Below are 288,358 nucleotides of genomic sequence, written 5' to 3' on the forward strand. Positions count from 1 at the left end.
AAAGAAAAATCCAGTAACATTTATTAAAGGCAGTACTTAAAACTGTAAAATTGTTATAGATTTAAGATGATTCACTAGGAAATTTAAATTATTGGTCAGCCTTCCCCTATGGCTTCTCGTGAGCAATAGGAACTTAGAGAAAATGAGGGCACCACGGCCTCAGCAAAGAGCACAGTCACTGGTGAAGAAATCAGGAGACTGAAGAAGCCGTGCTCACTGAATGGCCACACTCCTGATATCTTCCATATTCTTTACTGTCTGTATATATTTTCTGCCAAGGTGTAAAATCGAACTGCTAAAAAAGTTGTAGTGTTCATTGGAGTGTTCATTTCCACAATGTGTCAAAGCCAATACTCTAAGGGATTAATTTATTTCTCAAGAAGATTTGGGGCACCATTAGCAAAAGAACAGCATGTTAGGCAAGCAAAAAACAAGTCCATTCATAGACTAACTGCTTGATGTGTGTTGGGAGTTATAAATCCTGAAGACAAGGAAAATGGCCAAATGCATTTGAACTTTCTATATTACTCAAAAGAAATGAATTAGGATGCACAAAATTTGTGCGATTTAATTAAGACCAGCTAACTAGCTTCTTTCTTTCTTACAGTGCTTTTCCTGAATCCCAAAGAATTGTCTTGATTACACATTTTATTACTACATTTAGACCCTATAAATTTGCCAAACAATTAAATGTGCAAAAGGCTTGTCATCCTAATTAGGTTATACCCACTTAGGAGATAGGCTATGTTTTATTATTCTTTCCTATCCCAACCTCCACTGCAAAGTCACCAGTTTATTCAATTATTGATTTATAAAATGCATGGAGAATGTGTAATATGCATAAGACAAGGTGATAACTGCTAGAGATACAAAGATAAACATGACACTATCTCTTACCACAGATTCAAAATTACGTGTTTCACACTATTGCTTACCACAAGTTTACCCTAAAGGAAGGGTCAGATTACAAGTTAACATAGCACAGTCAAATAAATACTGCGATTAGTATAAGAAAAAATAAACCACAGTGAATGAAATAAATGTTATTCTATAGTAGGCGAGGAAATGCTCAGGGCAAGCTCACAGTTGAGATGATTGCTTAGACTAAATCACGGTTTAACTTAAAAGAAGAGGGAAAACAACTCACTTCAGTATGTATGCATGTTTACATGTATGTATGTATTTAGCATAGGTCTGCTGCTGAAAATTTCTTTCAGGTATCCAGAAAAAAGTAATTTTTTTTTCTTAAATTTCAGATTTTTTTTTTACTAGTATAACATGATTAGTGGGGATTTTTTTTCAGCACTGTTAAAATGTCATTTCATTATATGCTGGTTTTCATGCTTTTTGTTAAGAAGTTATCTTTAAGGCTTTCTGTTACTCTTTTAAAGATAATGTATCTTTTTTCCCTATAACTACTTTTAAGATTTGTATTTGTATTTGGTTTTCGTCTGTGTTGATATACTTGTCTACACGTGCTTTCTTTGAATTTATCTTGAATGGGCTCAGCAAGCCTGTCAAATCATTTTTTTTAAGAAGTATCAGCCATTGTTGCTTTAAATATTGTATTATTTCTCCTTGCCTAAAGTCACATGCTAGTAAGTAGTAGAGAGAGAATTTGACCACCAAGAAAAAAATGACTTGGTCGGCTGTTTTTAACCTCTGTGCTATAACATGTATTTTAGCTAAAAATACAAAATGAGCTTTTTTTTTTTCTGTTTTCACCTTTGCTCAAAAATATCAATTTTGGATGAGTTTTTTCAACTATTTTTTTGTAAATTAGTTATTTTAGTATCTCTTTAAACAAAATATTTAAACAATCTAATTTGCTGACTTGCCATTTTATTATATTTAAAATGAAATTTTGTTTATTTCTAGAAACATAATTTTAACCTACCAGAAAACATCTGTACTGTGTGTGTGTGTGTGTGTAATTTCTCCATTGCTGCAGATTTCTTAGAACTGGAGTTTGTCCAATTCAAGCAGTATTTCCTGGCTTTGATGTTAGCATCTTTTCATTTATGTATGGGGATTTTGCATATTGTTTTTAAAGTTATTTTTATATTATTTCTGAAGACTTTTGTTTTAATCAATTTCCTAATACCTTCGAGGGCATTTTTAACAACATACCCTCTCATTGTGTGATTCAAAGGCTTATAAGTAGTTCAAAGTATCTATTATGTACTGTTTAAGAAAATTACTTTAAATATATAACATGGGGAAAGATTTTTGTTTATACCACAATTTAGGGAACATCATAAAGTAATATTAAGAAAGGAAAATTATTTGTCCCGAGAAATATCGGCCAAAGAAAATGAATAATTGTTGTTAGGGTAGTATAAATAATTATACTAATAGTTTCTTTATGTATTTAACATTAACATATCTTCAAAAACTAAAACAACTTCCAAAATATTTTCAAATTTCCTATAAGTAATAATACTATTTTTCTCAAGAGCGTTACACTTTTTGTATATTTAACTTTACATTTCTTCATTTGGGATTAACTCATAACATGAGAATATGTGGTCAAGTTTTTTAAATTTTGTTAAATTGAAACCACAGGAAGATATGCAGTAGAAGGAATGAAAACATGAATTTAAATATTTTGATAATTGTGAACATATAAGAATATTTCCTTACCCCCCCCAAAATTTCAATATTTATTTTCACTTGGGCAGGAGTAAATTATTTCAGTAAGATAACTCTTACTGAGTTATCGTAATTATTTGAGTTCCCACATGCAGTCTCAAATGTTGATGTTTATTTACCTATTTTATCATATATACATAATTAGTATCTGTACCAGGATAAAACTTAGTAATAAAACTAAAAATCTTTTAAGTAAATTTACGATTTTGTGTTGAGCTGCATTCATAGCCATCCTGGGCTGCATGAGGCCCTTAGGCTGTTGGTTGGACACCCCTGCCTTAAGTGATCCTATCTATTGTCTTTTTGCTCTGACAAGATAGCTTTGAAATGTCAAAGTAATCTTTTTCCAGACCCCTCAGGGCACAATCAGACCCTTTATTGTTATCTTGTTGCCTAAATACCATCTCTCTGTGTGTTATAAGTGTTAACTAACTATCTTGTACCCAATGTAAAAGAAGTATTTGTCTCTTCATTTTACTCTTCATCCAGTCTCAGAGATTGCCCAGTTTTACTTTCTCCACTCCCTAACCTACCACCAATGAATTTCACATAACCTCCCTGTGCCTCCTCCTTTTGAAGCAGGGTGCAGCCAAGAGGAGGGCCCCAAGAAGGGATTTGTAATGGGGTCCAGGACTCAGGGTGTCCAGGAAATATTAGAAAAATGTATGTAGGATGTCTTCACCCCCACAGGCCTGAGCCAAGGGGGATGGGACACATGGAACAGGGCCATTCAGAGCTGTTTTGGGTAGCAAGAGCTTTGCAGCTAACCCCTGGCACAGTCATTTAACATATCTATAACCTTTAACTGGTTTCATGGATGTGTTAAGTAGCTGTGGCCCTGCTTTGAGCCAGGGGGATGGGACCAAATTCCACCCAAGATGGGACTGGGAAGCAACTCCCCCTGGTTACAGGGCCTGCGTGAGAGCGTGGAGATGATTGGCTCCAAGCCATGGGGCCACACCTGCCCAGACTTACTATGGCAGCCCAGTAAAGCTGGAAGAATACGGGGATGCTGGCAGGTGTAGCTGACTGTAGGAGGAGTCAGAAATGGGGCTGCAAAGGAAGATGGGCACTGGGATTTAAACCTAGGCCCGGCAGCCATAGAAAGGAGAGAGACCACGCGGCTTCAAAGAGTAGGGAGGACCACAAGGTTATGGGGGAGAAAGAAGAGACCATGCAGCTCTGAAGGAAGGAGTGAACCACGAGGCTCTGAAGCAAGTAGATAGATAGAGGTCCATGTGGTTCTGAAGTGGGGAAAAGGACCACGCAGTTCTGAAGGAGAGTAAAGAGGACCACAAGGTTTTGGAGTGCTTCTTCTTGCCACGCGGCTTAGGCAGCAGGAGAGACTTTGCAGCCATAGAGAAAGGGGAGAAAGGACTCTTGCTGCTGGGCCATGAGAAGGTGCCACATGGCTTTGGATTAACTGGAGATTGCAGCAGCCACCCAGCTGATGGTGCCGGGAGCCTGAATCACGGACTTCTACTTCTTTTCCTGAGACACGGTACCCCGGACTGGGCACGGGGAGAGGGAAGGACTGTGCATCTGTGGGTATTCTAGAGGACTTTAGTATCTTATTGAAGACATTAGGTCATTATTCTAAGTCTGTGTAACTTTTAAATAAACAATTCCCTTCCTTTTCACCAGTCTCTGGCATTGAGAGACGTCTTTCCTCTGGCGGCGGGCATTTCGAACCTAGCAGGTGGGCGTGGGGGGAAGGAACCTGCAGAGACAGAAAGGCGGAATCCTTTCAGTAATAATTTATCGTGAACCACCCCCCCCTCCTGCTCTGTAACACTTTGATTGTAATGTAGAAAATAAACTACAAAATTGCCATTCTCCAGAGCATTTTCTCAATCCTTTGAGATTTTACTTCCCGGCAATTGTCATCAGTTTGGCTCAAACTCATAAAAATTCTCCACAGGTTTGGATGATTCTTACATCAACAGTACAATTGATTCACAGAGCTCCAGAGGAGCATAACCAAGATGCAAATCCAATTTTTCTGACTTCAAGCCACACATTTTTTTCTCTTTCTTTGTCACTACATTGCTTCTCTCGCACAGGATTTCAAACTATTTGTTTTAGACTTAGAGGGAACGTGGCTCCCCTGATTGCAAGTCTTGGGGTCTCTTAGAGTTAAGGTGACACATGCCTGTGGACAAAGAAGTGAGGGAAGAAAGGAAAGGAAATGGCCAGGGCTGCTCTCCAGAGGGAGAGAAAGCATACTGGGTCCTTTGTCTCAAGGCTTTTATCTCTCCCTTGGAGGCAGGAATCTTAGGGGAGGTCTCAGGGGAGAGCTTCGGCAAAATATTTGTTTTCCAGCTGTGCTCTTGCACAGTCCTGGTCTCTGTTAATTGGTCAATGACAGAGCAGGAGGTCCTTAGTCATTGCAGCTGGTACTGGCATGGCCCACCTGGTTTTACTGCTTTTCTGGGCCTGGAGCTAAAATACAACAGAGTCCTAGATGTTACCTCTAGGAGGTGACCTTCTGTATCTGGCTGGAAATTGCTCAGCTATTGTGTTCAGCTATCTGTCTCAGTTTTTCTACTCCATCCTGTCTCAAAGACCAATTATACACTAATGAGGTTCACTACCCATGATGATGCCTAGAAGTATTACATATGTTTAACATTTAAATGATCTTTTCAAGAAAATAAAAGTAATACTAACTATTACAAAGTCTGATATTAAAATTGAAAGCAATATGAGTAAAATGAGCCAGGTGGTGAAAGACAAATACCACATGATCTCACCTATAAGTGGAATCTAATCAACAAAACAAACAAACAAGCAAAATGTAACCAGAGACACTGAAATTAAGGACAAACTAACAGTAACCAGAGGGGAGGGGGAAGGGGATAATTGGGGGAAAGGGGGAAAGGTTTTCAGGAACATCTATGAAGGACACATAGACAAAGCCAAAGAAGGGTAGTATTTAGGGTGGGAGGTGGGATAGCTGGGGTGGGAGGGCAGTGGTGGGGGGAAATGGAGACAACTGTACTTGAACAACAATAAAAAGAGAGAAAAAATAAAATAAAATAGAATTGAAAGCTATAGAAATAATTTCAGTACAATTGAAAAGTCTGAAGACTTTCAGTAAACAAATAAAGATGTTAGAAGTCCCCTCTGCTTTTTATAAGCAGTGTGGTTTGGGGAAATTATCTCCTTTCTGTAAAAATGAAACTAATAATACTTAATAGAGATAATTAATATTATAAAGTATTTCTGAGCAGACCCTAGTTCATAAAAAATAATTTTTTAACTGATACAAAATAAAATGTTCTAAAAGATACAATATTTGTAAAAATAAGTTACATGAGATGTTTACACTTAACTGTATATTTAAATATTGTTTTATTTTAAATACAATAAAAAGAAAATTATTTTTACATACCAGTCAAAATAATAAATTGTAAGACTTTTGATTTACTAAATTGTAATCTACTTCTACTTTTAACATTATCTGAAGTGGATGATGAGATAATATTGCCTCAATTATACATGTGAAAATTCAAGCACTGTACTAACAGACACACACACACACACACACACACATTCCCAAATGATATACTTCTCTTGAAGAAATTTTAAGTATTACTGTCATAAAAGCACATTATGCTTTGCCTAAAGGCATATAAGTGGTTTCTGATATTTGGGCATTATGTAAATGATTTTTCTAAATATCTTTTGAGGATTTTCATATTTATATTAATGTCAAATTAAATTTTATGATGCCTAGAAGGTAAATGGAGTTTTTAAACTTATTAACTATATCTATTTTGTCTTTTATTTTATTCTTCCATTATAGAAATTTGACATATAAAATACTTCAAGTATATGTGTGACTTCAATATTTTTACATGTTTCTTCTGTTTTCAATAACTGTAAAATTAATTTAAAATGTGAAAAAATTCAACACGCTATGTTCTATGCTTCCCCAAATTTAATAAATCCCAAACCAAAAATCTCATGATTAAAGCCCCTCTATCATTAAAGAAAGTTACATTCAAATATCCCAATAATGTCCAATTTTACTAAAAATAACTCTTTCTTGCATCTTAAAAAATAGGTTCCCTAGAAGACTGACCCATCAGGACTGCATCCAGCTGTGCCATTGCCTTCATGGCTTCTGTAGCTGAGCAATGGGGAGCACCAGCAGGAGATGGGAATGTGGGAAGGGAGTGATGTCAGCACATTACTTCCCACTCTCTTCCTGTCTAGTCACCATGTGGCTATGTCCCTTTACTGAAGGTCAGAACTTCTAATAGGCATTCTTCTCCGCATAGTTGTCCTCTCTGCTAGGTTCTAGTAACCTCTCTCTCCTCTTGCCCCTTTAGGTCTAAAGGTGGTCATGGCTTCCCAAAGCATTACCCTATGAAAATAACTGTATTTTAAACCCTTCTCAAGTTAACTGGCTTGAATAAGTAAGAGATTTCTTTTCTTCAGGACTCTGAGTAATACAATTTCTTAAAGAACTTTCTAAAATATTTATATAGGTTAATATTTTGGTACTTAGGAAATCTTTGTGTTATACATAAACTCGAATGTGAACACATTGCTACTTGGTCACAGCAGCATGTAATCTCGATTGTCACGAGCCGTGCTCTTCTCTCTGGTCTCATCACCCCTTGTTGTAGACCTAGAGTCCATGATATTCAGTAATAACCAGAATGCTCCTTTACTGTTTACATTCCTCAGGGACTTAATCTTAACTTTTCTGAAATTTCTTCAAACATTGGCTTTACTTCAATGACTTTAAATTTTCTCAATAGCTGATATTAAATACTAACTAACAATAATTAAAAGGGTGGTGGCAGATCCCTGCATAAATGTAACTTTAGGAATGAAGATTAAATAGGTCTCTCTATACCTATAAGTACCTATGCCACTTTAATTTCTTGCATATCATCAGAGATTATAAAAATATACACTGTAGGGTTGTGAAGATAGCTAGACAAAAGCCATAGCTGAAAGACCCAGATTTTCCATAATCATACTATGTGGTTGACTGTTCTCAGAAGTCAGTAGTATTTAAAATTCCAATAATTCAGTGTTTAAAATACTAAACAATACTAAAGGGTCATGAACTGGACCCAAAACTTATTGGGGTCAAAAACTTATTGGGTAATATGTCCCTAACATTAAGGAATATATTTCTATTTTAGTGTCTAACCTGCATTTATTTATTACAGGAGTTTCCCTCTATTGGACTACAAGTTCTTTAAAGACAAAGCTATGCTTATTCATTGTCATTTTTCTTGCACCAGCTCAGTGACTGGCATGAGAAGTGATCAATACTGATGTTGCTGAATGGTGATGGGACTCCTGGAGCAGATCTGACCTCCATCATTCCTGTTCCCTAGCAGTACACTTACTCCAGCTCTTCCATCAGACGACATTTTAAGATTCAAACCAGATTCAGTCAAGTGATGACACTAGATGAGCAGGAAGAAGCACTTTTTAATAAAAGAAATCCAGTTAATAATTGTAAAAAGTGTGAGGGGAAGAGAAAAATCACTCTTAGAACACTAGAGTAATAATTGCTACAGGCAAAATCCTCCCACACATGTTAAAATGATTGGGCAGAACTTTAAAAAAGAAATAGCATATTTGCAGAATCTCAAATATCTCCTCCCAAATACTTATTAATTACAAACAGGAAAGGAGTAAGTTTACAGTGGAGAAACCTTGCAGACAGTGCCGTAACCAACATCGCCTGTGGGAACTCATATCCATACCATACAGCCTCACTATGATACAGTGAGAACAATTTACCCCTGTGGCATCTTTCCCAGTTACTCATGACCTTAGTGTAACTATGAGAAAACAGCAGACAACTTGATTTGAGGGACATTCTACAAAATACTTAGCCTTTTCTCTTCAAAATAGTCAAGGTTGTAAAAGACAAGGAAAGACCAAGAAACTCCCAGTTGGAAGAGACTAAGGAGACATAAATGCTATGTGGGATTCAGAACAGAAAACACAGATTTTTAAAAATGGGCAATATTTGAAAAAATGCTATAGATTAGTTAAAAGATAAAAATAAATACATAATGAAGCTGGTAACTATTTTGTGCACTAGTTTAAACTTTCAGTTATAAAATCAATAAGTACTGTACTATATATGTGAAAGATGGTAAAAGAGATTTTAAAAGTTCTTAACACGAGAAAAGAAATCGTATTTATGTGTGGTGATGAATGTTAATGAGACTTCTTATTATGGTGGCCATTCACATTATACATATATATACACACATCATGCAATTATTATGTTGCATACCTGAAAACGAATATAATGTTATACGTCATTATATTTTAATAGATTAAAAAAACACATAAATAAAATAAAAAAGGCTAGAAATATCTTTTACTTTTGCAAAGAAAAAATCTACAGTAATAGTTTGGTTTGCAACCAAAGCTATTGTTTTCCTTTCACTTTGGCCCACATTGCTTCAGTTTTAGTAGAAACCTCAATTAATATATCAAAAGTTCGAATGTTTTTCCTGTTTCCTTATGAAACTGTCATTTACTTTCTATTTACTTGCCAGACTATGGAAAATGTTTCACATTTACTAATCCTAGTAATTTTTACAACAACTGTTTCAGAAATGAGGAAACTGATATTAAAGGAGAAGAGGTAACTTGTCTCAGTTTCCACAAACAGTAAGTAACCAAGCACAGATTTGAACCCATGATTTTATGACTCCAAAGTCCATCCTTTACAATTCTGTGCTATGCTTCTTCCTTCAGAAATCAACAGCCCAAAGTTCACATTTCTAACAAATATTTGAAACTTAATTCAATAAATAAAATTTAATCTGTGAGAGCATTCTTGAAACTTTAAGAAGTGTTGTTTTAATGAAATAAATCCATATAATCATTCACTTACACTTTATTAATTCTCCCCCAAATTCAAGGCACAGTACAAAGAATGTCAATAAAAACAATTACATTTTGCTAATTAGGTACTTTAGTTTATTGTAGTCTTCGCTTGCACAATGTATAGGTTTTCAACCAGAGCATTGCATTTGTAAATAGTGGTATGCATTCAAAATCTTTAGTAGTTCACTTTTATGGGGAAAATGGGTGAACTGCACCTCTGCTATTAGTATCTGTGAAACTTGTATAATTCTGAAATTGCTTCTGGAGGGTTTCTTTCCTCCCCTTTTCGAAATTGACAATGGGCTTGCACAGTCACACCCTTTGAAAACCAGGCGGTGTCCGCTGAATTGATAGCACTTCGTCTGTGTGTATTCTCAGGTTGCCAAGTTAGAGAGACTGCTGGTGCAGACCCAACACAGCAAGTCTCTGTTCCAGCAATTCTTGCCTCAGATCAACTTTTGCTGAAGACCAATTGTGGAATTATTCTATCCCTGTAGTGAAAGAGAGACTCAGTGAGAAAATGAGAAAATGGTCTTTTGTTGTTAGATTGCAGTAAGAGCCAATGCCCCTTTTGCATTTTAAAGCCTGATGCCATTTTACCAAACCACATGACATCAGGTGCGAGTGGACAGGCACCTTGCTTTGCTCTGCTTTTCTGCCAGGCCTTATCACCAGGCCTGGGTGAATTCTGATACAGAATTTTGAAGGGAATTTATGAAATTAGCATTCTAGTGAAAAACTGCAAATCATACTTTTGAAATAATACATTTTCTTTTGCCAAAAATAATTTTTTAAACAATCTAAAGTATATTGTTTCTTTTCTACCATTTTGAGGGAAAAAATCACATAATTCTATTTGCAATAAAATTTCTGTATTTCTTATTTCTTGTATTTTAAGTATGTGACTCTTCAGGGGACAAGATAGCTTCTGAACTCAGTAGTTTCTTGCGCAAACAAAGTGCTTTGTACAAGCTTTCCAGGCCTGCAAATGCTGGAGCAGGACAGCGTATTTCAAGCAACCACTCAGGGTCATTAGGCCAGACCTTCCCATGAGGCAGGTCCAAGATTTTCCCTTTTGGTCATGCTTGGCTTCCAAAGAAGACACTCACCACCAACAGAAGGGCACGTGAACTGAACTAGAAGTAGAAGCCTGACCTAGATTAAGATCCCTGTGTTCCCTCAGTTCTACTGTAAAGTAGGGCTGCTGCATTCCAAGCGTTGTGTTCTTGCAGAATAATGGCCCATTCACTCTTAGCAGTAAGCAGGGAACTGAACTAATGACAAAGTAATGGGTTACAGGGTAAAGAAATAGTATAAATGGGGATAGAAGTCAAGTCTTTTCAAGTTGGAAATGTGTCTCCTGTTGGAGGAGCAGAAGAAAAACTTCATAATAAAGTGATTCAAGTTAACTGATACATAAGTTTAACACAATTCTAACAAAACTCCTGGGGGTCAAAGGTAGGAAAGAGAAATACGTGATAAGGAAATTTAACAGAATTATCCTAAACAGATAGCTCATTTGGAAAAATAAACTTGAGAGAATAGTATGAAACTTTTGAAGGGGGAAATAAGATGGGAAACTTCTCCAACAGATATTTTTAAACAATTATAGGCTGAGGTAATTAATAATGTTTTATCTCAGGAATACACTGAAAAGTAAATGGAAAGGGGCTGCTGCTAGCCCTTATGGTACTTTGTACAAATCAGAGTTCCACATCCTTCCCCGAGGAAATTCTGCAGGGGATCCTCGCTGAGAGGCCCCTTTCTCCAGGCTAATGTCTCCTCTGGCGTGGCGGGCACTGCACCTTGTTTTGGGAATCTTATTTCATTGTACATACCGTTTGATCACACTGAGAAGTTCCTCATGAACAGACCCTATTTTAAATCTAAATTAATATATGATAAGAATCACTTCTAAAATCACTAGGGAAAAAATGGATTATTCAGTAAATGGCGTTGGACAGCTAGGTAATTATACTGGAGAAAAGGTAGAAGGACAAAAGTCTTATCTTAGATTTCACAACCAAACTAAATTGGAAAGCAAAAAGTAAAATTACAAAATAGAAAGATGAAAATATAGGTGACTATTTTAGGTAGAATATCTTTATAAGCATTACAACCTCCACCCCCGAAATCAAAAAAGACTATATTTAAAGAAATTCTATACAGTGAGAAATAATTTAATTATTTTAAATTAAGTTTAAAGAAATAAAAACCTCAGGGTTTTTTTTTTCCTTTGCTAGAGATTAATACATCTGCTAGAGAACAGTTAAAACTCAATAAGGAAAACAAATATACAAATTCATAAAGTAAAGGGAAAAATAAACAAAATATATATATAGACAGTTCATTAAAAAAATATTTACTAGCTGTATGAAAGTAGGTTCAGCTTTACTAATTTAGAAATTAGTACAATAATTAAGCTAATTTTCCAGATTACTTGAAAATTTAAAGGTGTTTGGAGAAAAAAGACAACCAAGATGGAATAGTTCACATAATAGACATTAAAATGCATATAAAATAAATATTTTGCTAGAACACATACAAAAACAAAAAAAAGATACACACTGAACACTTTAGAATGAGTATTTCTGTTGAGTGAATAATGGGAGAAAAGGAGTAGAAAAGTGATTCCTTAATAAAATTGGGAGGGGCCTTTTGGGAGCTTGCAGGATGATAATATGCCAGTCGCCTCGGGGTTCTCAAACCATGCGTCACACAGACCCTATCTGCACCCAAGCTTTCTTACTAACTACATAGATAAATATAATACTAGTGATACAAGTTGAAGAAATGGCACTGTATATTGCTCCTGGGAGCATGCGTTTGTATAAACATTCCAGAATTAGTTTGACAATATGAATTGCAACTATTAATGATAAAGGAAGTGAAAGTCAGATTTTCACTGGCTGAAAAGGAAGTTGCAATAATAGAAAGTGGTTTTGTACCAGAATTAGAGGTAAATGTTTGAACTCGTGGCTTTCAAGATGAAAGATATAGATAGATACATACATAGATAGATACATAGAAAGACAGATATAAATATCTGCATGTATTCCCTTTCTTTGGCTACAAAGAAGGCCTGAGTGAAGCAAAAGGTTAATAGCAAATGACATTGCACTTGGACCTTAGTTTCCAAATACCATCCTTCATTAAAAGAGACTGGCTTCCTTGGAGAAATGGCTGATTCCAGGAACATTACAAGATAAGACTTGAATATATTTTTGTAACTAAAAGTGAGGAAGTGCTCTTGAATAATGAAGTGGCAGAAGGACCCAGAAATTAGATTGAAAGGGCTTCCTCTGGATAAATCTGAGACAATTTGAGTGTCAAAATAAATCATGGTAGTAACAGATAAATAAAATAGCATTTGAATAAAATAGCAAATTATTTATCTCTACTAATCATTTGAACAAAATAACAAACCATGCATCTATCCTAACATAAATATATTAATAAATTGAAAGTTTAATGAAGAATAAAATATTTACATAGTTTCAAAGTACCTACCCAGAAAATACCTATCATCAGTAATAGTGTCAGCAATAAAAATAAAGTTAAAAAAGAGGAATCAGTTTTTAAAAGGAAGAGATTAACATTATAGAGGAGAAGCTTGGAAGATACCATCATCTTAATTGAGTGAAGATCATCAGTAATAGGACAAATCAAAACTGAGTGCAATTTGACATAATTTTTTTAAAAGAATAAAGTGTTAGGGTTGCCAGTGATGTAGGCAGTGAAAGAATTCACGAAGAGCAGAAAATGCAGAGACCAAAGTTTAATTCACTTTCAAAGGAAAAAAGGGGGCTTTAGGGGTGGAGCTATACACCAGCAGCAAAATGTAGGGCCTTTGAGTTTTTATCAGATTATAAAAGGGTGAGGGTTTGCTGTTGTGTGGCCCCTGGGCTGTAGGTTTTGGCAGGTTTTGCATAAGCTGAAGTTTGCTCCAATGTTATCTTTTGCCTGCAGCTGTAGCAGCAGTTAGTCCTGTTCTCTTCTTGCTTTCTAGTAATTTCCAGTCCTGGGGACATAAGCTCAGAAGAATAAAATGGCAATCATATTTAACAAGGCAATAGGCGTGCTTGGCAAAAGGCGCCATGACAGCAAATGGTGTCAGCTTGTCTTTTCATTCCCTGCTCCGGTTTTTAAATTGTTTTATTCTTAATGACCTGGCCCAGTTCTGAGTCTGGGAGTAGGGACAAAGGCCTCTTCTGTAACTACTTCAAGCGGGTTAGGGATATAGAGTTGTCTCTGCATGCGAGTCTAGGTGAGGGTCATTAGGGGAAGAGTGTGGAATTGGACAGCCTGAAAGGAGAGAGCTATGGCCAGAGGCTATTTGTGGAGGAAATTTCCCAGAGCCTGGATGTCCTGTTGAAGGAAGGATATGAAATATTTGAGAGGACATGGTCCATAAGTGAGAATAAAGAAAAAAGTTGTTATAGGTCCTAGGAAGGGAGTTAGCCAGGAAAAACCAGGAGTGGATATCGGCCTTGAAATCCCAAAAAGGGAAAGGCAGAGTAGTAGGTAAATTCGGTATGACTGACATTATTTCAGTAGTTCTCAATAATTCCAAGTCAAGGGATAAAAGAAAAAATAAGCATTAGCTTGGAAAAAAAAACTAGAGAAAATTAGGATTCAATTTAGTTTGTGTGTGACAATTGGATATTGTGATTTCCATTGAAACACAATTTCTCTCTCTAAAATCACCCTCATTTTATCAAAGACACTGCATTAAGTCTAGTTTCAATTTGGCCTGATTATTTGCATAAGTACAACAAGAACAGTATTTGATCACATAGGCTCTTTCAAACCTGCTTTGCTAGAATTTCACAAGGAACCTTCAGGTTGAGCTTTAGTCAGCCCTTCAGGGCAGAGAAGGCAAGCCGCACAGTGCAATTCAGCCTTGCCTTTATTACCAGTAGGTTTGGGTGGATTCCTCAAGTTATTGAGGTCCCCATAATGTCTTCAGGTTCCTTCCTCGCCATCTTTCAGCATTCGTCTCTTACCTAGAAAGACCGCCATGAACCCCATGACAAGGCAAGGTACCAGGCCATTTCTCCAAGGGACTCTTACTGACTTCAAAAGTCGATCTTAATTCCTTTCAGCTTTCCAGTGACATCCAGAGTCCAAGCGTGACTCTTTCAATCGTGACATTCCAGACAAAGACTTGGTTAATAAAACCACATTTGGACACTGGTGCTATATAAACAGAACAGATTCTTATTGGATTTATGTAAACAAATATGTTGCCATGAAAATAATACTCACTCACTAAGAGCTGCTGAATTCTGGAGGGATTAGGTAGGGAGGAAAGTGTGAATGTTTCAATATTGCTTATGATGGTATGACATCAGATTGCTCTATGGAAAAAAACATTTCCTTATATCTGGAAAACAAAATTTAAAATTAGAAATATTTTGAATAAAATTTATTCAGTCCTATATAACCAATTCTGTTTGCCTTGATTATTTGCCAGTATTTTCAAAAATCCAGTTATCCTTATGGTTCTATAAATCTTTACTTTAAAGGTATGAACTGTTTTGATACCTTTAATTTACAGTAAGTTGGAGTTTTTTTCATGAACTTTGCCAAGGACATAATATAATATATTTGCAAATGCATCAGAGTAAAACAATGATTGTTTATAAATGACAAAACTTAAAAGGACATGGTTGTAGATTCAATTAAAATGCAATGGATAAAGAACTTTGCTTCTTAGTAAGATATAATATTTTAAGATAACAATTTCTTGGTAAGTAATAATTACTATGAAATGACATAAAAGAACAATATAAAGCTCGTATTTTTAGATTTAACACACAATCTCAACATATATAAAGAACAAACAGTACGCAAGTCTTTAAAACACTGTATATTACTTATCAGAAGTGTGTATTGAGCATTGGAAACAATTCATAAATTCCCAAAGTGTGGGTTACAAACACTCAGAGTACCACTGCTTGATGTTTTCACAGGAAACCATCACTTTTGGCATGTCCCATGTCATTGACAAGATACCTGCTACCCCTCAGTACTTCCTGTTTGAACTTGATTCTGAATCTTTGCAAGTTCTTTCTTGGGGCAGGTTGAAATTTTTGGAATATTTATTTTGGTAAAAATATATGTATACAAATATAATTAGTATTACTCTATTTGGCAAAGCTTCCCATGCAATTTCAAGCATATTAAAAATAGGCCTAATTAGTGCAAAAGCTTCTCTTTTGCAAGGAGAGAGAACAAATCCTTGAGGTAGTCCAGGGGCCCATTAGAATAATGCAAAGTCATGTCTCAGTTTTTAAAATTTAAAGGTTGGGAAGGTTTTCAAATGTACTTAACCAAAAGATTATAGCATAACTTATTGTTAAACAATACACTTTTTGGTAGTAGCCCTAAAAAACATTAATCAAACTTAAAACTGGTTGTAATATTAAATATTTTGTCCAGAACACAGGATCCTGTTTAACTTATATAAGTACTTAATACCTTTAGACCATTAAATATCACATGCTAATTATGCCATCCAGAGGCAGAAAACCCACCACATGTAATACACAAACACATATGACATACATAAAGACTAAACACATAAACACCATAGGCATAATTGGAACTAGTCATTTTTGTACAGAAAATACAAAGTTGTTCTCATTTGCTTCTGACAACTTTTAAGAAGACTGAAAAAGCAGATGGGAGTTCCTAAATATCAGTAAGAAGACCTCTTGAGCATAAAAACGAAAAGCAGATCTAGCAATCAATGTTTCAGTATTTCATGTTATTTCAAAACACCTAGGCATTCAATAACTTTATCGGAACTTACTAATTTAGAAAGGAATAGCTGAAATAAATTAAACTGATTAGCTCAGATATAGCTAAGGTTTTCTCACTGTGGATAAGAATTATCTCTCCAAAATTTGTATTTTTAAAAATGGCCTAGACAAGAATCCTTGAAGACTAGGTATATGCATTTCAAAAATATAGGGAAAGGACTTCCAGAAAGGATGGCAGCATAGGCAAACAAGGCTTGCCTCCTTGTACAACCACATCAAAATTACAATTAAAATATAGAACAACCATTACTCAGAACCATCAGAAATTGAATTGAATGGAAGTCTGACAACTACAGAATTAAAGAAACCACTTCCATCCAGACTGGTAGGAAGGGTGGAGCTGTGGAACAGTCTGGTTCCACATTCATGTCAGGTGGATAAAAATTCAGGAGGGATATCTTAAAAGTGAGGATTCCCAGCCCCACACCAGGCCCCCCAGCCCATGTTTCCAGTGCCAAGAAGATAAGTTCCCATAACTTCTGGCTGCAAAAACCAGTGGGGATGGAGTCAGTGGAAGAAACTTCTGGAGTCCCAAGCAGTTCCTCTTAATGAACCCACACATGGACTTACACATACTTATTCCTCTGAAGTCTAGTACTGGGGTAGTAGCTTGAAAGGCACTAGTGGCATACAGGGAGGAATTGAAGTATCTGGCACAAAGGTGAGAGCTGAGGCACAGCTTTTTCCCAGACAGAAAGGTGGGTAGAGGCCATTGTCCTTCTGAACCCTCCCTTCACAGAACATCAGAGCTGGCAGGCTGGTACCATATCTGACACTCCATCAACATGGCTCATACTATTTGCTCTGACCTGGAGATTCGCAGAACTCCATCCCATGCAACTTAAGAGCCCATCCAAGCTGCTTTTCCATATGAATGGCTTGTGTTGGCTCATGCTCCACAACTTCCTAAATCCTATCAAACAAGCAACAGCTGGCCTCAGTGAGCACCCAGCCCCCATACCTCTTACAAAGTGGCCAAAGGCCCAGCGCTTGCAGCAGCCAGCCTAAATTCACAGTTTGGCTTTGCGTGGGAATCTCCAAGCCCAGCATAATTAGCAACCATCTCAGATTGCTTTACAGCTCAGGCAAGTTGGCCCTGGGCGAAACACAGGTGAGGATTGACCTTAACCTGTACCACCCAGGAAACCCAAGAGCCTACATACCCAGTAGACAGCTACAGACCATGTTGGAGCACTACCACCCTGCGCTCAAACAATTGCTCCTCCACAGAGGATAGAAGTTGATGTTCAAGGTCACAGCCAGTCCTTGCTGACTGGCCTGGGTAAATCCCTCCCATTTACCTGCCAAGAGCAATCAAGGCTCAACTACAAGAGGAGGGTGTACTCAGCCCAAATGAAGGGCACATCTTGAGTATCCAGCTTGGGTGATAGGAGAGGCTGTGTCACTGAACCCTCCTGGACACCTACTACATTAGGCCATGTAATCAAGACAGGGAGTCATAGCATCTCTACCTAATGCATAGAAACAAACACAGGGAGGCTGCCAAAATGAGGAAATAAGGAAACATGGCCCAAATAAAAGAACAGATCAAAACTTCAGAAAAAGAACTAAACAAAAGGGAGATAAGCAATCTATCAGACAGAGAATTCAAAGCACTGGTTATAAGGATGCTCAAGGAAGTTAGTGAGGACCTCAGCTGAATAAAAATGATCTAGTCAGAAACAAAGGATACACTAATTTAAAAAAAGAACAATTTACAGGGAAACAACAGTGGAGTGGATAAAGCCAAGAATGAAATCAATGATTTGGAACATAAAGAAGCAAAAAATAACCAATCAAACAAGAAGAAAAAAGACCCCCCCCCCCAAAAAAAAAGAAAACAGGGATAGTGTAATCAGCCTCTAGAACAATTCAAGCATTCCAATATTCACATTACAGGGGAGCCAGAAGAGAGAGAGCAAGAAACTGGACATCTATTTGAAAAAAATAACCAAAGAAAAGTTTCCTAATTTGGTAAAGGAAATAGTCATGCAAGTCCAGGAAGCACAGAGAATTCTTAACAAGTTGTATGCAAAGAGGCCCACTCTAAGACATATCATAATTAAAATACCAAAAGTTAAAGATAAAGAGAAAAGAGAGAATCTCTTTTATCTTTAAAAGTGAGAATCTTAAAAGCAGCAAGAGAAAAGCCATTAGTTACCTACAGGGGAGTTCCCATAAGACTGTCAGCTGGTTTCTCAAAAGAAACTTTGCAGACTAGAAGGGATTGGAAGAAATATTCAAAGTCAGGAACAGCCAGGCCCTACAGCCAATATTGCCCCACCCAGCAAAGAGATTAGGATCAAAGGGCAGATAAAGAGCTTCCCAGACAAGAAAAAACTAAAGGAGTTCATTATCACCAAACTATTATTATATGAAACGTTAAAGGGACTTATTTAAGAAAAAGAAGATCAAAGCTATGAACAATAAAATGGCAATAAATACATACCTATCAGCAACTGAATCTAAAAAACAAACTAAGCAAACAAGAAGAACAGAGACAGAATCATGGATACAGAGAGCATCTGAATGGTTGCCAGATGGGAGCGTGGTATGGGGGAAATGGGTGAAGAAGTAAGGGAATTAAGAAATACAAATAGGTAGTTACAGAATAGCCATGGGGATGTAAAGTACAGTATAAGAAATGGAGTAGCCAAAGAACCTACACATGACCCACTGATATGAACAATGGTGGGGGGACTGCCTGAGGGAGTGGGGGCTGCTGAGTGGAGGGAGCAAAGGGAAAAATTTGGCCCTTGTTGGTGTTGCTCAGTGGATTGAGTGTTGACCTGCAAACCAAAGGGTTGCTGGTTCGATTCCCAGTCAGGGCACATACCTGGGTTGTGGGCCAGGTCCCCTGTGGGGGCCACATGAGAGGCAACCACAGATTGATGTTTCACTCCCTCTCTTTCTCCCTCCCTTCCCCTCTCTCTAAAAATATATAAATAAAACCTTTATATATGTATATGAATGAAAAGAAAAGCAAGCTTCTCCTAGAAGGACTTTGGTTTCGTAAAGCCGTTATCCATAGTTTTTTTTTTTCTTTCTTTTTTTTTTAAAAGATGAATAGATGAGGTTTTGCAAAGAGAAAGAATTTAGTGGGCTTTGATGTTCTGGAGTCACACTTCTGGCCCTGTAAAGACTGCATTCATAAAACAAAGGCAGCTATTTCAAATATCTCCATAGTTGGGTCACAACTCAGATGTTTATAAAGGACTGAGAAGTTCATTTGCCCATATTTAAATTTTTTTCCCATCAGAGTACATTTTTTTCAGTTTACTGACTGCATATAGCTTAGGGTCATCTTTAAGAGCCATAAAGCCCCAGATATATAGAATCTTTGTCCATTTCCCACGGAAATAGTAAAACTGCAAGATAATATTAAAATATAAAGCCAATGGTGCCATTGACTGGCCAAACCTCTCCATTGTTCATTTTGTATTGCTACCAGGCTGTGTTACAAATGGAGAATAGCCTTTTTCTTGAGGGACTCAGGGTCAAATTTCTCCCAATTGGCAAGTATGTACCCCAAAAGGGGACTCTCAAGGCACTGCGGAATGGTTCCCCGTATTCAGAGAGACAAATCAGTAGCAAGCCAAGAGTCAGAGGCGTCCCTATAAGTCTCTGGGTTGAGCTGGGCCATTCTGAGTAGTTGGGTTCCCTGTAAGCTGTCCCTGAGGCTCTTGTGGAAGTTTATCATGAAGAAAAGATGGCTAGCAAACATTTGGTCAGTCTCAAGGTTTGTTTCCTCTTGGGAGGTTCCTTTAAAATAATTATTTTTCCATTTAGTCCAGTATCTGGTTTATTTAGTTATGAATACATTCTGAAAAAAGGTATTTGGGCATCATTTGTTTCAAGAAAGTCTCACTCTACTAGATGAATCAGCGCATATTTGATTGTTAAAAATATATTTTGCCCCACAATATTTCTTAGTTGGAAGGAAATAGATTCTGATTAAAAAACAGACATTGCATAATTATCTCTACAATTTGTATAGAAGCTTACTCTGAGGAAGGGTGACAGTTGCCAGAGGTAAAGAGGGGATTAAGTGAGAAAGGTGAAGGGATTAAGAATCACCTTTTTAAAAAAATATATATCTAGTAGGCCGGTTAGCTCAGTTGCTTAGAGCATGGTGCTAATAAAATATATATTTATTGGAGAGGCTGGCATTCTACTGCTTGTTAATGGCCCAAACAAACACAGCAATTTTGCTTTAGCACAACAGACATGGGGCGGGGGGGCAGAGATGTAAATAAAGCAGTCAGAGGAAGGAGGAAGAAAAAAAAAACTTATGAGTGGGGCAAATTTGAACAAAAAGGCATAGTTAGAAAAAGAACCCTGGAATCCCCACTGAAGGTTAAAAATCTTGACTCCACCTCTGGAAAACTAAACCTAAGTAGAAGGTGGAGATGGCAACAGTAAAGGTCGAGCTGGAGGATAATATTATAGTTAAGAAATCCATTTACTGGTAAAGTTAAGAAAACCAGACCTCCCGTTCACCAGGTTTGTATTGGGACCAGACCATGTTGCAACAGAGAATCAAGCACTTAGGCTTGAGTTTGGTAAATCTCAGAGCCTTCAAGTTAAAAGGGAAGGATATCTCAGGGATGGGAACAAATGGAGGCAGTGAGAGATTCAAGAAGGGCATCCCCATCTCAAACAACCTAGAGATCTGCTGAAAGAGCTAACCATCCCCAAGCCTGAAGGCAGATCAACCATGAAGATCTGTCCAGAGTCAGGTGTCTTGAGTCCAAGAGCAGACCAAATCCAGCAGGGAGATGTCTGGAGGCATCTTTCAGGACCAAAACACTGGGAAAGTGATAAACCTGTCATTTCTCACTGGGGCTTATGACAAGAAGACAGGGGGCAGGGGGTTAAGCTATCACTTTTGATAAAGCAATGTTTTTCTCCAAGACTCAGGGAGACTTACCAATTGCTGACTGTGTAGTGGGGTGAGGTGGAGGCTGTCCACAGAGTCTGGAGAGATAGAAAAGGATTAGAATCCTCCCTCTAAACCTCACAGAGACAGGGTTAGGGTGTGTGCCTGGGACGAGCTTCTGCAGCCCACTGCTCCCCTAGTCACAAGTCTCAGGAGGCAGAGGAGAGGGAGAAATAGAGAATGTCCAAATATAGGTCATCAAAATGTCGGGGTGGCCAGTGACATGGGCTGTGAAAGAATTCACAAAGAGAAGAAAATGCAGAGAGCAAAGTTGATTCACTTTCCAAGGGAAGAAAGGGGCTTAATTGTGCAGCGATATACCAGCAGCAAAATGTAGGGACTTTGAGTTTTTATTGGGTTATGATTGTATTATAAAAGGGTCAGGGGTGGTTGTTGTGTGGCCCCTGTGCTGTTAAGGGCATTGCAACACAGGAGGTTTCCCCTGGTTTTGCATAAGCTGCAGTTTGCTCCAGTGTTATCTCTTGCCTGCAGCTGTGTGTGTGTGGGGGGGGGGGGCGGTGGTTAGTCATATTCTGTTCTTGTTTTCCAGTAGTTTCCATTCCTGGGGGCATAAACTCAGAATAGTAAAGTGGCAGTGATATTTAACAAGTTCATAGGCATGCTTGGCAAATGGCACTGGCTTTATCCTTTCATATATTATCATACTTTTGTGTTTTACCCGCCAAAGATTCATAACCTGGATCTAACACAATACATTTAAGGACATTTTGCATATAACTAGAGAACAATTCTCAAATATATCAACATCATGAAAATCAAAGACATAAGTACATGTAACTTGTGATCTCAGACTGGATCGTATTTCTATAAAAATCATAATAAGAATAATTGGAAAAACTTGAATGGGACAGGAGAAGTAGATGGTAGAAATGTATCAATGTTAATTTCCTGATTTTTGATGGTTTACCTTCTTTATGGTAAGGTCTGTGTTGGTAACAAGGATGCAAATATATTTGGGGAAGATGATGTATTATATTGGTAAGTTACACTCAAATAGTTCAGAAAAAATAATTCTTTGTACTTTATGTGCAATTTCTCTATAACTTGAGTTTTTTTCAAAATAGTAATTAAAATAGTCTGTACTCTAACTCTAGAATCTACTTTAGGTATTTATTCTAAGGAAATAATAGGCGAGGGATAGGCATATATGTGTACAGATGGCACACAAAAAATATTTGTTCAGATGACCATAGTGTCTTTGTTTCTAAGCAAAAAAAAAAAATTGCTAATAAACTGGAAGGAGAAAAGCCTATGATATACTGGTATATTGTTAAAAAGTAGTAAGTATATACGGTGTATTTCCATGTGAAAAAAGGCAAAGAAAATGTAACTTGCTGTTGGTACTGGGCTGTGACTTTTCTCTACCCCTCATTTCCATGCTAAAGTATTTTTTTATGAGCCTTTTATTTATTTTCCCTTGGAGAGGTATTGTGACATATTTGATAAATACATTTAGGAATAAACCTTGGACCAATTACTGGGCATGCAGGCTTCAGTAATACCCTGCTCTCTTCTCTTTCTCTTCCTCCCACTCCTCCTCCTCCTCCCTTTCCCACTCCCCCTACCCTTCCTTCTTTTTCTAAATAATGGATCTCAGGAAACGTAATTTAACTTCTTTTTCAAAGACACTGTCTCCTGGGTAGCGAGGCCAGGAACTACATGACTGAGGCTGCTATTTTGGTTGCTCATTCAATTTTGGTTGATCAATCAATTCAAACCAGATCTCTGTCAATAACACAGGTAATATTTTAACTTTTATTTTAAACTTCTATTTTATTGCTCAATTTATTCCCAACCCAAACATAGATAAGGGATGTTATTTATTGGACAGTCTATCAGAGAGTTCAACAATACTTGGAAGGTATAGAGTAAATGTTAACAATGAGTATTCTTAGTGGTGGGAACCAAACCTTATATTTATTTCTTTTACTTGGTTCCCCCTCTTCACTTTTTTTGCAATGAATATGTTTCCTATTCTTAACCAGGAAGACCAAGATAGAATGAGAGAGAAAATGACGGAAGGTACAAGGTCAATGCAGCACTCACTAACTTTGGAACCCAGATTCCTCTAGGAACCCAGCGGATATTTGGCCATTGTTGCTCGTAACAAAAATAAACATGCCCCTTTTTAATTCACGCAACTGAGAGTTTAAATTCCATGTTAGTTTTTATAACCTCTTAAAAATTATCAAATATTTTGAAGGATGTGTTTGCAGTAATATAGAGCTAAACAAACAACCTGCATATTTGTATGTTTTTGTGTATTTTTATAAAAATCAACAAAATTGTTTTTCTCAACATAAATAACAGTAGCTGTTTGTTTTAGTCATGATTCTTTTAGTTCAAGTAGGAGAAATTTCTAACTGGCTTGAGCCAGAAAATTAATTTTAAAATATTGAAAGATGAATAAATGTTTTCGACTTTTTTTTTTGCTAGATACCAAGAAGAGGGGTTGCTGAGTCACATAATAATTCTGTTCTTAATTTTTTGAGGGACCTCCATAACGTTCTCCACAGTGGCTATAGCAGTTTGCATTCTCACCAGCAGTGAATGAGGGTTCCTTTTTCTCCACAACCTCTCCAGCACTTGTTGTTACTTGTCTTGTTGCTGATAGTCATTCTAACAACTGTGGGGTAGTATCTCATTGTAGTTTTGATTTTCAATTCCATAATAATTAGTGAAGTTGAGCATATTTTCATGCATCTGTTGGCCTTTTGAATGTCTTTTTGGGAGAAGTCTGTTTCGATCCTACGCTCATTTTTTGCATTGTTTTTTTTTGTTGTTGAGTTGTGTAAATTCTTTATATATTTTGGATATTAACCCTATTGAACATATTATTTGTAAATCTCTTCTATTTGGTTGGTTGCCTTTTTGTTTTGTTAGTGGTTTCTTTAGTTGTGCAGAAGCTTATTAATTTGATATAATCCCATTTGTTTATTTTTGCCTTTACTTCCCTTGACTTTGGGGTCAAATTCATAAAATCTTTTCTAAGTAACATCCATAAGTGTTGTAACTATGTTTTATTCTATGTAATTTATTGTTTCAGGACTTATATCTAGGTGTCTGATCCATTTTGAGTTAATTTTTTGTGATGGGGACAAATAGTGTCTAGTTTCATTCTCTTGCATGTGGCTTTCCAATTTTCCAGACACCATTTATTGAAGAGGCTTTTTTTCTTCTCTGTATATTTTTGTAGTATTCCTTCAATAAATGATTAGATAAAGAAGATATGGTGCATATACATATAATGGAAAACTACTCGGCCATAAGAAAAATGAAATATTGCCATTTGTGACAACAAGGATGGACCTGGAGAATATCATCCTAAGCAAAATAAGTCAGAATGAAAAAGTTAAGAACCATGTGGTTTCACTCATATGTAGAATATAAAACTGAAAGCAAAAATGAATAAATAAGACAAACAAACAAAAACACATAGACACAGCCAACAGTATGGTGGTTACCAAAGGGAAGGAGGGTGGGGAGTTGGTAAAGGGTGTCAAGTATATGGTGATAGAAGTTGATTTGACTTTGGGTGGTGGGCACACAATGCAATATGAAGATCATGTATCATAGAATTGTACACTTGAAACCTATATAATCTTATTAACCAATGTCATCCCAATAGACTTAACAAAAAGAAAGAGAAAGGAAATAAGTTGACATGAAAAAGTATTGGAAGGTTGCCAAGTCTTCTTATAGTCCATATATACCTATGATAAATGCAAAGAATTTTCAAGTAGAAATATAAGCATTTGCTATGGGTAGAATAAGTCATATTTTACTGGTAATGCCCTGTCAGGGCCTCTACAGCTTTTCTTCTTGGAATTTCCCTTCTTTAATTCCTGGGGCATGCTATCAATCTGCTTTAAAATCTTGTTCTCTTTTGTTTTACTGTTTTTAAAAACTTGGTTCTGACACCCTTGAGATTTGTATACTTCTAATCCATTTCCTAGAGCAATTCATGTAAGAAGTCAGTTTATAAAAATTACAGAACAATAGCAAGTTTGGAGACTTTAAACACTATAAGAAACATAAAAATGAGTAATCTTTAGCACTGTATGCAATGATTGGAAAAGGTAGTTATGGGGATTTATGCATCCCCATTCATTCATCCATGGTGGATGCATTTTATAGTTATAACTTTTTCTCTTTCTGGTAACTTCCAAGTCTCATCAAAAGGGAGAAAAGAACTTAAAGAAAAAGCTATGAAATCCCTTAAAGAAATTATTTTAGTGGCTAACTCAGAGGAAGACTGGAGTGATACAGAACCCCTACCTAGAAGATACAGGGTCTTATCTCTGAGAACCTGGGAGTTGTATAAAAGTGCAAAAGATTTTCAACATTGAGTAAGGTGAGAAAGGTTTAGAAGAACTTCCCTTTAAAGATATCAGAGGCAAATGAACAAGAAATAACTATGCTATGAGATTCTCCATTAATTCATACTCCCTGTAGCCTGATTTATTCTTATGCTCTGAATTTGTTCAAGTAGGCATATAGTGTATTGAAGACTGATCTGGTGTTTCTCAAAGTAGGATCCGCAGTTACTACTGTTTCACTGATGTACTCTTGGGAATCTAGAGCTTGCTATCAGAATTTTAAATTTTATTTATTTATTTTTTCATGGAAAAGGGTGGAGTCTGTCAGAATTGTTTAAAGTGTTGTGTTAAAAACCCATATAGTTATAATTATATAATGTAATCATTCCTTATTCCTGAATACTGGGCCGCCATTTGATTTATTTTATAATCACATTGATACCAAGTAATCACCTAAATGGCATCATTTATTTTTTTTAGTAGTTTTTGTAAATTGTTTAAAGATGTTAACCAAAGAGGAGGGTCAGGCTGCAACAAAGAACAAAGGACACACAGATAAAGACAGCAACCCAAACTGTGCCCTGGAGCGAAGGAAAAAAAGCAGGATGTATAAAGGCAAAAACCAGAAAGGGTAATTCTTTTGCACAAATGAGCAATTGGTGAGTAGGGTAACAGGGATTGTTTATTTCTAATATGCAAAGGAGGGAGGTGAAAACTACAAGGAAAGGAGTAAAGTCCATCTATGCCCATTTAGTGGTGGCTGTTCCAGGGTGTTTATGGCTGGGCCTTGAGCTGAGTTTAGCAACAGGCTTGCAACTTAATAGCAGCTCTAAGAACCGCAGCACAAGTTGTGCACAGGCCGCACTTCCTTAACAGCTCTCACACCCTGTTTTAAGTGACTGTCTTAGCAATGCCTATTACATTTCATATTCTCCGTTATCAAAGGTTATGCACAGAAAAAGCAGCTAGCGTTGTCCTCAGATTAATGTTTTCAATGTAATTATTTTATTATGTGCTTGGCTGCTGAGATAAAGAGAAAAGAACATAGTTAAAAGAGGACTCTGTTCAAGTATGAAGATGCCTGATTTCTGGTCCTTGCTTTAGCAATCCTAACTATGAGATTTGGGAAAATTAATTAAGATTCTTGGAATTCAGTTGTACTGTATTTAAAATAAGTTTGGCCAGAGCTAGGTTATCCCTAAACTTAGCTTCCATTTCAAAAATTGTGGTGCTGTATTTTTTTTTTTTAAATGGAAAAAAGCATCAAGGAGAAGAAAATCGATTTAGTTGACAAGGTCTTGGGGAAAATTCCAGTACAGTTTTCTTCTAATTACAGTCAAAGATAGTGGGATGTAAGAACCAAATATTTATTGAGTACCTTCTCTGTGCTTGCCACTCTTCCAGGTGACTCTGTGAATGCCATTGTATAATTCTTTTTGGGAGTTGTAATTGCATTGAGTGTCCTAGGGCGCAGGATGACTAAGTTTGGAGTCTGGAAAGTAAGCCAGCTTGTCTGACTCTAAACCTTGGATTCTACTCTAATACATTATATTTGCTAGCCTTGTAAAATCCTTTTTCCTGTTATCGGTGCATTTTCACATTCAATTTAAAATTTAGTAAATTAAATTCTGAGCAATGTCTCAAAAAAAATGTAGTAAAGTTCCTCTCATCCTCCAAGAATGGCTTATATGAGGATACTCCTTGCCCTTCTTCCCACACAGAGGTTTACCAGGGTAAGAATGGTTTGTTGTTTTTTTCCTTGAGCACTATACAGAAGTCCAGAATTCTGAGGTAAACATCTAAATGGAGAAAATGAGCAAGATCTGGTGGTTCAGGGAGCTTTCTTTCTTTCTTTCTTTCTTTCTTTCTTTCTTTCTTTCTTTCTTTCTTTCTTTCTTTTTTTAAGGCATAAAAAATTGCAGAGATTCAGGCTGAGTTTAAAGACATGAGAACAAAATAAAGGGAAAAAGTCTGTAGAAGTGCCCTCAGAGCTACAGTAACAACTGTGTTAACGTTTTCTTGATAAAGACTGTAAAGGGGGCATGTTTTAATTGTATTCCTGTACTTCTTTTGACACTTTCGTATTAAGCAGCAGAGGTGTTTTTAAATTGTGTTAAGAAAGCCATAGGGATAAGAAAGGTCGAATAGTCTTGATCCAGACCTTCGGAGAGGAGGTTCAAAAGGAAACTTGGCTGGGAATTAGGAGGAAGGGTGGGGGTGGGGAGGGGAATAGTGTTTCTGCTTCTGTCCCGGCAAAAACAGAATGGGTAAGGCCTCGTCTTCTGCAGTCGGGTTTCTCTCACATTCCGCTCCCCGCCCCTTCGACCCTGTGTGCAAACGCCAGATAGCCCTGCGGGCCCATAGGAAGCGACCATCAGAGATTGAGGAAAGTCTGCGAGCTTGAACACTGGCGTCCGGCGTGGAAGTGTCCTAGGAGACCGCCAGAAGTGCCCCAGCCGGAGTCTGGGAGAGTTCCCTTCTGGCCGAGAGGGGGAGCCCCTCTTCCCAGCCCGGAGCGACCCGGAGTCCCGAGCCTCCAGCCCTAGCCGCAGCCAGCGCCAGTTTTGGCTTCGGGTGACTAGGAAGAGGAGAGGGAAAGGGTAGAGAGCTCAAAGAGGGAGAGGACCCGAGCAGGAGGGTCCCAAGTCCAGCAGTGGATTTGCGTACGGAAACTTTCCCTCTCGGCCACGGAAACGTCAGCGCCACTGTGCTGGAGCGGAGATCGCCCGGCTGCGAGGACGCAGCAGCTCTCCACGCCCCTGCCCCAAGCTGACCCGATCGCATCAGTTACTAAGGTACGGAGAGACCTCGATTTATCTTGGGTCTTCCCTGGCTGCCAGCTCAGCCTCCATCCAGGCAGGGTGCAAGCTCTTTGAAACTGACATCCCGAGAGGTGGCGAGTGGTGGTCTGCTGGGGCCGCGGGTGCGGGGGAGGGAAGGCGCAGAGCTGCGCGCGGCCGCTGCCGCCTCGGGGCAGGTTGCAAAAATAAGGACAGTGAAAGGCTCTGGGTGTCGTTCAGCGGGAAAGGAGGCTAAGACCTGTTGACGACTGCAATGGCAGTGCTTCAGGGAGGACGGCGGAGCCTCACGAGGTCAGGGGGACGCAGCAGTCTCCAGACTCCTGGAGCTTGCTCTAGCCCTTTGTGGTAACTTTGGTTGGACTCGCAGGGCCGGTGGGCAAGAGCTGGAGTGGGGCGGCGGGCGCCCGTGGATCAATATCGCTGAGGGTGCGTGGACTGGACGGGACAGAGCAGGCGAGTCATAGCCCGGTCACAGCGAAGCGACCCAGGAGCGAAACTTCTTCCAGCGTAAGCTACCTTTTGTTGCCCCCAAGAGCGTGGTCATGGGGGCTGGGAGGCGCGGAGCTCGGAGGCGCGGCCGAGGATTCTTTAAAGCCCGGGGATGGGTGGATCCAAACTCAGGGGCGGCGCCCGCATTGTACCCTTTGGATGGGTGGGTCAAGTAGCTCCTTTTGGCTAGCCTTACGTTAGAGGGGTGCACCGCGCGGCAGGGTGATGAGACACTGGGTTATCGGTCCCGAAGCCCAGTTAGTTTGTCCAGGTCTTCTCCCCAGGGGCTGACTCACTACACAGATCAGAAACCAGCGCGATCAGTCCTTCCCCGTGGCTCCTGTGGCCGCCGCGCTGACTTCCCTGAGTGCGGGAGGGAACTCCAAGCTGGCTGGTTTTCTTGGAATGTGTTTACGACGTTGAATGGGACTTGGAGCAGGAAGCTGGACGCTGCAGCTGTAGCTAGCGTACCAGCGTATAGTAAGGAAAGATATAAGTGGTGTTGGGCTTGGCGAGTCCACCTAGTACTTTGGACAAACCCTGAGTATATGCAGGCTGGCGGTCAAGGTACCCCTTCCTGGGTCCTGCAGTTTTTCCTTACTGAGCTCGCCTTACTTTCCCTCGAACCAGACATTTACATGCAGTGTTTCTATCTGCAAGCTTGACAAAGTGTAATGCAAACAATTAGGAAGAATTTAAGAAATTTATTTGGGTACCTGCTTTTTAAAAAAATGTTGCAACACTTGAGAATAAACAGTTCTTGGAAAGAGTTCAGGTTATGACATCACTTGTTAATTTCTAGGATTAGTAGGCAAAGAGCTGCTATACTGATGATTTTGTGTCTGTGATACCAAGACAGATTAGGTGATTAGGTGCTAAAGGAGTGGTAATCAGTGAGTTTTGGGAGGTCGGAAAATCTGAGAGGAGTTGGAAATTTTTCAGGGTTGCAAATCGCCCCGTTTCGCTGCCAGTCTTCCCCTCCACCCCCCAGGGAAACAAGTAGCCTTGCTAGAAAACCCACCAATTGGGAGAGTGCAGTCTCTGGCGATTACAAGCCTTGCTGGAAACAGACCACAAAGCTAAGGTACTGCCCCACTGCATAATTAAAAGGTCTCCTTGAGCTGTCCAGGAGTGTTTTCCAAGTTTTTACAACTGACAAGGAAAGAAGAGAGGAACCTGGCCGGCAGCCAAACTAGACTGAGCTCGGTAGCCAGGCATGAAAGAGACAGGGGAAGTTGCAGGGACAATTGGAAAGGAGCTCTTGGTTGTACTTGGTTTTAAACAAGGGGTGTCTTTTGAAATGAGAATGGTTTTGGTGACTAAGATCAGCCTTCGTGGCCAAAAAGTAAACTAAACACAAAGTGCAGTCGGATATGACACAGTAGAGTGAAAGACGTGCTCTAATAAAGTATGATCATTCCTTATCCGTTTTGCTGTGGAGTAGCTGAGGCCCTGATGCTGCTCCTGCTGATCTACTTTGCAGATGCCCACACTTTGTTGCTATTTGTCTCCTTAGCTTGGACTAGGCTTGCTGAAACTTCAGTCCCTTGACCTTGACCTTCTTTGTTTTCATAGCCAGTAAGAATAGAAGACTTGGGCTTTGAGCAGATGATTTTCCACCTAAATTGAATAATTCAATTAGGTATTCTTAAATGGCACAGATTTGGGTCATGGAATTAAAGTGGAAAACGTGTCCAGCATGCCTTCCTTGTGTTTGTCAAAAGTGATCCTTTTAAATAGATCTTACTCTTCCACCTGAAAGAGTAGAATGTGATCTTAGTATTTCACACATTTGCCTGATAATAAAGACCCTGCTGCTTTTGAGTTTCTGAGCAGCCAGGAACTCAGAGCCTTCTTTTCTGTATTAAAATCATTTATTTGTCTATTGTTTTCTTGGAACATAAGTCTACTATTGTGTGTTCAGGGGAAGTTAGTGGTTAAAAAACACTAATAACACATATTTCCACTGGATTGATGAGCTTGAGATTGTGAGTATCAGACTGCTCTCCGAGATTGACTTGATGAATCACCCTTGGCAAAGTGTTTCCCTGACTATGATTTCAGTTTTTCCGCTTGTAAAGAAACTTTCCTTTACATAATTACAAGCTAAGTATGAGCATTAAAGAGAAGAAATTATGTTAATAGGTTTCTAGACACAAAGGTCATAGGGTTTCTAACTCAGTTGATTCACTTGAGATGGTAGGGCTAAAATAGTAATATTTATATCTAGGACACACATAATGTGAGAATATCTTGTTTAATTTATATAAAGTATTACTCTTGTCTTTTAATCATAGCCAAAACCTCAATTAAACTAAAATTTAACCATAAATTTTAATTTTTGAAGGCAGGGGGGATATTTTGTTATAGGTAAAGCTGAGTCATTCTCTCAGAGACAATCAGCAAATTTATTTATTTTTATTTTAGTTTATATTTATAATCAGGACCAGTTGTTTTTTGAGTTCAGCTCCAGTTTGTCTTTTTGAGAAGTTACCAGATATACTTGCAGAATTTGGCTCCCTCCTTGGAAATAACACTTGAGAGACAAAAATACATTTATGATGTACAAACTTTTTTTCCCAATGGCCACAACGACTTCCTTAAGAGTTTAGAGGGTGGGTTCAGGAGCCATTTATTCATTGATTCAACCATTGTTAATGGCATACTTTTTATGTTGCAGAAACCATCAGCCTTGAATTTGAATCCCAGCACTGTACTTGTGAGCACTGTGGTTTTGTGCCTGTTATGTTACTTCTTAAACATTTTATCAACATATAATTTATTGTCTATGTTGCTTCCAACAACGTAAGAACTTGCTAATTGCCGATCCATGTGTGATAATAGTGAAATACTTAATTTTCAGTTTGACATGTCAATAAAATAAAATGCCTATATTTATAGCTTAATGTACTCTGCTATACTCATGCATGTTTAATTTAACTTTCTCAGGTGTATAAGTTAACATATTAGAGGGAAAAAAAGAATAAGCATAGCAGTCTCTCCTTGTCTATGGGAGAATGCGTTCCAAAACCCCCATTATATGCCCAAAACACGAATACTACCGAACCCTATATATACTAGTTTTTGCCTATACAAAAAAGAAGTTGCTCTGGCTGGTGTGGATCAGTGGATTGAGCGCCGGACTGCGAACCAAAGGGTTGCTGGTTCGAATCCCAGTCAGGGCACATACCTTAATTGCAGGCCAGGTCCCCAGTGTGGGGCACTTGAGAGACAACCACACATTGATATTTCTCTCTCTCTCTTTCTCCCTTCCTTCCTCTCTCTAAAAATGAATAAATAAAATCTAAAAAAATAAAATAAAAAAAGAAGTGAATGTTCTAGCATGTATTAGGTTAATCTCAATGAGGCTATCCAATTTTGCTTTTAATTTTAAATTAAAAATCTTTAAAATTTTCATCTCCATTGCTGAATAATAGATAATTCATATTTAAATTTCACTTAGAAGTCTTTGTGACTTACTCTGGAAAATTGCAATTTGTTTTCTAAAGCCTCTAAAGAAGAAAAAAAATTATTTTACTTGAATATAGTAATAAATTCAAAAGTAGTAACAGGACCCAACTGCATGGCTGCCATGAGTCCTGGTCCCTACATGTATTAGAGCCTGGTGGATCTACTAGTGTTTGCCTTAATGTATTTAGAGATCAGGAAACTTAAACTTGTCCTATAGAAGATTAAATGTTTTCAGATTGGAAGAGAAAAAAATGGGATAGACCTTGAGCAGAGAAATTGTGTTGCTTCCAAGTGGTGGAGTTATGAAATTGAAGTTAGACCTCTGTATAGATTATGGCTAAAAGTCATTGTTCCAGAGTTAGGCTCAGAGAGTGGTGTTTATAATTTTTTAAGGCTCTGTAGTTTGTTAGTTTTATGTTTGTTTTATGCTAAGAAAACGTTTTTAGCCACCCTAATGATGTTAACAATGCATGATTATTTTTTATTGGAAGACAGCCAATTGACTCAAATATTGTGCAGGAGGAAAAGTGCTAATTTTCTGTTTTCATTGAAATAGTATAGTTATGGTAAATTTGGAATTAGTCTCATCCTCAATATTGTGTACTTAAGGATGGTTTTGGAAAGGCTGCTCCAATTTGCTCACATAATATGAATAACTGAGCTAACTTAATGTAATAACTGTGATTGCTACCATATGTTGTGGTACATTGCAAAGATTATGCCTTTTTAAAACAGTTTTGAATAATACTGCATACTTTCTAAGGTTCATGTAATAGGGCATATGTAGCTAGCAGTAGCTGCTTTTCTTTCATATTTTTTTTGCTGTTTACATTATATAGGTATATCTACACATTGTCTTCATCACATAACTTCTGAGAGGAAGTTCAGAATATAACTTAGAAACTTACATGCCGTAGCTGACTTCCCCCTTTGATGTTTCTCTATTCATGATAGGTTTATTTTTCATAGGGAAAAATAACTTCAATTAATTGATATTTCTGAAGCCATTTTTAACCATTAATTTAAAGGGTTTTCCAGATTATTGTTGTTAAAGATCCTTGGCATGTTTTTCAAGTGATGGAGGAATTTTTAGGCTTTTATTTATACTTGTACAGGTTGAGAAAAGTAGTGGGAAAGTTCTGGTACCCACATTCTTGGTTCGTGGCTCTGATGATGTAATCATGGAGGCGTGGAACAAATTTTCCTCTACTCTGAGGAAGGTTCTTCTGGCTGGTCTAATAGTCAAATAGACATGAGATAAATTTGCAAGACAAAGTAACCGAATTTAATGCATTCATACGTATGGGAATCCTAAATACATGAGAGTCAGTGACCTCAGAGGCTCAGAGACAGAAAGGGAACAGGAGTATGTAAGACATTCTGAGCTAGGGATGAGGTAAGGTGCTTTCAAACTTCAAAGGGTCATTATAGGATGATAAGAAGGGCAGGTGCTTAGTAAACAGAAGTTTTTCCTGCCTTGCAGATAGGTCAAGAGTTATCTCTGATGATACCGTCTCTTGTAGCCAAGGCTCCTGATTCAAGCTCTTCTGGGTAGTTAAAAGAGAGGGGTAGAAGTTTCTCTTGAGACTGAAGCCGAAATTGCCTTTAGCTCAAAACAATCTGCATACCACAGAAGCACATCTTAAAGTGACTAGCTCTGAACTCCCATAGACGCCTTTTCTGCTTTTCTTAAGGGGGACACAGGCAAGCGTAAATACTTCTGCTAAGTTTATAAGATACTATGAAGTAATAATTGTGTAGAAATGTAGTGTTTTCCTGGTATCACATAGCTTTTTTCTTGCAGTTATGTTATTGTTGACATTTTTCCTGAAACTCCCACCACAAGTCCTCCAAAAATTTCAGAGAATTTAAACATTGCCAGAGCTACCAAAAAAGGACAGATTGAATGACTTGGGCTCAGTCTTTAGTCCATTCTCTTGAAGAAAGATGATAGTCATTTAAATAACTGAAACAGTCGTTTTGGTAGAAGAAAATATAGAGCATGAATGCCTATAAACTGAGTCATTAAAGATTTGGCTGTAAAACATCTTCAAAGCTATGCAATCTTTCATGAAATGATAACCAAGGTCTCATTCTCAGTTTGTATTTAAATGAGGTAATATGATTTTAGATAGCATGTTTTAGTTAAAAAAGCAAATAAAACCACCTGTACTGCGTGGTAGCAAATCTCCAAATTTGCGGTAATTAAAAGTTGATATAAGAGCAAAAACCATAATTTTAGCCTCTTGGCTTCTCTCAAAGCTATTTACACCAACAAGATAAAAATTTAAAGTAAAATTTTAACAGCAAGTAGGCTCATTTATCTAGATTTCCACTTGGGTAGGTTAAAACATACATTGGTAAGCACTAGTAAGAGTTTAAGAAGACAAAGTACTTTGCAAATGCCTTTAAAGGACACGTGTATGTTATTTTCTGTAATCTGTTTAATTTTTGTCTGCTGTTGAGGAACTCTATAGTAAATACAGAATTTTAACTGATGGTGGAACTTTACTACGACTTCCTTGAGGATCTACGCTATTACTAAATCATAAAAATCTCCAATATAAATGTTGATCATTGCTCGCTCTACACGTACATCCAGAGAAAGTTTGGATTATTTTAAAAGACAATTGTATAACTGAATTAATTTCAATTGAGTATAGTTAGTAAGATGATATTGCTTATGTGATGTAGTGTATTAAAATACAGTTTTAGAGAATTGTTAAGGAGAGAGATCCGTTGAGGGCAAAGCAAATGCATTAATGACGGCACAAAAATGTAGCACATTTGGGTGCTTGATGGCCTTGTTGGGCCCCTGAATCAGCCTGTCATATTTCTGAGTTTACTGTTGTGTTAGATAATGAATTTCTTTATTTTCCAAGCCAATTTGAGCTAGAATTTTCAGTACTTTAATTAAAACAGTGATTGTGGTATCTTAATTTGAAATAAAAATTTTAGAAAATGATTTAGATGATTAACAAGCTTTATAGACTACTTGGGTTTTGTACTTTGGATATGATTAGTGCTAAAGAAATGTTTTATTACTCAAATCACCAAGCTTTATTGTTTTTAGTAATCATCTTAACTAAATTCCAAGGTGAATAAATGCTATGTGTATCTTAGAAATACACTATTCAATAAAAATAAAATAATTTGAAATACAAATTCCTAATCTTATCAGTATAAAATGACATCACTGTTTATTTGGTTTTGTGGTGTCTTTAGTGTACTGGAAACATTAAACAGACATTAAGAAACATTAAAGAAATCTCAGTGACTGGTCTGAGTAATTTAAAGCTTGGAGTCTGATAAAACTAACTTATCACTATTTAAATATAAAAGACAAAGCTGATAAAGGTTTCAGTTAAACTATGAAGTGCAGGTCCATTCACATAGGTATAAAAACTGTGGGTATATAATAAACTTTTAAGTAAGAACCAGTTTTATAAAACTCAAGTTCACTGGAACTATTAGCAATTAATTATTTCCTGCCAGGATGTTCTTGAGTTCGACTTTTTGATGATATAGCATTATGCGTACTGGTTTTTGTAATGTGCTGTATCAAAGTGTGGCGGTGGTACTGAGTCTTTGTCCCCTTGCTCTAAAGGCGGTAGGAATGACTGGAAGCTGAGACTTGACAAAAGTAAGTGTGAAATGTTTTAGAGTATTAGTAGTATCCTTGTGGGGGGTGACAACAGTTACACAGTTGTTTAAGTAGCAGGTGGGGACAAACAGTAACCTAACAGACTTAGTGAACAGTCAAGTGTCCCAATGAGCAAGTTTGCTGGGAATGAGGGGGTGTGAGAAATAGCAAACTAAAGATTGCGGAGGCAGTGCATGTGAAGAGCAGCTGGTGAAACTGGAGGTAGAATGTTGCAGATGTTTAAAGCCAGCAGTAAAGCAGAGTGGTAACTGGGTCGTTGATCAAGAAAGAGCACAAGCTATTGTGTTAGAACTGGTATCAGTGTGGATGTGAGAGCCTGGCTGTAGGGTTGGGTAGGGACAGAGGCAGCCAGTAACTTGAATACCAAAGGAAAGTGAGAGACCTCAGAAAAGTAGTTACTAATGGAGATATCCAGAGTAACTAGACCTTCCACATTACTGGGATTGCATAAAAATGCAGTAAACATGCTTGGGATGCTTCCTCTATGAGATCACGACCTTCATTTAAAGCTAGGCCAGAGACAGGGAGAATACAAAGTGGTACAATTTTCAGAGGATTATTGTTCTTTTAGAAGCTGTAGTTAAGGGATTGTCCTGGGGCATCCCTTTCCCTCCACACAATAGAAGTGCCCTCTGGTGACCTTTTCCTTGTTTAAAGGAAGCCACATTCTTGTGGGTGTTTGAATGTGAATAAATGCCTTTTGGTATGGAACCAATTATAAAGAGACTCTTGCTTTACCTATTTTGGAAATTTTAATAGAAAATATAACTTGGCTCACAGCAGATATACAATGAGGAAGAAGATAAATACCCAGACAATCTAAATCCCAGCTTCCACTGTGTGCTAAAATAATCAGATAAAGTGAAAGTCATCCCCACCTTAAATTGTTTCTCTCCATTAGGATCTTCTTGGCACCCATACTCTCTTTAACCTAATTTCTTATACCTGTGAGTCCACATGAAAAATGATTTTCTGAACAAGAGAGAAATGTAATAAGAATATGACAGTGTTTAAGATTTGCAACCTCAAAATATGAAACCTATTGAATATTTCAATCTGGAGGAACTTGGGAGATGGCATGGGAAAGAATCTAAGCTTTCCCTAAAGCAGGTCATACAATTCTCATGTGAGAGGTGCCTTCCCTATCCCATGGGGAAAAGAGCATCCTTATGTCTGAAGAAAAGGGATGTTGTGAAAGACACCAGATGAGTTATTGAAGACTCACAGAGAAACAGAGAAACCTGGCCCCTTCACAGATGTTCCCGTAGTGTGTAGTCGTGCTTTTGACTCCATCATTTACTAGTTTAGGGATCTTAGGTAGATTACTTAGCATCTCTAGAACTTTTTCTTGAATGTAAAATGAAGATAATGACATGTACCTTGTATGCGTTACTGAGGCTTATAAAAGCAAGACTCTTCATACTAGTAGATTTTCATGTCACTCACTCTTGTGTGTCCTTTGGCCCCAAGATTGTTTTGGAGTCTACACTGTTTCTCTGTTGGGCTTACAGAGCAGGCAGCATCATTTCTTCTTGTTCTTATCAGATTGCCCTGAGGCTGCTGAGAATCAATAATAAAATTCCTTTTGTTACACAGTTATTTTTGAAATTGTTCCATTCCACGGTTTTAATCCAATGACATTTTTCTTTTCCAATCCTGGAGTTTTGGAGGTATAACATCAGGAATGGTCTCTGTGTTAGGAAGAAATGAAGTTATCTTATCTTCAGATTCCAACCCAGTGTAAGAAAAAAGCTCTGACAATGGATCGAGCCTGAATTGTCATGTTCTGTTACTGTTACCTAATTAGAGAAAATCTGAATAGCTATGGGTTATGTCTACTATAGAAGAGTATCTTAGCTTGTCTGTAGCCTGAGACATTGAAAAAGAAGATTTTTAAGATTCAACCATGATAATAATTGAAATTTAAATGAGGCAATCAGTCTTTTGGAATAACATTTATAAAATAAGGGAAAGCCAATAATTTTGTGCTAAGTGGATTAAAGCTACTGGGATTCCTGCATTTAATCATGCAGACCTTCATTCACTCAAAATACCTTTCAGACTAATCTCAAGTGCCAGCTACTGTGCTGGATTCCTCTCAAGTATCCCAATGTCAGAGAAGCACGCACTCACAAGCTTCATCTGCCTGCTGCAAGCGTAGTTTCTTTGAACTCCAAATTTATTTGAATCTGAGTCCATAATTTGGTTTTAAAGTAAAGTTAATGTATTTTAATTTCAGTGAGGCAACATCGATCCTCCGGATTATGGAGTATTAATCCTGTGACTTCATTTGCTTCTTGGTTGGTGTTGTATTTCCCTAAGTGTATATATATACCTTTGTTAGAGTACTTTGATCATGGGCTGCGGTGAGTCTTTCGAGGTTTCAAACAGAATAAGAGCAAAAGAAAGGAAGGAAGGAACATGATAAGCTTTGCATTTATGAAACCTCCTGATTTGGGGCAGGATGGAATGAAGAGGTATGAGAATCATGGTACAGAACTAAGTCAGGAAATGTTCAAATAGTTTAGATGAGCGACAATGAGGACATGAATATAGGAGATACAGTAAGGTTGGAGAAGAATGAATTGGAGTGATTTTGAACTTACAGAATTGTCAGCTGATTGGATGTGAGCATTTCAGAAAAAAAGGAATGAAGAGGATCATGTGCAGAGTTGGATTGATTGACTAGATTGTGGTAATATTCACCAAGATAAGGAAACATAGGATGAAGAGCAAGACTGGAGGGAAAGGCTAAGAATGCCACCTTGGATTTTTGAGTTTGAGGTGTTTTGGGATAATTATGGGGGAGATGCTCCTAGAGTAAGTTGGACGTGCCATTTGGAAATAGGGAGAAATCCTGGGATGGACACACAGATTTGAAAGTTATCGGTATGATTGGTTGTTTGTGCCTTGAGGTCTGACCCTTCAGACCCTTGATAGTTAAGGAGAATCAGAAAATGAAAAGCCATCAAAAGAGATTGAGTACACACATATGAACACAAAGTCCCTATTCTAAAGGAAGGTCTTACCAGCTTGGAAGGTAGATAAAGCGATCTGAACTAGAATCATTTTACAGGGGACAGAAGAGAAAGGACTGAATTGCCAATAGTTTAAAAGAACTATTTTGTGTTGTGAAAGGTAAAGACCAAACTGCACCTTAATATAAGGTGGATATTTTTAGAGCTGGCCAGGTTAGCTGACCAGGACTTCTTGTTCATTTTGCGGTTGTGGCTTTCTATGTTCACACCATTCCACTCCAGAAACAAAATAAGGATTTCACAGGTTTGGCAAAATGAACCTCAATCCTTGGTCAAAAATGAAGTATATAGGCCTTCTTAACTCCCCAACGAATATTTCTACAAATATTTCTACAATGTGTTTCCACAAGGCCATTTTGATTAAAGATAATCGAAATTGTATTGTGGAGTGATCTGTTCCTGTTTGTGACTTCAAGTTGGACTTTGCTGATTCCCACACAAATTGAATTTGACCAATTCAAATTCAAACTGAATTTGAATTTTTGTTGCAGTAGGGGTACCTGGAAGTAAATATGAGTAGATGTAACCAGTTTTGACAAAATTGATTTTCCTACATTATTGAAAACTGTTTATTTTACTATTAAATGGCATTACGATTAATTAGAAAAAACATTTCATTATTTTTGAGAAGCATTATAAACCTGCCCTATATGTTGACTATATTTGTATTATTAAACATTTTTATTTTCTTAAATCAAACTGATTTTTATACAGTCATTCAGCTGGGAAAATAAAGAATTTAGAGAAATAGAGCATTGAAGTAGACTGCAAACCTTATTTTTATCATGTCTTTTTAGACCGCCCCTTCAATATAATTAAAAATAGCATACCTAGACTTCTTACTCTCATTATGTCATGAGTTTTTAAAAATCAGGACTTTAGAAGATACCTAAGGCTTTTAATTTCTTTTTAAAAAATTTTTCATAAAAAGGAACATAAAAAATAAGAATGCATATAAAAGGATTTTTATAGATTAAGACACTATTGTTGGAGATAGTACTGAAACATTCTTTTAGCATTTTCTGTAGAGTTATTTTTAGTGCATTTGAAATTATGGACACTCACATTTTTTTTTTCTGATTCTTGGATAATCTTTGTCAAATGACAGTCTCTGAATGGAGGGGAGTGGATGAGGATGAGAAAAAATAGTGTATTTAAGTGTGACACCGCTACTCTCAAGCTTGTCGTTTTTGCTCACTGCAATGGTGGTCCCACAAAAGCAGGGACTGATGTGCTAAATTTACTTATCCCCAGGGACCCAGAAACTTCAGAGGCCTGACCCAGTAAGCACTCAAATATTTGATGAGTGAATGGAGAGAAAATGAATTCAAAATCTTAAGAGAAAGTGTGCCATATCCAACATGTATATACTAAAATAATGCCTTGGGAAGAGCTGTTAGAAAGATGCAAATTTTGGAGAATAGAGGCAAGGACACACCTGTGCAGCATTGATCCTTACCCCGTTTGTTTGTTACCTGAGGGCTAGTACTTGGAAAGTCAGTTTTTGTCTTGGAGACATTAGCAGAAATAATCCAAACCCTGCACTGTGAGCGAGACAGCTGCGCACAACCCCTCCTTGGCCACCTCTACGACATCATCTCACTCCACGTGAAGGGCCGACAGGATTTTCTGTGGTCTTCTTTTTCTATGATTATGTAAGATTATACATGTGATTGTATCCATCTGAGCAGTTCAGTCCTAAAATCACCTTTCTTCTCATATTGAATTGGAATATTCTGAAATTGAAATAGAGATTGCATTCTTACAAAATATACTGGGAGCAAAATGTAGTTGACACTACCTAATCAACTGGTATTTCAGTTGGTGATTTGAGGAGGAAATTCTGAGAAATGCTGATAACTAAAGAGAAATATTTAGCATAATTTAATCAGAAGTTGGTGTGCATATGTCTGCCTATTGGAATAATTACATAGATTTATTTTTATATCCTGTACAATTTTTCAAGTTTCTTTCTCCAACTTGTCAAAATGTTTTTTTTGAAAAATGCCACTTACTAATAAAATATGAGAAATAGAAGTAAACATCTTTTGATTTATTAGTTTATACAATATTAATGTATAACTTTCCTTGAAAGATAAAGACACTGATTTTATTTATAATATATAATAATACACCTGTTTATATGATTAGATGACCCAGTAATGTTTTATAAAGACATGTTTACAATGTAATTTTAAATGCTATTAAATATATTAGATCTGTGTTATATATAGTGTGTATATATATATATATATAACAGAAGATGATGTTAGATGGAACAAGAAATGTATTTTCTCAGAATGAAATTATAGCTCTATGAGGAAATTGATTTTATGATGGCAGCCTTTTCATTTCTAGTTTTTCATTGTTCATTTTTTACACCTTGGCAAGATAATCTTTAGCATCGGCCAAAATTTCACCTGGCTATTTATTTTAAATTACCCTAATTGCTTAGTGAGAAACTGGAAGATACTTGCCTAATTTTAGTTGGATGAGATAACTGATTTTCTTCTCATTCATTTTTTTGTCCCATAAAATAAGTTCATAATGAGAAAAATCAATCATAAAAGAGCAAAATGCAGTTATTCCTGCTCAGAATTAATTATAGTAGATGGAGAAGATTCAAAGTATTTCTTTAACTTTTCATCGACTATTGCTATGTATGCTATTTTAATGAATCAGAGTAACCCTCATAAAAGTTGTAAAACATTTATGGAATCCATTTCAGAGGTGCTATAATTTTTTTATAACTATTAGGAGAATTTCTAAGTTCCTAAAAGTGTCCAAAATGATCTAATGAGCAATTTTCAGCCTTTCTTATCTTACAGCACACACACACACTAATTACTAAAATTTTGTGGCACACACAAGATATATTTTTTGCTTATCTGACAAAAAATAGGTATGATTTTGATTCATTCATACCGGACACTTATTGTCGTATTGGCTGTTGTCACTTTTTTATTTGACAATCTAAGGGAAAATAGGTCAGTGCCCCTGGCTAATAGTCAGGTATTGTACGTTTTTAAGATTCTTGCGGCACAGGGGTGTGCCGGGACACCCCGGTTGAAAATCACTGGTCGAATGGTATCAGCCAGTTAATTTTCAGCTGGTTAACAAAGTAGAGGTGTCAGTAAAATTCCCAGTAGTAACCAGTGGTGTGCTGATGACATTCAGTTGTTCTTTCAATAAACTCCGTGTGCGGAAATTTAGCTCAGTACATTATTTAATTTGACTGATACTTGTTTTCTAAAAACAACTGTAAACCTCTGAAATAAACTGTGTAGGAGTTCTTCAGCAAATTCTTTTTTGGGAGTGTGATTAAAGCTGCTACTGAAAATTTTGAGCATTTTGTAGCTCGTATAAAGCAAGGTATTTGTATTAAATGTTTACACACTATAGCAGAATTTTTGCATTTTGCTTTTGGGAAAACTCATTCTTTAAAAAAAATAAGTTATTACACATGAATACATTCCTGTTATAAAAGCCTCAAATGCTCTCAAGGCCTAGAGAGCAAAATATGAATATTTCCCTTCATGCTCCCTCGTACTCATACCCCTCAGAGGTAAAACTGCTCGCAATGTAGTATGCGTCCTTCCAACGCAAATTCAGTCCATTGGCAAACATATACACCTTGATGTTACAAAATAAAAACTGATCTATAAAAATAAAAACATAATGTATTCTTTTCTAACTTGAGTTGGAAGACATCAACATTTTTTTAATTAAAGAGTTCGATTTGTGTAATTCAAGGTCACTATTATTTGAGCGATTTACCCAAGCATTTAACACTGCTGCCCAGTGTGCATGGGTCTCTCTCAGTTATTGTAGCTTTTTTTTTGGCCTAGCATCACTGAGAAAGTGGGAAACGTGTCCATGAGAGAGCAAAATAATTATGTAAAAGTCAGTTCATTCATCAACAAGCTAGAAATGTAGCTTGAAAAAATAGCCATCATTTTTCTTTTATACATGTGGTCAAGTTCGCCCACGTTCTTTCCGCCTGTTTGTAATCATTACTGGTTTGGCCCTGTGCTGCACTTCTTATGTCAACCGCACAGTAAATGTGTTAGAATACTTTAGATTTTTCTTAGTTTACTTTGATTTCTTTTTATCTCTCCCTCCCTTTCATTTGACCTTCTGTGCTTTTCCTATCTTCTCCCATTTTTGACCTTAATATTTTAGAGCATGTTTGATGGTGACGAATTCAGTACAGGATTTGTCAACCTTGACAATGCTGACCTGTCAGACCAGTAATTCTTAGTTGTTTAATAGGGGAAGGCACTGTGCTGTGCATTGTAGGATGTTTAGCAGCATCCTGAGCTTCCACCCACTAGATGCCAGCACTATGCCCCCCGTTGTGATAACCAAAAATATCTTCAGATGTTGCTAAGTGTCCTGGTGGGTGGGTGGGGGGTGGTTGAAAAACACCCCTGATAGATGCAGATATCTTCTAGGAAGGCAAAACCCTCCTCAGTTAATGACAAATGTGTCCTGGGGTGCAAAGTGACCTTGTTGAGAAACATGGTTTAGCATTCTAAACTTGTGGTATTTTTCTGGCATATATCTTGGAGGGATAGGTAGCTATTCCTAAACCAGTTTGTAACATGTTTTGATGTATCATTAAAATGATGATAAATACAACACTGTTAAACCTTCACTCCATATCTGTATAACTGACTTGAATTCACTTAGCAGTAGATATGGGTTTGCTGCGTAGTTACTCACCGATAATAAAACTAGGAAAATACAGGGTGTGGCAAAAGTAAGTTTACAGTCGTAAGCATGCAAAACAGAATTTATACTTGTATTATTTATTTTTATTGCATATTTCTATATGAATAACTGGAAACCTACTTTTGTCCCTCCCTGTATATGCTGAAGAAAAGTCCTCTACATCTTGAAAGAAACGTCCTCACTTATCTGTATGTATATCAGTAACCTGAAATCAGACCTCTTATATCTTGACAAAAGATCACTCAGCACTTTAACTCTTAGAACTTTTAAAAAAATATATCCATTGGGCTACTGCAGTGCAATATTAAACATGTTTTTTTGGGGAAGGTGTTAAATAAAAAAAACAACAACTGATCTTTCAGAATTGATGCTGTAACATAAAGTCTAAATATGTATGATTTTCTTCATATATAACACCTCCAAATTATCTTCAAATACAAATGTGAGTACATTCAATTTAAATGGAAATAAACTAAATTTTAATATTTCATCAAAAATTTGCAAAACTCTGTGAAAGTGTTTTAATAATAAAAGCCTTACTCTATGAGCTATCTAGGAAATGTTTTCAGATACATTTATTTTGAAATTTAACATTTTGGTCCTTCCCCCAAAGGGCTCAAAATAAAAAAAAAAAGATCTTCACGATGAAATTTAAACTACTTCAAACAGTGTTTCCTATATTTTTAGACTTAATGTTCTTATTTCTGCCCTTGTTATATATTCTTGTTTAATTAATTTCTTGTGAGTTTAAAAGAAATTTGTACTGTAAACTATTTTAAAAGAATTACTTATTTCAAGCATTTCCCCATTTGTATTTAAATCACTTCCTTTACAGCAACAATGCAACTTTTTTTTTGAAGTTTAAAACTGAGTGTAAACTCCAAGCCTTGTATTAATTTTAATAAATTAACTTACTGTATGTCCTGAGTCTGCTTTTATAATTTCTGTTTTTAACTACCTAATCCAATTAAAACGATGTGAAAATGGCACGATGAAGTATTTTCTTTATTTTTCAAACTAATACAAAACACATTTTAGATATCAATATTATGTTTAACATTAATACAAATTCTGACTAAAGTAATAGACTTGATTGTTTACACTCATAAACTTGAGATCATCTAAGGATTATGTAAAAGTAGTATTTTGATAAAGAATATAGGTGCCACTAAGTTTCGTGCATATTAAAATCTATATACACAGTGGCATGCTAAAACTATTTTTCATTGTTAAGTCTTTATTGCTTCACTGGCAATATCTGAGTATTGCTTCTATAGCTTTTAATACATTTACTCAAATAAATCTTAAATATATTTAAAAGGGAAATACGTCATGGTCGATATTTTCAAAACACATTAAAATAAACAGTGAAATAAAAAGGGTTACAGAAAAGTTTACTCAGGAATTATCTGACAAATTTTGCAAAACGCTGACTCGAGGGAAATAATTTGTGCATTATAAAACTTATTCTTTGATTGCAGCGGCTTCAGGTTTTAGAAGTAGGAATTTTCTAGAACATGACCAAAAGTTCTTCTACTTCATTATTTTGAAGTTTTATACACAATGATCTGAATAAAATACTAGCCATTGTAGGATATAATTGAGTTTAATGCATTTATGTCTTAGAACTCTTTTTTTTGGAGGAGGAGAGGAGGTTGGTATTGGCTATTTAGCTGGGGTTGTAAAGGAATTAACAATATGGCCTCTTTATTTTGTTCTATTCTCATGCCATAAACGTAGTAATACCTTAAAGGAGAGAGTCGAAACTGATTACAGATTGCTTTATTCTAAATTTCCACAGGACAACATTAAAAACACTTTATAACATGAGGTTGGGCATAATATTCATGGCGGTGAATTATACTCCAAATTTGTAGCTACTCATTTACCAGAATTTCTTTAGCAATTCTCATTTTCTCACAACACTGCGATTCTTTCCTACCTTTGTTATTTCAGCTATTTCATGAAGGTTAATTTTGGAAATGTATATTGACCGAAGGGTCTTATGCCACTCTCACGTAGCTGTGTGTAGTAAAGGTCACACTTACTTGAAACGCAGGTTTTAGGCCTGTGCGGTACTTTGGGGTGGGGCACCTTCCATTCCCATTACCTCTCTGACACTTATTTTGGCCTTTACTACCTGTGGCCTCGTTGCTTGAATTCTTAATTTTTCTCTCAGCCTTTGGGGTTTTCTCACTCTAGGTCACTGCAGCTCTGATCTTGTTTCACCCTGGTCAAAAACCTTCGGGATCTCACTGTTTGCACACCTTATCTCTGCTTTCTATTCCCACTACCGTTTTCCGCAGTCCTCATAGGTTCCCGTCACCTTTCTATTCTATGGAAACCGGACAATCATTGAATCCTTAGGAGATTTCACCTTTGCTGTTCTTCCCGTTGTCTGTTAATATTACACTTCTTTCAAGGTTCAGCTCACATCTTACCTCTTGCCTTACGATTCTTGCATTCTCTTGTAACCCTCCACAAGTGGGATATATTGTCTCTCTTCTCCCTGAATTGCCATGGTGCTTTTTATTTATTCACTTATTCTTTTTATGGCTAGATGCAATCTCACTGTGGTAGAAAGGCATGGTGTCAGAGTCAGGCCTATCGGGTTTGTGACCTGTTCTCTGTGTGGAGTCCTGTGCTGGGACCCTGCAGCGGTGTACATTCTTTACTTTCTAGGGGCTCCATTCCCCACACACAAAGTCCCAGTTGGCAATAAATATGTGTTTGGAGGATGAATAACCACTTATTTATGAAAGAATGTTATTTTAATATTCATTCAAAGAATATTCTGAAGAATTTCAATGCTTTTGCCATCCACAGAGAAATGACTTCTTTTTCCAGTAAAATGCATGGTTACGGAGCCTGAGAGTGGGAATGGAATGAAAATGCACCGGGGAGGAGATAGCTGAAGACTGTGTGCGCGCGCGCCTGCGCACACACAGGTTGGGGAAAGAGAAGTTGTCTTTTCCCATCATCGCTTCTATTTTTTCAACTCTGCATGTATCCATTACATGTACTCAGTGCCTTTAGAGCCACATGAGGTTACTTACGATACCTAATGTCAGTTTCTAATTTTTAAGAGGCAAATTGCTGTGTCCTGCAATCTGGAGATTGTAAGGCATTTCAGTCTCTCATGCTTCTATGATTTACCTTCTGTGCAATGAGTTACCAGACAGGAAAAACCTACCATGTTTGTGAATAAAATATCAAATGATTTCTTGATTTGATAATAATCTAATAAATGAGTTATATAGTTAGGCTCCTGAATATAACTTGCTTTTATACTTGCTTGTATCTTTAATAGAATCTTATTGCAACATATGTCGCATTACAAAATTTAGTACCAGGTATATTTGTCTTAGACTCACTCTAATGACCAAAATAGGAAAACAGATTTAATTATAAGACATTCTGATCTGTAAAGAAGTCGGGACCCTTAAACGCTGCTCGTGAGTCACATGAGTCACAGAGGTCTCTGTGATTACCCTGGGCACTTCCTTGTATTTACTCAGGGCTAAATGAGTAAGTGACTGAATGTCAGCATTATTAATCAGATTTGTTGAACAGTGTCTGATGTCCCTGAATCATTTTCCAGGGAACATTCTGAAACTAAACCAGTAACAGTAATTACTTAGTTGAAAGTATAAAAATGCCAACAAACTTTTCTGTGCTCTTTCTGCAAAGAGAATGATATTCAAAAAAGCCTCCTTTTAAATGGGGCATTAGGACTTTTCTCCCTCCATAGATGCCTGTTTATTTTAAATAGAACTTTTAAGACACTGAATATAACAACTTAAAAATCTTTCAATTTGTACCTCAGTTTAACCAATCCAAAAGTTGATTTCCTTTAGAAACATCGTCTCCTTTCTAATCCCCTGGAATCAACTGCAAGTGTGTCGGTGCTAAATGAAGCCATTGCATACTGAAACTTTTATTAACATTTATAGCCAAAAATCAGTGCAGCGACATATGTTTTTATATCCTTAAAGTAGGTTATACTGAATTGTGCTGATATTCTCTTATTTAGGGGAATCTGGGGCATGCAAATTTGTCAGCAGTACGGGGTCATGGCTATAATCGTTGTACTCCTTAGAGAATGCAGTAAAGTTTCTGATTGTATTCCAGACAGGAAGCCTTGAATAGAATTGAGATAGTAAAAAGACAACAACATATTGAAATATGGCTACGTGACTTCATGTCTTGTTCAATCTCATGTCTGGTCAAATAGAATTATTTTAAGTTTGATTTTTTTATTGTTTCTATCAGAGATTCATATTTATACATAGGAGGATTATGTAAGAAAAAAAACCCATAGTGTTGTGTTCTCCAACAGTTTTCATCATTGACTGTAACTTTTTAAATTCTTTGAATGCTCTTTTAGGTAATGATAGTAATATTGTTATAGTAATCTCTCTTGAATTTTAAGAGGAAGAAATACCTTGAAAATTCACTTTCACTTTATTTTATGGTTAGATATTTTTTGTTAGCTTTTTTAAACCTAGAATAATTTTGCAAGAACAGTTGAAGGGATACCCTTTACCTCCATCAATCTATTGTTAATGTCTTACCTCACCTGTGCTATCAGTCAGTGTGTGTGTATTTGTATGTTACATACTATGTTCATACATTACATGTGTGTATATATACCTTTTTTCCTAAACCATTTGAGGGTGAGAGTGGTTTTGTTTATTTCTGTTTTGGTAAGCTTTCCTATCTCCTTTGTTGTTGAATATCCACATTCACGATTTAAATGAAACATTTTAGTCTGATTTAGGTGGTAATAATCAAAGCATTCTGGTAGATTCATGATTTTCCATGATTAGTAAATTTTATCCTAGCTACAACTTTTTTATGCTCAATATCTAGGTCCACTATGGAAATGTGTAGACTAGTGGAGTCAGAATAAGCTCTTTTTCCTGAGTGCCTTTGCGGTGTTTGACTAATAGTCTCAGGGCAGGGGAAAAGGGGAAGGTGGGGTCCACGGAGAGGCTGGTGTTCACTGCCCACAGAGACAGTGTGCACTGTTTGGGATAGAACCACTCGCTGACCTTGTCACTTGGCACATAGTCATTACTTTTGTTTTAAAGGTGGATTTTAGTCTGAAAATTACACACTGAGCACAAATGTTTCTCAGCTCTTAGTCTTCATAGATTCTTGATTTCTGAGTGTTCAGACTAGTGTTCTGTTTTGCCACTCACCTCATTACTGTTCTTGTATGCAGTGATCCAAATAACGGAATAATGTAATAGCCCTGTATGTTCTGTCTCCTTAAAATTCAGTTCCAGAAGGACTGTGCTATTACTTTCTTTGCAGTTTCTTACTACTATACTGGAGTAGGCTTTTAGTATATGCTGACTGACTTAAATGATGAGATGCCTCACACAGCTGCTCTGTTTTGTTTCTGCTAGCTTATTCCATGAATCTGTGGAATCAGCAAGGCAGTGTCCTTGGTCACCCGATGGGCTGTTTGACGTTTTCTATACTTTATGTTATACATGTTAAGTTTAGAGCTATTATTTCAGTATATAGGCATTCTATATAAACTTTAAGAGTTTAATAGTATTTTAATAAAATATTTTATTATTTTATTTATTTTTAAAGATTTTATTTATTCATTTTTAGAGAGAGGGGAAGGGAGGGAGGGAGAGAAACATCAATATGTGGTTACCTCTCCTGTGCCCCCTACTGGGGACCTGGCCCACAACCCAGGCATGTGCCCTGACTGGGAATAGAACCCAGGCTGGCACTTAATCCACTGAACCACACCAGCCAGGGCAGGTTTTATTATTTTATATGTCTACTATTGAATGTTCAATACTTTATGTTGTCTTTAATTTTTTACCCAACTCTTACAAAGTAAGTGAAGTTATTTTTGCTTTACAGATGAGAAAAATGAAACAGAGTATTAAAATAGTTTGTATTTTAGATAGTATGTTTCTTATTGTTAGTGTGAAAATTAAGATACTATATGGCCTAAACAGATCACACAGAGCGTGGCACATAGTAATCCTTCAATAAATGTTTTATTACTATTGTTACTGTTGGTTGTTGTTATTACTCTTATCAATGCCAGTGTCTCAGCTGAGGCATACCCGATCATACCTGTGGTTCTGCCTGTTCTGAATCTTTAGTCTGTCATGATTATATTTGATATCTTTTGAAATGTAAGTGGAGTGAACATGATATAGAGTTTTATTTATTATCCTTATGCAGCTGTGCTCTCAGTTATTGCAAAGAAGTCAGGTGTTAATGACTCCAGGAATAAGTTTCCATCATTGGTTTTAACTTCCAAAGCAGTCCTTTAATTATCAGGGCTGACACCCGGTTTACTGCTGATGACACTGTTCCTAGAAGCTATGCTACTGACGGTGACCGCTGTGTAGACTCAGCACAGGACTCCTGCACTGTGCTGCCTACTCAGCAGAATCCTGCACATGAACAGTCTGCCTGTACAAGGCATCTGTCTGCAGTGGAGGGATTTATCCGTAAACCAGAAAAGAATGGATTCTTTTTAAAATGGGTCGAGGGCTCTGGCTAAATTGTTCTCTGTGTGGCATTGTGTGTCAGATTTAAAAAACATATGGCCAGAGAGCTAGTTCACCTTAGGGGCAGTTAGCAAATAGCCTGGTGTCAGATTCCAGATATACCACAAGTTTACATTTTACATGGAGACCGTTTTTATCAGAGGGCGCTGTGTTTTACAAGTGCCCCCATGAGGGCAGGGTGGCTGGTGTGCAGAACACGCGACTAGTGAATGCCCTGGGGAATAACGACAGGGAGGTGGGAGTCCTGTGCCAACAGAGGACTCTTTGTTTCATAGACATTTTCATCATTTTGGGCAGGGTTATTTGAATCCAGTAATGGATGGACAAGGCCTTCTCTGCTTGCACCTATAAATTGGGAAATCGTTTCTATGTGACAGGTGGGTACTGTTTCTTTAGGAGAAAAGAGAATTGTGTTTGGTTTTCTGATGTGCTCTGTAGGTTTCCCAGGGAGTTCTCAGGTGACAAGACCTTCAGGGATAGGACTAGGACTACAGAGTTGATTCGCTGTGAAGTTAGTGAACCGTAGCTTTCAGGCCTCCTTAATTTCCCAGGCTCTGACCAAGACCCTGGGCCTTATCCACATGATCACATGTAAAATTTGAAATTAAGGTGTTTTATCCACCGGCCATGCTGCTTCGGTCTGCTCCATAGTGGGAACTACCTTCCCCACAGGACCTCAACACAGACTGAATAAGAAAACCAATTTCTTCTTCTTAAGCCGTGCAATGTCGGCCATATAGATATGTCTCTTTGGGAAACAGTTCTTAGGAAAGCCTCGATGCGCTCATACAGTCTGAATAGATCACTCTCGATTTGCCCTTCAAGTTCTGCTTCAGTTGGATAAGGTTATAAATTTGTCATTGGCTCAGAGGGTCAAGAACAGAATCAGTTTCAGGGGCTCTCTAAATACATACAGATTCTGTGATAAGGTGTGGACTTTTCTATTGCATGACGTTGAATTCAGAGAGGTGACAGAACTTATTACAGTGGGTAAAGTGAAAAATGTAGCCTGTGCTGGTAAAAATTATGGCTCCAGTACTACAGAATGAAGAGAAAACTGGCTTCTTTATGCTATCTTCTGTTATTATTCATCACTTTTTAAAGAGAAGCATAGAAGAGATGTTCTTTTATTTATTCTGGCATTGCAGAAATGACTGCACTGTGCTATACTACCAGAGAATCCAGTAGCAAGAAGCTTATAACTCTAGCCACTCACATTATCTTTACTATACAGCATGAAGAAGCAGAACTTTTTTAAATGACAAATCAAATGTGCCTTCCTAGTAACATTCTTTAATAAACTCATTTTAAAACTTAAAAAAAAATGTCTTATGGTATCAGGTAAGATTGAGGTCTTTTTCCCTCTTACTCCCCTCTGTACTATTTCCCTAGTGCAAAGTGTATGAGAGTGGCCAGGGCCAATTTCGGAATCTGGTTAATGGCATGCTGAGCTGGAGATACATTTATTTTGGGCTTAGTGGGATATATTAGTGTGAGCCGTATGAAATTGTCATTTTTGGAGGTCAAAGATGATTGGACATTGGCAATTTCATGTGGTCATATGTGGTCCAAAGTTACTTCAGTGTATAATTAAGTTATTTCTACTGTCCCAGTAAAGGAATGTCTTCCAAAAATCTTCCAGCTGCTCACCGAGCCTGTGTACCCAGCGTGATGAGTAGAAGTACATGCCAGAGGTCCTTCTGTGACATGCATGTGCTTTACAGCACCTGGCACATAAAACATGTGGGTAGAGAAGAAACAACCACAAGTTTGACCCCGATAGAGGAAAGATTGAGCTATCTTTCTATTCTCCACAGAAAATATAAAATTCCTGAGATATGAAGAGGAAACCAAAGTGAATGAGCTGAAGCAAGATAAAACACCAAAAAGAAATGTATACAGAAACCTATCTAGCAATTATTTGAACACATAGGCAGTGTTTCTGGATTTTGTGATTTTTGTGGTAATTGTCAAGTTATTTGTGGTAGTTTGAAATTTATTTTTCTAAAGGTCTCTCCTGTCTCTATTATATAAGCTTGGATCTTCCCCTAATGGGAAATGTATGAAATGGGGCCACTTTAGCAGACAGATTTTCCCCAGAAACCCAAGGATCTCTTTCAGGGATTATGTGTAATTTCTTAAATCAGAGAGCAATGATAGTAACATGACTGAGTTCCTTTCGTAGTAAAAAAGGCATATAATCGATTAAAATGGATTATAAAAGTAATGCTAGAAGATAAAAGGTTATATTACTAGGGTTAGGATTAGAGTACATTTCAAAAACTGTAGCAACTACATCTCTCTCCCTTCCTATCTTTTCTCAACCCTGTTTACTACCAACTCCCTTTGAGAAAAACTGAAGACGTGTAGGTAACACCAATGGGTGGGATTCTTATCTTAAGGGAACTAGGTTGGGTGTTTCCTTAAGGACAACAGCTAATAGTTTCCACTTTGTTTCTCCTGGTATGTTACTCTGATCACTTTTTTTTTTTTTTTTTTTTTTTTTTTTTGCCTTTTCTACAGGAGTAGCCTGGAAGGTGTTACTAGAATCAACAAATGCGTTATTTGTTAGTAAGTTTTCCACCAACACTAACCCCTCAGTTTTCATGCGTAAATCAGATGTTTGCTCTTCTGCCCCGTTGTTTTATCCTTTCCTCTAATTGCACAAACTTTGTGGGGTCTGGGAAACTCTAAGAAAAAAGTAATGATATTCCTACTGCTGCACACATCAAGTCCCCAAAAGTGAAAAATAAATTAGAAAACTAAGGATCAGAGATTCTACTAATGTACATTTTTCAAAGAACTTTTCTTTAGTGAACCCTTGCCAGGGGGAATGAACTGTCTCATGAGTGACCTTGCTTGATTTATTCATGGTGGATATGAGTATGTAGGGTGGATATTTAAATGTTTTATACTCCTTTGCCCGTTGGAATGTAACATATGCATGCCTTTTCTCTCCATTGTTTCTTTTATCAGAAACATCTATGATACACATCAAATGTCATGAATCAACTCTTCATAAATCACCTGTAAACATGTAAACATGTAAACCATAAATCACCTGTAAACCTGTAAAGCAGGGAGACCCCGAATGTAATGCCTACCTACGGTCCTATCCCCTTTCTTGTACATTTTCCCTGTCTTGGTGAATGTGATACCAATCTTACGTTGTAAGGCAGACTGTGAGGTGTGCAAGAAGCCCCATGATGAGTAACCGTATCAAGTTCTTGCAAGACTCTGTAGTCTCTCCTTTCGATGACCTCAGACTCTTCTCACTCCTTCTGTCTTATTCAGTGGACAGTGACTATAGCATCATATTGAGTCATTCCACAAATATTGTTTGACTGCTGGGGAGAAATGAAGTGGTAGGTTGGGAATCTTCAGATTGCTTCCTCCAGGACCATTTCCCACCCTTGTCCATCCTATTCTCTGGCCTGGGAAGAAAATTAATATAGACTATATTATTATCTTTTTAAATTTTATTTATTTTTTTTATAGAGAGAGGGAATGGGAGGGAGCAAGAGAGGGAGAGGCATCAATGTGTGAGAGAATATCGATTGGTTGCTTCTTGCACTCTCCCAACCTGGGGACCTGGCCCACAACCCAGGCATGTGCCCTAACTGGGCTTTGAACACACAACCTTTCGGTTCTCAGGCCAGTACTTTGTCCACTGAGCCACATAATCCAGGGCCATATATTAAATAGACCCCCTGGGAAGAGAGCTGAGGAAGGGACAATTATGAGTTTAGGTTATTCTCTTAGCTCTTTTCTTATAGATGACCTCAGGTTGACTGTTACACTCTTCTAATTTTCAGTTTTTTTCTCTCCAGGCAGCCCTTTCTAATGGACTCTTCTGACTTTCTGTGTCCTTCCACTTTTTTGTTCCTTCAGGGTAGGAGTGGCAATAACCCTACTCTCATTATCCCTGAGATTCTGCATTATCCCATTTGATTTTCCGACATCCTTCCCACACCCTGTCCTTTGTTAAATTCTTCACCAATTGTGTTCATTTTAGTGGGGCACCCATTTCCTTCTAGGACCCTAAGAGAAAATGCTAGTCTAGGAAGAGCTCCATGAGGCTTTGACATGGTCAGTGACATCAGAAGGAGGTATGGGAAAAGCTGTGGAGCTGTATAGGAAAGAACCTCTGCATAGAAAAACACCAGCTCTTTCCTTGGAGTGTTGGATGGACAGCAAATTGACTGGGTGGCTGGAATTAACTAAGCAAATGGGATAGTAGCATGAGGTGGGGGGGGAGCATGGAGCACCTTATAGAGCTTATTTTCAGTATGAAATTGGAAGTCATTAGAGGTGATGACAGACTTATAATGTGTTACTCTGGATACTGTTTGGAGGATAGACTGTGTGAGGGTAGAGGTGGAAGCAGGAGGCCGGTTAGAAGACCATTGAGAAAGAAGGGGGTGATTGTAGCAGCAAAGATTGTGAAAGACGGTGGGGTTCTGGAATATGGGGACAGGGTTTGCTGATGGGCGTAGGATGTTAAGAGAGAAGTCCAGATTCATGCCAAATTTGGCAACTAGAAGGATGAATCTTTCATTTCTGGTATGAAGATGGCCATTAGAGGAATAATTTAAGGAGAAAGTTTAGAAATTTGCTTTTGGATTTGTTAAGTTTGAGATGCATTGAAGTAGATGCATGGAGTGTGAAGTTCATCAGTAATGTCTAAGATTAGAGATGCAAATTTAGGAGTCATCAACATATTTATTGTATTTAAAGTCAAAACATTAAAATTATCTAGACTGTTGATTCTCAAATCCTAACTTGGGCCTTCTATGATTTTTTTTTTTATTGTAACTTTTTAGGATTTTAAGTAAGAGGCAATTGCAGTAGTAAAGAAATCTTTATTACCCCAAACACTAGCCTGGCAGTGAGGACTGTGGATTTCTACGGTAGTTATTTATCACCAACTAGGCATGTGAATTTACAACACATAACTCTCCATAGGCTTAAATTCTCTAGACTTAACTTCTGTAAGTTATTTCTTTGCAAATGAAAAAAAAAAGTTACGTTAGATTACCAGTATTACCATAGTTCTACAGATGTCTCTCCGGACTAGTTGCAATAGGCCAAACGTGCCTGGGTCTGTCACTGTTTCCGCTGGAGCCTTTGGCTGTTACTGCTCTGTGTTAGTGCCTGCCAAGGAAGACGTTTATGAGCCGCAGAGTCACCAGTTTAAAAATCTTAAAAAAAAAAACAGTTCCTTATCTTCTCCAGAAAAAAATATTTTCAATTAATTATGTGCAAAGTTTTTGTCAGCTTTGAGAGCTGCCTTATCTCTGGACTATTGCCTCCCACCCCCAAATTTCCGTTCAGTTCCGTAATTGTCTTCCCAGGTAACTAGTCCTTTTTGCCTCTGAAGTATAATTTAGCCTTAATATTCTTTGATTATAGAGTCTTAGGACCTTACAGTTGAGACAGACCTTAGAAATGACCTCTTTCAACCTCTTTCTTGATACAGAATGACCACCATATGCCTGAGAGTAGTTATTCAAAATCTATTTGCGGAGTGCCAGGGGCTCATCAACTGGGATGGTAACCCATTCCATTTTGTAATAGCTCCTATGCTTTCTTATGTGCAGCCAAAATAAATACCTTTGAAACCTTCTTTTCTGTCATTTTACCATAGTGATTTGAAACACTATCTGTGGTTAGTGGCTCTCAAAGTTTACTGTACAGAAGGATCACTTAGAGGGTTAAGATGGGTATTCCACGACTCTCTTGCCAAAGATTGTTTCAATAGATCAAAAGATGGAGTCCAGCTCTACATTTTTAATATAAATTTCATGTGATTATAACTGTGGATAATTATTATAACAACACAGAATATTGTGAAATGGAAATTTCAGTTATAAATTTGTGTAATGTGAGTCCACTATTGTATGTAATAGGATCTATGTATTAAAAAATCAGTTTAGGAGAATATCCCCAAAATGTTATCAATGGTTGATTATTTCTGCTTGTTGGAATTTTGGATAACTTATACTTTTACTTACCTTTACATTCTAATATTTCCAAAATAATTTTTATATTCCTTTTCTTATTAAAAATAGTAAATTTTAATGAGTGATTTATCACCCTCACTGTTTATCATAAAGGTGATTTTTTTTTTATAGAAGATGGATATTTGCATGGATGAAAGAGACCTTTCTAGTCTGACAACATTTTCATTGCTCCTGACTCTTCTCAGGGCACATAAGAGTAAAGGCCCTTCCGTAAAAAATACTGACTACTCCGGCCTTCTCTAAAGGGAGGATGATGGTCAGCCTTTGTAGTCATCTCATTATTCAGTTCAAGGCCATTTCATCTGCCACCCATTTGTTCTTTCAACAAACATTTATATTCTAGGTTCTGTGCCACTCACTAAGGTTCTAAAAAAGCACTTGTGGACCAAGTTCCTACCATATCAGAGGAAGCAAAGGTAGCATAAAGAACAGAGGAGCTCTCTCTCTCTCTCCTTGGGCAGCTCTGAGGTGGTCTTACTTAAGAGTCATTCAGTGAAGTCTCTTGAAAAGTGAGGAGCTGTCTAGTCTAAGCAGATGAGGTGGTGGTGGTGGACATGTTTCCTTGAGAAGCATATGCAAAGCCATAGAAATGTGACCTAGTGTGATGTAAATGAGGAACTGCAAGTATTAATACTTGGACATGGCCAGAGGGCTGGCTGCGCATGAGAGAATTACAAGAGGTGATTTGGATGGGTAGGCAGAAGTCCAGTCTTGTAACATCTTATATGCCATTTTATCTTTTGTTTTTATTTATTTATTTATTTATTTTCTTTTTTATTGAATTTATTGGGGTGACACTGGTTAATGAAATCATATAGCTTTCAGGTGTACAAAGAATTTGGGAATTTGGGTGACTGACTGGATCCGCTTTACCTCGTGGCAACGGTCTGACGGATAGATGGGAGGGGTGGCTGGGGACCGCAGGACTGGTTGGAGTATTATTCTGGTGCTGAGAAATAGGCAGGAGTTGTTAAGGGTTGGAATTAAGAGGATATCCTGACTGGTTGTGTGGGGATAACCTGGAGGGAGGAGTCTGGCCTGACTCTTAGTTTTTTGTAGAAGGTCTCTGGGTGGATTGGATTCTAGAACCATTTTGAATATTACTACTCTGTCATGGAAAAGAATGAGCAAAAAGTACATGATATGTTGAGAAGAAAACAAAATATCTGAATTCACTATCTGGGCATTATTTTCCGTGCACCCATCTTTATGTTTAACTTCAGCATTTCTAGGACTCAGAAGTTTATTGAGACCCAGAAAGTTTTTATTAGATATGATTTCATAACTTCTCATTTATGCTACTTCCTCCTTTGCCTGTGTGAATCTAGGGATAACTGTGAAAGAGGTATTACCTTTTAGAAAAATCAGAAAGTCACGCCACGAATGAGCAGGAGAGATGCCAGAGAACAAGGACAAGTTTCATGAAATGTTGGCTGTTCAGTGGGGGCAGACAATTTAAAAGGGGCTGGAATCCGTGCATATTAACCAAATAGGGCACCACATCCACATGGTCTCTATGGTCCCTTCTGTTATTTAAAATTTGATTTAAATAAATTTACATCAAGCCTCTAATACTAAATGAGCTTAAATGTTTTTTATGTGTTAGTGGCAGCAACTAATGTAATGTAGGTAATCTGTCGATTTGCAAAAGTAATTTCCTTTCACCTATACTAAGAAACAGACTGCTGACAGATTTCATATATTTGTAAATTAAAGTTATTGTACCTTCCAAGAAGTTACATGTGCTTTTATAAAAAATTGAGGTACAGAAATGGAAGTAAATTTAAAAGCCTTCTTACTTGCCTTTGCTACAACTTGATGAATATGCTTTCATATTTATAGGTGTTTGTATAAATGTCCATTCATTATTTCTTGAAGTATATTATTCAGAAAGTGTGAAATAAGATAATAGAAATAACAGCCATGAAAAATATCATGCACTTTAAGTATTGATAGTAGTATTCTGGATGTACAAGCAGGTAACAATATTTTGGGCAAGAATGCTTATCTGTTACTAAATAATTAGTCATTGATTTAGGTTAAGCCAGGATTAATTGTCTATGTAGTTGTTCTTTTCCATTAACTCAAAGGGGATAGTAATTATGCATGGTGTCTCTTAATCTGCAAACTCTTCTCTAATCACCCCAAGAACCTACTAACCTTCGTTTAGTCAGATAAAAATGATTGAGGAACATAAGAAAAGATAACTCTTTAACCTCCAGTGTCTGTTAAAAGTACGGTTAGTTTTGTATTCTTTAGAGTTGGAGAAGGGGGCTGAATGTTAGAAGAAGTAAATATAAAAATGTGCCAGTTTTACAACTGTTAGTGTTTTCTTGCTTGAATTTTAATGACCATACTATCATTCTTTCAATTTTGTTAGGAGCTTTGCCCACAAGCCTAAGAACAGCGGTTTGAAACCAGATGATTCTCTGAGGTCTCTTCTTGAGACCAGCTGCAGTTTGGATGCGACTACTCATTGTTCTGGAATAAGCAGCTTAGACCCTACTAGCCACCCCATTCACTGTCCCCATACAAAGCTGTTTCTGTCCTAAGCAGGCAGGGACCCCAGGCCCAGCTGCTGAGGCTGCTGAATTAATCAAAGCATACTTAGAACACATTCCCCAAAGACTAGTGATTTCTATAGTGACTCCACCCTAACACTGTGAGCTGCTCCTTTTCAACGTTCTTCTGACAGCTGGGGACCTGAGAGCAGCCCAACCCTGGGAAGACAGCTCAGGAAGAATGTTCTCAAAGGTTTATTGACGAGCAATGTGGAGTTACATGTTTTGCCAGTCAGGATGTATAATTAAACATTTTCAAGCATATAGAATTTCATAAGTACTGAATTTGGTGCTGAATTGCACTGTTTCATTTAGTCCCAGTAACACCTTATTAGATACTTGTGATTATTTCTGTTTTATACAGAGGGAAATTGAGAGCTGCTAGGATATGTGTGTGACAATGTAGGAGGAAGAGTGGTTTTTGATGCTGGCTGTGCTTTGGAATCACCTGAAAATCTTTTTTGAAATAAAAATTCCTGAGTTTATGGCAAATGAATTGGATTAGAATCTCTGGGGATGGGCCCAGGCATTGGCATCTTCAAACGAACAGACAGACAGACAGACAGACAAACAACATTCCCAGGTGACTTGCATTTGCAGCCAGGTTTGAGAACTTCTGTCCTAATTGGACCAGCGACTTTTGCATGAGGTAGAAGCTTGTTAGAAATACAGTGACAGGACTTTCCCGGACATGCTGTATCAGAATCTGAATTTTAGAAGGATCCCTAGGGAACATTTTGTACTGCTTTTGCAACTTTTGTGTAAACCTAAAGCTCTTCTAAACTGAAAAATGTTTATCAGGAAAAAAAGACAATGTTTGGGATGCAAAGATCAAAACCTTTCCTCCAGAAGCTCAGTCTTGCAAGAGAGAAACTTATTAAAAGGCAATTTGCTAAGAGCTGTAATGGAAGTAATGTAGAAAGTGCTGTCACTTCAGGGAAGGAAATGAAACATGCTGCTTGGAGAACCTTGTCAAAGGAAGGTGACTTGAAGGCATTCCAAGCACAAAGACAGATGCAAATGACAAGTCTTCAAGAAAAGTTGCTAATATAAAGGGAATTGAAGAAGAACATGAAACTGAGTTCTGATGAAAATATAATGTTTGATGCACATGTATATATTTTTAAAAAGATGATAGGTACTAACCAAAACAGAGGATTAATGTCATACAAGAGAGGTACTGTAATAATTAATGGAGCAATTTATTTCTCTTTTTTGTAAAAAAGCCAAGCAATTAAAAGAAACCAATCACTCGCAGCATTAGCACTCTCAAAGAGGGTTGTAGACAGGCCCTTTTCGGAATTCTTTTTCTGAGAGCTGTGTGACCCTGCTCCCCTCTAACGTTTCAGTGTCCTGAGGGTGCCGGGCCCAGTTTCTCCGCCGGACTTCCGCGGTGCTGTTTTCTCTGCTGGCCTGGGGTGACCCCTTCTACTCCCGGTTAACTCCTCCTCATTCTTCAGCTGGGATTCTGCTCAGAATCACTTTTTCAAAAAGCCCTTTCCCATTTAAGTTGTAGGTTGGGGACCCTTCTTCTAGGTTCCTGTAGCATCCTGTAAATGTCATTGTTGCTAAAGTTCTTTTTGTCTGTTTCTCTCATAAAAGAGTACCTTGAAGGCAGGGGTGATCTTTCAATGGTTTCTGTGTCTCTAATACTTTGCAAACTGTTTGACTCAATAAATGCTTTGAAATAAATGAAAGAAGTGAAAATAACAACCCATTTTTGCTCTTAGTTTACAATGACAAGTATGCAGTCTCTTACGGTCACAAGAGATTGAAATGCTCTTTGCATTAATAGCTGGGAAGAAATTTAGAGACTTCAACCTGTGCAGAACATGTCTGGCATATAGGAGATTCTCAGAAAATTTTAGTTGCATGAAAGAATAAACATTCTCATTTTGTACATGGGGACTCTGGTTTAGGTTATGTTAAAGATGTGCCTCTCAGCATATTATTCAGAGAACTCAGACATGGACGACTACTCATAAATTAAGAATAATTTTTATAGCGTCCAATTTTTAAGACCCTGTACATGTCAGGTGTTACAGAAATAATGTATACATATAGTAAACATATACAGTCACATTTAATTCTCTGAAAAAACATACGAGGCTAACATTAGATTTGGGGGCACGGACTTGGACTCGAACATGTATGATTATAGAGCTCAGGCCCTTTTCCTACTCAGTGTTTTTTCTGCTCTTCCCTGCTCCCTCCCTTTCTTTAAGAAGCGCCTGCAACTGCTTGCACTTTTCTCTTCATGGAAACTACATGGTTGGGGATGAAGGATTTGGCCTTTGGTCACTAATTTTCTGTATGACCATATACAAGTCACTGAAGTTCTTTTTGTCAGTCTCCACATTATAAAGTAGATCTATTAAACTATGTCAGGGGCTTATTTATTCCGTAGCAAATATTTGAAAGGTGAATGTGTGCTAGGCACTGATCTAGGTGCTAAAGATACAGTAGTAAAAAGGACAGACAAGATCCATTGTCCCAGGGACCTTACATTATGACGATTGAGGCTGAACATAAACTTAGTAAACTCGAATAGTGATCAGTGCCATGGAGCAGATAGGACAGGGTGACAAAGTAGAATGTGGCTGGAGTAGGGTGAGGACATCATGGATGGTTGGTCTGAGAAGGCCTCCCTCAGGAAGTGACATTTAAGTTGATACTTGCAAGGGAAGCAGGAGTCAGCTGTGAATACATTTGGGGAATGTAGAGTTCTAGGCCGCTAAAGACCAGTGTGGCTGGTGGGGAGACGGTGGCAGGGGATGAGAGGTTGGCAGGTCCAGATTATGGACTTAGATTAAGTGGTACAGACTGTGTCTCAGACTCCAGTGTGTAGATTCTCCAGGGAAATCCATGATGTTTTCACATCTTTGATCCTTTGCTATCTTTGATAACGTCTAACATCTTGCTTCTTTTCACACATTTGGTAAAATTTTTTATTATGAGTAATGTCTCAGAGCGGAAGCCAGAAACTTCTTCCCCAGTCTCCTTTGTATCAGCGGTACATGCGGCTGACCCAGGCTCTAGGTCAGTCAGATGCATACAGGTAAAACTTTAGATTGGAAATTAGTGACAAGAAACAGGCACCGTGGAATCTATTCTGGCAATGATGGCGGCTGATACACTTCACCCATGGAGGCGGCTCCAGCACAGTCTCTGACATAGCATCTGGTGCCCGGATCCTGGTTAGCCAAGTGGAGTTCAATGAGAGTGCCTGGGGACGGTAGCTGTGCTGACCTCACTGGGCCATTTCCGTGCTGTTATTTCAGTACCACTTCTGACAGCTTACCTTGGCTCTCTGGCCATCACGGGGGTTCTACAAGTCTCTCATACTCACTTATAAATTTCTTCTTATTTAAATTAACTAGAGTATATTTCTCTTGGCAATTAATAATCCTGTGTCACTGCCTCAGACTGGAAAGGAAGGGTCAGAGAGATTTACTACCCATGTCTGAGAAGCATTAGATTTATGAGAGTAAGTCCAACTCCAAGTTCTGGCGGTATAAATACTGCTGATTTCAGAACCCTGTTTCCCATATTTTTATTTACAAAATTAGTATTAGTAAACTTGTTTCTGCCTTAGAAGCCTACCTTATTCTCAGTACTCATGGGAAGGCAGACTAATTATTCAGTTATTTGCTTCTAGAAGCCTCTTATTGGCCTCCATTAGCTTAAAGGGCAGGATTTAATATAAAGATGCCAGACTAGACCTTTCCACCAGCACTTAGATCTCCCCAGGCTTCCCAGTGTATCACTGATGAGGGATTTCTTGCCCGGTCCAGTCCCTCCTCCCAAAGCCCACCTTGTCGGTTAAGCTCAACAAGTATTTAATTATCAAGGACAACTCTAAACATATATGCATCTTTAGAGACATTTTGGTATCTGTTTAGGAGTCATTATTTCAATAAAGCATGTAAGCATCCTTGCATCAGGTCTCCTGTGCTACATCTGGGAAAGAGCATCTAAAATTTAAGTGGTTTTTAATAGCTACACAAAAGTAAGATGAAAATATGTTTATAATTATCACCACCCCCATCTGCCCCATACATGTTCCAGGCTGGTCTTGGAAGGGTTGTTAGAAATGTAGCTACTTCTCTAAAATGGCTTTCCATTTTTTTGCCTCTCTGGCTATCCCTCGACTCTGTGTTGAAATTCTGAATTTTCTCTAACACCTGATTTCTATTTATTCTTACATTTACAGCTGAACTTGTTTTCATTTTCACTGATATATCCATTCGATGCAGGCTCTTCATGACCACTAGCAAAGAAAATCCCCCTCCCAGCATCTATGTAGGTAAAAATGATGATTGTTTCCTGGGAATATTTCATTTCTTTTGCTTAATGGAAATTGCTTATTGTTACAAATAGGAGGGAAGTGAGGGACCTCATTTTTCTAAGGCGTTATCGACTTTAATACTAGTATACTCTATTAAGAGGAGCTTACTTTGAATATCAACAGAAAAGCAGATTTTTGATTCAAGTGTGTTTACGAGAAATGTAATCATTAGGCTTATGCATATGTAGGCTTTGCTTTTGCTAGTGAATTTTCAGAGATTCCTGCTCATTTCATGCTTTGTCAGTAAGTTTTTGGCGACTCATTTATGGTAACTTGAGTATTATTCCCTAGGGATCTTCTCTTTGTCTTTATGGCTGTAGAAACAATGCTTTTGATGAAAAGTTCTCCTTCTGGAATGTCTTTTCTGGTTGCCCCTCCCCCTCCCTTTTGTTTTAATACATGATGTACATTTTAAATTATGCATTACCACTGGAGATGTGCGATTGTTGTATGATTAGGGAAGTTTTGAGAAATTAAAGTAAATTTTCTAAATGAGTAGCTAGGTGATGGGTATACGATGGTTTATATGTGTTTCTATATGTTTGATTTTCTTTCATAATACAAAGTTAAAAAGAAAATGGCATATATTAGACTAATATAACCCCATGACTGAGGCAATTTGCTAGGCATCTCTGAGCTTCAGTGTCCTTGTTTGTAAAAAGAATTCATAAATAAAGGAGTAAATATTTGATTTCTAGGATTAGAATTTTACCAGGAAATGGATGCTCTAGTGTTCCAGTGCGCACTGTACTCTAAAATACTGTTCACGTGTTGAGTATTAATTATAAAAGAGTGTGTGCCAATGTCACTCAATGTTGATTAACCTAAAAGACCTGGACAGAGATTTGCATAATTATTTTTTGTGTTAGGACAATGCTGGGTCACGGTGGAGGCTAAGAGAGGGCATGTGCCGGCTTTAGAAAGTGGTCACTCGGGAAATAGTGGAATAAAATCAAACATAACTTGGAACCACAAACCCTTCATTTTCTGTGTTAGTCAAGTAAATGGTGAATTTAGTTAAAAATAGATGTAAACATTTGTTGCTTGGGGGATATTCTCCTTAATATCTTAATATTGGTTTTGTGGGTGAGGGTCTTTAAAATTAGAGAGACTGTCACTGGGGAAAGAGGCCCAGGCTAGCTTCTCAGGAGTCACATGGGAACTTTCATCTGCTCGGAAAGGTTGACGTAGAGTTGCTGTATTGTGGACATTTAATTCCAATTAAGAAAAGATAACATTTATTAAAATTTGAGGTTTACTGTATGCCTAGAAATGTGCAAAATTTTATAACAAATTACCCCATTTCTGTTTCACAGCAACATGATGAAGGAGGGCTATTACCTTTCATTCAATGGATGAGGCAGGTCACTGTGGCTCAGGGAGGTAAAATACTTTACCCAAATTTACATAAGTAAAAAAATAGATAGAACCAAGAATAGAAATTACTGTTCTAACTCTATATAAAGGACCTATGGTCTTTAATATAACACGTTGGTTCTTTATAACAATTATTTCCGTACAGTCTTTTTTCTGAACATTTTTGTATTTCTATCTCTTCATAATATATGTTCCTCTATTCAGCTCTCTGAGCAGACACACATGAGATTTTTATTATAACACTTCAGAAAGTCCATTTTGAAAATGGAAATGATATACACGAAAATGTGCAAATGCAAATAACTAATCACATATTGTGTGAATTTCCTAGCTTTCAGAACAAATATTAAAATCTTGGTGGTATAAAACAGCAAATTTATTTTCTCACGGTTCTGGAAGTCGGAAGTCCAAAATCAAAGTGTTGGCAGGATTGTTTCCTTCTGGAAGCTCTGAGGGAAAGTTGGTTGGTTCTCCTGACCTGTGGTGGTTGTGGGCAGTGCTTAGCATTCCTGGGTTTGCAGCTGTTCAGCTCCAATCTCTACGTGTGTGTTCATGTGACTTTCTCCCTGTACCTCAAATCTCCCTCTTCTCTCTTTTATGAGGACAGCCGTCATTGGCTTTAGGGCCCACCATAAATCGAGGATGCATTCACAGGTACCAGAAATTAGGATTTGGACATATCTTTTAAGAGGCCATTATTTGACTCACTACCTATTTGGAACATTTGTATTAAAGAAACAAGTGCAATAATACAATACAAATTTTAATTTTAGATCACCTCAACTCATATATTACTTAGTTTTAAGTGTATTTTATATAAGAATGTTATTTTATAGACATGATATCATTGCCAATGATATCCTCCAAGGGTTTTATACTTAAATTTTATTTTCTTTTTCTGTCTCACTACCAAAAAATATACTAATTATCATCTATCTGTTATTCCCAGGATATGCAATTGCACGTGCATATTTAGTTCCTCATTACTTAAACTTTGATATTTACAATTATTCTAAGAGACTCTAAATGGTAAAAGATATTACATATTCTATTGATGTCTCCTGATTCTCATTTCAAAGCACTTACCATCATGACATAGAACGTTAGCATTAGACTTAGTGACGAGATAATGAATTAAAAATATTGACATGATAAAGAAGATGTAATAACATTTGATGATTGGCCAAAATTGAGGGCATGTAGGAGAGAAAAGCCAAACTGGGCATCAAGAAATCTGGATTCTCTCTGTTCTCAGCATTTTACAAGGTCTGCTCCTCTGCAGAGTGGAATAATAGTAGTAGTAGTAGTAGTAGTAGTAGTAGTAATAATAATAATAATAATAATAATAATAACAGCTCTAGAGAATAAAATGAGTGGAGACATGACCACAGCATGTAGATTGCTAAGAGACCTGGAGAGAGAGACTCGTGAGAAATGTGGACGTCAACATTTGAACACACCTTTAGAGATAAGAAAAGAGGGAACCGAGGATGATAGGTGTTCTTTACATGTTTAAAGCAATCAGTATTTTTTTTACACAAACTTAGAAATACTATATTTGTGTTTTACAAGTTTAGTGGTGTACTGTGGAGGAGACGCTAACTGAGCAATAAAGAACGGTACTATCAGGGTAGACTGTAAGTGTTCCTAGCCGATGGTATTGGGAGAATTGTTGATAAGGTGACAGTACAAAATGGTTAAGTTAGTGTAACTACAGGAAGGATGTGTATCTATTTAAACTATTTTGTTTTCACTTAAAGCTTATACAGATGTAATTATTTGTCAAACTTTTCATATAAACTAAGACCTTTCCTTTCAGTTTGAGTCTGCTGATTGGAGTTTTATAAAGACTTTCTTTGGTAAAAAGTTCTCATTTCAGATCACCCCAATGATTACTTCTTCAAACTGGAAGGGCAACTGAGGGATACCTGTAAGTGACCTAGCTGCAAATTCCATCTAAACTGCGATAAGTTCATCTCAGTCTCTGGTAGCTGTGTCGCCCACATATACACGACAGTGGGACTGAATACCCGACTGCACTGTGGTTTGATTAGAAAGGAAGAATGAGGAATGGGTGCCTGTTAGGCAGTCAGCAACATGACAGTGAGCATGAGATAGATGCAGTAAGTGTGGTGGGAACAGAATTGCTTAAGCACGTGTGGGGCAAAGTCTCGTAGCTTTGGGTGTTCAGTTAGCTATAGGCACCAGTAGGTATGGTTTACATCTTAATGGAGGGTGTCCGTAAATCTGGTGAGTGGTCAGCTGGTTAAGTGGAACTTTGATTTGAGAACCTCTGCTCTTTTAATTGAGTTTAAAAAATGCTACAAAATGCTCACAGAAGATTCAAAAGGAAAGAATTTACAGAGAAAATTGGATTTGAGCCAACTTTGAAGGACAAGATGGTAAAATGATTCATGATAAGGGTAATGCCTGTTTGTCTTGTGGGGCTGAGAAATTACTCCAGGCATTTGTACCACGAGCTGAGAGATATGGGGAGAGAAATTCCCATCGATTTCAATGTTCCAGAGCGAGTAGTTCTGTGATCCTGGGTCATCCAGTTTAATAGCTGTTCTTGGGTGGTCCTTTCCTGGGTGGCCATTCTCACCTCACTTCAGCACGGCAAGTCAGAGATGAAATGTGGATGTGGTATTCTTGGATGGTTTAAAGCTGTCCTTACTGTGTGATACCATTTATATATCTGTGCACATACTTAGTTTATGATTAGGTTCTTTGCAAAATAAGGTTAGATACTTTTTTAAAAAGTGTAACTTTGTTATTATAAAAACAATTAGGAACTTATTTTCATTAATGCTAGTTTGCCAGAACTCTGAGCAATGTTTAGAAATATCAGCTTTCTTACAAACCTCAGATTATGTACTTTAGGCTTTGCCAAAAATACACTTAGTGCTTACTAAGTATGGTTTTGAAAAATTATCTTCTTTATTGTGTTTATGACCTGTCTGTAATCCTAGCTGTGAGGCAAATGTACCTCTTGCTCTGCATCCGGTTATGCAAGATGATTTTCCCGAATCATTAGCCTCACACCACTCTTAGACGCTCTCTGCACTACCAGCCGGTTGCCCCTGCTGTCACAACAGAACACTGCAAAATGGTTTTCAAGGTCCTTCTTGCTTTACTGATTTTCTCAAATGCCTCCAAGGAACTTCCCTACACCTCAGCTAAATTGTTGATCCCACAGGACCCAGTAAGAGGAAACTGCCTCGAGAGGCCAGGAAGCAGGGTAGAATGGTGTAGGTAAGCAGGGTTGCTGTGGTTTCAACAGCATGTGGAAAATGAGGAAATACTCTTTGTAGAAGGTTAGGAGTTAATGCAGAGGGATAGGGTGGAGATAAGATTTTATTAAAGATTAAAGAGATGGGTATACATTTACAAAGAAGCCAGTAAAGGAGGGTAAAAAGTACAGAGAATTGATGTATCTTGGTCCTATTCCCTCTTCCATAAAGTGTTCCTCTTCATTTCAAGCCCGTGTTAGTAGCAATAACCCCTGCTATTGCTGGATGTTAAATGCAGAGTACTGTAGATGTTACTCTTGTTTGGGAACTTACAATCCAAAGTCATAGCACATGATGTGAATAGGGTTCAATCCTGCTTTGAGCGTGTTCTTTAACAGAGTTTTAATGTGGTCTGTATTTTGAATTTTGAAAGTCATGATTTCATATATGTGTGTGTGTGTGTGTGTGTGTGTAATCTGTATGAATCACAGAGAACAGAACTCCTTTTAACCTTGGCCCTGAAAACAGAAATAACCCCTGTTTTATAGGCCCTAATCCTCATAATGTCTTATTGGGATTCTGTTTAAGATAATATGGCTTGATCTAGGTAGACCTAAACCCAGACAGTGATCAGTTGTGTTATAATGGGATGCTTGGCTCAAGCCCAAAAAGAACTTTCAAAGACATTGCAGAAATCTCCAGGTTAAAGGGACGTCCTGATGAGTCAATTAATGCCTCCAAATGCTTACGAAAACAGTCGTTTTGGAGTGTCCACCAACTGAGTACACTGTTTGCAAGTTGAATGCACTCAACTGTACACAAAATTTTAATGAGAACAATTAAAGAGAGTCAAAAGAAAAAACAAAGAAACAAGAATAGGTTTGTAGATTTGGGGAAAAGGAGCCTTTAAAATCCATAATGAATATTTGATAAATCACAGTATTAAAGACTATTTTACTTTTGTGGTATACGTGGCTTTTTTTTTAATACCTTAAATATATGCAATTTTATTTTTCAATCACATTTCAATAAAACCAGGAATTATTTTAATGTTTAACACTACTGGTTCTATAATACCTCATAGATTTATGTATTTTCTGCAAAGTACCTGTTGAAAATAATGCAATCAATAATTACAGGCTTTAAACACATAATCATTTCACAAAATATGTACATTTTTCAACTGTTTTTTTCTTCTTTACACATATTTTTACCACCATAGTTGTAATACATACTAGCAGATTCCACTTTAGAATGTATTCAAATAGTTTTCTCCGCTTATTTGAAAATATTCTCACCTTAACTCATTGACATATATTATGTATAGAGGTTTATTCTTTAAGCACTTTAAAATTGTTATTGATTGCTTAAGTAAGCAACAGCCATTGAGAAATACTGATAATACCTATTGATTTATCAAGGGGCAAGAAAATCCACTTGAAATATTTACCTAGTTTCCTTTATTTTTTCATTGTTTAGTTACAGTTGACCTGGCTTTTCTCCCGTTGCTCTCCCATGCAGTATACATGTTCTTTATCGTTTATAAAGCAGGTGTCAGGCCTCGATGCCCTTAATTCACAGCATAGCTAACCCAGAGACAGAAGAGGTATTGTTTTCAGGGTACACGTCTTGGACTTCTTTTGTTATATTTATCCCATTTTGCTCTTTTTGATGTAATTATAAGTAGAATTGTTTCCTTGATTGCATTTTCAAGTTGTTCATTGTAACAGTTTTTTTAATATCACGATTACATTCATTTAGCCATCTGTTCCAGGCCACATTTCCAGTCCAACAATGAATGAAGCTGAAAAGTAAACTGTCTTCATTTTGTCAATACAGTTAGTTGTCAGCAAATATTTATTGACTACAACATTATTTCCAGGATATACTACATACGTGTTATGGAAGTTATAAAAAAATAAGCTCTGTCTACAAACTTAATTTCATAGGGAAGCTAGATGTTAAAATGTTTGTAATGCCTCCAAAGAAAATGTAGTATATACGTACATTCAGTGGGTATTAGGAAAACTAAACTGTTACTGAACGCTGAGGTAAATAACAAAACTGTGGAAATGGCAGAACACAGCCTCATCTGTAGAAGAATGGATGGGATTTGGTAATACAGGTGAATAGGGGGAAGACATTCTGCTTAGAAACGGGCATGAGTAGGTCAGAACGTTAGAAAAATTTTTTGAAAAGTCTTATTTAACTAACAAACAAATAATGCAGAGGCTGGAATACAGTTTGAGAATGACTAAAAGGGATGGAAAGATGTATGTGTACTAGACAGATAGAAAGTGGAAAGGTAGTTTAATAAAAATAGAAAATAATGTGATGAGGAGAGAACTTCTGAGGGACAAAAAGGTTCAGTAAAACACTGATTATGGCAGAATGCAGAGGAAGAAATGGTAAAATTCCTGATGTTGTCAGCTAAATAGATGAGATGTCCTGTGAATTTTTCAGGCCCCGAAGCCGTGAATGGCGGAGCTGCCACTGAGAGCATGATGACCCCTGTGTTGTTTACACCACGCTTCATTTTAGAAGTAGCTGTGGGCAGTTGTGGGCTTTACTACATCCCCCCAAATCTCCAATAACATATTGTTTATTTAACCCATATTTTTTAAAAAAATTATGTATTGATTTGAGAAAGAGAGAGACAGACAGACAGAGAGACAGAGAGAGAGACACACACACACACACACTCATGAACTTGTTGTTCCACCTATTTATTCAGTCACCGGTTGCTTCCTGATGTGCCTGCAACCTTGGCTCATCAGGACAAGGCTCTGACCGACTGAGCGACCCAGAGAGAGCCTGACCCAAGTTCTTAAATAGAGTGTTTTACACTTTTTACTGAAGTTCGTCTAACAGCAGAGGAGCCTGACCTTTTAACTTCGCAACTTCTAGAGGTCATAGCCGAAGATGCTCACAGTAAATAGGAAAAAGAAAAGCTGAACTATTTGTATTAAAAATGTATGTGAATATGTTCTCATTCATAATATATGACTGGTGTTTTTGTCAGCACCACGTGACCCAGTCACATGAAGTGGGCTCCCAAGAGTTATCACACTGCAGGAACAAAGGGATGAATAAACTGCAATTTCTAATACTAATAAATACTAAGTGAAAAATGAAGGCTAACATTTATCCAAGCAGTCACTAAATGCCAGGCACTGTTGTAAGTGCTTTAATTGTACCAACTCATTTATTCACAGAACCAGCCGTGATGGTGTTCTTTTAATCTTACAAATGAAGGTAAGACACAGGGAGAGGTTAGTTAACCTGCAAGCCCACTCAAGTGGCGTTTAAATGAGACACTCTGGATCCACAGGCTGCATACAGTTTCAAACACTGCTGGATACTGTCTTCTCATGGGTTCCTAGGTGCCCATTTACACATAGCAATTAAGGAAGCATAGCAACCTTACGCTTCTGAAACACTTTGTAGTTAATAAAGTCCTTGTCTGCGTGTTCTGTCATATCTTCCCCCACCCCCCGGCACCCACACCTCTTGTGAAGCAGGGAACAGGAGGGTATACCCATTTTACAAATAGGATATATTTATGTAAGTTGTCCAGAGTTGTCCAAGCAGTGGAGCAGAGGCTGGCTCCTCCTTAGTTCGTTGGTCTGTGAGTACCTCACTCTATAGTGCAGAGATCAGAAGTACACATACTGGAATCACCAAACTGGAACCCAGAAAGAACCCTTCTTGGCAACAGAAAAATGGAAACCAACAGGTTTATCAGTTTTTCACTTTTAGATATTTTCACATACTATGATGACTTTTCAAGCTTTAATGCTGATATAATGAACCTATCAAAAATAGGCTGATAGTTCCCTTTATGTTTCCATCTGTGAGATGATGGTAATGTTAGTACTTACTCATGTTTTTGTTGTCAAAATAAGAAAAAAAACTAATGTATTTGTAAAGTACATAAAACAATCTCTGGGACTTTGTTGTTATCTCATGTTACTAATAAGGGCTAGGTTAAAACTGTGGGCAGGTTACATGAACTTATTATCCTCCTTACTGGAAATGGCTCCCAAAGCACAGGTGCCGCTGATGTCCGGGAAAGACACGATGCTTTTGTCCTAATCTTGAAGACATGTTGTCAAAGACCAATGCATATTTGAGGAAAGACTTCTACATAGTGAATACTTTGAAGAAATATAGAATGTATTTGAGGAAGTTCATTTCCTTGAGGAGTTCATACTGTTAAAAACATTATTTTCATCAGGGCCTGCAGGAGTTGGGTGTCGGAAAGGCAGAGCTGATGCTAATGGGGTATAGAGTTTCAGTTTTGCAAGATGAAAAGAGTTTTGGAGATTGGTTGCACACCAGTGTGATTGTACTTAACACTACTGAACTATGCACTTAAAAAGGGTTAAGATGGTAAACTTTGTTATGTATTTACTACAATTAAAAAAAGAAAAAAAAAGTATGTTATTCTTAAATCTTACTCTATTTCACTCAAGCACAAATTTGTGGAAGGTGAAAGGATACATAGGAATGAACTTCACATGAATCAGGAAGTTCTGGATTAAGAATTTTAAGTCTGTAATAAAGGAGCCTTGACAGACACCCCTTCTCACTCCTCCCACCCTAAAAGACGGATTAAAAAACAATTAAGAAGCCAATGGACAAAAATGAAATAAGCAAGTACTTCACCAAGGGAAAAAAAGAGTACAAATAAACATTTCAGTTTAAAATTTCAGTGATGAAAGAGCTCTTTCATCCTGTAAACCTGAGAAAACACCACACGTATTAAAAATAGGTCTTATTTTTACTTTTTTATTTACATGGGTAAAAAGTAGTTTTCTTTTACTTTTTCTTCCCTCCTTCTCTTCCTCCCTCTGTTCCTTCTTTGTCAAAATACCCAATCAAACTTGATTTTGCAAAAGATGTGTTATGCTTCGTTTTTGATTGGTTCTTTCAAGCTAGTCGGGTAATCAATGAGATTTTTGTTGTCAGGAGAAGAGTAATGTATTAGTAAAGCATTAACCTGACCTCCATGGTAGCATGGCAAGGTAAGCTGATGAGGGTATTCCTAAGGACTTTTTTGTTTGTGGCTCTTTTACTTAGTATACTATCACTGTACTTGATAATTTATTCCCATATATTTATTTATATCAAGTCAGAAACAAAGTCAAATATTTTTAAGGTTTTTTAAAGCCATGTTGCTTGTTGTGCGTGCACACTTGTACGTTCTTAATGCCAAAAAGAGTCAACTACTGGACTTACACGTCACAGACTATTCACTGAGAAACTCAGCCTGCAGCTCTGGGGACTGAACCTAAGGCATGCTAGATACACTTTGGATGAAACGTGCACTTGGGAAGAAGTTCATCTGGATACACTTCGGTTTACTTAAGCTTTAACTTCAAATTCACATTAGCCTGTGCACTGAAGAAGCACCAAATGCTAAGCAGCAATTTTCAACATTTTGGGGTCCTTGGTCTTTTGAGAATATGATCAAGATACATATATACACACCTAACACTAGATACAATTTTAGGCAATCTGGAGACTTCTTGGAACACATCTAGCCTGTTAACAACTTGGACACCAAATATCCTCCCACACTGAGAGAGAATGGAAAATAGAATGAAGACCTTGTCAGGGATTCAGATGAAAAACTTTCTAGGCCAAGAAACAGCTGTAAGTTGCTTTCTGTGATAACATTTTTAGAAATTTGCCATTTGAATAGATTTAATACTATGTGGTTTTAGTGTATGGTTCTATAACATGTTAAACACTATTATTTAAAAGTATATGTTTCTGTGTCCATTGTGGAATTTTACACTGATAAGGAGCCTATCTTTAAAATACACAGTTGTTAAAGTGATAATTTTAATTAATAATTTTAGTTTATGTACAAATATTCAAATACATGTAAACAACCACATCTAAAAGTGAAATAACTTAAAGAAAAAGGCATTGTCACAGAGAATTTCAAAATGATGTTTGCAAAACAATTTAGCCATAATCACAAAGCTTCAGACATTTGTTCCCTGTTGTAAATAAAGTCATCGCTAAGCCTTTCTATTAAATAGTAACTGGAAATTTTCATTTTCTAGTTAAATAAAATGAACTACAGTAAAGTTACATATATATATATATATATATATATAGTATTGATGAACTATGGTCTTTTTAGTTTTGTGTGTTCATACCACTAGCTCACCTTCAGGAATATAAATGCTTGCACCACTGGTGTGCTGTGTAATTTGAACAAAACCTCTCCCTCCTTAACCATGCTTTCAGGTCACAGACAGTGTGGTTCTGAATACGGAGAAAATCCTTTTTTATTTTATGGTGGCATAAACCTGAACACAATTATTTTTCCTAACAAGTGAGCATTTCTATGCTCTTTGCCTTTCTAAAATGTCATTGCACTGTGTGATCCTGAGCGGATGACAAGTACAGATGTCTTGACCGTTAGATAAGATATTAAGTGCAGAATATGATATGCAGCGCTTGAAACATGTTGTGCCCTGCAAATGTATTTGATAGGAAGTAGATGTCTTCATTTGTGGCAGTCACTCATGAATTTATTCATCTATTATGTCTCAGACATCTTTCTAATCATTTTCAGGAAACACTGTTGCCTATGTCTGACCTCAGAGTTTTAAAATTAGGAATGCATAGCGCTCTGGCATTTGTACATTTTAAAACCTGTTAGGGTGTTACTAATATACAACTAGATAGTTTGAAAACCATGCGTTTAGTAGTAAAGAGAAAAGAAAAGAGCTCTCTCCTCATTTTAGTGAAAGAAACAGACAATAAAATGAATAAAAATTTAAGCTACTGATAAACAACACTATAAAGCAAAATAAAACAGGGTAAGAGGAGAGGGCATAGAAAAATGTGGAATTACAGAACAAGCGGTCAGGCTAGGACAGCCTTTTGGGTGCGGTAACATTTGAGAAGGTCGAATAATGGGCAGGTACTTGACCCTGGTGAAGGTGGAGAGAAAGGGCTCAGGTAAAGACCTCAAATAGGAATGACCCTGGAATGTTTGAGGCAGAGCAAGAAGACTTACGGGTGGCGTGGAGGGAGAAGGAGAGAGGAAAGAGCGTGTGAGCATGCAGGAGACAGCTCAGGGAGAGCCTGTCGGTCTGTAAATGTGAGCGGAAGCCATTGAATGATTTGATCTTACTTGCATTTTTAGAGGATCATTGCGACTATCTTTAATCTCATTTCAGAAAAAATATGGAGGCTATCCTGAGACAGGACACATTTTATGTTTGTTATGATTTGTGAGGCGTTCACACCTCAAACAAATCTAGGTTTAGAAAGCAACGGTGGGCTCCCCATGCCTTTGATGTATGTGGTGCTAATTACCCCATCTAATGGAGAGAAGGCACATTTCTTTTAGGAAAATATGCATGTCACTCATGTTCAATACAATTTTTTCTCAGTTTCAAGGGACTTTGAACAAAATCTAGTTTCTAGCACGCTCATCTGTTTTTCCAAATTTAATTCTATTTCCTTCGTAATGACAAAATGTTCTCATAAATACTGATATGTTGTCAGCTCAATTTTAAAATATAAAGATGGTTCATGGCTTCTTTATAAACTGGTTTCATATACTCATAACTGCTTGCATGTCCTGTTCTTCTGCATTTCAGTCAAGACTTTAGTTGTAACATTTGCCTCATTTTCTGCGGATAAAACTGTTAATCATTAAATCATCTCCATCTCACTTTTCTGAAAACAGTATGAATACAACTCTGGATACACTCTGTGGAAAAGTTTTCATGGTGAAATAAAATAAGGGATTATGTTAGGGTAAATTTTTGCGGCTTCAAAATACGTAATAATATATTAAAAACATGAGACATACCGAAGTGAAAACATTGTTTACATTTGTTTATCCAAATGTTTCCCAAGCACATTTGACTATGGAACCTTTTTAAGTTTGCGTGTGGGCGTGCGGCATGACCTGCGTGTAAAACACTGCTTCTGTTTCATAGAACTGGCCTTTCTCGGAGTTTTCAGAAACATGGTTCTCTATATAAGTCACTGACTTTTATTTCTTCAGGTGGTATTATTTATGATGTTTCACTAACCTGTACATGTTGATAAACAAAAGAAAACGGTGGAAGACTTACTCCTTTTGACACTGAACAGATGTGACATTTATTCCCTTATTAGTGCCTGCAGGATGTACAAATAAACCTGTGAATAGTTTGTTGTTTGTTCTTCTAAAGTCTGAAATCTAAATTTATAGAGGACTGCAGGCCTTTTCATTAAAAGAGTAGCTACAGCCCCCTTAGCCATATGCCAAGAACATTAAAGATATGGCTCCTTTCTCTGTTTCTTTTCTATTATTTGACTTAGGAGGCTGATAGGTAATGTAGGTCAAGAGAGTAGAAAATCCCTTATTCTCTTTAAGTGTGTACGATGGCTTCTTCCACTAAACGTATAACAATTGAAGCATCCAGAGAACTATCATCACTTACTTTCAACCAGTTAGAGGGAATAGAATACAGAAAAGGAAACTGATGTTTAATAGGAGGTGCATGCTGTCAGCTGATGGTCAGTGGTTTTTGGAGTCAATTCAACACCAGCAGTGATTCCTAATTTAGGGTCAGTGAAGAAGGAAACTTGGTTCAGTGCAAACAGCTCAGTTGTGGAATGGCACGGCTGTGGAATGGTGTTACAGCTCAATTATGAAGCAGCAAAACATGGCTGTGAGGCAGCCCAGGGGCCAGGCCCCTCTTAGGCCACATAGCTGTGCTCTGCTCTGCTCTCAAAGTGGAGCCACTTTGGAGAGACATCTTCGGTATTTCGGATCCAGCCAGGAACACAGCCTTTAGCCTTTGGTGGAAAGGACAAATGCACTTCCTGCCCCTGGTCCCTTATTGGTCTGTCCTTATGCAAATGAGGACTCCAAGCGCTCCTAGTTTGGCCCAAAGGCATTCTGATTGGTAAGAATGCTGTCACTGCCTGGAGGCACAGTGAAAATGCTGATGGGGATATAGGTATGATTGGACTGGGAAAACCTCAGTCCTATTGGTTGAAATAGAGTTACAGGAACTCCTTTAAAGCAGCTGGCTCACAGGGCAGAAACTGTGCAGCAGGCTGACAGCATAGTGCAGGCTTCTCCCTGAAGTGCAGTGCGCTTGAGAGGCCTCTTCTTAAAGTGGCTGCTGGGCTCTGCTTTTAAATTTGAGCCCAGTTAGCCACCAGGAGCCCTTCTCACACGTATCTTCTTTTTCAGGTTCCACGGTTTTGCCTAATTAGGAAAAAAAAAAAAAGCATAGAGTGTGGAGACAGGTGGATGATACATCTGTCCAAGTGATTTGAAAGCCCTTCCTACTCTTAATTTCCCAAGAGCTATGGAAATATTAAATTTTGGAAAACAATTTTCTTTCCAGTTGTCAATATCTTTATTAATGTTATTGCCTTTTTTTTCTTTTAAAAAATATTCTTTTCATCAGTTCTATTTGTAGGAACTTGAATTATAACATGTAATTGCCTTGGGAACACTCAAGGGTTTATTTCTTACACCTTTGAACAATTATGGTGCGACTCTGTTGTGACACATTTAGTCTGTAGAAGACACCCAGTGTACCTGTGCATTCGCAGAAGCTTTGTAATTTCTCTGCGCTCAGTCAGGAAATTAAATCAAATGGATGGGAGCTGTCCAAACAATGGGTACACGTCATGTGATGGTTGACAACAGTTGGGCTTAAGGTGTTTGCAGGGACTGAATTATGGAAGAGCATGAAATGTATTCTGAAAATTCCAAGGAAGCATCGCATCGTGGTTAAGAGGTAGATGGCAGAATGAAGCTTTGTGGTTTTGAGCTGTGGTTGTCAAAGGACAGGACGTGGACCGGGGCGGACAGTGCGGGTGCGGACAGTCAGTGCAGTTTGCTAGGCAAAGCGTCGTCAGTGTCTGGCAGAGGGAGTGGAGAAGATGGAATAAATTCTAGAGCTCTTTTGAAAATAAATTGGACAAGATGTGTTGACAGGATACATATTGGAAGTTGAGTGAAGGGAAGAAATAGGATGTAACTTGAAGAGTTGGCAATATTTTCCTAGGTGAGAAATTTGGAAGCTTTGGCAGATGTGAAGATAAGGGCTTATTGAGACTTTCTGGTTTGTGACACCTTTTGGGAGCTGATGAGAGGCAACAGTCTTGCCACTTCATATGTTTGTGCAATATTGAATTTTATATTGTGTTCCGTTAAACATATCAAATTTAATATTGCAGTTTTTCCAAAAGTTATATTACAAATCTTCAATTTACATGTGATGGGCTTAATGTATGCTATGGCTACTTTATCATCAGCACTAGCTGATCTCTCTTCATGTTGCTCAGGAGAATTATTTACTATAAATAAATCAATCCTTGTTGTTTCCTATCCAGTCGTTCTGCTCACTGCTCAAGTAATAGGAAGTGCTTTTGGCTCTCCGTGTGGGGACTCACAGTTCTGTTATGTGGAGGGGAATTGCCCACTGAAGCCACTTTCTGATCTCGAGGATTACCTGATTTGCTTACTTATACAGCGATGTCTGTGGAAAATGAAGATTTTATATTCGGAGCAGCGTGTTGAGAGCTCCAGCTTCATGGTGTCGGGCCCTCAGCGTTTACATTCTTGTTCTAATAAGGCCCAACTAATTTGAAATGTCTTATCTCTACGAAGTATAAATATAGAAAAGAGTATAAAAAGATAATGATTTTACCTTTTTATGTGGTTAGATTTTAGTTTATGTATGTGGATAAATAGAGCATAAATTCCTTGAGGGCAAGTAATCCATCTTGTTCACCATTGTACCACTACTGTCGGGACACATCCCTGACATTCAACAAGTATCTGTTAGTTATTGGAGCAGCGGTTCCAGTTTTTCTCTTAATCTTAGCATTTATTTGTCTGTGTCTGTGTGAACCGGCAGGATGGAGGGAGGAGAGGGTAGGTGTTGTGGAAGTTCCCTCATCTGTAGGGTAATCAGTTGAGTTCCTGTGGGTGGACAAAAGCCTAGTATCCAAGGTTCCCTCAGACTGCCTCCAGGCACTTTTGAGGAAATAGACTAGTTCCAGGAGTTTGGATGAAGCAACGGGGAGGTTGGGCTTATGTGTGTGGCACGGCCATCAGGAATCAGGTGGAATTAATACATAGATACCTGGGGCTTTCACAGGTGTTCTTTTTGAGGTCTAGGTCAGCTCATGCCAGCAAATGGAATTTATTTGTCAAGTTTCAGGTCTGGAGGTGGAGTGACAAAAGTACAGTATTATCCTAGGAACTGAGAAACAGGTACCAAGATAGTAACGAGTAACGGTTACAGACAGAGACCCACGGGAGGGATGCACAAGTAGGAGTGTGTGTCCGCCCTCTTACCAGAATAAGGGGAGGCTGCAACTCAGAGCGATCTGCACTGTGCTTCAGCACGAAGAGGGACCGCATCACCGAAGGAGTATTGAAGAAGCCTAGGTGCTCTCATCCCTAACGTGCTTTGTCTGTAGAGTGGGTGGGTGGGGGTCCTATGTGAGACCTGGGAGGAGGGATGTGGTGATACTCCACGGGTGCCCTTGTAACTATTAATCCTCCACCTCTTTCTTCCCCATGGTGCCCTTTTCTTTCTGTCCTTGGCATCCTGCCTGCATCCTTTCCCTTTCTTTTCTCCCTCTCTACCTTCCTTTTCCCTTTTTCTCATTCTTTCTTCCTCCCAGCTGCAGGGTATGATTTTGTAAGTATGGCTAAAAGTCTGTACCTATTGTTTATAATATAAGAAAATAAAATCTAATATGTAAGACTAAACTAGGAAAAATGGTTGGGGTTTCTTGGTGTTGAGGGATCCATAAAACAGAAAGAATATATTTTTTTTTCCTGCTGTACTGATATAGCCTATGAATATATTTAATTTAGCTTTGAGTCAAAAGAGCACAAAATGTTTTAAGCACAACAAAGAAAATACAGAAGCCATAGATAAATTATATTTGCTTTATTGTTCCTGGGAAGAAAGAGAGAAGTCATAGCACATCTTTGTCTGTTTCTGCTTTTGAATTAACTATAGAGCAGATGTCTGCAAATGAAGGGCGTGTTTTTGGGAGACTGCAGTTTTCAGTGACTTGCATGCATGGCAAAAACTTGTGTGGCCTCCCCCGGCCCCAACCCCACTCATTCATTGGATTAGTGTAATTCTTTGAGAATATATTAATTTCATGGAGCAGAAATATTATTTTTACAGATTTGTATATGATGAAGCTTTTTTATTTGTGGTTTTAAGACTGATTCTTTACGTGGATAGCAATGACACCAGAGAGAAGAGGTGATGCTAGGTTCCTCTGATGCATGGAAAAGACACACTTAGCTGCCTCCGTAAGGTCATGTGTAGGGTTGGAGACAGCAATCCTGAACATGTGGCCAGTCTTTAAGGGAACTCGGGGGAAAATGGACTGAGATGCAGAAATGGGCAGGAACCAGTGAGGCTCCTCTGAGCCTCCTAGTGACAGACTTGAATCTCTGCTATTGGAATGATAGCTCCCGTCTGTCTTTTTTGCACAAGGTCTCCACTTAAGCCTTAGAGGATCTAGTATTAGCTTCAGTGCTCACTGTAGTCTCTTCAGAGGGGAAGGGTTATGCTGAATGGTTTCAGGTTATTCCTCCAGCTGGAGCTTGAGGGCAGGATGCTTGTAGATCAGATTTATAAGCAGGGCAGGCATTTGGGGAGCAAACAATGGCAGTTCAAGTATAGTGAGAAATTGCATTGTTTGGAGGACCTGAAACACCTAGTCCAGTGACTGGCTCATACTTGGCCTTCCACGCATTTTTGCTTTGACGAAGCCATCAGTGAATGAGAAATAACTGTTCTTCACTTAGTTTTTGAGGATTTCCTTGGATCTCATTTTATATTTTTTATAACACCCCCTCCTCCCCTTTAATTCACCAAATTTTCTTCCAATTTAACTTTTTTTCACTACTTCATGGATTATTTTAACCTACAAGTTGAACTGAAAATACATAGGTAACTTTTACAAGGAGTTAAACTTACTTGCTACTGGTGACATGAATAAGTATTTAAGGCTCTTTCAGTTTTGAAAAGTAATAATTATTGCATCTCAGAGTGTTGTCTCTGTCCTGAATAAATTACTTCTGTGCAAAGTTCCTGAATAGGTACTTGGAGACTACACAGGTAACATTGGCAAAAAGCAGAGTTAGAGTTTTTAAAGTATGAGATAGCGTTGCCGTTAGATGTATTGGTTTAATATGATCTCACCTTTAACTGGAACATAATCAACAGAAGAAAAAAGCAAACAAAATATAACCAGAGACATTGAAGTTAAGAACAATCTAACAATAGCCAGAGGGGATGGGGAAAAGGACAGTGGGGAGAAGGGTTTTCAGGAACTACTATAAAAGACACATGGACAAAACCAAGGGGGAGGGTGGAAGCAGGAGAGGGAGGTGGGTTTGGCTGGGGTGGGGTAGAGGGATGGGAAGAAAATGCAGACAACTGTAATTGAACAACAATAAAATAATTTTTTAAAAATGTATTGGTTTCAAATGTATGTGCCACTTCTATTTATCTGTGTCTGTGTGTTATTGTTATTGTTTGGGTTTTTTGTTTATTTGTTTGTTTTCCAAGGTGGAGCTTGATGACTTGTTCATAAGATTTTTTTCCTTCTAGCAGTCTTTACCTTTCCTCCCCAAGTATGTGTCAATCATTTAATGTGTATCTTGCATAAAGAAACTGATACACTTTTAATCTACTTTAGACATACAGTAAGCCTGTGATTGCTGTATTTGTAATTCAACTGGAAAGATGTAAGTAGGTTGAATAGAACATTTCCTTGACTGGGCAGCAATTGTCATTGGTGTACCAGCATCCAATGTATTCTTTCAGACTTCACATTGGGCCTGTTTTCTTCAGTTGGAAGTTTTCTTTGCAGATACTAATAGAAAAAAAGTAAACATAATTATTTCATTTCATTGCCTAGTAAGCAATTCATAGCCTAAAATAGTTTTCTCACATGAGAATGTTTTAGTCACAATGGCTGAGAGTTATTCTTTTCCAGTATTATCAATAAACACAGTTGCCCCCACCGGCAATGTGAAATAAAATGACAAACAGTCCACAGAATTTTAGCATGCAGTCTAGGGTGCTATCATTTAGTTGTGAAAAAGAAATAAAATGATTCAGAATTTCTGAGTTGCCTTGGCTCTAATGCTTCTAACTCATCACTCAATATTGATTTTCTTGTTGGTAAAAGAAAGAAACATATGGGACAAGTTTGGTTTTTTGAAAATAAAATGTCATTATAACCAGGAAAACATTTGAAAAGTACAAAGAACCTGACAGCTTCATCACTATCAGAGGCTGCCCTAGTTTGAATAGATCGCTACTTAAGAGACTAAGAATTAAGTTAGGTGCAAGCGCTTAATAGGATGACATCTATTTGAACATTTATAATAACAAGCTGCAATTTTTATGTCTGACTTCTACTGGATTTGAAGCTCCATTGCTCCATCTGTATCCGCGGCGCACAGACTGAGCCAGGCCTTCAATAACTGTTCATTGTATGAATACAGCTGGGGAGGAGATGAGGAAACATCTTTACAATGTCATAGTCTGCTTATTATAAACTAGTGAACTAGCTTCCAGTCATATTTTGGACAGAGATAAATTCATCCATCATCTAGCTAGGTCCTAGTTTTCCTTGGCCTCAGTCTATGAGACTGGAAGCCTTTTGTTCTATTCATTTCACTTTCTTTTTTTTTTTTTTGCTGTAAATGGTTACAGTGAGACACAGAGATTATGTGCTCTTGGTAATATCATCTTCATTAACTGTATTAAATGAAGTCTTTATTATCTGAAAGAATGTACTGTACTGATTCGATTTTAAGTGTTTTCCTGTAGATAACAAAGAGCTGAAGACGGCTTTGCCCAGTTTTGTTTAGTCGTGAGTGCTCTAGAGGAGCGAACTGCTGTGGCTGACATTAATACGTTCCCCTTAAAGACATTCAGGACGTTATGAAGACGGCTTTGACCTGCTCACAGCTTGGCGATTAGATGTACTTGGGATTACACGACCCTCTACTTTCAACACTGGTACAGTGTTGAATTCTTATGAAATGTCTTCGCACAAGTTTACATGCAAGCGTGGAGTCTGACATCACTTGGAAAAGGAAAATTTGGTTGTAAATTTTACATTTTTCAGCACAAGTCATAGCTTTTCCCAGAGTGCATTTTTTTTTTTTTTTTGGCTAGTAACATGATCTCATATTTGTATAGTACTTTACACTTTTGAATGTGCTTTCGTACATAGTTCCTTTGAAAATGCCCTCAGGGGAGAGGAAGAATGGTATTATTAGCATCATGTTGCAAGGGCTCTCTGTAGGTTTTGACCTAACGTATATAAAATATTTAATTGTCAAATGAAATTAGACTTGACCTATGATGACATTTCCACATTTTTCAAATTATTCTAATAAATTTGTGAATTTATATACCAATTAAATTTGTGAACAAAGGAAAGGCTTGCTCTACCTAGGCTAAACCAGATCACTGGGTTTTGGAGCCTTGGGAGATTAGGCTCAAATAAGATGGTTGCAATTTTCTTTGCTCACAGATAGGAAACTATCTTCAGTCGTCACAGAGTAACTGGAGATGACTGAAGTAGAGACAGCTTTGACAATTGTCAGGATAGAAATCACTTCCTTCTGATGAGGAAAATGTGTAACAGAAGGCTTAAGAGAAAGATATTTATAGCTTGGGTAAATATAATGCTTGTTCATTATAAATTTTTGATATATTCATTTTATAACTTAGACTCTATCCTGTGGGGTCGGGGGAAGGAATGATTGAAACATGTATTTATAATTCTATGACCTCTTTTTTTAGTGATTATAGCTTATTGATTTCTGTTTGAGATGTGGCTCAGGTCTAAAAGAGTGGGGGATGGAGGAGCATGTCCTAGAGAAGGATCGAGGCAGTGGATAATTGGACAGCATATTATATATGAATCTATTTAAGAAAAAAGAAAACCAGTTATAATTTTTATAAGCAAAACAATGAGAATAATAAGTTATACAAGCTAAACTTTTATTTCTTTATAGATGATATTTGGGGAGAACTTCTTGTTGCCTGTTGCTACTTTGGGTACCTAGTCTTCAAAATGAAATTGTGAAATTGTAGATGCGGGTCTCTGATGTGTCCTTAAGTCTCTTATAACATTTATTTTTTCAGTCCTAGAAACACTGATAGTTCCTCTTTATTTCTGATAGGTCAGTCAGCTGCTACAGAGCAGACACTAAATCTTTATCAGACACTGAAAACTACAAACAGTCCAGGTACCAAAATAAATAATTGTTCTAGAAACTTCTATAACCAGTTAATAAAGCACAAAAAATTTACTTGGCTGTTGTCTTTGTGAAAAGCTTCAAAGAAATAAGAAAATACCGTACTAGAGTAGAATCAGGTTGAAATAATTCTACTCAGCTGCTGATCAGTTTTTATTTGCTTTTATGTAAAATATAACATTACTTGTCATTACTCTTCAGTAATGAAGAGTAACTACTCATTAGTAACTTATTTGAGAATCATATTTGAGAATGATTTTTTTGCTTGTACTTGACAAAATCCAATTAAAAGTCAATTAAGCAAACCAAAATATATATTGGTTATCATGCTTGAAAGTTCTAGAGTGATGCTTCAGGCATGGTGGAATTCAGGCATTCACATATGCATTTCTCATAACTCTGTTTTTTATGGAGTTGGATGCATTTTAAGGCAGGAAACCTGAGGACAAAATAACCACCAGGCTTTCAATCTTCCAATTAATCAATTCGGGTGGAAAGGGATTGCTCCTTTTAAAACAGTTTTGGGGAAAGGTGCCAATTTGATTTTCCTTTTTTAACTCCGTGCACATTTTCATTCCTGAATGAATAATTATGATTAGGATTATGGTGCTGTCTTTGGTCAGTGTTGGCACCAGCACCAGAGCCACCCTCTGCCAAATATAATTACCAGGAAGGAGGAAAGAAGTGTAGGTCTGCAGAGGAAACTCAGGGTGTTAGAGGTGCTGGTGTTGGCAAAAAAGCAGGATGTACATATATACTAAATTAGTTAACTCGAGAGTAGAACGTACACCGTTGTGTGAAAATACCGTTGAGCAGAAGAGCAGCAGTTTAAAGCAGTATACTAATCTTTGGTGGTAGAGCAACGTAAAGGATGATCGAGAAAGCTTAATACTGAAAATGTTTCATTGCCAAAAAAGGCCTTGAAACATAACCAATCATGATATAAAATACTTTCAATGACAGCATTCTAAGACTATTACCTCATCTGCAAAATAGTTGTTTGGTTAATAATAGACACATTTATACACTTTTTGTGTTGAATTATATTGATGCAGAAGGTATTCCAATGTTTATTGAACAGTGTTTGTATAGTGTAAGTTAATTATACAGGGTGGGCAAAAGCAGGTTTATAGTTGTTTGTATGGAAAATAATATAGTAATTAATAATAATATAAGAATGGACTCTGTGTTTTGTGTACTCACAACTGTAAACCTACGTTTGCCCCCACTCCTTATTCAATTATGACGATCCTGCAATTAATTTAGAATAGAGACAAGGATTAGTAAAGCTTCCCTTCCTATCCCTTGAACCCCACCTTAACTGTGGGAAATTGGAACACTGAATTACAGTTTGCGGAAATCTGTTTTTAAATATAGTACATACTTCTTGGATATTAACATGAACAAAATTAAACTCCACAGAACTTAAAAAAATTAAACTAACGACTTTTTATGTAATTCAAGCTAGTGAATGCTTTCTTGCCTAATTTTTCATCAACCGCAGTTTCTTGATTTCCTCCATTTGAATGGCCTCTATTGTGGCTATTTACAAAAGTGCTTAATGAGAACCTTTTTGAATAGGTGCTCTATCTCCACAAAAACTGAAAACTATTGTCATAGTTTTACAATTTTTTTCTCTTTCTTTTTTTCATAATTTTACATCTTTTGATAGTAATAAAAAGTCTTTCAAATATTAAGCATGGCTTTTTACCATAGCCGTTTTATAAATATTTTGTTTGATCATCTGAATATGATCTAATATATTAAAATGCTACAGTAAAGAAAAATTACTTGAAATTTTTCTCTGTTGAGATAAAGGGTGGAAAGAAAGGAGGGAAGGAGAGAGGAGAGGAAGGAAGGAGGGAAGAAGGAAGGAAGAACAGAAAGAAGGTGCTTAAAATACGAGAATATTGGGACAAAATTCTGTTTCTAAAGACCTTGGTGCTGAAATCCTTATTTGCAGTGTTTTAGAAATAGTCCTAGTGTTAGAAGATAAACTAAATAGGTATTTAATTCAAAAAAATTAAAACCAATTAAATCTATAAAACATTGGAGAAATATAATAGTTAAATATAATTCTTTGACACCTTTGATATTAGTTGCTTTTATTATTTTGTAGGTAAAATGTATAACTGACATTAAGAGAGATTAAGGTAAAAACCAACCTTTTCCTAATCTAATGAATCAGTTGAGTGAATGAATGCAGTTACCTGGGAGAAGCGCAATGAAGGCAGAGGAATAAAAAGTTCAAAGGCCCTGACACACAAAGTGTGTATCAAAAACTCAAAAAAATGGAAAAGACAGAAAACTGTACTGGAACAACAATAAAGAAAATTAAAAAAAAACACCTCATTAAAGTATTGTAAAAATAAAAAAAAAAGCACACCAAAAGGCAAATAAAAACTATGAAATAAGTATTTGATAAATCAAACACATAAAAGTTGTACTTTGCTTGCAGTTAAGGTAGTATACTTTTCAGAAAAATAGATACATTTTGACTATCCAGTTGTCAAAAGATTAGAAAAAAATATCATAGCTGGCAAGCCTGGTTAAAGTTAGCATTATCATCTGCTATTGGTGGAAGTCCATTAGGTATACCACTCTAGAAAACGACAAGATGTATAAAAATACTCAAAAGAGCAAATAATTTTTCTAGGAAGCCATAATAAAGCAATAATTTGAGATGAGCACAAATATTTATCTACAAAGATATGTATTATAGTTTTATTTATAATATGAAAGTGTAGAACTTTTATACAATCTAACAGAAATAGTAATAATTATTGTGAATTACTCTTATTTTTATATACCAAGTAGTGTGATTTCTGCTATGTATAAATTACCTTATTTTTATCTTTCTAAATTCATACGATATATAATTAGTGTTTACTTGTTAATTTTCCTACCTCTGTGTTTGTACATACGTCAAAGTTTTATTGGTGGAACTCCCCTTTCATCATGCGTAGTAGCCATGTGGTTTGGAGAACAGACCATGTCTGAATCTCTAAGAGTTCACTCTGATTGGTCTAAGTCAATCAGTGATTGTATACCCCAGGGATTGGTTAGAGATGTGCTTGTTACCTTTTTGGTCCATAGTAAATCCCAGGACTTTTGATTAGTGATTAAGAGAGAAATGCTTCTAGCTCTCTCTGTTGTTTTTGCTCAGGCTCCTTTGCTCTTTCTTCCCTCTCTGTGTCCCCACCACCCCAACCCACCCAACCCACCAACCCACCATTCCTCTAAACATTGCTAAGATTTCTCTGTTTCCTTAGGTTTATTTTCTTTTTTGAATTCCCATTGCATTAATAAAAGTTTCTCTACTCTGGTATGAACTTTACTCTGCCATACCTTTTTTACTAACTCAAATGTTTAACCTGTGACCAGTTGTTACTACTTCGGGTTCATCTCGATGCCTAGGCTGTGTTTTCCATAAACAACAATATTCGAGAGGTCAGAATTTGCAGAGAGTTAATGTTAAAACAACAAAGACTTTGCCTTAACTTATATAGGCTGAAAATATAATAAAGTGTCACAGAAGTGACTTGTGTTTTCTTCTGATTTCAGCTGAAAGAGTGAATGACTTGATAATTGGTGTCCCTGCTTATTCTAATTAGGAAAATTTCCTGCTGATGACAGCTTCAATGCGCTGCTAAAAGTTTTGTGTCAAATGTAGAGGAAAGAAGTAGATTGAATTTGTTGTTAAATTGGTAAATTTAAAATTGTGTTAGTTCTGAAATAATTTGTCATGTCATATCCTGTATCATTTTTTCTTTACCCTACTGAGAGCTGAGGGTAGAAAACTTGAAATGAATGTGGAAGAGTATCAGGTGATGTGAATGGTCCATACTGACATCTCTGAGAATAGGAAAGCCAGGATCAGGGTGGTCTTGGCCTTGCTTTATTCCTACATAAATTAAATCTCAAGCACCTTTCTAGTTTTACATATCACAAATAGGAATGCCCTGAGTCTATTTCTGTTTTGCATTACCGTGTAACAAATACACACACATTTCTCAGATGCAGTTTTTCTTGTCTCACCTCTATTTCTTGGTCTCTTCAAAGCCACATCTGCTGCATCATCTTCCTACATCACATACCATGTTGCACCACTTCCCTGTTTTGTTATAGTCTTATTACCTTTAGAGTAAAATCTAAACTTTATAGCGTGGCATTCAGGAGACTTCTTGATAAGGCTTTACCTTACCACTAAAATTTCTTGTAAAACAGTCTTTCATAAGCATCCTATTTCAAATCATAAATATCTAATTACTTGCCTGCTTGAAGGTGACATGTTTTTTTTTTATTCCTGTGCCTTTGCCTATGATGTTCCCTCTGACAACTTTGGCCTTTCCCAGCCTTTTCACTGAACAATTTCTAAACTAAAGGTTCACAGGTTCCACCATCTCCCTGTTTCTTCCACATCTGACCTAGCCATTAACACAGCTCTTAACACACTGGTAAATGCAAAGGAGGATAGAGACTTACTTTCTTCTCCCTAATGACCAATACAAGTAGATATTCAGTGAGTGCTCAGTGAACATGCCTTTAATGAACTGAGTTCATTTTCCAACTAAGCGTAGGGGGACCGTTATGACTGTATGTATGCCCACACCTCAGTGAAAACACGAGAATGCTCAGGAAATGATCGCCCCAAGCGGCTTAGAACAGTCATCCCGAGTCACTGTGTTTGTACACTTTGCCCAAGGTGTTATGGTGAAAAGATTTGAGAAGAAAAGATGCTCAGGCATTTGGACTTCCTAGGAAGGGTGCTATGGCCAGATCACTTGTTAGAGAAGCCACGGTTGACTATATATGGATCAATTAGTAACGAACTGTAGAAATGATTCCTGAAAGTATAGTCTTTGTATATGGATCAATTAGGATGTAAACTTGGAGAGGAAACAAAATGGAGTATGTTGTATTAAGTAGAGTTAAATTTATTCTGATTTGATTGCATGTAGATGGTAAGGGAAATTATGGGAATTAATAATGCCAGGTTTCTGGCTTGAGAAATTAGAATGAGGATTGTACTATTTACTTAATTAAAATCACAGGACAAAGAAAAAAAGTGAAATAAGACAGTTATAGGCCAAGGATCTGATTTTGTATATTTTGAATTGATAAGCCTGTAGGAGATAAGAAATGAATATTCAGGAAAATATTCTTTTTGGCAATCTTTTGCAAATTAGGTTGAAATATTAAATTCTTGGAGCTTGTTTAAGAAAAATAAGTAATAACATGATTTTCAAGGTGGTGGTCTCTTTCATTTGATACAGAATACCTTTTTGCTTGGCTTGTTTGCTTAGCTTGGTTTTATTGGATGTGGAATATTTAAAGATATAAGTGTTACATTAACAAATTGAAGCATTTAGTCATACTGCAATGTTAATAATGTTTTTCTTAAACTAATACTGTTGGGAAAAATGAATGGCCTGGAAAAAAAAATAGTAGGCTTCATTTAACTTAATATACATCGTTAAATTTCATGAGAATATATAATAAATGGTGGTCAAACACCACAAAATTGAGTGCATTATGCTTCTAAAATTTAAAGAATCATTTGAATTCGAAATCAAGATTTTATGTTTTAAAATAAAAATATGTTCAAAAGAGCAGCTCAGAAATGCATCACATTTTTTGTAAGAATACTTGAAATGCTTTTTATATGACCAAATCTAATCATCCCAGACATGAAATAATAGATTCACTTCAGAGTAGATGTCAGTTTTCTGCAAAAGGAAAAATGGAATATGCACAAGTTTATTCTTGTTTTTTGATGTGGTTGTTTTGGGGCTATTCTTTACTCAGTAACATTGTATAAAATATTCTAAGTTGAAAAATATTTCCCTCAGTAAGACTGGATTTCAATCAATATGAGATAAAAATAAAACCTGTGGGATATGGAATGGAATTAAGTTGAATAATTTCAGGAAAATATTTTGCTATAGTATTATAGAATATTTTTTTAGCAGCCTGGTCATCTTGGGTGATTTCTAACTTATTTCTTTTCCGAGACTAATAGCTGCACAAAATAACTAGGGAAGTTACCATTGTGCTGGAAAGGAATGACGTTGCCTTTCATTTTGTTTCCTCTTCCCATGACCAGAAAGAGAAAACGATCTGGTAAATTGCTCTGGAAATACTGACAGAATTCACGATTGCCTTTTAGCTGTGTCTGGTTTGAAATGTCCTGTCCAGGATGAACAAATTTATTTCTAGTGATGGAAGAATGTGATAATTCAGTCTTTACATTTCGAGGCAAGATAAAGTGGGTTATATCATTTATATACCCTATGGCCCATTCATGCTAAGAGAATAACATATGATTTAATATTAAATGATGGCATCACTGGGGAGATAAAATTTTTTTGGTTAAAATTGTAAATACCTATAAATGGCCTTAAAATATACCCTGCTTATATTTTAATTCAAATTTTAAAATTGTTGCATTGTATGATAGATGCCATTAATGATCTGCCTATCACCTCTCTCCTTTTGAATCTCCTAAGTAAACTTCTTTTCTTCATTTATTACCTCAGTGTTTGCCTCTGGGGCCACTTAAACTAGGGTCCCTTCTTTTTTTCTCTGTTAGAAAGTGAAAAAGAATAGGGTCAACAAATAGATAAACAGGCTCCTACAGAAAGTAATGTCTGAGATGGAAAAAGCTACCTTTCAGGTGGTATAGATGCAAAGAGGTAGACATTAAATGTTTGAGATCTATCTTCAGTCTATAATTTAAAAGACTAACAAACATAGGTGTGGCTTTACCAATGGTCTATGTGAAAGCTACAGAAGTAGGCAGAACAAAACAGATATGTTTTCATATATGTGCCCCCAAGCCCAGCCCCCCCACCCTCATGAAAAAGCTCTTTGCTATTTTGGTAAGAAGAAATACTGCTACTGTTTGAATTTAAGTCAGAGGTAAATTTGAAAATACCAAATTAAGGGAAGGAATAATTTGTGTTGTTTCCTCTGGAAGGGAAAATCCTTTTTGTTTTAGAATATGTACTATAACCTCTAAACTGAGGTGCACATAAATATATCGTTGATTAATTCCACTAAGTCCAATTTTAATTTTATTTTTAGTTATATGTGATTCCGTCTGATGCACATAGGAGAGAAAGGGACTGAAAGAGAACTTGGATGGCAACTGCATGACTGAAACTACCAAAGTCAAGTGTCTGTATTCTTTGAACTAAATTTGAGCAAAACCAGGTAAGCATAAGTGATTGTTTATTTACTTCGAGCTATTTTGAAAAAAAAACAATTGAAACTAAAAAAATGTTTTTATTTTGTACTGAACATTTAAAAAGAAAAGAGTAAAATACATAAAAGCAAAATACTGTAAAATTAAAGTCATGAATGAGCCTGTTTTCTAAAAATTTCTGTCATTTTGTTCTCTACCATTTGATTTTTGTTTTGTTGGTTTTTCTCTTTATGCAAAGTTGAGGTAATGTTATATGTATTCTCTGTTGAATTTATTATTTTTGTAACATATCTCTTTTGTCCTAGTTGATAACATGAATTAGTGTTTCATAGTTTCCATTGTATTGGTTAATATAAGCAAATGATTTTAAAATATTTTGTATGTCTATTATTCAGATAGTATGCATACAGGTAGATATATACATCACTCACTTTGCATTAGTAGTTATTAAAATTAGCATCCCTGGTTCAATGGTTAAAATATTTTTAAGGCTTTTTACTTTTAATACTGAAATTACCCCTAGAAGGTGATAATGAGCTACCATTTCATCAGTTATTTTTGAAAATGTTTGTTGACTCATTGACTTACATTTTTTTCATTCTAAGAATTTCCCTAAAACAAACCTAGTGGAAGAAAAAATTAAAAATTGAGATTCTAAATTTTGGTTGCAAGCTATAGTATACTCTACTCACATATATTCACCACTATACCCTTTACATAACAACATAACCAAAGTGTAGAATAAAGTGAATATTATATTTGCATTATCTTTCCACAGTCTCTAAATACATCATTTATGAATGATGGCAAGGATACATTTGTTCAACTAATCTTTATTGAAAACATTATTACAGTAAGCCTAAGGACTGTGATTATTTCAGTGCAGTGGTGGTGACGGTAGGTATTATGTGCAGAAAGGTACAGAAACAGTTTCCTGTGTCTTCCAATTTCCATAAAATGTGGCAACCTAAGAAACATATTTTGGGCCCTTAGGTACAGGTAGGATGTGCCAAGGGTCAAGAAAGAAATATAAAGAAAGGGCAATTGCTGATGATACTACTTTCAGGGTGGGAATTGTAGAGCGCAAATGAGTCACAATTTGAGTTGTGCTTTTTTTAAGGTCAGTAGGACCCTAAAGGCAGGTGAACATTTAACTGGAGGATCAAGTTAGAGCAAATGCACAGAGCTGAGACAGCACAGGGGATATTTAGGGAATTGGAAGGGTAGGACAGATGCAACAGAGCAGTGAGAAGTATGTTCTGTGGTTTAGATTTTTATACTTAGGCATTTATATTTCGTCATTATATGTATGGTGAGGCTCAGTTGTAGGACAATAAGATGACCCATGTCCTCTCAGAGGCTTAATGTGGAAATGATATGCATGTTAGACTAATGACCAGAGAACAAATCCAAAGGAAGGGAGAATAATTTGTACACTTTTTCTTTTATTTTCAACAGCATTTGGTCAATACTTGCAATTTGGAAGACACTACAATAAGAACTGTAGAAAAAGGTGAAGAAGACACAGTCTTCACCCCTGATGAGTTTATACTTTAGTGGATGAGACTTGCGTGACAAACAAATAAATGTGATACTAATGACAGTGTAACAGTTGAATTATATTCAAGGGAAGACTAGTTGGTAACTAATTACTTTTGAGATGTAGGTAATGGGTTATCCAGGTGAAGGTACTGGGTTGCCAATTGATGAGGTATTCCCACAAGCATCAAGTCTGATCAAGGGTACCTAAGAAGCAATGTTTTTAAACTTTTCAATAGTTTAAGCAAGAAACACTGGAAATTTTAGGGTAAGAGTAGTATAAATAAAAAACAGGGAGCAGGGTGTGGACAGATGAGATCTGGCAGTGGTAGAAGTGATGGGAGGTTAAGGGCAAGGGGGCATGTTGATGGCATTAACAGAAATGGGGAAATACAAAAATAGTGGGATTTGGTTTTGGTAAATTAGTAGGTTTAGTTTTGAACACTAAGGGTTTTTCTGTGCTCCCTTTTCATACCTTTGCTAGAGCATTCAGAGCATTTAAAAAAAAATTCATAGCAATTTCTTATCGGATGTCTGTCCAGAAAGCATACAACCATACAGTATGAAAAATAGAGACATTTATAGAAGAAGATACAGGATACAAGAAACGTTGTACATAGAACAATGATGCCTCTGACTCCTCCGAAGTTGTCACCTTGCAACTTCACACAATTCTTCCAATTGCCATCAGCTGCCCCGTTGTATTTTTCTGAATCTCTTTGACAGTCTGAAGTCTCTTCCCTTTCAAAGGTGATTTTCGTTTTGGGAAAAGCCAGAAGTTATAAGGTGTCAAATCTGGGCTGTAGTGGGGCTGAATCACCTGTGTGATTTGTTGTTTCATTAAAAAACTCTGCAGGAGACATGATGCATGAGTGGGCATGTTGTCATGATAAAGCTGCCAATCACCAAGTTACCCATAGCTGCGGCCTTCTGAATCATCCGAATAGTTTCTGAGAAGGAATGTTCAAGCTTAATGCCGAATTTAGTGCAGATTCATTGCTCTATTTGCTCATTTTGTTTTTGTTTTAATTTTTTAAAGTTTAATCTTTATTGTATTTTTTTCCATTTAGTCCCCTAATAACCTCCTCCCCCCAGCAGTCACCACACTGTCCATGGCCAGGAGTCCTTTTTCATTTTGCTCAATCCCTCCAGCTCCTAACCTCCCCCCCAACCACTAGCTGTCACTGTTCAGCCATTTTGAATGTGACAGCCACACAGTACACATGCTCACTCTGGCATCTGCTGCCCCCACTGACAAGTACAGTGAAATTGTCATTGTTCACACACGTGCATTCTAGTCCACTCTCCTTGGCTGTCAAGCTTTACATTGATGTCACACAAGCTGTTCTCATTATATTAATGGCTGGACTTTTTCTGGAACGAGGATTCATTTATTTACTATTTAAAGTGATTTGAGTTTCCTTAAGATGAAGGTACAATAATAAGAGTAAAAACAAGTTATACCAAACAAAACATATGACCTACGAAGTAAAGGCTTGATTTGATTTATAACCATCTATGTCGATAATTTAGCTTTAGCCCTTTTGGCAGTCACAGAAATGGGTGTATGTTCTTGCCCTAAGAGCTTAGATAAGTTATTTTAGGAATCTTTATGTAATGGACAAGAAAAATGTCCTTACTACTTAGAGGGACCTTAAATGTTGCATTGTTGAAAGGAAAGAGAATTTTGTTAATACATAGTCATTAGTAGCTAAATTCGTGGAAATTAGGAATTCAGCTTCTCCAGGAAGTCCTTTTGAAATCCGGACCAGATCCTGCTCCCGAGTGCTATGTACCTTACTTAACACTTTTACATTTCTCTGCCATGCAACACGTTGTGCTCTTGTCTGTCATTCCCTGAAAACTGTCTATATGATTCTTGAGAGTAGGTCATCCTTTATCATTTTATATGTATATGTGTGTGTGTGCGTATGTACACATATATACGCATATATATGTGTGTGTATACATGTAAGTTTACATCTAAATAAAAGTCATCACAATGTTGTTTTATAGAGCACACTCGATAAATATTTCTTAAATGCAAAATTAAATCCATTCCCATGGCTTGTCTCAATTATTGCTGAACTAGCCTATACACTTTTTGTGAGCTCCACATTAGATATTGGTTGCTGTGTGATAAATCACTCCAGAACTTAGCAGCTTAAAAGCGGTGCTTATGTACTGTCCCACAGCTTCTGTGGGCTATGAGCCCAGACTCAGTTTAGCTTGTGTCTCTGGCTCTCGGTCTGTCATGATGCTGCAGTCCAGCTGTCAACTGGAACCACAGTTTACTGCAAATTCAACTGGGCTAAGGGTCCACCTCCAGACTCAGCCATGGAGGACCTCTCTCTATAGAGCTACTTCACTGTAAGGAAGATAGCTTTCCCCACAGCAGGCAATCCAGGAGAGAGCAAAAGTGTGAGCACTTGTGGTGGAAACCACATTCGTTGTTAACCAAATCTAGGTAGTGTCATCCCACCTGTAGTGAGTTGAATGGCGACCTCCAAAAAGATATGTTCAAGCCTGTGGCACTGTGAATGTGTCATTATTTGGGAAAAGAGTCTTTGCAGATGTACTTAAATTAAGGGTGTTGAGTGCGATCATTCTGGATTAACTGGATGAGTCCTAAATCCAAGGGCACATGTCCTCTGATGCACACACAGAGGAGAAGACCATGGAGGGCAGGGGCAAGGACTGGTTAATGCCAGTGTAAGTCAAGCATCATCTGGAGACACCAGAAGCTGGACAAAGCAAGGAACAAAATATCCCTCACTGCCTTCAGAGGAAATGCAGCCTTTCTGACACCTGGCACCTGGATTTCAGATTCTGGCTTCTGGAAGTATGAGAGAAAAATTTCTGTTGATTTAAGCAATGCAGTTTGTGGTAATTTGTTATGGGAGCCTCACGAAACTAATACACCGCCACTAATGCAGTCTTAATATTTTAGAAGTGATTCTGTAAGTCCAGCCTTCATTCATGAGGTCAAGGATCACAAAAAGGCATGGATACCAGGAGACAGAGATCACTGGAAACCGTGTTAGAGACTACCTGCTCCGTCAGATTTCTGGATGCCTCCATTTGATTGACATATCTGTGTGGTTGGCCCAAACTCAACAGGTCAGAGATTAAGGTCATGATCTCACACTTTCAGAATTCATGTTCTTTCTTTTATATTTCCTACCTCTCAGATTAGAATTATTACTCATTTGGTCAAACCGGACAATGTAGAGTACATTTTAATTCCTCCTTTCTTAATGCCATAACTTTTCATTGATTAACCAATCTTTTTCATTCTATTTCTTATATTTGTATTGTTGAACTCCTTTTCTCTAATCTTTCTCCTACTATTTACAGACTGGTTGTCTCTTGCTGAAACTAACACTATAGCCACGACAAGGTCAAACTGTCTCGGAACTCTTCCCACTCAAACTTTCCCCTACAAAGTGGCTTTTGTCACGTAATGGGATTATGTCATTATCTTGAACGTTTTCAGGAAAAAAGACGACTGGTGATCTGGATCTTGACTTCCTGAAATCTAAACTTCATCTTTAATTATTCCTTAATATAGATCTATAAAATTGTATAGGATTTTCCAGATATGTTTTAATTTTTGCTTGCCTTTGTATGGGATTCTCTTTCTAGGAATAAAGTGGGTATTTGTTTTTATATTCAAAGCGCTGAGCAGAGTTTTTACTATAATGACATCACAGAATAGGTTTTCATCTGTTGTAAACTAACATCAGAGATGACAGAGTTGAAGAGAGCAGAAGAGGCCTAAAGCATCAATAAAATAGTTTAACTGGCCTAAGGTAGAAACGAATGAAAGAGAAGGGGGAATTATGGGCTAATCATGGAGCCACATGGGGACACTGAAGGATAGGAAGGATGAAGGAAAAAGTATGTTCACTGTAAATGTGCAGAAGAAGTACAAGGTGAAGAAAGTGTGACAAAAAGAGAAAGTTTTAGTTTTGAGATCATAAATGAAGTTTAGATTAAAATATAACCTGAATGTAGTTTTAAGCTTTTAGGACTATTAAAAGGCATTGAAATAAATTGGGCAGAAAGTGAAAGACGATGGAGTCATTCAGGACAGAGAATAAATAGGTGACAAAATTCGATGCAGTGTTAAGAACCTAGCAGAAAGGAAGAAGTGTCATTTCTGCTGCCCCCTTCTGTTTCAGTAGGTGAGACTAATAGCACTGTTGTCTGCAGAGTCTCTAGGGACGTAGCTCAGTGGAGAGCAAATTCAAATCCTATTCAGGAGATTTATTATGCTTTATCTGCGTTTAAATACAAAAGAAAATAACCCTTAAGCCTTTGCAGTTAAAGAAACCATTTTGCTTTCACTGACCTTAGTTTGTACATCTAAAATTTGCATTTAGTATATCTATATAAGTAAATGATACTTACGTTCTAATAATTAATAATATTCAAATAAATCTTTACCTGTATCACAATAACATTAGTTTTCATTTAATGAAGAGATATGAAAGAAAAAATGTTCTGTATATTTACATAATATGCAATTGTAATAAATAGTTTATTTATAAATTTATTGCTATTTGAATGAAATAATGAAACCTTGCAAAGTAATGTTCATCAAATATGTTGGTCTCTGTGTTGCAAAATGGTGAACTATGGGTCTTCTATTTCTGCTATTTCTGCTGTGAGTGTCGTTTGTCATACCAAAGCCTCCACTTAGGTAGAAGTAGTATCTTTGTAAAATGGTTCTACGTGTTTTTAGAGCATGATTTACATTGAGAAAGTTTTTAAGTAAACAAATTCTAATAAAAGTGTTCTTAAAAAGGGGAATTTTTATACATGAAGACAGAATTAAATGATGGAGAAGAATAGGATTTACATTAGCATATGCAATGCATGAGGAAATGGAAGTGGCTGTCTCATAGAAGGAAATTGCCAAGTCATGAATTTGAAGTTGCATAGTTCATCAGTAAGTGGTCTGACAATCTAAGCTGGAAACTCTTTGATCAGGTAACCATCTATGAAACAGTGCCTGTTCATCAAGCAATCTGTATTATGTAGAACTCACACCTACGTTTGAAGATTACCATTCGTAAGTTGCAAGTTATGGAAACTAGTTCTGGGCATGTTAAACAAAAGGCTGTGGGTTAGCTCATAGAATCTGAGGGTAATCAAACAAAACAGTTCTCAGGAAAGACAAGTTGGAGCTGCCCCAGGGATCTAGGAAGCAGGAAGTGGAGAGAGACTGTGAAGTGTGCTGCCCAGAGCTAAATCTGAGCTAAGAGTGTGGTTTTCCTGCTATTCCTCCCACATTCATAACAGGAGTCTGCATGGCTGAGCTTGAATTACTTAACCCTCTGCCAGGAACCATGACACTTGATTCACAGCTCTCTGGAGGCTGCGTGATCATGCCCAAAGGAACTTCAAAGATCTGGTACCAGAATGGGGAGTGAATATGGAACCGGTAAAGACAAATGGATGTGTGCTAAAGCCCTTCTTCCAAACTGTCTTTTGAAAGCCACAAAATGCAGTAAATGCAATAAAACTCAAATAATAAAGATTCTGCCAGTAAACTTAACAGATTAAATAATGTTGCTTAGGTTTTGATAGATATCTACTACTTTAAAAAATGTTTTCTTTTATACATGTTTATTAATTGCCTGTCACGTGCCAGTTGATGTACTTACCAGTGAATATAAAATTGTAAACAATAGAATCAGTTCTTGCTTTGCATGGAGCTTATAGTCTAGTGAGAATTGAAATGCAACAATTAACATATTACAATAAGTCTAGGGAGGGAGGTGCATTCCTTTCCTAGGGCTACTGTAACAAAGAACCACAAACTGGGCTGCTTAAACTACAAAAATTCTGGAGGCTAGAAGTCTGAAATCAAGGTGTCAGCAGGGTCACACTTCCTCCAAAGGCGTTAGGGGAGATTCTTCTGTGTTTCTTCCAGCTTCTGATAGTTCCTGATGTTCCTTGACTTGTGCAGCCTAACTCCAATCTTTGGCTCCATTTCACATGATTTTCTTCCCTGTGTATCTTTGGGTGTGCCCTCTCCTCTTATAAATATATTATCATGGGGCTTAGGGCTCATGCTAATTCCAGAGCTTTATCTCCAGATTCTGAGCTAATTATATCTGTAAAAATCCTATTTCCAAATAAGGTCACATTCTGAAGTTCGGAGTGAAGATGAATTTTGGGGAGATTCTCTTTAACCCATTCTAGGGTGGTACACTGCGGTGTTGATGTTCCTAGCAGGGACCCTGGGCCTATGCTTGGTGCATGTTAGAGAAAGCTGCCTAGAGGAAGTGATGTCTAAACTAAGGGTGAATGTTCGGTCAGAAGGAACGGGATATGAAATGGACCGTCTCAGCATCTGAGGAAGCAGAGTTCACTGGAAGAACTGAAAGCAGTTCAGTTCAGCTGGAATAAAGAGTGTGCAGGGCTGGATAAGAGGTGGAAAGGAGAGATGGTGGTGAAGAGGTTAAAGGGGCAGATGATAGGGGTCACGTAGGGAACTTACGTTATTCTGAATGTATTGTGGTGCCAATGGAGGGAGTTAAGCAGGCGAACAACCAAATAAGACCACAGAACCCACGCTGGGTGCGATGTGGAAATAAGGAATGACTGAGCAACGCTGGAGAAAGAGAGCTAGCTAGGAGAGTTTGCAGTAATCCCAGTTTGAAATAATGGAGGCTTAGAGAGGGAGATGCTGGTGGGAAGGAAGAAAAATAAATGTAATAATGGTATATTGGAAAAGTAGAATTGATTTTATGTAAATCAAAGACGAAGGATAAAAAGAGAGGAATGAAGTGTAATGGCCCAAGTTATTAGCTTGTGAGACTATAGGTGGTGAGATTGGAAGTGTGTGTCTGTGTGTGTATGTGTGTGTGAGAGAGAGAGAGAGAAAGGGAGAGACAGAGACAGACCTGGGAAGAAAACAATGGAAATGGATTCAGTTTTGGACAGTTTCGGGTTGGGTGGTTGTGGTGCTTCCAAGTGAGGATGTTCCAGAGCCAGTTGTCTATACAGGACAGGTGATGCTGAGTAAGGAACTCTTAGTGTATATATGGTGCCTGAAATTGTTGGAGATATTTGAAAAAAATTAATTATTACTATATCTAACAAAGAAATATTATTTATGCAGACTGAAATAATGACATTTAGAACTATTTAATGGCACAGGAAATAGCCATTTAAAATGCAAAAAGAACAACAGTGGAAAGAACAATAGTATAAAGAACAAAACTGGGACGCATAGCTTATTATCTACAGTAAGATCTTAATACTCTATATACCTGAACCGACTACTTCAGTATTAAATTCTGAAAGTAAATACACCTAAATGTTAACAGTGGCTATTTCTAGGTCATTTAAATTTCATTCTCCTTAACTAATTTTTAAAGGTCATTGGAGCATATACTACTTTTATAACCAGAAAAAATGCTTTATTGGGGTAAATTTTAACACATAAAATGTATCTGAAATAGAATTTTTATAGCATAGTATTTAAAAAATATGTAATTGATTTCAAGGGTTGGGTATCTTTTTGACATAGGAGGAAAAGGAGTTGTAAATGAATAGAGTTATACCACCTGAGCCAGGTATTTTATTAAATATCTTGAATATGTATGGGGATATGGATTGTACCTTCTTAGTATAGGTAGTTAGGTATTTAGTAAATCAGAGAAGAAATGATTACTTTTGGACATAAAATACAACATAAATCGGATTTATTAAAAAAATTAAAATCATTTCTCACTCTATTTTGAAAACTATTAGTGTATGAGCAATTTAATAAATCACAGATTTGGATCCTGTTATGTAAGTTGTGATCAGTAATGCCAGGTTGCCTTATGTAAGGTGATTAGACATAACATTCCTACGCAGATTTTACTAATTCCTAAGCCATGAGTGGTATTTAGGTTTCTGGAATGCAAAGTTAGAGCCTTAATATTAAATCTACTTTACATATCTAAGGGTTGTGCTGGAGAACAGAACATATTTGCATGTTCTTCTGTTCAATATCTACCCAGTTTCAGAATATTGAACAACTATTCCATTGATTCATACTGGATGATATCATGGTGCAGTTAAAACTCCTAAGTTATCTTTAGGCTATTTCCTGTTTTTGGAGTTACAGAGAGATAACACCTGGTAATCAATCAATGCCTTCTTTTCTTTTTTCTTTTTTTTTATTGTTATTCAATTACAGTTGTATGCCTTTTCTCCCCATCCCTCCACCCCACCCCAGATGAACCCACCTCCCTCCCCCACCTCCACCCTCCCCCTTGATTTTGTCCATGTGTCCTCTATAGTAGTTCCTGTAATCAATGCCTTCTAATAACTTCAATAGAAGGCCAAATGCTGGGTGGTACCTGCAATAGGGAGAATCATTTGACACTTATGTGGCAGTTTTTTTATTTTTCTCCAAATTTTGATAATTGCTTAAATAGAATTGTTTGCTTTGCTTCAACAATACAATTATTTGCTAACCCTGACCTAAGATGGAATAGAAAAATATCGCTGTTTAAGGATAGTTCAAAATTCAAACATATGACTCGTTAATGACTCTAAAGTAAGCAGACCCTCTTTCTTTAAAGTTAGTTTAGAATATACTCAAGTAATGTGTATACTGGAAATAAATTTCTTGGTTAATTATTTTATAAGAAAATTTATATAACAATAGTTATAATATAAAAGGAGCATAAGCTTACATTTTACTCATCTCAGTGGGGATTTTTACTATTTCCAAGCAAGTTTACATTCCTTATATCATTTAGACTATCCCCAAAATATTGTAAATGACTTGTCCTATGCAAAATTTGACTTAATTAGTACTGTAGACATGGAATTTTACTAGACAGTCTGTTTGGAGTTTATGGGCTTTCCCCCTCACTTCAGAAATTTTGTAAACTTCTAAGTAAATATTAAAAATCTGCCATGGGAGATTTAGCCACATTAATAATAATAATAATAATGGCCAAAGTTCCATGTTGTATAGTTTGTGTTAGGCCCCGTTCTAAACTATCTGTACAAATGAACACATTTAATCCTCATGGGGACATTTTGAAGTAGTTTACAGATGAGAATATAAAGAGGTGAACTACACTTGCCCAAGATCAAGTTGCAAAGATGGAATTAGAACCCAGGTAGAGTCCTTATTTTATCCACTATGCTGTGTGAAGAAGACATACATTAAAATGAGAGAAAGTATTTTAATCCAAAAACATCAAATACCTAGTCAGTATTCTTGTGTCATCTCCTGAGACAATCTGACATTCAGCTCTCTGCTTGACACGTTACATATTTCATCTTCTCCCACGCTTTTGTACCTCTCTTCCTCCTCACATTTCAGATGCCTTAACTCTTCTCCTATCTAATATTCAGTTTCATAGTTTTATTTGCATGTTTTCTAGTATGTGTAACATTATAAGGGACTCCAAGATAAACATCTTATTTTTTTTAATTAGAAAAGATGAAAACAGCACTTTGAGGTAGTAAAACATAAGTACGTTAGTTCTGTGCCCTGTAACACTAATGCAAACACCAATGGTAAGTTTTCAGGTTAAACAGATTATTAAAAGTCTTTGGTATCCCTTTTTATAATTTAAGCTTATACTTGATATTAAGTTATATTTCAGAAAAAAATTATAGATTCTGTATTCCTTATGATAAACCAAGCATACACAGTAAATCTTACTTACAATCCCAAATCTCTGGATAGAACACAAAATAAATATATATAATTCAATTCAGAATTATTCTGGCAAATAAGTCAGAGTACCCTCAATAGACCAAAAAGTAGGAGAAATCCAGAAAAGGATACAGTATCAGATTTGAGACTGAAGCTACAACTCCTAAGCACAGGGGAGGACTGTTAACCAAAGGTGGGAGTGGCCCCAAGAACCCTCCACACTGGCAGATGCAGGTTCCAGATTCTTGGAGAAGCAACGAGTCTGGGGACATGTAACTAGTTGCTTAGTTGGAGCACAGCAGAGGATTATTCAGGTATTTAAACCTGCAGAGCCCTGTGTATCTTCTGTGGTCAGGACAGTGAGAATGTGAGCTTGAATTTTACAAAAACCGTGAGGTGTTCAGATGATTGGCACTGATGAGGAGAATTAGGGAACTCAGCTACCAAAGTTGCCGTTTCTTCGGTGTGTCCTCCCATTCCCCCACTCTGACTGAAGAGACACTACAATAGCACTGAGAGAGCAAAAGTTGGTAAAGGAAGCAGAGTGTGATTGCCGTAATATACACAGCAGAGGGATGTCAGAGATATTCATTGAATAGGGGAGAAATGAAGTGAAAACAGGCAGAAGTCAAGTGAATTAAACACTTGATCATGTTCCCTTAATGTTTCAACGAGGCCTAAGCATGAGTGAGAAATAGTTCAACCTAAAATTCCCTGCATATTTCAAATGTTAGAAATAGCGTTACAAATCAGGAATGAAGATAGAGGACAAAGGTCATTATGTAGTTTCAAAACAAAAGTTATTTTCTGAGAATATTAACGTTTTTATTGTTTCATATTGTGTAATTCCACAATTAGTATAATGTTCAATTTTTATGTTATAACATGGACACATATTTCAACACTAACCATAGAAAATAGTTAAACTCAAATAGAGTGATAATCAGTTTCAGAAAATTATTTTCTGATAAGTGTAAAGTTAACAGCAGGGAGAAAGCTTTTTTTTGCCTCTATTGAGTTTGAGTGTATTATTTATTCTGACTTCTCAAGGACAGTATAAACAATGTTGAAGAAAATAACCTGTGATTAAAAAGTTAAGTATTTGGACCCAGGAACTAAAAAGTGCACCTTTCACCTCCACCCCAACCCTCATTCAGGCAATAATTTGAATTCGCTCTAAAAGTAGTAGATGGCACTGTACTTTGTCAGGCTTTTATAATGACCGTATGTTTATTCTAGAAGTAGAGAGCCGTGTGGAGTCCATCTCCATTGTAGGGCATAAGGAATATGTTTCTATTTCCTGACTTTTGGAAGTTTTCAAAGAGTAAAATGTTTCATTGTTTTTATTCCTAGGTTATACTAGTTTTTTTAACACTGGCTCCTTTCTTTTGCCAAACCTACATGTGTTGTTATTTCGTTACTTAATCTGCTATTCTCAAGCCTAACAGATTCTCAGTCATACTCTTAACATTTCACTGCACACAAACCCATTAAGTTAGTGTTGAAGAGTGTGTGTGTGGGGGCTCCGCCCACAAAGCCCCCTGCCCTGTCTGCCACAGATGAGAGTAAGTCTACCAAGACAGGATTTGCTTGGGGAGGAAAGGTGGCTGATCTCTCAAAGGAGAAGGGCCAGGAACCTGTTCCTTAATGGGCTTTTATTGGGTTTCATTTGCTAGGAATACAGGGCATATATTTAAAGCTCATCAATCATTGTCAGGCAGTAATGATCAAACAATAGATAACATTCAGAGAATTCTAAGGGCTTATTTTGAGTCAGGGTCAGATAGCTAAAGGGCCATAAAACTTTAGGGAACCCAACTCATTTCATGTTTGGACCCTTATCATTTAAATTGAAGGTATTAGTGAAGTAGGTTTCATAGGATTTTATGCATTCTTTCTTAGGCCCCATGCCCTAGGGAACCCGCCCTTTCCAGCACAGGGTCGCACCCACCAGCATTGTTTTAGGCTTAAGGCATTGTTTCTGGCTTAAGTCAGGCAGGGGAAGTAAGGCAGCCAAGAGATTAGGAGACTTCTTGCAGACAGAATGAGGACTCAGGCATTGTCAAAGCCGAGGGGTGAGGGTCCATCACCCCCTTTTTCTATAGCCCTCCAAGTCCTTCCCTGAGGGCCCCTTAGCAACTGTGCCTGTCTTAGGTTGTCCCTCCTTTTGAGGAATCTTACCCATCATTGCCTAACCAGTCATCCTTCCAGGGTCAAGCAGGGTGAGGTGAAAGGGGGCAGAGGCGGTGCCCCTACATGGCAGATAAGCTTTGTCTCCTAAGTGGCTTATGGTCTCCAAGCCTTTTTACTCAGCCTTAGCCACAAGGGGTTACAGTTTCTGAAACCAAGCAGGGTGGTTCCCAACAGAAGAGGTCTTGGGCAAGTCCTTCCTCTTCTCCTAACAGTGGTGACCACAATGCTGAGGAAACCTGTAATTTTTCAGATTTGTTTTTTCCAACTTGCAGATTTACTAGTTCATCATTGTTTTTGGTAGTACACAATTAAGCTGTTTCAGTACCAAGTAGGTGCCATTTGGTATGATGCAGAAATAAGGCCAGCAATTATTTATTGATGCAGAAATAAGGACAATGATTATTTATTAATGATGCAGAAATAAGGACATGTATTATTTAACACATTGAAAACCCCCACTTATTTAGTGCTTGCTTTGTCTCTAATACTTGTGTAATTGCTACTTTTACATGCACTCAGTAGCTCATTTTTTTCTTAAAAATGACTGATTGTATATTCTTCTCTTTGTGCAGATGAGATAACTGAGGTTCAGAAGATTAAGCAACTCGCCCAAATACATTTAGCAAACATAACACTGAAGACACAGTTTAGGCCAGGCCTTCTGATTGAAAATTGGTTATTTTTTGTCCATAGTGCTTCTTAATAAATGTTGTTAATGATGCATATTGCTTATATTTTCAGAAAAATATGAGATGCATAAGAATGCAGTCTGTAAGAGCTGGCTTTTTCTGTACTTTCTCTTGATTCTTTCTCCCTGCGTCAAGCCCTCAGGGCTAGGACTGCAGATACTGGCATTTGAGGGCATTGTTCCAGCCTCCTTAGGTAGATGCTACGAGTTGCTGGAATTGTCAGTTGTTGTGTGGACCTGTGCTGCCTAGTTCTCAAGAAAAATGAATGTATTTATTCGTTCATTCCCTCCTTTGTTCTGCAGATATTTACTAAACAACCAGCACTGGCTTGGCAGTGTTGTAGGCACTGTGGATTCACATGAAATGCCCCCCTTCTGGAGTTATGAGAGCATCATTGAAGCCCCCTCCTCAAGTCCATGACCTAGACTTAAGGAATGTATTTTTTAAAAGAATTTATTTATTTATTTTTAGAAAAGGGGAAGGGAGGGAGAAAGAGAGGGAGAGAAACATAAATGTGTGGTTGTCTCTCATGCACCCCCTCCTGGGAACCTGGCCCGAAACCCAGGCATGTGCCCTGACTGGGAGTTGAAACGGCGACCCTTTGATTCGCAGGCAGACACTCAATCCACGGAGCCACACCAGCCAGAGCGGAACTTTTGTTTTGTTTTGTTTTAATGAACCTTCCTTTTACGTGTTTTGCATTATTTACAAAAATAAAATAATGAGAAAAGCACAATGAAGTCATCAAATTAATTGCAATTATTGCTCTATGGACAAATGTAACCAACCTGTGAAAACTGTTGGCTTTTAGGCAGTGGCACTTTATAGCTTGAAATTCCCATTTAAGTACAAAAGAAGACATTCAGAACAAGAAAGCCCCTGTAAGGTGTCCATGACCAATGTTCAGAAGCCTTGACTGTGTGACAGTTAAGTGTCACCTCTGCCTGTAGCTGTGGATTTAACTGTCAGTTCCTTCTCATTTCCACCCATAGACAAGGGCAACTAGACCATTCTCTCCATCTGGGTTCTGTCCAACTCCATTCCTCTCTTCAAATGTCTCATCATCTCCCTGTGTACCTCAAAGTTTCACACTTGTCCATTCCTCCTCATTGTGGATTGGTCTCTTCATGATGTCAGAGCCCTTACATTAAGGATACAGCTTGGGGTCTCCCTGAGAGGTTACTCATACATCAGTATCTAAAGCATAATCTTCCTGTATCCTCAGCCATTTTATTGATTACGTTGTTTGAGCCACTATTTTATACAATTTTATAATTCCATCATTCTAAATAATAATAATTCTACATAATAATTCTGTTATTTTATAGAATTAGCCAGTTGTATTTAAATGTTGGCTACACCAAAGATGGGGCTTCTTTACTGCTTATAGTTACTGATAACGTTTCCAGCTAATAGGTCTGCAACTTTGTATTACAGTATTTTCCATGAATTCTCTGTGCCAGTTCAAGCCAGGGGTTTTCTGACTTGAATTATAGAATGGCTGCCGGGTTTGAGACAGAACATCAATTTATGTGCAAGATGTTAATTTGCGTGATTGAATGACTTGCCTTCAGTACTGCCAGACAGTACTAGGAAACATTTTCCTTCTGAGAGGTTTTGTTTTTGTCTCAGAGTAATATATATTCTCCCTTCAACCACCTAACAGATAAAAACTACAGTTAAGAGCTGCCTGATGCTATGATGTTTAAATATTTCATACATACAAATTGTTATAACAGCATTTTCATTCAGCCTTACCATTGCAGATTATTTCCATTTTCTATCTGCTTTTAAGTGCTTCTTAGAATTTGCCTTGATTATCATTTATCTTTCCTCTGCAGTGATACTGTATCGTTGCAATGGGATTTATGTGCACCGATTTTATAAGGAAATGATGGAGATTTGGCAAACCCTAGATAAATGTTACATCATTTCTTTTCATCTGTAATAAATATTTTATAGCTATTCTTTGTTTTTACTGATGATTAACCTAATTCTACTCTTAAATGCAAAAGGCGTTATGGCTTTTATTCTTCACGTTGGGATCTTTGGCTAGGTTTCCAGTCGTCTTTCAGTTTTTATGAGCCTTGATCTCCCTATCAGTCAGTTTGATTTAACAGTTAATCTAAAACTCTATCAAGTCAGGTAAGAAACATTTCTTTGACTGGAAGACCTTCATCTGTTTCCTAGAAGTCTGTCCATCTTCCAGGTCCACCTGGGCCTCTTGCTGCTGCTAGAGTCATAATTCGGGATCACTTTGTCAGCCTTTTTACCTCCTTACTTTTAGACCCTAAATCCTGTCCCTTAACCTCTTAAATATAACATATTCACTTCTTTTTTTCCTTTCTCAGAGACAGCTTTTTGTTTCTCTATCATCCTATTTGGCTGAACTACAATAACAGCTTTTTAATTCTTCTGGTATCCATTTCAAAAATATGGATATATTAATATGCAAATTTACATGCAGATATAATATCTTCCAGTCAACTTTAGTTGTCTCCCATCATGAGACGTAACAGGCCCAACAGGTTTCTTTGTGGTCTTATCTCTTATTCAGCTGTGTCTGTTTTTCTTCCTTCTCCGTTTCTCCATTCTTCACCCTTCTGGGTCTATTCTCAATTCTTTGAATGCGATGTTTTCACACCTACAAATCTGTGTACTACACATAATGTTCCTTTTGCTTGGTTAACTTCACTTACATCTTTCAAGTTCTAGTTGAAACATTACTTCCTCAGAAAAACTCCCTTTGATGTTTTCATACTCATTAAAGTTTTCTTATAATATGCTACCAGAGCATCCTGTATATCTTTTTTTCACTTCTCATTACCTGTGCAACTACTATCATTATTTTTATCTAATGTCTGCTTTCCTGATAGTATGTTAGCTCCATCAGAGCCTGGGTTAATTCAGTCTTGTTCGCTCATAATATCAGCCACAATATAAATTCTAAGTAAATATTGTTTAAATAAGGGAATGAATGACTGAAAGATGCCTTTGTTAGCTGCTTTTAAAGATGGGTTCTTTTTTGAGAGACATTTTTCCCTCTTATGTATTTTTTGGATTTTCAATTTTTTGACATTGTCTCTTAATAAGAGAAATGTATAATTAAAAAATATGCACTAATTATGACTAAATGCTAAAATAACTACTTGGGAAAATGGCATTATAGAAATGGGTTATTGTATTTGCTGAGAGATGTTCTAATTTCAATTTGCTTGTTAAACACAGTCTATTTTAACGCATTAAAATAGCATTCGTGTTTTTAAGGAATGTGTTTAGAATTGTTGATTGATTTTTATATGCTTCTGGTTGATAGCCAGTTTTTGTTATATGTCTAATTTACTGAAATCTTTGTCATTTTCTTTACAAAGAAACTTCCTAAATATACTTTTAATTGAAATGTTGCTGTATAACCATTAAACAGATAATTTTGCACTTACCAGTATGATTCTAGCCAGTAGACACTTATTCTAAATCATAACACTTCAGTAATCTTCATTGGAAAAGTAATTTGTAAGGTTTTTAGAGCTTAATTAAGTAAGAACTAAGTGAAGTATTTGAGAGACAAGATGTTTGCCCTCCCAGAGCGATCAGTGCAAAAGCTGGAAGAGCTCAGTACATCTGAGCTTGGCAAGTCCTCTGAGAACTCAACACTATTAATCATTAAACAGAGTTTTTGTAATATGTCAGAGGCTTATAATTTTGTTGTATTCTAAAACAATGTTTGTAAGAGGAAGATGATTTCAACTTCTGTGTTATTGACTCTTTGTAAATTTTAAAATCACATGCAATGACAAAATAGTTCTGGTCTCTTCAAAAAACCATCTTTATATAATTAGAGTAATTTGTAATCTTTTAAGTGGAATTAATTTGCACGACTGCTTTAAGATTATAAAACAGGTGTCTACCTGGCAGGGGAGATGCCATGATCATGAAGGTGGTTTCTTCAGGGTGAAACTCACTCATTCACTGTTCTCCGGATGTGACCCCTGTGATTTCTCCAAATGTGGGAACCTCCGCTGCATAATTTATGGTAGTGGGGGACTGTGTTCACACTCGCCCTTGAAAAGAATAAGCAAATAAATAAATTAATTAAATTAAAAAACAGGATTATAACAGAATAATTAGATGATGTCTGAGGGTCCCTTTCAACTCCTTTGTAACAAATTATAATTTTTAGTTTTATGGAATAATGTATGTCCAGAGTAAATATGTTACCATGTGGGATAAGTCTTAAAATGTTGGAATGGAAAAAAATGATTTTTAGCATTATTTAAGAATTCTAAATGAGGATCTCATTTCATTTCTCAATTCCAGAATTAGTTTACAAATAACTAAAATTCCTTACTATAGATTAATATGATTTGGGGAATTTTTTTCCATATAGTCCTTTGGAGTCTTTGCTGGAATAAGGAGTGGATCTAAGGAAAGTGTATTTCACAGATAAGAGGAAAGGGCACATTTTGGGGACTTTAAAAAAAAAGATTATAATGTGAAGCCTACTATGGTTTCTATGTCTCAGAGCTGGCTAGAATGATGTCTGATAAAATCTATTTCATCTAAGTAATAAAGCCACTTTATCTCAAAAAACTGCAGGGCTGTATATATCTGTCGGTGAAATGTAGCCCAGATACTGAAAAGTTTAATGATAATTCCTGGGAGTTGGCTTTTTGAAAGTCCCTTGATAATTTGAGAATGTAACTTATTCTGCTGCCCTAGCAAATTTCAAAAAGAAGCTAAGTTTGGAGGAAATGTTAGCATCTGTCCAAATCCTTTGTCAATGTAGACTTGACAGAGAAAAAGGTGTTTGCAATTGGAAAAGGAAAGAATAGAAGAATTGGAATATGCCCTTTGAAAAGGAGCAGATAAGTCTAGGTAAATTAAAGCTCCAACTGATGCCATTTTTTTTTTTTTGATTGTCAGTCCATCCATCTCTTGCATCACAGGACTGAAAAGCACAAGATTGTTAATAACTGAAAGGACATACCAATTGATTCCTGAAACTGAGTATTATGGTAAGAATGAAAGAATACTTTTATTATTTCAAAATTTCTTGAGGTAATATGGAATGAGTCTACCCATTCTCAGTTAAAAGTGAATTCTATGACTTGCAGAGGGGAAAAACTACACCAAGATGCTCCAGTTCTGTGTTACAGGAACACTGTTCATTTATGAAGCCCTTATCTTGGAATCATTTGCCCATTCAATGACTAATTAATAATTAGTAATAATGCAAAAGGAAGGAAAGATATAATCATCTAGAATAAAGTGAGGAAATACACAGTTAAAATTTTACTGAATTTATCTTTCCAGTGTTTTTCAATTTTGTAAGCATTGTTTTTTACTCTTTAAAATGGAATTCTTTGAGTGCAGTTTTTCTTCCTTCCTCCTTTCCTCTGCCTCTTTTTTCCTGTTTCCCTCTTTATTCCCCTTCTTTTTTCTCTTCTTCCATCAGCTGAGGGTCATACCTTCAGGGTTGAAGAATGTGTTCTATATAAAGGTATTGAGATTATAGTGTTTGTTGTATAGCTTTGTAATTATTCTAAAAAACATGGAACTGTATATTTTAAATGAGTGAAGTCCACCGTATACCAATTATGTATCAACTAAGCTGTTTTTAAAATGTGAAATGCCAGCCTGCGGTTAACTGAGGTGACTAATACGTACAAGGACACTAGTCTGCTCTCTGATTACAGTAAATCACTGAACTAGACACTCAGTTTCAGACTCAATTGGTATGTCCTTTCAGTTCCTTAACAATCTTGCACATTTTAGTCCTGTGATGATAGAACAGATGGGCTGACAGTCAGAAAATTGGCATTGGTCTCAGCTTCAGTTCACCTGTATCAGTTGTGGGTTTTCTGCACTACATCCTGGGAATGGACACTGTCAGTAATAACTCAAAGACAGGACTTGCCCTTTATGCAGACAAACGACAGGATAGCAATAGCTTGAATATATAGTATTCAGATGAAATGTGAATAAAATGCACAAAAAATTTTACTGCAGTTAATCAGATGTAGTTGGGTAAATATTTTTTAAACATTTGTTTGTAAAGTCTAGTAAGCTTTATCCATTCTCAAGTAAATGACAAATCACAATGGTAAAGACTCATTTTCTTTTTTAAGAAGTGTTATAATTTCTGTATTTGAAGAAGATTTGGGTGCCTGGATAATGTTTTCTGTATGTGTCAGAAAATTTTTCAAAGTAATCAAACTCCATTGCAAAACTGGGACAATGAGAATTCATGCAATCAAAATATATGTAGCATTTTAAAAATACAAGGTTGCTTTATTTTTATTGTTCTGTCAAGTGGTGCCTATTTGGTTGCTTTTGTTGCCTCAGCTCACCCATTATGACAGGAAATTCCTTTCCCATTATCTCTTGTAACGTAGTATGGCTGTTTTTTAATTGTCAGTGAGTGTTTCTCAGGGAACCCTGGGAGCTTTCAAAGCATGAATCTTTAAATGATAAAGAATTGTTTTGTTACTTTGGCTCAAACTAGTGCTATTTGCTAGAATTACCCAACAGTTTGTCACTTACTTCCTGTGCCAGAAGTTGTCTGTACACTCTAGATCATTTGAGTAGCTGAGGTGATCTTGGTTATTAGGAAGGAAGATGCATTTAAACAATTTTTTTCCCCCAGTGGTAACTATAGGGTAAAATTTGTTCCAATTAGTTAGAAATAGTAAATATACATCACTATAAAATGACTAAAGATTAAAAATTACTTTAACTTCATTTGAAAATCCTGTTCTCTTATAAAAGATGAGTTTATCCAATCTTAATGATAGTTTTTTAATGGAAGTTTGACTTCATAGAAATACTTGTTTAAAATAAGAACTTAAATATTCTTACCCAGTCTCTCCTCCTCATTGACAAAGAAGAGGTTTGTTCTTTTAAGGAAGAGCTTATATTTCACCTATTTTAGATTTTGAATCAATCAGTAATTTCAGTCAGCTGTACCCCTGTAAAAATTATGAAATTTTGAATATATGGCATCCAAACTAATGGACTTTGTATTTTAACTTGGAGTATTTGTGTGTGCCTGTGTGTTTGTGTGTATTTATGGAGGAATGTTGAAAGTAATACAATGATAAAGTGTCAATATGCCAAAATAGATTTTATTAAAACATTTTTTACAACAATTTAATATTAAGTAGATGAAGGGTCATCATCGCCAGCCCTTTGTTGGTATTTCCATCTATAATCAATTCAGTGTTTTTGAGTGCCCAGTTAAATGCTTTTTGAGTGCTCAGCTCTGGGGTTAAGACCATACATAAGGCAGAGCTTTTGCAGTTGAGAATCGTTCAGTGTAGTAGAGTGAAAGTGTGGTTGGTGGGAATCAGGCTCTTTCATGTGATCATTGCAAGGACCTCCACACAGGAGACTATGGTGTGGCAAGATGGTTCCTTAATGGGGAAAAAGGCTCCCTCTTTGGCCCCTCTCCATTGGTCCTACCATGGAAAAAGTCCAGCTGAGTCTTGAGCAAGGCCGAAACAAAAGCCAGCACCCAGAGTTTCTGCTTCACACTAAGGCTTCGTCTTTTGGAGCCCAGAGATCTGCTGCAGCTCCAGTAGCTGCTAGACCCACATGGTTGTGTGCTCCTGGGTGAGAGCTCACGGACAAACAGGGTGTGTGCTGGTCTCTGAGAGAGAGAAAGACAGAGCTTCTTTGTTTCCCTCCGATCGTATTCGTGTGGGTTTGGGATGAACCAGGTTCTTTTTCAAAATGACCACTGCACTCCCTAAGTTTTTGCAGGCTTTTCATAGGCCCATACACCCTAGTTATACCGACAGGCCTCTATGGTCAAGCTCCTCCTCCTGACCCCCCAACAATCCAGTAAGTACCAAAGAGGGGAAAGAAGGAGTGCTAATCACTATGGTGGAGCAATGCTGAAATCCTTTGGGGTATGAAGCTATAACTTCCTGGGGGAGCAAACTGGCTTGTGCTCCCCAGTTCATTAAGCTCAATGTCTACATCCCTTTGTTCCTATTTCTTCATTAATATTTAGCTAACTACCTACAGTAACAAAAGCATGTATAAATGAGTAATTTCAAATAGTGTGATAGAATATATGAAATGTATATAGAAGGGAGTGACCATCTTCGTGGGAGTGGAGCACTCAAATGCATGCTTAGTATTAGAATAATCTTTAGAAACAGAGGGAGAAGCAGCACTGAAAAATGGACTTATGCCCTGGCTGGTGTGGCTCAGTGGATTGAGCACTGGCCTGAGAACCAAACAGTCACTGGTTTGATTCCAGTCAGGGCACATGCCTGGGAATCAAACCTGGGTTGTTTTGAACTTTTTGTTTATTTGTGTAATCCCTTCACCTTTTTAACCCAGGCTCCCATCTCCCCTCCTCTCTGTATTTATGAATTTGTTTCTATTTTGTTTGTTAGTTTATTTTGTTCATTAGATTCCACATATAAGTGAAATCACATAGTATTTGTCTTTCTCTGATTGGCTTATTTCACTTAACATAATACTCTCTAGGTCCATTCATGCTTTTGCAAAAGCTAAGATCTCCTTCTTTTTTATGGCTGAGTAATATTCCGTTGTACAAATGTACCACAGCATTTTTGTCCTTTTATCTACTGATGGGCACTTGGGCTCTTCCAGTCATGTCTGCTGTAAACAATGTTGCAATGAACATAGGGATCCATATATTCTTTTGAATCAGTGCTTCAGGTTTCTTTGGATATATTCCCAGAAATGGAATTGCTATTTTTGAGGTAACTCCATGCTGTTTTCCACAGTGGCTGTACCAGTCTGCATTCCCACCAGCACTGGGCAAGGGTTCCTTTTTCCTCTACATCCTCACCAACTTTTTAATATTTCTTGTTTTTCAAAAAATTAAAAATTTAAACAAAATCATTTATAATGTAGATAAACATTGAATAATGTCTGGATGTACTGGGTTGTTTTTTTTACCTTTTTTACTTTTTAATAAATTATACATTATATCTTTTAATTATTATATTTTTTCCTGTCAAAACTCTCCTACTTCACTTCAGAATTCATCAGGTTTTATTTCAAATGAAATTAGTGAAAAATTTAACCAAAACTTTGTTCTTATTAACAGCCTTTTGAACTTGACTTAGGCATATTGATTGGTTAATTTCTAAGAAGAAGTTCAATTATTGTCATATTTGCACAAAATACATATGCATGCATGTATATATATACATGTATATGTATAACATGCCACACACATATCTGTAGATAATTTACACATATTATGCACACATACATAAATATACAGTTTATATAGTCATAAAATCATCCCTGGAAATAAATGATAGTTCTTTATATCAACCTCCTCCTACACTTAAATCCCGTGGTCAATTTGATGTTTTATTTGTTATTTGGCACATATGAAATTTACTAATAGAAACTTATTTTACACTTGCTTCTCACTCTATATTGTGAGGCCCTGATATATTTTCTAATGGAATTGAAGTATGAGCACATCTATTACACAAAAACTCTTCACATTAAATAATTTAAAAAACATGATTCATCGATATTGAACTTCAGGTAGGAATTTTGATTTATAAAAATGCCTGCAGCACATTAAGCAGTTATCTCAACTATTACTGAAAGCACTTCTTTCTTTCCTAAGCCCTTTCCAGTCCACAGGTTACAGGATTTATACGGCTCTATTTCTCTGTGAGCAGTGGGGATTCTCTGTGTCTGTGCCCGCTGGGACACTGACCCTATTTGGCACTATTGATTTTTCTGCTGTTTCAGTTTCCAGATCCTTGGACTCCTCAAACTCTCTTTGACCTCAGTTCTGAGAAATACTACCTGGAAGACCAGTTGTTCACAAACCAGGTAGATATTCAATGTAATCTTGAGTACAGTATAATCTGCTTTTCAAAAGTAAACCAAGGATGGCTCTTTTACTTGGCTGTTTCTAGTCCATTCACTGCTCCTAAAGATGACAGAAAAGTCACATTCCTCCAGCTGAGGGCGAATTTTTGAGACAATCTGTGTTTGTTAATGATTGCACTCTGCTTTTCTCTAGCACTGTGCTCAAAGAGCCCCATAAAGTATTCATAATGTTACCGTTTTAAAGATGAGAAAACAGCTTTATAATTCAAGTCATTGAATTATGCAAAAAAATAAAATGATAAAACAGTTGAATGTATTTGTAGAAACAGTTTATCCCCACTTTATGGTACGAAAGAAAAAATATTAAATTCCAGACAATATATGATTTTCTGTAGGCTGTAGAGAAAATGACCGTGAGAATTCGAATTTATTTTTATCTATTCCTAAGGTAGTGTTCCTTTTTGCTGCACAATGTTGTTGCACATATAATCTTCTTTCATTGTTTTTCAATAAGAGAATAGGTTTTTTCAAAGATTCCATGATTATGACCTGATTGTATTTTAAGACCACTATATCCTTTTAAAATATACTCTTTTCGAGATCCTGAGAAAGCATTATTTTTAATGACATTATCATAATAACAAACATACTACAGCATCATAGGTGCGGTCTTCCTATTTTATTAAAGGCTAGGTAGGTCCTTAGCCCCTCATCATGTTATTTGGGGATTACCTTCCTGACCTATTTAGGTGCTCCTTCCGAATTCCCCTCAGAGAAACATGTTCATGCCTCTGTCACAGCAATTAGAACATTTTATTGTTTGTTTTCTCTGATGAGTGATTTTTTTTTTAGTATGGGAAAGTCATGAATTCTTACATTTTTATATTGTATGTTAATATTTATTAACTGATAGTACAAATATGAGACAATGTTCTTGGATACTTTATAGAAATGTGGAACTTACGCTTTTCAGGTTGCATTTTGTTTCCAAGGAATTTTCAAAAGGAACTGCTTCCTTTTGAAAATACTCTTTAGGCTCTTTTAAAAGTCAGACAGAGCCCACATGGTCTAACTGGCCATTGCATATATTAAGTTGAAGTTAGAATTGATTATACATTGGTATCATCTGTGTGTTCTATTTAGAGGTAAAATAGCATTTCTTTTTCTACTTTGGCTTCATTATTTGCTGGACAATCAAAATGTTTGCAGTTGTAAATTACATCAGCATAAAAGACTGAGAGGGATTTAAAAAACTAACTCTTAACAACAATCTTTAGCGTTTCTGAGATCAAACAAAGGTCAGCTACTAGTACGTTGTACCTAATGATCTAAAACTGGTATTAATTTCTCAGATGCATATATGGTACTAAGCCTATAGATCACCTGTGAGACACGCATACTTTCTGGCTGTCAAAACTGATTTGTTGTTGTATTTTTTGCCCCCCTAAGTGAGTGATTTAAAATTAAACATCAATTTATATTGGGTATTTTTGATGCTTTTCTTTAGCATTGTTTTATAACCATTAGAATTAATCCACCTTAAATAAAAATATTTTATTCTTTCAAGAAAATAAGATTACTTTAATTAAAAGAAAAAAGATTACTAATTGACGCTAAAAGTCAAGATTTATGTATTAACAATCCATACTTTCAACTGATGAATAAAAAATTGACATAAAGTGGGAAATTAAAATCTCAACAATTAAAACATTGAATAATACATAATTTGTAAAGCCATCTATAAATTAGATATCATTAACCAAATATAGCCAATGTGCCACATAAGCCACATGATCATATAATCGAATATTTTTAAAGTGATTGTACTGCATAGCACGTGAACTGTCTTGTTACCTGGCTTCTTCTTTGGTCTAATAGGAACCAGCCTCAGGCATGAGGAAAGGAATAGGCACATGGGCTTTTGCTTTAAGATTATGTTTTAAAAATTATTTTTTCTAAATCAATAGCGATATTAATACAGAGCTATAAAATATAATTGCTTAGAAAGTATCCAAAAGAGAAACTTGGATTCACAATTTAACCTCAGATTTGCTTCTCACTCATTTTTCTTCAAGATCCCGTAGATCACTGAACTCTCAGCTTTTCTCAAATCTGCTGTACTCATAAGTCAAATCCATTAGTAAGAATTTCTGCCTCCATCCTTAATTTTATATGCACAGTTGACCAATTTTCACTTCCGCATGGTCAACATCTTAGACCAAACTACCTTCATTTATCATTTCTACCAGGCCTCCTACTTGGCCTCCCTGCTTTCATGCTTATACCACATTACCTCCCTTCAAATGCCTATTTTCCATGTATTGTCAGAGTGATAGTTTTAGATATAAAGTCAGATTATATCACTTTACCACTGTCTTCCTGTTGTACCTGGAACAGATTCTGTACTCTCCACGTTTCCAAAGCCCTAGAGGATCTGACCCTTCAGACCTCTGCTGCTACCACTTTCCTTCTTACCTGCAACTACTGCACACTGGCTTGTTTGCAAAATGCCAGGCTTGTTTTTTCTCTTGGTCTTGTCAGAAATCTTGACTTACTGCTTTAGTTCACTGGAGCCTCTACTTGAAAATCATCTTATCTTCCCTATCCAAAATCCCAATCCTATCACATTACTTTCTAACCCTTTATTTTGTCTTATCTGCCTTATTTTTTATAGCACTTTTCACTACCTTAAATCATATATGTGTGTGTGTGCTTGCGTGTGCTTGTGCATGCATGCACACACAATGTCTGTCCAGAAAAAGTCCAGCCATTGTTAATATAATGAGAACAGTTTGCACGATATCGACGTTACCTGGCAGCCAAGGAGAGTGGACTGGAATGCACGTGCGTGAACAATGATGACTTCACTGTACTAGTCTGTGGGGGTGGTAGACACCATTGAGCGAGCCTGTGTACTGTGTGGCCGTTGCATTCACAATGACTGAACGAGTAGAGCAACAAATCTGCATCAAATTTTATATTAAGCTTGAACATTCCTCCATGGAAAGTATTTGGATGATTAAGAAGGCTGCAGCTGTGGGCAGCTGGTGATTGGCAGCTTCATCCTGACAATGCACCTGTACCCACTCTTGCATCACATCTCATGCAGTTTTTTTGGCAAAACATCAAATCATCCAGGTAACTCAGCCCCTCTATAGCCCAGAACTGGTGCTCTGTGACTTCTGGCTTTTCCTAAAACTAAGGTCACCTTTGAAAGGGAAGAGATTTCAGACTATCAGTGAGATTCAGGAAAATCAGATGGGACCAGTGACGGCAATTGGGAGAACTGTGTGGGGTCCTGAGGTGCCTACTTTGAAAGGGATTGAGAGGTCATTGTCTTATGTACAATTTTCTTATATCTTGTATCTTCTTCAATAAGTGTCTCTATTTTTCATATTACATGGCTGGATACCTTCTGGACAGACCTCGTGTATTTGCTCTCCCCCTTTACTCCTCCCAAGAATGTCATCTCCATGAGAACCAGGAGTTTGTCTTCTTCAGTTATATCTTCCCAGAACTCAGATTAATGCCTGGAAACACAGGTGTTGGATAAATACTTGCAAAGGGGAAGAAAGAGAAAGGAAGGAAGGAAAGGAGGAAGGGAGGGATAAAGGGAAGATGGAATGGGTGATTTCTTCAAGGCTAATCTTTCATTATCCTCCTAAAAGGGAAATAACTTACTTCCTTCTACTCACAATACATCTGACAACTGGTGTGTGATTTTTTTTCACACTGAACAATGTTCTGTTCTCCGTGGACACGAACTAGATGCCCTCCAATTTAGCTCAATTCTGACACTATCTGCTGGGTGTTATTGCAGACTTCCAAGGTTAACGGGTCAGTCATGAAAAAAAAATAAAGTAAAAGTAGGACATTAAATACCAGTGGCAGGCTATATTGAGCACTGTTTATGAGTAAAGTAATGCAGGAAAACCTTAAACAAATGAGACTGCGTTGCATCAAGCAGTAGTACATGGTAAGAAAGATAAGTCATTTATTCATTTGTGCATATCATGTCTTTTTCCAAAAACAGAATAGAACCAGAAATCTAAGAGAATTCAAAAGTGATGAAATAACACAGAGGGGATAGAGATGTTAAAAAAATAAGTAAAACTGAGGTGAGATGGTTAATGACAATCCAGCATCCAGGGCGTGGCGAAAGTAGGTTTATAGTTGTGAGTACACGAAACAGTTTATTCTTCTATTATTACTTATTCATTATTGTATTATTCTCCATATCAACACTGTAAACTTATGTTTGTCCCACCATGTTTTTGCTAAAATTGTGCCACAGATATAGGTCCTAAGATTTTTAAAAGCCAAGATAAATAAAGAAACATAATTCACAGGGTTCGCTACATAAAAACCTATCTATTGTTGGGAAGCTGTAGGAGTCATTTTGCACTGAGCCATGGGCAGAGTGGGTAACTGCTGACGTTCCCTTCAAGTCTCACTCAGTTACCAAACTTAACTGCAGAAAGGTCCCACTCTGAAATTAAGATAAAAGCCAGGTTATCTAAAGATATAAACTATGTGCACAGTTATTCATGTGGAATACTTCAAACCTCAGGGATAAATAGGGCATTAATGTATTTTGTGCAGAATCACACAACAATTTATTTTGATATTGTAGTATTTCAACTTTGTAATGACTCCTCTCTTCAATTTACTACTTATGTTTTGCATCATGTCTATGAAATATCATTAATGGTAGTGTTCATTAGCCATTTAGTATTATTTTTGGAAGAATTAAGTTTTCAAAACATTCTGACCTAGTTGTTTATTATCAGCTTGAAAGTAGAACCATTATTAATCATGTGCTTTGTTATTAAGTACTTTATTATAAGGATTATTTTTGGTAGAAAGAAAAGGTGAGCTTCCACTTAGACCATTGTTGGTAATTTTTATTTCATTTAATGTCAAGATGATAGAATAATTTCTATTAGTAAGTATTCAGATGGGCCCTGGTCGGGCAACTCAGTTGGTTAGAGCGTCGTTCCTATGTGCCAACGTTGCAGTCAGGGTATACATAAGAATCAACCAATGAATGCATACATAGGTGGGACAACAAATTTGTTTCTCTCTCTCTCTCTCTCAAAACAATGAATAAAAAAAAAGTCCACAGATGTGTGTTGGGCTTTACTCGCTGCTCAGCATGGTATTAAGAAATGTAGGTTGAGGGATGGGGAAAGGAAAAAACGAGAAGTGGCTTCCACCCTGGTTTGCTCACATAGAAGGCAAATGCTTTTGAACAGCATTGAAAGCCCTAGTGGGACAGGTGGAGCACTGGGTTGGCACTCCACAAATCAAAGTGCTTTAACATCTACATGGTACTTTAATGTTTACAAGGTACTTGCCCATATGTTTGATCCTCCCAAAATCCATGTATTTAGAAGAAATCATAAGATTTCTCATATTTAAAGTCTCCTAATATATATAATAAATGTAGTTATGTATCAGATCCTGTACAAGCCCTTTTACATGCTCTTTCATTTAAATCTAATTAAAAAGTAAGTGATTATTGTACCTTTAAAGTTTGGGAAGCTAAGGCTGGAGGGGTTGATTCTTAGCTTAAATTACTCTCTACATTCTGTAGGTGGGAGTGGAATCAAGCATTGCCTTCCTCCAGACCCAGTGAGCGCTCCTGCCAGTATTTCCAGGGCTGGTAGGAGTCCTGTCAATGGAGCTCTTGCTCAGACTTGGGCCCCATTACCCGTCACTTGGGAACCTCTGCGATGGGTATTTATTCAGGCTCTGTCATCCACCCACAGTGAATCTTCTAGAAATATATCTAAAAGGGGAAAACCTGAAAGGCTGTATTATCTGAATTAAAGATAATAAACCCAAATGATGGAGGACAGAGAGGCCTGATACAGTCTGGTCCACCTGGAGTTCAGGCCTATCACTGTCCACCATTGAGCTTCCCATTGCTGTGGTTTGGTTAAATGATCTACTACAGCTCTTTCTTTTCTTGTTTAAGCTAGAATTGATGGTACTTTATTTGGAACTGAAAGAGCCCTGTTAGTTTAAAACAATGCAATGGACCTAAAGTGGCTTCTGTTTACTGAACTAACAAACATTTTGAAATAGACTTTATAATGATGGGTTGACAGTTTAAGATTATTGATTTTCAAAAACATGAAAAATAGCCTTTTAAAAACCTAGGTGAAAAATATCAAATGCAGCTATTAAGAGTGGTTTTTTTATTTTTAGAATTCCAGTAAAAGTATTCTTCTGATAATAATTACAGAGGTTAAATTTTTTGTGTGAAAAGTAAAATAATGGACACATTTGGAATGAAATCAGTGGTTTGTGGCATTTTAAATTTATATGTAAATGTCAAAATTAATTTTCTTCCCTTTGATGTTTTAGAATAAAATATAGAGACCTCATACACGAGTATAATTTTCTATTCATAAAGTAATGTGGCTTCTTTTCATTGTTATTTTGACTTTTGCTTATGATGTTTAGTCCCATCTGGTAAATGGAGTTAAGGCACTGAGTCTTTAGGTCATGTATAAAGTCATTAACATTAAGTATTAGCCACATTTCTGGCACTTTATAAAATGAAGAGTGAAGGAATTAATGAAGTTGTGATGGTGTAAGACCAATTTGCTTCCCAAATAAAACAAAAATAATATTTTCTGAGAAACTGGTTTTTGGAAAAATTATGTAAAGTACCTGGAAATCTTTTTATTTTAATTTGGTATTTAGGTAAGTTCTGAGATGCTTTGGGGAAAATAGGGTAGATCAGACAGCCTTGGGTCAGAATCTCCCACTTACTACTTAGAGACTGTGGACAAGCTTCTGAACCTCTCTGTTCCCTTTTGTGTAAAACAGGGTAACAATAGTACCTACCTGGCAGCGTTGTGGTGAGAATTATTGAAGATAATATTTATAAAGTGTATGGAACAGTCCTTAACTTACAGTACAGTCTAGTAGCTGTTAACTATTCTTATGACATGCTGCAGCTGAATCAAAGTAGCTTTTATGTGCTTTGCTAATATGATAATGGAATATAAAATTTATTACTTTTTTGTTAAGTTCCAAGTTTCATTTGAAAGATCAAATTCTGTTTCTTTTACCATGTGACTCTTAAAAAGCTGCTTGTTTTTCAGTTTTGTAGTAGGGAGGACTTATAAAGGAAAGGAAACCTACAGATAAGTAAACAGTCTCAGGGGACTGAAAGTCTGGGCGCCCTATAAAGAAAACAAACAAAAACAAAAAAAACCCCAAACCAAAAATCAACTATTCATAGAATTAACTATTAAAACTGTTCATATTTTAATCTCTACTGGAGTGGAATAATGGCCTTGGAGGGAAGACACACTGGGGAAGTGAGAATTAGCAAGCACCCAGCGAGGTGTGGTAAAGACTAGCTAGAGCAAGCGGCCTACCCTGTCCCGGCTTCCGTGCTGGCACAGTGGTTAGAGGAGCGCTTCCAGGTCCTCACCAACCCCGGGTGGCAGTTGGCATGATTTACATGTTTATCTTTCTTCCTGATTCTGGAAGGCCTCTGAATGTTCAACATCTTATCTAAAGCCACATACATTGTGCTGTAGTAGTCAAATGGGAACACCCTGTGGCATTTTAAGCAACATTAAACAAAATGGCTAACATTTCACCATAAGGAAAAAAAAAAAACTTTTTAATGGTTGCAACTCTAGAACCAAAGGAATCAAGCAAATATCAAGTTAACATGGGGTATTTTTAAATTAGAACAGTATTTTATCAGTTTATATTGTCAGAAGTTTAGATTACAAACCTGGATACCATTTCTTGAAACCATCTTCTGTTAAAAATTTATAAAATAGCCCAAACTAAAAATATCTATGAATTTCTCATTTGAATTGTAGCTGAGAATGAAATTCAAAATATATCAAAGTAATAATTCTAATTATTTCTGCTTTCTCTCAGAAAGGAAAGTGCCTTTCTCATAGTGAATTGCTTCCTTTCTCTGGATGGAGAAAGGGGGAAAAGGGGAAGAGAGTGACCAACATTGGTCCCTAAGCCTCCAGAAAGACTCTTTCCATTGCCACCTTTCCTTACCCTAAAGGAATATCAATCTTTTGTGTGTGTAAAAAAGTATGCACTGCCACCATTCCCTGGAGAAGGGACAGGATAGCCTCTGTCTTTTGGCAATATGTCATTTCTTCTCTTACTATTGCCTCCCCCCACCCCCCACCCCGCACCCTTGGTTTTGTCCTGTCCTACACATAAATTTCTGTTTTGTGTTGAACTTGCTGCTTTTTTATATTGAAAAAATGACCTTGACCCAAGAGCCAAAAATAAATGGGAATTGAAAAAAAAAAAAAGCAAAACAAAGTCAAGCGCACATTTTTTTTTCTTTTCCAAAAGATAGTTTTAGAAAGATTTAAAAAAATTGACTGTGTCATTCCATTTTCTCTTCTAGTGCCCATGGCCAGTTTCTGGTGTCTCTCGCCACTTTCCAGTTGTACTTTAGCCTTTATTATCTCTGGCCTAAACCACTACCTACACCCTTAACTGATCTCAAATTACCCTGGCTCTGCTGCCAGATTAATATTGGTAAAACACATTTTCTTTGATGGATATCTGACATCAATAACTGTCAAAGTATTTTTTTATACCTTCAGTTTAATTTGAAAAGCTGGCTCCTTCATAAAGCTAGCCAAGAGTGATTTCTGCCTTCATTGAACTCCTTCCTCAAAGGCACAGGCGGTTATCTGTGACCCCATTGGACCATAGCAGTTTGTGTGTGTGCCATTCCCCTTTGTTGTGAGTGCATCAGCACATAACTGAGCTGGCGCGCTGCAAAATGCCAAGCTCCGTGCTTGCTTGATCACAAGCAGTCAGTAATTCTATGGTTGAGCATTCCCGGCTGGCAGATGTCCCCCATTTTGCCTGTTAAGATGTAGACAGCTTCTACAAAATTGTTCTGTTCCTTTCTACCTAAAACTGACATTGCCTCACAAAATATTTTTTTAAAGAATCTTGCCTAAAGAATAGTGAATTTTGAATTATAGAATTGTAAAAATATGAAGGAATTCCAGCTGATTAAGTCACCTGCTATTTTTAACACTAACATTCTCATTGTTTTGTGACACTTGTAATAAAACGCAACTTTTTAACTGTCATAGAGGGAAAGATTTGTACTTCATTCAGGGACAGAACTTTGAGTCTTTTATTATTCTTAGTTATGGATCCCAGGCCCTGTGTCATTTCTTGCTTTGCTTGGTGTATAAACCTTGATTCCATTCTGCCTGGTTTCAATTCTAAATTCCCTGCTCAAACTGCTACCTCTGTTGCGCCATCTATGTAGGTCTCTCAATGAATGAAACTTAAAAACAAAAAGCAACAACAATGACAAAAACAAAAAATTAAGACTTGTCTAAAAAGACCTGAAACGCAGACAGTTTCAAAGCATTTGTTTCCTAAGAAACACTAAATGTCAGGGACGACTCCAGAGGCTCATTTATGAGTAGCCACGGCTGTGTCTATACTCTACGAAATATATGATTGCATACCAAATGTTGCAGTAATCAATAATTTCAATAAAAGTAAATATAATGTTTGGAAAAGAGAGGATTAGCAATAAAAAAAAGTGTGTTTATGCCTCTGCATAATTCTTTTAACTTCCTATCACAGATTCCTCTTCAGTCTGTGCAAGCTCCTATCAGTACCCAGTACTGTTTCAGAGTAGAAGTCTCTCATTTTTTTGACATTAGACTGGTATTGTTTGGTGTTACCAAGAATATTTTCATTTCCTTCATGTTCTATTTTTTCTCATTCTAAGTAATTACTCATCCTAGAAGTCGAAACAAGTGTCTTAACTTCCTGATGAGTTTTATAGGTGGATGGGGAAAGATGGTAAAACAAAACTGAACATCTCAGGTAATTTTAAGATTTAACTTCAGCCTGTATTTCAAGGAATGGCATTTAAGATCTTAAACTTGTTGATGGTTACAGATTTACAGGTAGGAAATCTGCATATTCTTCAGCCGTTCTCCCAGTTTTCCTTATCCATGAGCCCATTTAACGGAGCTAAAATGTCTGATACTCACTTGGCCATACCCCGTTTCAAATATAGTCTGCCATAAAACTCCCCACTCCTTGGGAACTTCTAGGAAGTTTTGTGGGTTCTTTTTCTCTGAACAATGAAATACTCTTCTTTCTACCTTCCTTGGTATGTGTTTAGGTGAATAGGGGGAGCCATTTGTGTCTGCGAAGGAACAACCTAAAAAGAAAAGCTGACATCTGAGGGTGGGAGAGGAGAAGAAATGAAAGCACTGTAATTTCTGATGATGGCTGTGTTGTATTTACCAGCCTGGGAACTATTTGCCTTCAGGTTCTTGTCGTGTGAAATGTTAAGTCCCTATGGTGCAAGCCCCTCTAGTCACTCCCTTGCATCCTCTAAGTGTCCTGAGTCAGACAGACTGAGACCGTGTTTGGCGACTATTGTAAGATGGCAGCATAAAATTGTGCACAGGACACAGCAGGTCCAGCTTCCTAGATTTTGAGGTCAGCCCTGCTAACTGGATTTCATGTTTGTACCCTGTCTGGTCTAAATTTCTTCAGTGGTAGTGCTTGTTATGTTGTCTAGGGTCCTTTCATCCCACTACATGATAACCAGGCGAGACTTTAAAACATTAAATTTCAATTTATATACAGAAAAACTATTTGAACGTGGATAAATGAAGCATGATGTTACTTAATGACGTACTGGTACTTTTTGTTAGATGTTCAGCAGATTTAGAAATAAAAGTTTCTATGGCACTTTCATTGTAGCCAGTGATGTTTTAGAAGGAATTTGCTTTATAATATTGAGTCCAAGATAAGAGTCATCCTAATATATTAGGAAGTTCAAACCTATTCATTAGAGTCACATCAGTTTATAGTAAAATTCTGATCCTGCCACTTGATTGACACATAGATTTGGGTAAATTATTTTGCTACATTAGTCTAGATATGGTCATAGTGAACTGCTAGTGCTCTGAGAATATTATTTTGAGAAGTAAATGAGATGCTATATCTAAAATATTCGTTACCAGACACACACCGGATGTCAAATATATGGCACATTAACTCTTCAGAGCTCCCTGAAAACGATGCTGAGGCAAGGAATTCTAGTCATTCTGTTGACCTGATCTTATTTATTCCATACCCATAGACTGTGCCAACCCTCAGAAAGTTCCTTGCTCTCTTACCATTGATCACAAGAAGGCCTTCTGGGGAAGGAATTTACGCTCATTCCGTTCAGGGTAAAACATATAGTATCACCGATGCTGCTGTAGGGATAAAGAGTGCGTGCCGGTCAAAGCGAAATCAGACACCTAGATCAAACATGTAATTTGAAACATCAGAGCATGTAGACTGTGTCAGGTCCAGAAATAACAAGTAGAGTCAGAGGCATATGGTTTGGATTCTGAGGTAGTGAATTTCTGGGATATTTGATCTTTTATAGTGATAAAAGAAAAAATTGTATGTATCTTAGAAGGCCTGTGATTAAAAAGTTTGGATTAAGGACAGCATGTGTGAAAGTAGCATTTTTGAAAAAAGATTTTATTTATTTACTTTTAGAGAAGAGGAAGGGAGGGAGAAAGACAGAAAGAGAAACATCAATGTGTGAGAAATACATTGATTGGTTGCCTCTCACACACCCCCCAGTAGGGACCTGGCTCACAACCCAGGCATGTGCCCTGACTGGGAATTGAACTGGCAACCTTTCGGTTTGCAGGCTGGTGCTCAGTCCACTGAGCCATACCAGCCAGGGTTGAAAGTAGCATTTTTAATTTTAACTTTATCTCGTCTTAAGAAATGTTTATGTAACTTTTTAACCTACACTATAGCCATCAATCAGGAGTCATATTCTTTTCTTCCTTTGCAACCCCAAGTTTAGTTTTACTGCACTACCCAAAAAACTGTTTCCCCCACCATTTAAAAAAAAAAAGGAAAGGAAAAATTAACAAATTTATCTTCCTTTGGAAACATATCATGAGATGTATGTCTATATAATGTAAAAGTTTCCTGAACATGCTCTTAGAAAACCTAGTGTTAGCATTTACTGTGTCTCTTACTGTGTGATCTGGAGAATATATATCAATAACCCATGTGGACCTCTGAATCCCTGTCTATAAATAATCTGCTTCAGAGAATGGCTACATTAAACGAGAACATTTGTGAAATCACCTAGATATGCGGAACCTGACACAAAATGGTACACGGTAGATGTTTGCTGAATCACACATCATTCTTAAGTTCAGTTTTTGTATCCTCTCACCCCAATTCCCAGGCTTCCAGGGAATCAGAATATGTATCTTGCAAAATATGTTAGTCCTATAGCAACCCTACCTTCATTTGTCTTCTCATGTAGTAAGCCATCCTCAGGAGTAGGAAGTTTGTTTCACTATTTTTCCTTCTATCTTCATCTATAATTTCTCTTTGGTTCACAGTGTTGGCTTGCCTTCCCAATACATCTATGTATTTTTCTTACTAAAGAAAGTGTGTAGAATGAATACTAATTGGATGGTAAATACACTTTTAGTAACAGTGTTACGGAATTGCACTTGTGACAGATTCCGAATACAGATAGCAAGAGCATTGTGAGATGTCATTGTTTCCTCGGTTGATGTGTGCAGCACAAGGTATACAGCACAACAACAAAGCTAGAAAATTAAAATGGAGATTTCTGCTATAAATTTTCCAAATGAGAGTGCACTTCTGCTAATGCGAAGGATTGCAAAGGAATTCCCATTGCTATGCTAGGATTTGGAGTCTTGGAATTATGCCTGGAAATAATGCATTGGAAGGGTTGTTGGCAACTATGACCAAAATGAATTATTACCACATTATTGGCAGATTCAGTGAGAAACTGGTTTTGCTTGAACTTTAAAGGAAGTAGAGGATAGCATTAGTTAAATGGTCTTTATTGTATTTGTTCATTTTTTTATTCATTCAGATATTGAGAAAGTTGTTCTTGTTGCTGATTCTCTCCCTTTCTATCTCCTTTTCTAATTGTATAATCTAGGTTTCAGCTAATTCAATTTCTGTAAGTCTAACCAGTGTTGTAATATTTATGCCTTACATACAAATTGATGATTACTCCAAATAATATTCATATTACTCATGATACAAAAAATGCCCCAAATATGTATTACATTATTATTATCAACCCAATTAGGAAATCTGTTTTACTGATCTTGCACTGTATTTCTGGCATTATACCAGGTGGTTTAAGATTTACAGAATACAGCAAAAATCATTCTGGTTTTAGTAGAGAAAGTAGGAACCCTCAGATTCACATTTATTTGTTGTCTACCATTTTTATCTTAATATTTAAAGGTTAATTGTTTATTGGTTTGTGATGAATAATGTTGAAGCATTAAGCATGTATAATACAGTTAAATTATACACACACAGAGTTATATTATATTTTGAATCATTTTTAACCAGTATGTTGAATTAGAGAAATAATAGTAACCTGGAGTAGCTAGATGAAGAAACTAGTTGGCTGCACAAATTTTATAGTGACTCCTTCAGTATTAACAAAGGACTGTTTTTACGATCATTATATAAACATATATATATATATAATATATGGATATGTATATGCAATTATATTTTTTCCCTCAAGTGTTAAACTCTGCGTCCTGTAGACTAAAATGAATTATCAACATTTTCTTTAACTCTCTTGAATTCAGAATGTTTTACTGTAAAAGAAAGAGAAGATAATGGGAAGTGAGATTTCTTTTCTAAGCCAAAGATGTTTTCTGGGTAGAAGATATATTTGGACTTACTGAACTTTCATAAGGAATTACTCTTTCTTTGTTCAAAGGAGGGGACAAGGGCAGGAACAAGGGCAGGGTTCCTCCACATTTCAGGATCCTCAACTTCACTAGTCAAAAAGGTTTTCAATTCCGTGTGAAGCACCTTTGGTCTCACAGGGGAACATTGTCAAGCTTCCACATCATTTCTCCCTCTCAGGCCCTGATTTTTCCCAATCAAGTAAGAGGTTTTACCTTTACCATGTAGGAAATTACTGTTAGTAAATGACTCTATATACTCATTAAAACTGCAAAATTTAGTGACTTGTTTTACTTCAAAACAAAGCAGTGCTAGTATCTAACCTGTTAACTTTGTATTTTAATTGGTGACTTCTCAATTTCAAATTTTTAAAGAACTAGTTTTCTATTGAACATTTCTAACAATTTATGATCTAAACAACACGATGTATTTCAGAGGAAAGCCACGTTGTTGTCTTACGTTACCTGGCCGACGCTGGCACAGCAGTGATCAAAACCATTCACAACAGTTCAGTCATTTTTGTTGGGCTGCTCACTGAGCACATTTGTGTAATGGTAAAGGAATGGTCGGCTGCATATTGTCACATACGGTTTGCATTATGAGAACAGAATGCTGAAAGAAAAAAAAAAAGAACATTTGGAAACATGAGACAACTCCAGATTTATTTCTCTAAAAAGAAAGTTTGATTTCACCTTCACCAACACAGGACTCCTTTCTTTTTTAAAAATTTAATCTTTATTGTATTTTTTTCCATTACCATTTAGTCTCCTTATAAGACAGGATTTCTTGGTAATGGTGCATATATTGTATTTTTTATGTAATTAATCATTTTCTATGATTTTGTAAGATGAGTTAAATGGATAGTTTCCAGCACTTAAATGATTATACTTTGCCAATATTCCCATACTTTTTAAAAATGTGAGTTTTAATTTAGGCTTCTTGTCATTATTATTCTCAGTATCAACACCGTAATTGAAAACACAGTATTTGTAAAGTGCTTTTGCCCTGAACTTTGTCAAGAAGGTCACTGGGAAATTTACATCTTGCCTCTTTTCTCAGTTTGTTCTACTCTTTGCTATCTCTTTGAAGGTATACTAGGAGAAAGAAGGATAAATTTTATTTTTAACACTTTAAAAAATATATTTTGTTGATTATGCAGTTAGAATTGTCCCAATTTTTCCCCTTTGGCCCCCTCCACCTGGTAACCCCTGTTACCTCCAGCAACCCCCCTGCTTAGTTCATGTCCACGGGTCATGAATATAAGTTCTTTGGTAACTCCATTTCCTATACTCTTCTTAACATCCCCCTGTCTATTCTTTACCTACCAATTTGTACTTTTTAATCCCTGAACCTTTCCCTTCATTCTCCCCATTCTCCTTCCCAGCTGACAACCCTCCATCAAAGGTGTCCAATCCATGGCCCAGAATGGCTATGAATGTGGCCCAACACAAAATCGTAAATTTACTTAAAACCTTTTTTTTGCTCATCAGTTTTTGTTAGTGTTTGTGTATTTAATATATGGCCCAAGACAACTCTTCTTCCAGTGTGGCCCAGAGAGGCCAAAATGTTGGACACCCCACCTCTGAATGATCTCCATATCTATGATACTCTGTTCCTGTTCTGCTTGTGTGCTTAGTTTGTTTTATAGATTCAATTGTTGATAGTTGTGAATTCATTGCCATTTTAATGTTCATAGTTTTGATCTTCTTTTTCTTAAATAAATCCCTTTAATATTTCATGTAATAATGGTTTAGTGATGATGAACTCCTTTAGCTTTCCCTTGTCTGGGAAGCACTTTATCTGCCCTTCCATTCTAAATGATAGCTTTGCTGGATTGAGTTAATCTAGGTTGTAGGTCTTTGCTTTTCATGACTTTGAATACTTCCTGTTATTCTCTTCTACCTGCAAAGTTTCTTTTGAGAAATCAGCTGACAGTCTCATGGGAACTCCTTTGTAGGTAATTCTCTGCTTTTCTCTTGCTGCTTTTAAGATTCTCCCCTTATCTTTAAACTTTGGCATTTTTTTAAAAGACTTTATTTATTTTTAGAGAAAGGGGAAAGGAGGGAGATGGAGAGGGAAAGAAACATCAATTATGTGTTGCCTCTCTTGCACTCCCAGCCAGGAACCTGGCCCACAACCCAGGCATGTGCTCTGACTGGGAATTGAACTGGCAACCCTTTGGTTCACAGGCCAGTGCTCAATCCACTGAACTACACCAGCCAGGGCTAACCTTTGGCATTTTAATTATGATGTGTCTTGGTGTGGTTGTTAGGCACTCTCTGTGCTTCTTGGACTTGCATGTCTATTTCCTTCACCAAATCAGGGAAGTTTTCATTCATTATTTTTTCAACTACATTTTCAATTTCTTGCTCTTTCTCTTCTCCTTCTGGCACCCCTATAATTTTAATGTTGGTACCTTTGAAGTTGCCCAGAGGCACTATAGCCTATCCTTGTTTCTTTGGATTCTTTTTTGTTCTTGCTGTTCTTATGGAATGTTTTTTTTTCCTTACGTTCCAAATCATTGATTTGATTCTCAGCTTCATCCACTCCACAGTTTGTTCCCTGTACATTTTTCTTCATTACACCTAGTGTAACCTTCGTTTCTGCTTAGGTACTTTTTATGCTGTTGAAGTGTACCCACTGATTTCCTTGAGCATCCTGGTAACCAGTGTTTTGAACTTTGCATCTGATAGAATGCTTATCTCTATTTTGTTCGTTATTTTTCTGGAGTTTTGTTGTTTTCTTCTATTTGGGTCATATTTCTTTGTCTCTTCATTTTGGCAGTCTCCCTGTGTTTGTTTCTATGTATTTAGGTAGAGCTGCTTTGACTCCCTGTCTATTGTAGAAAAGCAGACCAGTAATTTGGATGGGGCAGAGCCTTAGGTAGTCACCAGGGTGAGCAACCTGTGTGAATCGGGTTAATAGAGTTCCTGATATGCTGTCACTGCTCTGTGGCTCTGTGGGGATGGGGGGGGAGGGATCAAAAAGGCAACACTGCTCTGTGGCCTCTGGGGGTTTGTCCAGGACGAAGGTGAACCCCAGCTTTTGCCCTGATACCAGACACTTCAGTTTCTCCCCGTATGTCACAGGTGCTTTTCCAGCAGCTGCCCTGGTGTTGGAACCCGGATGTGATTTCATGATGAAGCTGCCAATCACTAGCTGCCCATAGCTGCGGCCTTCTGAATCATCTGAATGGTGTCCACAGAGGAATGTTCGAGCTTAATGCAAAATTTGATGCAAGTTGCTTTACTCGCTCAGTCATTTTTAATGAGATGGCCACAGAGTACACATGCTCACTCAACAGTGTCTAGCACCCCCACTGATTAGTACAATGAAGTCATCATTGTTCACGCATGTGCATTCTAGTCTACTCTCTTTGGCTACCAGGTTACATCAATGTCTGGTGCAAACCATCCTCGTTAGGCTAATATTGGGGTTTTCTCAGACAGACCTTGTATGTTTAGAAATATTAAAATTAATAAATTAAAATTATTACTGCACTATAAAATTATTTTACCCTTAAAATTATTTTAGATTTTTTTGTTTTTCTACTTTTAACCCTTCTAGAGATTTTTGAGAAGAATATTTTTACATTGTTAGATCTATGCTTTTGTAGGAATCAGTACCTACATAGGTTGGTAGATTTGACTCAATAACCTTATCTTTTAAGACTTTGAAAACAAAATTAGAACTGATCAAATATATAAATGGCCATCACAAATCCCAGAGTACTAGGAGCTTTGAGGTTTACTTTTGCTTAGCAAAAGCTAAACAATAACAATTTTTAAAAAGGGCTTTCTTCATTTATTTTTAGAGAGAAGGAAAAGCAGAGAGAAAGAAAGGGGGAAAACATCACCGTGCAAGAAACACATTGATTAGTTGCCTCTCACACACCCCCTACTAGGGACCTGGCCCACAACCCATGCATGTGACCTGACTGGGAATTGAACCCGCGGCCTTTCAGTTCAGAGGCTGGAACACAGTCCATGGAGCCACACCAACCAGGTCGATAACAATTATTGACATATTCCAGGACACAGAACAAGGGCTATGTATGATTTGGATTATTGTTTTTTTCTCTGAATTACTTGCTGAAAGGAAAATATCACTTTAATTACAACCTGATATCTCCATTTGTTTTTTAGTCCAAAGGAAAAAAGGAAATTACTTCACTAGTGGAATGGAGGTATAAACAAAAACCTTTATGGCCAGAAGCTTTCCTTGAAGAAAAGGTTTACTGAGCCAAATGCAAGGCAGTAAAACACCAGGTCTTGGGGCATGCAGTCTAAACCACTAGCAACCAAGCTGGATGGAGTAGGCAGTATGTCCACTGTCCTGGAGTTGATGGGCTCTTTTGTACATTATGTTTTGGGAAGGAAAGATGCAAGTGGTTTTGAAATAATTTGCATTGGCTACAGATAAGTGGGTGAAGAAAGGTGAAGCAAGGGCAGTTCCAGGATAGGTGGATAGTCCGTAAAGAAGAAATATTTACTACTTTTGATAAGTTGGTTGCAGGCAACAGTCCTGAAAGTTGTAAGCAGGATGTAAGCATATGTAAGCAGGATGTGGTGGCATCTGGTCCTCCCTATAGAAGTTGATCAAAAGCTCCAACATACATTGTTAGTGAGCAGCTAATTGTTGGTTGGCCCCACAGCTATTAACTGGTAAGGACTCTTATCTCTTCCTCTCTCACTCTCTGGATTACTGTAATTTAATTTAGGACATCTCATCAATTTTCTCTTGTCAGAGGCCAGAAATTTGAAAAGAGATAGGTCAGGGTTTCAAGATTTTCAGTAGGAAAAGATCTTCTAGATTGGAAATGTGAGGTTTGTTCATTATAGGTGCACGTGCCTGAGTGTCCTGTGACTTTCTCTTTCTGCTCTGCAGCTGCAGCTGCCACTGGACTTCAGCTCCCCAGCCCAGACTTACTCCTTCTGGTAGACCATGGTCAAAAATGTCTAATTGAAATTGGGCAAGAGGATTTACTGGTGAGAAGATGGGGAAGTCCAAAATTTAACGTATTTCATAGCACTAATGCATAAAGGTAGTCAGTTATTTTAGTTGCTGCTATTTGTGTTGAAATCCACACTAAGCATAAGGGTACTAAAGTATATCTTTTTCTTTTGCCTCTTATTTTTTGAAGATCATCAAGAAAGCCTTCTTAGGTATAAATGTTCCGGTATGAGAAGCATGATGTGTGAGAGTGTATATATGTGTATGTTTTGGTTGTTAAATTGCAAACAAGTTTTCACACTATGGTAATTTAAAAATAATGCTAATACAGTAAATTATAACTGAATATTCATGTTAATTACAATAAAAGGGTATGGTAAGGAGAGGAAACAATTGTTTAATGTAGTTTTCTAAGGCTGGACCAAATTCAAAGGGAAGTCTTGTTTCACTACATGGAATATAATTTATCGAGATAATTTTTCCTTTTTTTCCTCTTTTTTTTAGTTGCCTGGAGAAACCTCAACTCTTGTTGATGACTCTGTACTGTTCTACAGTTGAGTAGTTAATGTGACCAGAGCAAACACACACCAATTGTGTGACCTTGTCGATCAGTCTCATTTTAGGTTTAGATTGCAGTCCTCATTACCTTACTGAAATTACCCAGAAGTTCACCTGCTTTGCCTCTTTAATTTGCTCCTTTAATTTAGGAGCTTATTTTCAGCCTCCCTTTCCTCTCCTCTCTCTTAACATCCTCTCATCTTTATTTTTTAATCCTTCCATCCCTTCCTCTTCCTCACTCAGAGCTAATGGCCTGATGCAAGTACATGTAGTTAGAAGAGAAATTCCGTATTTTCTCATCACTAAATCTACTGTACTTACAAGTTTTAAAAGTTCCGATGCCTCAGCCTTCCCTTGTGTTGTAATGAGTGAGCTCCCTCTCTGTGTATCTAAGGGCAGTCACTTCACTTGTGCCTTTGACCGTATCTCTTCATGCCTGTTCAAGGAATTTGTTCCTGCATTTATCCTCTGTCTTTTCTGTATCATCAATTTTCTCCCGTTAAAGTAATTATCCATCTCCATAAACACATGTGGAGCAGTACCCAACAAAAGGTCTGTTCCTGGAGTTTGTGCCATCCTTTAGTTTTGCCTTATTTCTTGTTTCCACTTGTAGAAAAAATTCCTCACGTTTCTCTAGTTCTTGACTCTTCTTCCTCACATATTATTCTCTCAGGAACCAGTCAAGCTGTTCCAGCCCCTTTGCCCTGGAAGTGCAGTGCAAAAGTCACCTATAATCTCCATGTTTTGAGACTGATACCATTTCTCAGGCTTGACCTTCGTAGACAAGTCAGTATCATTTCATCTTCTCTTAAGGAAAACATTCTTCATTTGGATGCGGAACTTCACACTTTCTTGGTTTTCATTTGACTTCAAGGGCTGTTACTTAACCATTTCCTACCTTCATCTTATTCTAACTAACCTGTAAAGTCGGCATGCCCTTGGACTCAGTTGTTACTTCTCTACTTACACCTACTTTCTAGCTGACCTCATCAGCTACACACTGGTTACTGCACAGATTATCTTCCTGTTCCCACTCTACCTGACAGTCCAGACTCCTCTCCCCAAACTTTCGCTCAGTATCTCTTCTTCCATGTCTGTCAAGTATTTCAGAACTAACACATTTAAAACAGAAGTCTTGAATTTGACCTTTCAAACTTAGTTTACCCCAAGTGCCCCCTTCTCAATAAATGGCACTTTACTCATTTAAAAAGAAAAGAGAAAGTAGTGGATATCCTTGAGTTCTCTCTCAATATCCATCTATCAATTTGACTGGTCAGCTCTCCCTTTGAAATATAAATCAAATAAGGGTCTTAGGACATTTCAGACTGGAACAAAGTGACCAAAATTTCAAGAACAATGTGGCAAAAATTAAAAGACGTATCTATGGCTGTAATGATAATTAAAAGATGCAGTGAGGATGACGATAATAATTCTCAGGAACTGGGATGAACTGGGATTGAACTAGAACAAAGCACAAGTGTAGGGATGCGGAAGCTGCTCTGTTTCTCTGAGATAAGACAGAAGGAGAAGAGAACAGGCAAAGAAGTTAATGACTGGGTGTTTGTATTTCAGTCTTAAAGTGGGCGATCACATTGCCCGTTTGGCTGGTGGAGGTAGGAAAAAGTGAAGAATATTAAAGGGCTGGCATCAGTCATCTCAGTGAAGTAGGAGGCAAGATTATCTCCTAGGATGTGACTTGACAAGAGTAGAAAATATTTGAAACAGCTACTATGAAGTATCAAAAGATAAGGAATAAAAGGGAAGGCCCAGTCTAGAAGCCTAAGTTGTACAGAAAGTATGACTTTCCTCTCTCAAATGAGTTTCTGTTTTCTCCTGTTCTCAGGGGCAGGGGCTCTGACATTATCCCATAAATGCACCGCAAGACTCCACGTACCTGGGTGACTAAATAGAGGAGAATGGCAAGAGAGTGCCAATCTTGTTCAAGATTTATATGTTGATGGCAGGTGCAAAGTATTGAAATAATCATTTTCCTTTATGCCATTCCTTACCCCTTTCCCCCTCTATATTCGTCAGTTGTTTAATGTACATATTTTTGTTTGTATTTGTTCTTTTATTATTAGCATTATTTTGTGTATAAGTGTTACTTAATTGTGGCTTATCTTGCTCACCTTATTTGTTGCAGTTAGCATTGTGTCTAAGATTGACTCACATTGTTATATGTACGTTTAGTCATTAGTTTAAATGGATTGTTCTATACAATATTCTGTGATATCTATATTTGTACCTATATCTATATCTGTATCTATACCTGTGTCCCATTTTGCTTCCCTCTTCTACGGTGGTAGACAGCCAGATTTCCTCCACCTCCTTACCTTCACACACAATAACGAGATTCCTCACATAAGTCCTTTTGTGGATCTGTGAGAGTTCATTTGGGCTGAATATTCGATAATGCAGTTTATGAGTTATAGGGTGTATGAACATTCAGTCTGTGTAAGCACCATGGTTTGCTTTTCAACTGAACAAATTAAAAGGATAACGGATTAAATGTAAAGTTTATCTGTTTAATCTTTCAACACAGTAATTTATCTATAAATCATACCCATTTTGCAATTTAGTCCATTTATGTTGCTTTTTACAATTGTAGTTGTTACATTTTCTTACAAGTATTTTGTTTGGTTCACTTACTAATGACTTCTTATTCTTTTCTCATTTACAAATGTTTTCCTCCTGTTGATGTCAGAAACGCCCAAACCTGTAGAGAATTTTTGTAAGAGTTTATCGGAGCCCAACTGATGACACATGCAGGGAAGCAAGATCCTAAATGGTCTAGAGAATTACAGTTTTGAAGCTTCTTTTATGTATTTGAATTACGGAAAGAACTACACTAGGAGGGGGTTGGATTACAAGATAGTTCACAAGATTATATGCTCAAGTTTATTTCAAAAGTGTGTTAACCCTGATGCGCAGATACAATGGACAGGGCTTACTTATGGCAAAGCTAGGCCTTTTACTAAAGAAGTTATGCGCCTGGGGCATGACTGCCCACCATGACCTGCCCAGTTAGGAGTGTATGGTCAGAGCACCCTGTGAGGTTACCTTCCACAGATCCCCTTTTATCCACGTTCCCTTGCCCCTAGGTGTATGCTATCTACATTTTCTTCTATTATTAGAATTTTGTTTCTGTGAAAAGTTTACCCTAGATAAAGAATATTGCTCTATTCTTTATGTGTTAAATTTTTTCTTCATTTTTGGTTTTGAAACCACCACAGAGGTTGCTTGATATCAGTGGATCTTTGGTCTGAAAATATGCATGGCTTTATCAAATTGTTCATTAACTTAAGTTGTTTCGATAAATTTATTCCAACAGATGAAATATTTCTTATACCAGAGAATGATCATGCATGTTATTGGCTTGTTTATGTGTTCTTTGATGAAAAGGGGAATTGTCTTTATTTGCATAATTTATAAAAATCCTGTGCAATATGTGTAACTATGTAAGATTATATTTTTTTGTTAATTGGATTACTGAACAACCTTAGAGCATTTCTTAACTCCACAAGTATCTTCAAATTAATTTAATATTTTTATTACATGTTTTCAACACATTTTGACAGTGAAGATATGTGCTGGTATTACCATAAATTGTATATTGTTTTAGAAAACTTAATTTGTCCATTCTCATTGCAATTCGACAGATACTTACTGTACGTATCAACTAGATGCTAAGGATGTAAAGATCAAAATTATTATTGATTTTAGAGAGAGACAGAAAGTGGGGAGAGAGAGCACGAGAGAAACGGAAACATCGATTTGTTGTTTCACTTACCTACGCATGCATTGGTTGATTCTTTTATGTGCCCCGACAGGGATCGAACAACAACCTTGGTGTATCAGAGTGATGTTCTAACCAACTGAACTACTTGGCCAGGGCAAGATAACAAAATTTTTAAAACTCGTATTAAATTACTTTTCTAGTATATGGGACATTCTGTTTGCAATTCATTTGATGATGAAATGAAGGCATTTATTAGTGCAAGAGAATAAGTTCCATTTAAGTAGATATAGTGCATGGAAAATTTGCAAATTATTTCAGTGAAGTAGGTTGGGGTTAGTTGCCAGAAATCTTTCTGAATCTGACCAAATGGAGTGTCAAATACAATAAAGAACAAATCTGGATGTAGGTAAGGAGAGACGTTATATGGAACGATTACTGCAATATGGGGAAGGCGAGACTGCAATAGGGAGAATGGTTTGCTTACCGACTCAAAAGCTAGCAAGGGCTTTCCTTTTGTAAGGAGGAGTAAGTAAGGCTACAAATAATAGGTTGTGGGAAGGTGGATGATTGAGGTGGTATGATTAGGGACTAATGCAAAAATCTTTTGTCCTGACCTCACCCTATTCTTAGGAAAGGCTCTGAAGGAAGGGTTGAGTCCTAGGCTGAGGGTGGGTCAAAGTTCAGGAGCCTGGGGGGAAGGAGAGAAGTTTAGCTAAAGTTTGGTAAAGTAAAGGTAGCAGCAGGTATTTCATCCAGATTGGTCACTGACACAGTTTAGCTAATTATTTGTGAAGCAAATAATGGGAATTTGGAGGGTCTTTGTCTTGCCTCTCTTGAGTAAACAAGGAGAGTGCCCTGAATCTTATCTAAGTCAAATGGGGAAGGGTGGTTCTTTGCAGTAAGCCATTTCCAGAACACAAAAGGGTGGGGGAATTTCCTTAACCTTTGTTATTTTCCAGGATCACAGAGCTCAATATTTTCAGGATGGAAATAAAGATAAAGAGATTTCCCAGGAGAAATATTTTGGCAGCTATATATGAAAGACTGGTAGAAATCCACAGGAAGACGGCCCCAGAATTAAAGAATACCATAGTCCCACTAAAGTTAAAAATAGGGCATGCATGATTGTAGTGGCAGAAACGGAACTCATTCTTAGCTGTGGCTAAGCAGTAGTGTGTGGGGGCAAGTGTAGTGGTAATGTCCAGCACTGCCTAACAGCAAAGAAAGCGTGATATCCCAGTGTAAATATTTGGAAGCTTTGTTTTTAAAGATTAGATTTCCTGCCAGTCAGTTCCCTCCCAGTGAAACCATTCACATTGTGAGATGCTCTGGGTGTCCAGGGAAAATATATGAGAAGTTTCTTCTGAGGTCTCCTTTAAAAAAAATACTCTCTCTCTTTCTCTCTCTTTCCCTCTGTGTCTCTCTCCCTGACTTGATGAAATAAAACTCTCTCAAAACAAAAGTTCATAAAATAATTAAAATGGTAAGTCTATGCACATTTATAATTTCTGATTATTAAAATTAAATGCAAGAATAAGAACTGAGCTTACTGTACAAAATACCAATCTAAAAAGAGTGGACATTAAAGGAAGAGGTTTATATTAAAAAAAAAATTCATTTCAAGTGAAATACCCTAATAAAAGGCAGAAAATAAACTGGAATAAAAATTTTCATACTGTTGTTTGTTTGTGTAGATCAACTGAATTTTCAAACGATAAACAGTTTACAAATTTTAGTCTTAAAATCCATGAAGTCCTAGACTTTTAACAGCTTTAATTGAGCAGTCAAGCTATTTTATTCTAGTCTTTCAAAGGAACTCAGATGCTTTTCCAAAGATAATGTTACCTCAGTAATTATATCCCACAAGTTATCACTCTTATGATATGAATATCAAAGTGTTTGGTGAAATCACCAAAACAGTAGGTCTAAAAAGAGGCAATTCTTATGTGTAAAATCAAAATTAAAAGCAGAGATATTATACTGTTATGATTTTAAAAATGGAGAAAGTATGAGCAGGGATTCTACAAAGAACTTCAAAAGGAAATAAAATCTAGGTTACCTGCGTGTGTGTGTGTGTGTGTGTGTGTGTGTGTGTATGGTTGGCCAAAAAGTTCATTTGTATTTTTTTTGTTGTTAGATGGCTTTAGTAATGCTTAGTTGTCTTTAACTGCATTTGAAACAATTTTGTTAGATTGTATTGTGACAGCTATCATATCAGCATCCATTCAGGGGGCAACTGTAATTGAACAACAATATAAAATTAAAAAAAAAAAACTTATCAATATTGGTGAATTTTTGTGTAGCCATTTTAATATTGAAGATAGAAGAAAATATGCAACATTTTCAGCATATTATGCTTTATTATTTCAAGAAAGGGAAAAATGCGACTAAAAAGCAAAAAAAAAAAAAGATTTGTGCAGTGTATGGAGAAGGTACTGTGACCAATCAAATGTGTCAAAAGTAGTTTATGATATTTAGTGCTGGAGATTTCTCACTCAATATTCCACAGTCAGATAGACCAGTTGAAGTTGATAATGATCAATTCCAGACATTAATTGAGAACAATCAACAATATACCACATGGAAAATAGCCAGCAGACGCAAAGTAACCAAATCAATAAAGTTATTAGTGAAAATGAATAAATGTGTCTTTTATGGGGAAAAAAAATGGACTTTTTAGCCAACCCAATATATTTAGTAGAGAACGATGTATTCTATTGTAACTAATGTTTGTTTCAATATACGGAGTTTTATTTGTCTTTAAATTTTTTTCTCTTAGCATAATTAATTTATTGTGTGATTATCTCATTTTAGAGAAAAGCTGACCTCCCATTGAGGATACAAGATAATGAAGAAAACTTAGGGAGAGAATAGTTAATTGATCACTGAATAAACTTTCAATTAAAAAATATCTCAGTATCCAATTATTGGGACAAACTGCTAGAAGCTTGCCGAAGTTTAGCCCAGAATTTTATAGGCACTTGTGAAAGTACTGTATTGGGATACTCTTCAAACCCATGCAAAAGAGATTGCCCAGACAGATTGAAAACCAGCACACCTCCTTCTCTGGAGCTTTCACTCTTTGGTCTTAAGGAAGCAAAAACGACTTCATTTGGGGTGCTGAGTGGTGGCGCCACCTCCAGGCGATATATGGGAACAAGGGGTATCTCTGCAGTACCCCATTTCTGCACTGAATATTGTGATATCCCAACATTCCCATAATTATTGCCCACATATTTATTGTACAATACTTAGAGGGTTTACAGCTGTGGAAGTGACTTTTGAATACACTTCATCATTACAGCAGAAAATTGTTTTTGTCAGATTTTATAGCTTTCGTTGTTAGAAAGGATCGGCTATGTATGTCCATTTTTCTTTTTGATGCATTCTAGCCTTAATTTTGACTGGACTCTTGGCACTGGAGGAAATTCAGACTGCTTTAATTTTGTTTCATATACCTGGTATTTCTGGATCCTGTGTATTGTTTTTCTCACATACAAGGCATTCTGAAGGGTTGACCACAGTATGAACTGCCCAAATTGCTCCCCTCAGACCTTACCTCACTCCCACTCAAGGGTGTTGCCGTGTGGGACATAGATGGCTCCCTGAAGGCTAGTAGCAGCGTGGCTAGGAGCCTCATGTCCATAATCAATCTGCACCACACGTGCTCTGTCTGCTCTTTTGCTTGCAACCTTCTTTCCTCCTCTCACTTTTAGCCTTTATCCGTCTGGGAGATGACTATTCACATCCACTCTGATGCTTTCCATTGACCAAAACAGTAACTCTGTGCTTCATCCACTCATTTCCAACAATATGGACCAATCTTTGTAGGTATTGTCCCTATGAATAGAGTCCCAAACCTTTACCCACTCCTTCTCATAGATGCTAAGTTCTTTGAAAACAAGGATCATGTCATATTTATTTTTACTTCTTCCCTCCTCTAATGCTTGTCACAATGTGATCTCAAGATCAGCAAGAGGAAAAAAGAATTCAAAAAAATGAGGGTAGTATAAGCAGCCTCTGAGAAACCTTTAAACGTACCAAAATCAAAATCATAAGGGTGACAAAGGAGAAGAGGAAGAGCAGGAAATTGAACTTATTTAAAAAACATAATGAAAAAAAGACCCTCCCTAATTTGGTGAAGGAAATAGACATATAAGTCCAAGCACAAACAGTCCCAAACAAGTTGGAGCCAAAAAGGACCACACCAAGACACATCATAGTTAAAATGCCAAAGGTTAAAGATAAGGAGAGGATCTTATAAGCAGCAAGAGGAAAGGAGACAGTTACCTACAAAGGAGTTCTCACAAGACTGTCAGCTGATTTCTCAAAAGAAATTTTGCAGGCTAGAAGGGACTGGCAAGAAGTATTCAAAGTCGTAAAGGCAAGGACCTACAACCTAGATTACTGTATCCAGAAAAGCTATCATTTAGAATGGAAGGGCAGATAAATGCTTCCCAGACAAGGTAAAACTAAAGGAGTTCATCATCATCAAGCCAGTATTATATTACATGCTAAAGGGGATTATATAAGAGAAAGAAGGACAAAACCATGAATATTGAAATGACAATAAATTCACAATTATCAACAACTGAATCTAGAAAACAAACTAAGCAAACAAGCACAACAGGAACAGAATCAGAGATTTGGAGGGTTATCATCTGAGAGGGGGAAAAGAGGAGAGTAGGGGGAAAAGCTGCAGGGATTAAGCATAAATGGTGGGTACAAAAATAGACAGGGGGATGTGATGTTAAGAACAGTATCAGAAATGGAAAAGCCGAAGAACTTATATGCATGACCTATGGACATGAACTAAGGGAGGGGGATTGCTGGAGGGAATGTGCCCTGACTGGGTAGAAGGGGACAAAGGGGGAAAATTGGGACACCTCTAGTAGCATAATCAATAAAAAGAAAATCAAATATTTTTTTATGAGTGTTGTATCTGAGATACAGGTCAATATTAGAAAACAAAAGAGGGAAAACATGATAAACAATTACATTCCAAACAGGGAATTTCAGAAAAGAGTAATGTCGCTATTTCTCAGCAAATTATAAATATATATTTAGCACATACTATATGGCTTCCCCTCCTGGTAATGTGAAATTTCTCCGTTTTTGTACTGGTTAGTGTTCATTGGTTATTCTTAGATAGCATTTGTTTATAAAACCAAAGACCATTGCAAATTACAGTTATAAATATAATGAAGGAAAATTATCTTATAATTGGAAATTTAAGCACGGAACCTTTACAGCAGACATGACTAGATCAAGAAGAGTGTTAAAAGTGAGCTAAGGAGGATTTTGGAGGCTGAAGTTCCAGTAACGAGACACTGCTTTAGAGTACTTAGCAAACCTGGAGGAGTTAATGCAGGATCTAAAATTTTTGGCATTCTTTCATAATTACCTTCCTGAAATACGTATTCAGAAATGTACATAAAAGGTTTGAGAGCGAAAAATATATCTTGTGTACATTTATAGGTGAAGCAACTTGTTTTTTTTTAATTCTCTTAGTTTATTTTCCTAGAACTAAACCTAAGTTTATTTTCCTAGAACTAAACCTAATAATTAGACTTCATTATTTTACCAATATTTCTTATGTCTTGGTGAACAGTAAGATTTTTAAGTAATTATGACTTATATGTGAACTATGTTTTAATTAGTTTTTATATTTTTAAAAATTATATCCTTGAAAAAATTCCAGGAAAATTGTATTTTAAATGCACTTATAAGGATAAAAATGAAATTCAGAACTAGCTATTGTACAAGTTTGAATAGTCATACCATATATAGTTTTTTAGTCATAACAATATGATTTAATTTTTTATTCTTATTTTATTTATTATTATTTTTTAGAGAGAAAGGAAGGGAGGGAGAAAGAGAAGGAGAGAAACATCATTCCTCTGTGAGAGATACATCAATCGGTTGACTCTCGTTTCCTCTTTCACTCCTGCAACTAGGGACCTGGCCTGTATCTCAGGCATGTGCCCTGACTGGGAATCGAACCAGCTACCTTTCGGTTCACAGGCTGGCATTCAATGCACTAAGCCATGATAGCCAGGGTAATTTTTTTTTTTTTTTTAATAAGAACTTGGAAAGCAGGTTGTAAAGCAGGAAACAGCCATTCACTGAAAAGTCACACTGGAGTTATGAAATAGTCTACAAATATCAGTGAATTTCCTTTAGTAAATCAATTTTCCATCCTAAGTGTGCTGGATTTATTTAAAGAAATGATTGTTGACTCCAAACTTTAAAAAGAAAGTAGCCCTACAAAAGGTTAAATTTATAGAGTAGTTAATACTGATTGGCCTCACCGTGTTTTGTTAATACTGATTTTAAATGAAATTTAGGATTAAAGTAATTCATATAATTACTTTAATGTTTAAATTAAACATTACCTTTAATGTTTATAATGCATTTTAAATTTTTATTTAGGGATTTCAAATTCTAATTGGTTTTAAGTTTAGAGTGATAATGTTTCAATAAATTATAAATTTTTTATTGATCACATGTATTTATTTTTTAATATAACTAGACTTAAATATCAAGTTAATTCGTAAGTTTTCTAATGATATTTGTAATGTAAATATTTAATACAGAATCTTGCCTCTGGATTTTTTAGAAAGATAAAACTAAAACACATATAATGGTGTGTAATAAACTCAAATTGGGCCTTAAAAAATCACCGTTACTTTCCCTCATATCTAATGAGATTATCCATTCAACTCTTTATTTATATATTTTTAAAGTTTCTAGCCTTTAAAGATGTTGCTCCTCTGTCTTCTATTCTGCAGTGTTTCAGATGTGAAAACCGCTGCCATTCCGATCTTTTTCTCTATACGTAATGTGTCTTTTTTTCCGGCTGCTTTTAATACTTTCTCTTTGTCCCTGGATTTAAGAAATCTGATTTTAATATGTTATGTGTGTAGTTTTCTTATTTCTTATATTTGGGGTTTGTTAAGCCTCTTGAATCCCTGGGTTTATATTTTTGGAGAATTCTCAGCCTTTATTTCTTCAAATATTTTATGCTCCTCTTCTCTCTCTCTTCTTCAGGGCCTATTTGACAACTTGTAGTTTTTTCACAATTCGGTGACCCTTCCTTTTTCCTTCCCTTCTCCCTTCCTTCTTCCCCATTCCCTCTCCTCCTTCTCTTTTCCCCTCCTCCCTTTCTTTCTTCCTCTTTTTTGTCTGTTACATTTTAGATAGTTGCTATGTCTGTGTCTTCAATTTGACTACTTTTTTTTTGAAATGTCTTAGCTGACATTAGTCCCATCTGGTGTACTTTTTATGTCATGCATTGTGTTTTTCATTTCTAGAAGTTTGATTTGGTCGTTTTAGCTCCTCTGTCTCTAAGTACCTGCTTAATCTATGCCCTAACTTCTTGAGCATATGGAATGTGTGTGGGTGTCCTTGGATATCACTACTATTATTATATGTATATGTATATGTAACTATGTATATTATTTTTCACTGGATCACTTCTGATTGATTTTTCTTCCCATTGTAGGTTATTTTTTAATAATTTTTATGCCTGATTTATTTTCTGTTGGCTGCCAGATATTGTGAATTTTATCATGTCGAGTATTGAATATTTTTATACTTCTTATATTTTTGAACAAATTTTTGGATACAGTGAAGTTACTTGGAAAAGGTTTAATTTGTGGGGGGTATAATTTTTAAGATTTGCTAAGTGGGGCCAAAGCATCATTTATATGAGTTTTTATTTTTTTCCACTTATAAGGTAAGAAAATTATTAATAATCTTATTGATGTGCTACGGATTATGAAGTTTCCCTCCCTCTCTGCTGGCTCTTGTGCGAGCTGTGAGACTTCTCGATAAACTCTGTGGGGGACTCCTTCCTCAGTTTTGGTCTGCTTACTAGATTTTTTTCTCCTTAAATTTGCAAATAACTATAATTAGTGATAGATGTCTAATAGGAAAAATACAAGGAAATTTAAGAACTTTAGAGGAATTTCATTTGAAATATTGTTCTTATCTGCTGTGTCACTCATAATACTGAGTACTTACGTCTATTCTTACCGTGTCCTTTGGGAGCTTTCAAAATATTGTTTGTAAACATTTTTAAAAAAAATTTAAAAGACTGTGATTAAAATAAATTTGCACAAAATGTTGTCCAACATTTCTTCATTTACGATGTTTAACATTTTGTTATTTTCATAGGATATAAAGTGTGACTGAATCGAACATCTGTTTGGCTGATCCTCACCATGAACCGCGCTTTCAGCAGGAAGAAAGGTAAGCGTGCCGGTCGAATAGCTCTGTGGTCAATTCCGTATTACCGTGAAAGGCAAGCGGAGATGTTTGTTAAGCAGTCAGTTTTTCCTACTACCAAACCATGTGGCTCAAGAGCGAATTTAGTATAGAGCACGCAAATTTACAAACATTGCCAGTTAACCTTTTTTGGTCATCACCCTAATGGAAATGGAGTTATTTAATATACTTTGTTCAGAATACACTTTTGATAGTATGTTCTCTGATAGTTTTATTCTGGGGTGTGGAACTGCAAAAATAAAATGATATGAAGCTAGTTCTGACTTCACCTCATGTAGCCATATAACACTCCCACAGCTTACCTATGGTTACCTTGATTTAAATTCACTCCTGTGTATGCATATGTGTGTGTGCGTGACAACACTTTACTTTTGACTGAGTAGTATGTGAGGATTGATGATAGGTGAATTGATAGCAATGAGGTTAAATTAAGTTTGTTATTAATTTTAAGGTAGGGATTTAAACATACATATATTATATTATATATACAACTATCAGTATGGGAATGAAAGAAACAGCTTTCATTGATTTTTTTAAGGGGGAGGATACCATCATTTTACAAAATATGATACACTCATAGGAAAGATAGAAAAGTTTGATAGTTTTATGTAGTCAATGAGGATAAAATAATGTATCCTTGTTATTTTCTAGTGGTGAGCACAGGCCTCTCTCTTATATAGCATGCTGTCCATGCTGCTCAAGGTCTGAGGTGACTGAAATCAGAAGAAAATTGATGAGGCAGGATTACAGACATGGGGGTGGCACGGGAAATGACCTGTTAGGTCATGTTATACACTGTCAATTGCCAAACCTGGGTCCATGAAAGCAAACACTTTTGTTGTTGTTTATATACATATGTTGTTAATATATGTGTATACATATATTGTGGGTAAAAAATGGCTGAAGAATAAAGTCAACAGTGTCATTATCAAAGGTTCCAGTTCATTTTCTAATATGAATAATGAACGGTCCAGAACCAGGGAATAGATCTGCTCTATTCCACACAGTCAGAAACAGAGTGTTCTCTCTTTAGATAACTAATTGACACGTTGGAGCATGCCCTTACGAGAAAGGTTGAGATGACATCCGGACTTTGAACCAAACAGGAGGGGAGGGAGCATGGCTGAATCCTTGGCATGACAATGGGAATTGTCTTACAATGTTTGAAAGGCTGTCATTTGGTCATGAAACTAAGTTTAATAAAGGACACATATAGATAACTTATATGGTCATTGATTTAATGTAGGAAACACATTTCAACAAAGTTGTGCAAAAATATAATGGGATTACTCAAAGTACTAACTTTTTTTTGTTACCGAAGCAAGAGGTGTTCATCCGGATGTAGTGCAGAGGCTTTAGGTAATGTGAACTTTCGGGTACTTTCCCACCCTGGGAAGCTAGGAGTTTACTATTTTACTTGTTTTTTTCTGAATAAGGGGAAGGCAAAGTGACATTTATTATGGTCTGTATTTTGCATCTGATTTAAAACATATATCAAAAGTAAAATGGTGTTTGTTTATTTTTTATTCCTTTTACTAGTAGAAAATATCTAGAAATGATTATCTGAAACATTTCTAACAGAGTAATAAAAAACCTTGTATCTCAGCTCATTATTTTAATTACACTACCTTATTAAAAAAAGCAACAACATTCTGGAGCTTCTTTTTTTATTTGATTGTAATGCCCTTTCCCATGGTTTTAAAATTGCGACTCCACACTTCTAATTTACTCTCTATTTGAAGGGAATTTTAGAGGGCTTATTCACTGAGCACTAATCCCAACAGTTGTATAGCAATGCGAGTAACTAGCAATTTGTATATTTGTCTCATTTGAAGACAGTGGGAATGTAACCATGAGGAAAGTTAGTGTAATTTAGAGAATCAAGAAGGGGAAGTACTTGTTATTTTCTACTTTGTTTCATTCTCTGAATTTTTTTCAATTTCTCTTATTTTTCAGGTTTAATGATTAAAATATACACATTAGGAAATTGTTGATCAATATTTTACTCTAATTTCAAGTTAGCACTTGATGCTGGAAGTTCTACCTTAAGTTCACAAGTCCCTGCTGAACCTTTCATTTAGTGAGGTTGTTCAAGGAAAAATCTTTAGAGCCTCTGCTCTAGTTCCAACCAATAATACTATTTGATTTCATTTTAATATGAGTTGGGAAACTTGAATTATATGAGAGAATCCATATATTCTGACAACTGAGTTTAATTATAACTCTAAAAAATATATAATTCAATTCACTTTTCCAATAAGTAGCATCAACATGCATTGTATACTCGAAACACAGAAAGATGGTCTTCAATCAGTAAAAGCTCATGTCTTATTTTATAGATGTCCAGTTCACTTATCACGTGCAGCCTTGCTAAATCATCCTGTGTCTCAGAAGCCTAAGGACAAAAGATTATCTTAAACCTAGAAATAATTGTTTTTCCTCTTTTTATTAAATCACCCAATAAGTAATTTGCCTGCTATTCTTGGATTGAATTAACTAGGTCCTTCACTGATTTTTTTGCAAAAACTTTAATGGTATTAGCGCTGCTTATTTTGAAGATTTTGAAAAAGATTAAGTGTATTAGAATTGCATCATTTCACACAATTTTTAGTAGGCAAAAATTAGTCTATCTTCGTAATTATTAATTAAATGTTAATGAATATATTTGTTTAGTAACTCTTTTCCCTGTTAGTTTTCTATCTGAATTTTTTAAATACAAATTTTATTTATTACATAAAAATGAGTAGCTTACTGAAAATGCATAAACATAGCATGTGAATAAATGTGATTAAATAATTCAACTAATTATACTTTATTTTCCTTAGCAGTTGACATACTGATAAGTAGACATAATCATAGTGCATAGCACTTAGCATTCAACGTTTAAATATTACTTCCCTTTGTATGATCCATTCATAGGCATCTATTCATCCAACAACATTTAGTTTTAAATTTAATAAACTCAGAGTATTAAGCTTTGCGATATAGAAATAATGAAGTTACTACATCTTTCTTGATGAGGTCTTAATCTAAATGCATTTTGAACGCTTAAATTTATTGTCCCAGCAGTGAGAGTGGTTTGTTTAACACTTAAGTATTTTGAAATGTCAGCATTTCAACTTAAGTGAGTGTTCACTATTGAGTCAGTGATTACAGTTTGATTTAGGGGGAGGGGACACATTCTCGAATGTCTCTATTCCCCTTCTTGTACCACCTCCATGCATCTAATTGCTTCTGCGGGCATTTGCAGTGACCAAGGACCATCATCTGTACTAGCTCTTCAAGGTCAACCTCATCCATATAAGTTAATATAAAAAATTTTATTGTGTCAGGTTTTTTTCTTTTGCCAAAGTGTAAATTAGGATGACAGTAAGGACTTGTTTTGGAAATCCTTCAGGTTTTATTAGTGTACTTACTACCTATACTAGAGGTAAGTAATGAGCAACCAGTAAACTGGCAGCACTTGATGTGTGGATATAAATTTTTTGGCGTGGTAGCAACTGCAGCTTGTGCACTACGAATTTAATATTGCAATTGTTTTAGTCTGTCACTAGTAAAAGCTGGATATACCTACGTTCTCCCTAGGTCCCTGCAATAGGAAACTATAACTGAGGTAATATCATCAGTCTTCAAATAACAGCAGTTTATGGAGACAGCAGTTATCTCTCAGCCTCAGGATTGGAATGAGCCATCATATTTGGACTTTAGTTAAACCTTATTTCTCCAGAGCAGTGTTGTCTGTCTTAGAAAAGTAGCCATGAGGAGAGTTGAGTTAAGGGGTAAAAAGGAGAAATTAGGTGTCTTTTCAGGTTTCTTAAATGCAGGTCTTTGGTGGTTTTATTATCTTGGTGATTTAATTGTTTTGGTGTATTGTGTTGTGATTTATTTATTTTAATAAACAAGGGAATAAACAAGGGCTAAGTTATATCCCAAATCTAAGTACAAATTACCCTTGAATTAATCATGTCACTATCCAGTAGCAATTGTAAAGGGAAAACTATAACAAAAAAGTAAAAGTTTCCCACATGAATGTCAATGCCAATATGTCAATATTGCTTTTTGACGCTTAGAATGCCTTGCTTCTCAAAATGTTTGACCCAAGTACAGCTATCACATACCCTTCAGTAGTCAGAGATGGTCCTTAAGTGCATCCAAACATGGCATTTAATTGATCCCTCATGTTTGGTCTTAAAAGTTGTGAATAAGGCATTGTATTCCAGATACATATTTCATATAAATATATTGCATTATCCTTCAAATGGTATAAAATAATTGATACTCCGGAAGTATGTCATTTTTTTCTATGTCTTCACATTCCCCCAGTTTGAGGAGAAAATGTTCAGAACATTTCCAAATGTTCTGAATTGAATGTTTAAAATACTTTGTTAGTATTTCAATATTTCCTTACAGTGTGCACTTATTTAATATTTTTCACAGTAAAATGTTTTGATTTTATTCTGTTCATAATATTGATTCTACATTTTTAAATTTTCATGAGAAATTAAATATTCACAAAACCCCATTAAAGGAGACATAACATATTTGAATATTGATAAAGTTTTACTACAAAAAAAAAGCAGTTAAAAAAGTCAAATTTGGTTGGACTAAGCATTAATATTTTTTACTTTTTTTCTATTATGCATTCCACAAAATATTTGGGATGATGTATGGAATTTATAAATAAAGTTTCAAAATTGAATGAAAAGTATATGTTATATTATATCAATAATATACAGTGGAAATTAATTTCAATATTGTCTGTCCTTTTAATTACTTTTATCTCTAATATCCCATTACTCTAATCCAAAGAACATTTCAAGATTGTCTATATCAAAACTCTTGATAGTAGACCCTCAATTAATGTTTCTCCAGGTTTGGATTAAAAATTATCCCAATATCATATTGATTTCTAAATGAACTTAGTAGATTGACTTATTTTGGAGTTTTATAAACGTAGTTATCAGTATAATATTAAAATTTTCCTTTACTAAATAGTTAATTCTTTGATAAAATAATAACGATGAGTAAAGATGAGATTACTCAAAGGATTGATTATTGATTACGGAAGTAAGAAAAATAACTTTTAATTTATGAGAATAAAAAAGAAAAAGTTATTACAAAATTAATCACATAATTGGTATAATTACTCATAGTTCAACTGATGTTATTTTTATATATTCTTTAAAAACCCAGTAATATTTGCATTATTTCAAAATAATTTTTTTTTAAAAAACAGGGACTTTTAGATGAAGGAAAGAATTCTCTAACCACTTTCCAGATACATTGTTTTTATATGTAGCTAGTTTCTCTTCCTTAATTAAGCAAAAGAACCTTGGAATTAGAAATGCTGTCATTCATATCAGATTCCTTACAATTGCTAATGCATGAATATGACACACTCAAAACCTATAGTTTAAGCTAACACTGTGTATTCTTTATTGCAGACAAAACATGGATGCATACGCCTGAAGCTTTATCAAAACATTACATTCCTTATAATGCAAAGGTAAAGTAATTTATATGATATTGTTGAATTTGTTATATATCTATAATATTATTAATTTATGGTTGATCTTAGAAAGTTTGTTTATGCATTGGCATTTTGTGTAGAAAAAAATTTGCGTAGATAAAATAATTTTGTAGTATATAGTTTGGGAAGTTATTTTTCTCTCTAAATAACTGATTAAAAAAAAACAACAACTTGTATTCTTTATAATCTCTGTTAAAGTCATGCACGTGTTTTCTTCAAATGATTTTAGTTATTGTTAACTAAGTTATTTGTGGTATCATGGCCTGTAGGACATAAAATAACCAACAAATTAGTGTCCTTTAAAAACATTTTTGTTGTATCACAGGGATGAATATAAAAACTAATCTGGATATGAGAGAAATGAGCTGCAATTTTAATGAATGTAGTTATCATCAAAAAAACAAAGAAAGGAACAAACAAAATTTAAGCTGTTAGGAAAATAGAAAAAAGGTGTATTTTTTGCTGAAGTTTTTGTTCAGATTGCTGCATTTTAAAAAATAAAAACAATCTGTCTTCTGTGTCCTCAAAGATTCAATTCATTGTTCTTGGAGAACTAGAGGAATGAATGCACTATACAAAATAGTCTTTAGAGAAAAATGTTATTTTGGGGTTAGTGAGTACCAAATCTGAAATAGATTTTAGAGAAATCTGAGTTTAAATATGGAAAACACAGAAGTGAATTAAAGCATTGGGTTTGCGAATAGGAGAGTGGTCACACTTAAGCAAGCGAACTTTGGATAGTGTTGGGGGGAAACAGAAAATGATAAAATTATTTTTACAAGAGAAGTTAAGAGCTAATAGGTTAATACATTACATGCTGGGATATAATGAGATTAGATATGAGAAATTATTTCAGGAAAAAGTTTTTTAAACTTATTGAACAGAAAATCGATGGTATTTCATAGGGAGCCTCTAGAGTGCTTGTGTGAGTCTGAATCAGCAGGAGGAAGCATTTACTAGGCCATCTAGAAGTTCTCCCAGAGCTGTTACTCAACAGTGAATTTGTAGAGTGAAGCAACTATATGGTTTTGGGGGTTTTTTTGGGGTTTTTTTTGCTGACTTTGCAGCAAAAATAAAAATGTTTTAAAATACTTTCTCTGTAAAACTAATATATTTGACATCACTACAACACTTATGAATTTCTCTGTAAAGTTAACATGAGGATTTAATTGCCATGATATGGCATGTAAAGTTTAGTTAATGAGAAAAATTTCAGCGTTATCCATCTCTTCCACAGGTATTCTTTATTAGCTATTGAGAAACTATGTGAAAACAACTATGTAGAAAGAAATCTTGAAAACCACTATCATTTTAAAGTGTATGATTTTTTAAATAAAATTTTAGTAGAATTCTGTCCTTCAAGAGAAGCTACCACAGGTTATTTATTTTTGTATAGGTTCGAAATGTCTCATTTTGAAAAAAATGGTTTATATGGGATTGGAAGCTTCTAATTAAAACTACCTTGAACTTTAACTCTGTGGGTTAATGCGACAATGGAGACCTGCTTGTCTATGTGAAAAAGTTGCCTGTGCTAATTCACAGGCGCGTAACAACTGTACATCACCCCACACTGTAGAGGGCACAGACACTCCTTCCCAGCAGGGCTTGGTGAGGTGTGGGAGGGCGGGTTGGTTTTGTCCACTCTAATATGGCCTCTTGATTGATAATGTATGTCATGTATACCAAGTAGCGTTACAACTGTATGAAGAGCTTTTTTTCTTTTTTTGAATGTCCTCCTTTGTAGCACTTTTTAAATCGATCATTTAGTAGTTATTTTTTGAAAATTTTCCATTTCTTGTATTAGAACACATGGCACTTGACAACCAAGTCCATGTCCATGGGAAGTACCTTAGCACAACAGAAAAAAATACCAACTGTAGACATAAAGGTGTTAAATAAGTGATAGAAGAATGTCAATAATAAAATAGTTGCTCAAAAACCATTAGAAATTATTCATTTATTTTTTTATTTTTCACAGGACTTGCCAAAGTTCTTGTCTCATAGTCAGCATTCAGTATATATGTATTTAAATGATTTATTTACTTTTAGAGAGAGGGGAAGGGAGGGAGGAATAGAAGGAGAGAAACCTGGCCTGCACCCCAGGTGTGTGTCCTAACCAGAAATCGAACCATTGACCTTTCACTTTGTGGGATGACACCCAACCCACTGAGCCACAACAGTCAGGGCCAGTATATATGTACTTAATGAATGAATGCATAAAGCTCTTTCTAAGGTAATTAACAAAATTGTTACATTTCATTTATCCTCAATATATGCCGGGCACTATGCTGGTTTGTTTTTACACAATCTCATTTACTGACTCTGTGGAGATTATTAAATCTATGCATAGGAGAAAACTTCACATTTTGTATAAAAGAAAACTAAAAGATTAAGTAATTGGCCCATTGTCGTAGAGCTAATAAGACCTAGATTTAAAAACTGAAGTCTATCTGAGTTTAAAGCTTTGCTTACTTTTGTGTGTATAATACCTCTTGATCATCCACTCATTCATTAAATAACTGTTACATATAAGGTGCAATTGCTGAGACTTCATGAATGTTAGTGACACTTCAGAGCTACATGACACAGGCTTGTATTTTAATGGATCTTATTGTCACAGGATAATATCATACAAAAAAATACTATAAAAAGGAGATCATGTTCTGTGCCATTCAAATGGCACTTAACAGAAGGCTATGGAGATTCAGAGAATGGCATCTCTGAGGTATGAAAGGGGGGGTAAAGTAGGGTCAAAACAAGGGTGAGGCGACCATTTCAAGCTGAGACATCGGAGCAGGCGCAGCACAGAGTCAGTAAGGTCTAAGGCACAGACTGAGTACAAGAGTTGGCTGGACGGTAAAGGACTAATGATAATGTAAAGTACTTTATCAGTTAAAATTCCACCTGAGAAACAGAACTAGTAGGGTGGACAGACACGCACACATTTATTTTAAGGAGCGGGTTATGCAGTTTTGAGGGGCTGTCCAGGCAAGTCTGAAATCTATATGCCAAGCCATCAGGAAGGGCAGGCTGGATGCTATTGGGCACAAACTGACCACGGGTAGAATTTTTTCTTCAGTAGTGCTGTCTCATGTCTGTTCATCAGTCCTTTAGATTGATTGTATCAAGCCCACCCAGGTTATTCAGCATCATCTTTTGTATATTAAGTGAACTGATTATAGCTGTTAATAATACCTACAAAATAACTCCATGGCAACACTTAGATTATCATTTGATTAAATAACTAGATAGGATAACCTGGCCAAGTTAACACTCACACTGACCATCACAAATACTGATGCCGGGCAAGGCTAAAAATAAAAGAAATTGGGAAGACTTTGAATGGCAGGAAAAGCAGTTTGAGCAGTGAACTAATCGAATAGGATTTTAGGAAGATAAATCTGTAGCAATCTGAAAGTTGATTTAGATCAAGAAAGATAGGATGACATTGAACTTCTTAGGAAGTTACAGCAGGTCCTGTAATAATGGTGTTTCATTGCAACTTTGAAGAGAAGCTGTAGGAACATAACTCTTTATATTAATCAGCCTGTGGTAAAATTGGTTATGTTATGTATTGTTTTTGCTTAAAGTTGCCAAACCCATTGATGGTAAGTGAGGACTTTATGTACTTTCATGGTCCAAGTGTGTGGTCATAAGTTTGTATACGGTAGTAGATAGACATACAGTGGAAAATAGAGATGTGTTAAATATTTAAGGTGAAGAATTGGTGCAACAGAAGAATAATTTATATGTGGGGGGAAAAGAAAAATTTCTATTTTCATCCTGGCTAAAAGGGAGAATAATCATACCATTAAAAGATTCCCACCATTTCACTCACTTTTGGCATCTACAGGTTACAAATTAATCTGGTAAGTTTAACAGAGCTATTTAAAAATATAATTCTACCTAAGTAATAAATATATAATCACATATACATTTAGATGTTTTCAGCTTTAAAGTTATAGTTTTCTGCTTAATGTTATAATTCCTTTAGTTTTTTTTTTAAAAAACATATCTTTAGTTCCATATTTTCACTTTATAGAACATTTTATTTCAAAAAGTCACATTTAATATTCATAGTGTACTTATTTCAATGTGGATATAAAATAGTAGTTGGTTTCAAAGTTTTAGTCTACATAGGGTTCATTAGTTTTCAGGATTTTTTTTTAATGAGCAGTGACAGCATTAATACTAGTGCATTGGGAATTCTGCATATTATTCTGTGTACTCCATTGTTATGTTTTTCAAACAGTTATACTCCATGAAAAAATTGGTTATGAAATCAGTGCAGTAGGTCATGGAAGGCATTTAAAGATGAATAGAACAGAAGAGAAAGGGAAAAGAAATTTTCAGAATGCATATGGTGAAATCAATTTGTTGCATGAAATTGTGATTCATAATCATAAGGGTTCAAAAGCCACTGACTTTAAACAGTAATCTGCTTTTAAATAGCACCAAAGACTTCATCAGATTTAACTAATTTAAATCATAAAATAGTAGTGGGGGGAACTGCTTAAAAGAACAATTAAAATTTTACTACAAGAGATGATTCACATGTAAGTTTATCCACATGTCTTCATTGGATATCACATCTTAAAATGATTTCTGAAATACTCATATAAACATGGCAAGAGTGATACAGAAACATAGTAAAATGTAAAATATAGGTTTGTGCACTCATTCGTTCATACATGGACTTACTCATTTGAATCAAGCTCCTACTACATGCCAGGTCCTGACCTTGACAATAGGAATTGATTAGTGAACCAAATAGACAAAATCCTGCCCTCCTAAGACGTACATACAATAACAAAGTCATAATACTTTTTTGAGAGACACCAATAAGAAAATAAATAATAAATATATTCATATACTATATTATATAGTATGTATGTATATATAGGTATATGTAACATAGTGTAAACAATATTTTATTTTTTAATAAAGTATTCCAGGCTATAACAATTGCTATGGAGAAGAATAAAGCAGGATATTGAGGATTGGAAGAAGTGGGGAAAAAGGATGCTATGTTACGTAAAGTGGTCAAGGAAGATCTCTGAGGAGGGCAGAGGCCTAAGGGGAGAGAAGGAGTGAGGCATGCGACTGCATGGGAGAAGAGTATACCTTCCAGACATGGAAGAGCATTGACTAGCCCATGCAAGGTGGGACCATCCTCACGTAGGAAAGGACTATCCAGCGCTCAGGTGGCTGACAAGCAGGGAGATTGTGGTAAATGTCTGAAAGGCACATGTGCAGCAGAACAGGTGGAGTGGCGGATGTCTTCCTGTGATTGTAGGGCCTTGTAGGCCGGTAAAAATTTGAGAAGCCCTCTATGTAGAGAGTTGAGAGAAAGTGATGAAATCTGAGACAAGTTTTTAATAGGAGTTAGCTGTAAGGAGGCACAGGTGGTCACATATTAAGAGTTCAACAGAGGAGTCCAGGCAAAGAAAGTGTGATTGTAGCTCGAGTGGAGTAGGATTTGGAGAAACCTAGTGGGCATCCCAGTATGTTAGATAGGTCTTGTGTTAGCTTTCTGTTGCTGCTATAATTAGAACATTAAAGCAGAAATTTTAAAATACTTTTCGACCACATTTACCGAAGACTGTAGTATTTTCCATTCTTTCCAGCTTGTGACGAAAATGCTGAAATACCTTATTTATAAAGGCTAAATACTGAAAACACTTTTCTTTCAGGGAATTTATTATTTTGTTGATGTGAGGTAGCCATTCTCTAGATGGAGAATTGTCACAAATCCTTCATAAAAAGCACTTACTTATTAAATGTTTTATTCTAAAATGTGTAATCATCCACAAAAAGGCTGATGTATTTATTTTTTATGAAATATCCAACTTTGTTAAAATATATAAGAATGACATTCTAAAGATATTATTACATTAATTTGCACCGTGCAGCAATAAAGAGAGTCAACATTCCCGGATTTTCTGTTAACCGTGTTCCAAGTCCTAAAAGTGAGTGAATCCAAAATAAGCAGAAACATGGATCTTAACCCTGAAAACTCAGAACTTCTCTGGGGAGAGAGAACAGACACATAAAACAAAGAATTTTAGTAAAAAAAAATTAAGTAGAGATGATAACTAACAAAATAAAATTTGAATGTCAGAAAGAGGTTTAAAAAGAAAAGTTACATTATATTTCAGTGATTTTTAGAGAGATCACAGTTTCATATGCGAAACATACATTGTCTGCCACTACATGTGTTTGACGAGAGAGAAGGCAGACGGAGCAGTGACCGCAGGATCTTCCTGACTCAGTGAGTGACGGGTTTCTAGCCAGGCTTACACAACCTTCACAGCCTAATCTGCCTCAACAATTTCAGTTTATAAGCTCTTATTTGGCTTGAAAAAACAGAAAACAACAAAGAAGAACAACAAAAAAAGATACAACCTCAGAACTGACAGTAAATGGTTAGAACTTGAATATTCTCATCCTTAATAGTTGAAACCCACATGCTAGCCACTGACGTTTGAAACTTATAGCAAAACTTGGTTAGTAGTCATTGATATAGGGAAATCAGAACCTGGATATGTGGTATGCCCAGATGCACCCCCAAAACCAATGGTCTACCCCAACAACTCCATCGATGTTGTCAGAATTTTATAGTCACGTAGTTGGTGTATCCTATTACAGGATCAGAGCAGCCACTTCTCACCAGTCTATTTAGGCTCAAATTTCAGCTCCCCCAACTAATACCTGAATTATGTAACTTTTCTATCTTTGAGTTTTCTTATTTGTAAAATGAGATTAATAATTGTTCTTACCTCATTAAGCTGGTAAGAGGCTTAAATGAGTTAATATAAGAAGGTCTGTCCAGAAAAGGTCTAGCAGTTGTTCATATTACAAGAAAGGTTGCACAACCTCAGTGTAGCCTGACAGCCAAGGAGAGTGGACTGGAATGCATATGCATGAACAATGATGACTTCACAGTACTAGTCACTGGGGGCAGTAGATGTTGTGTGAGCAGGTGTACTGTGTGCCCAGCACATTCAAAATGACTGAGCAAGTAGAGCAACAAATCTGCATCACATTTTGCATTAAGCTTGAACATTCCTCCATGGAAACTATTTGGATGATTCAGAAGGCCACAGCTATGGACAACTGGTGATTGGCAGCTTCATCACGACACCACGCCCACTTGTACATCACATCTAATGCAGTGTTTTTTGGCAAAACATCAAGTCACCCAGCTGACTCAGCCCCCCTGTAGCCCAGATTTGGCACTCTGCAACTTACGGCTTTTCCCCAAACTAAAATCACCTTTGAAAGGGAAGAGATTTCAGACCATAGATGAGATTGTGCAAAATATGACAGGGCAACTGATGGCGATTAGGAGAACTGTGTGAGGTCCCAAGGTGCCTACTATGAAGGGGACTGAGGTATCATTGTCCTATGTACAATGTTTCTTGTATCTTGTATCTTCTTCAATAAATGTCCCTTTTTTTCATAATTCATGGTTGGATACCTTCTGGACAGACCTCATTTTTTTTTTTTTAAAAAAGCAGCCTTAGATTAGTGTCTTATGTATCAAAAGCTTATTATAAGTGATGCATTTATTATAGAAAGTATCTCTCTACACTGTAGTTGCACTAGTTATTATTGTATCTTGAGAGTAACTTAGCCTTTGCACTATTATCTGGAAAATAGAGAGCCAAGTTCCCACACTACGTGTCAGGTATTGTATCTTTTCTGTTTACATCAGAGACAGTGAGATCAGACAAGGTACTTGCTGCGGCCAACCTGAGATTCTCAGTGGGGAAAGAATGGCTTGTCCTTCAAGCATGGCAGCAGACTCAATACTGCTGACCTTGTAGGTTTATAGAGAAAAGGCTTTGAGTGTTAAAGAAAAATTTTCCTGTAATCACGCTTTTCTAAGTTTTCAACAACTGCACTATGGAGTAAGATATTAATGCACAGATCACCTTGGTCTAAAGTCAAATACAGAAATACAAGGAAATCAATGCAAAGTTTTAAAAATTGTTAAGAAGTTTTACAAGTAAGAAGTTAATGAAGAGAGCAAGTTACATTATGTGGCCTAATGAGTCATGGTAAAGAAAAGTTTTATTATAACTTAAGTCATTTTGCTAATGCTTCTCAATTATTTTTGGTGAATATATGATAAATTGACCTTCAATGAAATGTTAATATTGGTTTATAAACTAATAGAAGAAAATTTGGATCTTAGAAACAAATAATCTACAACCATGTCAAAAAAGGAAATCAGCAAAGGAAACATTCATGTTGAATGAACCCTATGGAATCAGTTGAGAAAGGATACATCCCTGTGATAGTGAGATGAGCTGCATTGCTAAAATGCCAAATACTTTAGAATTCCGAATTCCAAAGATTCTTCAAAGCAGCTTTGTAATAGCAGCAAACATAAGCATTTACGAGTTTTGCTGGTTGTAGATATCAGGGGAAATGTAAAAAACATGAAGAGTTCAACTGCATTTCATATAATTCATTTCATTTGTTTAAAAATGAGATTTTAGGCCCTAGCCAGGTGGCTCAGTTGTTTAGAGCATTGTCCCAACCTGCCAAGGTGGTGGGTTCAGTCCCAGGTCAGGGCACATACAATAATCAACCAATGAATGCATCAGTAAGTGGAACAACAAATCAATGCCTCTCTCTCTTTCTGTTCTTCCTATCTCTAAAATCAATTAAATTTTTTAAAATCAAATTTCTAATCTCAATGCATAGGAACCAATTCAAAAATTAATTTCACATAGAACTTTTAAAAAAAGTTTTCCTAGATTTTAGAACTGGTCTTTAATAATGTTAATGTATACAACTTATATCCATTACCAACATTTTCAAATTAAAAAATGAGCATACACATTGAACTTTAACTATCATTTCCTCTGATTGCAAATGATATATGCCATCATAAATATGGACAATAATTATACATCTATAACCATTAGAAACTGTCCTCTTATGTTCCAAAGCAGCACTGACTCATATCTAAAAGGAATTAAAGCTATAAAATGTTATTTTCCCATTACCTTTCTTGGGGATGGGAAACTATAAGCATTTTCATGCTAAACAGTGTGGAAACAAATAAGAACAGAGTAATAACTGGAAATGTATAAAATTGTGACTTTGTAGTTGGATTATACTTTTAAAATATAAGAACAAATGGGAGAAGAGAAATGACAATAAACACATAACATTACCTAACTTCTTAATTCTTGAGATGAACTTTTAACACCAATTTAATTTCTCAAAAACATATGCTTACCATAAAGAGAATGTTTAGTTGGGTTTTTCCCTTAAGTTTTCCCAGGTGGCTTAAATAGTTATTAAACATAATTTTGGAGGTCACCGTCCTTGGAAACTATTACTCTACATATGAGAATGCTCTAAAAAGTATAATTTACCTGTTGAACATTACTGAATAAAAACTTAAAATACTATATTAATTATTCTTTGTAAAATTCACAATGGACTATGGTATATTTTTTTCCTTACAAGAAGATGGACAACAGTGTGGTGATTGCTGGGGAGAGGGCTATACGGGCACTAAGTGGTGATGGAAGAAATGTACAATACAGATTAAATTTAAAAAGCTATGTGTTACAGATTCAAAGGCTTTTTGTGTTCAAAAGCATTTTAAGAATCATTTATTAAAAGTCCATCCTTTTCTTGAAAAGTAAATTAAAGCTGAGAGAGGTTAAGTGATTTGCTCAAGCTTAACACAGAGAAATGGCAAAGTTAGATGTAGAAAGCAAGTCTTCTATTCAATGTCTGTGTTTTTTGATATTACAATATACTAAAACCAAGTTTAAGGAGAGAAACTTAGCCAGCAGATGAATGAGTACAAAGACAAAATAGGATATTTATACAAATCTGCCCTTTGTATATGGTGCATGTGAAATTGGCTCATTTATGGAGCTCTGCCTGAAAATTCATTTGTTATACATCATTTAAAACCAGCCAGGAGTTTGGCAGAGATGTGAGCTAAGCAGACTAAATAAAGCCTGTATATTTGCTTCCCTGACAGAGAGGCCACTGAGTCTGTGCTTTTGTAAAGTATTTCACTTTCCTTATTCCACTTTGCTTAATGATATTTCTATTAATATAATCGTCAAGTAAAAATACTTCAGTGTTATCTACATCTGTAAATGCTTCTGCAACTTGACAGCAGAAGTTATACATCTTAGTTATAAATGGGGAATTTTTTAAATGTTTGATATATTTATTATTTATTTCACATTTCTTCATATGTTTGGCATTCTGTGCAATAACGAGAAAGCTTGTTCATAGCCAAAGAATGTGTCTGAAAAAGGAGGTCTGATTTGGTCTCAGAGGAGTCAGACTGGAATATGAAATTTAGGGATTGAGCAGAAAAGACATGTAAGGGATATTGTGGTTTGAGGGAAAAGCATATTTAAAAGGAATAAAAAATAATGCTTTAGTCAAGAGCATTTCATTAGTGATTTTTTTATTAACTAAAACAAGCATATGCTAAATATAAGAAAATTGTAAAGAAGTGAGCATTTTTTAAACAAAGGACCTAGAAAAAATGAGAAATGGGAATGAAAAGGAAGGGATTGTTACAGGAGGTAAAACATTGCAGGAAACACCAGGGTTTTGCAAATTATTTAAACATCTAATCAGCACTATGAATGGATAGAAAGTTGCATTTCAAATATTATTTAGGAAAGATGTTATTAGGTAAAAGAAACTTGCCTCCAGAGTTTTTTCTTTGTCACTTGGTTCTGGTGGTGTGAGATAAGGAAAAGTAGCCAGCTGACTTCAGAGACAGAATCTCTGCTGAAGACAAAGCAAGATCCCAGGTCACTGTGTTCCTGCGTTTCAGGAGACATTGGAGGAAGTAATATTTCATCCCTTAAGAAATATGTACATAAATATATAAATTTCAAATGAAACTCAATTCATGTCTGTCTTCTAATGTGAACTATAAGTAACTTCATCTCCAGAGCAGCCATGCATAGTTTCATGTTTAGGAATGGTCTCCTGCTGTGTGCCTATTTCTTCAGTTTCCAAGAATGTTTATCATTGTCTCCTTTTTCTTCCTCCTAGAATTAAGCAGTTCCTTTTTCTAAACCTTTAAAAATAATGTGCAAAAAATTAAAAGTAGAACCCCGTGTCAGTCTTTATATCAGATGGTCTTAGAGAACCTTCCTCCTCTGCTGCAACAGCAAAGCAGTAAAAATAAAAGCCATTGGGGAACTGAAGATTTCATGTAATTCATGCAACCACAGTCTGAGAAAAGATGTGTCTCAAAGTATACAGAACATAGGGAAAAGCATTGAGGAAGCAATTGTTTACATTATTTATTAGGTCTTCACTGTATTATCTTCTGAAAATAATAACCATTATTTCCTAAACAAAATGTATGCTAGTTATTAAAATTTAAGACCTACAGAAAAACATCAAAGTCTAGATATCAACACATTGCTCAAAATCCTACCAGGCAGAAATAACCCAGTGTTAATTTTTGATTAACAGCGGTCCAGGTGTCTCCCTCTGAGCAAAAATACAAATGCAAGAATAAATATATAGATTAAAAAGTAACATTCAATATTCTATAAACAACTGTATACCAATAATTTTTGAAGCATTTTACATCTATCATCTCAGTTAATCTTTACACCTACCCAGTGAGCCCGGGACTATTAGTATCCCGCAATACACAGCAAAATCATAACATTAAATTGTAAATAGTTACAGTGAGACCAGGGATGAAAGGATAGTCAGGAAACGTTAACTTTATAAGAATCAACTTTATAACATGCATACTATTATTTTATAATTAAAAATATTGAACTTTACATGAACTTAGCAGAAGAAAAAAGGAAATCAAGTAAATCAAAGGAGTTACTACATTCCAGATATGTGTGTCTTTGCCAAAAGGGATATTAGTTCTTAAAAGATTGTTCTGGGATTTAAGAAGATGCTTGTTAAAGTAATAAAGTGTTTGGTATCCTTATGTTTATTCTTAACAGTACTGTTACGGTCTTAGACAGTATGTGTATCTGAGTGATGAGGTGTCTAGCCTACTTACATTTCGTCCTTCCAGCACGCTCTACTCCCCAGTTTTTGTTGCTTATTTCTGCTTTGCTTGCCAGGATTTGCAACATTTACATTTTGTTCTGCAACTGTAATAGTAATTTAATTTTAATAACATATTGAAATAGATTCAGATCTCCATCGCTCCATTTACTATTTCTTCTCTATTCTTGAGATCTTTATTTGATTTTGGTTTTTCCTTTTAAGAATTTTTTTTAAGTCTCGATTCCTTCAATATTTTGTGGGATATTTCACATTTGAGAATATCTGCGTATTATCTTAGATCTTTTCTTCCCTCAGAGTTAGTCCTGGCCGCACAGTCTTCCCTCCTTCTCCTGTTGAGATAGTATCTGAATCCACCTCAGTTTCTCCCCAGGAAGTGTCCTTACTTTTTCTGAATGAATGCTTGAGACTTCATTCTTTATCATTGACTTTCAATAACAAGTTTATGGGTCTACCTTAAGTCTCAGCAAACATCTCTAATACTTTGAAACCAGTAAATGAAGTCCTTAGCTCTATTGCGAAGGCTCCTCCAGCTGAGAATTTAGTAGGAAATGAGACCTCTGTTCTTCAAAATATAACAAACTCCCTTATTCAAAGAAATATGTAAGTAATTACGGGCTATTCTTTTATTAGTACAGCAGAACTCATAGTTTTGGGTCTGGGAAGGCTGTGTGCTACAATCAAAAGAGCAAGGGCTTTTGAGTCTCATAGTAGAGAGTTCAGTTCAGGGCTCTTCAATTTAATATGGCAAGGCTGGTATTTAATTCCATTTTCTCATCTGTAAAATGCAAACAATACCTTGTTTATACTACTTTCATGACAATTAAACAAGATAGTACCTGTGGAGTGCCTGGCACATGATTGGTGCTCACTAAATATTAGTTTTCCTTATTTGCCTTTCAAATATACTTAGCTTTAACAAAGATATTTTTATAACATTTTTACAATGAAAAAAGCTTGCATAATTTCAAATAACCAATTTACCAGATTGGAGTTTTTAGAATACATTCATTTAGAGCACCTTCATTAAGAGATTAGTTCTCAATTCCTTGCATATTTGAATAACATGACTATTACAAGATTCAGTATTAGGAACTAGAAGCAAGTTGAATAGACTTGCATAATCTCTGTCTTTCCCTGCCCTACCTCTTAGGCAGATGTGATCTGTGATGGAATTACTCAGGAATGGTGAATGGTGATAGGCAAGACAACAATGGTTAATCACTTCCTATGAAATTTAGAGTCACAGAGGCATAAATCACTCCACCCCAGACTCTCTATAGGTTCAGATAAGAAATGGTGCCCTAGGCATCAAGCAAACAATGAAGAGGCTTGATCTGTAGTTGATATCCAGGTATAATCCTAAATAATTAAAGTTAGATCTCTTGCTTTGTCTGGTTTTGCCTTTATTTCTGAGGATTACTACACCACTTATTCAGTTACGTGTCTGTTTCTATTGCTCATTAAAATGGTATTGCTCCAGGCTTGCTCACACAAACATTTGTTAAGATGACTGAATAATGAAAGCAAAGCAAGTCTTACAAACAGAGAAGCTGTTCACATTTGCAAATATTCAGACTAAATAATATCCTACAGGAATTGCTGAGGTAAAATGAGTAGGACTGAATTTAAGCTTTGCCAGGAGAATATGCCAGTATCTTTAATTTTTTTTAATGTTATATACAGAGAGTGAGGAAACAACAGCTAAGTAATTTAAAAAATGAAATTAGATTTCTACAGATGATTTTTTATGTTTGTGAGTGACCACGACAATAGCAGATAAAAGCAGTAAATCAGGTACTATAATCAATGAATTGTCCTTAATGGAAAGTAAGACAGAGAAAAAATTTATAGCCGAGATGTGAAACAGAACACAGAGCTGTGAGCAGTTAATCAATGATATTTTCACAACTTTAACATGGACTTTTCTAATGAATCAATGAATGAATATTACTTTTACCATTTATTTACAAATTTCATAAGTAATGTCCTTTATATTTTCCAGTGTAGTAAAAATCATATCAATTGCAAACACATACGACTTTACAGTAAATGATCCAAATAGCAGCATTAATTGACTGAGTGCAGTGGCTCTTTTAGTGACCACCAATATAAAATAGAAATCAGTGTAGTAAAAAAAAATGGTTTATGGATTATTACAGATTTAAATGATTTTGTTGTCAGCTTATCATGAATCATTTCATAGTGTGATGATGTGTATTTATAGTGAGTTTGATTTTAAGTCATATAATAACATTTTAACCTAGTTTCAAGAGACAAGTTTGTAATTCCAGAATAGCTGATGAGCAAAAACATTAATGCTTGCTTTACAGTGTACTTTACAGTTGTCATGGACTGATTCAGCCTGTTCTTTTTTAGCATGTAGTAGGTGCCAGACTCCAGGTGCCAGACTAACATGCCTGCCCCACAGTCTCAGCATGGAAGAGGTCATCTCCAAGGATTGCACAAGGTGGAATAATTGGAAAGACACACATGTGTGTCCTTACTCATGTAAAGCTTTAATGAAGGCAATGGAAATGTTACAGCACGAGAAACAATGCATACAAAAGTATTGGGAGCCTGAGAAGCTTCCAGGCATAGCTTTCTAGGGTCCTTGGTTAGTCACCCAAGACTCATCTCCACATTATGAAAGACCAACATATGAGGAAGGAATTTCGGTTTCAGAAGACCTTGTTTTTGTCTTGGTCGAGGACATCCCAGAGATAAGCAGGTAGCTGGCTCATTGTCTTACACACTATGGTACCTTGTGTTATACAGAGGTGCATCCATGTGAAGGGGGAAGAAAAATTGTCTAATGGAGATCAAGAGCCAATAAAAATGATCTTACTGATTGAGGTGAGATGGCCGTTTCTGTCAGAGGGAGCAGGATGTACAATGTCTGACAGACATCCCAGAACACTGCATGTGTTAGAAAGTCTAAGGATCCAATACGGCTGCAGTATAAAGTGTTTATGTAGGTAAAGTAGAGCATTGTGAAGGTATTCCTTCAATTACATTCCCAGATGACAGGAGTGCAGTGAGAGACTTGAATTTAGGATAGGGGATAATGAGGTCAGAGATATCTGTGTTACCAAACAATGGAAAGAGTTCATCCACCTGGTGCTAGCAGAGCCAAACACCAAACACCAAGAATCGCAGTAGAGAAAGATTAGCCATTTTATTATGAATGGGGCCACCCGGGAGAGCAAGAAGCTAATGCTCAAAAGCCTGAACTCCTCCATGGTTAACAGACGAGGGGTTTTATAGAACAAAATCATGAGTCATTACGAGTAAGGGGTTTGGGATTGTGGTCTTGCTGATTGGTCAAGTGAGGTAAGGGCAGTAAATCATAATTTCGGGTTGTGAGGTCAGCATCACAGTCCTTCAGTCCAGTTTCATGGCGACATGGCTAGGGGTCGTTCCCTGTATCACTCAGGAGCCAAAACACAACGTAGGCCATGACATTATTTTTAGCTTGGAGAAACCCATACCTGTGACCCTTAGTCAAGTCATGACCGTTGTTTCTGGCTGCCTCAGGGGGGTAATGACTATGGAGGGGAAGAACTAAGGCTTACAGGGTGGGTTGTGAAGACACTGAATAGAGTGCTGAGGCTACATATTAAATCAAAATCATACATTACCACAGGTAGCAAACACAAGGCCTGCGGACCAAATCCAGCCCTCCACCTTGTTTTATCTGGCCTGGCACGTGTTTCTACCTGGCAGCAGCACCGAGCTCTCGCTGAACTGTTAGGGAGTAGTTACATTTATACAGCCCTAAAATTACATTTGGCCCTCTGAAGGCAATCGCAAGGCTGATGTGACCCCTGGTGAAAATGAGTTTGATGCCCCTGATCTAGACCCTCAGTTCCAGTTGGTCCTTCACTTTGTGGGCTACAAGCCGTCTTAACAATGCATGTTTCTAGGTTACCTTGATGTACAGGAGTGGAGGCTATACATCTTGTGACTCTTACTCATGTTATGCTGTTACTATCTCTGCTATGTTGGTTACTTAACCCCCACTTCCCCAAGCGCAGTCCAGCAGACCTTAGGCTAAGCAATGCAAACCTATCTTTTTCTTAATTAAAGATATTATTTTCTGAAGGGTCTTAAGTCCTCAGCTTCATCCGTTGATTCTAGGCATGAAATTTGATATCCTCTGGAACATCTAGCTTGGAGATAGCTAAGAAATTAAAGGGCTAGAATATAGACATAGTATATTGTGACTATCAGTAAACACTAAACAACTAAAAGACTAATGTTGTCATCTTGCATTTTAAGAGCTCTAATAATTTGTTAGAAACCTATTATAAGTAGAAAAAAACAAACAAACAAAAGTTTTAAAATCTGTCCATGCTGTGAACTTATGTTAGAACAAGCTGCTGTTTTCAGGTTTAAACACCATCAAAGGAAAGAATGTTTTCTCAGTTAACAAAAGCACTTGCAGAAAACCAGGTGAAAGCTGGCTTTCTGTGAAGAAGGAATTTGACTTACATATTTCACTATGTCCTCTTTCCACCATTTGGAGTCAAACCAGACATGTCCTTTTATCTGTTCCACATTCTCTTTTATCCAAAGATTTTAATTGACTTCTTAAATAACAATTCGTTGAAGTTAAAGTCATGTCTGTGTATGCACATATATGATACATACATGTGTTGTATGCACATATGTATAAATGCACACACACACATAAATACACACACACTAACTTTTAAATTGGGCTATCTTTTTGTTGGCATAAAGATACCTACCTTTCAAATAAACAATTTCCTAGTACCTGAAAAAAAACACAAAACTCAATTTTTTTTTCTGAGTGATAAGCCAGTAAGTTCTTTTCAAGTACTAAATAACAAGTATCATCAATATTATCTTGCATACATACCTCATCCTGCCTCATGATAAAGGGTCTAAAAAGTAATCACAAACATCACAAAGCCAATTCCTGTGAACGACAGAATTGCTTGTCATTTAGTGTAGTGGCCTCTATTGGAAACTGCCACGCCTTTTGCCTTATATTTGTTTATGTTTTTACATTCCAGTGAGGCACTTAGAACTGATATTGTCACGTTTTACAAATCAGGGGACAACTTCAGAGTCCTGAAATTACTTGTCAAGGTCACATAAAAAGTGAAACCTGGTCTTCTGTGCAGATAATGTTCTTTTAGATTCTGACCTATTTGAAATATAATACTTTCTTTCATCAAGCTGACTTTTCTAGTTTCAGAAATGCAAGCGTAGAGGTATATACATTTTCTAACTACTCTTACATATTTTTAACAGATAAAGATGGTATTTTTATTATCATTTATGCAACTTTTTTATTATCATTATACAACTTTTTTGAAATTTACGTTAAAGTCACCTTCTTTATTGAAGAATATAAAAAAGATAAAGCTGCTTTTGAGAGTGGCGGGTTCTTATTCCATGGGAATGCTGTTGCCCCATTCCTTTTTAAAAAAAAAAAAAAAATCTGTACACTCCCTTACTGCACCATGCTGCTATAAATAGACATTCTAGTAAGTAGGGTGTGTATATCCCTGACCAGATTAAAAGGTGCCACAATGCTTTGTGGCACAAACACATGTTATCGCTGAATATGTAGAATTAATCTTATGTGGATTACTTTAAAATAGATTAGTGTTTTTTAAACTAGTATGCTTGTTAGAAATGCAGATTTCCTGTCCACTGATTCTGATTTAGTAGGGCTACAGTGAGCCTAGAAACCTACATTTTGACTGCACTGTATTTGAGAAGCTCTGGGAAAGATAAGGGTATGTACTTTGTTTTGAAGGATACAAGTAGCAAAACAAATGGAAGTCACAAATAAAGTCTGTTTTAATCAGTAGTGTCTACCTGGCTCCCTACCTTTCTTTATAGGAAGCTAATAATAGGCAGCAAAATCAAGTAGCTTTAGTTTCAGTTTTCTCTTCTCTTACACACCAGCTGCGGTGGTGGTAATAAGCATCAAAATCATCCAAATGTGAGGATTTAGGAGGAAAAAAAAAAGAAAATTGCAGGGTCTGAATAATTCATTGTAGTGGTGATACCTGATAAATAAATCTTTTGGGTACAAAGATTATAATAAAATAGACTATGCTAAAATAAGGAGCAACTTTTCAGTGCAATAGAAATATTCTTGTAAGCTATTCTTGGATGTGTTTTTATAGTGTAGACATATCACCATCAAGATTTTCTGAATGTCCATCTCTCATCAGCAAGACTTGATGGAGTCAATTTAATACCGTCATTTGTTTTAGTAATCCCCTTGCTTCTTCCATTTTCTCTTCCATAGTCTCTCAGTAGTGACCCCGGTCTTTCCCAAATTTTCTTTCTCTGAATTCACATCTTTTAACCTACTACTTTCTTTTAAAAAAATCTATTTTATTGATTATGCTTTATAGTTGTCCTATTTTTTCCTCCCCTTTATCCCCCTCTACCCTGCACTGCTCCCCCCTCCCACCAGCATTCCCCCACCTTAGTTCATGTCCATAGGTTGTACATATAATTTCTTTGGTTTCTCCAATTCCCATACTATTCTTAACCTCCTCCTGTCTATTTTGTACCTACCACTTCTGCTTCTTAATCCCTGTACCTTTTCCCCCATTCTCCCTCCTCCCACTCCCCACTGATAACCCTCCTTGTGATCTCCATTTCTGTGATTCTCTTCCTGTTCTAGTTGTTTGCTTAGTTCACTTTTGTTTTTGTTTTTTAGGTTCAGTTACTGAAATTGTGAGTTTCTTGTCATTTTACTGTTCATATTTTTATCATCTTCTTTTTCTTAGATAAGTCCCTTTAACATTTCATATAATAAGGGCTTGGTGATGATGAACTCCTTTAACTTGACCTTATCTGGGAAGCACTTTATCTGTCCTCCCTTTCTAAATGATAGCTTTCCTGGATAGAGTAATCTTGGATGTATAACTTACTAGTTTTGATCAAATTGAGTAAAGGTTTGTGACTGATCATTGGTATGTGCTGATTGATGAGTTCATACATTAGCAGTAATAATAATCCTACTAGATTTCTTGACTGCTTATAACTTGTCAGGCACATATTCACTCTTCATCCTTACGTCAACCCTATGCAGTAGGTAATGTAGCTATAACAACTCTATATATACTTACCTACTTTGGCAACTCTTATAGCCCCTATTTTGCAAATAAGGAAAACAAGGTTAGAAAAATTAAATAACCTGCCCATTCCTACATAGTTAATAATCAGCAGCGTTCAGACACCATTGTTTTAAAGCAAGAGCTCTAATCACTAAAGCATGTCACTAGGTATTGGAACATTAAGCCCTTTGTTTTTATATATAAGTAGACAAGGTCTCCTGTTGAAGATCTTTCTGTTCTATTAGAAAAAGGATGACCCAACGTCTCATCACTTGAAAGGCTTCTTCTGATGAGTAGTTTCTAGCAATTTATTCCTGAGAAATTGCCAGAATAGAAAAGAACAAATGTCCTATTGTCACTGCGTTCTTCTGGAACATATCTGCCTGTAGGCTGTCTTCTCTCCCAGGCTGCCGTTCCCAGCCTTGAACATTGCTTGTGTCCCTGCCTTTGGTGCGCCAGGTTTTCCACCACTGCGTTTACTATTTTCCATTCCTCAGCTTATAAACTTCATTTTATTCAGAAAGTACACTTCTTACTCATTTGTTTTGATTTCATAGACAGCCTAACTATACTGTATTAGAATTCTAATACTTAGGAAAGCCTTGGCAGGGTAAGAAGCAGTTGTGGGAAGGCTTTGAGTAGAGGATACCACTAGAGTGCAATGGATGGCTTTACACTGGGCCAGTTCCAGGGAGAAGAGGGAGAGAGAGGCGAGAGAGCTGCATCTGATGGCCAGAGCAGGAGGCGCTCCATTAGGCATTTAATTTGCCATGATTATACCATTGCTGGCAAGGCAATTTTTAATGGAAGATTATCTCTACATTTTAGAACACTTATTTTCTACTTTATCAGAATGCAATCTTGAACCTAAACTCAGTTTTAATGAAGATATTATAGCATGTTTGTTATTAGTGCTATAAGAATGTGCTAGAGTAAATTCATTATGTCTGTAAGGCAATGTCCATAATTTTAATTTATGTAGAAATGGATATTAATTATTTTACATAAGGTGAAAATTGTCTGCCTTTAATCTAGAAATTAATGGAAGACTTCTTGATATTTCTATTACCCTTAAATGAACAATTATATTTAGAAATAGTTTCTACACTATGTGGTACACAGTAGAAGGATAAAATGTATTAGAAGTTGCCGCTTTCTCTATGCTTCTAGCCATCTGCAAGAATTTCATTTAACCTCTGAGTATTTCAAAATGCCAGCAGAGAGCATAACTGTTAAAGGTGCTTTTAAAGGGTGCTCTAATGGACTTTTCCTGGAAAGTCTCCTTTTCTCGTGAACATAACTAGACGTGAACACAGCTGCTGTGGGCTTTGCATATGACACTACTCATCGAATCCTTTCTACAACTGACTCAGAGCACAGTGACCCTGCTAATGCTTTCCAAATCCTTAAATTAGTAATGCGAATGCTACCATCATGTTTGTTTTGATGATACTGTATAATACAAGGTACATTTAAATTAATTCTAGAAATTTATACTCATGTGTATCCTCTCTACATTTAATTTTATGTTACATATACTTAACAAAGGCCTTGATGTGTCTTTTAAAAATGTTTATCATAACTTGCCTAAAACACATTTTTCTCCTAATAATTACCACCTTGATTTAGTACTACAGGATATCTCAAAATAATGCTGACAACCATTTTTAAGGGAGCTAAGCAGCAGACACAACTCAGCTGTCGTTACCCTGTGCTGTGGCAGGGGATGGCATGGCTTATAACATCCAACGTAAACAATGTGGAGATAAGGAGAGGTCCAAAAAGAATGTAATGTGTGAAAAATAATATGGACACCATATCATGATTCAATTTTTCAATTTGGAAAACTTGGCTTTGGAAATGTACTAGGGCTTGTAAAAGCTTGACAGATCTGCTAGAGGAGGAAACTCTACTAAGGGAAATCATTTTTAAAGCAGGGTTTGAGTTGCTTCCATGTCATATACACCCTACGAAGTCCCAAAGTGCATTTCACACCCAACAATTGTTTCCTAGTTGAGTAAATTAAATGTTCATGTAACAATTACAAAGAAAGTTATTATTTAGGCAGGCAACTATGTAGGAGAGAATGTAAAGGCAAAAGTAGTTAATGTTTTATCCTGTTTTGATGGAAAGTGATAGCTATTTCTCCAAAGTACTTGAGAATAGCAGAAGATGATGGCTTGAAACAAAATTAATAATAACTGTGAAGCTGTTATTCATAGTTATTGTAAAAGAAAACAAATATCTAGTGGGCTATTTCAAATTTAGTGAACTGTCAAACACTTCCACCAGTGGAATATATTAATCCTGTTGCATATCAAAGTTCCATCATATATATGAAACACTCTTTAAAAAAAAATTTACCTTGTCAACAGTGAATCATATGGTTAACTGATTATATTTTTATGCTGTTGCCAAAGAACTTGTAGCTTAGTTTATGACACACCTCTGTTTTATAACTCTTTATAGCCACTTTAAATACATTTGGGGACATAGTAAAATATTTTTTTTAATCAGTGAAATGAAAAAAAGTGGGGTTATTTTGAAAAAGGATCTATGCCTGGGTCCCTGGGGACTCAAGGTAGTGGTGAGTGGATCAGCAGATTCCCCATTGTCCTCCGCCTCTCCTCTGAATCTTGCTGCTTCTTGCTGCCAAACCCCCAGCTATCTTCTGATGACACTAAATCTCCTGTTGCCTTTTCCAGCCTTGAACACCTTGCCCAAAGTGGCGAGTGTTTTCTGCACACAACTCTTCCCAGAACATCTGGCCTGACAGATGAATTCACTGTCCTTTCTCTCTAAAATCCCTTTGCTTTGAGTCTCATGTTGTCAAACTGTGCCACTCTTCCTCTCTTAACTGAGGTCATTTACAATCCTCCCATCACTACTTCACTCCTTCAGTATTTTAGCTCCTGCTTTATTATCATCCTCCCCTAAATAAATGCACACTAGGAAGATACGATAATACACAGGATGGTCATTATATGAGCAGATGCTCTTGTGAGATAGTGACATCTCTGTCAATAAACATTTTCAAGCAAATAGACATATCATGCTACATCTTTGGATATGGTCTATAATTGATTTACCCATTGAGAGCTGATGTGCTGTTCTAGGATCCTGGTGGAATTATCAGTGTACAGAATGTCATAATCGATAGGTTAAACACTTCGGCCCAAATCAATATATACATAAATTGGGACATATAAATTAGGGGCATTGATATCATTTTTATGATATATTTCCTGAGTGCTGTTCCTTGACCTTTGTAAAATGGATTATTTAACAGCAAGTTTCAGACTTGAACCAATTTATAGTCACTGAACCAGTGTGCTTCCCGATTACCTCGGAATAACTTCTTTTGTACCATATGGTGACCAGCTGCATGACCTCATTAATGACATCACCCCACACCTACGTGGTACACTTACACCACTTAATTTAATGGCAGATAGAATTCTTGTAACTTATCAAACTTTTTACTTTATTATTTTGACTAATAAATGTGTATATTTGCTAATATATGTATGCATTTCATAGTTCTTTTTAATTTCAGATTTTTACTTATTAAATTCCTGGAGTTATAATAAGACATTAAAACCATTGGGATAATTAACATGACAAACATCCTTTCTTTTTCACTTGCATTTATATAATTTCATAGTAGATTAAAGCCAGAAGCTATTTGATTGTGGTTGTTTTCTATAATATACTTGGATCATGTATAGTATGGAGCAATATAATTTGAAGGGGACTTTTTGGCTTTTATTATAAAATAGTTCTAGGTATCCTATTTGATTAAGTGAGACAAATATATTAAATATGAATTCATTAAATTCCAAGCATTGTGCTAAACTGTATTGTCGTATTATCTCAAGCAATCCTCACAATGACTATATAAAAACATAACCACTTTTTATAAAGAGTAACAGATTTGGGATATAAAGTAATAGACCAAAACAAATTAGTAACAGCAGAGCTAATTAAAAAAAATAATCTCCATGAGTTTCTAGATTTTCCTTAAGTACTGTAAGACTATGCAGAATAAGCTGGGCCTCATCGTTCAGTAAACAACCAGTCTTCAAGGACAATGAGAATTGACAAAAATAAAGCCCCTTGCTTCAGTGTTTACATGAGGATTTGTGTTTTACACATCATGAATATGCTGAGTTGCTATCCTAATAGCACACTGAAAAGTCAGTCCATGTGGAGAAGAAGCAACCACAACCTGAGCTTTTTCCTTCCCCTAGAATGTGTTTTTATAGCAGGAAATCAAAACTACCTTCTGTGCAGAGGCTAACAAGTCTGTTGAGAGATGAAGAGAAAGTTGCCCTTCTCCCGACATTCTCCCTGCCATCCACCCACTCTGCAGTCCTTCCTGCAGGCTGCTGGCAGGATTTCCACAGGCAGAGCTTGACAGATGGGGTTCCAGTGATGGAGGCCCCTCCAGTTCCAATGAGATGTCATCATAGACTGGAAAAAGGCCCTTCCCCAAGCTGTCTTCCGTATGAAATGTGATCTGACTTTCAGATAAAGAATTAATCATGTTAAAATGGCAATAACTCTCAGAGTCTCTGGTAAAATTTCATTACAGAGTGTATCGGGGCTTTATAGAGTGAGGCTCCCTGGGTTTGTGCAGATGTTTCAACTTGGATATTCAGTAATAGAATATATATTTTTGGAGCAAAGAAAGTCATTTGTTTCCTAATTCTCATGTATAGCAGGGTCCATAATTTCTATAGATGTGCTATAATTTTGAAATTTATACTAGATTAGTCCTGAAATGAGAGGCAAACAAGTCTCATGATTCTAAAGCTATCATGTTGTTGCCCATATATCATTTATTTGTGCATTTTAATGGCATTATCACTTTTAAATGAAAATAAATTAATCTCAGGATGAGTCAGTATATGTATTTGCTATGAAGTCTGAGAGGCAAGGAATTGAACTGGAATGTCACAAAATACATTAAAAGTGGGTTAAAAATAAGTAGCTTACTTTAAACTTTAGTCATATTTGTAATGATGTGTATATAGGGCCAAGCTTTCTCTCAAATGCCAGTTCTGCTGTGTGAAAATCACAAGATTAAATATTTGATATATTAACCAAATATATTATGGGAAATAAAAATATATATAGTTTTTTTCCAGAAAACCAATATACTGGATATAATCCTGTATATGTAAAGGGAGTTTTTATGTAATTTGGAATTACTGTCACTAATCAGGCTATTAAATTTTTAGACATAGTCCAATAAAAACATAAAAGTCTATGTTAATACCAGGATTAAAACTTTCAAAGGGCAACTGAAAAATACTCTCAAAAGCTGCCCAGGAATATGCAAAGGTTGTTTTTTTTAAAGGTCAAGGAAAATCAAATGAAATCAGCGTATACTAGGGTTTAAACAAACCAATTAAGCATTACAGTGAAGACAAAGTGGTGCTAATTAGTGATAATTGTCTTCAGGTATTGAAAAAACATTAGTATAGTTGTCTTTTAAAATAAAAAGACATGCACTTTTTAAAATAAACAAAATTATTAAAGTGAGGTTAGAAGTATATATGTTTATATATATACTTACATATTTAATTTATATATAAATAAATAAATAAATAAATAAATAAATTGGCCTAATTGTAACAAGAGCATGAAGAGGAGTTGTGATAGTGGAAGCAAAATAGTTGCTCACTTTTACAGAGAATTCGGCTCTTAGTTAATGAGATAAAACAGCTTATGTGCTCTCATCAGCATCTGATTGTAAGACAGACTCCTTACTGTAGATGGATTCAGCTGATCGCACAAAACGCAATGATTCACTCCTTCCCCTACTCCGCTGTAGGAAATTACCAGGATCCTGCCATTCCTGGATGGCTGATGCTTCTGTATTTCCCCATCTGTCACTTAATTAGCCAGAATCACCAGCTTCCTGGCAGAATTAGTTAAGCCCTATTAATAGAATTATGTGGAATCTATAAAATAAGAAGAAGGAAAAAAACCCAGACCCTTGTTGAAAATAATGTCACAAGCCCCGTTTTTCCAGCATTACTCTAGGATCTAGCAACAAATAATCAACACCCACGCATCATTTAGGAACAGGTTTTGAAAGGAAGCAAATATTTAGTGACTGCCTACTATGTGTCAGACACTTTGCCCATGCAACTTTTGCTCAGAACCCACTTATAAGTATAGAGATATTTATCTACATATTACAAAAGAAGGAGGCTGCTGATCAGAGGTTTTATACAAGGACTTATCAAGTGGCGGAGCCAGAATTTAAACCCTGTGTCCATGTGACTCTAATACTCTTTGGCATGGGTTCCACTACGCTGCTTTCACAGAGATCTTTGATTTTTCTGTTCCTCACTGTATCCAAGTACCTGGAACATTGCTTGGCACATAGTAGGCCTTCGGTTAAACATCTGTTAAATAAAAGAAGGCCTGCTCTGGTGCAGAGCCTGCTCTCACTACTCTTCTGGGGGCACCTGATGGAAGTGAGGAGGACCATACATTCATAGTCAGTCATTAGGCTTGTCTTGGTCTGCTTCAGATCTCAGGTTTTTGTTTGTTTTTTTTGTTGTTGTTTTTCTTTGCCTTTCCATGTCTGTGGTTGAATCTCTAAATCTAGGAGATAAAAACCCCGGGGGACAGAATCCAGTCTTCTTTGCTCGCACCATCATAGCCCACTAATGAAAGTCCTGCATGCAGCAATGCTTCACGGAATTAGAGGGCATACTAATCATTTCAGGAAGATCATTAACCCACACTCATTTTTTCACTCAGAAGAGCTATGCCCAACATAAAATGTAGATTTTCCTCTCTTTGTAAAGAAACTGGCCCTGGCTGGTATAGCTCAGTGGATTGAGCAAGGGCCTGAGAACCAAAGAGTCACTGGTTCGATTCCCAGTCAGGGCACATGCCTGGGTTGTGGACCAGGTCCCCAGTATGGGGGCGTGAGAGGCAACCACATATTGATGTTTCATTCCCTCTCTTTCGCCTTTCCTTCCCCTCTCTCTAAAAATAAATAAATGAAATCCTTAAAAGAAAATATATATATATATACATATATATAAAGAAATGAAGACAGCTATTTGAGTAGTAAGGTCTTTTAATGCAATCACTGACACTGATACTCAAGTTTGAAGAAGTTCTGTCTACATCTTGGGATGAGGTCTTCTCCCAAATGGCTGGTGATTTCAAACAATGATCACTCATAGCCAGAAAACTTCACTACGGCAATTATCGTTTATTTGGAACCTTTCTTGTTGCAGTCTGTTTAGATGGTACTCAAAAAATGAGGTTCTAGGTAGTGGAATGAAAGAACCAAGATAAGGGTTCGCTTACAGCACCATTATAGGTCAGAGATTTGGGTCTGCTTTGCTCCCTGCTGTAGCCCTGGTGTCCAGAATTGTACTCGACAGAAAGATGACACACGGCAAATAAATACTTATGAGATTAGGTTAGGACACAAAAGTAAATATGATGATGATGATACATAGTAAATGTTTTTGAAATGGAGTAGAATATAGAAATAATGGTAGTGATGACTTTGATGATGATGGTGGTGGTAATAGTAATAATAATGTAGTATCTCAAAGGGGGAGTATGGGAAATGCTATCACCTGAATTAGGAGGGGTGTTTTAAAGAATGTTTTCTCCATAAGGGGGAAAAAAAGAGATAAGGAGAAATAAGAAGTTTCTTGAAATATTAGGGACTTCTCCAGATAAAAATATTTCTTTGGACAGAGTTTAGAAAGATAAGCAGACTTGGGGCAATCAGTTTGTCAGATTTTAAACCTGAAGTAAAACAACAGCTTAAGTTCCATGAAAATTAAGAAGAAGACATGGATACTTATTATCACTGTGATTCGTCATTGTTTTGGAACCAATGCAGTGAGCAAGGAAAATGAAATAATTGCTAGCAATATTGAAAAATAAAACATATGGCACTTCATTGATAATTATATTCCAGTAGGCTCAACGTAAATAAAAACACAAAGCTGCTGGGCTTAATAAGAGAATATGATAAGGCCACTGAGTATAGGGTAAATATTTTCTGTAGGACAATATCTTGTTATAAATAGAATACAAAAGTCTTATTTATCCCAAACTATAAAGTAACTAGGAATCTATTTAACAAGGAATGTACTTGGCCTTCCTAAAAAAAAAAAAAAAAAAAAAACAAAACAGTATATGTAAATACTTATTGATGAGGCATTCACAAATAAGCATATCAGGTATAGATATCCTAAAAATTTCTCATCTCAAGTTTTATTTGATTAAAGTGCAATGAGAATTACAGGTGAATTAAATTACAATGAGAATTAGCAATAAATGTTTGAAAATAGCCAATAAAATACTGAGAGAAAAGTATACTTGCATTTGTGTTTGTAAGGATTCTAGCAGCCTCAAGAGCCAATATTCAAATATTAATGGCTTAAAATAGTTTTTTTCTCACTTCACAGTGCATTGTGGGTAGGTTAGCTCTTTTTATTTGCTTGTTTTGACTGTTATTTTGTTATTTTATTATCTTAGTGAATTTAGCCAGGTACTCATTGGATTTTCTCATTTAATTCTCACAAAAACACAATTGGCTTATCCCTATTTTGTGAATGAGGAAACTGAGGCCCTGGGAGGTTCAGTAAATAAATGGTATTTGGAAACTTCGATTACCTAACTGTAAAGCCAACCAAATATTTTTTATTCCCATAGATTTTAAGCATATCTCATAGTAGAGAGAATATGTCTTAATTAGCCAAATGAAGGTGGCATAAATGAGTAATATATATTCAGTATATTATATTATCTTTTATTCTATTTCTGTCTTATTTAAGATGGCAAAAACCCCCCCCACAAACTACCCAAAACCCAGAAAAACAATAGAGTATGTGTCTGAAAATTAGGAGAGCCAGAATCCCCACCCTCACTCTGCTGCTAGCAAGCTTCAGGACCTTGAGGGGTCCCTTCGCCCTCCTGGTCCTGTTTCACATCTATAACATGATGGGGTTTTAATGAGGATATCTCCACAGTGCACAAGCACGTGGTTCTCTGATGAGAAAACGGATTGTGAAGGCGGTCTTGCTCCAATGCCCAGGTTGGTTTTCTGTTTAAGTTGGGCTTATTTATTTTTGTAATATTGCTATTTAAAATAATACAAGCAGATGCCCTGTTTTTCATTCCACCTGTCTCGCTCCTCAGATGTGAAAGAGGTGTGACCATTGGAGAGGTTGGCTCTGGGACAGGACAAAAATGTGCCCCTCCCTACTGTGCCCACGTGATTCAAAGCTCTGTTTGGGAGACCCTTGCTTGCACAATGGGCAGTGAGCACAGTTTCTTGTTTATAGCAAGTGGCATTGTTTTGGCTTAAACTTTAAAGTCTTATTTTAAAAGCAAGAGCCTATTAAAATAATTCAGACCATATTCATGTAAAATAAGAACAGATGCAATTTAATACAAAGTTACTATAATAAAAAGATAAACCTAAATATCAAATCAAATACAAAATATAGACTTCTTAATACTGAGCTCCCCCAATTTTTTTCTCTGTCCAAATTTTTTGGCCCTCCTTTAAAGGATAACTTCAGAGTATCTAGTTTCAAATTTAAAGTACAACTTTTCTTTTTGGTGGATTTATTTTCATATTTTTTTCAGGATTATGGTTTTGGCAATCGAGTAATAAGTTCACAACTGATTGATTCTGACTCTTTTTTTAGAAATAGACTATTATGATGTGCTTTTTAAAAATGTTTTTTCCCATATTTCTTGGCACTGTGGCATCACAAGGCAGCCAAATGAAGACTATAAAAATGAAATTGGCTGACTCCTAAACGGCTTATCTACTTGTGCAGTTGAGTAGCTAGAAGGTTTCAGTACCTTTTTTTTTCAACGCATAGACAGTCAAGTTAACACCAAGAGAATAGCCCCATGCTATTTAAGGCTCTGCAACCTTGGCTACAGATAGAGACATATCTGTTTATTTTTTTAATGATTAGAATACTCATTGGTCATTATGCTACCAATAGTTATTTCAACTTGATGTTAGATGAAGCTTCATGTTGTAAACAGTAGAAATTGTTGTCCTTTAATATTTAAAATAATTATGTAGAGAACACATTATCTACATAAAATTGGCACATTTTGAATTAGATGTAAATAAAACATGTACTCCATTTATTTCAGGTATAAATCAGCTTCTTGTTATGTTAAATAGTATCAAATTTCAGAGCAGTTAGGCTTAGTAACTCTTTAGTTAATTATTTTAATGGTTATTAATCTGACATTAAAAAAATAACATCCTACATTATTCATAGACTGATTAAGCATTTGAGGAAGCAAGCAAATCAGGTATTATGAATGAGTCCATGTGATGTCCAACACTGCTCTCTACTGGCAAAGAAGCAAGTCATAAAACAAACTAGCCTGTAAAAATGAAAAAAAAGAAGGCAAATTCTGAGTAATATTTGAATGTGAAGGTGGATTCCTCAGACTCTAACTCAGGTTTTTGCAAAATGCTTATTGCAAGGACTATAATAAGAGAAATAGAATAAAATAATACAGATATCACCTGAGATTCATTTTTTAAAATCTGTATCATTTTAATTAATTGAAAAATAGTTGTGGAAATTTTGGAAAATATTAAGCCAAACATGAAATATCTTATTAGTATTTTAAATGAAGAAGTCTATAAATATCTTGTATATAATAGTGGATTTAATGACATTTTTATGTACTTAATTTTAACAGACTGCAGACTCTAAAATACCTGTTGTGAGTACATCTGCTATGTATTCAACTGCATTGGGCAGAGATGCATAGGTTGGAATGTTTGTATGAATATATAACTAGCTTTTTAGAGTATCAGACATTTTTTCTGTATTTGTCAATGGTTTTTAAAAGGCATTTTCATCATTTGTAAAATCTGTTTAAAATATATGCCATGTTATCATACCTATCAATACATTGACTAAGAATATACAAAACACTTTTTGATTGCTGTCTTTTCACTTCTTATAGTCTAATAAATTCTGAATGTCTTTTTTGTACTTACTATCTTTCTTATCTATCCATATTGCTTAGGAGTCATATTTAATATTTTCATATAAACCCTTTTAATAACTCAGCTAGCAGTAAAAATTAAATATATATACATATATACACACAATAATGCCCAATCAATTTATCGTATATAGTAATTTAAGAGGTTTTGTTTGTTTTCATAAGTTAGCTTAGTACTTTCTGACAAATTACTTTTACTCTAACAATGTTTAAAGATGGAAAACAGTATTTTCAATAATAGTTACCTCTTGGTTATAAAATAATAGTTGATGCTTATTTTCATTAATACATTTTGTAGTTTTTGAGTTAATTGTAGTGAACATTCATTACTATTAAAGTACAAGAGTTTATTCATAAGCAAACAAATTTTGTTGCAGAGCTGCAAAGCACAAGCCTACAATTGTGCAAGATGCACACTTGTATTAGACACACTTGTCTTATGTCTAATCTTTCCCGCCCAAAATGTAGTTCAATGAAAGTTGTCTATTTGAGGCTATAAAGAAAAATAATTGATAAAAGTTTGAAAACTTAAGTAACAAAAAAATGGCACCAACCACTATCACTTGCCACAGAACACATAACTTTTTCATTTGCTCTTCGCCACACTCAGAAATATGACTCTGAATCTACATGTATAAATCAAAAACAGTTGGATACATTATACTCTCTCATTATTGTTATTTCTTTCTGCCACATGGAGGAGCTAAGACATAAAAAGTTGCTTAAACATAAAGACAATTATTTTTACTCAGTTTAAAATGTTAAACATACCACTGTCCCATTTTCTAGGAGAATATAAAAAATAAAATGTTTCTTTAATTTTTGCTTAGGTAGATACCTCCCAGGAAACAAACTTTTTGAGACTGATTTTTTTTTCCATGCAGCATAATTCCTTTGAGATTCCTCCAAGTTGTTTTATGTACCAAGAATTCATTGATTTTATTGCTGAGTAGTGTTCCATGGTATAGATATACTACTGTTTGTGTAACCATTCACTCACTGAAGGATATCTGGATTGTTCCCAATGTTTGGCTTTTAAAAATGTATCTGCTGTGATAGAACTGGAGAGCATTATGCCAAGTGAAATAAGCCAGGCATTGAAAGACAAATGCCATATGATATCACATATAAGTGGAACGTAATTAACAAAACAAACAAACGAGCAAAACAGAACCAGAGACATTGAAATAAAGAACAAACTGACAGTGATAGAGGGGAAGGGAAGCAGGGTAACAGGGAAAGAAGGGGAAGGGGCAAGTCAAGGAACATGAGTAGAGGACTCCTGAGCGCACGGACACTGGGGTGGGGATTGACGGTGGGGGGGTACAGGGAACAGCAACTGGAAAAAGGTGGGACAATTGTAACTGAAAAACAATAATAATAATAATATCTATATATCTATATATATATATATCTACTATGAACATTTGTGGGCGGATATTTGCATAAATGTGTTTTTATTTCTATGGGATAAACACCCCAAAAGGTGCGTTTTTTGTCTTATAGGTCCATATTTAGTTTTAAAACAGACCAATCTTTCTTCCAGAATGGCTGTACCATTTCATATTCTCACCAACACCAGTGTCACTAATTTTATTTGCTAATCTGACAACCCCAATGAGTATTAATGATATAATTTTTCTGATTCCCCTCGCCATCTCCCTGAACACTTACCTTATTCCTGTTTGTAGCATTATTTCCCACCCCCCCCCCCCCCCAAACCTGCCCAAGGACGCCTGATTCTGGAACTCATCTCAACTTCTCAGGCCTTCCACTGAGATCCCAGGGACAGGGTCTCCCTAACCCACACCTTCTACCCAGAATTCTGCTTCCCTAGACTCCACTTTGCACACCCAGTGGTTGAGTCTGCTTGTCTAGCTGACACATCAGAGACTTTTAGCCCCAATACATTTGAGTATATGTTTCATTTCTTCCTTTCATTCGGGTCTCGATTAAAATGTCTCCTTTTTAGACAGGGCTTTCCTGCTCACTTGATTTTAAATACTACTCACACTCTACCCACTCCATCTGTATTATTCATCTACTTGAGTTATTTTTATCGGTGCTGTCTAAGATATATTATACATCTGTCTGTGATCTAGACGTAAGAAAAAACACAGATATATTGATAACACACATACACACACTCTTACTAGAGTTTAAACTCCATGAGGACAGGGCCATTTTCTTTTTTTCTTAAATTATATTTTATTGATTATGCTATTACAGTTGTCTCAGTTTTTCCCCCTTTGTCCCCCTCCACCCAGCACCCCCCACTCCCTCAGGCAATCCTGCCACCATTGTTCATGTCCATGGGTCATGCATGTAAGTTCTTTGGCTTCTCCACTTCCTATACTGTGCTGTACATCCCATGGCTATTCTGTAACTACCTATTTGTACCTCTGAATCAACAGGGACATTCCCCCTACTGTATACCCAGCACTTAGTAAACGCTTGACTCAGTAAATACTCAACAGTTTTTTAAAGGCATAAATGAATATGTGCAACATTAACGTATCATTTGAGGGCTTAATTTAATTTTATTTTATCAAAGTAATCCATGTCCATTTTAGACCGTCAGCCATTTACCCAAGGCTCATAATGAAAAAAGCATAATGTTCCACAGCTCTTCTCCCAAGTTTCACTCACTGCAGCCACCACTCCGAACTCTTCAGTGTTCCTTTGTCACTTTCCTCCATGTCTGGAAAAACCTGCTGCACTGTTGTGCCTTGATTTGTCACATTTGCAGTGGTTATCAGCACCATCCTGTTGCCTCTCCCATTTCCAGGGTTCCATTTTTCTTCTGTTTTATTTTACTTCCTTTCTTACTGAGAATTGAGTCATAGAAGGTAATTTTTTTGCTCCTTTCCATATCTCAGTGCATATTTTTCTTTCCTCATAACAAGGAAACTTAGCTGTAAGTCATCCTTCTGCCTTGGAATTTGACGTTAGTTTTCCTTAGCACTTGAAATCATTTTTCCTTAGAATTTGAGGTTATTCTTCCTCTGTGTTTGTTGATGTGAACTCTGATGTCATTCATACTCTTGGTCCTTTGTGGGCTTATCTGTTTGTCTTTTTCTCTCCTGCATCTTTTATGATCTTTTCTTTATCTCTAATGTGCCGATGATGAGCCTAATGTATTGTGCTTTTGTATGTGGGTTTTCACTCATTCCAGTGGTATCCTCTTGAATTCTTTAATCTGAAAATTCATGTCTTTATTTTTGGAGAAGTGTTGGATATTTTTCCTCCTTCAGTTTCTCCCATTCACTATTTCTAGAACTCCTTATCTGGTTTGATGTTGAATAACCTGTAACACGTGGCTTTCACACTTACACAGGCATCGGAATCACCTAGAGGAGATATTAAAGCAAGGTTGCTCCTTTGCCTGAGAAGGACCCTAGCTGGAGCCTCGGAAGACTAGCAGCCAGTCTGCTGGGAGCTGGACTGGGAAGGGTCTAGTGGACTTTCAGTTTCCCATGCGGACGTTGCTTAGTTTCTTTGTTTTAGTGAGGCACCTTACCTCTGCTCTCAGCCAGGCCTCGAATTTTTCTGTCCAGAGCTCCCAGGCCTTGTTTCTCCGGCTAGTTAACAACCGGATGGAATGGAATGGATGAATCCCTTGGCCATGGCATGATTCAGTTCCATCTTGTCTTTCTCCTTCAGGCACCAGGCAGAGTGGGAAAAGATGAAAACCAGAGTCCTACTTCTAACTCGTATACGAGACAGAGTATTTCAGTTCTTTGTGGGTTTGTATCCTAGATTGAACGTTCCTAAATATAAGCATTCAAGCATTTAACACTGTCTTATGTCATTTTCTCTCAGAATTAGACCCCACGACAAAGATTGGGGTAAAAAATTTATCATTGAGAGATTCCCCATGAGTGGGTGGTCTAGTGCCAACAGGAACAGGGAGGCAAAGGTGCAAGTGATTTATTAAAAGAGCACTTCCAGGAGCAACCAGTACGGGCGTGCAAAAGCCGGACAGGCAAAGGGAAGAAATTAAGGAAGAGTACAGTGCCAGGGGAAGGGAGCCCCAGCCTCACCTGATTCCATGGGAAGCTCTGCATTACATCTTAGAGTTTACCCCAGCTCCAAGCAAATGAGTTGGGCCTCTGTACTTCCACACCAGTCCCGGGCTAAAGAATGTGGGGATGTGAGTAAATCAAAAACTCCCAGGGATTTCTAGCTCTCAGTACTGGCAAAGTGACCTCATTGCCCAAAGGTCTTCTGAAGGTCTTGGGTTACGCCATTACCAGCAAAGCATGGGGAGGGCGGGTCCAGGGCTGACAATATGAATCCAAGGATGGCTGAGCAGGCACCAGGAGCATCCATTAAATCATTGTATGAGGGAGTGGCCATCTCTCCTAATCATAAAACACTGCAGTTTACAGAGCGTTGTTTTTTTCCCCCCATCTCTTAATTGTAATTGATCTTCAGGAAATTTTATAAGGAAAGAAGAGCATATTATTCTTATTTTTCAAGTGAGATAAGGCAGATTAAGTGACTTCTCTAACATCTTCAGATGCTAAGCCTTGAGTTTATTCCAGTGTGCTACATCATATCTACGAGTTTTATAAATTTTGAATGTAGACACACATGGAGTGCATATAAATATGAATTATTTAATATATGTATCATGATGACTTTCATTATTTAAAACCACAGAAAATATTATAAGAAATAATCTACTTTCCAGTTTTAAAATTATTTCTATTTAGGTCATCCAACATTACATAGCAAAATTGAGTTAACTTGGAAGCTCTATGTGAGATGTCTCTGAAGTTTAATTCCCACCAGCATCCAAGGCTTCTCCCTGTGTTTCATTGCTCAGATGTTTTAATTAAAGCCCGAGTGAAAGAAACATATTAAAAGGTTCCTGGAGCACAGCAAGAGGTTTCTTCATTTAGAATGTACTTGGAGTTCTTCCATAATTTTCCCATATGGCCTATTTACATATAATACTTGTGACTCATGACATTTCTGCTAAATTATGAATATTCTTTCTGTAAATATTTCCAGTTACTCTTACAGTCTGTTATGGACACATGAGACACTTCCTTCTTCTAGTTGAGGAACACCTATAAAGAGCCTACCTTTGCCTTCCTGCTCCTGTTGGCACTAGACCACCCACTCATGGGGAATCTCTCAATAATAAATTCAAAGATGCTGAGAGCAGGAGTTCACCCTGTGGATTTACTCAGACCTGAGTAACCCCTGTTTTGGTAACTCCCTTCTTCTCACTCAAACCTGTTATCTTTTCTGGATGATCTAAAGAAGTACTTTGCAAACCCGATGGCATATTAAAATCACCTGGGGAGCTTTAAAATACAAAGATGTCCTGGTTCTGCCCCAGACCGATTAAATTAGACTCCTAGGCACTGATCTGAGTTTAAAGGTCCCATGTGATACCATCAAATAGTAGTCAAGGTTGAATGTACTCATTTGACATAGAAGAAATGTGACAGGTATATTAGTGTTGGGAATAGATTTGGCTGTCTCCCACATCTTAGGAACTGGTTTTGAGTTCCTCTTAAGCTGAGAAGTTCTCCATTAATTTTGGGGGTTTTTGCAGGCATGGACAACAAACTTGAAGTCTCGGTTGGGCAAACAGAGTGCCTGATGATATTGTATGTAGGTCCTAGTAACAGTTGTTTGGTATACTTTGAGCTTATTAGGAACTATAGAAACTGAGAAGCAAAACAGTTTTTTCTTTTGCCTTAATGCTGTATTTGCCTTAATCTCCTGTATTTTGAGTTCACTTTTTGTATCTGCCTTCTACGGTCTTTCTGACCTTTTAATATTTTCTAATTCTGTTCCTTAGACTTTAGTACAAGGAAACACCTGTGATGCTTTTATAAACATAATTCCCTAGCCCTCCTTAAAGATGCTGACTTATTTGATTGAGAAATCTTCGTTTTGTATTTTAACCTGCTTCCTGGGTAATTCTCAAGCATGTCATACAGAGACCCCCACTTGAAAACGGGAAGTCTAATTTCTTTAGTTGTTATTGCTATTTTTTCAAGAAGGAAAGAAGGTCTAAATGTGGTTTTGAAAGATACTATGACATTGCGCTTTTGTGAGCTAATGCACAGAAAGGATGGTACTTAATCATTTGCTGTAAAGTGTGTGCACACACATCTATTTATGTAAGTGATGAATTTGTGACTCACTTTGGTGGTATAATCACTAGTGTGTAACAAAATGTCTGTGAAATTATAAATACTTAATGAATTTAATGATTATTTGCTATTTATGTAGAAATATTTTATAAAGTATTTTATAAAGTAAACTACATTTCAATTCTAAGTGCTCTTGAATATTTTGTGATATTGAACTTCTGTTTAGGAGGTATTATGTCTCTTTAGGATAAATTTTATTACAATTCATTAATTATTTTTTGAAAGGTTTTATTTATTTAATTTGTAGAGAGAAGGGAAAGGAGGGAGAGAGGGAAAGAAACATCAATATGTGGTTGCCCCTCCTGGGTCCCCAACTGGGGACCTGACCCGCAACCCAGGCAGGTGCCCTAGACTGGGAATTGAACTGGCAGCGATCCTTCGGTTTGCAGGCCAACACTCAGTCCACTGAGCCACACCACCCAGGGCACAATGTATTAATTATTATGGAACTTTTGATAGATCAGTTTTTAACCAAAAACCTTCAGGGATATTTGAAAATATAGCAAAATTGTAGATCATGTATGTTTTATTTTTTAATGTAGTTTAGCTTATAACTTTGGTGGATGGTATATATTGGGTATTTTAAAAGTTTGTACTTTAAAATTTTATATGCTATCTTAGTGTCATAATTGGAAAAACAAAGAAAAATGGTTATTTGTGGTTATAAACTCTAGTAAACCATATTAATATCTTAAAATGCACTGTTGACATTTAAATACAGTAATAAATAAGAAGCATTTATATGCCTTGAACTTACAGATAACTATTTCATTTTTAATATGTTTTAAATTTTAAATTTTGAAGTCCACTTTATTCCCTTGGGCTCGATGAAGTATCTTTTTTCTTTCCAGTCAACATCTACAAGTAAAATATTTAGGAAAATGCATTTTTAAAAAATCTTGAATAATAAGAACTTTATGTGATTAAATAATATGTTGACATTTTCTAAATTTTTTATTGTTTATTCTATTACAGTCATCCCAATTTCTTTTGTCCCCTCCACGCAGCCGTCTACTCTCGTCCACAGTCAATGTCCTCTCCGTTGTCCGCTAGTGCTTCATACCCGTTCTTGGACTAGTCCCTTCCTCCTCCTTCTTCCCCTTCCCTTTCCCTCCTCCCCTCCTACAGCTGTCAATCTGTTCATGTTTCTGTGTCTCTGGTTCTATTTTTCTCGTTAGTTTATTTTATTCATTAGATTCCAGTTATAAGAGAGGTCATATGGTATTTGTCTTTTGCTGACGAGCCTGACATTTTCATATAATTCAAAATAATATAAATTAATAACTTTTTTGTTTAATTAGGTTTTGGATTTGCATTACTATTTCATCATCCTGTTATACCATGCTATATTTCCAAATGACTTAATGGTATGTAATGGAGTAAAGCCTGTGTCTCACAAATGAACATTTTTAGTTTCTAGGCAGTACAGAAGTGGAACAGCCCAAAGGAACAGAAGTTGTCAGAGATGCTGTAAGAAAACTAAAGGTAGGGAGAGCTCTTCAAATAAACGTCTAGTGTATAGATCCCGTCTTAGTCATCAGTAGGTGAATGGAAATTCAAAGCATGAATAACTTCGTAGTAGATACGGCTTTACCCTGTTAAAAAATGGATAAATGTCCATTATCTTCTGAATAAATGTCACCAGACCAAGGAAAACTATTTAATAACACATGTGTACACATAATTATTTTTTTTCAATATGGCACGCTTTGTATTTTTCTGTGTAATTTCTCATACATAACAAAAAATGTAATGGAGATGTTTCATAAGTTTTGACATTCAGTGGCTTGCCTTTACTTTGCTTGGACAATGTGGACTCATGCCCTAACTCAGAAACTAGTAATGGTGTAACAATTATCTCTAATAGTTAGAGTATCATAGCCAGTTGAAAGTGAGAGGTAAGGTGAAGGCATTAAGAAGTACTCATTGGTAGTTACAGAATAGTCACAGGGATGTAAATTACCGCACAGGTATACAATACTATACAATACTATACAATATTAGAGTATTGTATAACTATGTATGGGGCTAGGTGAGTACTGGAAATATTGGGAGGACCAGGACCACTCTCTAAAGTACATGGTCGTCTAATCTTACACCAGAAACTAATACAGAATAATATTGAATGTAAACTGTAATTGAAAAATTAAAAAATGATTAAATGAAATAATGTGAAATCTTGGTACATAATAACTACACATTCAATCTGTAACAATTAAAAACCAAAAGTGTGAAGTTAGAATTGATTCCAAAGTAGAATTTTGCAGTGACACTGTAGGTTAAAGATGGCTTAATGGACAAATCCCAGAGGATCAGACACTGTCCATGAGCAGACGTGGGGACTGGTGAGACTGAGAGCAGAAAGGGACATTGAGTAAGCAACCTCACGTACTCAACAATTAGCCAGTTTCCCGAGAAAATCTTGTGTAAGATGTCGCACATCTTAGCATGTCTTTTTAATTGTATCCAATACTAAAGGACACTGTTTTCACTGAAATTTTAAGATTTTTAAAGTCTCCTTCAGCAGAATTCTTACCTTGTATATTGACATATAACTAACATATAACATTACATTAGTTTTAATATAATAATTAGATATTTGTATATATTGTGAAATCACAATAAGTCTAGTTAACATCCATCACCACATAGAATTTTTTTTCTTGTGATGAAAACTTCTAAAATCTACGCCTTTAGCAACTTTCAAATATATAATACAATATTTTTAACTGTAGTCACTATGTTGTACGTTACATCCCCAGGACTTACTTATTTTACACCTGGGAGTCTGTACCTCTGCACTACCTGTACACATTTTGTTCGCCTCCCACCACCTGCCTTTATCCACCACTGATCTGTTGTCTCTGTCAGTGATTTTTTTTTAGATTGTGCATATGAGACCATATAGTATTCGTGTTTCTCTGCAGACACTTCAGCCTAATGCCCTAAAGGTCCATCCGTGTCTCAAATGGCAAGATTTCCTTCTTTTTCTGTGGTTGAATAATACACACACACACACACACACACACACACCCCATATCTTCTTTACCTATTCCTTCATCAATGAACACTTAGTTGCTTCCACCAGAATTCTCATCTTTATCTTACTAAGGAAATATAACATACCAGTACAACAACAGGTCCTCAAATAACGTCGCTTCGTTTAATGTTGTTTTGTTATAACATTGATGAGATGCCACAGGAACTTAGCTGTTGTTTCTGTGAGTTAGCCTGTGGGAAAATTGGTTTCATTATTAATTGTCTTGCCATTGTTCGAAGAACCTATTGACGATGTTAAGTAAGGACTGACTTTGTTTATACAGTTGTTATTCTCTGTAGCTGCTCTCACTTTTTTTTTAAACAACTTTTCTCTCTCTTTATTTAGTTTAGAAGAGCTAGGCTTCAGATTGTGCTAGACAGAGTCATGGACAACAGGAAGTATTGCTTTGCTTTGAGAATGTCGCACCAGGCCAATTCTGAGTGTTTAAACTGGGGAAAATTTTAAGTGGGATGATTTGTATTCTGGGTGAAGAAGTAAAAGTGGAGAATATTTTTATTCATTTTATATGCACATACTTTATCTAATGCTATAAGTAAAAATGCTGAAAGGTCCCAGGATGTTATCACCCCCACTTGGGAAAAAAGCTAGCCAACCATTTCCTTCCACTGCTCGTTAGGTAATGTTCAGACTTTCCATTTTTTGGCCAATACTTTAAAGTACTAATGGAGATTTTTAAAAGTCTCACAGTTTATGGATAACATTTGGAATAAGATTCTATTTCAGTGTTCAGAATGTTTCACACTCTGGGCATGAGTCCAACTTCACTACAATCAGAATATCTCTAACAGAATAATGGTATTTATGCTTAATGTGTCTTAATACCTAGGAGGTTCTTTATTCAGTCAACCCAAATCCCACACCAAAAGGATTCAATTACATAATGGCTACATAAAAAGTAAAGAGATATTTGAATTGGAATGTTTCTAAACAGAGCTAGTTTTTATATACAGTGTGAGGCAAAGTAGGTTTATGGTATTCGGATGGAGAATAATACAATAATTAAAAAATAATAGTGCAAGAATAAACTCTGTGCTTTTGGTAATCACACTTGTAAACCTATTTTTGCTCCAGCCCATATTTTTGTGGGACTTTTTATGCAGTTCCTAGGTGGTATTATATTTGAAAATATACTCTGTTAAGAAAAGAATGGGATTTACAGTAAGAAAAAAATTAGGTGGTAGAGTTTCAAAATGCACAATCAGTTGATAGTAGCTTTGTATTTCAAGTATCTTCCAGAAAAATAATATGTAAAAAGCAATCTTTACTTGGCTGATTGCAAAAATTTTATAGATCAGGAAAGTATATTCGAAGGTAATAATTCAGGAACCAAAGAAAATTAATAAACAATATTTTTTAATGCATTTGTAATTTATTTCTTTATGTTCGTCAGAGGCTACATCTCAAAGGGATATAAAAGTATTTGCATTTTTAAAAGAAGTGTTTAGATCCTGGCTCTTCTTTAGTTCTGCTGTCATGGCCAGAAGATGGCGCTATGACTCTACTGAAAATAAAGGAGTCTGCTCATTAACTCTGAGTACACATCCCCCATTTTAATTTGCTGCTTAGTTTTCTTAAACATACGTATTCTGACTGCTTTTTATCCACTACAGTGTAATGTTTTATTTTATTTGTTAAATATTTTATCTACATTTACTTTACAATCCTGTATTTCTCAGAAAAACCTATTTCTTAATTGTGTTTTAGCCTGAAATTTAAGAAAATACCAATTTTTCCAAAATGTAATAATTTAAAAACTCTTTAAACTTCTATATATTTAATATCAGTGTTACTGTAATGGGTTTACTTTTTAATAGCATTTACTTATTTTTATGAGTACAACTAGTATAAATTTCAGAGGACTCAATTTATATCATAAGCAAGGAATGTGTTCTTGGGAATAACCCTCAAGTTATTGCTAAATCTAGGTCCAGCGGTTTTTTCGCTCGACTTCACTTTCTCTGTTTAACATACACTCTGTTTTGGTTTTGTTCTTGTTTGTATGATCGCAATAAGTCTAGTCAACATCTGTCACCAGGCGAGGACTTTTCAGATCTACTACTAGCAACTCTCAAGTCCGCAATACAGCGTGGTTAATACAGTCCCCATGCTGGAGCGTTACACCCCCTCTGTGACCCTCTGCTTTTGTCTCCATAACCAGTCATGTAATTAATAAAATGGCTAGAGCTTAATTTAATTACAAATATACGTCCACAATATTTTTTGCATTAATAGGAATACTTTAAAATAAATTAAGAAATATAAGAACCACAAAGAGAAATAGTAGCTCAGAATATTTGGCCCAAAGTAATAAATGCATTAATTTTCTTGCCTAATATTAATAATATACATTTCACTAGTAATAAAGTTAGATTTCATTTTTTTTTTAAAGTCCTGTGAGAAAGGAATAGGAATTGCATGAGGATGACACTGAAAGCCTGTAAGTGTTCTTTAGTTGTTCCACTTACCAGTCACGTGTGTTTAACCGAGTGCTTTATGTATTTTCAAGTAATAGGTCATCCTGTCCCATCATTTTATGTGACAAAGGCTTGTTTTTGTTCATTTGTTGTATCCTCCAGGATGCCGAGGCTTTGCCTGTTTTGAGTAATTGTTATTTTGGATTGTTAATATGCAAGTTTTAATGGTAGATCACCATCTGGAGGACCAAGAAATGAATCCATTGAAGCTCAAATGGAAAGAAATTTGCAAACAGGCTCTTGAAACATTAACATTCAAGTAATAGATAGGAAGCAAAAAGACTGTAATATAAGTAAAAATGATGAGCACGTCTTCCACATGTAAGCTCCCACATGTGTTCTGAAACACAGTTAGGAGGTCTGTAAGTAGGAAAAGAGACCTAGCATGCAAACCATAGAATATAGTCATCTTAAACTTCAGAAACAACGGGTTGAAAGAGGACATTGTATAGGATTTAAAATATAGATTGAGTGAATGTAACCTTAGGCGTAAGTGTCTCACAACATCTGTGCAACAGTCAAGGTCAATAACCAGTATAAACCTTGCTAGACATAAAAATAGAACTGAGAAGTTTATTTTTTAAATGCCGAAAATCTGTTGTGCAGAGGAAAAGAGTGATTTGGTGGTGGGTAGCTGTAAAACCAGGTTGCTACAGACCCATTTTAGGACCAGGCATTGGACTGCGTGACCTGAGAACCTCTCATCACAACTTACTCTGATGTGAAACAAAGGGAAAGGCTTCACAAGCTTTAGATCAGATATTTCATGCTTACTTTTCTTTACATCATTTCCTGTTGCCTCTTCTCTTTTTTATTCTCCCACTCCTACTTCCTTTCTTCATTCTTTCATTCTTTCTTTCCTCCATTGTCTCGGCAGAAAATAAATATCTCAACAGACAAGTTTAATATTAGTGTTTGATTTGTGATAGACTTTTTGGAAAGTAAAAGAGGTCACGGGAATGGTTGTGTCCAGATGGAGAAAAAGCCTCAAGATCCACTGCTCATTGTCTGTTTCCAAAAATGAGAGCCCCGGAAGCCAGCTGAGAATGCTCGTGCAGCCCAAGAGGAAATGACTTCGTTCAGATGTGTTCACGTAGAGGGATTTATTTTGTAAGCCTTCACACGTGAACATCCCCAAATTGTTTTAATTATGCCAATGCAGGAAGGAGATTATGAAGGGAAAAGAAACAAAATTAATCCTCTTTATTTGGGTTAGAGCTGGGATAATTTTTAATGATTTTCACCAAAACAGAACAAGTTTCTTAAAGACAAAAAAATTATCTGGCACAAATTAGTCAAATGCATGTGCAGAATGTAAGAATCTTAGTTACCAAAAAAAAAAAAAAGTTGACTACATGTATAGAACAGGACAGACAGCAAGCTAAAAATTTATACCACACAAAGTGAAATAAAACAAATGGTACTCCTCCCACCCCCAAAATCAAGGCAGACACTTCAAGGCATTTGTGTGTGCATTAATTGTGTTATTCTCCGTGGCAGTGCAAGGCCATGAGAAGAGGAAAAGGCCTTTAGCCGCTCTCCGCTCGGGGATTGAACCATGCCGCGCACATTCACATCTGCTCTGAATTAGAGACAGATGCACAATGCAAATAAATCTGACACACACAAAAGAACGGAAACCCGACCCTGCCTCGTGTGTAATCTAGCTCAGTCAGGTTAGGGTGACGCATGTGCTGAAAAGATGTTACATAAGGAAATGCGTTCTGAAGCCCTAAAAGAGGGTAAGAAATCCGATTCTTTTCAATAACGTTTTTCTTCTTGTTTTTGTTTCTTGAAAAGAAAGGTGGGGGAGGGGGGAAAGAAGGAATGTAGAGAGAGAGTAGCATTGCTAGACAAATCAGAACACTCAATAAACTTTGAATTTCAGTTAAACAATAAGTAATTTTTTTTAGTATAAGTGTGTTCCAAATATTGCATGGGGCACACTTACACGAAATAGCATATAAGTAGTATTTGTGTGTATACACAGAGAGAGGGTACATGTGTATTCTAAGATTAAAAGGTTTTTTTAATTAGTTGTAGTTCAGTATTCACATTTAACTGGGCTCCTGTAATTTTTTTCTGGCAGTCTTAGCAGAGAAGCAGGAATTGTATGCACTAAATACGTGACTATTCTGATTTTCTTTTTGATTTTGTAACACAACCTACAAGCACTGATGTACACTTACTAATTCAATAAGAAGATATAATAAGTACTACTATGAAAGTGTTTTTAAAAGTTTATGTTTTCAAGAATCTCACTACATTTGTAATTCTAGACTTCACCTTGTCGTCTAATTCTGAATACTGTGTTTTAGCTGGGATACTTACTTCAGCTCTTAGCTTGACTTTGAATATGGTAATCTATCTCTTTGTGTTCATTGGTTTGATTGGGTAGGATGGTATACGAAATGAAGGGTCCAGAAGGGTGGCACGTCCAACACTGGTCATGCAAGTTCCCTAACAGTATCAAAAACCAAAGGCCCACAGGAAAAAAAATTGATCTCTGCTTAGCTTCCCACAAAGAGTTTTCATTTTCTCAACTGGTATGATTACAATTTTTTTAAATATCATGAAAGAAGTCCATTAATATATAATATTTTTTAAAAGTCATAATGGGCAATAATTTAATGAAAGTTCAACACCATACAAACTCCATATATATATTTGTGTTCATTCTTCATAGAAACAATTATAGTTTTGTAAATAATTTTTTATTTGTAGTTTGCAAGACATATCAAGAAATCTGAAGGCCAGAAAATTCCTAAAGTTGAGTTACAAATATCAATTTATGGAGTAAAAATTCTAGAACCCAAAACAAAGGTAAGGCTTATTTTTTAATGTCAGAAGCACTCTAATCTTTCATTGTAGTTATGTGCCTATTTTAATAAATACTTAAAATGTGTTACCAACTTGAACTGTTTAGCTCTCAGTTAATGACCGTTTAAAATGCTATAGGATTTTTATGGGGAAAAAGAACTTTGGGGATTGCTTTCTGAGCGGTCTGTTTTTCCGTCTCTGTTTGGGATGTTATAATTTACATTAAGTGCATTTAACAGTATTTAGTCTTGTGTTTAGGAATTTTCTTCATGTGCTGTGAAAGAGATGCATGAAGTGACAAAAGCTGTGTGTTGTTTCTTAACATGCCCTGGGCTGACTTACTGCCCATAGGCGTACGCAGTGTGTGTTATTTTACCAGGGCTGCCATAATAGAATACCACAGACCTGATGTCTCAAGCAAGGGAAATTTATCTTCTCGATGTTCTGCAGGCTAAAGTTGGTTTCCTCTGAGGCTTCTGTCCTTGGTTTGCGATGGCTGCCCTCTTGGCTGCCCTTTCCTGAGGTCACCTATGCATTTACATCCCCGGTGTCTCTTTGTGTATCCAAGTTTCCACCAGATTGGAAGGAACTCTTACTGGCCTCATTGTAACTTAATCACCTCTTTCAGATATTATCTCCGAAGACAATCTCATTCTGAGGTTACGGGGGTGATTAAAGTTAGGAATTTGGGGGGAACATAATTCTGCTCATATAACAGAATTAACTTAAGTTTCTTGTATTTAAGAGCCTTCTTCCCTACAAACCGAATAATTTTTTTTTTATAAACATACTGCTTTCTTTTTTTCACATATTTTTTAATTAAATGTTTTGGGATGACATTGGTTAAGAAGATTATGTAGGTTTCAAGTATACATTTCTGTGATACATGATCTGTATGTTGCATCATAATTGGTTCCCTTTTCTGTTTTCTACTACCCCTCATCCCCTTCCCTCTGGTAACCACCATATTGTTATGTGTCTGAGTTTTAGTTTTCTATCCCACATATTAGTGGAACATATTCTGGGTTTGTATTCATTAATACGTACTTGTTATGGACTGAAATGTTTCCACCCCAGATTCCTAAGTGGAAGTCCTAACCCCTGATGTGACTGTCCTTGGGAATAGGGCCTTTAAGGTAATTAAGGTTAAATGAGGTCTCACTGGGGCCTAATCCGAGGTAACTGGTGTCCTTACAACAACGGGTGGAGAGTGGGGTGTGTGAGCACAGTCAAAGGCCATGTGAGGGCACAGCAAGAAGGTAGCCATCTGCAAGACAAGCTGAGACAGGCTCGAGCAGGTACCAGACCTGCTGACATCCTAATATAGGACTTCTAGCCTCCAGAACCGTGAAGGAATTAATTTCTGTTAGGTAAGCCACCCAGTCAGTAATATTTTCTTATGGTAGCCCTGACAGTCTAATACGACACTTCATTCACACTGCCTCAGAATTATTGCTTAATATTGATAAGACCATGAACATCACTTTGGCAAAATTGATTAACATTCAGCTCTAGTTATTTACAGATACGTATTGCCAGTGTTTTCCTCTAACACTGAAGGTTGCTTACTGACAAATTAATTCCATTTGAAAGTCCAAGGAAACCCTAACCTGTAAACAGATTATGAAAATATTTTTCACAGGTCTGCAACTTTTCACTAGTTCAGCATTTGTCATTGGTATTTTTATCTGTGCGCATACCACTCCCCCTGACAATGGCTTGCTATTCAAAGCCAGGTCTGTGGGCCAGCATCCTCTGGGAGCTTGTGAGAAATGTAGAATCTCAGGCCCCATTCTAGACCTGTGGAATCTGAATCTGCAGGTTAAGAAGCAGCACAGTGATTCCTGGGCACACTGACGTTCGAGGAGTTCTGGCGCAGTGCATAGTCTGCTAGCTACATGCAGCAGCCCACCCTTCTCAGTTCTAGTCCAAGGAATACTTGCATTAAAGGTACTTCAGCCCCTTGCAAAAATAAGTTCTAAGGGCCTGTCTTAGCTTACAGCATCAGAATCTCCATGGGAATTTAGCTTTTTTTAAAAATTTTTTAAAAATTTTTATTCAGTTACAATTGTCTGCATTTTCTCCCCATCCCTCCACCCCACCCCAGCCAATCCCACCTCTCTCCCCCACCTCTACCCTCCCCCTTGATTTTGTCCTTGTGTCCTTTATAGTAGCTCCTGTGGAATTTGTCTTTTTTCAGTATGTTTGAGAATAACAGGACTGTGGCATGGATACACCCATAGTTATTGTTCAATTCCAAATTAAAGAACAATGGCATTCCTTCAGACTTTCAAACCATAAGTTTAGACCTCCCACAATCTTATCCCTGTTATTATTCTGCTCTCAATGTTAAATAACAAAGAGTTGGAGACTTTTACTTTGGTTATGGCTATTCCCAAATTGTCATTGCTGAGGTGGCTGAAAGCAGACAAGAAGGTGGTGAAAGGATAGCAGAAGGTCTCTTCAAGAACATATATATATATGTATATATATGTATGCATATGAATATATGTATATACACACACACACAGTTTGCTGGGAAACAAGGCAGTTGAAAATGAGGCATTATCTACTGAGCAGTTGGGTTGGCTGAGATGAATTCATTAGGCAAATGGCAGTTCAAATAGGTCGAGGAAGCAGTAAGTTAGAGAGTGACAATGCAACAAAAAGCATAGCAACCACAATGTAGTGTTATATGCAATTAAAAAGAAAAGTAATACTAGTCATTCACTTCCTTTTTAAAATTAAATGGATATTTAGTAGCAAATGTCCAGGCAGAAAAGGGAAGAGAAAACAACAAAGTACGGTGCTCCTAAAATACATTTATTTATAGTAAAATACGTATGAGGCAGGATTTAAAAATTCATTATTAATCTAACATGGGCTTGATAGGAAAACTATTTTCTATCCCACTTGAGGGGATGCAAATGGAAGTGAAAAGCAATCTCAATTGGCTCCAATATCTTCATTTCTGTATCATTTTTCCTTTCTGTTTTTTTTCTTTTGTCTTGCAAATGAAGATTATGCAGTACTGGAAAGAGTTGTTATAGGCAAACAGGGGCTTTACTTATTTTTTGTTCCAATTCCAGTAAAGTGTCATCCGTGTTAAAGGATAATTGTGTTCCGACTGTGCTTCATTGTGTTTCCAAGTCTCTTTATCCTGTCTCACCAAACATTAGCACTGCATTTAAGATTCATAAAGATCTATCACAACAACAAGGACAAAAACTTCGTGCAAGTACTAAAGTCAACAGATTTTAGCTTTCCAGTCTTTTGTAGGAAGATACCTCTGCTAATCTAAACAAAAATGCGGGTGATCCCCTAGTGTCATAACTAAAGGCTATCTGTGATCACGCTGGTTGGTGAGTCACTGAGGGACTGTCTAGGCTTCCCCATCAGTTTTGTGAATGGCGTATTTTCTTATTACTTATGTTATTTTCTGTAAATGGAAAAAACGAATTATTTTTTATGTATTGTATGTATTGTAAAGAGATATTTTCTCTTTATGTATCATTAACATAATTATACAATTAATAAACTGGCATAGACCTTCTATCAGTATTTCACAGCTATAGTGCAACTGAAGTCTATTATTTGATTGACATTAATGTATTAACAGTAAAACAAAAAAAGTGTGTCAATTAGAAGAGGTGGCCGATCAGACAAAGTACAGAAGGAAAGTCTCGGACAGATGTGGTCATTGTCCATCCCAGCACTTACCACAAGAAAGGGAAGTTGCCCTCATCAAAAGCTTTAGTAAGTCGATCCCTTCTGTTTAGCATTGTTCTCCCTGCTGTTGAGATGGATGGATCTGGCTATGGAGTAATGACAGGAAGCATTCCAATCATGCGGTAGACTTCCTCACTTTAATTGCCACGCTTGCCAAACTACCCTTCGATGACTTACACTTTGGTTTGTATGCAGGAAAAGAATGCACTACTGCAGACAAATTCTCTTAACATTTATTTGTGTATCTCATTTCCATACTCATTTTCAGTTTGATGAACTGTAATGTAAATCTGACTTACCAAATCGCAGCAAGCACAGAAAGCCCATGGACCTCTGATCCTCTTGTATTTTGCTTGTATTTTTCTAAGTTCCATTGAAATGACTATCTTGGTTTAATCCTGAGTCAGGAAGTCCATCTCCATTACGTATTTGTTTAAGTTTGGGGTGTATGTAATTAAAAAACCAAAGTTTGACAGATGATTGTTTCACTTTTAAAGTCATAAGTTGTATGTTATTAACACAAGCTGGTATTTCAGAAAATGGAAAAAAAAATCTCTTCAACTATGTTTATTTCCACGTGTTCGCAGGAAGTCCAACACAATTGCCAGCTTCATAGAATATCATTTTGTGCAGATGATAAAACTGACAAGAGGATATTCACTTTCATATGCAAAGATTCTGAGTCAAATAAACATTTGTGCTATGTATTTGACAGCGAGAAGTGTGTAAGTATGCCAGATGTTTTAGGGTGGTTTGTTCTGTTTTACAATCCAGGAATTGTCTTGTTTCCGACATTAGTGAAGTATTTGGAAATGAATAAGGTCTGCAAATACTTAAACACACTAATAGATCCATCCTGTCATGAGAATATGCTCCAAGATTTCATCCTTAACTAAATTCTCATGTCAGGGACACAAGCTTGCATGCAAATTTCTTTCCTTAGAATATCATGCCTGCTTACATTATGCATTTGTTTATCTTATAATCATAATTTATTTGTAGTTTAAATCTCAACTATGATTTAGTACTATGCACACAATGCAGAGAGTAGTGATGAGCAGAGCATTTATTTTCCTGGTATGTAATATATCTGATGAAAATAAATATTTTAAACTCCAGGAAATAAAATCTTTATGGCTTCTTTGAAAACATCTAATACTTTGAAAATATGGTTCTTAATATTCATTATTCAGAAAACTTAATAAGAAAGGCAATAGAATCCTGTGTGCATGTATGTTAACCTGTGAGTGTAATCTAAAGTTCTTAGCAAATAAGAACAATCAGGGAATTCCAGAGTGAAGTCGTGCCAGTTTTTTAACCTTCTGGAATCATTTGGAAAAACCCGTGTCTTGATTATAAGCATAAGCTAATGCTAATCATAACCTAGTCTGAGGTCACTTATAAAACGTAAGATATGAATTCCACGGACACAGTGCTGCCATTGATGGCTTTAATGAAGGAAGAACATCTAACCTCAACAACATTCTTGGCTTAGGCAGGAAAAGACCTTAATTCATTTATTTGCTCATTTTTCATGCTGTCAAAAATGTCAAAGGACTAATATTGTCACTACTATATAATTTATTTCTCTGTTTTCAGTATGTGAGCTTCTTGAAAATACATACCTTTTTATTTGTCCATATAACTCCTACAACAGGTGGACAATAGATGCTCAATGCATTTTTCCTTATAGAAAAGACCATGTGGAAAATTTTTCTTAAAGTAGAGTAAGTCATTATGTGTATCTTTTAAGCTATAGTGCTGTAAAAAGAAAAACCAATGTGCTAAATTAATTGGCATCAAAATATCTTTTGAGAATTTAATGAACATTATGGAACATCTCATCAGAAAAATATGTGTACCCATATAAGAAATACTATGTGCACAGTAAGGAATGTAGTTCAAGTTGTTTTTGAAATTTATCCTATAGAATGAATGCATTATATTTAATGTTCTGAGTGCTTCTTGACTATGATTGTTTGCAGTTATTTTTCTCCTTGTGATTGAGAAGATTAAAATAGATACTCTATATGTGTAAGATATAATAACCTTTTATTACTTACACCAAGCAGCAAACACAGTTGTCTTTGGCTTACACATTGAAATAAATTTCCTCGAGGTCCTTTGAAATAGTCATAATCAGAGATCATTATAAATATTAGCCTTCATACAGTTTTGTGTCAACTGTTTTATCTTTCTTCATTTGATCCCCATCAAAATTGGGTACATGATTATTTAAAACATAAGCTTGCCAGAATCCGTGTTTCAAAAGTATAGGCTCTGTTGCTGCCTGATCATCGTTGTTCATAACTGATTTCCATAATTTCAATTCCTTGATGCATTATGCTCTTTGGATATAGTATATTAGCTTCCTTTTTTTTCTTGAAGGTTGAAAGTAATCCCTTGAAGCCTACAGCAGTGGCTCACAAACATTAGTGTGCGTAATATTCATAAGGAGGGTCTTTTAAAATATAGATCTTTGGTTCCTACTTCAAAAAAACAAGTTCATATTGATTGGGGTTGGATCTCAGGAAATCTACATTTAGCAAGTTCACCAAGTAATTCTGCTACAGGTAGGTGAAGTCTGAGCTTTGAAAACCAAGGGTCCAAGATATCTCTCCAACTATAAGTTGACATTACATCTATGAGCATGTTTCCTTGAAGTTTCCTTATATTATTTTTACCTCAAGGTTTTATTTGCTCTAATTATAATGATGACTATATTTATAAAATATATGTAGAATTTTTGCCTTTCTATTTCCTCTAATTTTTATTTTAAATAACAAATCATAGAGTAGCATTCATCCCATCCTGTCGTAATACTGTTATAACTGTGCTTGTTGCAGAGACGATCTGCTCTTACCGAGGCCTTTGTCTTTTTGTCACTTCTGTGACATTATTGAGCATTTGAAAGGTAGACGAAACCTGTCTTAGCATGCCGGAATTCACTGCTTCATTAACAGTATCATGGTGTGTTAATGAGTCTCCCTCCTCCCATGGTGACAGTGAAGATCACACGGGGAGCTAGCATCCTCAGTCCTGCCAAGCTGTAATGAAGAGGCTGAGTGAGGAAACTGAGCCTCCATCCCCACCAGCAGTGATGAGGCAGTGTTCTCCCATTCCCATTCCCCTGCTGGAACTGTGTCAGGGTGAGCCACCCCAAACACAAAGTTTAGATAATTTCTAGAGTCTCATGTAATATCTAAATTATCCCGGGTTCAATTAAAAATTACTCATCATAATAAGAAACAGGAAGATCTTAAACTAAATGAAAAAAGATGACCGATAGATCCCAACCCTGAGATAAGAGAGATATTAGAATTACTAAAGATTTTAAAAGCACCATCATTAAAAAAATACAATGATACACTTGAAACAAATTATTTTTCCAGAACATCTTATCAAAGAAATAGAAGTGCTAATCAAAGAAAAAGAATATAGAAGGAAATCCATGTGCTAAAATAGACCGTGTCCTGGGCTACAAAATAAATTTCCAAAATTTATTGTGAAAGAAAGGACAACAAAGAAATCAATCTAAAAATCAATAGCAGAAAGATAACAGGAAAGTCCTAAAAAACTTATAAATGAAACATCGCACTTGTAAATGATCCATATGTCAAAAAGGAATTTGCAAAATAAAAATTTTAAGATACTATAAAGTACGTATAAATGAAATAGAACATAACATTTTTGTAATTCAGATAAAACAGTACTGAGAGCAAAATGTACTATATATTTAACAACTAAGTTAACACATTAGAAAAAGGAAAGTCCCAAATCATAATCTAAGCTCCCGCCTCAAGTATCCAGAAACCAAAATGTCAAAATAAACTCAAAGCAGAAGGAAGAAAGTGAAAGAGATAAGAAATTAATAAAAGGGAAAACAAAAAGAATAATCAATGATACAAAGATTTGGGTCTCTAAAAGATCATGGAATTAACAACAATTTAGTAAGATTGGCAAAGGAAAAAAAAACAACACACAAGTTACCAATGTCAGGAATGAAATAGGAGATTTCACGACAGACACTCCAGAGAGCAAAGAATAGTAATAAGATGCTATAAATAATTGTATAGACATAAATTTGATAATATAGATGAATTGAATCAACTTTCCAAGAAACACAAGCTACATTACATCACCCAATATATTAAATTTATAAATTTGAATAGCCCCAAAACTAGAAAGGAAATTGAATTTATAATTTAATACTTATTAAAAGGGAAGTGTCCAGGCCTAGATAGTTTTGCTGGAGGAATTTACAAAATGCTTAAAGAAGAATTAACATTCTACACACCCTATTTCAAAAAACAGAGGAGGTGAGAGCACTCCCCAATTCATTTAAGAAACTAGTATTCCCCTAATAGCAAAACTGAGTATAGTGAAAAAAACAAAACAGACAAAACTATATTCCTTAAGATTATATATGCAATGATTCCTAACAAATTATTAACAGATACAATTCAGCAAAATATAAAAAGAATTACACACCAAGACCAACTGGAGATTGCTCCTCAGATGCAAGTCTTCAAAAAATATCCAACAATGTAATAAAAAATCATATTATACTAATGTTTTAAAAATATTTTTAAAAAACCAACATCCATGCATGATTAAAAACTGTCAGAAAACAAGGAATTATTCTGTGTCTTGACTGTATTAATATTAGTATTAATTGGTTGTGATTTGCACTAACTAGTGTTTGTAATATGTTACTATTTGAGGAAAGTACCTAACAGGTATGCCGGATCTCTCTGTATTATTTCTTACAACTCTGTATAAATCTTAAATTATCTCAAAATCAAAAGTTTATTTTGAGAAATAAAGTATGGCCAGTTTGGACTAACCTTTTCATCACATTTTAAGTAAATCCAGGCCAGAGAGATTTAGTGCCTTTCCCAGAGTCACGGATTTAAGTAGTAACAAAATCAGAACTACAATACCGCAGATGCCCATTTTTACAATCCTCCTATCATATTACTTGCATGACTGTGACCTCTCCATAGTTCCTCCATTCTTAATGGGGCCTGTGTTCTATTTATTCATCATGCTTCATATAGTTAATACTTCTGTGAAATTCTAAAAGCTGCTTGGTATTTAGATGAAGGCCTATCCGAGTACGCTCTAAAACTGGAGCTCACTTTATTGTATTGTCATGTTATGTTATTAAGATTTAATGTTTACCTGGCCAGTGTCACTCAGTTGGTTGAGCCTTGTCCCTCAAAGTGAGGGTTTGCTGGTTTGATTCTCGGTCGGGGCACATGCCTAGGTTGAGGGTTCGGTCCCTGGTCAGGGTATGTGTGAGAGGTAACCAATTGATATTTCTCTCTCACATCTATGTTTCTCTCCCTCTCTTTCTCCTGCCCCCTCTCTCTAAAAATAAATAAATAAATAAAATGTTTAAAATAAAAATTTAATGTTTATACAACCTCTGTAGTCATCTCATTAAGTTTCAGAAATGAAATTAGACTATGGATGCATAGGGTGGGGCACAAATAAGTTTACAGTTTTATGTGAAACAGTTTGTCCTGTGTTATTGTTTATTAATTACTGTATTGTTTTTCTTACAAACAACTGTAAACCTACTTTTGCTCCACCCTGTATATTATGATGTGATTGATTTGGTTTCTTTAATATAAGGCAAATATTGTCATTGTCAACTGTTTAGCCATCATTTTGATAGTCTTTATTTTTCACAATTTTGTTTCCAAATATTAATACATATTTCTTTTTCGGGTCTAACATTTAAGTCTTTGATCTATTTTGAATTTATTATTGTGAGTAGTATAAGAAGGTGGTCTAGTTTCATTTTTCTGCATGTATCTGTCCAATTTTCCCAACAGTATTTATTGAATAAAGTATCTTTAGTCCATGGTATGTGCTTGCTTACTCTGTTGAACACTAATTGACTATAAAAGTGTGGGTTTATTTCTGGGTTTTTTATTCTGTTCCATTGATCTGTGTGTCTTTTTTTATGCCAGTACCAGGCTGTTTTGGTTACTATGGCCTCATAGTATAGTTTGATGTTAGGTAGCACGAATCCTCCAACTTTACTCTTTCTCAGGATCACTGTTGCTGTTCAGGGCTTTTTGTGATTCCATATAAATTTTAGAAATAAAAAAATGATGAATTTTAGAAATATTTGTTCTTGAAATATTTGTTCTGTGAAATACATTGTTGGAATCTTGATAAGAATTGCATTGAATCTATAGATTGCTTTAGGTAGTATGGACATTTTAATGCTGTTAATTCTTCTATCTTTGAACACAGTATGTACTTTCACTTATTTGTATCTTCTTCAATTTCTTTCTTCAGTGTCTTATAATTTTCTGAGTACAGGTAGGTCTTTTACATCCTTGGTTAGACTTATTCCTATTTTATTCTCTTTGAAGCAGTTGTGAATAGGACTATTTTCTTAATTTCCCTTTCCATTAGTTCATTATTAGCATATAAGAATGCAACTGATTTCTGAATATTAATTTTGTATCCTGCTACTTTGCTGAATTCATTTATCAGATCTAGTAGTTTCTTGATGGAATCTTTGGGGTTCTTTATGTACTATCATGTCATCTGCAAAGAAAGACAGTTTTACTTCCTCCTTTCCAGTTTGGATGCTTTTTATTTCTTCTTCTTGTCTGATCGCTGCGCCCAGGACTGCCACTACTATGTTGAATGAGAAAGGTGAAAGTGAACATCCCTGTCTTGTTCACAGTCTTAAGGGGAATGCTGGTAGTTTTTGCCCATTAAGTATGATGCTGGCAGTGTGTTTAATGGCTTTTATCATGTTTAGGTATGTTCCCTCTATTCCCACTTTGCCTAGAGTTGTTATCATAAATAAGTGCTGGATTTTATCAAAAGCTTTTTCTGTATTTATTGATATGTCATGTGGTTTTTACCCTTCATTTTGTTTGTGTAGTGAATCACATTTATTGATTTGTGAATGTTATATCAACCTTTAATTCCCATAATAAATCCTACTTGATCATTGTGTACGATGTTTTTGATGCATTGCTGTGTTCAGTTTGGTAATATTTTGTTGAGGATTTTAGCATCTATGTTCATCAGGGATATTGGCCTATAATTTTCTTTCTCTGTTGTATCTTTATCTGCTTTTGGAATTAAGATAATGCTGGCCATGTAAAATGAGTTTGGGAGGCTTCCATCCTCTTGAATTTTACATAATATTTTGAAGGAGATGTGTTAGCTCTCTCAGAATGTTTGGTAAATTCACTGGTTAAGGCATCTGGTCCAAGACTTGTTTGTTGGGAGGTTTTTGATTTCTTTTTCAATTTCACTAGGTGTAATCTGTCTATTTAGATTCTCTGATTCTTCTTGATTTAGTTTTGGAAGATTGTATGTTTCTAGGAATTTATCCATTTCTTCTAGGTTGTTCAGTTTGTTGGCATATAATCGTTCATAATATTTTCTCAGAATCCTTTGTATTTCTTCAGTGTCAGTTGTTATTTCTTCTCTTTCATTTTTTATTGTATTGGGGTCCTTTCTCTCTTTTTCCTGATGAGTCTGGTTAAAGGTTTGTCAGTTGCATTTACCTTTTCAAAGAACCAGCTCTTGGATTCATTGATCTTTCATATAATTTTTTAGACTCTATTTCATTTATCTGCTCTGATCTTCATTATTTCCTTCCTTCTACTCACTTTGGGTTTTGTTATTGTTTTTCAAGTTCCTTTAGATGTGAAGTTAGACTGTTCATTTGAGCTTTTTCTTGTTTTTTGAGATAGGCCTGTGAGGCTATGAATTTCTCTCTTAAGATTGCTTTCGCAGTGTCCCACAGATTTTGGGTTGTTGCTTCCTCATTTTCATTTGTTTATGAAAATAAACAAAATAAAATAATTATCAAGTTATCTTTTGATTTCTCCCTTGATCTCTTTGTTGACCCATTCACTGTTTAATAATGTGTTATTTTGCTTCCATGTTTGTGTGTTTTCCAGTGTTCTCCTTGTGACTGATTTCTAGTTTCACAGCATCATGGTGAGAGAAGATGCTTGATATGATTTCAATCTTCTTAAATTTATTGAGACTTGTTTTGTGTCCTAACATATGGAGTATCATTGAAAACGTTCCATGTGCACTTGAAAACTATGTAGAGTCTGCTGTTTTGGGGTGAAATTCTTTGAAGATATCAATTAAATCCATTTGTCCTAGTGTGTCATTTAAGGCTGTTGTCTCCTTGTTGATTTTCTGCCTGGAAGATCTATCCATTGAAGTCAATGGGGTGTTAAAATCCCCAGCTATAATTTTATTTCTGTTGATCTCTCCCTTTATGCCCACCAAGATTTACTTTACATGTTTAGATGCTCCTATATTGGATGCATAAATGTTTACTAGGGTTACATCCTCAATGAGAATTGTTCCTGCTGTCATTAGGCAGTATCCTTCTTTTTCTCTTACTATAGCCTTGGTTTTAAAGTCTGTTTTGCTGGATATAAGTACTGCTACCCCAGATTTTTTTTCTTTTCCACTTTCATGAAATAACTTTTTCCAACCCTTAACTATTAGTCTGTGTGTATCTTTCGATTTGAGATAGGTCTCTTGGAGGCACCATATATATGAGTCTTATTGTTTTATCCATTCAGCTACCCTTTGTGTTTTGTTCGGCACATTTAAGGCATTTACATTTAAGGTGATTATTGATACATATATAGTGCCATTTTATTGTTAAACTGTTTTCCTTTGTTTTTTTTCTCTTTTTCTTTTCTCCTCCTTCTCCTTCTCCTCCCTCCTCCTCCCTCCTTTCTTCTTTCCTCTTTTCTCCCTTTAACATTGTTGCAGTACTGCTTTGGGGTTAACAAACTTCAGCTTTTTCTGATCTGGGAAGCTCCCTATTTCTCCTTTAATTATTTCCTGAGTAAAGTAGCCTTGATTGTAGGTCCTTGTTTTTTGTCACGTTGAATATTTCAAGCCATTTCTCTGGCCTGAAATGTTTCTGTTGCCAGTCTAATTGGAGCTCTCTTGTAGGTTACTACCTGCTTTTCACGTGTAGCTTTGAGGATTTTCTCTTTGTCTTTAAACCCTGTTATTTTAATTATGATGTATCTCAGTGTAGGCCTCTTTGGGTACAACTTGTTTGGGACTCTGAGGTTCCTGGGCTTGTGTGACTTTTTCCTTCACCAGATTAGGGAAGTTCTCAGTCATTTCTTCAAATAAGTTCTCAATCCCTCACTTGGTCTCTTATTATTCTGGTATTCCCATGATATATATATTGTTACATTTCATTTGTGCAAAATGTTTCTTAAGCTCTTCTCATTATTTAAATTCTTTTTTGTCTTTTTGTTGCTCTGCCCAGGTGTTTTTTTCCTACCTTGTCTTCCAAAATACTGACTCCATCCTCTGCTTCATCTAACCTACTGTTTATTTCTTCCAGTGTATTATTTATTTCAGATACTATATTCTTTATTTCTAACTGGTCCTTTTTTGAGGTTTCTATGTCTTTTTTCATGCTATTGAGTATCCTTATAATCATTAAACTCCCTATCTAATAAATTGCCTCCATTTCATCTAGATCTTCTGGAGAATTCTCTTGTTCTTTCATTTGAGGTCTGTTTCTTTGTCTTCCCATTTTGGCTGCTTCTTTGTATTTTCTGCCTTAGCTGCTAAACAGATCAGCTGTCAATATAATCAGGCTTAATCAGCAGCCATGCTTAAGCACCACAGGTGGGTCAGAATAGTTCCTGTGGGCTGGACTATTGCTTCCCCTCAAGCTGATGCCATTCCAAGAGGAGTGCTCTGCCTGAGCAAGACGTCTTCTGCAGTATGAGGAATGACTTAGTACATGGGTCCTGGTAGCTGTTGTTTCAGTTTTCTCCCCCAAGCTACCAGCTGCAGACTCTCCTGAGGTGTTCTAGTGTACTCTGCCCTCCCTCTGCTGGAGCCCAGGGTAAGTGGCTGCAAATGAAATTTTGTGTTTTGGCCCTTCGAGAGGCTCTCTGCATCTCCAGCAGTTTCTTCTTGGCAGACAGAAACCCTGATGCTTCTCACAGCTGGATGTTATCTGGTATCCTTTCAGGCTTTGCTGCTATAGTCTGGGGAGCCCAGCTTGGGGTTTAGTCCCCACACTTCTCTTGGGGTCCACCCCCTGGCTGCCAAAGTATCCCTCCAGAACTTTAGCTGCCACCCATGGGAGCCCAGCTGCCCTCTATCGTCTCCACACTCTCTATCAGTCACGTTGTGGTGAAGTGGTTTCTTCTGTCTGTCCTTGACGATAAGGCTTCTCTCCAGCTAGTGTTCAGTTGGTTATTCAGGATGATTTCTCTACAGTTTAGTTGAAAATCCAGATTGGTCCTTGGAGAAGGTTAGTGTAGATTCTACTTACCCCTCACCATCTTGGATCTCCCTATAATTTCTTTAATATTTTAATCACTGGATATTGAACTTCGTAAAATTTAAATAGTAGTCCAATAAACAGATGAAACTCTCACTCCACCTACATGTTTCTTTATTTTAATTATGTGAAATGGAATGTAAAATAAAGCAAAGTTTAAAACTTCTCTCTTCTTAACTAATTAAAAAGAAAGGTTCATGTGACAGAAGAATCATACAATATGATTACTAGAAGAAATCATTCATTTTCAGTCTTTTTACCAGCTTTGTTTATTTGTAAGCTCTTTATTATATGTTCTTGTTATATTTTATGTTTGCCATGTAATAATTTTTGAAATAAAGTGTTTTTGAATTTTAAAATACTCTTGCTCTTTAATATCAGGGCTTAAAATGAATCCTCTTAGCTTAGTCAGCAGTAAAACTAGGGTAATATAATGGAAATTTAATTAAAAAGACCTTTTTCCTACACTTTCATGAGATGAATTCATATGAGTTATATAGGTACTTGAGGTAAGAGCTTAGATTATTGAGACTTTGCTTTTTTCCAATGCATTAACCCAATTTGTATACATCTCTCATTAGTGTTTTATCACAATTTCATATATGATTTATATATAACTTCATATAGGCATATATTTTTGCATTTTTTAGTTAACTGGGTTGAACACTATAAATATTTTTTTATGGCAAGAGACTTCCTTAAACAAATATGAACTACTAAAATGACAATGTCTTAGTTAAATAATTGAAGCTATATTAATAAAGTATATTTTCAATTTAGATTGGTCATAGCATAGCACAAAGTTTTAGGGTTTGCAGTAGATTAGTGGAAACATGGCACTTTTAACATTTAATCTTGTTAACAGTTTTTATGTCATCTGGACGTCTTAGAATTGAATAAGACATATTTGCTGTGTATTCAATTAATGCCTTTACCAAACTTCTTTATGTTAACAAAGTAAATATTTAATGTTTACACTGTGCAAGATATGCTATCAGTGAAGATGGGAATGGAAAAGGAATGCACGGTGAACTTAGGAAATTTGGGACAGTTTCTAGCTGACAGAACAGACTTTGAACATCATTATCCCATCCAAATTCAGATGATAGACATACTTTGTTCAGTTGGCACTGCTTTACAAAAATACTGTTTGCTATCATTTAAAATTGGGAGATTTTATGTAAAGATTCAGATTGCTGACCTCATCTTACATATTTAAAATCTGACATCTTTGGGTTGGAATTGGTGTTTTCCACAGCCAGCAGTTAAGTGGAACTGAGTAGCATTTGCTCCATGTAGGGAGGGCATGCCTCAAGTTTTCCGCAGCACCACCCAGGCAACCTCATTCAAGTTACCTGCCAGGTTTAACCGACCCTCCTCACTAGGAAGAGGAAATAATTAGCAAAGCAATGAGAAACCGCAGTTGGCACTGTGCTTTCATTTCACAGGCACTAGGTATTTGAGGAAGAGAGGAAACAAACTAGGATCTAAGAGATGAGAATCAGGATAGAACCCCTGCTTCCAGTTTCAACAGCTATTCATTTAATTGCAAAAACATTTTTTATGTTGTGCATGGGTAAGCATTGAATATTGTGTTAGCAGCGATGAGTTTGCTCGTTTACCACAACTCTACCCCCAACTATTGCCCTTTTGAAGTACCTCATGTGAATGTTTTTCTTGATTCAAAGAACACTCTGGCATATTATTAAAATGCAGATCTTCTTTGTTTTATTTTTACAAAGGCTGAAGAAATAACTTTAACAATCGGCCAAGCATTTAACCTGGCATACAGGAAATTTCTAGAATCTGGAGGAAAAGATGTTGAAACAAGAAAACAGATTGCAGGGTTACAGAAGAGAGTGAGTAAACTAAACTTGTTTCACATTGATGTGATGTAAGGACAGGGAAACTTGCATATCATCAAACAAATTTAGAAGGCCTGCCATTCAATCTCCCCCACACTGATTGGAACTGCTTTCACTGTGTTCCTATAATTTTTCATTACTGATCCCCTGCACAGTTTTTAACCATTTTATATTGAATTCCCACAAGAACTTAGTGTTCTCATGTGACTTTGCTTCACTTCCTGATGCTTCTCATGGGGATCAGAGCAGCAGAAGCAGCAGATGCTGGGTAAGTGGTTTCCCATGCAGATCAGATTCCTTTGTAATTAAATTACACCCTTTCTCCATTCTCTTCAAAATCATCATAAGCAAGTTTCACTGTCTTGCGGTTATACTCCAAGATTATGGGTACAGATTGTACAGTGCACCAAGAAACACAGAGATGAGGCATTAGGAACATGAATTTTGCACACAACTAAGAGTATTTTATAATTATAATATGTCCAGTGACTAAGAATTCTGTTTCCCAAACTTGATCAAATAATACAACAGAATACGTTAACGTTTTAAGTAATATGAGATCCCATTCATTAATGCAGTCATTATAACAGCCAATATTTTCCAAGAATAAATTTCTGAAGGTTGTTCAATAATCATTTGCTTTTTTAGATTCAAGACTTAGAAACAGAAAATACGGAACTTAAAAACAAAGTGCAAGATTTGGAAAACCAGCTAAGAATAACGCAGGTATCCTCATCTCCTGTAAGTATAGAGACTCTGTGCATGTTTTTCTTGGAAACAAGGTTTCCTAGAGATGAAACATCTCTGGAGCTTCAGCTCTGTGATATTTCTACTGCTACTCTGTGATCACTAATTTCAAACTACACACGGGTAGGCATAAAAAATGCTAAACGAGGTTAATTTAAAAGCTAAAGTTACCTAAGTAGCTGAAATCAGAGTTGTTTTCCCATGCTGCTCGTTTCACTTTGTTATTTCTAGAATAATTCAGCCTTCAATATTTTTCTTTGTTGCATATTTCTTTTATTCCAATTGATCACTATTTACTGAGGTTTGCCTTAGTGACCCAAGTCCGTCTACCCTTGGAGTACTGAAGTTCATTCTAGAAACTAGACTGTTAACGGGACCAAATTTGGTTTCTTATATTACATAGCAAGCGTTCCCACGGGGAGTGACTCAATTGTACTCCAGACACTAAACTAATGGTAGTCTCTGCAGACAACACTCAAATGTGTGTAGTTAAATTGTTTATTTTTGGTTTCTCATCCATTTTAAATCCCTTTCCCAATACCATGTATGATACCATTATTTTGTGAGTTTGGCTAAGGGAAATTTTTGGAAGGAGATGGAACTTAAAACTATTTTTTCTAGGCAAAATATATTTAGGAGATTTTTTGAATCATTAGTACTAATGATATTCTCCATTAAAGTGTGTATTTTATTTTGTAGTTTAAAAATATTTAATATATAATTTATGGCATGATATTGAGGTGAGACAATTACAGCATTTGCAAACTTTTGAAAAAATTTTTGGTGCAAATTTTTATTAGCAAGTTCATTTTGGTTTAATCACTAGGCTACCTCAATGAACATTGTTAGCATATGTGCATCTATTTTGCCATCTACTACTAGAATATCTCACCAGTTCATCACCATGAAAAATGCTTCTGTGAGAAGTTATATTTAGGGTTTTAAATGTGGTGTGACCTGGAAGTGGGACAAAAAATTCCTTTCCTTTACACTCACACTTTCCCGTCTCCCGCTCTGCGGCAGTTGGTATTTCCATCGCCTGCCATGGTTGGGACTGTGGGGCCAGAATGGTTGAGGTGGGAGAGGATAGGAGTGAGTTACTTACGTTCCATGTACCTTTGTTATGCATAATGACGTGTTGGAGCATCCTTTTCAGGTTCTAGCATATTATAATATTCTTTCCTACATTTTTATCTTCACTACCATTACTATTTATTTATAACGATTATGACTTTTTGTTTGTTTGTTTTCCTCATTTTAAAGGAACAGAGAGCATCAGCTCAGACTCCTTCAACCTTTGGTCCCCACATGATGCAACACCCTTTTGGGTCTTGTTGACAGTCATATTATAAATCATCCTGTGACACAAATTAGGAGTATAAAGATAAATGAAGGGAAAGTTTTTCAAGTAGTCTTCGTAAGGTAGTTGTTCTTGGAGTTATTGAATATGAAATCAAGCTTTACTCCAGTCTGTGTGTTTACAAATGAGTAAGATAAGATCCTTTGCCATTTGGTTGCAGATGCAAAGCTTGTTCATTTTGTGTCCTCTGTCCCTAAGAGAACCAAAGGTGTCATGTTAAGGGCTAATGAATTTGGGAGGAGCAGAGGGATTTGGGACATGTGGATTAATCTCCTGGAAGCAGAGACTGCCCTGGGCAAGCACTAGGGCAACTAAGAAGAAGGTGGGTCAGGTTTAGGGTTATGCATGTGGTTACGTCACATGTATACCAAGTCAGCTTCATAAATGGCAAGGGGTGGGAGGAGTAAAGAGATGACACTTGTAAGTTTCTGTGACCTTCTGACTGAGATGGCCATTACAAGCCATGAGCGAGAATGTTGGTATATAAGTAAACACAGAATGTCTGTGAGTATATTCATATATTCAGCAATTCTCATTGGTAGAGTGGTTATATAAAAAAACAGCACAATTATTCAAATAGCCAGTTATTAAAGTGGATTAACTCTCCTGAAGTTGTTGCTTAATAATTTTTATAGGCATTGTGTTCATCTCGGTAATGAATGTGTCTCAACAGAATGCTTCAAAGGCTATAACTAAAAGATTGAATTAAAAAAGAAACATTATTTTCTCTAAACCACTCTTTTGAACTTAAAGCACAGGTAGAAAATTTATTGCGTCATTGATCATTGCGCAAATAAATCAAATTATAAATGACCAATCTACTTACATTCTTTTGCCGCTGTAATATTTTTTTGCATTTTTTCTTTAACTTTTAAAAAGGTACTTGTCTCATTCTCAGGCTCCTAAAGTCTTATTACATGATTTTTGAAATTACTGATACACAGGAAAGTGTACATCTTGTTTAAGATAAAAATAGGATGCATTTGGTTCTTAAAAGAAAATGAACTCAATATTTTTGAATTGTTAAAAGATATATGATTAACTCAAATCATTTGGAAATATTGTTATAGGTATTTATTAACATACTTCAAAAAATTTTTGAAGAGAACATCACCAAATATTTTTGCCTTTCATTTTCTATTTTAGTCATATAGCTGTGAAATACATTAATATAATGCTAAGTGAATCTATATGTCACATCTGTTAAAATGAGCTCCCAATTTTCTGATATTTTAAATAAAATAAATAAAATTAAATTACTTAAAATTATTTAATAAGTATGAAATGTTAACATGCTTGTAAATATCCACCTTTCCAAAGGTTTGTTAATGATTCAGATATTGAAATTTAATTTCAAAAACAATGGAAGTTATAGTTAATATATGAACTTAAATATTGGTACCCCATTGTTAAGTAGCTTGCAGTGGGTCTGCAATAGAGCAGATTTCTGTTAAGTTAGGAATGCTTTATATCTCTTAGGAAATTTGAGCATTAGTTTTACAGGACAGCAAGTACCTCAGGGTACTGGCAGGTGTTGCAAAGTTAATGCGTAGTAAATGCCTGTTGGGCTTATAACTTTGGAAATGAGACTGTGTAGGTTTTGTTTGTTTGCTTGTTTGATTTGCTCACAGAGGACTGAAGGATAGAATGCTTCAAAATTGCTAGAGTTCTCAGCAGTTTGTTTAAAGGATTAAAGGCAGCGATTAATACATTAATTGAAGCAGCCGTGAAGTGAACTATGAATCCCATCACACATTTAAACTACACTATAGATGTGTTTGGTAAGTACAATTAATTTGGCACCAAGTTCTCCATGAGCTGTCAGTGTGCTATGGTGAGATGAACTCTCCAGACAGATGACCCTTCGCCAATGACCAGCCCTCAGTCCAATGGGAGCCAAATTTCCCAAACTCACACATAGGTAACTCTTTTACCATATAAGACACTGCAATTCAAAAATGGTTCTCTAAAACTAATTTAAACATTATAATTTGGTTCATAAAAATAAACACATAAATAAAAATTTTCTGAAATATCAGGATTGCTAGTCAAACACACTATAGCCCACATGAAGCAGTTGCTAGTAAAAATAAAATAAAATAAAAGATTTATCTCTAATGTTAGCTTTAAAATGGTGTCTTTGGGAAGAGGGAGAAAAAGAGAACAAAGTAGGAATGGAATTTGGGGGGTTTGGGCATGCATTGAAAGTAATGTAGAAAATGAAAATAATGTTAATTACTGGTATGCGTGTCGTTCTTAGAGTGTGTGATGAAATATCAGATAAAGTCAGTTAGGGAAGCATCAGAAAAATTAAAAGAAACATTTTTGGTAAAATTTTATTAGATAACTAATAGATCACAAGCCATCTTTCCTAACAAGGGGTCCGACATTAAAGTTGAATTTCTCTAACATAGAATAAAGGTTTAAAGGAATAAGATCTTCTGAGAAGAAATTTTGATCTGACAGATGTTGATTCTTTTATCATATATTAAAACATGAGGCCTGTTGAGTAGAATGCATTTCTCCACCCTCCTCAGAGACACCCTAAGGAAAGGTTGCTACTGTCAGTCATTTATGTGACACATGTATCAGTGTGAATTGGTTATGGAAGCCCTTTCTGAGCGGGTGGCATTTGGATTGAGAACTGAATGATAAAAAGTCAATGCATAGGGCTGAAAACAGTAACAAGACCTTTATCCTGGAAGACAGTGAACAAGAGCTGAAAAAACCAGTTGGAAATGACATTGAAAAGAGGGTCAGGGTTTAGATTTTCCAGGGTCCTGTGAGTAAAGGTTTCGTTTTGTTGTTTATTTAATTGCAGTGAGTGAGCAATCACTCAAAGGTTTTTAACAGGATTAGGGGGTCATCTGGCTGCTGCATGCACCATAGAAGCTATAAAGAAGCCAAAGTGAGGTCTGCAAAACTGTGTAGGACACTATCGCAGTAGAGTAGGAGAGGGAGAGGAGTACATTGATGTAGAATTCTATCAGCTGAGATGATGAGCACAGCACAATTCTTGACACATTTTGGAAGTCGAGTTTGCAGGATTTACGATGGCTGGCTAGGGGCTGTGATATAAAAGAATGGTCAGGATTGTCCCTTGAGGTTTTATCCTGAGCATGTGGTAGTGATACCATTTTCTGAAACAGACATAACTTCATGAATTGGAGGAGGTGGACATTAAAAAAATCAATATTTCACTGTTGCTCATGTTAATTCTGCCTGCTGGACATCGATGTTTAATACATGTTGAATGTACAAGTGTGGAATTCAGGAAGGAAGTCTGGGGTTATGGTACAGTACTTGAACGAAAAAAGTTTGCTCTTTTTCTAGCATCACGTAAAGTATTGTTTATTGTTTTAGTTAATACATTCAATATAAATTTGCTCCCTGTGCATGTATGGAGTAGTTTAGTTCTAGCTACAAAACAAAACAAAACAAAAAGACTTTCTTCTTAGCATTAGAATCAAAAGACATTTCTAACTAAAAAAATATATATTTAATATATATCACAAACCATTTTTACTTAAAACCAATTCCTTACAGGCGTGATGAATGAAGACCACTCCAATTTTTTATTTTCTCATGTATAGATTGACATGGTAGTGTTTGCTCATACTTAACAGACAGCATGCTTACATGTCTCCTAAATACTGCTGCAGTGGTTCACTCATGGGTTCCTTTTCTGCCAAATGAAATAGCCTTTGAGAGTACCCGTGTACATACCTCTGTATCACACTGAAATTGTAGAAATCTTTTTACTGGTTTTTAGAAATCGGGTCCTTATTTATACAGTCATTTAGATACACCGAGAAATTTCCGTTACTTGACTGTGCTGTTTGCTTTTTGCTGTGTTCTGGTGGTTTGGCAATAGATTAGAGGTTGGGTTTTCCACCATTTGGTACTAATTATCTAGCAACAATCTGATTTCCATTTATTACATTCACATGGCAGTGTTGCCTGTATTTATATCAGAAAAAGGGTTTCTTCTGTCCTCCTAGCCTCGTGAACGCCTCCACAGGATGGCTGCGTTGTAAGATGTGGGCACAGCAAGTTAAATCGGATTGTTCCTCCTTATTCCTGTGTCTGGGTGCTTGCATTTACATTTATGTCTCTAGAAGATTTTAATCGAATCAAACTATTGCCAGGAAGTTAAATGAACAAAATTGTAGTCCTAAGAAATACTGGACTTTCTATTGCTGAATAAAATAAATGTCTCCCTTTCAATTAAACCAAGTGTTACTGGATAAAATTCTGCCTTTACATAATCAACTGTGTGGCCACTGATTAGACTTGATAGGAGAATTATAACCTAAATGTGTATTTCATCCTGGGTAAACAGACCTGCCTGTTTATCTTCCTCAAGTGTTTTCTCAGCTACGATTGAAGTTAAGATGGGCAAGAGCAGATTGTGAAAACTCTCAGTTACACAACTAGCCAAATGTGAATCTTTAAACAAAGGCATAAATTTTAAACATGAACATAGATTCAAGAACATTTGGTGTCCACAGAAAATGATTACTAGTCCACAGCTTCACTTTCATAACTGTTACTTGCACAAAAGCTAATTCTAAAGAAGTAAACCCTGTCTAATGGGAGGGAAAATATCTTCCATTCCAGTTCTGGCCAGGAGTATCTGATTAAGTCACTTAATCTCTGCTTGTTTCAGTTTTCCTGTTTGAGATATGTAGGTGGAGGTTTATATCACCAAAATCACAGCATAAAATAAAAATTTGGTAGTATTCTAATATTTCTATAGATATTACCACAGAAATATTTAATTCAGTATTTTTGTTTGTACAACATTCACTGATAGGATTCAAACCTTAAAACATTTTATTTAGGCAGATCACAAAGTTGAAATAGTCATCATTGCCTAAATATACTAAGCCACTACCTATTGAAAGAAAGAGCTGTAAAACTACAGGAATAATGAATCTCAAATATGAGCTCTTATTGCTAATGTCTTAATATAACTTCTGCATAATTAACAGTACTGTCTGAGCATAGAATATTGCATTCTCAATAGTATAATAATTCAGACCCCGTACATCTTCCTAAATACCACAATGCTTGGGTTCCGGCCTCAGGGAGTAAACAGTGATGCCATGAACTTCTGTGGAAAGTCCAAAAGTTTTGGTTTCTAGCCATCTGTTAAAATATTGACAGAAATTCCAAAATAAAAATAGCAGACTGCTTCATCTAAACTAATTTCTTAGAAAAATATAATATCCTCAACCAATTAAAAATGGCGGCTCGAAAAATGACTGATTTCTGAACCCTTAAAGTTAGAGACACCACTCAAACTATCTAGTGCCAAAAATGCCTTGTATGCCATTTAGGTGCTATATTGAAACATTCTCATTCTCATTTAATAGGCCTAATAGTTTGGTGCAGAATCAAAAACTACTGAAATATATCTATATGTAAATACACTTGGCTTAGATTTCATTCTTTTAAGGAGTCAGATGTAACATCCAATTCCTTGACCTGAATCGCTTCTCAGTTAGGAATCACAGACTCAAATGTCAGCAGACCTCACGTGTGACAGAAATGCGTGGAATGGGAATGTGTTAGTAGTGTTTAATTGAAGAGCATACACTTCGCCTAAAAGGCACAGCAGATTAAGTCAATTATTTTCATGCAAGTTTGTGAACCCACATTCTAGATTGTCTAACTTCACAGGAAAAGCTCTGGATTTTAATGTGCAGTCTCTAAATATTTACCTGCAAGCAACTGAGTCAATATGAAGAGACCTGTGTGATGCCCCTCAAAAATTGCCTGTTGACCATATCTGTATTATTGATGACCCAAAGGAAATCTGTGACAGTTAGATAATGTTAGAGGCTTACACTTTAGATACCAAAAGCTATTGATAGATGTTCCTGCTTTACCATTTTGAAAATGTCAATACCTCTTAATTGGGGTATTTAAGTACTTGGTTTTGTCATATCATATAGATTCTTCATTTGTACAGCTGTATCTTCTCAGAGGAATTAGATGCATAATATTAGTACCATGATAAAATAAATACTAGAGCACTTTTAACTTAGGTTAATTGGTCTTCGGTTTGTTTTGAGAGGTGTCTGGAAAAGGTATTTTGGCCAATGCAAGTCATAAAACAACACAGAGTACTGTCATTTATGATATGAAAGCCGTACCAAGGACAACATCCTCTTAATATGATATTTTACTCAGTACAGACATCCTTATCAATTTACAGTTTAAGTTAAAGAATTTCTCTAGTATAAGTTAGACAACAAATATTCATCATATAACTCATACTCCAATGTGTTACATAGAGCATTTTAGAAAAACTAAATTTTGTTCACAAGGAGCTTACAGTTGTCACCTATAATTAAAAGATGGCCATCAATCAAAATTATACAATAAATTGTGTAGACTACAAAATAGACTTAAAATTATGTATAGATACATACAAACATGTACACATATCTATAGATTAATAAATAGATCACCCTGGAGATCAATAGGGAGAGCGATGAGTATATAACTGTTTATGCATATTAATAGAGCAATAGATTATTTAAGTCAGACCATCAGAAATTTTGCTTCCTAACTGAACCCTTCCCTCAACTCAAATCTCTCACTCTACACTGCCTTCTTTCTATCTGTGCATCTAGAAATGTGTGAAGAGGTAGTTCCTAGCTTAAAGATTTCCTTCAAACTTATTGATGTTCCTAACTATAAATTTAGTTACAACCTTACACAATAAGGTTTATCAAAAGCCAGATTTGAGTTGGCTGTGTCCAAGTCCTATCAGTGTTGAAAAATCTCTCCAGTATGATTTGTAACTGAGGAGTCTGGCTCCAGGCTAAATGCTGTGGGTGATTTTTCAGGCCCTATCATAAGCAATTACAAAGGCAGCACCTGGCAAACCAGGGGTAGGGGTGTGGGAAGCTGTCTCCCCACACCAGATTTAGTGCATCGTATGGGGCAGAGGACTGAATCCCTTCTAACTCGAGGCCAGCCATACTCTCCCATGCAGCTGCAGGCCTTACCCAGGTGCCTCCTTTCAGAAGCCTCCTTATTAGACACTATGGCCAAGGCCTCTCGTAGGTACTTCTGCTGAGACCACCTTATCTGGAGGTCTGGAGGACACTTTTCTCTACTATGATTTTGTAGAACTTTTCTACTCCTTGTCCTTTCCCCTTTCCCTCCCCCTGGCCTGCTGCCCCACCCCTTCCAAAAAACCAGCAGGAGTCATTTTGTTCAGGGTCCCCTCAGTGGAGAGACAGTACCCTATTTCTGCACTGATACTTCTGATCTTTGCACAGTGCCATTTCCTAGGGAAAAATGGGACATTGACAGAGCCGGCACCTTCTTTCTGGTTTTTTGTTCATGCTATCGTAAATGAGTAAAACCCTAATAAGTCCTTTCATTTTGACTTTCTTTTACTGTTGTATTTTTTCCATTTCCATTTATCCCTCTTATACTCTCCTCACCCTTGCAATCAACACACTGTTGTCCATGTTCATGAGTCCTTTTTCCTTTTGGCTCAGTCCCTCCACTCCCTAACCCAAACCCACAATAGCTGTCAGCTTGCTCTCTATCTGTGAGTCTGTCTCTATTTTTCTTGTTAGTTCAGTTTGTTCATTAGATTCCACATATGAGTGAAATCATACGTTATCTGTCCATCTCTGGACTGGTTTATTTCACTTAGCATAATGTCTTCCAGATCTATCCATGCTGTCACAAATAAGATTTTCTTCTTTTTTATGGCTGAGTAGTATTCCATTGTGTAAATGTCCCATAGTTGTTTTATCTGCTCATCTACTGATGGGCACAGGCTGCTTCCAAATTTTGGTGATTGTAAATAACACTGCAATGAACATAGAGGTGCTTATGTTCTTTCAAATTAGTATTGTAGGTTCCTTCAGATATATTCCCAGAAGTAGGATCACTAGGTCAAAAGGCAGTTCCATTTTTAATTTTTTGAGGTATCTCCATACTGCTTTCTATAGTGGCAACACCATTCTGGATTCCCACAAACAGTGCAAAATGGTTCCCCTTTCTCCACATCCTCTCCAGCACTTGTTTGTTGATTTATTGATGATGGCCATTCTGACTGGTGTGAGGTGGTATCTCATTGTGCTTTTAATTTGCATTTCTTTGATGATTAGCAACCATCAACAAAATAAAAAAACAACGCATGAAAATGGGAGAACATATTTTTCAATACATCTGACAAGAGGTTAATATCCAAATTTATAAAGAACTTACAAAACTCAACACCAAAAAATAAACAATCCAATAAAAAAAAAATGGGCAAAGAACCTGAATAGGCACTTCTCTAAAAAGGACATGCAGATGGCCAAGAGACATGAAAAGATGCTCAACATCACTAATCATCAGAGAGATGCAAATTAACTTGTTTAAATTGACATCTGGAAGCTCAGCCCTCTCTAGCTCAGCTCTTGACAGTAGCTTTTCAATATGCTGTAATGGAAATAGCATCTAAAAGTCATCCAAAAACTAATGTTCAGACCCAATACAGTGTTCTGCTTGAATATTGTCTTATTATTTATTACATGTGCTTTATTCAGGATGCTTATCAAATTCCTCTGCCCATCAAAGGTCTTACCATATGGAACTCACTACCTAGAGCAGGGGTGTCAAACTCATTTGCACCAGGGGTCACATCAGCCTCACAGTTGCCTTCAAAGGGCCAAATGTAATGTTAGGACTGTATAAATGTAACTACTCCTTAACAGTTAAGTGAGAGCTTGGCACTGCCACCAGGTAGAAACAAGGTGGAGGGCGGGATTCGGCCTACAGGCTTGTGTTTGCCACCTGTGACCTAGAGAAAGGGCATGCATGATGCTTGGGGTCAGTTGTTTTGAAGTTTGGTTCTGCTTTTTACCTCATCTAGGAATAACTCACAAAAAATCTATGAGCCTTAATCCCCGTATCTTTATTATAATGACATAACATTACTAACACTAATATTTCAAAATAATTTTTGAGGATTAAATATAAAATGATTGTTGTAACCCTTTTTGAAAATTCTACAGTCTCAACTTTTTACTAGACTTCGACTTCAGTAACTTTTTTTATTTCTTTCCTTCCTTTTTTCATCTCATTTTACGGAGGCTCTCTCCAAAATAAATCATTAAGCTTTCCTAAGTTTTCTCTCCACTGTCCTCTTCGCATGTTCTAAAGAATGCAATATTTTATTTAAATATCTAAAAATGTTATATTTCAGTAAAAACGGTCAAATTAAACAATCCAGAATCCAAGGACTGTCACAATAGGAAAATCTACTCTACTAAAGTCTACTTTGCTAAAACTATCTGTTTTATTACTAGTAAAATTATTTTCAAATTATGTATCCTTTTCATAAAATATTTTACAAACAATTTTTCATATATACTTTTTTCTTTTTCCTTCCTCTTTCCTTTCTTCTCCTCAGTTTATCTCTCTGTCCTTTTTTACAGCTGCTGCACAAAATGTCTGATCATGAGCAACACGGGGTTCAGAGATGCTCATCCTCTTTCTGGTGTAGTAGTGATGGCCCATCTCCCTGTCTAAATATTTCTTCCATTACTGTCACTCCTGTCAACTCAACTGACTCCAGTCTATCATTGGGACTGTTAACACCACCACCTTCTAAATGTGGCCTTCCCAAGCCAATCAGTGAGCGCAGCATTCCAAGACCTCATGTAACTTGCTAAACAGAAAATTCTTTTTATTATCCCCCTTATTTTCTTTAATTCTGCTATATTGTGCTATTTGTATAGTAGTGAATATACAGCTATATCTTGAAAATTGGGGTGTGATCTGGGGCCTTTGTATTCCATTTTTGCTTCCTTTGGTTACCTGATATCCAAAAGTTTCAAGTTGGGAAATTAGCTTATTGGTGATATTGGTAAAAGCAGGTTCAGTAGATTCAGTGCATAAAGAGTAAAGTCTAGGTTGATATGAGTTGAGGACTGAATGAAGTAAAAGTTAGGGCAGGAAATATAGTATCTTTTTAAGGAGCTTACTTAGGCTTGGAGGGAAGAGAGAGATGAGAGGCTAGAGGAATAAAGAGGGGACAGAGTGAAGCATTTTTGATTGTTTTATTTTTAAATACACTTGAAGTTTGAGTATATTTCTATTGTGAAAAAGATGAGAGATGAGGAAGCCAGTGAAAATGGAGGGATGCGATGATTAGGATAAGAATATGCCTGAATAGGAGGAAAGTGCTGAGGTATGAAGTTGCCTGGAAGTCTTTGGGTAGACAGTATTCATGTTGAAGGAAACAGGGTGTTGATAAAACAGAGATGGCAGCAATTTCCCTGCATGGAAGCGCGTACTGACAATCACGTGAATGGCAAATCTGTCTCTGTTCACACAAAGCAGCTTTATTTTTCTTCATTGCTTTCATCATCTGTGAATCGGAAAAATAAATGTATTTTGAGAACTAATTTTAATATGAGCCACTCAAGTAATCTCTCTTCATGCTGTTATAGAAAACGAAATTTTTCCTCACTGTCCCTCTCTAAAATGGGAGTTCTTTACTTTTATTATTATTATGTTTATTTTATGGATTATGTGTGTATTTGTCTGTGTATTTTTTCCCCTAAGTGACAATCAAAGTGATGACTGTTTCATTCTTACATTATGTTCTGCCCCAGACTGACACAGATAACAATTATTTTGATGGTATATTTAGTGATTGTTCATTTATTTCACAAGGTAGGTATCTATTATAGAAAACTTGATGAAATCTTACTCGGGATAAAAGGCACAGCAGTGAATCTAATAGTTGGCTGTCATTGGTAGTTCTAAATACAAACGAATATATAGCCTTTCAAAATTTTAAAACACGTTCTCAATTCCATTTGTATGGCTATATTTAAGAAGATACATCACTTATGTTTAATTATTTCTGTTTAAAAATAATCTTAAGCAAAACACATTACTGAAATCATGTTTTATATAGTCTAACATTTTCAGTTCTCTTACACAAATGGCAGTTTTTTCTTTTACATCTATCTAAGAGTGGTGTTGCTTGCCATCATCTCTGAGAACATTTTTGCAGAAACTTTCTATTGCTTTCTTGCCAATCAGTATTTAGTGTAACTTGCTGAACCATATGAAATTGCCAATATTTAACTATTTTTGATTCAACTGAATTTGTTTTTATATACATTTTATATACCTATGAAATATGTAGCATTAGAATGTATCTACATGAAATATTACCCTAATTCATATTGTTTTCATTGCAGGCAGGCAGTGTGACACCGAAGTCACCCTCCACTGACATCTTTGATATGATTCCATTTTCTCCAATATCACACCAGTCTTCAACACCTACTCCCAATGGCACACAGCCACCTCCCGTACCTAGTAGATCTGCTGAGATTAGTAAGCTTTCTAAACAAATTAATATTCTTTACTTCATTGTGTGCATTTTAAATACTTAATGCTTTACGTGAAATTATATGTCTTAACAAGCTCACTAAAAATTTTAATTACCAAAGTATTATGTTTATATATATATTTGCCACATTCAGTTAATTATATTTTATTTTATAATTCAGAGTATACTATTAAGATGTCATTATTTGCATTTAAAATTATTTCATGAAAAATGATATTATATGGTTATTTGCATTAAAATGCAAAGCACTTGATTATATTTTGATTTTGTTTGGGGTTATATTTTTAATGTTAATTTAATTATTAAAAACAACTCTGATGGTTTTGGTTTTAATAATTTTTGACATAGTTGGTAGAGCTCATTCTCAACCTCTGGTTATCATGGAGTGTATGGGTAGTCTTAGTTGAAGAAATACATATATCTATGAATTCTGTGAATCATTTATTAAACCCTATGTGAGAGTTGTTTCTTTAATATCTAAAATGTTACAAGTGCATTAATTTTCTGGTTTTCCTTCTCTATATCTTGAAGGAACACAAAAGTCTCTTTTCGATGAACTAGACAGCATCCAACAGATGTGCATTGTCAGTATCTTGTCTCTGTGTTGCACATCCTGCCACAGGACCTGAAAGAGTAGGTCCCAATGGCCATGGTCAGTCATGATGTCCAAGGGGAAAAGGAAGAAAAGAGAACTTTACAGAATGTGCTTTATCGCATCCTCTCTGGTTCACATTAAGACATTTTCACTGTAACTGAAGCTTTAGCTTAAGGCTTTAAAGCACGTCAGCCTATAGTTGATTTGTTTTCCCCTGTGGAACTTCACAAAGTATTTTGCACATGTTAGGCGTTCATTAAATTTTAGAGAACTAATTTGTAAATCTGAAGTAATGACATTCAGAACTTTAAAAATCAGTTTATGGAAATATTCAATACTTTGCATAAGTTAATTTATATATATATTTCTGCCTATATGTATATTTTTTGCCAATACAAGGTTACTCTATAATACATACGTGATAGTGTTTTTAGAAAATGTTGCCAATATCTTGATATTGTAATGGGATACTTTGTGTCCTTAAAGTGTCCCACAACTCTTCCTTTACTGCTGTTTCTACTTGTACTTCATCGTGAGTTTACTCATTCACTTACGTAATTCAGTGGGCATTTGTTTAGCATATACACTTGACGTGGGTTACATACTGGAAACTGAAATATAAATTAGCAACATATCCATGATGGAGGATTTTAATCCAAGTCAAAAGATAACCTGAAAAGAATAAATAGATTTTAAGATACTTGGAAGGAATAATCTATCAGGATGGTGACTTGAAATTCCAAAATCAGTTATGGTTTAGGATTTTAGACCAAATGTTTTTAATGGGGGAAAGCTAGAGGTGGAGAAGGAGTAAATAATGAGTCGTGTTTTAGATGTCAATGAGTTTGAAATGTTCAAATGGTGTTATGGGATTTATCAATAAGAAACTGAAGTTAACACCTTGCTGCATTATTAAATGTCTACCTATCCTAAGGGCCAAAGTTTAATGTGTCAATAGATAGGAAGACTAGATAAATAGATGATAGATAGATACATAGATACATAGATACATAGATAATTAGGTAGTCCTGGTTACCCCTTACTTTCTATACTGACAATTTAAGGAAAAATTGTTCAACTTGATTTTAATTGTAAAATTGTCTGAAACTAATCCAGTAGGGTTTTGGTAATAGAACTTTTTCTTTAAATCTTAAATGTGTTCATGCATTTATTTTGCATTACCTGCTAAATACATAAAAGCAGAAACCTATAAGATTTCTCCTGAATTTCTCTCTTTACTACATGAGAACCCTGGTAGTTCTCCAGAACATATTTTTGATCTTTGAATATGTATAGACTTTAATTAATTTGTTTAATACTATGTTCCCTGATTGACTCTAAATTCCACAAGGGAAAGAAGTTGGTCCTTTCTTACTACTTTAATCCTAGCAAAAATTACCTAGCAAAATGCATGGCACTTAATATGTGTTCAATAAATATTTAGTGGATAAAGAAAAGAATGACTGAGTGAAGCATTACCTACTAGTTTATTCTTTTACTTTTATATTAGACTTAAGTAATTTTAATATTATTAATTGCATATCAGATCTTTTTTCATTATAAATTAACCTATGTGATATTTTTTATGAACTTTAGATTCATCCAAGCTGACCAAAATATGTCATAGAGCTCTGTAATGTTTATTAATTTATTGATATAATGATACTGATATATTAATATGTAAATGTAGTAGCTTCTTAAGTTGTGGGGAAGTCATGAGCCCTTGAGAGTATGATAAAAGTTACGACATCTCTTCCACAGAAAAACACAACATGCCCACTAACACAAAATTTTGCATTGCATTTCAGGAATGCAGAGATCCGTTTAAGCCCATCTGAAATGTTTGCTAATTTTGAGTACCAACTTCAGAAAATCTATGTAATGAAAATCTCTTTAGCTCTGATCAGCAATTCTTTCTCTTTTTTAATTCATTTTTGGACCAACGTCTGCTGTGTGTAAAGCAATGTTCAGTGTGCTTTACACACTCCACCATTCAGTGGAATGGTGGTGATCAGGCTGCTCCTCTAAAGAAAAGTTCTTGTTCTTTAAATTCTGGTTTATTGCCTGAGCAACATCAGACCGAGGAAATACATTGTAAAAATCAATAATATCTATAAATTATACATAAGGTGTCAACAAATTCCCATATGTTTAGACGGCCCTGGCTTATTCCTTTCGTTCTGGTATAACTATTGGTAGTGCCCTTTCGCTCTTAAAAGTATCTTTGTTGGGATGATAAAATATGCCCCTCTTATCTGTACAACACTTGCCAGAACTGGAAACTTCTAAGCATTTACATTAGATTACATAATATATGAATCTGACCCCCAAAATATTTTAACTGGAAACACAAGTATAATGAGAGTCAAAGAGTGATATGGAGGCCATGCAGAACCCAAGCAGCATACATGTCATTTCTTACATGGCATTGAATTTGGAGACTATAATTATAGTTTCCTGAAAAATGAAAGTCTTATTACATTTTACATTCCCATGTCTATATATAATTTGAAATTCTTTTTTAATCAATGAAGGCTTTATTTGAGTTAATTCAGAGGAAAGAAATTTCTTAACCATTTTTAAAACTTTTAAAATTATATAGTAGGAAAGCCTTATTGACATTGCCTTACAGACATTGATTTTAACATGGATACTTCTTTTGTAATAAAAAATGCATATTTTATATGTGCAGAGAGCTTTGATATTCCATTACTGCTATTTTTTAAAAAGAAATTTGTTTCTGGGCTAAGAGGCATTTAAAAACAACCTGTTTCATCATGGTTATTTAAGGAGATGAAATAATTTCACACCACATGAGATGATTCTCCTTAAATTTTTTTCTGAGATAAAAATGGGTGAACTGTGAGTAAAACCACCTACTAATCTAGTTAGTCCTACATGTTGCTTCATGCTTGTGTTGGCACAGTCGTCAGTAAATGAAGTAGGGAAGTCTCAATGAGTAGCACATGCATTTTAGTGCATTTAAATTTCTTCAGTAAAGTGTAGGTGTTGTAACATATTAATTTTCAACTATTTGGAGAATTTGATGTTAAGAAGCCTTAATTAAAGACACAGAAACATCTCTGGATAATAATTTTTTTGTAACTAGTTTTTAATATCATCATAAAATGAATCTTTGCTTACTTGTTGGCACTTAACTAGTCTAAGCTCAGGAAAGCCCAGAATAAAGTAGAATTGTGGATAGCGGCTCATTTGGTCACGTGAGTATTTTTTTATATAATTCTGTCTTTTAAATATAACACACCCCAACTTTCTCTCATTCATATACTAAATCATTTTCTTCTGTTTAGAACGGGACCTGTTTGGAGCAGAACCTTTTGACCCATTTAATTGTGGAGCAGGGGATTTCCCTCCAGACATTCAATCAAAATTAGATGAAATGCAGGTGACTATTCAACAGATTGACCCATAAATGTTTGTTCTTTTTAATATGAGATGCTATATACCAAAACTATCCTTTTCTTGAATTATCAGTATAAAAACATATTTAAAAGAATTTAAAATAATAATACACATTTAATCCTAAAAATACTCCTCCACCTGCTAAGGATAAGGTTTAGTTTTGTTCTTAATGGTGCGATGACAACAGCAATAAGATGGTTCACGTTTTTATACAAAATTACATGGATTCTAATGGTTTATTATTTTGAAATCCAAGAATTAAAAGGTCATTAGACTAAAATTCAATCTCAGTCCTAACAATTATGAATTTCAAAATTGTGAATGGGTAGATAAAGGGAAATCTTTGTAAGACTACAATCAGTCTCCCTTAAAAAGAAGGAAGCATTGTAGCTGTATTTCATAACTTTGGAGCTCTTATTGGAAAAAGCAGACACCCAGTGACAAATTTTTTAGGAATGTAGTTCAGTTGGGTTTTTGTTCTTTCTCTCCCTTTTATTTTTCAGTTCTGAATTGTTCTGGAAGTTTGAAGATACTGGTTTTAAGAACTCTATAGAATTGTCCATGATTAATAAATGTTCTTATAAACACTAAAGTTTTCTGTTTATATTTTCACTTTATATTTTGGTGAAGTTATCATATGCTAGTTTTTATCAAAGGTTTTATATATATATAATATATATGTAATCTCTCAGAATGCAGACAGAAGCAATTTTTTTAATTTTTTTATTGCTTGCAATCTATATTCTTTTTTTTAAAATACTTTTGATTTTTATTGTTGTTCAAGTAGAGTTTTCTGCCTTTCCCCGCCACCCCTCCCCACTACCCCAGGCTTCCCCACTTCCCTCCCCTTTTTACATCCCCCTTGTTATTGTCCATGTGTCCTTTATAGTTGTTCCTATAAACCCTTCACCCTTTTCTCACATTACCCCCTCCCCTCTCCCTTCTGGTTACTGTCAGCTTATTCCTAATTTCAATGTCTTTGGTTGTATTTTGCTTGCTTGCTTGTTTTGTTGATTAGGTTCCACTTAAAGGTGAGATCATATGGTGTTTGTCTTTCAGCGCCTGGCTTATTTCACTATATGAAGCTGAAACTGATTTAAAAGAGGTGGAGAAGAGAAGGAGTCATTTTTATTTATTAACACTCTCGATGCTTCATTTCTCAGAAAAAGAAAATTAGTGGTTGTGTTCTGATCTTCTAACACCTCTTAAAACTCCTTCCTAGAAAGATAATACAAATACCCATCTGTTTATTTTGGACTGTACCTATGAAGCAGCAGTCTTACCTTCTAGGTATAATGTGATTTTTTTAGATGATGTTATTTGACTGAAACTAAAGTGACAAATATCAAACTTTGGTTGATTTCAGTATGTATGAATGACAACACAATTTTCCTGTCTCTTTGTTATATTTCAAATACTATGGAACTTTCACTTAAATAGTGCATAGTAATTTACCAGTGATGCTTTATTTCTTTCATATGAAATCAGTTGCTTTACTTTATTATTAGTTTTACCGATGAAGCTTGTACTGCTTGGGCCTAATGCTTTTGTAAGGACAAATACAGTTACGGGCACTGATGTGGTAGTATTTGTTCTCAAGTGTTCCACAAACCATAAAGAGTACTTTTTTATTAATGTTTTTTAGATTTTCACAAAACTGAAAATTTTTCTATAGATTTTTTGAAGATAAGCCTACAACGTTAAATTTTTGTAAGAACTCATTTGAGAAACACCGTGTTGGAATGATTTCATGGTGTGTTAGTCAAATAATGTTAATCTGTGGTATTTTTGTTTTTATTTCAGTTTTTGCCATTTCTAATATTTTTTAATGTCCTTTTTATTCCTTTCTGCTTTCATGGTGGGTAGCGCCAGAGATGGTTGGTATATTATTTTCATAATAATTTTAACCAACATAAATTTTTAAAGCTAAAGCCTTATTATTTGCATGCTTTATTTAATAAATATTGAAATAGCTGTTCCATATGTATTTGTATGATTACTAGTTGTGTTTAAGGAGATCTTATAACCTGTATTTTAAAGTATTTTTTGATGACTTAATCACTAATGCATTTTCCACCTAATTGCTTGTTGTTTCTTTTAGCCCAGAATTGATTTGCAAGGTGACTTTAACTAAAGTAAAATAATTTTTCTATCTAAAGTTTGTAATGGCTTCTGTTATTAATCTTGTTAGTCTAATTAATCTAATGCACACCTTTAGCTACTATTTTTATCTTTGCAAATATGTAAAAAATTATACAGTATAATGGGTTATATAAACCATTATACTGAGTTAGTAAGGCTACTGAAGCATTTGGTTTTCCTTGTTCATTTACAGAGGAAATCATTGAAACACCTTATACATGTACAATGTAATCAGAAATGTTAAGCGATGTTTCATTATAAATTGTTAGAAAATTAGATATTTATTTGAAATCAATAATTTAGTTTTTCCATTTAATTTAAACTTCTGTGTACATGTCGCCAACAGGCAACTCAGTGCAATAGTATTGATAGCCCAGAAGTGTACCATGTAAGTTATACTAACTTCATACATTGGAGACAAAAGCATGGCAAGTCAACGAATGGTGAAAGAATTAGGCATTAGGTGGTGCTAAGTCAACTGGTTAATAAGTTGGGAGGATCAATGTGCACCAGAAACAGCAAATATTCAAATAAATTTCCTAAGCATTAGGCAGTTTAAAATGTTTGAAATATAAGTGAATATTGATCAAACTTTTTATTTGGTAAGAAATTTTTATAAGGGCATATTTTATATAAACATATAGTCTTCAACAGAAGAACTTATGTAGTTTTTTAAATTTTCCTTTAAAATATAACTATATCAGCCCTGGCTGGTGTGGCTCAGTGGATTGAGTGCCAACCTCCATACCAAGGGGTCGCTGGTTCAATTCCCAGTCAGGGCACATGCTTGGGTTGTAGGCCAGGTCCCCAGTTGGGGTCACGTGAGAGGCAACCATTAATTGATGTTTCTCTCCCTTTCTTTCTCCCTTCTTCTCTCTCTAAAAATAAATAAATAAAATCTTTAAAAATTTATATATCACATGTGTATACATAAAGGAGACAAATGATTAAGAAACTAAACAATCAACAGATAAATTTTTACAAATGAAAACCACAAGTGGCTAATATGCATGTAGAATATTTAGTCCAATCAGGAAAAAAACATACAAATTAAGAATTATAAATGTGTTTTGATCTAGCAAATTATAACTATTATTTTAATAATAGTACTAATAAATAGTACTAGTGCAAGTGTGATGAAACAAGCACTCTAAATCATTGCTGGATAGTGTCAGTTCATAGCATTCCTTTCGAGGGTAATTTGTTATTAATAATGTAGTTGTATTTTTCATCAAAAATTAATATAATTATTCTGAGGGAAAATTATAAGTGTGAAAAATATGAAAAATATCTAGTCAGCCTTATTAGCAACTGTAAAATACTGGAAGCTATTAAATCATATTAAAAATTAATAGAATGTTATATAGCCATTAAATTAGTTTAATGTGGGTTCAAAGTAATAATAGAAAGTGTTTTTCTATGATTAAAAATATAGGAAATTCTATATAATATACATAATGCATTCATAGAAAGTTATATGTTATATAATTGTGTTTCACATTTTATCAGAATTGTTTTTAAAAATCTATAGATGGAAAGAAAGGAGACTCAAAGGACCTAAGTCAACATGTTTACAATATTTGCACATTAGTGGTTTTTCCTTCCTTAATGTGCATTTCTCCTTATTTCAAATAAAAAGAAAATGCAATTAGACAAAATATCCTATACAAAAAACATATTAATATATTAATAATAAAATTTTTGTGTGGTGTTAATTTATGATAATTTTTCATTACTACATAAGTTAAATAAAGTCTCATTTTTATTCAGAAGTTAAAAATTCCAGAGGATGTGCAAATCCCAGATGGATTCAGAATCTGTTAAACTCTGATTTACAAAATGATACCTAGAAGAGAAGGTCAGACAATGTATGAGAAATTTTATTGTAAGAGACATAGTATTGTGTTTGTTCATTGGGATGATTAAAGTAATCTAGGGAACTTTGAAAGGGTCCTTATAAAGTCACCATGGAGATCATCTTTTAAGTGATAAACTTTCTTTTAAATGTTGAAATTACAATTGAGCCCTATTTACTTCGATTACTATTCAACCTTTCAAATACCAATAACACATTGAGAAATAGTATTTTCAGGGCCATTGATGTGATACTGGTTTAATTTCAGAATGAACTGGCAAAATTTTAAAAACACTGTATGGTATCAAACCTTTCCAAAGGTAATATATATCCTAGTTCTCTGTCTGCCTGTCTATTATATAGCAAAATATTCTTGTGATAAGAATAAGCTTTGAAAAAAATTATGGTAAGTACTCTGACATTTGCATAACTAAATGTAATTTGTATCCTAAGTACTGGGAAGAAATTTTGAAAAATCTTCACAGTGATGGCATTGCTCTGCGTTGTCTGTGCTGTAGCTATAATGAGCACTCTGAACATTACTAGAGAATAAGGCCTGGCTTGTGGTTTTATAACAGCCTTCTTCCTGTGCTACATTAGTAATGGTTACATTGGATTTGCAATAACATATGTGCATTTAGATACCTGTTCTAAATGAACATAATTTTGGGAAATGCAAATAGATACACAGTTGGTTAACACACAAGTAGATACAAGCTAATTAAACAAAACACAAAGCAGACAGGGACAAAGCCTCATTTTTGAGAGGGTTTTTTCTTTTCTTTTCTTTTCTTTTTCTTTTTTTGCTAATAGATAGCTGTCTACATTTCATGTGCCCACCCCAAACTACAGGTGATCTCAGTGAGCAAATTTCAGTTCTGTAAGAAAGTTAGAAATATCTTTATAATACATAATATATATTTATACATTTGTGATTTGTATATGAATATGTATACATGTATATGAAAAGAGAGATGAGAAACGTTGCCTCACTGCTTCTAAAAGAAAACCCAAAACGTGGCCTCCAATTCCATTGCTCAGTGTGAGTCTGTGCTTTTGGTCTCCTCTTTGTAGGTCAGTGAGCAAAGATTTACATACAAATGGGATGGAGATAGCTCACACTTCTATTATCCATCTTACTCAAAAAAAAGAGAACTTGGAGTAGAGAAGGAAAGGTTTTCTTTGTTTTTGTTGTTGTTTTTGCCATTAACTTTTAGCTCAAAACCTAAGGAATAAAACAAAACGAAAACATTTTGTAACTGTATCAAAGGCAACTTCATTTCCAAAAACATCTAAAACTTGCTAGGTGGAGTGGGATTCGTCGCAACATCTTGCCATGACAAGCAACCACAGACCTAGTAAAGGAAGCTTTCTTGGTGACAAAGTGCTCCACCATTCTTCCTGTGTTCCACTTAGGATGTGACATTGCATTTACTAAACCTGTTTTATCAGGATCCAAACAATGGTAACCAAAAAGAAAGGTGAAAACTAGCAGGCTATCTTCAACCAGTGTCAATTTGAAGTTTAACTATCTTACTTATACTTAATATTACTTACTTTTAAGTAAATGTCAATCTTTAAGGCCAACAGAGAATTTAAGAAAGACAAAAACTTTACTGAAAAAGAAATGTTTACAACTTAAAGCTGCTTAATTCCATATATTTCTCTTTTTTTCTGTCTCCCATGCAAGCTAACCTCACATATATTTTAAAAATGTTTAATTCTAATAGTTATAAAGATCTGCTTATATGCTTTATATATCAGTGTATATAAAGTATACACCAATATAAAAATTTGATGTGAACATTTGACATTTAATTATTTCTTAGTTGATCAAAGCATGAAGATTTCAACTTCTGTTCATAGTCTCTTTGGTTTACTGATCTTTTTTGTTTTTGCCATGAGCATTTCCTATTTTAATTATTTTACTCTGTTTTACAGGAGGGGTTCAAAATGGGACTAACTCTCGAAGGCACAGTATTTTGTCTCGACCCATTAGACAGCAGGTGCTGACGTCAAGAAACGAGTTCCTGATTACTGCTAAATTTATTTTATCTACATATATATATATATATAAATGTATCACTCATTATTACTTTATAACAGGTCTTATACTTGTGCCAATAAATTTGTTAATATCTTCACTTTCTGAAATTTATTTCAGGAAAATTTCCTCATACATTCACTGTTGATCTTAACATTTTATTTTAAAAACAATTCACTGTAATGTAAAGCATACTTTTATGCTCATTTCTGTTTCTATTACAGAAGAATTTGTAATCAAAAGACAAATTATCCAAATATCTATCGTGTGTGAGTTCTAAATAGTTAGCATCTTGAAATTTGTGTTCATATGCCAGGCTGCTAGATTATTATTGATTTCCCAGAAGCCATACCTTAATGATACCTTTCAGTGTCCTAAAGACACATGCCAATTCCAAACCTAATACCGTATTCAAACTAATGAACATGTTACCATTCATTAGTCAGATGTCATTTTATATATGAAATGTAGTTTCATATCATTGGAAAAATGTAAACTTTGAATACAATGCCACCAGATCATTTTTAGCAGGTTAAATAACAAAAATATAAATTCTTATAATAATTAAACCAAATGTATTTAGAGTATAGTAAATGCAGGGTAATAATGTTAATTATTATCATCAGTTATACTCTATAGTATTTATTTCATAAATAAATATTGTGGGAAAAATGAAAATTTGCTATTTACAAAATTAAAATTTAATTTTAAAATGAGATAATTTACATTATCACACATGTAAACATCATTGGGTCTCATGTGTCCTGTGAAAGCATTTGGAACATATGCTGTCAATATTTGCAGTGTCTGTTACGCATATTTACTTTACCAAATATATTTTTTCCTCAAAGTATTGTGATGCCCCATTAGTTTTGATACTATAAAATCTATGACAACTATGTATAAAACATCAGTTATTTAGCAAATATAGTATTTTGTTGTTGAAGTTAGACTCTCATTTTTTCACAAAAATCAGCTTGCTGCTCAGTTTAGTTTTTAACATAAATAATATTTTTACTCAGTACAATACAAATTTATGGTTAAAACTTATAATTTGGTTCATTACATTATCAGAAAAATAAATTAATGAGGTTAGATCATGGGTAGATCTCAAAAACAGATGTTTCTTCCCTTTTAGTCTTAGAATTTTCTTCTAGTGCTAAAGATACATTTTCACTAGAAAAAGACATTAAATAGCTTATGCAATATTGTGTTTGTATGTTTCTTCATCGTGTTCTATGATATATATAAGCCTTGTTGTTTGTTTTCTGGTATCTGCTAAGTTGTACCTTAATTAGAAAGCAGTATACGTTTCATAAAAAAAGTCTTTATAATTTTGTTGATCGTATAGTATTTTGGAATTTGTATAATGAGGACGCTTAGAAGCCATATTAATGGCTTTTTTTTAACAGATAGAATTTGTATTTTTATTGTACTTTAAAAAGCTTTATGTAATAGGTATATATTTAGTGGCCATTTATTATCAAAGGTAACAGAATAGAATACTTAAGATGGTATTTGCACATTTAAGATACATTACCAATTTTTAATGGTAATCAATTCTGCTACAGGCATGGTTAAATAGTCCATAATTGGTCATTAATTATGAAAATTTATTCCACCAATGCATTTTTATGAAAATCCAGTTGAAAATTGTATTTCTATGTAAACTCAATGATATGTTTGATTTTGCTGAGAATAAATGATTTGAATTAAATTAAACTGTATAATTTACTAATTAAATAATCTCTAGTTAAGACACTTTCTGAAGCTAAATTACATGCCAGATTTTTCTGGTCATATGTTGGAGACAAAAGAAAGAGACAGACAGAAAAAAATAAAGAACTTTAACTTCATTTCTTACAGCCCACACACATTTTAGCCTTAATCTGAAGGATTTTAGCAAATGCCATTCAGTTGTGAAAACAATGGACTGGATCCTGCTGGTGAGAGAGGTCATAGTTTGGTTACTTCCACCAGAAGCATCTGGTGCAAAACCATATTATGAAAATATATCTTTTCAAAATTAAGGGTCTTTTTAGCCTGGTAATAATAATACGTGTCTTGGCTGATGGTCTTAAAAAGTGGACTTGATAATAGGATTCGAGCTGTGGCTAATGGAGTATGATGAAGTTTTGAACCTATTCAAAACACAATGTTAAGTATTTTAAAGACACAGGATGTAACATGCAGTGCATTGCCCACCAATGAATAATTCATCAATCTATTAAATAAAATTCATTTTTTACTCTATGCGAATAACATGTATTACATGGGTAAGAAAACATCTTGTATGTTTGCCAGCAGACATAGTTACATTGAAGGTGTCAGGAGCCCTGGATTCAGTTATTTTATTTTCAGAAAGGGAAAGTAGGGCAAATATATGAATCAGGAAATGAAAACCAATATGTATTAAAGTACTCTGTGAACCTTCCCCGAGTATTTATATTTAACTATTTATATTTATATTTAACTATTTAACTATGTTAAAGTACTCTATAAACCTTCCCCAAGAATATTTATATTTAACTATTTTAAATTCGGTTATTTAGCACCGCCTTCTGTCTGCAACATTAGTTATCCAGTTGTGAAACTTATCAGAACACGTGAATGACAACTTTCTTCTTTTCTTGTTTCTTGTACTTTTTATTTTAAATTTTTTCAAAAAGTTTTAGTCACATATAGTAACTCTTTTTCAGCTAGAATTTCTAATAGATTTCATGTTGTTACATTTCTAAGTACTGACTTCTTTTACTCTTTTAGATGTTTCTTAACCATGAAAAAAACTGGCTGTTAATATTTTTCTGTTCCAGTGTTTCCATATATACTTCCAAATTCAATATTTATTCATGATTTTGGGTTCCAGCCACTGTTAAATTACTTGAAAAATCATGGTCTCACTTTTGACAACTAAATCGCAGACTCCACCTAAAGGACACCCTTCATAAGCCACTACCACACTTGTTGAGATGGGCATGGCTAACACCAGGTGGGGCAAAAGTAGGTTTACAGTTGGGAGTATGTGAGACAGTTTGCCTTTGTGTTATTGTTTATTATCAATTATCACATTCTTTTCCATACGAGCAGCTGTAAACCTACTTTTGCCCCCCGGTATTATCGTCAGCCCTCTGTGTGCCACTCTGGAAAGGCCTCACTTAAACGTCCTCGCCTTCCCAGATAACCTCAGCCAGATTTCTCAATGTCTGTCTCATGCATTTGGCACAAACCTTTATTCTTACACGTTTATTCCATGTCTTGATTTTATATAACACACTTCTAGAAATCCCTCCCTTAAAATATTTTTGGATTTTATCCAAACTGGGATTCTTTTACTTTAGCGAGGAGACCACCTCCTAAAACTATTTATGGTTTTCTATTTTTTCACTTTCAAGTAAATTTTTATGAAATGTGGATATTTAAACAGCAAAAGAGTTTACCATTCTCTGCATTCATTTCTTTTCATCCTAGTTCTTGGATTCTAAGACACACCACTTCAAGATCATAGTTAAATATACAAAAGATGGCCTCTTTCAACAGGGGTTGAAATTAAAGGCTCATTTCAAATTTTTCTAGCATTGCATGATAAATTGAAGTAGCTGAATTTCTTATTTCTATATCATTAACATTGGATTTTGTGTCAGTTACCAATGTAATTACATCACTAAAAATTTGCAGAAACTTGTCTTATTAACCTCAGCTAAATTTTGGCGCATTCCTTCAGAGACACACTCAAATGAGTTGAGGCAAGCTTTTCCAGTTTGCAAGCAACTCTATCTTGACCACTTTGGAACATACATTAAGGCTCTTCAATGTTGCTTTCATTAAAGGGACACTAACTGGAAACTGTAGTTATCTTCTAACATTATCAATTCATCATTAATGTGTTTTGCAAAAATCCATAAAATTCTTCAGACGTCTTTTAAAATATTTAATGTCTTTTTTAAAACTTCTATTTATTACCCAAAAACTTTGAGGGAAGGGTGGTCTTGACATTTTTGTATCCTCTTTGGTGCCAAGCACAACACTTTATCCCTATGCTTTACAAGTGTAAAAGGTTGAATATATTCCCCAGCATGCTTCTTGGTAATGATGTGAACGAAAACTTATGCTGTCTGTGAAAATAGAACAACACACATTCCAAGTAAATACCAGAAGATAACCACTTTGCCCTTCTAATGAAATCTTTACCATTATTTTTGCTTTTATCTTACCACAATGACAATTTGCTAAATAAAGATCTTTACATAGGCTAAGAGCATCTATCAACCACCATAGAATGAATCATAGACTAAGGAAATCTGTCTCAAATGAGGGAATAAGAACAAGCAAATGATTACTGAGCTTCAACGAGGCTGTGAAGAATCAAAGATGAATGTTGTGTAGTTATGGGACATTTCATGTTCTCAGAGGAGTGGCGAACTCTTAGTTGGTGAGCATGTACATTGAAGAATGAGAGCTAGAGACTCAAACTGTATCTTTCTTTGAATCTCATATTGTAGTCACACAGTTTGCCTTGGTTTTAAATATTTTTAAGTTCACTTGTCCTTAACTTTGTATTGTCCTCTTACTTCAAATGACATTTTACAAGAACATGTTGGGGCTCTTCCCAGTTGACTGGCTCCCTCCCCTCTGTCTGGCCAGGCTGCTATGTTCTAGTCTGTTCCAAAGGTCACTTGTTCCAGTTGAAATAGCTGTCTGGATGGACTGGAAATAATCCAGATTCTGGTCTTTTCCCGCAAAGAAAGCAAAGAAAGATGTTTGTGTCTTGGCTAAAGAAAAAAATTAAACTTTATGGCTAAGTCTACTAATAGTTGAAGAAAATGTAATTCTGAAACTAATTTTAAATTGTTATTATTTTTTCAGTGATTTGCATCATTTTGATTTTTGTATACTTTTCAAAATCAGTTGTTTACTATCAGCATCATTTAGTAATTGGTATTAAATAGCTAAGAATATTTACATGCATGCAGAGTGATTTTTGACAGAGTCAGCATGTATTAATTTCCCAGATACACATTTCACTTAGCTATATAGATCTCTATTTATTTTATTTTTGGTATCTGCTTTAATTAGAAAAAATAAACTTAATGTACACTAGACAGTGCAAGGAATGAGAAGATACAGGTGATGGGGGTAGTCATAAATATTCAGAGATATCAACTAACTCACACTTGGCAACCTGACTGTGTGCAATTATATGACCTGTTCATTTTTAAGACACTTTGGACCATCTGCAGGCTGGGGAGTAATCAGTATGATGCAATTATGTAAAAAGCTGTTTCAACAGTGATTCCTCTTTAATTTCCCCTGGCTCTCTGATAACACCTACAGCTTTCTTTTTCTTTTTTTCTATGTAAAAAGAATTAAATAGTAAAGTACCTGAAGATAAGATGGTTCTTGATTGATGACTTCTGCCATCAATGGGAATTAGAAAAATAAATCTTACTTTCTTAGAGTCACTTGTGTGAAAGTTTCTAAAACATACTTTACTTGAATGCTTAAGTAATTTTTAAAGATTACTTATATAAACTACATTTGCTTTAGAATATCTGGGTTTGATCTAAAGGGAACCATTGGACTAAGATTCAAAACTTCATACTCTGATGTTACACTCAACGGTTACAGCTTTAGTCTGATCTTCAACTTTGGGAATGTCATGTAATAGGGTTCATGAAGTTCATGCACATTAGCTATTCTTGGCATGAAAGCGAAGAAAGCCCTCCAAGCAAACCAAAGCTTTTTAAAATTGTCATAGAAACCACATATTTCATCTTTTATTTACATACTAGCTATAAACAAATACTGAATCGATGGCTCCTAGGTAAAGAGTGCATTCGCTGGCACCAGCCCTGTAAAAGAAGACAGTAGACACCACTGAACTGTCTCGGCCTTTGTGTCTGTTTATTATTCCAAAACCTTCATAATAAAGTTGAGCGCAAAGCAAAAGAATGAGTCTAAGATTCTTTCCTACTAGGGACGTGATGGAAAGAAGAGCTCAGAGCATATTTGCACTGGAAAAATAGGGCCTATATTCTCTTCAAAAGTATTAACAACTTGTCACATATTCAGGATAACTTCAAGATAAACGCATGCCTCAAAGAAATTGAGAGGCACCTGTCTTTCCAAATAAATGTTAACTTTGAAAATACCAGCAAAGAAATGTTAAATGTATCAGATAATTCTATATTGAAATGTCAAAACAAATGTATTCCTAAATACGTTAACATATAGAAACATGCTTAGATTCACAGAGAATTTGTTGTATTTTTGGATTTTAATGGAATCTACTTATATGTGCTTAGGTTTTAAAACGAAGCTTCATATGTGAGAATGTGAATATTAGACTTCTTTCTTGAAATGTGTTCAAGTAAAACTTGTATGTTTATGTGACACATGCTGAGTTATTCTCCTCTGTGTAGTGTTTATGGTGATGTTTTTTCTTATTGCTGTTAACTATAAAGAACAGAAAATGCAGAGAACATGAAAATCCCTTGCATCCCTGTTAAATCTTCCAAAGTTAGCATTACATTTCTCATTGCTCTGTATCCCTTCCTTAAGCCTTAATCATAGAGCTGAAACTGAGAAAACAGCTGTCCCTGAAAACCACACAAGGCTCAAGTATTTATTTCCATTATGCAGATTGATCAAATTTCTACAAACCTTTAGAAGATAGTGTACAAAAGAAAAACAAAACCTAAAGCACTACCTCTTCCTTAGCAAAGTTAATTTAAAAAAAAAATCAGTCAGAATGTCTCTCTGATCAAATAAAATTAATTAGAAAGCTGGTAGACAGAAAATAGAGGCAATGAGACCATGGAAAGCGCATGAGTCATATGACCTAGCTGAGTTTATTTAGAACACACATACACACACTTAGAAAAATTTGGGATTCCATCAAAACCAGATTGTTTTCCGTACTGCTCCCCAACTAAAAATTAGAAGGTCAAAGGAAAGTTGGACAAATATGTCCCAAAAAGCAATGCATGAAAATTGTCAAACAGCTACCAAAACAAAATAAACAAAAGTAAAAGGAAAACCATGTTTTATCATTTTGAATTTCATATATTAAAGAACATTCAATGGTTTTTATCTCATACAGTATTTAATATTAACTGGCATTTAATACCACTTATCTTTTGCTTTAAAAAATATCAGGAAAATTGCTATAACGAATTCATTTTTAGGATGTAAAATGATCCAATGCAACTAGGATTTAAAGAACACAGAGCTATTTTGGAATGCTCTCAAGAATGGCCAAGCAAGAATAAAATAAATGCATTAATTGATTATTGTTCCTCCTGAGAATGAGCAATTTCAAGCAGAGAGAAACTTCAGCTCTGTTTCAAAAGGTCAGCAGCAATGGTATTTAAGAGGAAAACTGAAGTCACATTTTTAATACTTAAGACAGATGCTTTATGTTACAAGGCCTCTCTGATTAGATCCTTTTGTGCTGACTACAGTCTGTTCTCCTGGGTGGGTATAGACTAGAAGAGAAAACAAGTTATTGTTCTTCACTGGTCCTTTTCTGTGCCTTAACAGCACATATTCTTGAAGGAACAATTGAAATTTCTGCACCCTGGCTGCAGCTGCACTCTATCTATGCTCCCTTTCCAGCAACAGAAACCTTTATTTTTTTAATCTATGTACAAAACTGAAGTCCCTAGAAATGTGACTCTGAATTTGGTCTAAGCCATTTACTAAAGTAGCTTGAGGTATTCAATGAACACTTTGGAACCATTTTAGTGACATATTTATTATTCTTTCATTTTGTAAATGCTAAGACATCAAAAGAAAATGATATAAAAATGAACATATATCGACAAGAACAATGTATATTTATGACTGCCAACATCTGAAGATTACCGATACAGATTGTGGTATGCCTATGTGGTCAGAAACATCGCTGTAAGATGAACAATCTTTTCCATCCAGTACTCATCATGCAGTATTTTTTTTGTATGTGTGAAACCACATACATCAGTAGGAACTTATTTGTATGGAAATACTCCAGTCACACCACTAATCACGGCAGTCAGACTTCCCAGAAGAAAGCAGTTACTCTGAAAATTATGCCAACTACTTGTGTTAAAAGTATGGTTTCAAAAATTGCAAATCAGCACAATATGGAAAGATTGTTATAAAACTACAGAAATGTGGTTCTAAAGTACAGTAGACAGTATTGAACAGCAATTTCAAAATCACTTTTATTTATGTTAGACATAGTGTTCCAAACAAAAGAGAATTGCAAAAACCCCTCAATTTAGGCAGGCTGGGGTTGGCATCTAAATATCTTTATCCTGCCTTAATGAGTCTTAATCAGAAAATATAGAAGTCTTTGTGTAGAATATAGGTTACCATATGGAAATTTTTTTCCCCTCATTTTAAAGTACATATTTATTCAGATGTTTTTAATAAGTTCTTTTTTAAGGAGTTTATTTATTTATTTTTAGAGAGAAGGGAATGGAGGGAGCAAAAAAGGGAGAGAAACATCGATGTGGGAGAACAACTTCAATATGTTGACTCTCACACAGCTCCAACCAGGGACCTGGCCCACAACCCAGGCATGTTCCCTGACTGGGAATCGAACTGATAATCTTTTTGGTTTTCAGGACAATGCCCAACCCACTGAGCCATATCAGTCAGAGCTCATAAATTATTCTTGACTTTATTATTTGACACTTCATAATAGTTGTAAATTAATATAAATTAGACCCAAGGCAATTATGAATATAAAAATATATTTTTCATATTTATTGCAATATTCCAAACAGATTTAGGATGAGAGGCAGACAGGCCAACTATGTTTTTAAGCTTTTGTAAGAACTTCAAATTTAAAAAACAAATAAAATACAATAACTATATAGTTATAATACATGTTTATCTTTGTGTCAGGATTTTATAAAAATAAATCCACAAAATGAGTTTCTACTTCTTAATTTTTATGTACCTTTCTTAATGCTGCATAATGCCAATCTGTTGTTCTACACAATATTTTTCCAAATTATTTACCCATATAAATGATGCTTTCTTTTTCTTTCCCCATTTTAAAGTCATTTTTATTTTTCAATAATAGTTGACATAATTATTATAATAATTTCAGGTGTCCACCCCGGTGATTAGACAGTGCATGACTAGCTAAGTGATTATCCTGATAAATCCTACACCCACCTAACACCATACATAATTATTAGAATACTATTGACTATATTCTCTATGCATACTTTACAGTCCCATGACAGTTCTGTAAAAATCACTTTTTACTTCTTAATCCTTTCACCTTTTTCCCCCATTCTCCCAACTCCCCTGCTATCTGTCAACTTTCAGAATGTTCTCTGTGTCTATGAATCTGTTTCTATTTTGTATGATCATTTATTTTGTTTTCTTGAGATTCAGTTGTTGATAGACATGTATTTATTGTCATTGTATTATTCATATTTTTTATCTCTTTAACATTTTGTATAATATGGGTTTGATGGTGATGAACTTCTTTAGCTTTAACTTGTCTGGGAAGCTCTTTATCCATTCTTCAAGTCTAAATGATAGCTTTGCTGAGTAATCTTGATTGTAGGTCCTTGCTTTTTATCACTTTGAATATTTTTATACTCTAGTTTCTCTTCAGAACATACAAATCTTTTGCCTTTTACTTTAATTATTTCTTGCCAGTCCTATCTGGCCTGCAAAGTTTCTGTTGAGAAAGCAGCTGACAGTCTTATTGGGAGCTCCCCCTGTAACTGTTTTTCTCTTGCTGCTTTTAAGATTCTCTCTTTGTCTTTAACCTTTGCTATTTTATGATGTGATTTGTTGTGGGCATCTTTGGCTTCATCTTGTTTGGGACTCTCTGAACTTCTTGAACTTGTATACGTATTTCCTTCACCAGGTTAGGGAAGTTTCCTGTCATTATTGTTTCAACTAGATGTTCAACGTCTTGCTCTCCCCCTTTCTCTTTCTGACACCCCATGATTGTAAATGTTGGTACACTTGAAGTGGTCCCAGAAGCTCCTTACAATTTTATTTCTGTTTTGATTGTGTATTTTTTGCTTCCTTATATTCCAAATTGCTGATTTGATTCTTGCCTCCATCTGCTCTACTGTTGATTTCTTGTAAATTATTCTTCATTTCAATTAGTGTATCCTTCATTTCTGACTAGTGTTTTATCATGCTCTTGAAGTTTTACCTAAGTTCGTTGAACATCCTTATAACCAATGTTTTGAACTCTACATCTAGTAGATTGCTTCCCTCCCTTTTATTTAGTTCTTTTTCTGGAGTTTTGTTCTGTTCTTTCATTTGGGCCGTGTTTCTTTGTCTCCTCATTTTGGCAGCCTCCCTGTGTTTGTTTCTATGTATTAGGTAGAGCACTTTTACTCCATGTCTTGGTAGTGTGGACTGATGTAGTAGATGTCCTACAGGATCAGCCTCCCCTATCAGCCAAACTGGGTACTTGAGGTGCACTCCTCATGTGAGCTCTGTGTATCCTCCTCTTGTAGTTCAGCCTTGATTGCTATTGGCATGTCAGTGGGAAGGACTATCCCCCATGCCAATCAGCTGCAAGCACTGGCTGTGACCACTGACTGCCATCCTGACCACTGTGGATGATAAGCAGTGCAGGGGCCCACCTTACAGAGCAGGACTTATTTCAATGGGATTCTGGGGCCTCCCAAGTCTATCACTTGAGTATGTCATTTGTGGAATTGGTTGAATGGTGGTGCCATGACCTGATCTGATGCTGTCTACTGGGTGAGCAGGCTCCAAGGCCTCCTGGGTAGTGCATACCAAGGTCAGCCACTGCTTATGTTCTTCCCAGAGCCACTGGACATAAAGCCACAAAGTGATCTGCAGATAGCTATTACTGTGCTGGGCTAGATGGGCCCAGGCAAGGCCAGTCTGTGAACCAAGGCTGGCTGCTGGGCCTGGGGCCACTTAGCAAGAGGTATGGGGCACATTGAGGCCAGATGCTGTTTGAGTAATTTTGGAAAATATGAAACATGAGCAAAGACAAGCCATTTGTATGGAAAAGCCACTGTAAACAGCTTGGGTGGGCCTAAAAATTGGGAGAGGCAGAGCCTCGGGGATTCACTAGACTGGGGCAAACAGTGTGACTATGTTGATGGAGTCTTAGATTTGGTGCCTGCCTGCCAGTTCTGTGGAGGAAGGGCTCATCAGAGAAACAATGGCCTCTGCCAATACTTCTGTCTGGGAGAAAACTGCCACCACCCCAGTTCTTGCTCTGCTGCCAGACAATTCAATTTTTCCCCATATGTCTCTGGTGCCTTTCAAGCTGCTGTCCCCGCTCTGGAGCTCAGAGGGAATGAGTCAGATTAAGTCCATGTGGGCAGCCCTTTAAGAGGAATTGCCTGAGAGACCAGAAGCCCTCATTTCCCTCAGCCTCAATCTCCACTGGTTTTTACTGCCCAAAGTTATATGGACCTCTCTTCTTGGAACCCTGGGCTGGGGAGGGGGTGTCTTGTGTGAGGCTGGGACACCTTGTTCCTCAGGCAGAGACCTCTGCAGCCAAGATATCCCTTTCAACTTTTATCTGCCACACCTGTGTGTGGGATCTGCCCTTTTCACGTCTCTGCCCTTTCTATGAGTCTTGATGTGGCTGCTTCTTTAATTTCCTTTAGCTGAATGGAAATTCAGCTAAATTTCAGGCAGTTCTGAACAATGGTTGTCCTGCATTTCATATGTAATTTTGATGTGTTTGTGGGAGAAGACAAGTATTGCATTTACCTACACAGCCATCTTGACCAGAAGTCCAAATAATTTTCTTTTTGATCCCTTACTCATTTAGCTCTACATACAGTACTTTTAACAAAAACTCTATCTTTTATTAATTTTATAGAATGGAAATCATCTCTAAGTCTTGTAATTATTTACTATTAGTTGTACTAGCTTAAGGTTTTCACAGTGTACATGAAATAGTGTGGATAAGTGGAGAAACTTCTGACTACTATTTTATAACCCTGTATTTCTATAGATATAAAACTGCAACATGTAATAAATAGGCTTCTATACAGACACTCTAAAATCCACAACTTGTAGATATTTTGCTATTAAACAGTGCAAATATTAATTCATGTATTATATTTTTATTGTGTTGTGTTATATTATTTTTTGATATATTGATAATATGTTAAAACATGTTCTTCTAATTGCTAATTGAGCTTCCCCAAATAACTAATCTTACAGTATTCTGAAGTGGACTCTGAAGTAAACTTACTTGGATTAATGATTCTCAGAAAAAAACTTTCCTAAAATTATAGGACTTCGGCTGTTTTGCATAATATCTGCCTATTCCTAATTAGAAATTCCATATTAAATAAAATATTTGGGTAAAATAAAAAATACTGGTAATACCAATTGTAAGCAAGATTATAACACAACTGAAACTCTCATTCATTGTTGGTGAGAATGTAAAATGGTACAGTGATTTGGGGAGAGAGTTTGGCGATGGAGGAGACTGTGCCACTAGACTCTACAGGACACCTACTGCATTAGGCCACTCTGCCAAGCCAGTGAGTCATAGCAGCTCTACCTAATAAGTAGAAATAAACACAAGGAGGCTGCCAAAAAGAGGAAAGAGAGGAACATGAAAGAACAGAACAAAAATCTAGAAAAAAATAAACAAAATGGAGACAATCAATCATCTACTACATGCAGAGTTTAGAACACTGGTTATAAGGATACTGAATGAACTTAGGGGAGGAGCAGATGAACTCAGAACTTCAACAGCATAAAAAAAGACCATATAAAATAACCATAAAAATAACCATTTGGAAATGAAGGATACACTAACTGAAGTGAAGAACAATTTATAGGTAATCAACAGTAGAGTGGATGAGCCAAGATTCAAATCAGTGATTTGGTATATAAGGAAACAAAAAAAACCCAATCAGAACAACCAGAAGAAAAATGAATCCAAGAACATGAGGATAGTGTAAGGAGCCTCTGGGACAAATTCAAGCATACCAGCATTCACAACATAGGGGTGCCAGAAGGGAAGAGAGAGAGCAGGAAATTGAAAGCCTATTTGAAAAAATAATGACAGAAAACTCTCCTAACTTTGTGAAGAAAATAAACATTCAAGTCCAAGAAGTGCAGAGAGTCCCAAACAATATGAAGCCAAAGATGCGCACTGCAAGACACATCATAATTAAAATGCCAAATGTTAAAGACAAAGAGAATTTTTTAAATGATTTTAAATTATTTATTTAATTTTTTGGGGAAAAAGGGCTTCAGCAAAGTAACATAAGGCCATTGTAACAGATAGTATAGGGGGCGTACCATTCAAAGCAACAGTCAGTCAACCCCAGCCCATTCCACAGAGTCAAAGTCAACTGTTTTCATCTTTAGATCTTCTATTGATTATTATATTCATATTTCTGGATAATATTTCTTTATATTTTATTTCTCAAATTATTCTATAGCCATTGATTACCTCCTACTAAAGGCACATATTTAGATCACTGCATGCTGGCTGCTTAAAAGCAGAGAGAAAAACCATTATTTACTTACAATGGAGCTCCCACTGTCAGCTGATTTATCAACAGAAACTTTGCAGGCTAGAAGGAATTGGCAAGAAATATTAAAAGTGGTGAAAAGCAAGGACCTACAACCAAGATTACTCTACTGAGCAAAGTTATCATTTAGAATCAAAGGACAGATAAAGAGCTTCTTAGACAAGAAAAAGCTAAAGGAGTTCATCATCACCAAACCAGTATTATTTGAAATGTTAAAGGCTCTTTTTTAAAAAAAAATTTTATTGTTATTCAATTACAGTTGTATGAAGGCTCTTTTTTAAGAAGGTCAAAAATATGAACAATAAGATGACAATAAATATATATCTATCGATAATTGAATCTAAAAAACAAAATAAATAAGCATAACAGAAATAGAATCATAGATATAGAGAATGTATTGATGGTTGCCAGATGGGAGAGGGGTTGGGGGGATGGACAAAAAAGATGGATGGATTCAGAAGTACAAATTGGTTGTTATAGAATATTCATGGGGATGTAAAGGACAGCATACAGAATACAGTAGCCAAAGAATATATTATACATGCATGACCCATGGAAATGGACAACAGTATAGGGATTGCCTGAGGGAATGGGGAGAGTCTGGGCAGAGGAGAACATAGGGAGAAAAATTGGGACTAGTTAATAGCTTAAACAATAAAAATATAATTTGAAAAAGAAAAGTAAAGGAAATGTAAAGAAAAGAAAAGGAAGGAGTGTAAAGGAAAGGGAAGGAAAGAAAAGGAAAGGGAAGGGAAGGGAAGGAAGGGAAAGGAAAGGAAACCACAATAATGAGACATAGAAGTCAACTGAAAGAGCTTCTAATGGTCAAAGATGGGAAAATTCAAGCAATAAAATAAAGTAGAATTGGATTACAATTCAATAATTTAAAATAAATATCAATGAGTTAATATTGTGATATAAATAAGTGATTGAGTGCATTAACAAATTGTAGGAAAAGATAAATATCTCATATAGAAGAATTTCAAATATTTTTTTCCTTCAAGAAGGTGATACATACTTTTCCCTCAAGAGGGTGATGCATAACTTTCCACTTCTTACCGCATATAGAGAAGTATAGCATAAAAAGGTAGGAAAGAGTATCAAAAGTGGGAAAAGATGAACTCTATTTACACTGGAGAAGCCTGATAGACACTACCTCTGATAGGTGATCGAGGCTCACATCTAAAGCGATAAATCATGTTGATAGTATGTACCTTTGACATCATGTGATGAAAGTGGTACTTCATCTCTCAGGACTTCCTCCCATAAAACCACAACCCCATCTAATCATGAAAAGAAAAAAAAAAAACACTAGACAAATTCAAGTAGTTGACCATTACTACACAAAATTGTCAAGATCATCAAAAAACAAAGGCAGTATGAGAAACTGTCACAGCCAAGAAAAACCTAAGGAGACTTGACTCCTCAATGTGATGTGGTACCCAAGATGGGATCCTGGGACAGAAAAAGGGCACAAGGCAAAACTTAAAGAAATCCAAATAATCCATGGACTTCAGATAATAATGCGTCAATATTAGCTCATTACACTATATCAAATATGTTAACAATAGGTGTATATACATGGGGTACATGAAAACTCTGTACTATCTTTGTGATTTTTTTTGAAATCTAAAACTATTCAAAATTTTAAATTTTATTTAAAAAATATTAACAGGTCCTTGAGAGAGATAGTAACCTATTTGTTTGGTAGCTAGAATGATTTTTTATTAATATAACACATTATTTAAAAATCAAAATATAGATATAATAATAAGAAATTAACCGTGAAAGCATTCATTTTTCTCTAGACTGAAATATTAGAAGTCCTGTTAAATCTTAAAAAGTACAAAAGAGCTATGCATCTGATACATAGAAGTGGTGATAAGCAAGCCAGAATTGAGTGGACATTAATTTTTACAGGCACTCTATAGAAATACCAGATATTTTTTAAGTTATAGAGGTGTTACAAAATGATATTTTCCAATGTAATTTCAAAGATCCTGCTTACTTCATTTCAAGTATAATTATCTGCCAACAGTACATAAACACACCTTGAAAGATGAAAAAATAGTTATGCTCCTGTAAACCCCTCTCCCCACTATCCCCTCCCCACTCCCCTCTGGCTATTGTTACATTGTTCTTAACTTCAATGTCTCTGGTTATATTTTGTTTACAGGAGCTACTATAAAGGACACATGGACAAAATCAAGGGGGAGGGTAGAGGCGGGGGAGGTAGGTGGGTTTGGCTGGGGTGGGGTGGAAGGATGGGGAGAAAATGCAGACAACTATAATTGAATAACAAAAATAAAATAAAGAAAAAATAGTTATGCTACTTAATATACAATACTTAAGGACATGCAGAGGAAAGGCATATATACTTGTGTGGTCTCAGACAAAAATGTAAAAAAAAAAGAAACTAATGGAAATAAATGGATTTAATATCATTATTTTCAGCAGATACCACATAAATACATTGAGTAGAGCAATTCGTTGGTGGAAATTTGCAAATGTAAGCAACACATATTTGCCTCCAAAAAGATTTTAATCAAGTTTGAGATATCAGATGCTTATTCTTGAACACCTCCAGAGGATTAAATATATCAATCATGGAAAGGCCTGTTGAAATAGGTCAAAGTGACTATCTATTTGTTGATTATATGGAGTAAATCAATCCAGGACAGGATATAACGTGTCCACAAGTATACCAGTGGCAAACAACACTTTATTTCTCACTCACATGACATTTCCATTTTAAGGGCTGCTCTTCTACTCTAGGCTGAAGAAATTGTCTCTACTGCAGCATTCCTGGTTTTGTGGTAGAGAAAAAGTGGCACGGCAAGTCATTTGTTGACTCAGCACTTCTGCTTGGCAGTGGCATGCATTGCTTGTGCTCAGAAGTGAACACATATTATTTCATTGGTCAAATTGAGTCACGTGCCTACTCCTCAGCTTAGGATAGGGGTATAGAATGAGAACTACGAGGAGGGAAACAAAATTTTTCAAGCATTAATATAATCTATGTTACTTATTAAATGCCTCCAACACTTAATAATTTTGTGACCTTAGATAAAACACTCTCCTTAAGCCTCAGTCTCCTTGCCTACAAAGTATGAACAGTATTTAGTCATGGTGTTAAGGGTAAAACATAAAGTAATATGCAAAGCATTTAAAGTTAGATAGAATCTTAATAAAGGATAGTTATTATTATGAATGCCAAATAAATGTTGCGTGTTAAGATTCTTATGTTCAAATAAGTCTTAAGCAACAATAATAAAGCATTAAGGAAATTAATATAACAGAGTTTAACCTTGTATTTCTTTCACTGTTTTATATATCACTGAATTGCTTAACAAATATTGTTTTGATATACTTTTTTCAGAATAATTTCTTTTCGTCTGCACCATGAAACATTCTGCAGTTTCGAGCTGCCTATTTGCTCTTTATGATATCTTTAATGAAAGTAGGATTCAATCTTTCCAGGACTAGATGTCCAAGACTAAATGGATCATGAGACCTGCATAATTGAAAACAGGAATGTCGGTCTAGGGAAAGGCTTACCCCTGCAACAGTGGCCGTTGGCATGGCTTTTGAAATGGGCCTGTGTCTGCCAGAAGCCTTTGTGCTGAGAATGGCCACAGAACCAACAGTACCACAAAATATAACCCAAGCTGCCTTACTGGTGAGCCAAAAAACTATGTGCTTTTTCTATGGTTTGAAATTTATCCCAAGGAAGAGCTCAAACCCAAACCAAAACTGGCAAAAATTCTTAGCAAATATGATTGTTTGGGCAACTCAGATATGCTGAAGTGTAAATGGATGCCGACAAAGTGTCTGTCCAATTTTCTCTCCTTGAACATGATAGGGCATGGAATAGAAAGTAAATACATAGTGCTTAAGTGTGCTGTCCCATTCTTCTTGAAAATTTGAATATTTGGTTTCCATGACTTTAAACTCTTCTCATACTCCATTTTTTACAAGTACAAATTCTTTCTCTTTCAGTGACAAATCTTTCACATTCTTATAGTTCATCCATTTCTATTGGGATATTGTTAAATCCTTACTTGTAATGTTATTTTACAAGATATTTTCTGCCTTTCTACCTAGTTATTAAATGCTTACTCACAACCACCTTATATAAAGTATACTTTTTTATGACTTTGGTGTCTGGCACAGTGCTGTAAGCATGTGCTTTGTTTATAAACTCTCTCATGTGCCTACTTATCATTTTTCCTGGTTTTGTTGCTATCATATCTACAAATTATATTTTTACTCAAAAGTAATTATAGTCTGAGTACTGACTTAATCAACTGAAAAAACAAAACATTTTCTAGTATTTTAAAGTCAATTGGTGTGGGACCTTACTAATAAGGAAAAGCACAGTTTAAATTTGTACTTTTCCTATATAATTCTCTAAAAATGTGTATTAGAGGTATTCCTGGGGTTGAAACCATTGACCTGCTTTCACTGCGTGAAGTCAGAATACAGCACAAATACTTTATTAGCAAAAATGTGGGAAGTTGGGTCAAAGAGGAACCTTGGTAATTATTATTAGGATAGATTGCCCAGAGTAGAAGCTCTGGAGTAAACAATCCCAAACTGAGCTTCAGATCAGAGAAATAAAAGAGGGTGAATACAGGACAGGCTGCTGAATTTGGGCAGTTTGAGCCATAACTTAATAGGGACCCCATGAGCATTCACAATCAGGATTAAAAATAAATAGTGCAGCACATTTTTACATGTGGATGAACCTAATGGGAAAAGACCTTCTCCAGTCCCGGGAACAAAGCATGGCACGAGGCACCTACAGCAATTCCAAGAGTCAGCACCTAGGGGAAGACCTACACTTTGGAAAGCGAGGCATTGGGAGTTGAGAGTCAGGTTGACAATGGAGAAGTTCTGCTTAACGTTTTAAATATATGCTAAAATAATTGAGATATAATAATGTTGCAGGATGAGTTCCCTAGGAAAAAGACTCTGAGATGGATATTTGTGCACAGATGGTTCACTGGAGGTTACTCTTAGTAATGCCACCTATACAATTGCAACAGAAGTTGGACTGGGCAGAGGGAGGTGTTGAACTGTAATGCAACAATGGCTTCAGCCATCCAAGTGGGAACTGTGGGGCTGGGGCAATCCTTCAGTGATACCCTAATTGAAGAAAGGGAGCTGGTCCTCTGTATTCTATCATGGGTTAATAATTATATGCAGTTTGCTTTGGAGAGTGGCAGTTATTTTGAGTAGGACATCCCTTCAGCTATAAGTAACTTCTGGGGATGAACTCAACTCTAAGCTATTAGAAGGCAACAGTTCTGGCAACTGAGAACATGAATGTCTTGGGAACATCCTAATGGAGGGATGTGGGTATCTAATAAGCTTATCCTATTTGGGAAGAGTTCCTCTGTGATTTTGGTTGGTCTTTGTTTCATTTGGAAATGTACAAGGGGAGGATTAGTGGGGAAAACTAGAGCTCCCATCACTGCAACTGGTATTTAGAAAGAAAATGTTACCATCACCATCTTCTACTACCATCCATTCTAAATTTCCATCATAGCTGGCACCTCTCTCCGTGTAAATGCTCACTCTTAGGAGAGCAAGACCCACTGTTGAGGAGACTGAGCCTCTGAATACTGTGCTTTTTGTTTTATATGGCTTCTACATTTGTTTATTTATCATCAAAATGAAGCACGAGAATTACCAAGCAGTGCCGATAGGGAACTTTGTAGCTGGAATGTCCGTCTAGAAATATCCTGAGTTAGAAGGAATTTGTACTTCCTCTTTAGCTCTGCCATTGAATGTGCTCTTCTCTGACAATGAGGTATGATCTTAGGTGAGGTCATTTCCTTTTTCAAAGGATGATTTTCAGGGAGAGGCTCAGCTGTGACCCATCAGTGGGCAACACTTTCAGCCTTCAGGAGAATGAATGCCCTGAGAGGCAGAGGTATACCATCCAGCATGAATCTCAAACACTATCTGGTAATATATCTCTCTATATCTGATTTGTATAACAACATGATCTCATGCTGCAATAAACTTTTAATAATACCCAATTATGATATAATGTTTCCGATGTCTGGCCATAGTAGGCAGATTTTTTTTTTTTTTTTTTTAGAGCTCTGATTCTTGACAAATTATTCACCTCAACTGACACTTCAGGTATAACTTCTCATTTTTAAAAGGATGATTCTCTACCTCCCCTCAAAGACCCAAAACTTTAAGTAGCAATCAACCAAATACATGCATGTAGTAGAAAATCAAATACTGCAAGGTGATAGAATTACTCCCTTTCACTTCCCCACATCCCTGCAGACAACCATGTTAAAAGGGGTTTTGTTTAATTCTAAATAAATATGCTCAAGCTGCTATCTCTTCATTCCTTAGTAGGCAGATTTTTAAGACAGCCCTCAAGATTCCCATCCTGTGGTGTACATGTCTGTATAATCCCTTTCCCTTAATGTGAGCAGGACCAGTGAATATAATGGAATATCATTCTTATGTTTATGTTACTAATCTGTTGACTTTGAGATAATCAAAGGAAGAGATTATCTTGGGTGGGCCTTGCATACTAGGATGAGTCCAATAAAAGAAAGTGAAACATCAGAGACATACTCTCTTGATGACCACTACAAAGCAGCAAATCCCCCTACTGTCAGAAGGCCTGGGAATAGAAGGTCTCTAGTTGCTAAGAGAGAATCCCTACTGATAGCTAGCAAGAAAATGGGAATGTCAATCATACAAGCACCTCATAAATTCTGCCAAAAACCCAAATGAGAGCTTGAGGGACTGAATCTCAGATAAGATGGCAGTTCCAGTTCCAGCTAACAGCTTAATTTCAGTCTTTTAAGACATTGAGCAGAGAATGCAGCTAAGCCATGCCTGGACTTCTGACCTACAAAAACACTGAGATAATAAATGGGTGTTGTCGTGAGCCACTAAGTTTGTGGTACTTTGTTATGCAGCGGTTGCTCACTAATGACCAGCATTTAAGATACCCAGCAACTCAACCTTGACTTATCTATCCAGTGGTATTTCTCAAGATAAGCCAGAAGGAAAACACTGTTTCAGTACTTTTGATCTTCCTGCGTTTCATCCCCATAGGCATGGTTTTCATTCCTGCATCAGCATTTATTCCCATGATGTATGTGTTCGCTCTTTGGAATTCTCCTTCATCTCCTCCACTTGTCTAAATCTTACACATTCTTCAAGACCCAGCATCCATATATTCTATACAACATTTATCTGTATTTTATCTTTTAAGGAATATAGGTTTTAATTTATTATATGGCAATGGTATTCAAATACCAAAGTGAACTTGATCTGCCCTCTGAGCCCATTTCAAAATGTAACAAAAATTTGGAGAGAGGAATATTCTGTGACTTTCTATCTCTGACTCCCCTATTTACTCCAGTTCAACTTTGCTATCTTAAAAACAAATGGGCTACTTAAATGTAGTCCAGAGCTTGAATGAAGAGTTGGCTTTAGGGTGCAAGAGGACCTTTATAGATTACTAATTCTAAACACTTCATTTTGCAATGAAAGTTAAGCACAAAGAATTTAGAGACTCAATATCTCAGAGCTAAATTAGATTAGATAACTAATATCTCCTAATTCCCAATTTAATAACTTTATAATCAGAAAAAAATCTAGAACTATAAAAAAGAGAGAACTAGATCTGTGTTTGTTTAAGTCTCAAATAATTATTAAAATGTCTTATCATGAGTGAAGCTTGTCTAGGTAACAACGTCCAAACCTGCAGAGAATTTTTATAAAAATTTGTTTGAGCGAAACAGAGGATACACTTGGAAGCAACATTTCAACAGACTGAGATAAATGCTTCAGAAATTAACAGTTTGTGGTTTCTCTGTAATGCACTTTATATTAAGGAAGAAATGTAAGGAAGATTACATGAAGATTGGAGGAAGCAATGAAGGGATTCTATCATAGGGTTCTTAGTGTTAAGTGCTCCCTTGAAGTGTCTGAAAGGATGGTCAGGTATTAGAAGGAAGGATGTAAAAGGGGGAATTTCAAAGGTGTTTTAACCCACATGAATGGAAACAATGGACAGGGCTTACTTAAAGCAAAGATAAATCTTTTAGTAAATAAATTGTTTAGGATATTGGAAAATAGTTATCCTTCATAAAATATGTTGTTGGTGTTAACATGTAATGGACTTATTATTTTAAGCTAAATTAATAAATAATTTTAAATTGATTTTTTTATTAAAAAAAAAAGAAATTGTTTGTCTGGGGCCTGACTACCCACCATGACCTGCCCAGTTAGGAATTTATGATCAGATCATCCCGTGAGGTTACTTTCCACAGAACCCTTTTTTTGTCCACAAGGTGTAACATTATATATTACTAGGATACCAATAATAGGATACAATCATGAGCAGTGGACTCTCAGTCTCTAAGTCTTGAGTTTGAGCCCTATGTCTGCCACTGGTGAGTCGTGAGACATAGGGAATTGACTTAGATTCTCTGTACCTCAGTTTCATATGTAAATAAAACTTACCTCCTCAGGCCTTGGCCATGATAAAAATTGGCTCAATTCCTTTTTGTTATTTGAAAGGTAATTCTCTTTATTCGTATTACCTTAAAAATTGTTGTTGCACTAAAAATTGATGTAAAATATGTTTGAAGCATTGTGCCATATTTTTAGGTTAGATGGAAGAAACACTATTCCTGATGTCCAAGTGACACAAGACAGATTTAAATCTTCAGGTGAAGTAAGTGATACAACAAGAAACCACATAGTCACAGAATGGGCACAAATTAGAGAAACTTATAAACCTGCTGGAGAGAGTGAATGCTAATTATGCGGACAGTTTAATTTTTATTCAGATTATTTCAGCAGGAGCTTCTTAATTGGCCCCATAGTGCATCTCAATTACTTCCAGATTTTACTTTTTCAAGCCTACTTCCAACCTCTGAAATTTTGTTTTAGTCAAAGAAAATTTGAATTTCAGATGAACGTACCTTGAAGGTCTTGCTGTAATCCACTGAACCCTGATGCTCTACCATAGGCAATTCATTGCTTTCTCTAGGATTATTTAAATGTAAAATAATTCTATTGTAAAGACAAAAATGCAATTCTCAGCACTTAATTGTAGTGATTTTATCTGATCACTACAGTGAAAGAAACAATATGAAAAAAGGTACAATAGAAGGGGAAAATATTATGGAAAAAGAAATGACATATGAAGAAAAATAAAGAGAGTTTGTTGATCGCCAATTTGCATGTTGTGCCCAGCAACTGTAGAGGGACAGAGTGGCTTTCGGTGAAACGTAAGTATGTCCAATTTTGATATGGATGGAAATTACTGAGGCACTCTCTATAATTCAGTGAAAGATATTCTAGGTATTTCTAGATAGTTTAATAGAATAGACAAATAAGCGACACCAGATCAGCCATATTTGCCTGGTACAAATTTTCCTCATTTGTTTTCTGAGTTTGGGGAAAGAAAATTGGCTTCTGGTCCCAATTCCAACGTTAGTTTGATGCGTCACTTTGGAAAAGTTACTTAACTTCTTTATGCTTTTCTATCCCCTTAAAATAAAAAGGACCGCAGATTCTGCTTATTTAGTCGAGAAGGTGATGACAAGTAATAAGTGGAATACTGGATGTTAAAGCACTAAAAAAGTTAAAGAGCTAAAAATTAAAGGAATTGTCTTTGTATATTTCAGTTATGAAGGAATCAAGGGGATTTAAATGTAATGTTTTCATTAATAAATATGAACCTGATCTGATTGAACACAGTTTGCTTAGAGTAAAATGAAAATCTGCATGAAGATTTTTAAAATCTACAAAATAATATAACTGTCATTCATTAGAAGCACAAGAGAGATGATTTTGCCTTTTTTGCTTGGGAGAGATAAAATGTGATTATCAAACAGTCCTTTACGTTTTGTTCAGTTTTCTGGAAGAACTAAAGAGAGCATTGCTAGCCTTCTACAGACTCACACATCTAACCACTGCCAGTACATGCTGGCCTGGTGTGAATCTTGACAGTCTCATATCAAACGATGAGATTTGGGAAAGGAAGAGAAAATAAAGAAAATTCTAAATAAATCACTGCATGTAATATACATATACATACAAATAACCACATCTGGGTATTTTATTCTAGTTAGATCTCTCTGATTTTGTGGATCACAACTTGATGATTTTTTTTATAATGGGAAATACAGTTTTATAGCAGAACAATTAATTTTTTCTCCTCCTTTTCTTGCGTGACTTGACCACAGACCGAACCTGTTCCTGAAATTGTGCTCTTTCCCCTTTGGTTTATTCCCTGATGTGAAACGATATCATGTTTCTGTTGTTTCTGGATAAAGTCAAGCACAAGATAAACCTCGACATGTCTTGTGGCTTTGATCTAAGCCTCCGTGTACGGCTCATAAACCTCAGACAATGTCGTTGTAAAATATCTGCAGGCTGTCTATTTCTTATAAAACCGTTCAGTTTTGTTGGAGTGAATCTGGTGATTTTTATTCATTGATCAGTCTCTGCTTTTCCATATTTCTGACATTAAAGGGATATAGACTGCCTATCACATAAATAAAAAGCCTTTCATTAAGAAATAGCTTTTCCTTTTGTAACCTCTAATTTGGCATTTTCTTTCCTGGAAGTAACCCTATGGACCTATAGTATTCATGATTTTTATTTGTTCCTAACTATATCTTAACATCACAGACACTTGTTCCAACAGTTTAATAGCCTGATTTTTAAATCCGGTTGATCAAAAATTTAAACCCCCCAAATCCTTCTAGGTTAAAATTTTATCATATGGTATTTTTATATTACCCTTACCTGATATTAAAATTAAATGGGTTGGGAATAATTCCAAAAGGCATATTTAATTAATAGTGTGTAATGGGCATTCAATTTTCTGAGACCAGGTTTTGGAGGCAGAGTAAATGTGAGTGGCTGGCTGCTTAATTCTACTTCCTTTCATCCCCTACTCAGTTCTTGGTAACATTATGGAGATCAACTCAAATCCCAAGAGACATAATAAGTCTAACCTGTCTGCTTGTCCAGAAAGTCTTCTTTACCTGTGGACTGCCTCATTACCTCCACGCCAGTCCCTCACTCTACAACTAGTAGCACCAGATAACTCACTCTAATGAATCATTTATATAAAAATGTTAACATTTTGTTCTTGTCTTCATCCAGACTAATACACACACAAACACCATTTGTACTACTTGGGATAGACCCTACATTTATTCTGTTATGTCAATGATGAATAAATGGATACATAAAAGGATGTTCTTTTAAAGATTTTATTTATTTATTTTTAGAGAGAAGGAAAGGGAGGGAGAAAGAGAGGGAGAGAAATGTCAATATGTGGTTGTTTCTCGCACGCCCCCCCAGGGGAGCCTGGCCTGTAACCCAGACATGTGCCCTGACTGGGAATTGAACCGGCAACCCTTGGGTTTGCAGGTCAGAACTCAATCTACTGAGCCACACCAGCCAGGGCAAAAGAGATTTTTGTTAACAGTACATGTAATAGTCCCTTGAGCTTTCAATAAAAGCTAAAATTGATCAAAAGTTCTATGTTATTAAAATATTAGATAGTATTAAGTAGGATATTGTTTTGGCTTTTTCATCTTTCTCCCTTGATTACTGAGAGCTCTGATTTTGTTAAAGATAGTAACATGTCCAATTACAATAATTTATTCCCTTATACTCCTTTGCATCTGTTATATGACATTTATGGAAAAGTCTATAATAATCCTTAAGATACAAGAAAAGAGTCAGTTGCATAAACTTTTTTGCCATTCTCCCTTTTTCTGTCTTATAATACAGGCATTATGCCTAGACAAGCAATACTCAGTTTGCACCACACTAGTAAAAGCTAGAAAATATACTGAATCTTCTTTAATGGCATAGGGTGACCCCCATACCAAACCCTAAGCCATTTACCTTTGGATTTCTTGGTATGGAAGGAAAAAATGGTTAAGCCAGTAGATTCAACTTTCTGATGTATGAAACCAAACTCATTCATAAATAACAAAAATGTGTTTTAAAAAACTGGCTGTTGAGGTCTTTAAGTGACAGCCCTATAACTTGAATTTCTATGTCTCTTCATATTTCATTATTTGAATTTTCCTATCTAGAAAGAAAATAGTGAAAACTTCTTTTCCATTAGCAGAGCTCCTACTATGCAGGTTCAAGAACAAAAATGGCAAATTAAGCCTCATCTGCTTTTACAAAATGACTACCAATTTTATAAAGTAGTATAGAGAATAGTTGAACTATCCATGTAAAGCTTAAGTATTTAGCATAAATTTTTATAATTTTATAAATTTTATCTCTTATTATTAAGAGTTTACTCTTTCTTAAATAAAATTAGATTAGGATAGATTGTGAAAGATTATCAGGTCATGGATGTATTTAACCCCCAGCAGTTTCTTCTCTTTAGAAAAATTAGAAATACTCTCTCTATAAAGATATGTGAATTTTCCAAGACAGCCCCAATTTCAATAATACTTCCAGGTCATGTACCCTGATTTAAAAAAATCATTATACTTTATTCTAAAACTCTCCTTGTGGGCTTTGTTATCTTGGAAATCAAATATAAGTTCTCTTGGACTTTTTGAAACAAAACATTTTGAACTTTTACTTCTCTATAGGAGTTCTAAATTTTCTTTGAGGTTGGATTGAATTTTTCTCTAAGTCTGTTTATCTTTGCTCTCCTCCTTTTCACAGAATTTAACCCCATTGCTTAAAACTTTCAATACCCCTGCCCACCATCTCTGTCTAACATTCAATGCCTTCAAGTTAACCTTCTCCTCCTGCATTCCTGTGCATGAGGAACCTGGATCTCTAAGAAAAGGAATGGGATTATTTCTAAAGTTTCTTTTTTGAGGCAGCTCTGAGTCCATTGTGTTCATGAAGAATTTGGTAGAAAACACTTAAGCATCCTTTGGGATCTGTGTGTTTAGGACAGAGATCTTCTGGTTCCATGTCAGATTAAGGAGTTAAGGTTCATGGAGAGTGAAAGCCACATCTCTACATTGTGTGCATGTGGCAGAGATGCCACAAATTATCTCTAGCTGATTGGCTTCCTGCTTGTTTTGTTCAATCCTTCAAACCTAACCCTCAATACACTATCATACTAGTTATAGTCTTGATGTACAAGGGTATAGAATTTATGGAATTATCTACATTGAGTCTGAGCAAAGTTTCATGGCACAGACAAGAATTACTCTTGCCAGGTCATGATGAGGAGTTAGGGATTCATTAGTGCAGGTGAGATGATCAAATGGTGATGGCCCCCAGATGCAGGTGGCTGTGTGTTCCCAGTGGGGTGAAGCCTAGATGGTCAGTGAAAAAAATTCAACTCAGGTTAAGACCAAGTATTAACAACAATGTCCCTTGAAAAGAGTATTTTTATTTTACTTCTCCTTTCTCACATATGGCACTTTTCCCTGGCTGCAATTCCTCTACTTTCTTAGGTATTGTGACTGGGGTTGACTACCCAGACTTCACTGTCCTCTTCCCCAGGTTTCTGCTGACCCAGCTTTCCTCATCTTCTTTACCTCTCTAATAGCCCCTCTGCTATATCTCACTTCAAATAAAAATATATATATGTATGTGTGTATGTATGTATATATATATATAATTTGTATATATATATTTGTATATACACATGTGTGTGTGTGTGTGTGTGTGTGTGTGTATATATATATATATATATATATATATATATATATATATATATATATATAAAATTTGTCAGGTTCTTTTACAGTAAAACTTAAAGTCCTTATTATAAAGACTCAGAGTCACTTCCGAAAACAACTCTCTAGGTTGAGGACACTGGGAAGCTCAATCATACAAACTCCTCAGTTGTTGCAATCTAATTACAGTACAAATTCTGATGATATGTATCTATACATATATTGATGTGTGTATATATTATCAATGTATATATAATAAACTCTTATGTTCTAAATTTGAAAAAGGTAATAATTTATATTTGCCTCATCAAACTATGTAATGTATGTTGCCTTTTAAGGACCATAGCAGATAAGAAATGGAGGGATGGTGAGGCCATTTATCTCAGGAACATTCATTTTCGGATCCTTAAAGTCCCAGTGCTAAACAGCCTGAAAATGTTTCTGATAGGGGAAATCCCCTGGCTCTAGTCTTCTGTTGCAGAATCTGCCAGAAGCCTGGGGAAATATGAGAAGAAAGGATGAATACTGCAGAGGCATGCAATGTTCCTTTTGTGGTTGGAATTACGCACCCCTTGACTATGAAATTCGGGATTTAAACATCTCTTATCCCCATAGGTTCCATAGTGCAATCACTGTAACTGGACCTCTCGGTCTGGCAGCTATCCCCCTTCTGTTTACAGATCAGTTATTCCATCCCTGGCCTCAGGGTGGTGAACAGTTTGCAAGAGAAAACAGTGTGAGTGGTTCAAAGTCTTCACTGGCCAACATTTCAAATCCAGATTTAAGTGTTGTCAGCCAAGAACAGAGCAATGGGAGGGAGGGCCTCCAAGGAGGTCCAATCTGAAGAACCCAAGGGAACCGAGAATGCATTCTCTGGAGCAGCAGCTGGCACAGAATTGGGAAGGAACCCCTGGAACGTGGGGGCCTTCAATAAGGCTCTTTTTTACCTCTCTCCATAGTTTATGACATCTGGTTATAGGAAAGCAGGGTGGGGATGGAAAATGTTAGAGAAAATGCAGGATGTTCTTTTTCTTTTCAGTGTCTTAGATACTTTGCTTGAGAACTCTCAACTAGGGAAGCCAAGCCAGGCCAGTGAATTGGAGACTAAAATGTGTTGTTTCTCTGTTCATTGTGTCTCACGAGGTGCTGCCCTCTTGAAGTCTGGCAAGGATTCTGGCCTGTAAGGCTCAGAGGGGTTGGCTATGAATGAAAAGGAGTGTAGAGAGTTTAGCAAAAGCTCAGTGGATTGGACTGATACTCCTTTCACAATCCTTTGTGAACTCCTGATCAAGAAAACCCCTGCAGGAAGAGCAGGGATCTGAGAGGAAAGGGCACTGCAGGGAACCAAATGCATCGTTATTCTTACTGACTTTCCCTGGGTTTCAGGCTGGCAGCCAAACTCCTGGAGGCCTGTAAAGGGAGCCAGTCTCATAAAGCTCTGTGTCTCCTGAATCTGTCTCAATAAGGAAAAAAAGAAAAGAAAAGAAAGAAGAAAAGGAAAATCAAAACGTTTTGACATTCAGGCTGTGAAAAGTTTTTCTCAATTTCAACTGGGAGAGGGTGAAAAGGTTAAAGTCAGCCAGCATTCACTCCATTCCCGAATCTGAGAACATCTTTATAATTTTGTTGAGAGCAAGCACCAATGGACCTTAAAGGTCTCATACTTTAGCAGTCTAGTGTTGACATAAAGGCAGCCAATTTTAATAGTTTTACAGACGGTTCTTGGCTACAATTCCTATTTAAATTCCTAGGCACTATTCTAGACCTGAAGAGTCAATGGCCGATTGGACAAGAGACAGTGGAAGGAGAAGGGAGGCATAAAACTCAAAGCTTCCAGGCTTTGGTTCTGTAGGAAAACTTTAGGAGAGACCAGGGTAAGGCCCTTCAAAACAGTTATTATACTGCATTTAACTTTCATTATAATGTTTCAGTATATATGCTATATGTATGTAAAATTTAATCTATAAGTTATGGTAAGTACTTTAATCAAGAGTATGTAATTCAGGATTGGATAGCTAGCATTTTAAAAGCCTTAGTTATGAATCCAAACTCCTGCAGGAACTTGCAAGAATTCTATTTTAATCTGCATTTGGAAGTCGATAATTTTTTCATAAGGGATGATAGAAATTCACATGGATGGGCTAGAAAGAACAGACAGACAGCTCAGCTTTTGTATGAAAGGAAGAAAGAATCTGGTGGAGAGTATCCTAGGCTAGGAATTTTTACTGGTCTTATGCAAACCTGTGTACAGATGACGCTGCCCTGACTCTGATTAGATTAGCAGAATCCTGCTCTGAAAAGTTCAAAGAAACTTCTCATGCAAGGCACTGCCAAAGTTCCTAAACCTCAGAACTCACTGAGTTTATCAGACAGATTATATGATTTTTTGTGTCTGCTTACAAATAAATGTATACATGGCAGAATTTGATCGAAGATTACTTTCATTGTGTTTTATCATTTGTTATTCACAGAAACTAATTTCTCACATCTTGTGTAAAAACAAACTCTGTCCTGCTTTTATTCCTTTCTCTCTCTTCTTTTTTCTTTCCTTGCTTCTTCCTTTTCTCCCTCCTTTCTTGTTTCATTCCTTCACACCTATCTTCTCTCCATTCTTAGTCCTTTCTTGTCTTATAGTTTGTTTATTTTTCCTTTACTCTCTTTTATTTTACTGATTACCTCCAAATATTTAGAGATACTTTTAAGATTAAACATAATGTAAAATAAGAGTATCCGGCATAGATGGACCCAGAAGGTATAATGTTAAGTGAAATAAGTCAAAGAAAGCAAATACCATATGATTTCACTATATAAGGACTCTAGAGAATAAAATAAATAAACAAAATTGAAACAGACTCATAGACAGAGAACATAATGATGGTTGCCAGAGGGGGAGGGTATTGGGGATCCTGGGTGAAAAAGGTGAGGAGATCCAGAAGTACAAATTAGTAGTCACAAAATAGCCACCACAGCACAGGGAATATAGTCAAATAATATTGTAATAACTGTGTATGGTGGCAGGTGGGTACTGGAAAGCATCAGGGGAACACTTTGTAAAGTATATGATTGTCTAATCACTATGCTGTACACCTGAAACTAGTACAAAATAACATTGAATGTAAATTGTAACTGAAAATTAAAACTAAAAGAGTATTAGGGATACAAAGCAATAAAAATTAAATGAAACAATAAGATTAAATTACAATTGTCACTTCCTTAAGAATTGAAACCTATGATTGCATTTAAAAATATCTCTAAATTTCTGGGTAACTATGAGAAGAAAAGCTGTACTAAAATATGTAGCATTATTATCTAAAAATTAAAAGATATTTTAGTGCATGTAAAGACTTTTCCCCTGAAATTAAATTTAGCAGAATATGTTTGCATTGATTTAGCTTTGAGAAATGTTATGAAGTAGACACTACTTTTCTAAAAAAAAAATTCAGGTAGAACTAAGCCCTAGCATTAATTCCAACATTTATCACTAACATATTGCAGGATCATTCCTGGATTATGTATTCCTTTACCCTCAGCTGTGTGGAATGCACTGTACTGAGGATATATTCAAGTTGGCTGCAGCTGCCTTGACATTAACTTTGCAATTTCCAGTATCGAGGAACATTGCCAATTATTTTCAACTCACAGTGCTATGAGAAATACATTGAAAATGACCTTCTTGGTTCTTTTTTGTTTATCCTATCACTGTCTTACTACTTAAAGTGTAGTCTGAGAACCAGAAGTGAGCATCTATAAGCTTGATAAAAATGCAAGCCTTTGTTAGACCTACTGCTTCATTATCCACAGTATAACAAGATCCCAAGGTGATTCATATGTACATTAACTTTTTTTGCACATTCATGGGGCCTCATAATTGGAGGCAGGCTCATTTGTTGCCGAGCTGGTATTAGGAGACTTGCATTTGGCTAGGCTATTAATAGGGCAGAACCAGGCCTTGTTTAATGTAAGCCTGTACCAAGGGGAAAAGAAAAAATTTTCAAGTAAAAATATCACATGTAACTTTGTAATAAAGAAAAGGTTATTTTAGAAGATAATAGACAGTTTGGAATTATATCTACTGTCACATTTGTACAAACCTACCTGCCATTTTTCTGCATTTAGAATAAAACTAGAGTTTTCAAGGATATTTTATACTCATAAACAGGTTACACCCTTTACAATTTTGGGGGTGGCGTTATATTCTAGGCGAAGGGAAAATTTTATCATTAACATTAGTACTATGATTTATCACTGGCTTATATTTTAGGATCTTTCCTGAATTATTCATTATTTTGGTCTCTGCCATGTGGAAATACTTTACAATTGGGCTTTATCTGTCCACATGACAAGCAGATTTAGGTCAGCATTTGTTTATCATTGGCTTTTTGGAAGATACATAAAGGAAGTACTCAATGCATCAATAAAATATGGGTTTACAGGTCAGTAAATATATTTTAAAGGGAAATAATTACACACAATTTAGTATAATTAATTGGAAAATAGAATTACAAAATAAATATGTTAGATTACAATAGGTTTAAGTTAGTGGAAAATCACAATATTGCCACAATTTCTACCAATTATAGCAAATAGGTATTGTAAAAATAAGTGTAGACTTGACCTTATAGAAGATAATTATGTAATCTAAATAACTTGGTGTTAATATAGGCACAAAGAACATGTATATAACCAGTGAGACATAAAAGTTTTGAATAAAAAATTGAATAAATCCCAGAGTATTATTTTCCTATTTGTTAATTAAAAAGTTAATCTTTTTTTTCTAAAGATTTTATTTATTTATTTTTAGAGAGGGGGAGGGAGGGAGAAAAAATGAAAGAAACATGATATGTTAAAGATATCTATCGGTTGCCTCTTGCATATCCCCAACTTGGGATCTGGCCCACAACCGAGCCATGTGCCCTGACCAGGAATAGAACCAGCAACCCTTTGGTTCTCAGGCTTTGCTCAATCCACTGAGCCACATCAGCCAGGGCTATGAATTAAAAAGTTAATCTTAAGCAATATCTTTTCCCATTAGGTGATCTAGTAGGTATATGGCTTTTTTCTTTCTTTCTTTTTTTCTTTCTTTTTTTTTTTTGAGATTTTCTTTATTTATTTTTAGAGAGAAGGGAAGGGAGGGAGAAAGAGAAGGAGAGAAACACCAATGTGAGTGAGAAACATTGACTGGCCATCTCATATGTGACCAAACCACACCCTGACAGGGGACTGAACCCACAACATAGGCATGTGCCCTGGCCAGAAATGAACCAGGGACCTTTTGCTTTGCAGGATAATGCCCAACCAACTGAGCCACACCAGTCAGGACTATATCACTTTCTTAGGCAGTGTTTCTAACTATGGCAACTTGTGCACAGAAGTGGTGAAAAATGAATAAAATACCTCCATTAGCATGAAAGCGCAATTAAATAAGTGAATATTGCTCAATAGAAATACATTTTTTACCAAAGGTATAGTGTGTTTGAACAAAAAAAGGGCAAAAGGATCTTCTGAACTTTTGTGAATTATGAATTGATCCATGAAAGTATAACAGTTTGAGGGTTATCAAAAGAGAATATTTGATAACATTAAGGTGTCATAAAAGATGATTAGGTCAACTTAACATAAGCGGTAATGGCAGACATATTTGATTATTAAGAATTAGTTAAGGTAAATTGTGAAAATTTGAGAATTGATAAGATTTCTTAAACTGCTCTGAGCTATGAAATTAAGTTATTTTAAATGGTCAAGTCTTAGACCTCTGAGGTCACCTTCTAATTATATACCATGACCCATCAATGATGGCCACTGGCCAGATTAATCTTACTTAAACTTTGGTTCATCATATTTTGGTTTTCCATTCTTTGCCCTGGAACACTCATGACTACCACTCTCTGTATAATTAAGCCCAAATTCCCTAGTCTGATGTGCACATTCCTCTACATTCTGACACCAAACTTCTGCTCTACAGATTTACCTTTTGTTACAGTGGACCATGGAGCCTCTATCTCTGTCATCCTGAGCTTCTTGTACTTTCCTGCTTTTAATGACTCTACTGCCTATGTTTGAAACACTTGTCTACCATCCCTGTCTCATTTCAAGGCCCATCTCGTCTGTCAGTGATTTCTCTCAAGTAGAAATAAAGTCAAGTTTGCATCAAAAAGTGTATTTTATATCTGTTGTATTCAGTGATTAAAAGTAATTAATAAGACCCCTTCAATTTTCAAAAATATTTCATTACATGGTCATGTATTGTATTTAGTTGCCCCAATGATTTCACGTACTTCAGTGGGAAGAGAATCTTCTGTGGCATCGTCTTACCCATAATAGGAAGTTAAATGTTCAAAAATGGGTGAAGAAGGGGAGGATAGAGTGGAGGGAATAATACAGGAGGTGTACAAATATGAAGATTAATCTATGTGAAGAAAGACCATGGTCTGAAATGACTCTGGTATGACAGAGAAGAAAAAAAATAAGTTAGCAAATAAAAGAGCAGTTCATACAAAGCATATTTATTATAAGTATGAAAGCACATGTAGTTTAAAGTTAGTGCTTATATTGTGATTTAATAATAGCATGTCTTTTTGTTCATGCAATGTAGTTACAAATGTCAAGTTGAAATATAGTATTTTTTAAAATGTGAAACAAAAATAATAATAAAATGTGAAACAAATATAAAAAGAATGATTTGGAAAACAGACTTTATAGGCAGATTGCCAGAGTTAAAATTCTATTTTTTTCTCATTAGCTGTCTCATCTTGACAAGCTTCTTAACTTAGTGCCTCAGTTTCCATATTGTGGAATGGAGATGATATAATCCTCAGAGGATTATTATAATATTTTAACATTAATATTGTAACACATTTTACTACAGTGCTTGAAAATTCATAAGCAGCATATAGATAATTGTAAATAAAATAATGATATTTGAGTAAAGAATAAATTTGAAAGAAAAAGATACTAAAATGGTTCTATTACTCTTTGCTAATCTGCCTGACACTAATATATTGTATCAACCATGCTATTTCATATAACAAAGTTCAATAATAAAAGGCAGTGGTACATTTATGTTGCTTAATTTAAGTTGGTCATAAGATGTATGAGTTAAAAGAGCAAGAAGAAGGTATAAAGGAAGATGGTGGAGGAGTAAGTGGAAGCTACACTAACCTCCTCCCAGGACCAATCTGGAATTACAACTAAATTATAGAAAAATATCCTGAATAACCAACTGAACGCTAGTAGAAAAGAAGCCTTATAACCATGGACAGATCGAAGAAGCCATGTCAATCACTGTGATGAGACTGGTAGGGAGTTAAGAGGAGGTGTGAGAGGGCTGGCTGGGCTCCCATGGGTAGCACCTGAAGTGCTAGAGGGGTATTTCAGGGGCTGGGTGGTCCCTGTGAGAAGTGTGGGGTCTAAACCCCAAGATATCCTCTCCAGCCTATAGCACCAGAACCTAGAAAGAAACTCATGTAACATACAGCAGTGAAAATCAGCAGGGTATCTGTCTGCCAGGGAGAGATGGCTGGAGATGTAGAGAGCTTCTTAAAGGGCTAGCACACAAAGTTTCATTTGCAGCCACTTATCCTGGGCTCTGGCAGAGGGAGGGAGTGAACTAGAGACACGTGAAGGGAGTCTGGGGTTGGTGGCTCTGGGGAGAGAACTGAAGGAACAGCTGCCAGGATCCCTGTGCTGAATCATTCTCCATACTGCAGTAGCTGTCCTTCTCAGGCACAGCATTCCCTTCCAAGTGGCATCAGCCTGAGGATAACCAATACCCTTGCCCACAGGAATTTCTCTCTCTGACCCTATGGTGCTTAAGCCCTGCAGCTGAGGAGTAGAGCTGAGGAGTAGAGCTGAGGAGCAGAGGAAGGCATTCACTGATTAAGCCTGTAATAAACCTGCAGGCGGAGGCCTTTTGCACTGTTGGTGGCAATGCAGACTGGTGCAGCCACTGTGGAAAGCAGTATGATGATACCTCTAAGAATTAATAATGGATCACCTTTTGGCCCAGCGATCCCACTTCTGGGACAATATCTGAAGGAACCCAAAACACTAATTCGAAAGAACATAAGCACTTTTATGTTCATTGCAGTGTTATTTACAATCACCAAGATTTTGAAGCAGCCCAAGAGTCCATCAGTAGATGAGTGGATAAAATAACTATGCAACATTTACACAATGGAATACTACTCAGCCATAAAAAGAAGAAAATTTTATCCTTTGAGATAGTATGATGGACCTGGAGAATATTATGCTAAATAAAATAAGCCAGTCAGAGAAAGACAAATACCATATGGTTTCACTCATATGTGGAACCTAATGAACAAATTGAACTAACAAGCAAAATGGAGACAGATTCATAGACAGAGAGCAGATGACAGCTAAGTGGAGGGCAGGAGGTGCAGGGGGGTAGAGGGATGGAGCAAAAAGGAAAAAAGGACTCATGGACATGGACAACAGTGTGGTGACTATGGGGGAATAAGTGGGGCTTAAGGGGACTAAATGGTATTGGGAAAAACTACAAAACAAAATGCAGAAAAAATGTTTAATCCCACAAAACTACATAAAATAAATGAAAACAGGAGGCTGACAGAAAAGAGAGCAGTTGGAATGTGGAGAGGGGCCGTGTGGCTAAGCCCTGTGATCATAAAGCTTCCAATAATCTCCAAGTGAGGCTCTGCACACAGTCAGAGGACCACTGGGGCAGGAATGAACGATGCTCACCACACAGCTGTAAAATCGGCTTGTAGCAACACCATGGCACAACCAAAAAACACTGGGAAATAAAACACTTTAGAAAGGGTAAGAGGAATGGTTTTACCTTATCCCCCATAAATGACTCATGTTTCAATGTATCTTGTAATGACATGTAGAAAGGATAGATGTATGATGTTTTTTCTGCGTGAATTAAAAGCATTAATTTCTTAAAAGAAAAAAAAAGAGCAAGAGGAAAATTTGTGACTGTTACTGATAGATTGAACAAGTCTTTTATGGTAAAACATCAAGTTGCCATTATTCTTAAATTGGAACTATATATAAAGCTTACCTTTTGTATGTACTTATCTCTACATTATATTATAATGATTGGAAGAATATTAATCAAATGTGGAGTACATATTTCATCTGCTTTGACATAAAATATCAGCTCTGTGTACCTCCATTTTGTACTTTCAATGCAGATTGTAAAAACAACATTTTAAAGTTGCTTTTATCTATTCAAGATGGAGCTAATACATCTAAGTATTAAGTACTTTTTCAAAATAATTGAAAATATTTTTAAGTGTTTTTTCTGTAGATTTACATGCTGAATATGAAACAAAAAAAAATGCCATCCTACAGATGAAACAATCTTAGTTCCATATCAACAAGAACGGGGAAAAAATGAAACTTCTAAAAGAATCAAATTGCAGGTATCAAAAACAACACCAGGATCAACCCCAAAGAATTTCAAAGCTGTGAAGCAAGAAGAAATCTGCATCTGTCTTCTGGGTGTGTTCATCCTACAGGCTCAAATTCTCTGCCTCCCCCTTCAATGATGCCTGTGCCTCAGTTCTCATCCACAAAACAGGCCCATTGCATAGATTGTGTGTGTGTGTGTGTGTGTGTGTGAGGGATTAAAGAAGTTAGTATATGTTGAACCTTTCTCTCTCTTCCCCATCTGAAAGTCTTCCCACAGTATATTACATTAAAATAATTTTTAAAATTCTACGTGTGTGTTTTAATTTTTTCCAGCTTTGCTATGTGGGTGATCCCCCGCCCAGGCAGTCTAAGTGCAATACAGTGTGTGAATCGAAGACCTCCTCAAGAGGGGACGCTATCACATTCAGTAAAATACATTCCTCAATTTCTGGGTTCCTCGTGGTATTCATAGCATATTTTTGGCTCTTTTTCAAATATAATATGCAGTGCTAGTTTTTTTCTTATAGAGCCTTAAAAAAAAAAACAAAACTGGAAGAGAGACGTTTGTTTTCTTTTGAAATGACTGATGAAGCCTCCCCTGATGGCTAAAAACCTGGTAATAGGCTGACAGAAATTGTAGTGTGTGTGTGGCCGGCAGGGGGATTGTTCTCTAAGATCCCTTTATGGCTCATTAACAACTCACATCCAAAATTCAAATTAATGTGTTGAGACACAAGAGGCTTGTAGTTCAAATCCTCTTCCCAAGGATAATACTAAGCGATAGCAGAACAGGCAAATGCTATAAATGCTGCTGTGGTGTGAGGTTCATTTGGGCATCCTTTGAGACACAGGCATCTCTTCTGGCATATTTTTCCCCCTGTTGGCATTCACAGGGAATCTTATTGATTCTCTGGTTAGATACCTACTCTGCAGCTCCCACCATGGCATCTCCTTATCCAGGCCCCAAACCTCCCTTTTTTAGGAAACTTACACTTCCTTCTGCACAAGGAGTGTAGAGGAGGAGAATTGTTAAATGTTCTTTTGCACTACTGTTACAGTGAGGAGAGGTTGCTGGGCTTGTCCTCTTACACCTGGAAATAGTATGTGGCCATTTCTCCCCCGTATGACAGCAGTCATACGGCGTTGTTGCTGGAGGTTATTGAATCAGACTTCCTCGACCCTGTCTGAAAAGCACCAGCAGACACTTTCATCTCGGATCTCTTGATTTAAAAGGAGTTCTCTCAGTTACCTCAGAATCAGCCTAGAGTAGGGCAATAAGATAGTAGGGAACTTTCATTTATATTCAACCTTTATTTTTCTCTCCAATATGATGTTTTCTTCAATATTCCTATGTTTCTCTCCAGTACAGAGGCTCATATCCTTCCAAAAGCTGTAGATCATTTAGCTATTGCCAAAACAATATATGGAACAAACCACACCCAACTAGTGATATAAGCAATATGCTTGTATGACTCCTTTAACTCATTAAGACTGGGTTGAGATGAATTTGACCTCAATTGTGAATTGGGTCTAAGTCTGCTCCATATGGGACCAGTGGCTACCCAAGGCATATTCTCATAGTGAAAAAACAGAAGTGAAAGACAGAAAAAATATCTGGTAAGAACATTATTGAAAACTGCTACAGAAAAACTAGATCTTACACAAGAAGGCAGATGCATGTATAGAAATCCTGAAATGGTATTGATCTTTCAATTTTGAAAATATACTTCAGTCAAAACAACCTCATCGTAACACCAACATATTTGATTAGTTACTTTCTCAAATGGAAATCAAAAGCAAATGTCAGATGAATCTAGTGATGCTAGCGTCATGACTGAATAAAACATCCTTCCTTCATGTCCCCCCATATTATGAACACAAACATTTGGTATGGGTCCATGAACAACAGTGCTATTGTGGGGAGTGGTGGGATCCAACAACTTATACCAAGGGGCCTGAGAGGATTCTTGCCCACCTGTGCTTTGGATAATAGGCTACAAACTTTGGTCCTGGCTGTAGAACCTGCAGTGGCCGGTTAACGGTAATGGACTCCCAGCCCCTCTGGGCCACAGACCAGGAATTCTTGGAAAACATTTTCTTAGACAGTCACCCAGGGATGTGAGAGCCTTTGTAGAAGTTCAAGTTTCCAGTGGAGAACTTCCAGTACTCTGTTGGAACCAAAAAATATAAGTTTGGACACATGGAGAGGGTAAGAAAAACAATTTTATTTTACCTGCATCACCCTTCTCCAAAGTGGTTGCGTTAGGGTCAAGACAGACCTTCCTTAGCCAGTGATTTCTCCCTTGGGGCAAATGAGAGAGTGTGAATGAGCACCTGGCTTTCTCAGCTGTGCAAAATGCTGTTACAAAGGCTCATTTCTCTTTCATACCATCCCAGGTACCAAACCATGAATGGAGTGATTGAGAGGTGAGAAGTGGCAGACAGAATGCTTAGAGGGCCTTAAGGGGACACAAACCCTACTAACTGCATCATGGACTACATCCAGAATCTTGCACATAAGTTACTGTGGATGCCTTGCTCATGGACTCCCCCCCCCTGGCCCACAGGCACCTCTAGCACTAAGCGTGCATCACCCACACACCCCTCCTGCAGCCAGCTCCCAGTATGCCCTCCCAGTGGTGATGATGAGAGCGAGCATTGGCAGACAGCTAGTGAGCACACGTAGAAAGCCTGTCAGAATCTGTGGGCCAGGGAGAGACCACAAACTTGAGTGTGAGCACTCAGGCCCAGATGGTTTTTCTGGTAAATTCTACCAAATATTTAAAGAATTAATGCCAAGACTTCTCACACTCTTCAAAATTTTTAAAGAGGAGGGGGCATTCTCAAACTCATTTTATGAGGCCACATTAACCTGATGCTAAAGCTAGATAAGGACACTACCAGAAAAGAAAACAAAATTTTAACCACCTAATTCAACAGCATATTGAAAGTATCATACACCACGATCATTTATTCAGTTATGCAAGGATGGTTCAACACATGCAAATTAATAAATGTGACATATCACATTAATAGAAAGAAAGAAAAATCATATGGTCATCTCAATAGATGCAGAAAAAAGCATTTGATGTGGTACAACATCCTCTCATGATAAAAACTCTTGACAAATTTCATTAGAAAAGAGTGTATTTCAACATAATATAGGTCATGTATAACAAGCCCACAGCTCTCAGCCTACTCACTGGTGAAAGAGTGAAAGTTTCCAGGAAGATTAGGAAGAGACAAGAGTGCCCACTCGCATCCCTTCTATTTAGCGTAGTACTAGAAGTCCACGGCAAAGCATTCAGTCAAGAAAAAGAAACAAAAGTCACCCAAATTGGAATGGAAGAAGTAAAATTGTCTTTGCTTACAGGTAATATGATCTTATTTATACAAAAGATTTCACTAAAATACTGTTAAAACTAATTTAATAAATTCTGTAAAATTGCAGGTCATAAAAACAACATACAGAAATCAGTTGTGTTTCTACATACTAACAACAAAACATCTGAAAAAGAAATTAACGAGTCACATTCATACTAGCAACCAAAACAATAAAATATTTAGAAATAAATTTAACCAGGAAGGTGAAAGATTTGTATGCTGAAAACTGTAAGAATGTAATGAAAGAAATCAAAGATGACACAGATAAATGGAAAGATATCCTGTGTTCACAGAGCAGAAGAATTAATTTTGTTAAAACCCATACTTCCCAACACGATCCTTAGATTCAATACAGTCTCTTTCAAAATTCTAATAGGATTTTTCACAGAAAGAGAAAAAAATTCTAAAATTTGTATAAAACCACAAAAGAATTTGAATAACCAACAAAGTCAAAGCTAAACACTTTGTAAAGTACATGATTGTCTAAGATTGTCTAACCACTATGCTGTACACTTGAAAGTAATAACACCAATGTAAACTGATACTGAATGTAAACTTGATAGAAAAGAATTTTTAATTAAAAAAAATCAAAGCTAGAAACATTATGCTTCCTGATTTCAAACTATATTTCAATACTACACTAATAAATAACAGTATGGTATTTGCGTAAAAACACACATAGATCAATAGAACAAAATAGAGACCCCAGAAACAAACCCATGAATATATTAATGTAAAACAAAAGAACCAAGAATATATATTGGGGAAAGGACAATCTCTTCAATAAATGATGTTGGGAAAACTGGACACCACATGAAAAAGTATAAAATTGAACCACTATCTTAAACCATACCCCAAAATTTCAAAAATAGATTAAAGAATTCAATGTAAAACTTGAAACTGTAGAACTCTAGAAAGCCTAAGCAGTAGGTAACCTACAGCACAGGGAATACAGTCAATAATATTGTAATAACTATGCAGGCTACCAGGTGGGTACTGGAAACATTGGGGGGAACACTTGTAAAGTATATGATTGTCTAACCACTGTGCTGTGTACATGAAACTAACACCAAATAATATTGAATGTCAACTGTAATGCAAAAAGAAAATTTAAAGTTCCTTAAAAAGAAGGTACTGTATGGAATGGGAAACATATCTGCAAATAATTTATTTGATAAAAGGTTAATATCAAAGTATATAAATTAAATACAATCTGGAAATTCAACAGTAACAAACCCAATTAAGAGTGGAAAGAGGAACTAAACAGACATATTTCCAAAGATATACAAATGGCCAACAGGTACATGAAAAGGTGCTTATCATTAATAATCTCTAGGGAAATGCAAATCAAAATCACAATGAGATATTACCTCACTTGTATTATGGTAGTTATCACCAAAAAAGTGATAACTTTTTACAGCAATCTGTCATCTGGATATATATCCTAAGGGAATGAAATCAGAATCTGGAAGAGATATTTGAACTCCCATGTTTATTACAGCCACAAAAGATAGTTGAGTTAGTTTTTAATCTGACTTACGCCAATCATAATGATTTGGATATGTTGGAAAAGTTACATTTTCATGGCAGAAGAATAGTACCATAGGAATGAAAGTACAGCCTTTACTAAAATGTTTTTGGATGCTATCAACACATAGAGGTTATATGTCATGCAATCTTTAACAATCCTTAATTGTTATTTGGTGTGAATGGAAAGTAAATTATTAACTGTTTACCAAATTAACTGGAAAATGTTTATCACACTTGAGCAGTCATCTATGTAAAAATATATTTTAAATAGTTTCATTACCAGTTAAGGCATTACTGTTTTCTATTCTTATGAGTCGCTAAACTTTTCCAATACTTCAAGAGTAATTTAACATTCCCAAAACAAGATTAAATTTATTGTTTTAACAAATATGATGTATCTAACCACATGTACTTTATTCTAAAGAGATTCTCTTCTAAAAATATATATCAGGCCCTAAAACTTGAATAATTAAAGAATCAGTTTTATTTTGTGTATATACTTTGAAAACCACAAGATTCTGTGGAAAAAACAACTGCCAACTTTGTTTTATTAAGAAAAAAAAAATGTCCAGAACAATACAATATATATTTTTTTATGTTTAGAGGATAAGAGAGCTAATAGTCACTCTATCCAGAGTAATATTTTTTTCTTTAGACAAGTTATTTAGTTTCTTTGTGCTTCATTTATTCAGGAGTCCTTGTTCCAAATTTGTTTATAGATTTTTGTTTATGATATCACAGACTATTTAATATAGAACATTAGAATATTTCCAGTTGTAAGTAATAGAAATGGGCTTGGTCTAGTTAGTAATGTGAGTTTGATTAAAGATAGAAGGAGCAAAGATGAGCAGGAAACAGTTGCATTATTACTAATAATAAACTTCTTAATGGACTAACCAAGAAAAGAGAGAAAACACAAATTATTTAATAAGAAATGAAATTGGGAATATTATTCCTGACCCCACAGACATTGAAAATAATACTAATAACACAAATAACTCTAGGTACGTAAATTTGACAACTTAAATGAAAAAAATACCAAATTCTTTAAAGATACAAACTAACAAATATGTGATCAGAACAATTATATAATATAAAAATTGAATTCCTGCATAAAATATTAAATATTAAAATACAAACAAAGAAAGAAAGAAAAATTAGGCCCAGATGGTTTCATGGGCTATTTCTAATAAAGAAATTCTAAAAAAAACTTAAACATATTTATAGATATTTTTGTTTAAATAAAGCCCAGAAATTAATAATCTAAAATACAAAATCATAAAGTCGTTTTAGGAGTTGCTTGTTCATTCTGCTTATTTTGGTCCATGACATTGGAGTTTTTCACTCATAAAAGAATAACCAATTCAAGTTGAACACATTATTTTGAGAGATTAATTTTAACATTGTTATCCAAAATATATTAATATTTAAAGCCTGTATTCTAAAGTTTTAATCCTTTAATGGAGGATAAGTTTTCTGGGGATGCCATATCCCCAGATATCCCCAGAGTATGCGGATATGATTAAAAAGCCAAGATTAGGTTTTTAGCTAAAAGATAATGAAAGTGATACTAGGATGGAAGAGACTAGGAAATTTTGGCATCCAGAGGGTTTGTATGCTTCACTATAATGTCCATTGATCGGATTATCCTATGAGTCACCCAGTGTTTCTGAGGCAAATGATTTTTACGAGTCAGTACACCCTTGACTTCTTGAATCTGGCAAATTTCTTAATATATTATTTCTTATCCTGTCTTCTTTCTCACCACATCCTCTAAGTCCAAATACCAATGTAGAATTTAACTACAATGTCAAACTTAACTACATTAATTCAAAATTAGGACTTAACTTTGTTAAAAATGCAGAAAATGGTAGTATGGCATGCATAAACTCTAAAAATCCAGAGCTATACATGTCATTGCAATCTGCTAGATATATGCATGTTGAAGATACTACAAAGACTTTTCTTTGAAGAATTCAAACACACGCATATTTTAAATAGCAAAACTGTTTATATTCCAGAATCCCTACACTCCTTTTCCTGAAACCACTTGCTTGGTGTTGCAAGTGTTTTAACATTTTCAAGGAAAGTAATCTTCATTTCAAGTTGACATAGATTTTTTTTTCTCTCTTGCTTCTAAACCAGATTCTGGGTTTATTGCCATAACTCACACCTTGGGTGACAGAATACTATTTTACTAAGATAATGAAGACTTGATATATAAATAATATTTGCTGTACAGTTCTCAGAAGCAATACTTAGAAGTTAAATTATTTTGGCAGAAATTGCACATAGTAAAAATCTTTCCATGCATAACTCTTTTTGTGGTCTGAACCCTTTTTGTGGTCTCTACCGTTAGTTTAATGATGAATAATAATTAATAAATCCAGCCTCTTGCACCTCCTTCTGCACAAAGGCCACTGTTATCCTTTGACAAAATTATGGCATGATTCAAAATTTAATTTTGGAATAAAATATTTTGGCAATAGGCTCCTAATTAATTTTCCTGCAATTATCAACAAATTTTATTCAGATAGAGTGGGAGAACTGATTCCTTTTGGCCTATGAACAAAATGGTCAGATATAATTTTTTTTAAGTACATGCCCATTTTTTTCCTTTTTGTTTTGGCAGTGTATCCTAATACTTGAAAACTTAACAAATTGTTTATACTGTTTTGCTGAGTGATCTAAAACTTACTCTTTTATATATCAGAAAGAAGTACTGACACAGGGTCATTGATTCATTTAATTGAATTTTAAAGAGTGTTAAGCAAATTTATGCTTCAAATTCAAGTCTTTTCTACATTGAAAAAATAAAATTAAAGAATAGGTACACTTTTCTTCATTTAACTATTAGCTGAAACTTCACACCGCGACACGAGTAGGTCCCAAGGTCCTCACTTTGAAAGGTTTATAACAATGCACTTAAAGATCCTGTGGATCTTCATGGTCAGTTTTTCCTGTCTGTGGAATCTTTTTAGTAAACAGAGTCCATGGTGAGCAGCTACACTGATGGTTTTAACAGTTTTAGAAAAAAGATATCTTACATAAGACGAAGTTGTTTTGCTGCGCCTGATAAATGTGGAAATAAGTATATAGCACATCAAATAACCCAGGAGATGCTTTTTGTTTGACAACACATCTGGAGCCCATAAAGATAATTTTGCATTTATACTTTGCTTGGGGAAAAGATACCATTAAAAATGTTCTGAGGAATTCAAGATGACAGTAGAGTAGATAAAAGTTGCACTCCCTTCTTCCCAGCACCAAATTGGAAGTATGACTAAATTATAGAACAATCAATCTGAATAACCAACTGAAGACTAGCTGAACAGAAGTCAAGAAGTACAGAATAACGAGCATCGAGACTGGTAGGAAGGGTAGAGATGTGAACACGGCTGGCCCCTCACCACCTATGACAGTTGAGGATCAGAAAGGATATTTCAGTTGCAAAGAACCTGAATTACACTTCTCCAAAGGGAACATAGAGATGGCCAATAGTCATATAAAAAGATACTCAATGTCACTAATCAGAGAAATGCGAATTAAAACCTCAATGAGATATCATCTCACATATGTCAGAAAGGCTATCATCAATGAATCAACAAATAACAAGCGCCGTCAAGGGTGTGGAGAAAGAGGAACGCTTTTGTACTGTTGGTGGGAATGCAGATTGATGCAGCCACTTTGGAAAGCAGTATGGAAATACCTTAAAGAATTAAAAATGGAGCTTTTTTTGACCAAGCAACCCCACTTCTGGGAATATATCCGGAGGAACCCAAAACACCTGTTCGAAAGAACAAGCCTCCTGTGCTCATTGCATCATTATTTGCTATATATGGAAGCAGCCCAAGTGTCCATCAGTAGATGAGCTAATAAAACAACTATGTTACATTTACACAATGGAATACTACTAGGCTGTAAAAAAGAAGAAAATTTTACTCTTTGTGACAACATGGATAGCACTGGAGAACATTATGCTAAGTGAAATAAGCCAGTCAGAGAAAGAAAAATGCCATATGATTTCACTCATATGTAGAATCTAATAACCAAATTGAACTAACAAAGAAAATGAGGACAGACTCATAGATGGAGAGCAGGATGATTGTCATGGGCAGGGCTTACAGGGTGGAGGGATTGGGCAAAAAGGAAAAAGGACTCCTGGAAATGGACAACAGTGTGATGATTGCAGGTAGTAGGGGGGTGTAAGGGGGATAAATGGTAATGGAAAAAATACAACAACAACAAAAGAAATAAAAAATCCTGAAAATGCTCTGTAACTCAGTTCTTCAACATGGAATAGCTACAATCATATTCCTTTCTAAAGTTTTTCCCCCATTTTCACATGTAGAATTATGGGAAAACTGGCTGAAATAAATTTTAACTTGTCATCAATTTTATTACTAAGTACTTTTAAAAAACATGAAAATAAATACAGAGATTAGTAATGAATTCCACAAAAAGATAAGCAATTCAGAATAAATAGCAAATAATAAATGAGACTTTACAAAATTGAAAAGAAAAAGTCAGTCTTTAAAAATGATAATACATAGATATCAATATAGATTTTTATTGTATAACAGAAATTTAGGTATATTTAAAAATATAATATATTTTTATATTTTGATACTTGTGGAATTTTGCTTTATGAAAATATATGGCTGAGAAATTATATGCCCCTTATTTATTGATTAATTCATAAATGATTGAGTGAATACCCTTTTTTGGTATCTATTTCATATAACTATTTGCTTTAAGCCACTAAAAGATAACATTAAATCAAAACATTTTGGCTCACAAGGACCTTCAGAAAGACACACTAACGATTTCGCAATCTATTAGAAAAAACATATTCAGCAAATTGCATTGTTGTTTTGCCATAATCCTCCAGTGGCTCACAGGATGGAGTCTGAAAAACTCTCTCCTCATGTATGTGCATATATTCACTGGGATGGCAACCCTTCCTCTGAACTCTTCGTTTTTGCCTGTATAATGCACGGTGGTCATTTTCCTTTTGGTTTCCTCCAAAGCAAACAGAGTTTGAACATTTTTTTATGACTTCAGTATTAAATTAGGTGTCGACTTGCGATGTGTGCCTGTCTAGAATACAGTAACTGAATGCAGCTGCCTCTCGGGGAGTTATGACATATTCTTGTTGTTAGGAGCCAAGGGGAGTGGCTGAGAAGTAACTGGGTGGCTTGAGGGGAAAGCATGAAAGACGGAGCCTTTCTTCTGAAGACAGGAGGAAAAACGTCCAAATTCTTGGGCAGTTTTCACTCTTCTTTGATCCAGTTTGCCACATCACAGCTCCCCAGTTCACAGAGGTTACATAAGAAAGAAAAATAACAATAAAAGAGACTGAGTCCTTTAACGAGGGGGGAATGATTCTCCATATTTTTCCATATTGTTTGTACGAGTTGATAAAACCGATACACTTACTATGTAGGACAATGCAAACTGTAAGGGGCCAAAATGTCCCTTCACTGTCATTTATCATTGTTGAAACTGGGTGTATCTCCGTTTTTCTAGTGACTTTGGGAGAAGTGTTAGGCTAAATGAATACATTTTTCAAGTGACCAAGATACACTTTGAATCATAAAAGCTTTTCATTATTTCTATACATCCTGAAAAACAGTGAATATAAAAGATAATAAAATATTTTTCTAAATTGTGATCTTAACCATATTTAGCAAAATAGTAATAATAATGAAAGCTATTACTGGTTGAGGACTACTTTGTGCTAGGTGGGAGTCTGTTAAACACTTTAAATAGATTATACCTTCTAAATCTTCTAATATGTAAGGGGTCGAGAAGATCTGACTATGGTCATATTTTCAGGAGGGGGAACTTGGATGTAAACCTAGGTCAGCCTGGGTGTGCCCGAACCCTAGTTGACCTTGCTGACCACTAAAGATGACAGGGTCTTTGTTTTTTTGTTGTTGTTTTTGTTTTTTACTGGTGTCATTTTTTTCTCTTTTCCCAAAAATCACTCACTGTCTCTCTCTCACAGCTACTGTGTCTGCATCTCTGTCATCTCCACATTCTTCCTGTAGTTTTGCTGTTTCTAACAAGAAGAGAAGACAAACAAGTATTCTAAAGCATTATTATGGATATCATTTTGAGTTGAATTTTTAAAATAATCTTTAAGCTGGTTATTCTTTGTGACAACTTTGCCTGTCATTAGATATTATATTCATTTTTCCCATTTTATTTTTTAAAAGTTTTACTTTATTTTTATTGTTTACATTATTATAGATGTCCCCTCTCCCCTCCCTTTGTTCACCTCGCCCCTGCCCTCAACCCACTGCCCTCTGTTGTCAGTGTCTCTGGGTTGTACACACAGGTTCTCTGGCTAATCCCCTCACCTTCTTTCATCCAGTTCCTCTCTCTCCACTCCCCTCTGAAAATTGCCAGTCTGTTGTGTGTATCCATGCCTCAGTTGCTATTAATATTACTTTAGAACACTGTTTAGAAGCCTAAAGCTTGATAAGTTAAATATTACCATATCAAAGACATTTCTTCATTTCTGTTATTAAGTTTTATAATACAGTAATTTTGTAAGGAAGTTTGTTTTCCTTCGAGAAATAGGAAATCAACAATGGATATAACATTTATTCATGATGTATTTTCCATTTCTGTTATAATCTTGCTGTAGAGAAAAAAAGATATATTCTGCTTTCATGGAACGTACAATCTATTGAGAAGAAAGACAATAACGATTCTGCACCTATTTAAAAGCAGAGACTCACATCTCAGCAACTGGTGCCAAGTTTACTTCATAAATGAACAGAAGATGCATTTCTCTCTGCCATTTGTATTAAATAACAGCTTTCTCAATGTCCTTTTTCTCTTTTTCCTTCCCTTCCTTACCTGCCTGCCTTTATTTATTTACCTCTTTTTTTCAGCACTAAAGCATTAAAATATACATATTTGACAGTATATGCAAGAAGCTGAACAACCCAACATCTTCATTGTCATTATAGTGATAAATACGAGTTACCCACTACTATTATTCTATTATTGGTGGTTTTACCAATTAGAAAACCAAACTGAGAAATGTTCAGTCAATTATCCAAGGTCTGCCAGCTAGTGAATGACAGCCAGGAGTCAAATCTAGATCTTTGAAATGCTAACATATTGCTCTTCACTTGTCTTCCTTATTCCCAACAGTTATGGCCCTTTAAAGAAGTTTGTTTACCTTCATCTTTGTGTTCTGTCTGTAGTATCAGATAACTAATTGCATTTCTAAATATTTACCATAGTTCATTGACTCTAAGACTAAACTGCACTATATAACATCATTTTATGTATCCATCAGAGAGAAAAACCTATCCAGTAACTATCGGCTGACTGTAGACTGTAAGGCATATCCTAATTACAGAAATATTAAAATGTGGACATACAGACATTAGGATTCATGAAAAATGCATGATATGCATAGAAACAGAGGACAGGACAACATTATGAGCAATCAGCTGTTTACGGGGGAAGTGTGGGGGTGAAGGCAGATGTACGCAGCATTAGCTGGACTGACTGAGAAGGTGTTTTCTTTTTCTTTTTTTATCTTTAAATAAGCTTTTTATTTTGCAACGACTTTAAATTTACAGATAAGTTGCCAAGGTAGTGTAGAGAGTTCCTATATACCTTTAACCAGCATCCCTAACGTAAACACACTGAAAATGTGTTTAACAAAATGCTCACCACTCTAAATGATCTGGTTCTTTTCTTTTGTTCATGTTTTGAGAAGGTATTTTCAAAAAGAAAAAAAAATATTTTTAATCCAAATTTATTTGACCAGAATAGTTAAAACAAAATCCCTGTCACATATTGCAAGTTTTAAGATAATTAATTTTATACATGAGTAGTAAAGCATGTATTTTTAATACATTACACATCACAAAGATGATGAGTTCAGTTCCAGTGAGCAGTTGATTTGGTCAAGCTTGGTTTTGTTTTAGATTTTGTCGGGCTGCTCTGTTCCAGGTGTGCCCTTACCTGTCCAGTTGGGTGTAGCACTGACTTCTACAACATGGTTCTGAGAGTGAGGACGTGGCCTTTCTCGCCTCAGTTGAATGCTTACAGTGCTCAGCTAAGTCTCTCCACTCTGGCCGAGCTGTGTTTCCAAGGTCTTCCCTGCATGATGCAACCTCTGAAATCTCTGTTCAGCTCTTGATTCTCATTTTGTTCGAGGATGGTCTCCCAGAGACTCACCCTAATAAATTTGCAGCTCAAGAGTTAACCAAGAACCAGAAGGAAATTTTAATGCAGGTTTTCTGGTTCCTTCTCCATGGGTGCTTCCTCTCTAGTACTAGTCCCAAATCCCTACTGCACTTGCAGCCTCAGGTGTTGATGTCAAGTTTGCTCCTGCTAGAAAGCAGATCGCTCTTGGCTTAGACTCTCTTTCTCTAGCCCGAAGTTTAGGAAACAACCTCAGAAGTATTGCGTGCTACCGGGAGTCATAGTCCTGAGACTCAGAATTTCTATTTTAAAAGCAAGCTCTAAATGTAAAACTGAAACATTTTAAATAAAAAAGTTGAGAATGTGAAACTATATGTGTGGCATAAACATTTAGATTTTAGGCATAAAATTTAATTAATAATTTTGGTTGCTTTATCATAGAAAATTACACATTCTAGAATTGCTTATTATAAGCCTAGACCATTTTATCTATGGTAAAATAAAGTAAAACATATGGATATTAAATTTTTACTACAAAAATGTGGGAAAAGATATAGAATTAAAGAGCTTCAACTCGTGAATACTTTATCAGTTCTCATGAGAGTATTTTTTTGAATATTTTTCCAGACGGTTGACATGCAGACAGGCCAGTTGATGTGATTTGATTGCAGTCTGGTTCTTTTTTGTCTGCACCTGTGACTGATAGCAAAAGCAATAGTCTTGGTTGCTTGAAATTTAGAGTGGTTTGAAGGATTTGAGAAAATATTTGAATGATACAGATTTATATTAATGCACGACTCCATATGGGGAATAACTTTAAAGATAATGTTAACCTAATACATTGGGTGCCTTCTATTAACAGCATTCTAAATGAATACAAAAAGTGCTAATTGATTTTTTACTATTTCTGTAGTTTACATGACACAGATAAATTTTACTCTTACATTTTAATATAATTTTTGGCATAATTATAATTATAAGTCATTTGTTTACTCTCTCAACTTCAAAAAGTCTTAAGCTTTCATTTTGTTAAAGATAGATGTCATGTGATAGGAAGAATTGAAAGTACTTAGGGATTTTTGTTTCATTCTCTTTAATATTAAAATTAATAATTTCATGGAAACAGTAGTCACTTTGAACATGATCATGGACAAGCTGCTTTGTCTTTCACCTCCTTTTTTGGTTTTCAATTTCAGAAACAGCAGAGATCTCAAAGCCTAGGGAGTGTGCAGCAAACCTCAGTTCTAGTTTGAAAGTGTGGTGGAGATTCTCTGTAGAGTTGGGAAACGAGAAATATCATTTTTCACATATTTTCACACACTTTTAATAAGATAGTTGTTAATTATTAAGTCATTGACAAAGCTGAACACACTTGGTTCTCTCAATTTTTAGTTTAAAAGAGTATGTGGGTGAAATGAGTTTGGGCCTTTATTCTGCACACAGCTATGTTATTGTTTATGTCAGTGAATTTTTAAGTAAGTTTAACTAACCCAACCCCAAACAAGTTGTGAGATGCAAAATATTGAAGCTAAGACTCAAAATGGAAACTATCAGAGCATAGAGAGCAGAACTAAATTTCAAAGGACTGGAGGCCTTCCAACTCTTTTTTTGAAGATACTCAAGTCCCATATACCTACAGCTGCCACTTGCATCAGACTCACAGGGAGAGAAAAATAGGCTCAGTGAATATCACATGTACAGACAAGCTGCCCCACAAAAGCAAAACCAGGCAGAATGGGTACAGCATTATTCTTTATTTTGGAAGCAACCAGCAAAAGGGGAACCCAATATTCTACTTCCTTAAAAAACCTGAAATCTCATAAACATTCTAGATCATCTTGCTTGGAGCCACCTCAAGTCTTTTAAAATTCATGTGATGGTTGATTTTTGTCACTGTGGAAGGTTAATCTTTTACTGTAAGCCAGGACCATTCGACAACTTGTTATCTGAACACTGAGACAAACATTTGAGGGCAGGTCACGAGTCTCTTGATTCTTGATGCATCTCAGAACTCAAGCATCGTCCCTGCATAGAGAGGACACTCAGTCAATACTGTCATCGGTATTCATTCTGTATGATGTAAGTCTTGCCATCATTTAAGAAAATCACCTATTAAATGCAATGATAATTAGTATACTAATTACTATTAATCAGTTTCTGCCGTGTAACAAGCTATCCA

The 288,358-nt window shown here is 35.9% G+C and overlaps 1 protein-coding gene, 1 long non-coding RNA gene, 1 other non-coding gene and 1 pseudogene across 14 annotated transcripts; 3 read left to right on the forward strand and 1 right to left on the reverse strand.

Annotated features, from left to right (window-relative positions):
• Nucleotides 1-9,563: 9,563 nt before the first annotated feature.
• On the reverse strand, nucleotides 9,564-18,570 carry LOC123480102 (uncharacterized). Its single transcript, XR_006655970.3, has 3 exons — nucleotides 18,527-18,570; nucleotides 14,803-14,920; nucleotides 9,564-10,025 (listed from the first exon to the last, which is right to left on the reverse strand). It is a non-coding gene; the product is annotated as an uncharacterized lncRNA (long non-coding RNA).
• Nucleotides 18,571-27,885: 9,315 nt separating this feature from the next.
• On the forward strand, nucleotides 27,886-236,603 carry GULP1 (GULP PTB domain containing engulfment adaptor 1). Of its 12 annotated transcripts, none has more exons than XM_053918863.2 (14): nucleotides 27,886-28,435; nucleotides 91,329-91,457; nucleotides 146,606-146,680; nucleotides 152,161-152,222; nucleotides 190,060-190,131; nucleotides 196,906-197,004; nucleotides 201,318-201,455; nucleotides 212,812-212,928; nucleotides 213,179-213,202; nucleotides 213,583-213,675; nucleotides 224,500-224,724; nucleotides 226,279-226,417; nucleotides 230,340-230,434; nucleotides 236,390-236,603. In XM_053918863.2, the coding sequence occupies exons 3-14, from the start codon at nucleotides 146,653-146,655 to the stop codon at nucleotides 236,459-236,461; spliced, it is 1,164 nt and encodes a 387-aa protein (XP_053774838.1). In that variant the 5' UTR covers nucleotides 27,886-28,435; nucleotides 91,329-91,457; nucleotides 146,606-146,652; the 3' UTR covers nucleotides 236,462-236,603. The 12 variants fall into 12 exon arrangements, with proteins under 12 accessions (XP_053774838.1, XP_045054369.2, XP_053774837.1 ...); XM_045198431.3 differs by lacking the exon at nucleotides 224,500-224,724 and adding an exon at nucleotides 110,479-110,570 and having other exon boundaries at nucleotides 27,897-28,435; nucleotides 213,122-213,202; XM_045198430.3 differs by lacking the exon at nucleotides 224,500-224,724 and adding an exon at nucleotides 28,809-28,948 and having other exon boundaries at nucleotides 27,898-28,435; nucleotides 213,122-213,202.
• LOC112307651 (transcription initiation factor IIA subunit 2 pseudogene) lies at nucleotides 43,289-51,437 on the forward strand (annotated as a pseudogene).
• On the forward strand, nucleotides 109,456-109,620 carry LOC112308090 (U1 spliceosomal RNA). The gene has a single exon (XR_002975101.1). It is a non-coding gene; the product is annotated as a U1 spliceosomal RNA (small nuclear RNA).
• Nucleotides 236,604-288,358: the final 51,755 nt, after the last annotated feature.

Source organism: Desmodus rotundus, chromosome 2 (assembly GCF_022682495.2).
Source record: "Desmodus rotundus isolate HL8 chromosome 2, HLdesRot8A.1, whole genome shotgun sequence".
Taxonomy (NCBI): domain Eukaryota; kingdom Metazoa; phylum Chordata; class Mammalia; order Chiroptera; family Phyllostomidae; genus Desmodus; species Desmodus rotundus.

Bases quoted from the DNA above. Each gene is read 5' to 3' on its own strand.
- GULP1 (XM_053918863.2), top strand. From the start codon at position 146,653: ATGAACCGCGCTTTCAGCAGGAAGAAAG. The intron at 146,681-152,160 runs GTAAGCGTGCCG...TCTTTATTGCAG, and splicing joins CGCTTTCAGCAGGAAGAAAG to ACAAAACATGGATGCATACG. The intron at 213,203-213,582 runs GTAAGTGGTTTC...TTGCTTTTTTAG, and splicing joins GCAGAAGCAGCAGATGCTGG to ATTCAAGACTTAGAAACAGA.